The sequence below is a fragment of the Equus asinus genome, chromosome 23 (assembly GCF_041296235.1).
Source record: "Equus asinus isolate D_3611 breed Donkey chromosome 23, EquAss-T2T_v2, whole genome shotgun sequence".
NCBI lineage: Eukaryota > Metazoa > Chordata > Mammalia > Perissodactyla > Equidae > Equus > Equus asinus.
The window spans coordinates 30,180,424-30,419,887 of NC_091812.1; the positions used below are offsets into that span (position 1 = coordinate 30,180,424).

Consider the following 239,464-nt stretch of genomic DNA (forward strand, 5'->3'; position numbering starts at 1 on the left):
GGTTGTGCGAATCCACAATGCCACCAGCAACTTGTAAGTATACAAGTTTCACAAAGACCATGCTTACATAAAATGTTACCATTTTGGGGGGTTTGGCTAATGTTCAGTCTTTTGGTGATGTTTAATTAATTTTCAGCACTTTAAGAGATGTTTAATTTTCGTGACTTTTAGGAGATATTTAACTAACAAGCATTATAGAGCTGTTCAGCCAAATCAGTCAGTTTCATCACTGGCATAAATTGATGAGGCTCGTTAAACAAAGGGTGTGAGACAGCACAAGAAAAAATTTTTGTTCTCTAAAGTGGTGTATACTTAATCCAGAAGCTCATGCAGTTCTGAAGCTCTTGCACAAAGCATTTGCAATTATCCACAAAATGTGCTTCCCAAGAGCATTTTGAAAACTCAAAATTGGGGGTTATTTTCACACTCCCCAGTGTTTTCAGGCTTTCACTGGTGTTTAAATTAATGGAAAAAGAGTGGCAAAACAAACAGAATTTTTCTTTATGAGAACTTGTTTGAAAGCCCATTTGCTTTTTGACAGTAAAAACCAGGTAGGAAATTCAAGAGTGTTTTATGTCAGCACACACGATTTCTTGTTTACTCTTAAGGAGTAATTTAAGAAGTTTCTTTATTTGTAGTAATGAAATATGTCTAATCATCTCAAAAGCAGAATAATCATTATAAATGACAATTATCTGACAAAAAGGATTAAGCCTTGAGAGAGAAAAAAGCTGAGATTAAATAGCTGTGATAGACTGTTTTGTGAAGTAACACTGAATACATATTGAAATTGTGCGTGTCTGTGCATGTGTGTATATGTGTGTACACAAAGATACACACATATATATGTTATTGCTACTGTCTGCCATCATTGCTGGCCACAATGTCTGTAATTATGGTTTTGATGTCACAGACACATGTAATCATACTGTGATCGTGTTTGTCATTCCTTCCATTGTGTGGAGGACCCCCCCATGTAGCTAATAACTTCCAGATATCTTAAGAAACCCATCACAACACTAAAGTGCTCCTTCATTTTCTGTTTAAAAAGAGGAGAAAGAAGAAAGAGTACATGATATATGTCATCATGCCCTCTACAATTTACATGAAGCAGCTCAATACCGTTGTCACCTGAATAATGTATGACCCTCTCTACCACTCTTAAAATAAGTCCATTTCTTGTACACTTGTTTCTATCCTGTGGTAACTCACCTATCATTCTTGAGAGAGTATCCAAGGATAAGTTTGGTTTTTAAGGTAACTCACATCTCTTGTACTTTAAGCATGCTGTTGAAGATGTTATGTACTACATCAAACAGAATCCTCCTTGAGAAGACATCTTAGAAAAATGCCTTTCAATGTCTTACTGGTGCCAGTAAGAATTGGGCTTCTCATCAATAACTTCCTTATTTTCATTTCATGAACGTTAGTTTTAGGGTAAATAAATGATTGTATTTCTTTCCTTGCCTTGGCTCACCACCGAATTCATGGCCCACCTCTGACAAATTCTTCTGGACTATACTTCATGTTTACTGTGAATCAATCTTACATATGAATTCACTTTTTCTTTTCTTTACTCTTACTTTCTTTTAAAAATTTTATTGAAAAAATTGTAAGCTCTCTTAAATCCTTCTTGTCAATGCAGGATAGGCATAAATGGACTAGAACCACCGAATACGTTACTAATATGTTTCAGTTGTGCATCCATATTGATGTGCATCTACCTTTCTCAAAGAACTATGGGAGATACCAAGATGAATTATATGTGACTTGTACGTCAGTTTTGTAAAAGATACGTTTAGATGAATATGTAATAAGAGTAGTAATATCTTGTTATGAAATTAAGTGAGATAATGTACTTGGCATGGAATGTAGCATAAATGCTCAATACATTTTAGCTGAATTCAATGGAGATTATATTATAACTGGACTTTTATGGGTAAGTTTAATTCGGATATTTTGATACGGGAAGAAAAAATATCCAGTCCTACAAAAAAAAATACAGAGAAAAGGGGAATAAGGGCAGGAAATCATTATCATGCACAGGGAAGGAGGTGTAGACGAGTTTGACTAGATCTTGTGGCACCTAAAGAAAGTCAACTGGAAGTAGATTTGGAATGGTAGGTCTTGATGAAAGGATTTGAATAACTGATAATGTGATTGAGCTTTATTCAAGAACAATGGGACACATTTTGAGGTTTTAAACAAGGACATATTGTAATCAAATTAACTGGAGGACAAGTGAATTTACAAACGGCAATGAATAAAAATGGTACCAAGTGAGATAACTAGTACAGTTATCCAAGTAAGAGATAATGGTAACTAAACTAGGGTAGTTGCAGAAGGAATAGAAAGGAAAGAACAGCTGCAAGATATTCATAGACCATAGATGGCAACAAAAAATGAAGATGTCAAAGTCTGGCTTTGAATGTAGTTGATTATCAGCATTCAATGTCATCAAAATAGATAGGAAGTTAAGCAAAAAGACAAGAGATGAAGGTGAGTCGGATGGATTTAAATCAGATTGGATGGATGCTGTTTGAGATGCCAATAGGATATGAGAGCTAAGGTGCCACTGAAGTGGGAAATGGAAGCACTCAGAGGAAGGATAAAAGTGCAGGTAAAGAATTGGGAGCCATTTGCATTGTTTAGCCATTAGATTAGATGAGATTTATTATAGAAAAAATAACAAGAGAGAAAAGAAGAGAGATAAGGATAGACCCTTGAAGAGCACTTATATTTATGGCTGAGGGACAAAAGAGCACCTAAAAGGAGTAGTTAATGAAGTAGGAGGAAAACCAAAGGAATTTGGTGCGGCCAAAAAATGAGAGAGCTCCGTTCAAATGATGCAGTTTTCCTTCGTCTTTGGCTAGTTTTATTTTAACTGGAACTTGATATCATTGGGGTAAATTTCTCTTCCAGAAATAATGTCATTGTAATTTTTTCCTAAATATAATAATTATTATGTTCTGAGATGGTTCTTTTTTTTTCCCCCAGCATGGAAAGTTCAACAGAAACTATCGGACCCCATAAGGTACATTTCACTTTCAGTAGTCGTAAATAGTACCGCAATGAAGAATTAAAATTTTTCAAGAGAAACTAAATTAAATCATGCCATATGTACTGTAAATTTTAAAAAACACAACTCTTGCAAGTAATAGGATATTACTCTCCCACCACTAATTCATTCTCTACATCATTTGTGACAATTAAGTACATTTTACTTGCTGATGATTTTTGCCTCTGTCTGTGGATTTTGGTTTCAGATTTTCTTCACTTCTAAATATCTGTTGTTATCATTTGGCATTAAGTGAATCATTTTTATCCATATCTTCCCCCCAAAAGTTTCTTTTTTCATATTTAACTTCTAGCATACAGTTGAAAGAAAATTAAAAGGAGTGTTGCCAGCAAATGATTGGTTATTACAGTGATCTAAGTTTCAGAATACACCAGCCAATAGGAAGCAATAAATTCATATTAATATTAAAACTCTGACTTCACTGTCTATCTGCCTCTCCCAGCTAAGTCTCCCACAGTTAGTTTTGTCACTCTTTGTGGTACACTTGGCTCACAGTCTTCTCAAGTTCTTTCCCCCTGCTCTCCTCCATCACCAATAACCCCATGTTAGAATCATACCTTTCTATTGCCTCTCTGTTGATGCCCTCCGTTAAATCAGGGGCTCCTGGTGCATGAAGCTCAAGTAGTTAGAACAGAGACATATTCCCTTCAATCCTCAATGCACAAAACCAAATTATGTTCCACCAGAATGAGGAGAATGCCTATAGCGTTCACACACGGTGCATTACACCAGGCTTGAGAATGGACGATATATTTTCTCTGTCTCTCTCTTAGGGTGCTCATTCCAAAATGTCTCTCTTCCTTCTGATAAAAACAGGTCATCCAAGTGTATGCTTAATGATAACACCTAACTCAGCTGTTTATTAGATTCATTAGACTCTGAATTCCACTTTAGATTGAACTTGCCCTCCTGCTATAGATGAAGATACAGATAAATATATTTACATCTAGATGATGATATAGAAATAGACATATATATGAATATAGATACAGATTAAGTGAAAATAAAAATAAGTGAAATAAACATTTTATAATTCAGATGAACAAGTAAACAAGAGACACTTTCAGGCATGCAAGGACTCAGAAAGTATACAATCTAGGGGCTGGCCCCCTAACCTAGTGGTTAAGTTTGCACACTCTGCTTCGGGGCCCAGGGTTTCACAGGTTCGGATCCTGGGCGGGGATCATCAAGCCATGCTGAGGCGGCATCCCACATAGCACAACCAGAGGGACCACAACTAGAATATGCATCTATGTATTAGGGGGGCTTTGGGGAGAAGAAGAAAGGAAAAAAAAGAAGAAGATTGGCAACAGATGTTAGCTCAGGTGCCAATCTTAAAAAAAAAACAAGAAAGTATACAATCTAGAAGTCCCTCTCAAGGAAAATACTTGAGAAACTAGTAAAAAAAACAGAATAAAAAACAGTTAATTAAATCAGACCAACTGTTAATACAGGAGAAAATATACCCCCTAATTGGAATAATTGACATTGCATACATTCTACCCTCTTGGGTAATTTCCCTGTCACCCAGGTGTTCCAAGTGGGGCACATGAAATAAGGTTAAGGCAGTGTGTATCACATACGTCTAGTTATAGTGATCAGTTCAGAGACGGGAACTTGACCAAGTCAAAATTATTGAGATACAACAAGACTCTCACATTGTCCCCCTGCGCTTGACTCCTAACAGCAACAACATCTGGAATACTGCAGCCAATATTTAATCAGGCAAAATATGAAGAAAATGATAACATTTTACTGAAGTGCATTAAAAAAGACAAATTTTGGGAGCAACATACCATGTTTCCATGTTCACAGGAAAACTCAATATCATAAAGATATCAATTCTCCCTAAATTAATTTATAAATGTAATGCAATCCTAAACCAAATTTCTATGGAACTTAAGATTTCTTACTGAACTTAACAAGATGTTTCTCGTGGAACTTAACAAGATAAGTCTACAACTCATCTGTACAAAAAACACATGCAAGAATGTCAATTAAAAAAAAAGAACAAAGAGAGTCATATACCTTTCCAAATAGCAAACATACCTTAAAGTTATATTACTTAAAACAAAGGAGGGGCCAGCCCTGTGGCTGAGTGGTTAAGTTCGTGCGCTCTGCTTCAGCGGCCCAGGGTTTCACTGGTTTGGATCCTGGGCATGGACATGGCACCGCTCACCAGGCCATGTTGAGGTGGCATCCCACACACCACAACTAGAAGGACCCACAACTAAAATATATAACTATATACTGGGGGGATTTGGGGAAGAAAAGCATAAAAACAAAAGAAAAGAAGATTAGCAACAGTTGTTAGCTCAGGTGCTAATCTTTAGGAAAAAAAACAAAAACAAAGGGAATTTACATAAAGAGATTGATGAAACAGAATAGAATCCAAAATCAGATTCATTTATGTATATAAATTATAATAAATATAGTGTATCAGTTCTCTAGAGGAGAAACTGCATTTGTTTTGTTGCTGTTTTGTTTTGTTTTTTGGGTTTGTTTGGGGAATGTTTTTGTGAGGGAGATGGAGAATGGCACATATTAAGAAGGGCTTACAATATTCCAGGCACTATTCTAAGTGTTTTTCCTGTAATAATTCATTTCATCTTCCCCATAACCCTAAGCGGTAGGTAAAATGTTATCCACATTTTGTGATGATAAAACCGACGCGCAGAGTCTAGTAATTCAGAACTACGAGGAAATAGCAGACTGGAGAATGGACCTAAGCCTTGTGACTCTATTACATCCTGTAGGAAAAGATAAGTTAGATTCCTACGTACACCCTACCAAATAAGAGAGTTCAGATTCTGCGCTAAACCAAAGCCAAACCATAAAGTATTTGAGTAAAATAGGGGAGAATATTCTTATAATCCTGAGGGTAAGGGAAACCTTCATTAAAAAGCATAAAACCTAGATGCTAAAGCAAAAACATTTTTTGAAGTCATTACAAAGAAACAAAATCTCTTACAAGAAAAAAAGACACCATATTAAGTTAAAAGAAAGAAAATGTGACGAAGGATTAATATCCATACCATATAAACAGCCCCTACAAATCAGCAAGAGAATGATAAAAATAAACAATGCACAGAACAAGAATTCCTAAAGGCCCATAAATATATGGAAAACTCAACAACAATAGTAATCAAGGAAATGAAGGTTAAAACAAGAGTGGGTATCAAGTGCTGAAGTGAAGAATGATCTGGGTTGGTGACGGTTAAGGAAATGAGAGCTTCCCTACACCATTTGTGGCAATCAAAATTGGAGGGCATTTTGGAGTTTGACCATATCCACCAAAATGTTAAATCTTAAACCTTAGACCTAGCAGTTCTATTTGCTATGGGGAAAAAGTAATTTGTAGTATATTATATATATTATGTATGTGTGTGTATATATAAATACTACACATGGACACATTTGTATATACATATATGTGCAAAAGAAAAACAAATCCTGAGTCTGAATGTGAAGTGAAATGTTTTCTAATAAATGCAATAATATTTTAGCAGTGATTCCTGTTAATGAAAGGAGAGGATTGTGGAGGAAGATAAAGGGGCTGTAATTTTCACCCTACACATTTTTATATTACTTGAATTTTTCATAATGCATATGTGTTTATGTATCACTTGTGTTATTTAATTTTTTAAAGAATAAATCTTGGTTATTTAAGAAAATGTCAAAACTAGGTTCTCCTGTTTGCAAATATAACTGTATTTCACAGTTTTGCCATTTGCTGTCTCAGTTTGCTTTTCTCTGAGACTATTTACATAATCCAGACAGAGAGTTAATTTAACTTTTTTGGCCATATCTACAGAGGTCTACTTGGGTAGTACGCTGTGGAGGAAGGTCAAAGCTAGCCCAACTTGTGAATAGCCAAAGGTTTTTTTTCACCTCTTTTCTCTGCAACCCTCTCTATAATTCTAGTATCTCTAGTGCTGTCCCTTCAGTTGCCAAGGCCTAGCTGTGAGTGCCAGGCCAGCTCCTAGCAACACCAAGGCCCATTGATCGTGCCAGGCCAGCTCCTCGCTGCCAAGGGCCCCTTTTCTCTCTCTCAGGAAGGACCGTTAGCTGGCATGTACCTTTTGCCCTCTGCCTTCCACTTGTTCCTGATGTAACGCAGGAAGTGGAGAAAATATTTTGAGATCTCCAGAGAAAAAGCATGAGGACAAAAGCCATATTCTGTAAGTATCTGAGGAACAGATAGAAGACACCTGTGTCCTTGATGAAATCATGAAGACATCGTACTGGCCCACTTACCGCTGGCATTCTTGTAATGTAAAAAGAAAAAAAAGAACTCCCTTTTTCATTCATCCAAACTTAAGCTGGTCTTTCTGTGATTCACAAGCACCATCCTTACTTATATAGCGCTCCAAATGGAAATTCAGGGAAATGGCGTGGAATTGGACCTGATAGTGTGGTGGGGAGGCGAGGCTGTGACGACTCCTCCTTTTCCCCAAGGGCAGCTCTCTTATAATTCGTGTGGTGGCAGCAGCTGATTCAGGAGTTCTTCCTGCCCTCAGGAAAGAACAAGTGGAAACAGATGTGATTGTTTTACTCTCCTCCTCTCCTGCAGTGTTCCTTAGAAAGGGCTACAAAATGACTCCCCACAGAAATGTGTAATATACATGTACTATTTTGCCTGCCAAACACAGTTTACTCTGGGGAAGTCCTTCTCCCACATAATTCCAGTAGGGCTGACCCCCTCTAAGGTCTCCAAGGACCTCCTTCAGACCTACCAATCAGACCCACGTCTTTGGTTCAAGGATGGGAACTTGATGCAAGCCAAGCCAGTTGATGTCAGATCTGGGACTTTTGCTGAAACTGTTAGAAGAGATACTCAATTTGTGTTGAGTTCACTCAGATGGTAGAATGTAAGCCAGAATGTCTGGTGACATCTTTACCACTTCCTGGGTCCCTGAGAAGGAATTCAACACAGAGTAAGGCAGATTTGAAAGATGGAAAGTCACAAGCCTAAGGATGTTATGTGAGATCCTAGATCCAATTGTTCCATTTTTGGCCATAAGCCAAAAAATTCCCCATTTTTCTCCAACCAGTACTATTTGTTTGAGTAATATTTCTATCAGTTACAACCCACAGTATCCTGATCACACAGATATACCACAGCATGGCCTTTGCTTAACAAATAGAATTTCAGTAAACCATGAACAGGAAGGAATGGGTAAGAGGAGTTGTGCCAAGAAGCAGATTAAGACTCAGATAATAATAATTGAATGCTGAGTGCTTTCATATATGATCTCAATTAATTCTCAAAAAGTCCTGTTTGATTAGTATGACAGATGAGGAACAAAAACGAGACGAAATTAATGATTGGCCCTTGACTGTGAATCCTCACTCTTTTCCTGGCTTAATCCCTCCTTCCTCAATCCTGAGCTGGTTCTTCTAGCACAAGAAAGTGGTTACAGAGCTCTCCACCAACACAGGATTTTTGATAAGTTGATAGAAGCGTTAATATTCTAATTAGAAACACTAGGACCACAGAGAACACATTAAAAGTCTCCAGGGGCCGGCTGGGTGGTGTAGTGGTTGGGTTCACACGCTCTGCTTTGGCGGCTCAGGGTTCACAGATTCAGATCCCGAGCGTGGACATATACACTGCTCATCAAGCCACACTGTGGCGGCATCCCACGTACAAAATAGAGGAAGATTGGCACAGATGTTAGCTCAGGGACACTCTTCCTCACCAAAAACCCCCACAAATCTCCGAAGTTCAAAACTCTGCCTCCTCTGAGCAGTTCTTCAAGGGAGTGACAGTACTGGATCCTGATGATAGGCAGAGCTGTACCCTGGGAGACTCTTTCCTACCTTCTGAGTGTTGCACACCTACCACATTAAATACCACATGTCGCAGGTTCCACCTGACAAGAAAACCGAGTCAGCATTTTATTACATGTTAAAATGATCTGTATTTATTTATCTATAATCTCCTATTGATAATCAAGAGAGCTCATGGCCCTGGTTTTACAGGCAGCAGCTCCATTGGAAAATGTCTTCCACATAGACATTTCTACAAAGTAGTTCTGCATTTCAAACAGAGGTGATCTTAACCTACCCAAAAAACCCATAACATTTAGCAATATTTGCATTTTCAACTAAAAAAATGAATTTATAAATTTATTTTGTTAAAAACTTTTAAAAACATAGTGTGAAAGATGGAAGCAATCCAAATATTCAATACAGTGAAATGACTAAGTAAATTCTAAAATATCTACTTGTTTATAATAAATTATATTAATAACTATAAAATATGTTATAACATTAAACAAAACCAGAACATAAAATTGTATGTACACAATGATAGTTATGTAAAATCCTTATGCATTTGGGAAAAAAAGAGAACATTGGAAGGAAGATAATAAAAAATGGCAACAGTTGTATAGTTAAATATGATTATAAGAAACATTTTTCTTTTTTCCAAGCTTTTACTGTTGATCGTTATATGTGTTTTATAAATTTAAAATGATCATTTTGGGGCAAAAGAGCTGAATAGACACCTCACCAACAAGATAAACAGATGGCCAAGAAGCATATAAAAAGATGCTCAACATCATACCTCATTAGGGAATTGCAAATTAAAATAACAATGAAATACCATTACACATCTAACTAGAATGGTCAAAATCCAGAACATTAACAAGAAATGCTGGTGAGGATGTGGCGAAACAGGAACTCTCATTCATTGCTGGTGGGAATGCAAAATGGTACAGACACTTTGGAAGACGATTTGGCAGGTTCTTAAAAAATTAAACATGCTTTTACCATACAATCCTGCAGTCATACTCCTTGGTATTTACTCAAATTAATCGAAAACTTACGCCCACACAAAAACCTGCATATAGATGCTTATGGCAGTTTTAGTCATAATTGCCAAAAGTTGGAAGCAACCAAGTTGTCCTTCGATAAGTGAGTGGATAAATAAACTGTGGTACATCTAGACAATGAAACACTATTCACTGTTAAAAAAAAAATCAGTTATCAAGCCATGAAAAGACTTGGAGGAAACTTAAAAGTATATCACTAATGAAACGAGCCGCTCTGAAAAGGCTACATACTGTATGATTTCAAGTCTGTGACATTTCTGGAAAAGACAAAACTGTGGAGACAAGATCAGTGGTTGCCGGTGACTCAGGAAAAAGGGAGAGGTGGTGGTGCGACTGGGTGGTGCGAGGGGAGTTTTAAGATAGAGAAATTATTCTGTAATGGTGAATGTACGGATACACGTCATTAAACATTTGTCAGAATCCATAAAGTGCACAACACAAAGAGTGAACCCTAATGTTAACTATGGACTTTACATCGTAATAATGTATTAATATTGGTTCATTAATTGTAAAAAAAAAATTACCACACTAATGCAAGATGTTACTAAAAGGGGAAACTGTTGTGGGAGTGGAGGGTGGGGCATATAGGAAGTCTGTACTTTCTGCTAATGTTTCTGTAAACCTAAAACTTCTCTAAAAACTAAAGTCTGTTAAAAATAGTAATTTTAATGTGGTTCACAAAATCATCAGTAAATTCCAGTTTTGTTTTTATTTAGCTTGCTTAATTTTTTGGTTTTGGAGTATTTCTTTTCATTTGTAAAATTCTTAGAAATTTTCTACATAAATTTTTAAACAGAACTATATAGGGCAATGATTTTTCAGGCTTATGTATATCTTAGAATATTTTAAAGAAGCATTCCTAGTTAGGTAAGTATTGGATTTTTAACCATCTTTATTGTCTTTGTAACAGAATTTACTCAAGGTTTGATCTCTGCTGAAATATGTTGGTGATTGAAATGGCAGATTTTACTTAAATCTATATTCATTGAATTTTTTTAAATTTTTTTATTAAGGTTATGAAAGTTAACATCCTTGTTAAATTACAGTTGTACATTATTATTAGTCATGTTGTAGGTACACCACTTCACCCCTAGTGCCCTCCCCCCATCCCCCTTTCCCCTGGCAACCACCGATCAGTTCTCTTTGTCCATATGTTAACTACCACCTATGAGTGGAGTCATACAGAGTTCGTCTTTCTCTGTCTGGCTTATTTCACTCAACATAATACTCTCAGGGTCTATCCATGTTGTTGTGAATGGGACGACTTTGTCCTTTTTTATGGCTGAGTAGTATTCCATTGTATATATATATCCCACAACTTCTTTATCCAATCATTAGTTGCTGGGCACTTAGGTTGGTTCCATGACTTAGCTATTGTGAATAATGCTGCAATGAAGATAGGGGTGCATGGAACTTCTGGAATTGCTGATTTCAGGTTCTTAGGATGTATACCCAGTAGTGGGATGGCTGGGTCATAAGGTATTTCTATTCTTAACTTTTTGAGGAATCTCCATACTGTTTTCCATAGTGGCTGCACCAGTTTGCATTCCCACCAACAGTGTATGAGGGTTCCCTTTTCTCCACAGCCTCTCCAACATTTGTGACTTTTGGTTTTGGATATTTTTGTCATTCTAACAGGTGTAACGTGATATCTTAGTGTAGTTTTGATTTGCATTTCCCTGATGATTAGTGATGATGAGCATCTTTTCATGTGTCTATTGGCCATCTGTATATCTTCTTTGGAGAAATGTCTGTTCATGTCCCCTGCCCATTTTGTAATTGGGTTATTCGATTTTTTATTGTTGAGTCGTGTGAGTTCTTTGTAAATTATGGAGATTAACCCTTTGTCAGATAAATAACTTGTGAATATTTTTTCCCAATTAGTGGGCTGTTTTTTTGTTTCAATCCTGTTTTCCCTTGCCTTGAAGAAGCTCTTTAGCCTGATGAAGTCCCATTTGTTTATTCTTTCTATTGTTTCCCTCATGTGAGGGGTTATGGTGTCCGAAAAGATTCTTTTGAAGCTGATGTCGAAGAGTGTGCTGCTGATATTCTTTTCCAGAAGACTTATTGTTTCAGGCCTAATCTTTAGGTCTTTGATCCATTTGGAGTTTATTTTAGTAAATGGTGAAAAAGAATGGTTGATTTTCATTCTTTTACAGGTGGCCGTCTAGTTTTCCCAGCACCATTTGTTGAAGAGACTTTCTTTCCTCCATTGTAGGCCCTCAGCTCCTTTGTCAAAGATTAGCTGTCCATAGATGTGTGGTTTTATTTCTGGGCTTTCAATTCTGTTCCATTGATCTGTGCTTCTGTTTTTGTACCAGTACCATGCTGTTTTGATTACTGTGGCTTTGTAGTATGTTTTGAAGTCAGGGATTGTGATGCCTCCAGCTTTGTTCTTCTTTCTCAGGATTGCTTTAGCAATTTGAGGTCTTTTGTTGCCCCATATGAATTTTTGGATTCTTTGTTCAATTTCTGTAAAGAATGACATTGGAATTCTTATTGGGATAGCGTTGAATCTGTAGATTGCTTTAGGTAGTATGGACATTTTAACTATGTTTATTCTTCCAATCCATGTGCATGGAATGTCCTTCCATCTCTTTATGTTGTCATCGATTTCTTTCAAGAAGGTCTTGTAGTTTTCATTGTATAGATCTTTCACTTCCTTGGTTAAATTTATCCCAAGGTATTTTATTCTTTTTGTTGTGATCGTGAATGGGATTGAGTTCTTGAGATTTTTTTCTGTTAGTTCATTGTTAGCATATAGAAATGCTACTGATTTATGTATGTTGATTTTATACCCTGCAACTTTGCTGTAGTTGTTGATTGTTTCTAATAGTTTTTCTATAGATTCTTTGGGGTTTTCTATATATAAGATCATGTCGTCTGCAAACAGCGAGAGTTTTACTTCTTCGTTGCCTATTTGGATTCCTTTTATTTCTTTTTCCTGCCGAACAGCTCTGGCCAACACCTCCAGTACTATGTTGAATAAGAGTGGTGAAAGTGGGCACCCTTGTCTTGTTCCTGTTCTCAGAGGGATGGGTTTCAGTTTTTGTCCATTGAGTATGATGTTGGCTGTGGGTTTGTCATATATGGCCTTTACTATGTTGAGGTACTTTCCTTCTATACCTATTTTATTGAGGGTTTTTATTATAAATGGATGTTGGATCTTGTCAAATGCTTTCTCTGCATCTATTGAGATGATCATGTGGTTTTTGTTTCTCATATTGTTAATGTAGTGAATCACGTTGATTGATTTGTGGATGTTGAACCATCCCTGTGTCCCTGGTATAAATCCCACTTGATCATGGTGTATAAACTTTTTAATATATTGCTATATTCGGTTTGCCAAAATTTTGTTGAGGATTTTTGCATCTATGTTCATCAGTGATATTGGCCTGTAGTTTTCCTTCTTTGTGTTGTCCTTGTCAGGTTTGGGGATCAGGGTGATGTTGGCTTCATAGAATGTATTAGGGAGTGCTCCATCTTCCTCTATTTTCTGGAACAGTCTGAGAAGGATAGGTATTAAATCTTCTTTGAATGTTTGGTAGAATTCTCCAGAGAAGCCCTCTGGTCCTGGACTCTTACTTTTGGGGAAGTTTTTGATTACTGTTTCTATTTCTTTACTTGTGATTGGTCTATTCAGATTCTCTATTTCTTCCTGATTCAGTTTGGGTAGGTTGTATGAGGCTAGGAATTTATCCATTTCTTCTAGGTTGTTCAATTTGTTGGCATATAGTTTTTCATAGTATTCTCTTATGATCCTTTGTATTTCTTCAGTATCTGTTGTGATTTCTCCTCTCTCATTTCTAATTTTATTTATTTGAGACCTCTCTTTTTTTTTTAGTGAGTCTGGCTAAGGGTTTGTCAATTTTGTTAATTTTTTTGAAGAACCAACTCTTTGTTTCATTGATCCTTTCTACTGTCTTTTTTGTTTCAACATCATTTATTTCTGCTCTAATTCTTATTATTTTCCTCCTTCTACTGACTTTGGGCTTTGTTTGTTCTTCTTTTTCTAATTCTGTTAGGTGTTGTTTGAGGTTGTTTATGTAAGATTTTTCTTGCTTATTGAGGTGAGCCTGTATTGCAATGAATTTCCCTCTTAGGACTGCCTTTGCTGCGTCCTAAATAATTTGGTACGGTGTGTTTCCATTTTCATTTGTCTCCCGATAATATTTGATTTCTTCTTTAATTTCTTCAATAATCTATTGTTTGTTCAGTAGCATGTTGTTTAGTCTCCACATTTTCGGCCCTTTCCCAGCTTTAGTCCTGTAGTTGATTTCTAGTTTCATATCATTGTGATCAGAAAAGATGCTTGATATTATTTCAACCCTCTTGAACTTATTGATGCTTGCTTTGTTTCCCAAGATATGGTCTATCCTTGAGAATGTTCCATGTGTGCTTGAGAAGAATGTGTAACCTGCTGTTTTTGGATGAAGTGTCCTATATATATCTAATAGGTCCATCTGATCTAATTTTTCATTTAATTCTATAATTTCCTTGTTGATTTTCTGTCTGGATGATCTGTCCATTGGTGTTAATGGGGTGTTGAGCTCCCCTACTATTATTGTATTGCTGTTGATGTCTCCTTTTAGTTTTGTTAATAGTTTCTTTAGGAATGTTGGTGCTCCTGTGTTAGGTGCGTATATATTTATAACTGTTATGTCATCTTGGTGGAGCATCCCTTTTATCATTATATACTGCCCCCCTTGTCTTTCTTTATCTGTTTTGCTTTGAAGTCTACTTTGTCTGATATAAGTATGGCAACACCTGCTTTCTTTTGTTCATTATTGGCTTGGAGTACTGTCTTCCATCCCTTCACTCTGAGTCTGTGTTTGCCTTTGGGGCTGAGATGTGTTTCCTGGAGGCAGCATATTGTTGGATCTTGTTCTTTGATCCATCCTGCCACTCTGTGCCTTTTGATTGGAGAGTTCAATCCATTCACGTTTAGTGTGATTATTGAAATGTGGGGGCCTACTGTTGCAATTTTATCACTTGTTTTCTGGTTCTTTTGCATTTTGTCCTGATGGAGAGCTGTTACTTTGTGTTATTGTCCTTCTGCTTATCTCCTTTGTTCTGGATTTTGTAACCCCTTTCCTTTTTTTGATTTTTCAGGAATGAGTTTCTTCCTGAGTAATTCTTGAAGAGGAGGTTTTGTGGTGATGAACTCCCTTAACTTTTTTTTATCTGGGAAAGTTTTTATTTCTCCATCGTATTTGAAGGATATTTTTGCTGGGTAGAGTATTCTTGGCTGCAGGTTTTTGTCTTTCAGAGTTTTGAATATTTCATTCCAATCTCTTCTAGCCTGTAAGGTCTCTCCTGAGAAATCTGCTGATAGCCTTAGGGGGTTTCCTTTGTAAGTTATTTTCTTCTGCCTGGCTGCCCTTAGTATTTTCTCTTTGCCATTGACTTTTGCTAGTTTCACTACTATATGTCTTGGGGTTGGTCTTCATGCGTTAATAAAGTTTGGAGATCTATTGGCTTCTGTGACATGAAGTTCCATCTCTCTTCCCAAGTTTGGAAAGTTCTCAGCTATTATTTCTTTGAACAGATCTTCTGCCCCCTTCTCCTTCTCTTCCTCTGGTATACCTATAATCCTTATGTTGCATCTCCTAATTGAGTCGGATAATTCTCGGAGAGTTGCTTCATTTCTTTTTAGTCTTAATTCTCTCTTCTCCTCTGCCTGCAGCATTTCTATATTCCTATCCTCCAAATTGCTAATTCTGTCCTCCATATTATCGACCCTACTATTCAGAGAGTCCAGATTTTTCTTAATCTCCTCCATTGTGTTCTTCATCTCCAGCATTTCTAATTGGTTCTTCTTTATAGTGTCAAGCTCTTTTGTGACATAGCTCCTGAACTCATTGAGTTGTCTATCTGAATTCTCTTTTAGGTCGTTGAGTTTTTTCATAACAGCAGTTTTGAAATCATTGTCATTTAGTTTATAGATTTCATTGTCTTTGGGATTGTTTTCTGGGTGCTTATCATTTTCCTTCTGTTCTGGAGATTTAATATATTTTTTCAAACTGCTTGATGGAGTGGATTTGTGCCTCCTCATAGAGATAGAGTTTAGTTGCTGCTTCTACTTGTTGCGTCTGGTGTGTGCGGGGGGGGGGGGGGGGCAGCTGTTTAGACTGCCCCAACAAGGAACCCTGTCAGCTGTTACTGACTGGGCCTGGACCCCTCCTCATAGTCACAGTGGTCATGTGGGGTCCCTTGTTGGTTGTGGGGGCAATTACAAGGGGGCCTTAGGCTGCTGGTGCCTACTGCTGCAGTCCAGCTAGACACGCTCCCTCCTTGTGGTCTGCAGCAGTGTTGTGGGCTTTCCCATCAGCCAGGAGCAGGATCACCTATAATCTCTGATTTGTCCCTAACAGAGCCCACCAGATCACACTTGTCCACTATAGGTCCCAGCAGAGCTATGGGTATCTTCTGCAGTCTGTCGTTAGCTCACCTGTGCTGCTTTTGCCCCAGGGCCTTCCCGCCTTGTGATTGCCAGTCGGGACCTCTCCACTAGTGCTGTGCAGAGGCTTTTGCTGAGGTTGCTGTAAGAACCTGGAGATCCCCCCTGGGCTACGTAGCCAATTCACCAGAGCTCTACTCTGCCCCACTTCACTCTCACGGGATCTCTGGGAGCCTCTTGCCTCGTCTGGGACACGGCCAGAGTCCATGGGCCTGGCGGTGGCTTGTAAGCTGCTGCCTTGTGGGGAATTCTGCTCTAGGAAACTTCCTGGTGTTCTGAATGCTGGGCGGAGCCTCCCTGCCAATGGCGAGCAGAGGCCCTCACTGCTGGGGGGGTGCGGGACCCTGGAGCAACCCCCAGGGCCGCAGAGCCGGGTGTTGGAGCTCCACCCAGTCCCCAAGCGCATCCACGGGAAGTCCGGGCACCCCCTGCACCGACCCGTGAGCAGGAGACCATGAGCCCAGCGGCAGCTTGCAGCCTGGAGCTGCCCCAGGGGATCCTCCCACTGGGAGCTTCCCTTTGTCCTGGATTCTGGGCATGGCCTCCCTGCTAATGGTGAGCAGAGGCTTTCCCTGCTGGGGAGATGTGGGACCCCGGAGCCTTGCCCCGCACCACAGAGCCAGGCAGTGGAGCTCCAACCGTGTCCCCAAGCATGTCTATGGGAAGTCGAAGCGCCCCCTGCACCGAGCTGTATGCCAGAGACCATGAGCTCAGTGGCAGCTTGCAGTCTGGTGCTGTGCCGGGCCCGCCAGGAGCTTCTCTTTGTTCTGGCTTCTGGGCGGAGCCTCCCTGCTAATGGCCAGCGGAGGCCTCCCTGCCAGTGGGTGTGGGACACTGGGGATTTCCCCCTGGGCTTAGTTGTGATTGAAGGGGGCTTGGGTAGGGGTGTTGTCACCTGTTTCCACCATCGCTCCACTGGTGAGTGCACACTCCTGCCCTTGGTGTGTGGCGATGCTATGGGAGAGTCCGCTGGAAGAGAGCCTCTTGCAGGAACTAGGCTGTCCGGGAGTCAGGGGTTGGGGGTCGGAAAGTTTTCACCTATTTCCACCTCCTCCCGGGGGGAAGTCCGTCCGCCTTCCGATGTGTAGTAGCACGAGACTTTTAGGTGTTTTGAGATGCTATCTGGATATCCTTTGTTAATCGGTGAATGTCCAATTAGTTGTAGATTTGACGGGGGAGAGAAAAAGAAGACCTCTCACTCTGCCATCTTGGTCCCCACCCCTATTCATTGAATTTTTAAATGAATGAAAAACTACCTGGAAATATAGTCATGGCTTCATAACATCTGGTTTTGAAAAACGTTTCCTTTTTTCCCACCTTGAGTTTCATCTCCATCATTTGTAACTTTATCATCCACGTTTATCTATCAAGTCCAGGATTCTTGCAGGCCCCAAGATTGTCCAGTTATTACAGCCCACAGAATCAAAACCCGGATGCCTTTTCCTTTGGCATTTCAGTGTTTCCGCTTACTGTCCTTTTGTTATTGCCAAGTTCTTTAGTCCTTTGGGAAAAAACTCATCCTTTGGAGACTGTAGATCTTTCTGAGAGCTAATGTAAGAATCTATTATCGCCCAGGAAAGGTGGCCTCCCAAGGCAAAGATCAATTTGCAGCCAGGTTGCTAAAGACCTAGCTACTTCAACATTTAAATGGAACAAACATAGAGTGAGTCAGAAAAAAATGGACTCTATGGACAGATAACAGATGAGAAATATAAGACCTACTGTAATAAACTACTCTTGACTGAAGGCAACTATGAAAAATTAACAGCTTATTGGTATTTCCCTCATAGCTCCTCATTCATAATGCTCTACTTTAATAAAAAAATTAAAACAACTGTTAAGGCAATTGAGTATTGTTGGTTTTGTATACTTAATTTTGAGCTCAATTGGCTTGAAGTTAAAATATTGATTTGGTGGTCTGCAATTAGCTCCCTAAGTGTGGAAAGGTGCTGATCCCTTTTATTACCATAGCTTCTGTATGTTCAGGTTCTCTGGCTCCTTCTAACTAGTAGATTCAACATGGTTGCTATATACAATGTTATAAGCCAATACGACCTCAATAAAATAATTAAAATATGTTTAAAAAAATAAAAGGATCGTACACCATGAACAAATAGGAGTTATTTTTAAAGAAGAAAAAAAGATGGTTGCTAAACCAGGTCCAGCGCTCCTGACTCCAGCACTGCGCCCTCTGCTGGACACTGTTCTTTCATTTCCAAATCTGTTGAGACAGGAAATGAAGGCAACCCTCCCCTTAGACTGCGGCAGAGGACACTTGCTTATTTGTTGCTCTGAATCCCTCCACTTACTCATTCCTTTATATCCCACCAGTATCTCCAGAAGCAAAGATAGCGGATGCAAGAGACCTAAGCCAATCTCTACAACAGTTTATCAATTTACCTTGAGTTTGAATACATGAAATAATCCCAGCTTTCTCTGGGGGACATGCTTGACATGCGTTGAAATATGACCTGACCAATTATTTTCAGTCATACTTTTCTGCTTTAACTTTGATTACATAACCCATTGAGACTTGTGACCTGCAAAAATTAATTCTTGTAGAAAATACTTTTCTTCCTATTTCTACTACACTGAGTGCAACAAACCTGTCAAATGAATTTTAAAAAAAAATTCACTCAAATGTATCATAGCTTTTGTCAATTCACTGATGTTTGGAAGGAACTTTTTCTCCCTTTTTAAAATAGTAGCTGTCTCATAGCACTAATTTTACTAAGTTTAAGTAATTCCCAAATGAACATATTAACAACCAAAACTTAAAAAGAAACAAAACTCATAAAACAACTTAGTTAATGGCTATGTATTTACTTTGCAGTAAAGAAAAACAAAGTTCTTTTTGAAATCTTTATTTGGTGACTGTGAACACTGCCCTGTGTTATTGGTGTCATATTTACATGACATATGTAAACTTAAGCAGAAGAACCCATCCCTCCCCTTTCCCATGGTAGACCACAGCGCTCAAACATAGGGACTGGCAGCTGAGGGGTGCCATTGTGAGAACATTCATGGGACTAAATTGCCTAAATACAAACAAACAAACAAAAACCAGGTACTCCTCTTCAGGCAGTCAACTCCGGTCCTAAGCCATCAGCTGCCCTTCACAGAAGCCAATAAACACAGCCAAACAAAGTTTCTGCTGCCATTTGCCCTCTTCCCTTTTTTCTTGATCCCTTCTTTTCCTTTTCTGCTCTCCATTTTTATGCCCCAACTTTTCCTCATCCATCATAGACTAACTAATCTGAAATATGCCCACTATATCTACAATGCACATTAGTTAGCACTCTGTTAAAGACACACATATACCTTCCCCACTTCTCCCAAAACTTTTTTAATCGCTGAATTCTCATTCCTTTGCTCACTCTTTAGTCTCACCTTCTACCTCACTCATATTGTTTTTCTCTCTCCCTCTTCTGAGTCCTGGCTGTTGAATTGAACAAAATTTACATTCAAATAAAACATAAAACTTTTTCTCCAGATTTCCATACCTGCTAGGGAGTTCAGATATACTTGTTCAGAGTTTTGAAAAAGCATGCTGATGCCATTCTTTTACTCCCAGTGTCCCTCCAGAGAGGAGGATAGACAATTCAAAAATTGGTTTGGATTGATAAAGTACTTTGCCCCTATTTAAAGAGCTCATCTTGCATCAACCTCCCTTTTCATTCACTAAACAGATTCTGCAGCCCTCCCCATGTGAGAGAATTAGACCTCCCTTATCTGCTTTGATCCAGAAAATCGTGCTTTCATTAACACAAACATCTCCTGATCTCTGCCAGCTCTTTCGATTTTCAAATTATGTGTATGCATCATTCATCAAAATGCCTTCCAGTCCCCGGTCTGCCAAGCATTCAAGCTGGGCGATCCCATGGCATGTATGTGGATTCATTCTAAGGGAGGGGCATGGTCATTATAATCTTGGTCCCTAAAGCAGCTGCAGTTAGCTGTGTATTCTTTCTTTCAATTAAAGAAGTGTGGTAATAAGTTCCAAGGATGAGATCTCACATCTTATAAAGCAAAATGCACATTCCCATCTACACCTTTGATCAACAGAAAAGATGAAAACAAAATTTGCATTGAGAAATAGTCTGATTTTGGTGAGTGAATTGAAGAGAAAGTAGTGTTTTTAGTAATATTGTAAAATGCAGCAATATACAAGGAACAATTTTGATATTCGGGAAGTGGAAACACACAGGAAGTTCTTTAATCTTAATGAAAAAATGCCCTGGGTCAAATTTAGTGTGTGCTCATGCCTTTCAAAATTTTTTTTCAAACTAAAGTCTTCAAAATTGTTTTCACTTCTGTTTTCTCTGTCCGTTCCAATCTTCTTTGAAACAAAGAAAGATAAACACCACCATAAAATGTAGCATTTAGGGGCTAGCCTGGTAGCATAGCAGTTAAGTTCACTTGCTCTGCTTTGGCGGTCTAGGGTTTGCCAGTTCGGATCCCAGCTATGGACATACACATCACTTGTCAAGCCATGCTGTGGTAGGCATCCCACATATAAAGTAGAGGAAGATGGGCACTGATGTTAGCTCAGGGCCAGTCTTCCTCAGCAAAAAAGAGGAGGATTGGCAACAGATGTTAGCTCAGGGTGAATCTTCCTAAAAAAAAAAAGCAGCATTTAGACCATCCAGAGACTCTATAATTGCTGTCTCCAGAATTTCAATTTAAAAATTCTGGAGAATAAATAAACAACATATAAAACTAACAGACGATCCAAATATTGGAATTATCAGACGTGGACTTGTATGGACTTATAACTATGCATTCATATGTTCAAGGAAATAAATGACAAGAGGGAGGGTTTTACCAGATAAGAGGAACCTATAAAAAGAAACAAAAAAAATTCTAGCACTGAAAAATACAATAATTGAAGGAAAGACCTCAATAGATAGGTTTAACCACAAACTGGAAGACTGGATATGGCTCAGGAAAGGATTAGTGAACTGGAAGTTAGGTGAGTATAAAATACCCCAGTGGAAGCCTGGAGAGCAGAAAGGATAAAACCAACATACAAATGTGAAGGGGGTGGGAGCAGGACCATGGTGTAGTGGTTAAGTTTGCACGCTGTACTTCGGAAGCTTGGGTTCACAGGTTCAGATCCTGGGCATGGACCTACACTACTTGTTAGCTTTGTTGTGGCAGCAACCCACATACAAAATGGAGGAGGATTGGCATGAATGTTAGCTTGCGGCTAATCTTCCTCAACCAAAAAAACGAGAAAGATTGATGGCACATGTTAGCTCAGGGCAAATCTTCCTCAGCAGAAAAAATAAATAAGTAAATAAATAAATTTTAAAAGTAAGAATGAAAGGGGTATATAGGACACACTGAAAAGTTCTAGCATATACATAACACCATCTCCCTCCAGAAGGAGAAGAGAGAGAGAACAGGGCAAGGGCAATATTTAAGAGAAAATGTTGGGGCCAGCCTGGTGGTGTAGCGGTTAAGTTTGCATGTTCCGCCCAGCAGCCCGGGGTTTGTAGGTTCAGATCCTGGGTGCAGGCCTACACACCACTTATCAAATCATGCTGTGGCAGCATCCCATGTACAAAATAGAAGAAGATTGGCACAGCTGTTAGCTCAGGGACCATCTTCCTCAAGCGAAAAGAGGAATATTGGCAACAGATGTTAACTCAGGGCTGCTCCACCCCACCCCCTGCCAAAAAAAAGAATAACTGTCAAGTACTTCCCAAATGGTGAAAGATATCAAGCCGTAGATTCAAGAGGTGCTTCAAACTCCAGACAGGGCAATTGAAAAGAAAACCACACCCATGCACATCACAGTAAAACAGCTGAAAACCAAGATAAAGAGAAAATCACAGAAGGACCCAAAAGGGAGGATACGGTATTTTCAAAGGAACAACCATAAGACTGAGAACTGACTCTTCAACAGAAAAGACGTGAGTGAAGACAACGGAATGACATGAACAGGGTGTGAAAAAAAAATCTGACAGCCAGTGAAAATCGCTTTCAAATGTGAAGCAACATAGACATTTCTAGACCATCAAGGACTGAGACATTCCTCAGCAGTGGCCTACACGAAAGGGCATGCTGATGGTAGCTCTCCAGGCAGAAGGAAAATGATCCAAAGGGGGAAACCAAAAAAGGCAGGAAAAAATGATATAGGCTAAATTTGGAGCAAGTCTGAAAGAATGCTGTCTATATAAAATAATAATAACAATAATAATATTCAAGGGGGTTAAAATATATGTAGAATTAAAATGTATGACAATAATGACACTAAGGGGTTGGGGAAGATTGATGAAGTTAAATGTTCTAAAGTCTTAGCATTGCCTCGAATGTGGTAAGAGTACTAATTCATATTAATTCTAATAGTCCAAGGGCACATGTTTAATCTCTAGGAGAATTACTACAAAAAAAGGGAAAAAATAGGGAAAGAATGTGCAACCAGCATGCCAGTAGAAGAAAAATAAATATAATAATGCAAACTTATTAATTCAGAATAAGAAATGAGAACAAAGGATTCATAAAGTAATTGAGGAAAACCATATTGAAGATAACTAAAAAGGTGATATGTATTAAATTAGTTTATATTCTGTACATTTGTTGATTGTTTAGAAGCAGCTGGGAAGTGTGATGGGCAGCAAAGTCTAATTGACCTGACTTGAAAACTTTGCTGCTGCTAATTCATGAAACAGAATTCCACAAGCAAATAATAAAAATTGTCAATAATTGATGATTTTTTCATGATTATGATGTGTTAAGCATTGTGTTAGTATATCTCATTTTATCCTTTTGAGTTTGTTTATTAGCCTTATTTTACACAAGTATTTTTTTCAAGTGAATTTCAGGCAGGTTAAGTACCAGCTCACATTGAAAATAGCAGATCTGGGAACAGAAAACAACTTTTGTTTTTGTTGTTGTCTTGTTTCATTTTACTCCACAGCTGACACAATCATCACTATATATGTCAATTGTCTTGAAAAAAAAGCTTAATATTCCATGCATTTTTTAATACAGCCATAATGAGGCGTGGAGACATCTTAACAAATGTGTGAAACAAGTTTTCACGAATAAAATAAAAATATTATTTACATTGCTCAAGTCCTAGGAATTAGTCCACATTATCGACTCCTTGAACAAATTTTATTAAGCATGTGCTAAGTGTCAGGCACCTTCCTAAGTCCTGATGATATAGAACAACACAACAGAGACATGGTCCCTGCCTCACGGGGCTAATGATAATAATAATAATAACAACAGCAAATTATTCTATTTCCTTATATAATAACAAGAGAAGACAAACAATTAAATAATCATAAATTCTGATATATGTTATAAAGACCACAAAGAGATGCTCTGATAGAGAATTATAAATGAGCGATGCTCTTTAGCTGGTGTGATGTGGGTTGATCTCTCTGAGACATAATCTTTAAGGCAGCAGAGCTTCATAATTCAGATAACTATATTTTGTAGTGCTCAGACTGGAACACTTTTCACAGTGAAAGGAGGCACTTCTAATAATTTTTCAGAGCGTCAGGGCAAACCAGAATATGTATTCACTCTCCATCTAAGCCAAGGTAAGGAGTATGGGTTATTTTTTAAATACAGTAGGGAGACACTAAAATGTTTTAGCAGAGGAATATTTATTGTGTGATTTATGTTTTTATAAGTCCTCCCTAGCTGCCAATTGGAAAATTGATGGGTAAGGGGCAAAAAGGGAGGTAGAGAGACAAATTCTGAGAACACGGTCCCATCTTGGTGGGAGAGAACAGTAGCTTGGATTGATGAGGCTGGAACATAGAGAAAAGCAACCAATTCAAGAGAAATTTTGTGATGTATCAGCAACTAAGGTGAAGTTATGCAAAATATTACATTTGTGTTTTAATTCATATTTTAATAAACACACAAGAAAGTATCTTAAATATTGTCAAGTGATCTGGAAAGGGGATTTCCAACAGCCTTAACAGAGATATAAACATGAAGGAGAAAATTGTTCACCTGTCACAAAAACCATCAAGTAAAAAGAAAAGTTATCCACTAAACAGCTCACCTTTCTTCTCTACCAACCCTAGTTTTGAGTTTTTTGTTTAATTTTTATCCATTTGTAAATTTCTATACATTTGTTTGTAAAGACTATTAATCCTTTTTGCAGCAATATTTTTCCAGCCTATTGTATGTATTTTCACTTTATTTTGGGGTCTTTAGCTGTTCAAAATATTCACTTTTTAATTTATGCATAAGGAAAAACATCTAAATTTTTCTTTATAGAGACTGGGCTTCCTAATTTAGAAAAGTTTGCCACATCAAAAATATTATATATATATACACAAAATGTAATTCTATTATTTTATGTATTTACTCATACATTTCATTTAAATCTCTAATCCATTTGAAATGCATTTTGTCTATAATCTGAGATAGAAATCTAGCATTGTCCATCATATTAAAATGCATCATGTTTTCCAATCTGAACTGAAATCCACTTTGATTTTTATGTAAAGTTTTCATAGTCTTAAGTCAATTTCTGTACGCTCTGATATTTTTCTACTTCTGTGCCAACATATTACATTTTTATCGAAATGACTTTAGAGTAAGTTTTGGTAAGGGAGGTCCCCTGCATTAATCTCCTTTTCTTCCCTTCTGGTCCCCTTGAAAGCACTTTTTCATTACACATACACACACACACACACACACAAAGAGTAATATCTACTTCTTGTAAATAAATCAAACAGTATAAAATATATGGTGCAAAATGTTATAATCCTCATTCTCTCTCTAATTCATCCAGTTACCCACTGTTATTTTCTTCCAGTTTTTTAGCTAAGCATTTTTATACATCTAAATTCATTATGGACTAATCTTATGTTTTTTATAATTTCACTAACTATTCACAGGCATTTATTGTTCTAAAGAAACTTTAAAATATTTTAATCACGTTCCAAATAATGAAGCATAACTCATCTTTTACCATTTGGTGTCTGAACCACACTGGCAGGCAGTAGATTCTTTGATTTTTTTTTTTTAAAGATTTTATTTTTCCTTTTTCTCCCCAAGCCGCCCCCCTCCCACCCTACATAGTTGTATATTTTTAGTTGTATGTCCTTATAGCTGTAGCATGGGGGGCACTGCCTCAGCATGGCTTGATGAGCGGTGCCATGTTCCGGCCCAGGATCCAAACCCGGGAAACCCTGGGCCAAGGGAGCGCGAGAACTTAACCACTCAGCCATGGGGCCGACCCCATCTTAGATGTTTTTCTGAATCAACCTGTTTTGGTAGAGCTTGTATGGTTGCAAGGAAAAGAGATCTACTCAGTCTAGCTCATGTAAATGGAGATTTGTTCTATATACGTCTTCAAAGATCGTGATAAAAACTGGAAGAGAGTTTACCAAAATAAAATAATTAAAATAATAGGACAAGCACTAAACTGAGACAAAGTTTCACTAATGATCCAGCTCTAAAATTAAACTAAATTATGTAACAAGCAGTTTAGAAGGCCAGGTGCTGGATACCAAAATGAAAATGACAGTTATTATCCTTGAGATGCCCTCCGTGTAATGGGGAAAATGGGATACAGAAATAATGTAACTTGCATGGTGTCACACAGGTAAGTTAATTGCTAACTGGGACCTAGTTAGCAATATTTCTCCTCTATATGTGCCTTCAAGCACCGTTAACTCTACAAAATTGCTCTGTCTTATCTATTCATTCTCTATTTCTTGATTTTAGTCTCAGAAGAAAAGGTCCCCTTCTTATCAAAGCTAACCTATGACCCCTGATCTCATTTCTTTGGACTCTCTCTTTCTATATTTAAAATTACCATTCTGTTCAGTCCCAAATTTATATAGAAGGACAGAAGTGGTGTGTGTGTGTGTGTGTGTGTGTGTTTTGAGAGAGAGAGAGACAACTTGGTCCACCATCTTTTCAAACTAGTGGTCAATCTGTCTTCTTGCATCCGCTCAACAACTGGAAAGAGTAATCCAAATACTTCTTTGCATCCATGTCCTAATAGCTCTTCACTCCTCAGTCCTAAAGGCTCCTGAGGATCACTAATAACTTTCTAATCAACAAACCCAATGGCCCTTTACTTCTCTGCCTGACTTTGCTGATCATTCCTTCTTTCCTGAAACTCTTCCCTACCTTGACTCCTCTGCTACAATACCATCATAGTTGACCCTTCCCTCTTCCATCCATCCTCTCATTCACTACCTTGTCCTCTTATCTCCTACCCCATAAAAAGACACGTTTGTTTCCTTCTCACATTATTTCTTTCTTCTTAGTGTTTTTGAGTGTCTTATAAAGCTTTGCTTTCAACTTTTACCAATTTCCAAATCTCCAGTTTTATATACCCAACCATCTGTTAGATATTGTCATTGATACACACCAAAACTGAAACTTAATCTCAACATTTTCCCCTATTTAATCAAGAACCTACTTCTATTAATGGTATATTCGTTCTACCCACCTCCTACTCATGAAGCTTTGGTTTGACTTCTCCCTCACCTTAACCTAACACTGCCCATCAGCACCACCGTGTAATCATGCACCAGACTTTGTAGCTTCTTCCTGCAAAATATATCTTGCATCCAACCTTTCCATTCCTTTTTATTTTTACTGGTTCCAATTTAATTCAGGCCCACATTTTCTATTACTGAAATATTTAATACAAAAATATTTCCTAGACTCCATGATGGACCTCAATCAGGCATTAGATAATTATTACCTACATTTTCTTTTTATTTTCAAAGTCCAAGTTCACTGCTTTTTCTTAAATGGCATTTAGCTTCAGTTATAGAGTGTGTGGGCATGTGGTACTATGCAGTAGACAAGAGTTCAAATGTCCACTTATTCATTCATAACTAGATTTTAAGCATCTACCATTCGCCAGGCAAGATTCCGGATTCTGGGGATTCAGCACTGAAAAAAATAAAATCAAAAAAGTTCCTGCACTCATGGATTTGAATCGTGGGTTTGAATCGTGGATGCAGCATTCTTAGGTTTGAGATCTTACACAACTTACTTAACCTTTCTAAGCCTCTGTTCCTTTATCTTTAAAAAAAAAAACACACACACAAGGTGGGGGCAGGGAGGGGATGAGATATAATAGATATAATACAGACCCTGTAACTCTTTTAAGAAATAGAAATTAGGTTCATAGTTCGTGTGATTCATGCAATAAATGTTAGCTCTTTTATTCCTGACATGTATATTTGTCCTTTTCCTAAAGCTTACCTCACTCACCTCTTATCTTACATATGGGGCTTCGTTTTAAGTTTTGGCCCATAACACACTTTCCAGTTTATTACACAAAGCACAAACTACACATTTTTAGTATTTGCTCTTTTTTTCATTCTGAAAACTTGTTGAATGTGCATCCATACTTAAAAATGAAGCATAATTTAAACTACTAAAAGATTATAAAGACTCTTCATCTGGGAATAAAATTGAGAGTAGTAATAACTAAGAAAGGTACTACAGTTTGCTTTCTTTCATAATTTTGTCATCAAACTCAAACATCATTTTTTTCTTCCCAAACTTAGGAGAGTTTAAAATTCAAAAAATCTCTCCCCCGCCCCCATTCATTACAAAATAAGAAGGAAGAGATCTTATTTGAGTCTTTGTTGCATCTCTGCTTCACATCCAGCAAACAAAGGGTAGAAAGTATTCATTCAACCACTAACTTTCAAACACCTATAAAGTACCAAGAGGTCTTTCAAAGTCTAGGGAAATTCTGGCTCCTGCTCTCGTGAAGGTTTCATTCCCAGGTAGGAAGCATAGATCTGCTATAGCTACTGGGGTAGTGGTAGCTGCCTACATGTGAATACACTTCGAGTTACATAAGATACGCTTAGAGATATAGAAGTGACAATTTCCAGCCTAGTAGAGATATCTATATGCTTGAGCATCTTTACCAGTGTCTTTCATTCAACCTTTTCTTGGATGCCTCCAGCAACAGGGAGCTGAGTACTTCATCTTTTCCATTTTTAATAAATTCAAACGTTAAAAGGTCTCATATTTTCCTGGCTTTCTCAATATTTAAGGGCAGCTTTATATCTCTTTCTCAACTTTCAAAGCCACACAGCCCCCCTAAACTGGGCTAAACACACCCAATCTTTTAGTCATTCTAAATGTAATATTGTTATCAATATTGCCAATGTCCCTCCAAGATTCATAATTATTTAAAACAATCTCTCCATATACACTGACCAGCTCAGAATATAGTCAACCATTTCTGCCTATTTTGGTTCAAGCATTTTAGGATTGAAATAATCCTAAATGCCATTGTCATCCTAACTTCTTGGCTCATATTAAACCTTTACATCTGTCAGGATATTTCTTGTCCTTAGTACTCCATGGCCTTACAGTAAACCTGAGAGTGGTGATATGTGGTGAAAGCCAGCAAGCCTAGGTGAAATTATATCACCTCTTGAGATGGAGTAAAGTGCTCTGTGACTTACTAACTATCATTAAATTTATCAAAATTTAGCCGTCAAGTTAGCACTTCCTTCAGGCCCAGAGTCAAAAGCAGAGTTTCAAGCTTATAGGAAACCAGACAGTTCCATAATCATTCAAATAAAATTACTGACATTGTACTTCATGTGGACAAGGACCCTATATTAATATATTATTAGTATGCCGCTTGAAATATGGATATGTGCTGGCAGAGAGGTCACAAAAACATCAGATTAAATATAAGTATTTCATGACTTCTTGGAAAATGCTGATTTCTTTAATTTAAATCCTGAATATTTATTTTACATAAATAGGTTCCATTCAGTTGAAATAATGTGAAAGTTGTTAGAAGCACTCAAGAACTCAGTTTTTAAATTTTTAAGAAGACCCAAAATGTCCCAGATCACCACATTATAACAAATGATCAACATTTATTCCACTCTAAAAGAGAAAATAAATACTTTTGCACCAACATATATATATATATATAAAATATATTATATATACAGGTTTGAAAAAATGATATAATTAAGGAGTTCTAATTGACAATTTTTTCAAAAGTATTAAGAAAAGATTAAGAACTATGTGAAATAATTCTAAGCAAAGGTATGCATTGTTGAACCCACAAAGCAAAGGATGTATAAAAATGTGTAGGAGGAAGAAAAAGTACTTTTCATATATGTGTTGACTATCTTTTTTAAGAATTACAGATGTTACAGCAGTAAAAAGAAATTTCAGAATTCAATACAGTTTAGAAATTTAAGACTAGATGAAAGAGTTAAAATTCTTGAATTTTGAAATTCCTGTTTAATGAGAAATAGAAATCTAAAATAATGACAACAATAATAATTATGGTATTTACAAAGGCTTTGGAATTCTCAATATTCCTGTGTCTCTGCTTGAAGCACATAAAATTAAAATGATGTAGTCACAATTTGTTACTTGACTGTTTTATATTCAGTAATTTTTAATGAAGCAACTAAATTAGGCATAACTTAGTGCAGCTTTAATGTAGTTATGATGAATATATTTTACTTGATTAAAAATGATAAAACCAGGGAGCCTTAAATATTATCTTAAAAGATTAACTACTGTGTCAATTACAAATCTAGGGGAAAGGTATTTATAAGGGAATAACTATTCTGAACAGTAACTTCCTTTTGTTCATTTCATTTAATTAAAGACTCAATCAACTTTCACTCCTAGTGCTAAAAATTTCCTAAATTACACATTGGCTTGCAAATGGAAGGGCATACAGCAGGGCTAAGTCAATTTAACACTAGTGAAGATTCAGCAAGTAATCCATTTTTTATTTAATCAGGGGGGAAAAAAGCTACTTGGCAGTGTAGAGTGATCTAATTAACTAAATAATCGCCAATTCTACATTGCATTTTGTGTTACACGACATAATATGAATAAATACCAGTAAGAATCAAATTATCCGGGTGCCTAAATGGTGGTGAGGCCTGCTCTGCCAACAGGTACACTAATGAGTAGATGCCTCAATGCCTTAAGACTGAGTAGATGAGGCAAATTTTTTACCTCTTTTAGGGTGACCAGTTAATTAGCCAAAGTATTTACGAAGTTGCCTACTGCAGGGACGGAGGAGATGTGATCACCTATATGTATTTTGTGCACTGAGAGGGGAAAACTTGCAAAGGAACAGTTCTGATATATGCATTAGATTTTTATCAAAATACAAACAAAAGGTCATAGATGACAATTTTCACCTAAAGAGTGTGAATAACTTTACCTACATTTAAGTGCCGATGTCCTCTAAATAGGTGAATACCTTCTCGTTGCTGCTAGAATTAACAGCTCTCCCATCCTGAAGCCATGCACCTTTAATACACAGCACCACGCAATCATACCTTCCGGCCTCAGCCCTTTGACTTGGCATCACTAAGGTGGCCACACTGCTAATTGAGGCTGTTTTCCTTGAGTCTTGTAGCCCAATGCCAGGAGATTCTCCAAATGCTAATAAAGGTCAGTTTCCTTGACGAAAGAAAGCATTAAAAATTTAAAATTAATTTTAAAAATCAGAAGAGATCTGAGTGTTTGGTGGGGGGTTGTTTTTAGGTTTGGGAGTAGGAAGAATCTGAAAGATACTTTTAAAGGGAGCGGACAGCTACTTGCACGGGACTGCATTTTAGTTGTGCTCAGTGATGGAAGTTGATTTGAATTATTCTGCCACTAAACCCGAAGCGTCTTGCCCAGGGAAACTCCCGCCACACATGCGGAGTTTACCGAAAAAGGACTCTGCAGAGCGCTGCCATTAATTCAAAACTATCTATCCCGGGCCAGCAAGCTTTGCGAGAGACGAACGGAACCTGGGACCCGGGAGCTCCGCGTCTCTCGCTGCCGAATGACTGGTCAGTGCCCTCTCCCTCCTCCTGCAGTCGGAAGTGAATGTCACCTGCAGATCTGCCCGACTCTCTGTTGGTCCCTCTGCTCTGCCCAGTTCGGACAGTCTCTAATGCCTGTTTCCAGCCCAGGGCGCCTTCGGCTCCAGTGTCCCTAACCCCCACCCCTGGCCTCCAATCGGGTCCCCTCCCCCGTGGTCCCAGCCCCTCCACGCGCTGCCGGGCGCTGATTGGCGGCGGCGCTGACAGGAGGCGGGGCCTGGAAGTCCCGGCCAAACCCGCCCTCGCGTATAAGCCCCTTCTAGGCTCTCTCTCTCCATCTCTCTCCTCTCTCTTTCTCTCTAGCTCCCTTCCTCCCTGTAACTGAACAGTGAAAATTCACATTGTGGATCCGCTAACAGGCACAGATGTCATGTGAAAACGCACATGCTCTGCCATCCACACCGCCTTTCTTCCTTTTCTTTCTGTTTCCTTTTTTTTCCCTTGCTCCTTCTCCCTCTTCTTTGTAACTAACAAAACCACCACCAACTCCTCCTCCTGCTGCTGCCCTTCCTCCTCCTCCTCAGTCCAAGTGATCACAAAAGAGATCTTCTGAGCCCGAGGCGGTGGCATTTTTAAAAAGCAAGCACATTGGAGAGAAAGAAAAAAGAAAAACAAAAGCAAAACAAAACCCAGGCACCAGCCAGCCAGCACATTTTTTTTCCCATCCTTCCTGAAAACAAACAAACAACCAAACAACCATCAAAACAGTCACCACCACCATCATCAAAACTGTTAACATAGCGGCGGCGGCGGCAGCGGCGGCAAACGTCACCCTCCGGCCACAGCGTCCGCCTAAAGGGATGGTTTTCTCGGCGGAGCAGCTCTTCGCTGACCACCTTCTTCACTCGTGCTGAGCGGGATTTTTTGGGCTCTCCGGGGTTCCGGCTGGGAGCAGCTTCATGACTACGCGGAGCGGGAGAGCGGCCACACCATGCGAGGTAAGCGAGCCTGCGGGCACCGCGTCTGCCCGGGTCCGGCCAACTCCAGCCAGATGGGGAGATGGGGGAGGGGAGCGCACCCAGCCGAAGGGGAGAGAGGTCGGCGGGGCGCAGTTCCTGAGTTCGCGTTCGCAGGTGGGCTGCAAATGGCCTGGGCGTAGAAAGTTGTGGGAAGGTCTTGATGCCTCTTGGGAGTTCTGGAGGAACGCGGGAGGGCGCTTTTTAGAGAGGGCAGCGACGTTAGTTGCTTCCTCCCGGTTCTTGAGTTGCGCTGAACCATTTTAGTGTCACTATCGGGTGCGGGAGCGGCCGCCGGATGGAGGGGAGCCGGGAGAGGGATGCCTCTCGGCAGAAGCTGCTGGAGGCGCCCGGCGCGCCGTGGTCTCCGGCCGGCGTTGGGGCGTGGGGCGCACAGGCAGGCGGCGGGGCAGGCACACACACTCTCCAGGTTACGAGGCCCGGAGCGTCCGAGCCAGCCGACACGTCTCCTCGTGGGAGTAGTAGGCAGAGGGGCGGTGTCGCGGGGCTGGACGCGGATTCGGGTATCGTGCCCTGCGCGCGTCCCTCGTACCGGCTCAGCGAACTGGCCAGGTCCGCGTGCCCGAGCTCGCGCGGCCCAGGGACAAGCGCCACCCCGAAAAAGTTGTGCAGAGAAAGTTCCAAAGGATAGGACAGCCCGCACTACCCGCGGCGGGGAAGGCTCTTTTCTCAAAGGGCCGCTGCAGGAGGCGGTGCTGGGTGAGCCCTCGGGCCAGGACCTCCGGCAGCGACAGCGGCGGCAGGACCCCGGGCGAAGTGGCGGCTGTGGGAATGGCTCGCGAGGGACGGGGGAGAGATGTCTGCTCTGGCTGCACTTTGGGCCTCCCGAGCCGCTGGCCTGATCGGCTTTAGGGAGTCACTTTGTCTGTCTCCTCCCCTGCGGTGCCGGGACCTCCAGGTTTCCTGCGCGCTATGCCCGGACGCGCTCTCCCCCACTTTCTGCTTAGCCACAACTTCACTCTTTTCTTGGAGAGCTAGCCTGGTTCCCGCGTGCCTTGGCAATACGTGCAAGCTTCTGGGCACCCACCTCTAACCCTCCAGTTTTTCTTCCTGGCCACCCTGCGTTCTTGGGAGGCCTCTCCTCTCCCCTTCGCGCGTCCCTCCGGGTCCTGGCAACAGAAAGTTGGAAACGGCGAGCTCTGGACCTTCCCACATCCCTTACCCCGCGACAGGTGGACCAGGCAGAAAGAACTTAGAAGAGTTGGACTGCAAACACTCAACACCTTCCCCCGGCTTTGTTCACCTTCCATTCACTGCCCCAAAACCTCTCTAGGAGCGCCCTGAGGGGGAAACGAGCAGGCTCCCTCTGCCCGCGCGCAGTGAGCCCGGAGCCTGGACGCTAGAGCAGAGACTAGGTCAGCCGGCTGAGGGCTGGGGTGTGGAAGGAAAGGGAAGGAGGAGGAACCGAGAGGCTGTAGGGAGGTGGGTGGGAAGGAAGTGACTGAAAGTAAGGAACAGGGACGTCCTGGTGGGATGGTGTCGATTGACCCGCGCATTGGAAGTGGGGGCTCCAGTAAGTTTAGTGTGCCGATTAGGGGTTTGGTCACATGCTCCACTGTCCAGATCCTTTCAGGAAACTGCATTTGGGAAATTGAATGCACAGCCTTTAACTGCGAGACGTCCTGGTCTTAGTTTTTCTTTTTCTGTCCCATCTCACCACCATCCGCTCTCCTTTCGGTTTCCCCTGCTCCATCTGGGGCTGCCAGTTCGTCTTTCCCCTGCATCTCCCCTTCCAACATTCATCCGATGGCTGAGTTCTTATGTTCTGAAGGGCCCATCCCGGCACTAAGACCTGGGGAGTAAGAGCCGCTCACTCTCCCCTTCCATTGTAGAAAACAGAGGAGTACAGGGCAGGAGTGGATTGTAGCTTGATCGCGCTGCTCCTGAAGGAGCCCTTTGCCGGCGACCGTCCGGATTCGCCACAGCGCTTGCTTCAGGGACCCCAGCAGCTTGAAGGATTGAAAGCCAAGCGCTCGCCTCATGCTCACCTTGAGAACCCAGTCTAAACCCACACCCCTGTTCCAGAGGGCGCCGCCCTCGCCAGGCTACCCAGGAGAACTTGGAAGTGCTAACTTAAGGCGGCTCTCAGGCGGCCAGGAGGGAAGCGCTGGAGAAAAGCAAGCGTCAAAAGTGGCAGAGTCCTTCTCTCGTCCTCCTGGGCTCTCTTCTTTTAACCCTCTGTTATACTTCCTCTGCGTTCCCTGGGCATGTCCCACAGACCATGCCAGCCCGCGACATCAGGGTTGTTCTTTAAGGACGGGTTGAGAAAATATCTAAGTTACTCAGACGTCTTGTGAGAGTCGGGGGTTGAACTTGAGTGTGAACTTGTGTAGTGAGAGCGGAAACGAATCAGCTTTCTCTTGTGTCTGCGCTACAAAGCAGCCTATATTGGGGGGAGGGGGCGGTTTTTGAACTCGGCTTTACAGTGTGCCGACTCCATTTACCCCATACACCACACAACACACACACACCCCATCCCCAGGCGGTCCCAGCCAGTGCCTTGGCTTGGGCTCCACGGTTTGCAGTTGGCGACTAGCCTGAGTTAGGGAGCTTTGCGCGACGCAAACTTGGTCCAGGATTGGGTGGTCGCCCTGGGGGCCAACCCAGCAAACCCACCTCCCACCTCCACCACGCCCCCTCCAGGTCTAGGAGAGTTCAGAGACTTTATGCCGAGGGAAGCGCTGGGGTAAGAAAGGGGTTAAGAGTCTCTGATCTTTGAGGTCATTGTCCTGCCCCACAGCTGAACTGAGTCGGTCTCGGTGTCGAGCGCGGTGACTTACTCTGGGCTGGGCTGGGGCGGGGGAGGCTGTATTTGGTTGCGCACAAAGCATTTCACCCTTTGTCTGCTAGAGGGTACCACATGAGTTCTCGAGAGGCTTCTTCGTAGATTGCATTACTGGAAACAATAACTTCTGAAGGCGGAAGGGAGGACTTTTAACTGGGTCTGTTCATAGGTGAGAAAAAACGAGTGAGCCAAGGTGTGGGTTTCAAGACTCCTTCCTCAGAGGCCTGTCAGCTGTTTATTACTCGGGGACACCGAAATGGTCCGATTTTTCAGCTCTGCCTCTGCAGAGAACCCTGCGTCCAAAATCAGGGGCACAGATGTCCTCGCAATCAATAGGTGATTGTGGCTCGGGCGGATTAGGAATCTGGTTTTATGCTTGCTGTAAACAAGGATGGGGCTTGGCTTTTCCAAAGCCCAGTTTTCATCTATTCTTTTCAGGTAGTTAATTTTTATTAACTGCTAACTTTAGAAAAGAAGCAGCTTACTTTCACAGGTATGGCAGCCCCTCGGAAGTCTGGAGCTCTGAATGTCCAGCTGGTCAGGCCTTTAGATTTCCTAAACAAGTTCTCCATCTTAGTTTCTTCCACGAATTCCAATTAAATATTATAACCAACATTCACCTCCCACAACTAAAAGACATCGCAGAAAGGACATCTCTGTCAGTTGTCCATTAATAATTGTTCACTAAGTAATCATCAGTAAGCTGTCTTTATTCCAAGAAAAGTAAACATTCAAGCAGTTTAAAGAAAAATCCTAAAGCTATATTTCAAGTATTACTGGAAAAAATATATAGCCAGAAAAATAAAATATTTTCTTAGGTAGATACATCTTGGGACTCTCTCCTCTCTCCTCCCCCAACATGCTGGGTGGATTTGTAAGAAATATTTGACATCCTGGGCTTCTGGGAGACACATTAGTGCCGCCAAGCCTTTTTACTTTTCTGTATTTTCAGATATTGGGAATTGGGACACCAGGATGGAAATATAAAGGAAGAAATTTTGAGCAGCAGACCTAATAAATGTGAGGGATAAAGGTTAAAACTCTTTTTTAGCACTTATTGAAAATTTAGAAGTCCTGGATTTTCCATCAACAACAGTATAAGTTTTGCTCATTATAAAGGATGGTTTCTTGCATCATTATGAAGGTGGTTTTTGTGAGGTTTTACTTTAACATAAATGATAGATTTATTTTATACTCAATCAAATAGGAATATTAACATTTACTTATCTTGGTAACAATTTGTCAAATATTAAACTATTAACAGCCTTAAAAGCAATTATTCAGGTGTGTATTTGCATACATTTCATTTTAAATTTAAGCTTTTCAGAGTCATGAGACCTAATTTTACAGCAATGATGGTTTTACAGCACCAAGAAAATATGAAGTGACTTTTTTTCAGAAAGTAACATATACAGAATTGTCACCAGGATTTTTAAATGACTCAATACAGAAAGTTTTTCTAGATAAAAAGACAAATAAAACTTTTTTTAGCTATTGTTTTGCATCTTATAAACTTGTGTCCACTTTTTAGTAATGTCATGTGGCCTCTATAGTTTTCATATTCTTCGCTATAGTAATTCTAAGACGTAACAGTGTGAATCACAACACATTAACTAGATTTTTTTCACTGCAATGAATAATACACTTCTAACTTCAAGACATATTACAGCATTCAATTATTACAGGATTATTATTATTATTATTATTCTAGTAAATTATTAAGTTTAAAAATTCTATATGGGGTCTACTGGTGTTCTGCAAATTTGTAAATGAAGTGAGGTTTAAAGTTGTGAGCAATAACATCAATGCCACTGTACATCGGTGAAATCTAAGCCTTACAGATAATTATGGGAGGAAATAGGAGAATTAATGCCAAAGTTAAGACCATCAAATTCTGGCCAGATTGAAACAAATCAAAGGTTATAAGCATATATGTTATTAGTGCAAAAGTTATTACTGAGTGAAGTGATTTAAAATATGTATTTTTTATACTGATTCTGGTATTATGAATAGAATTTCTTAAGACTAAATCATTTCTGTATTTATCTCATAAAGACAAAAAAAATAAAGGCTTTAAATTTTATTGTCATGAATTTAATGTAATTGACATTAACCAAATATTTTATGATGATGTTAAAATATACAGAAAAGTAAATATTAGGAATGGACATTGTACTTAATAATTAATATAGGTTTTTAAATTCTAGATGTAATTTTACTATTCCATCCATTCTTATCTAAAGGATAGAAATTAAGTAGACAAATGAAATAAGTCTTTTGTAATGTAATGAATGATGACCTTTGATAAAATGAGCATTCTACACATAAAGTATTATTCCTGTAATTTTGTAATCATCTTCCAATTACATCTTCTTGCAAATATTTATCTTGCTTTGAGTAGAATCTCTGACTTTACAGAATCCCTAGCAGATAATAGCAGTCTTTGGAGGCGTCTGTTGATATACACTGATACACAATATGTATATGTATGTGCCTATAACCACCCACTCAGACAAGAAGAATGAATATTTGAGAGAGAAAATCATTCTTATCTTTGCTTTCACAATCCAGACTTCCAAATTCAAGCATATTTAGAGAAACAGAAGCAACTTTCCAGAGCATTCAAAAAGAAGAAACGAATACATGTGGTACTTGAGTCGCATAAAAAAGAAACTGTTAATAGCATCTATTTATAAATGATCCACACAAAACTCCGTTATACTACCTAATGATAATTAGAGGGAAAGGGAATCAAAGAATTCAAGACTGCCAAATAAATAAAATATTCCCTCTCAAATTAAGCAACAAATTCATAGATAACAAGGCTTATGCCATGAATTTGAAGGATGTCTCCTTTGTAGCACGAGACAAAGGGAGCATAGAGGAATAAATATTGATTGAACTAATCATCTGATGAATAGAAATGAGATTTACCAGTGCACCAATATAATAGGCTATGTTAACTAGTTCTTTCATAGCCCATATGCTGCCCTTTCAACCCCTGACCCCATCCATTCACTTCTTAATGAGGGAAACCACAGGTGTTATAACGGCATTTATAGTGACTCAACCTAAATATAATAACCATGTGGTTAACTAATGGCATTGCGGGGCAGATTCTCATGAAAGGAAATATTGTGATCAGAGTGTCACAAAATTATTATGCACTGCAAACCACTTAGAACTTTGGCTTGCTCTGTTTACCTTTAAAACATATCTGTGTAGCCATAGATATTTCAAGTCCCAGACTTGTTGTCTCCATAATAATCGCAATTTTATTAATGCTTATCCGAGGGGTTAAAACCGCTATTCAACGTGTATTACCTATGTTGTTTCATGCCTTCATAGTAAGCATTTAAGACACTTAAAAATAACACTGAGAAGTTACAGTATTTTATACTTAATGTAGCAAAGCATTTTTCTTGGTTAGTGGTTGTGTTATAAATATTGGAAACAGAATGTAACTTTATAATAGTTATAATTATATGATAAATTTTGTTTCAAAATTAAATTGGAATGTTCTTGGTTTAGGCATGTTATTGCAAAGGCCTAATGAACATTTTACCTTTTGCCAAAACATGAGGCTAAAAACTTGTCCAAAAATAGGCTCTTATGAAAGAGCAAAAGTAATTTGCTTTGACTTAAATGTGTTTGCCTCTACATAGTGAATATTTTATTAACTGGTTGGATACACTGACTTTGTAAATTACTTTACTAGAGAGGATATTTGTTGATGTCATCTTTTGTGCAATTAGTTATCATATCATGTGGTCCTGGGGTATATTTCTCTAATTCAGAGGAATCACAGACATCAGCAGAGAAAGAACAAACTAATCTGGTTGCTTACTGAATTATGTTTTTTGTTACCAGCCTACTTATTACTTTGTACTCACGTGAGTCCAATATCCTGGCACCGTGGGGCATGAGAAAGATTTGAGGTGCTTAAAGAAAACTGTTCCATAGATTTTGTCTCATTGTAAAACTTTTTTGTGATGACTATTGCAATAAGTCAATTTTAAATTATATTGTTTTAAATTTTTACATGACTGCCCAATAAATCATCCTCCTTCTAAACACTGTTACGCCATTACCTGAATTTCATTAGGATTAAGTTGTAATCATGTGACAACAGCAGATATCCAATATTTTAATTTTGAATTAGAGGTACAAAAGATACTCTGAATTTGGGCACAAAATTAACCTTAAAAAAGAAACAGCAAAAGCTCTTTTTAAAGGCCTTGGCATTTATAAGCATTACTTGACATGAAAGTGAATATTACAGGCTGTGAAAAAAAAAATGTAGACTATTATCTTATTTTAATTTTCTGACTAGTTTTTTAAAAATATAAATTTCTCTCCTTCTGATCTGGAACCAACTAAGTTGATTTTCTCCTGTTCTGAAAACTTTGTCAAGCTCATTAATCAACTCATTTCTGAGTCCAAGTTAAAATATACTCTTGAAGATGAGAATAAGAACGTCTTCACAAATATTTCAATTTTCAGTTTTAATTTAAAAAGGGACAGGCTCAAAGGTTTCATCTTTTATAGCTACATATATATACAAATAGAAACGTATGTGACTCACATTTATTTATTCCTGATTTATTGAGCATCTACTGAAAACACGGCACAGAACTGAGCCCTAAAGATGCTCAAGTTGATAAAGCATAGTCAACTGAGGAGGTCGAAACCATAATCAAAGTGAGAGCAGAACAGAATACAGCGAGGATGCTCTCAGACATCAAAACAGCTCTCGCAGGAGAAGTGCTATTTGAGATGGAACTCTAAGGATGAGTAGAAGTCCGTCTTTTGGTTAATTTGTTCCTCATAAATGAGGTTTATTCAATTATTGTTTGTTATATTCCCCAGTTGCCTGTTATATTTGGTACTATGTGAAATTCAGTTTATGGAAGTAGAACCATTCCAAGAGGAGCATATCCTGATGGAGAACAAGTGGTAGTAACATTGTTCTTGAATAAAGCTTTTGCTAGTAAAATGATTTTCAAGTGATAATTTAAAAAAACTCTAAGGTAATCATAAATTACAAAAATAAAATATACTGAAGGAGAAATAGTGGTGTGAAGAAGAGTACAAAATTTTTAAAAATATATTACTGGTATAAATTATGGAAAAATACTTTACAACATCCCTATACATTTGTTTTCATAAGATAAATTCTTATCTTTGTAAAATAAGGAAATGGCTGATACACACTGAGCTCCATTTTCTTTACATCAAGATATCACCTGAAAATAGTGATATCTGCTATAGAGAGTACCGTAGATTACAAGATATCAGGGAGAATAAAATCCGTTGAAGTAGTAGGGTATGTCGGCAGTGTCTGAGGGCCATAGTGATATTCTTGAAACTCTGCCATTCTAAGAGCTTAGATGTAAGATTGAACTCTGAAAATTAAGCTATAATAAAATCAATATATAATGATCTTGCTGTCTTTTGATTTATTCTTTCTCCTAAGCATATGTAAAGAAAGAAAATTCCTGGACTCCTCTATAGTAATAAAAATGGGAGTGTGAGAAACAACTGTTGGCCGAGTCCATGCCGGCACTATGTTTGGGGAAATCACTGATTAGGCTGGAAAAATATCCACTACGTTTCACAATGAGGCTCTTCATTTTGAAGTGGTAATTTGGCATTCTGGTCTTATACGTTAGCTCTTGTGAGCTTAGTTAACTTGAATCCTCATCCTAAAGTCTAATCCACTCTGAAACTCTGGTGAGATCGACTTTCTGAGCCTACAAAGTTGACAACCAGACCCTGGGCTGGGAAGAATTCGCAAAGTAAATGTCACCCGTTGAGACTTCCAGGCAGCCAAATTGCCGCTCTTGGTCATAACCCTCTGCATTGGGCTGAACCTCATCTTCAAATTTCGACACGGTGAGCAAGACCACAGAGTGATACGTTTTCAGTCTTGAAAAATAGATACATTTTTTTAAAATGCTGATTATTAATTGGAATTTGTTAGACCAGGGAGTGGTGGTCTTCTGTCGTAACACACCCTGATAATATAACGGCTATTGTACTTGATCTGTTTATTTCTTGCAACTAAAAGAATTCAAGAAGTGGCTGAATGACCACATTTCTTGGAGCCTTTCTATAAAGGTGAAAGGTGGAAGAGAGGGCACACAAAGGCCCCTCTAACTTCTAAAAGCTTTGATTGAATGGTTATTTAATAAAGCAACTGGTTTTCTGGACATCCCTTCTTCACCTCTTATTGCAATTTCTCTGGTGCTCATATATTATATGACAATGGATACGTACAGCCACTTCATGTTATGCCTGGGCTCGTGTGAGATTCTGGGTGGTAAATGTAGACTGACCCTTTGGAGAATAGTAGTTTTACTTGAAGTGCTATAGGTAATATGAGTCTAGATTTTCACTCTAGCTTTTATGGAAATACGCCTAGTATTTAGCAAATATTAAACCACTATTTTGATCTTTCCATTAAAAAGACTATTTAAGGACAATCTTGTTAAATAGGATCAGAATGTATTGTTGCCTGTAATTAATTCTGAGAATATGAAATTCAGAGAGTAGTACTATTTTTATTTGCCTGAATAGTGTAAAGAAAATAACTGAAACTAGTTATTTATCAAACTGTATTTAAAATGTTTAATTTCACCTGTCCAAGGCATGGATCACAAAAGCGCTTCATACAGGTTCCATAACACTGGATTAGCATGAGAACCCATATTCTAAGTTTCCCAAGTAAAAGTTTCATTACATAGCTTGAGGCAGAATGAACACTCGAGTCATATTTTACCATCCAGCAGCTGCTGGCTTCTAGATTCCAGAATCAGACAATAACACACAAGTTTAAAGAACTTAGGTTGAGTTGCTAATGATTAATTGGCTATCATTATCATTGTCAGGTCAACTAATAAAATCATTACACAGAACATTTTCCATTAACTCATACATGCGTTGTGCCTGGCACATAGCAAAGGAATTAAACACTTTTTCTTAAAAAAGGAGAAGAAACCTTGTTCCAAATTTCCACAGTTGTTGAATATGAGCAAATGCCACACAGTCTGGTTGCATAGAGGAACATTTGTTCGGGAAAAACACATCATATCATTAAGGTGCAGTGCTTCTTGGCAATAATTTGTTTTTTTACAAAAACAAAATATTTTAGATAAATTGATTTCAAAATTTTTAGGATCCTAACCTATTCATCAGTTTGCTCTAAAATTAAATTTAAAACAAACAGTCCAATATGCTGGGTTTTTTTCTTTTAAATGCTTAATACCATTTAAAAGGCTTAATTCTAAGCACTTTCACCCTTGCGTATATATTTTCATTCTTGTGATTAAGAAAAAGTTAAGTGCCAATGGGACACGGCTTTTGGAGTATCTTTCCAAGGACAGCTCAGAAATATCAATAATAAGAAGGCTAATAAGGTAGTATTGATATTCTTCCAGTTGTGGTTTGTTTTATTTTGTTTTATTTACTAATATTATTAAAAGTCAGTCTGGCTGCCACCCATGTCAGAATAAATTAAAATTTATTTTATTGGTTTTATCAAGTGTTCTTTTGTAATGAAATAAATTGACTCTGAATTTCTTTCCACCAAAATTTCATTAGTGATTTTTGAAAGGTTATCTAATATGGTTTACATGAGTATTGATTTAGAGTCAGAGATAAACTTTCTTTCATCATAATACAATGAGCAAAAAAGTAAAAGAAAATATATGACAAAATTGTAGATGACACCCCCAATAGTGGATCAGGTTTAAATGCGATTCAACAAATCTTGATATTGTGTGCTTACAATGTATAAGAAGCGATGCCCTATATGGTAACAGTCTCAAGCAAAACAAAAGTGGTTTTCTTATAAAATTCCTAAAGAACCCCTTAGGTAATTTTTATTTCATTTGAATTTTTCTAATGTCCACTGTTGATTATATCCCTTTTTCCTAAATGAGAAAAACAGATGACTTGTCCATAATTATTTGTTAAAAGAGATTGAGATAGAATTTGACTTCAATCAAGGGCCTCTGACTCAGAATCCAGTTCTATTGTCATTACTCTATGCTTCTTCTCTTAGGCTGTACTATTTTTTGCTACCCCTGCACCCACAGCAGACATCACTAATCAATCATGGGGTTAATACTTACTAAGTCCAGATGCAGCCTCTGCTACCATTTGACCAGTATTGGCCCTTAAGATAAAACTTTTTACCAAAACTTTCATGGGCATTTTGGCCATATAAATAACAGATAATAATATAGTAAAAACTATTTTTTATTCAAACACAAGATCCCCTTGGGCAAACCATAGTTCTCCACTGTTTTCCCTAAAGATTGGCACCTGTGCTAACATCTGTGCCAATCTTCTTTTTCTTCTTCTTCTTCTCCCCAAAGCCCCCCAGTACATAGTTGTATATTCTAGTTGCAGGTCCTTCCAGTTGTGCTATGTGGGATGCTGCCTCAGCACGGCCTGATGAGCAGTGCCATGGCCATGCCCAGGATCTGAACCGAGGAAACCCTGGGCCACGGAAGCAGAGCACATGAACTTAACCACTCAGCCATGGGGCCAGCCCCAGCCACCGTTTTCACTCCTAAAATAGTGATAGTGACATTTGCCAATCTCAGGAAAAATTAAAATAAGTAGCATGAAAAAATATACAAATTCTGAATAGAAACTGTCCGGTAAAAATAATAACAAAGTAAAAGTATATATAGTAACATTTTTTGTAACCATGATTATTCCCTTGAAGATTCTATTTTTTTTTTTTTTTTGAGGAAGATTAGCTCTGAGCTAACTGCTGCCAATCCTCCTCTTTTTTTTGCTGAGGAAGACTGGCCCTGAGCTAACATCCATGCCCATCTTCCTCTACTTTATATGTGGGATGCCTACCACAGCATGGCTTGCCAAGCTGTGCCATGTCCACACCCAGGATCTGAACCAGTGAACCCCGGGCCACCGAGAAGTGGAACGTGCACACTTAACCACTGCGCCAACAGGCCGGCCCATCCCTTGAAGATTCTAAAATTTAATTTTATAAACTCAAATATGTCTCCTTTTACAGAGATTTCAAATTTCTTGTAAAATTCTATATTTATGGATGTTTCTTTCACTAAGTAAGATCCCAAACTCTCTGCATCTACTTTAAGGATGGGAACAATTTTATGGGAAGTAGCCATAAAGACTTGACGTCTAAATATGAAATTCCTCTTCCTTCAGTTGCCAGTATGCTTTTGCCTAATAGTTGATAATGTTAATTCCCTCATTTGTCCCTCCGCTTGTCGGTTCTCTCCTCTGGTTTTTATGTTTGTCAAGAGCAAGGTTATCTACTTTTGGCCATAAGCGTTTCAAGCAAACGAATGGGTTGAATCGCCTAGCATACCACCATGTTACTACCTGAGTTTGATTAGTTTTATCTGATTGGGATTGTAAGTCCTGTCAGCACACCATCTGTATCAAAGGCCTATTAGCATTTTCTCTCTAGTTCTATGTTTTGTACAAGCATAAAATATTTTCTTCAGGAAAGAACCTTGACAACATTAAGAAGGTGCCATGTCTATTGTACCTAGCAATATAAAGAAAAAATCAATTAAATTTGACGTTAATTCTAAATAAATGCAGAGTTCTGCTCCTCCTTAACAATATTGCAATTTAATGTGTTTTGCACTTTGGCTGAAATATAATATTCGTTACACCAAGCTATCATTTATATGGTTAATATTTATGCTTTCAAATTAAGTCCATTCACCTTTCTCTAAAAGCACATTTATCAAGCCACTGTTACTGATTTTTCAGGCTCTGCAGTGTAAGCTGTGCTGTACAAACAGCTCGAAACACTGACCCTACCCTGTCATTTATTCTCCGGGACTTGAATTGATCTTATTATATAATGGCCCTGACTCCCACAACTCGACTAAATTTGACCACAGATACTATTAGAAAGAAAATGGACTCCATCCGAATCTGCACTGGCTTGTCTTCATTCTATATGTAGTTCCTAGTGTGTTTAATAATATCACATTGGCAAAAATTGTAAGCTTATCTCACGTGATTCTCTTTGTTTTACCTCATGTAAAAGACTCTCTTCATTGCTTTCTCTTTTAGAAACAGCAGTATATTTCTTCATACTCATTAATTCTGTCATTCTTTTTACTGTAGCTGCTCTTAAGGAAAATTCTGAAAACATTTTAAAAAGGAACTATGTAAACCTGAGAGGAGCTGACAGATGCAGTCTCATCTCTTTACAAATGTAATAGCAGGTAAAATTTATAACAATTTCTTGCCTGTGTTTAGCACTCTATAGTTTTCAGCGATCTTCTGTAGCCACCGTCTGGGTCATCCACACAGTGGTGTAGTGACATAGGCAGGATAGGTCTGAATAGGAATGTGCTCTGGGTAGCTGAGCCAAAGGAAACCCAAAAATATAAACAGAACACTTTTTAACAATTTAAAAATGCAGTTTCAATACCTTAAAATTTAGTCCCCAATCAAAAACGTAAATAATTGTTTTATAAAGAGAGGAAATATAAATAGCTAACAAACATTTGGAAAGAAGGAGCTCAAGCTCTCTTATTAAAGAACTAAACAATATGAGTGGCATCTTCACCTGTCACATTATGGCAAGATGTGATGAACTGGACACCCTCATATTCTATAGTAGGCATTTATATTGGTACAGTCACTGAACCAAGACCCTTAAAAAGGATCATACTCTTTGGCCAAGTAATTCACTTTATGGGAATCTTTCCAAAGGAAATAAACTAAAGTATCAACAAGACTTTATACCTAAAGACTTGTGCCTAAAAACTTATTGTGGCCTCATTATGACATTTTCAATAATATTGGGAAGCTAAGTTGGAACGCTCTTTATGGCACTCTTTCATTTAGTATGTATTCACTATTATACTAGCATATATCACCGTGTATTCAATATACTTCACTAGTACTAAGTGTTTATATGTACCTGGCAATATGTTTTAGGTTCTAGGGATTAAACGGTGAGCAAGAAAGACATCATCCATGACCTCACAAACCTAAAGACTCATAAAAAAAAGTTGGAATGAAAAACTGTACATACTATATGATCTAAATTATATAAAATGCATAAAAAAGAAACTGAAGAAAACATACAAAAATGTTAAAATTCACCTCTGGATCTTAATATATCAGGTAATTGTATTCTTCTTCATTGCCTTTTCTGTACTTTCAGAATTTCCCACACATTCTTTCTAGATTAGTCCTAAGTGTCAAAGTTATTGCTCAATTACTTTGGCATAGTAGTAAGGCTGTACTTTATCTATGACTCATTGTATTTTAGCTCATCCATTTGCCTGAGGTCAGCTTGTATGATAATAGGATTAAGGTGAAAGTTTAACGGCTCACTAAGAAAATTAGCTTCTTCGATATTTGCACAACTATTCACTTATTCATCACCAAACATTTATCATGGACCTACTGTGCACCAGGCACTATCCTAAGTGTTGAAGATACGAGGGTGAATAGGATTCACTCCCATCCTCTAAAGAGCTTAGAGTCTAGTCTTCTTGAAAGCCATATGCTATAATTTATAATAAGTACTGGAAATAGCAATAATATAGATAATAATAGGGAATTAAAAAGACTTTCTCTATCATTGGAAAAAGAAGGGTTCTGTCTTAGTAAGTTCTTATTAAGAGTGGGTTAATATTGCCTTTTTTGTCTCTGAAGACTCATATTAATTTGAAAGATACATTACTTCAAATGTTGAAGGAAAGATCAGAATACTCATATAGAAAAATTAATCAACTTGCTTTCATTTTATCTCTATTAAACTAGCCCATATCTATCCCCTGACAACATCGTGGAGCCTTGCAGTCCCTAGAGATGTTGAAGAACACCAACACAGACATACTCAGGTCTCAAAATTTAAGAGGCTGGAGGATGAATTGATTCCTATTGATGGGGTTGTGGGAAGATTTTAAATATTCCTATGCTCTGAGATAGATAAGGAATCCCAATTTGCCCTTAAGACTGTTGGAAACTCTTTGGCACTTAGTAGGGCAGAATTCAAGTAGGATGTTGACGGCTAAGGCAGTCTTCATTCCTGGGTACTCATACTCCTAGGACAGTGGCTCAAAACAGGTCGTAGTTTTGCCCCACAGGAGATATTCGGAAATGTCTAGAGGTATTTTTGGTTGTCCCAAGTGGGGAGGTGCTACTGGCATCCAGTAGATAGTTGGGAATGCCACTAAATATTCTACAGTGTATAGGACAGCCCCCCCAAAAAAGAATTATTCTGCTCAAAATGTCCATAGTGCTGAGATTAAGAAACACTGTCCTAGGAGTAGATGAAGGCTCTCTAAATGGAATCGTTTTACAGACCCTCAGTTTTCTCATGTATTCTCTGAGAAAGCCAGATCCTCCTTTCCACCTCCCCTTACACAATAACCCCGCTTCCACTCCACAAAAGAAAGACCAAATTCGCTCTCATTTCAAATCTTATTATGTAGGTGGTTCCCATGATGGAAAATTTCTATTGCACTAAAAAACATAGGGACAATTTGAAATATTGACTCTGATGCTGAGACAGTGAATGATTCTAATGAATGAGAAAACATCCTTTTGCAAGTCAGGTAGTTTCCGTTTCTTTACTTTCAACAAGATTGAAGGAAGATCTAATCAAATTGTCAGTTATAGATCATTAAAAATAGTTTTGATGATAGAATGCTGTGATTTGAGGCATATGTTTCAGAAGGAGTTTAAAGAAGTGAGTTCAATTACTATGGCAAAATCAGTTCCACTTCCATCTACATGTTTATGTGAATACATTTTCCAACATTTACATTTCTGAAAACAAAAATAGGAATAGAAGTGATACTAAACCTCATTATATTCTAGTAGTAAATAATAGACAAGCATAGGTACCAGAATTAATTGGAAGGAAAAAAAAAACCCATCTGCCTTATTAAGAGATGAATTTCCTTTAAATATTTATTTTTATGTTTAGTAAATATAAAATTTGTAATATATTTGTGTAGTTTTTATCGACTGTGTTTTAGTGATAATGATAACAGTAAATCAATCCAGAAGAAACATTAATACTCAGAACCCAAGTTCACAGGGGGAAAAATGTTAAATTTAAATATGTATACATATTTTTGTTGCAGAAAAGTATAACCAGGTGATTATAAAATACTTCCAAACATGAAAATTTTGACATTGGAATAAAATTCTGTAGGGGGAAGTGAAATGGAAGTATGAATTTAAGAAGAAAAGTGTATATAATAAAATTTTGTTAAAACAGAGCTTATTTGAGCCAGCCCTGATGGCCTAGCAGTTAAAGTTCTGTGCACTCTGCTTCAGCAGCCTGGCTTCAGCTCCTGGGTGCAGAACCACGCCACTTGTCTGTCAGTAGTCATGCTGTGGTCGTGGCTCACACAGAAGAACCAGAAGAACTTGCAACTATCTACTGTGGCTTTGGTGGGGGGAAAGAAGAAAAAAGGAGAAACAGATGTTAGTTTAGGATGAATCTTCCCCTGCAAAAAAAAAAAAAGTTTATTTATGCATTTTCTTTTCAAATGTATGATATGAATACTTTCAAAATCTCAAAACATTTTGAGATTTAGATTCCATTAATATATTTAAAGAGCAATTCATCAGTTTTATTTTAAAATATAAAGTCTAAAATCCCTCAGAAATTACATCCCTTGCAGTGACATAGTATATACTATATGGTTTGCTTTTACAACATTTGTAGGTTGAAGGGGAATACTCCAGGACCCATAATTCATTTTCCATGGTGGTCACTATGTTTTTTCAGGTCCATTTTAACCTGCTATCCTAATTGCTTGGGAATTGCGTTAGATTGAGTACCTAGGCAACAACTATTTCAAATTCTAAGAACCAAGAATGATATCCTCTTCTCCATTAACTTTTCATAGATGACCAGGCACAATCATTTCTGAGAGGCTTTGGACGATAACCAACTGTTCATTTCACCCAGGTTTCTAAAGTAGCAGTTCTCTGTAGAAGTTCTGTATGACCACCAACCTCAGAATCAGCAACCATGAGAAAGAAACAATATCTTCCTCAAAAAAGAGGCACTTTTGTACATTCCGCTAAACCAGGGGTCTGCAAACATTTTCTATAAAGCCCCAGATAGTAAATATTTTAGACCTTATGGCCCATGTGGTCGCTATCGCAACTACTCAACTCTAACATTGGAGCACCAAAGCAGCCATAGTCAATATGTACATGAAGGATCATGGCTGTGTTCCAATAAAACTTTATTTACAAAAACAAAAAAAAGTAGCAGGCTAGATTTGGGTGGGCAGTAGTTTGCTGATCCCAACAACAGACTGTCCAGTCCCTGAGGACACAATCCATGTCTTATTGAACAGAACCTGACATCCATTTAATACTGAATAAATTAGCGAAAGTATTCAAGCATTAAGAGAATAATAGTGTGTTAAAAATATGGGGGCCAGCTCAGCAGCGTGGTGGTTGAGTTCACATGCTCCACTTCGGCAGCTGGGGGTTCATGGGTTTGGATCCCAGGCAACGGACCTACACACTGCCTATCAAGCCATGCTGTGGCAGCATCCCACATACAAAAAAAAAAAAATGGAGGAAGACTGTCACAGATGTTAGCTCAGTGACAATCTTCCTTAAGCAAAAGGAGGAAGATTGGCAACAGATGTTATCTCAGGGCCAATCTTCTGCACCAAAAACAAACAAACAGAATAAAAGCTGAAATACTCCACTATAGAGGAGAATAACAAAAGAATTGTAAACCTCACAGGGCTTAGATATTAGCCTAGTAGACGTTTTTCTAAGAAGTACCAGGCAGCTTGGCTGTCAATAATAGAATAAGTCTGCAGCATATTATTTTTACACATTCCCATATCAAATGATCAATTAATATTCAAATATAACTTCTTATATACTTACCTTCTCTATATTTTGAACCCCTTGAGGTCAGACATCTTTGAGTTCCCAACTTCAAACTCTATACCTTATCTGTACATAATAAGTCATTGAAACTTCAAATTAATTATGGATGAGGAAAGTTAACCCAAAAATGAACAATTAACTGATCAACAAGTATTTGGCATATCTAGTATGTTCTAAGCATTATGTAGTTGTTGGAAGAGATCCAATGAAGACAATTTGTTTATTTAAAAAAATAAGTACAATATAGTACTTACTACATGTCATATTCAGGTCTAATTCCTACTACATATTAACTCAGTTAATCCTCACAGCCAACTTGTGATAACACAGTGCTTATTATTAGGCCCATTTGATATGTGAGGAGACTGAGGTACAGAAAGGTTAAGTAACTTGTCCAAAGTCACACGTCTAGTAAACGGTAAAACTGGGATTCAGACCCAAGCAGGCTACCTCAGGAGTCTGTTCTTAGCCAATGCAAAATGTTGTCACTTTTCTTGAGAAGTGAACCCCTGGGGTTTCAAAAGGACAGATGTGAATTGTTAACTAAGAGTACAACACAATATGGCATTTCCAAATGACCCCTCTAAAAAGTAACAGCTAGATGAGTTCCAAGTGAGAAGGTCAATGCCACAGTGATTGGGATGAACTTTATGGGAAGTCCCTTGAACTAAACCTTCAAATTGTGTAGAATTTTATTAGCAAGGAATCACAGACAAACTTTTCAGGTAGAAGGAAAGAGTCGACAAAAGTTTAGGGGCAGAATTATAAAGCCAAAATTGTGTCTATACCACCTCATGTGAGTCAAAGTGTAAGAGGAGAAACTAAAATTTACCCCACCCTTACTCTGTGTCAGATACTGCATAGGTCTTTGACCTCATAGGGGGCTCGTTACCATCCCAGGCATTAAAGTGAGACAGTTAGGTTCCAAACTAGCCTCTGCTACTTACTATGTGGCCTTGGGCAACTTATGTAACTTCTCTGAGCCTCAAATTTTCTGTAAAGTGAAGAAAAATAATACATGCACTGTGAGGTCATTGTAGGGGTTAAATCACCTGAGATGACATTATAAAGTGCTTAGCGTAGTGCTCTGGTATTTATTCCTTACTGAGTGGTTTATTATTACTCTGGAATTGTTATTGTCACAAGAAAACGTGAAGCGCTATCTCTATATTACAAATGAGAAAGCTGAGGATCAGAGAGTCTCAGACCAACGTCTGTAATATATGTATTTTTCCAAGTACAACAGGCTTCCCAGGGAGTTCTCCTTGGGAAGTAGAGATTTGGTTAAAGAACTGAGAGATGCTGAAATGCCAAATTGAGAGTTTTCTTGTACTAAGATGAATTGAGAATGTTGGGAGCCTAGTGTTAGAACTTTTTAAAAAAACCAAAATATATGACTGTTCCTGTGTTTAAAACTTGCCTCTTAACGATTTAGGGGTCACTGAATAAAAAGAGGAGTCAAGCAAAAAGCAGAGAGGAGGTCTGGAGATGTGGTCTGTCATATGGCAGTGTCAGCAGGCTTAGCTGACCTCTCAGTTGCCCGCCTAAAACCTGTCTCATAGAAGTGTCCTCGCTCTCATCTAACAGGTCCTGACATATCTGGTGAACTTGATTTCAAAACATGGACTGAATGTAGCATTGATCCAATTACAGAGAAGAAACTCAAGATTGTTATTATAGTTTGGTGTTTTTTCCTGATATTTATTTACATTTGTTTAGCACGATCTTGTTGAAAAAGCTTATATTCACAACATTTACCAGGTATAAATTGCAGTGTTTCTCTACATACTGTCTCACTGAATATTATTATACCTATCATGGTTTTTTTGTAGCTGTGGAGGGTTGATCGGTTCTTCGGGGCAGTATTTCATCAAGGAGCTCACAATTATTTAAAGAGGACCTACCCAATATTTTATTTTATTAGGCTTTACACGCAACATTTAAAAACTCTACCAAGTATCTAAAATAGTTGAATCTTTTCTCTTCTTCCCACTAACAATTATGCTTTCCGTTAGAAAGACTCCTCAAAATTTTCATCTGAATCTACTTTCCAATGCACATCTGCAAAATGCGTGTATAATCTTAAAAAGAAAATTCAAATTTTCCATTATTTCATCTTTAAACAAATGAGTGGTTGTATTCATCATTTTATTTGTAAGATTCCCATTGGGAGGAGTCATAATTTCAATTGTGTGTTCTGCTGTAGCGGAAGGTACTGACGTCAAGAGATCTAAATTGTGAAATTTATGTAACTTGCACTATACACAGCCCAGCATCTTATGGTCTAATTAAATACAAACTGAGTGGCTGGCAGAAAAGTGCAGTGTTGTGGTGCAGATATTAGCACCTTGTTAGCAGCCCAAAACCTCTTTCTCAGGCAGAACTTATTTCTAAATGCAAAGTTTTATAGATAAAAGCTGTACTGTTCAAACGGCATTTGATGAACATACATTTGAATCTGGAAAAAAAAATTTTCTTACCAGATTCTTTTAATTAAAAAAAAAAAAGCTAGCTTAGTACTCTTAAAAACAGTTGGCATTTTCCAAAACCATTATTTTACTTTTTTGAGTTCAATTTCTAGAAAAAGTAATTTATGTTTTAAATGCCACTACAAGATAACTGATCATGTGAAATGTGTTATATAAATACGTGTGTTATAAGGTCCATGTTCCCCTGGCATTAATTCGCATTTCTTCATCATCATGACCACAGCTAATTCTTACTGATCACTTACTATGTGCTAGGTGCTTACTATTCTGAGCACTTTATATGAATTATCTCAATCACCAGAACAAGTCCTTGAAATTAGGAGTATTTTTTATCCTTATTTCACAGATGAGGAAAACGAAGCACAGAGAGATTAAATAACTTGTCCCAGGTCACCCCAACTAGCACCTTGAGGAGCTGGGTTTGAATCTAGGTTTCTAACAGCTGTGCCCTCCTCTCCCCTCACTCACGGCCGGAGGATGCTGCAAGCTGATTCCCTGTTCTTGGTCTGTCTTGTCTGTCTCAGAGGTCCTTCCTGGGTGCATGACTTCCCTGAATCTAGGCAACCCAAAGTGATGTGAGTGATCTGGGGAAACACTCTGGTTCATCTTCCTCTGTTTTTTTTTTTTTTTTTTTTTAGATTGGCACCTGAGCTAACATCTGTTGCCAATCTTCTTTTTTTCTTCTTCTCCCCAAGGCCCCCCCAGTACATAGTTGTACATTCTAGTTGTGAGTGCCTCTGGTTGTGCTATGTAGGACGCCACTTCAGCATGGCCTGATGAGCCAGTGCCATGTCCACGCCCAGGATCTGAACTGGCAAAACCCTGGACCGCCCAAGCGGAGCGCATAACACTCAGCCACAGAGCCGGCTCTCTCATCTTTCTCTTTATGTCATGCACAATATTAAAACGTCCTTCCTCAGCACCATTAATTGAACATCTAGAATGAGAGGATGATCACTCAGAATCACTTGAAAGCATGTCTTTCTATTATAAACATGCAGTTAAAAAAATTCCCAAGAATGACCATACACTGCGCCCGGCCCTGAGGCAACCTGTGTTAATGTGACAATGTGTGGCTCACACCCAAATGCAAGCAGCATCCAACACAATGATAATTTTCTGGTTCACAAAAGACAGACCGTCTTCTGGGGATTCAGTAGAAAGAGTTCTAGAATTTAAATCAGGGGATTTCACTGCCCCTAACTGACGGTGTACCCTTGGCAAGTCACTTCTTGGGCCTCTCTCTTCATGTCTAAATAAGATGGTCTCCAGGGTCCCTCCAACTTTCAAAGTCCACGGGTTCATGCCTGTAACGATAATGCTTTGTCACCTTGTTACCACAGTTGGTTCCCAGTTGTTTTAGTTATTGAGGAAACAGAAAATTTTACAGATTAGGTAACCTGTCTAAAAGCAAACAGGGATAAGGTGCACACACTGGGATTCCACCTGAGGACCATGTGATTCCAAAATCCTGAACCGAGATGCCCTTTGTAATTCTAAAGTCCAATAGTTCTGTCTCCTACACGATGCCTGGTCTCCAATTTATTAGAATTTTAGTAAATTTCTACATAGTCCCATATCTTATAATACACCCATAATTCAATATTTATTAGAATGATTTTAAGAGTCACAGATACTAAAAGAAGAGTCTAATTGTTCTTGAATTCTATTATAAGGTATATACCACCGAGACATGTAGCCTCAATATCATTTATACCCTGGTAAATGAGTTTACCAAATCTTTTCCTAAGAACATGTTTTTGTCGGATATAAGGAGAGACCTCAAGGGCCTGAAAACTTGAAAGATCCTTCTATCCTCTCTAGACAGAGTTGAGATGGGGCGAGCTTTCTCTGCTGTTGTGCTGATTTAAGATAAATATCCTACCTACTGCACAATTTTGTTGAGGGCTAGTTGGAGTGTGTGCGCGTGTGCGCGCGCGGACAGTATTTAGAGAAGTCAGGGTGGGTAGCTTGTGTGGGAGATGGGGAATTCAATGAAGGGAGGTACTTTAGCCTTTCCTTCAAGTACATCTCCCTCCTGAGTACATTTACTTCCATCACAATGGACTAGAAGAGATCCTTGCTTAGTGGTGCAGAACCCTTGAGACCTAATTTAGCTTTTATAGGAAATTCAAAAAGAGAGAGACGGCACAAGAGCAAGAGAACAGAACAAAGATATGAGTTTGTACAGGGAATATTGATACTTCTGGACTGCCTCTGTAACTCTTTTAAAAGAAATTTTCTAAGTAAATGCTGACTTAGACTTTTCTGGTAGCGGAGGGCCTGAGCTCCTCCCGCGGAACCATGCGCTGCCGGATCATCTTTACAACGCCCGACAGTCTGTCGTCTCGGAAGCTGGGGTTCATTGGTTTTTACGCTGTGAAGGTCAGCAAACATTTTGGAAAAATAAATTCCCCCTTTTAATTGCTTAAACATGTCCTCACAAGGATGCCCAGAAATAGGAAAGTTACATATATGCAAATGAAAAACATGCCCGACAAGCTGTGTTTTTTGGTCCCGTTGATCATTTTTTATTCACATTTCACAGCAATTTCGAAGAACGTTGCTCCATCCTTTGTTAACTACGTATCAATTAAAATGCCTCTGAGAGGCAGGTACAATAACGCCCTATGTATTATCCTTCTTCAACAGTGAAAGGCCCACTTTTTGCTAACTGCTACACATAGCACATAAAGACTTAGAAAGAGGGAGAGAGAAAGAAAGAAGGGGAAAAAAAGCGTGCCCTTAAGGATTTTGCAGAAGATGAAGAAACACATTTTTTCCAATACTGTAGGAGAGAAGAAAAAAAAAAAAATCAGCGGCTTAACCAGGCAATCCGAGGGAGGATAAGACCAGAACCTGGACATTCTTATTCCTTCCTGTCTACTGCAGCCACATAGTCTACTAAATTGTCCTTCACATGCAATCTTGCCACACAAATAGATAGTTGTTAGTGCAAAGAGCACAAATTACTTTTGTGTAGCAGTGTAGTAGTGGAAAGCAGACTGATTTAAAAAAGAAAAAAATTGAAAACATTGAGCTTTGAAATTAAGAATCTTTCTGCCCTACTTACTTTCTGAGTCAGCAGGGATCATTTTCCCACTGCTGGAGTCTCGGTTTTCTCACCTGTCCAATAGTAGACGGAGACCTACTTCACTGGATAGGTACAACAATTAAAGGAAGCAATAAATATCAAACCTAGCAGGTACTTAATTAGTAGTAATATTATTACCTAATAGAGAGCAATCAATATAATATTTGCACTTTTAAAACTTCACCTTGAGTAGCTGCATTGCATTTAATATGCCACTCACATTTGTAGGACTAGCTTGTTTTTCTGCGTGCTGTGAACCTGCCTGTGGTTGTGTTGATCTTGCATTTTGTTTAATAACCAGCTAAAGCAGTGTCACTAACCTTAGAGTCTTTCACATTCTTTAGTCTTTTTACACTCTATAGCTCCACACCTTTTTAGGTCTGATGCATATGAATACAAAATAAATGGTAAAATTAACCAGGTCGAGGTGTTAAATTGAGGAAACGATCTTCACGTGATTAGCCCTCTACTTAGTTTATTGGGCAACTGGATGCTAACTGGCATTCCCTACCAGCTAAAAAAAAATTAACATAACAACTTCCTAGCTTCTAAATCCTGCCATTAACTAAAACCTGATTGTACCACTGCATTAATCACCGAGCTTGAGCCGAAACTCTTGTTTTTATTCTGGGAAGATGATTTATTCAAAATAATGTTTCACTTAGGGTCTAATCATAAGCCCAAGATGATTCAGATGGTGAAGTCCAGCTGTAACAACAACAGTATCATCCAGAAAAATAACCACATGTATATCCCTTGAAAGTTTTCCATAACAGATCTAGGGATGATAAATCATGCAAACTCCTTGTATAATTAACTAAAGTGTTCCTTTTCCTTCACCATAATCCAAAAGGCTTAGCCCATGACCTTTAGTTGAATAAATCAGGGGGCCATAATTTACTCTGCCGTGCAAAATTAAATTCAGATTTTAAAATCTGACCAAAAAAAAAAAAATTCCAAACACATGCAAAAGTGAGCCTATTCAGACTTTTAAAAAAACTTGATAGCAAATAAAAGTTTCAACAATGGACAATATCTCTATACTAAATATCACAGCTTTCAAAAATATATTTTAGAACTTTTCCATAGGAGTCTCCTGAAACCTCATGGTCATGTCATCTGGGAAGATTATTGAGTTCGTAACACGGGGAAGCCAAAAAAGCCAGATTTCTACAGTTTATCCCTGATCTCAGATTGTCACAAGGCTGATTTTTCACCATTTTATCCCAATTGCAAATATAGTACCTACACAACGAGTATTTGTTGAATAAATGCACCCAGGAATTGGAACCACATCTTGTTTCCCAATCTATAATAGTATGAAAGTACAATTGACCTCCTTTGGATGGTTTACTATGAAATTATAAGGACTGGTAAAGCAACATTGCTGCAATATTCCAATCTTTTAAAAATATGCTCCTTGTGTATTATCTCTTATTTCTTCCAATTCCTGCTCCTGGCTGCAACAGACCTTGGTCCTGTTCCTGTCTGGCTTTTGTTTTCTGTTGTCACATGACTGATACATTCAATAAAATTTATTGAGCAGTCACTTAAGACGTTATTGCAACAAAGCAGAAGATGGATGGATGGATGGTTGGATGGATGGATGGATGGATGGACAGATAACTTTTTTCAAAGAACACTTGTAATTGCTGAATTTTAGCAGCACACCTTCAATTTCAGTTCTACATTTCAGCTGTCTAAGAAATTGATCATCTTTGGAGAATTGCATTGTGCTGAACTTATTGATTTGTGCTGAGCATGTTGAAAATGCCCATTACTTGATCCATCATTAATATAAAAATTGAGATCAAGCATTTTTGGATCGAAAGTCACCGACATCAAAATTTCACAAGCATTGAAAAAGTAGCAGGTAGAATGCACCTTGTCTCCAGGAAATACTGACCAAAATTATTCTGTACAGTGATTTTATTGCACTTATTTTCTGAGTTATCTGTACGTAGGTCAAATAAAGGCTGAGAAATTGAGTTCACCTTCTTAACCCGGGCACTGATCACAAACTGGTAACACGGCAGTGGAAGGGTGTTTACCTCAATAAGGATTAAGCCTAATTCTTTGATTTTGCTAAGACAGATCATGTAATGCAGTGCATTGTCTGTGACTTGTCTCCTGAGATTGGGTGTTGATATTCACTTCTTTAACTGGTTACCAAAAAGAGGAACAGCATAAATCAGAATCTGTGTAGGTTATTCCTTACAAGGAGCAACCTGTAAGCTGAAGTCATTGTTTTGCTTTCCACTGCAAGAAGATAATAAACTGAAGAATGGAAGGAAATGTTTTGATGAATAGGGGCGTCATGGCAAATCACTATTAACCTCAAAAAAAAGGAGAATGTAGAGTGCACGTGAGCACCTCTTTCCTAGCTTCCAGCTCTCTCTAATCCTTATTAACCTGGCACATCACACTGATTTATAGGGTAGGGACGGTGCCATTTGAGTTCAGGTGCTTAACAAGCAGTAAGCATTTGGTAGTTATTTCTTGAGGTTTGACTTAGGTTGTTAGCTGTTGATTCTCTCAAATTTTCTTTGCTATAATAGTCTTTTAATTTGCTATAGTCTAATGTTTTCACTTTACATTCTCTTACAAACATATTTTTTTGTTCCTGGTCTTTCTCAGTTTTCCATCATCTCACTGCTCTCTCTCCCTTGGGACTGAGTCCTTTTCTCTCTTCTTTTGTTACAGTCCTTTCCATGTTTGCTTCTTCTTTTTTTTTCTATTTTCCATTCACTTTATCTCAATTGTCCTTTAATTTTCTTCTCATTTCTTTTGAAAGAGTTTGCTTGACCCATCTTCTCCTCCCAGTTTCCTTAATCTGCCCATTTTCATTCATTCCTTTAAACACTTCTACCTTTGGCAAAAGTTTATCAAAAGTGCCATTGGATTAACAGAGAAAAGATCTTAAGATCTCTTTCTTGTTCCCTCATATACTGGGTCAGATGCAAAGCATAAATCCATATATACAGGCCATAGATCTGATTGAAAAATGTTTGTCTACAATTGTGTTATCTTACATATATAAACATTTCACAACTAGAAAACTCCAGCCAGAGTTTTCACAGTAGTCTTTGGCCTTATTGTTAGTGCCCGATAATCAAAAGCTAAAAGAAAAAATGACCTGTGATGTTTTCCAAACTGGCTTTCCAGTTGAACTCTTCTTCTAGGAGACTGTTAAACCAAACGCTTTTTAAACTTAATTCTTTTAAATAACAATAAGTAATCTTTTGTTTCCTGTTGAATCTTTCTTCTACAATCAGTATTAACTGTGGCCAGAGAATTTTGATGATTTGATTATGCAGCTGAAGCTGTTTGGGTTTATACTCAATCTTTAATTCCTGAGCTATGAAAAACTCTTGAGAATAATTCAATAGTGCTACACACCAGAATTTTAGATTTGCAGCCTGGAAATTATTGCCATGACTTTGTTCATTGGGTCAACCACAAATTTTTTAGCAAATATTATGTGCCAAGACCTGTGCTAGATTCTCAGGGAGGAAATAGGAGTAAAGTAAGATTATATCTTATACAGAGAGCCAGAGATCAGACCAACCAGTAATTAAAGTGCAGTGTGGCGATATGCCAGAGCAGGGTTTTACATAAAGGGTTACGAGGTCATAGGAGAGGGGACTTAAACTGCCTTGGGTCTGCAAAGGCCTGAAGAAGGATGGGATTCCTTTAGAGTTAAGATGACCCCAAGCAAGAGCAATGTCCGAAAAGGAATTCGGTTTTACTTGCTGTGATAGATAACAAAATTGGGGGAAAACTTACTATGTATAATTGATACCACAACTATATCATTATCATCTCTTAGATACTAAGTCTTAAGAGATCTTGAAGGAAATCCAAAGGTCTTGACTTCTGCTGAAAAGGTAATTAACTTTATTTTTTGCTGAGCTTTTCATTTCCTTCCTATAAGAGGAGCTGGTGATTTCAATACATGCATGTAAAGGTTCAACTAATTTATAGTAGAAGGTAATGTTCAAATATTTATTCTATTGTTTGCTCAAACTACTCCTGTGGTCTCTTCTCTATTTGCATACTGTAAATACTTTTTTTCAACCACTATTGATTCTTCTCTTGTCTGGTAATCAAAGCTTAGATCAACCAACACAGCTCGAATATGAAAAGCCAAATTCAAAAACTTGTAATATTTTTCTTTATTTTATATTCAAACAATTAAAAAGGAAAAAAAACCATCTAGAAACATAATGATCTTTAAAAAAATTTTTTTGGGGAAAATACATCTTTGATTCTATTTACATAAAATAAGGAGGACTTTTAGAAAGGAAAATTGTTACTTTTCACCTTGGATTTGCTATAGCACAAAGCTAAGGGTATATAAGGTGTTCAAAAATTACTCACTGACTTATATTTAATTTTACGTAAAGCTGAGTCTCCTTAGTGATCTACATCCCTAATGCTGGTAAATAAACACAAAAGATTAACCCAAACCATCATCTTTAGACTAAGAATGATGATGTGAAACTCCTCATTTTCAGAAAACAGCAATATTTCATTTTGTCAACTGAATGGAGAAAGAAGAGTGTGCTTATGTGCCATAATCCCTACTGTGACTGATTAAATCCTTTGTAAGTAAAATGTAGAAGCTATAAGGAGTTGGAAGTTATATTGATTTTTTCATTACTAGCTAAAGGCTTGCGTGCCATATAAAATGGATTCTGACATCAAGGCAGGGAGAAGCCATGTTTCCAAGATCTTTTTTTAGAAATCAGTAGGAAACCAAACAGTTGTATAGTCTAGTTAATAAAGTCAGACAATGGGGAGATGGAACTTTATTTTTACTCTTTCTTAGAGAAAGCTAGATTTATCTTTATAATTGGTCAAATATCTTCAGTTTCCCATCCTGCATTTCACAAATCAGCTAGGATTCTCTTCCTGGGTCCCTCTTAAAAGGACAAGACCATACTATACCCACAAATTAGCATTTTCCCTCTCTCCACACAGTAAGTTGGCAGGTATGTGGAAAAACCTGATTTAAGTTCAGATGTTCCCAGGGGAAGATGAGTAAATTAAAGGACAACTATTTTCAGTTTTTATAATAGGTATAGAATTCTGTTTTGGCTTTCCATCCCCACTGTAGCAGCACCATAATGAATGTACACCTTCACTTCCTGAAATCTGCAACTAAGTTAGAATCTCTTACTGAAAGGATCCCAGGCAATTCCAACACGGAGCCAGGGCTGAGAGACGTTGAGAAAACAAATGCAAACAAACTGTAGTTGATCACTAAATTTTCACAATCAAGGGGAAAAAATTTGCCAAGGGACTAGTTAGAAAATAGATGTGATACAGTAACTTTTAAAAGAAGTAAAGTTTGCTCTTAGCTAATTTACAGCTTCTTCACAAGTGCTCATTTTCACAGTAAGAAAACCAAAATGGACCATCAAAGACTCATCTAATTTGGACTCACTCAAGTTGTGGTCAACTCTTGGCTGGCATCAGAACTACCAGAGAATTTACTTAAAATGCAACTTACTGAACCAGAATCTCTACCTGAGGGGCCCAATAACTTAACAGACATCCATTTTAACAAAGACCACCAAATGATTCTACACTACAGCTTGAGATTCATTACTCTAGTTAACTTCACACACTTTCCCCTTAGGAAAACTAAGACTTACATTTAATTTTGCAGTTCGAGCAACCAATGAGAAAAGGCCTAAAAGACTTGTCCAGACACCACTGGACAGTCAATCATGGCGATCCTTGCATGGAGCTTGAATTCCTTCTTGTGCTTAGTGCCTCCTCCATCAGATGGCTTCTTCTTTCTCACCTCTGCAGACCAAGACTGCCACAATTCCATGGGTCTATTAGCCAGGATTTGTGGTCTTGCTGCCATGATTAATGGTTTTTTAAATTATTTAATTATAACAAATTTCAGAATACACATCTGCAATATTATAAAAGACAGGGCAAAGTGAGAGACTCATGGCTGATCAGAAGAAAAAGCAGGCAAATATACCTTTCAGGAATTCATGCTTTAAAACCAAAAAAACAGACAAAACAATAAACAACAACAAATACCAACCACCATTTCTCTCCTCCCCCCCCCAAAAAAACAAAACCAAAGACAATAAAGATCAAATGTAAGAGAGGCGACATTCTGTGACACTCTGGGAGAAGCAGGGCTGATGAGTTAAAGTTACTAGAAAGTAGATTTCCATTCTCAATAAGGACTAATTGTCTAAGAAGGCTGTGTGTGCTCTTTCGTTGACGTGCTCTAGCAGAGCTTGGAATGGTGACTTTCAGGGCATTTTACAAACATAAGCCTCACTGAATGGAAGATTGGGATTAAAGATTTAAATTCCATTCCAGTGCTAATATTCTATGTTGATATATTTACAGCTATTCACAAAGACAATTTGGGAAACGCACCCTAATTAATTGAAGCTAACCATAAAATTCATGAGAATTTGGACCCAGAATCTATAAGCACGAGCAATCGACCATTATCTGTAACTGACAATATATCTTTCAGTGTGAAAAGATTGATTATTATTCAAATTTTAAATTAGAAATTTATTCTTAAGCATTTTTTAGATAGGAAGCAAGAAGTTTTAACTACAGTACTCCACTACAGAAAACAGGATGCTAAATTATGAACAGTTGTAGACTTATTCATTCCATGGGTATTTATGGAGCACCAATTATGTGCCAATCACTATTCCAAGATCTGGGAACACAGCAGGAACAAAAGAGACCAAAATCCCTACCCTAAAGAAACCTACATTCTAGAAGGGAAACACAGACAATTTAAAAACAAGTAAAAGCTATAGTACTTGTGATGGATGATAGTAATTTCTAGAGAGAAAAAGAAGGCAAAGAAAGAGGATTGAAGTGCTAGCAGGATAAAAAGTCCAGGGAATTACTATTTTTCTGTTTACGTAATAAAAATATAGCCATGTTTATTATCGTCAGGAATGTTTTCAGACTTCACAGACTCAGCGTCATTTAGTTCAACCTCCTATTTTTACAGAAAAGAGAACAGAGCCCACAGCAGTACCTGTTTGGTCTAAAAATTTCCAAGTCCTGAGTTCAAGTCTACTCATACAAATGCACAATGTATCGCGCTCATTTCCTGTGAGTTTAGAAATTGTCCTTCAAATCCACTTTCGTCACTGCAAACGAGGCCAAACTTTAACTAAGAATATTTTCACTCTTCCAAAATATTTCTCTGTGTGTATATCTCTCCAGCAACATGTTTATAGGGTAGCCGCTCGAATTCACGTGCTTGAAGATAGATGACTGTTAACACCATGTTGTGAGTGATGACGTAATTTCACATGGTTTCCAAATGGAGTTTCAGAGCTACTCTTCCAAGACTGAGCTCTATGTCGTCAATCAACAGATGACCATAAATATAGTTTGCTATAATTTATTTTTAAACTATCTATCTGCTTTTAAAAGACACTCCCAATCTGTCACTTCCTTTTCCCTCAACTTCAGTGACATAAAACAACTGATCATCTTTGTGTAGGGGCAAGGACCAGAGACACCTTGAAGGAAGAGGGAACGAGAAAATTACCCTGCTTGAGTAAAATTGTAGTCTACATAAAGGGAGCGGGGGATTCTTACAGTCCAAGTGTTGAAAACACTTTTAAAGTGCAGTTATTACTAGAAGTAACTGTGAAAATACTATTCTCCTAGTGCAGCTGCTCCCTTCATATTTGCTTCACTGAAAAAAGAAAAATGTTTGTTATGGTTAGTAATGCAAGCCTCAGGCATCGAGGTCTCGAGTGTCTCTTAATCTCTCCTCGCATAGACTTGTGTCTGTCGGTGGGAAAGGCAGCAGCCCTAGAGGTTTCCATCCAGGATTTAGTGTGCTAGGCCAGTCTTGTTACCCTCTCCACCTGTAAACTGTGAACAAGTGAGAGAAAGACAGAGGGAGACTGTGGATGCACCTAAGGTCAGTTTCACATTCTCACTGTGGGTATATTGAGCTTCCCATACCATTTAGAAAACAAACTGAAAATTATTTCTTCTGAGCCTAACATGTTCTTCTTTTGCAATATTACTGAAATTGTTTTCTTCTCCACGGGTAATGTTGCACTAGCCTCCATTGAAGAGCTAATAGGTGCTAGTTCTACGTGTCTTGTTTTAGGTTTTGTTGCAATGGTGAGAATAGTAACTAATATTTACCGTGTGCCTACTCTGTCCCAGGCGCTGTGCTAAGAAATTTACATTTGTTATCTCAGTTCATGAGATACTTAGTTCACACTCGATAAATGTTGGATACGGCAAGTTTTATTATTATGTATCAGTATGTAAAAGAGTATGATACCCAGGGGAATGAAAATTAATTCCTTCATTTCTGTCCTACATATGAGGATTTATTAATAAACTGGTATATTAATTAATTTAGCAAGACTCCAGAGCTGTATCTCATGGAAGTGTATCAGACCGATGGTGATGTTCTGTAGTGTAAATATTCCGACTCTAACTCCAAACGTATGGGCACTGCCTGTTTCTTCTGAACATCGAGCTTCCTTTTCCGTTTCGCAAATCTCCAAGATAATCCAAATTCCAGCCCAAGTATGATGAAAGGTTGTACACATACCCAAAATATTTTCCAAATAGAAGTAAAATTTTATTCCCTATTATTAGATTTCGGTGACTGGAGAAGAAAACATGATTCTATTCACTCCTTTTAAGAATTGACTGTAAATTCTCTACCTTTTCCTTAGGATTAGCAAAATCAAAACTATCATACTTGATATACTCAGAATTTGAAACCAAATAAAGCCTCAACAATTAAAATGAAGCCCGTATATTTAAAGGTGACACTAACCCAGTTGTGGATGCTGCTGTGAAATCTTCGAGTAGCTTTCTGCAAGTAAAACTGGCCATATGGCCACACGAAGAGGAAATTTGATCTGTCTTGTCATGTAGATCCAGGGATGTTGGACAACACAGAGGAAAAATTGTCAAACTGTGCCATCTATGCTGGTCATCAAAAGGCACACATCTACAAATCAGACACAAACACCCACGGCTTGTGGCCTGAAATCACTCATTTTCCTTTATGTCACTCCCTCTGTAGGTACAAATTAGGGACATCAGCCCTTCTACCCTGGCCTCAAGGTGACTTTGTTTCTAATTGTTTATTTCCCAATGAATATATGAGACATTTTTTAAATGGCAGCTTCTTTCTTGTCATTCCCATTTAATAAATGTGATTCTTATCCCAGAAATCAATTTATTATAATCCTTCATTTTTCTTTGCTTGTTTCATGAGGTACCAGACTATTATATTGTTAATCTCAATATTTCTCCTGCAACACGAGACAAGTGCTCCCTTAATGACACTATTTATCTCATGAAGAGACCCCCCCAAGACATGGGAACACTTTGCTGGGGAGGCAGTTTCCTATGAAACAAAGTTGTCGGTCAGCAGAAGTGAGTTCACATCTTGTTAAAATGTAAACTGACAACTTCGACACTGGAATTCACTGATTATTGTATCAACGTGACAATGAGTGATCAACGTAAAATACTATTTCCGAGCTTTCTGTTTTTAAAAATGCAGCCATAACCCCACAGCTGCCCGGCTCCAGTGGGTGCAGGACTCCACCTTCAGACGAGGGCTGCGTGCACACCCAAACTCTCAGTTGTCTGCGTATTACGTCCGAGAGTAAAGTGAAGATCAGCAGGTACAGGGGAAGCTGAATTTCCCTCCCTGAGTGAATGCCATTCCTATTTCAGAAATACCAAGCTTGTAGTTTTATGCCATTTTACATCCCCCTGTGAAATGCAATTATATTATGAGATCAGTTTATAGGGCTCAGACATCTTAGGTTCAAACACCTGAGCTTCAGTTATGTATAACCACTGCATAATTGCCTTCTTTAAATAGAAAGACAATCAAGTTTTATTGTTGTTTGGCTTCTTTAATATACAAGAGAAAAAAATAAGCCCTACTTTTTTTTATGCTATCTTCTTTTGAAAGAAAAATAAATATAAGTCAACTCAGAATAGCTTTTCTCTCTCTACTCTTTCCCACTAAAATTTGAGTGTATACATGCTAAACCTTGCATGAGAATTTTTTATGAAGACTGCTAAGTTTTCTTGCAGATGGGATGCAGTTTATATGGAGGGGGTGATGAATTCCTAGTCTTGAAAGTCACAGTGTCAAAATTATTGCCATTTAAAGTCGTCTTGAAATTTTTCATTGGAATTAATGCTATGTGATGTTTGAAGCTCATGGAAAAGCCTTCAGTGTTTCTTTTCATCTAAGCTGACACACTGTCACTGTGAGTAAAAATAAAAGAACATATAATGCTGTGGAATTGTTGGCAATTAGAAATTTTCTTTCAAGCTTACCTAGCCTTGATCAGCTATCCATGACCTCTACAGTCAATATTAGTTTCTAAGACTCAAAACCTGAATATTTCTATAATTCTTTTCTGTGCTGTTCTACACATAAGGGAAATGACCAAATGTAAATGCAGGCCTATTTCAACAGCAGTCGCATTACCTAGAAATGTATGTATATGAAGATCATTTAACATCTAACAGATTTTCCACCCTACCCTACTCTTTCCCTTTTTCTCAGTGATCAGGTCTAATATGCACCCCCAAATCACCACTCTAAGCTTAGTTTTTATTTTCTCTCTCCAGTCTCATTCACCCCTCTTAGTCTTTATTCCTCAAAAAGTCTAATTTACTCTTATTTCTAGTTAGAAGGAAGAAGGCAAGGCTAAACTGTCCCTTTGCAGCACTGTTGGAGAGTTACTTTCTTTTCTTGGGTCAGCTCCCCAGGCACACATCATACATCTTTAAGAGTAAAATCCTCATTTTCAACAACACTGTCCTTCAGAGCATCAATCCTGGAATTTAGAGTTAGGAGACTCTCAATAAACATGGATAGTGTGATGACATACTCCATAAATTACAAATGGCAACTAGTGTGATGAATCCCACCAGCAGTTTTTTTTTTTTTTTTTTTGGTTGGTTTATGGTTTGAGCTCATTTTGAGTAAGTTACCGTAGGTTTGAAAGCAGGAAACTTCTCAAATATCCAGGTTTCCAGTTTCTCTTTTAAAACATGAGAAACTCTGGGCTTTCATTCCCACGGGGCAACAACCGGAACCGGAAGTGGCTTCCTTCCTGGGATGGGCATGCACTCTCCATTCCCTTGCCCACTGGCCTTGCTTCACTCCTTATGCCACCTGCCTAGCCCTTTGACTCTGCTACCACTGCTCTGCACAAACATTGTTCAAAGACTTTCTAATCCATTTTGTAGAATTACCTCACAAATGCAATTTCCCCATGAGGCAAAATGATAGATGCTTTTCTCTGATAGGATCCAGTCGGTGTTAAAATGTTGTTCCTGTGGCTTTTCTCATATTTATGCAAAATTTTGCAGAACTTTTCTTTATGGTTCTCCAGGAGTCCTCATTCAGCTGCTCCCACCCTAGAAATATTAGGAGATCTGCATTTTTGAAACATTCTGTAAAATGTCCTGAAAAATTACTGACAGTAGCAGTGACAGCAACATCCCTTCCTGGAATAGTGCTGATGGTGAGAAGACGGAAGCGGGGTCACTTCCACATCTCTGTTTTAGTCACAATGCGGTTCTCCAAGGGTTAACAAGCTCTGATGCTTATTATTTTGTTGTTGTTGTTTTTTAATCTACCCCGAACTTTTTAAAAATTCATTTAATCTGGATGAGCCTGACAAGCTTATTTAAATTGATGGCGAGGCTGAATGTCAGTCTGGGGAGATAATGGCGCCAGTTCTCACAAGTTTGGCTTTGTTATTATATCCATGAGCTACAGTGGTTACGATTTTGTAATCAGGAGGAAACTGGAGAGATGTTTTTAATTCTCTTTTAATGTATGCATTGCTGCCGAAATCTCAGACTTTTAAGAATACTGATTTTGTTCTCTTCCTGAAAAATTAAAAGTTGATGACAATCTAGAAAAAAAAAATTGCCCAGTGAGTTTGGTAGAGGGCCCACTTTGCCGTTGACTCTTTGATTTAATCATGTGGTGGCAAGAACAATGATCCATCTGAATAGTGGATGGCCACTGCGGCACCCGGATAACTGATCTGTTGACAAAATTATTCATTTCTCTGCTGGGCCTTCTCCAACAGACTGAGTCCAAATGTGACTTTTCTGATGAAATTCCTCCTTCTGTTTCGTAAGTATCCCTTGCCTGTGTTTGCTATTTCCCTCCTATTGTTAAAATGGCCAGGTTCATAAAGGGATAAAGAATAAACAAAATGCCTTATAGCACTCCCTTGGGGAGTGAAGAGCATTCTGAGTAAGAAGTTTCTCTCGGATTTGGAATGCTGAATGGAGGTTGATTGTCAAAGGGCACCAGTTAAATATGATTGATAATGGCTTCATATTATTTCTTTGATCTTATTTCTTTTCTCTCTCTTTAATCCACATGAATAGTAATGAACACAGCTGAGTGAATGAACACAAAAGCAGATAAGCTACTGTGCACATTTTATACGCTCCAATCTAATGAGCACATTGTCTTTGCCATCATTAATGAGTTTTGCAAAATCTGTAATATTTTCATAGAACACTATTGCAGCTTGTTTAAGGGTCATTTGACCACATTTTGCCCCCGGCACCAGAGTGATGGCTTAATTTTTAATTACAAATGCTAATTCTAATTAGCAGGCCTGGAAAAAGTCAGATTGAGTTCTGTGTGAGCCTGTCTACCCACTTACACCCCAGATGCTAACTTGAACCCCAAAGCCGTCCTCTGTGAACTCTGTGGTGCCTGAGAAAAGATGATGAAGTAGCTGCTACATCTACTAGGGTGTATGTGGAGTCAGAGACTATTTTGATGTAATGATTACAGTAATATTTCCACTCTGCAGTTACTGTACCCAAAAGTGGCTATGTCAGGACATCACTTCTTCTTTTTCTGTTTTCTCAACCACAACGCCAGGCTCACAATTAGATTTGGCAGCTGCCAAGCTACCCTAATATAGCAGCAGACAAATCCAGGCAAAGAACAGATCTATCACTGTATCTGACTGATCTTTCTGCTTATGCACAGTGACAAATTCTCACCTCTCCATATAGATCAGCGGGCGCTGTAACCGGTCAGTCACACATAAGTTGTGACAGCACATCACAACATTGGCAATTTGGAGCACTGGAGAACAAGGTGAAACATGTAGTCATTTTACAGGAAAACTACAGTCTTTCCCAGAGCAATATAGAGGGAGGTGTGTGTGTGTACGTCTTACAAAAGGAGACATATTGTTCTATTCATTTATTAAAATACATAGAGAAAAGAGATGAAGAAACAAATCTTTCTGCTGCAGAAGAAGGATTTACATTGTCCACTGGATAAAGGCCACCCAGATTTCTTTTTCCACCTGCTTCTAAGTTACTCAGAATGGCTAAATCAAGGAGCCGCTGGCTAATGAGAATATATATTCATATATCTGGGATTCCAGTGCTATGCTTAGGATGACAGATGAAAAAATCTTGGGATAAATTTTCCAATCTTTCCCCTCCTATTTCCAGTAAAATATAATCTCAGGAGGCTTCTGTTTACCCTCATGAAAACGAAAGCTCCCACCTTTCTCTCTCCATTTAAGAACTTTGAAAAATGTTTTCGGTATTTACATGGATTGTAGAGAAACCCCCTCTGTCATTTGATGGTAAGCATATTCACAGAATATAAAACATCTGGCTGCTTCTGAAATGTTTCAAGGTATGAGGGGGAGATCATCCCCATGAGCCATCCAAATTCAGAAGAAGGCCATAAATTGCTAATAAGTCTATTAATAATGTGTGTGTTAGAATTTATTGGTTAGGGGAGTACAAATTAAATGTATTTTAACATTAGTCATTTATAAGCAACTAAATCTGTAAACAAATGACTCAATAATGTAAGATTTTAGCGTTGTTGTTGTTGATTATCTGTAAAGTCCGGGTATAAGAGAGAGTGAATCATGGTGTGAGGACCATCTCAGGTCATTGACTCAACAGAGATCCCCCAAACGGAAGCCACAAAATCATATCTAAAAAAGAAATTTATTGTAAAATTTCATAAAATATGACAAACTTATCTGCTCACATAAAGTATTAAGTTCTATTAGATTTACTTCCAATAAGAAAAGATAAGACCTTCTTCAGTCTATGGTTTATTCTGGTTTAGATGGTTAAAATAATATCTTGTTTTTAGGTTTAAATAAGGAGTGAGTCAGCTATTATGCTTACTGTGCTTAAAAGAAACTAAGACTACATTAAAATTGAGTAGGAATTCAGTATTTGATGGAAATGATGATAATGAAGAAGAAGAGAAGGAGGAGGAGAAATAGAAAAGAGGAGATAGAAGAGGAAGGGGGGATTAGCGAAATTACATTAACTCTGACATAACCCTGTAGGATAATATAGAAAGAGGACACTCTCCGTGTTAGCAAACTAGTTCCTTGAGTTCATCTAAGTCCTTGGAAATACATTAACTGAAATCCTTCACCTCTTTTGGGGACATTAAAGTACCATTTGTTCAAATATTTGGTCAATTAAGTTTATAAACAGCTCAAAATCTCCTTTTCTTTCGTTTTCTGTAGCAAATACAATTGACTATATTATTTCAAATCAATTGCTCACTCTGACTGTCCCACAGTAATAAGACCAAGTCAGTAACTTCAAGTTTCCAAAAATGGATGGTGTAGCTGGAGTCATTTATTAAATTGTTCCCATAGCATGAAAAAGAGAAAAAAAACTGAAATTCTGAAGATGTAAGAACTACGAAGAGGAAACATCAACTGACTAGCCCAAGGTCACCTGGGGAAGACAGCAATAAAGACAGCTGTTTATTTTCTGCCATTCAAAAAGCTCCTAACCTGCATAGGAAAGGAAGAATTTTTAAGCTTTCCTAAAATGTGTGAACATCTCTGTGGCCCACATAAGGAAGAATTCTCTGTCATACTGATATTGAACTTTATCCTTTGCACATGCAGTTCATTTATTTGAATTGGTTTCCATAACTATTTGGTGATATAAATAAGGCAGGTGTAAGACCCATTTTACAAATAAGGAAACTGAGGCACAAAAGGTTACATGACTCATTTCCAGCTACAGAACCAGTTAGGAGCAGAGCTGGAAATAGAATGCAGACCATTATTCTCCTAATCTAATGTTTCCTACAGCATCACGATGCTTCCTTCATCATTGCTTCTTCCACATGCTTCCTGGCACAAAAGTCTGTTTTTTCTTGAGGGATTTGGAGAATAAAGACTGTACATTCTCTTACTTATGTAGTAAACAGAGGTGAGTGAAGCATTAATGTATTAAGCATCTGAAAGCAAAGACATTTTTCTGCACATGGCTTTCTAGTTCTTAAAAGGTTTATTTTTTTCTCTCACTTTTGTCTACTCAAAAGAAAGTCCCCAAAGCGTCTTCTGAAACTTGAAAAGGCTAATTTGTTTCCTCCACATGAAACCCTCAACTCTGGTTAAATATGAGAAATCTTCACGCAGGTGTTTGTTTTCTTAAAAACAAGAATGACACTTTAACTTTATTCATTCTGCTTCAGAAGTAAGCATTTTAGTCATTAGTTCAAAATGAAACATTTTCAAAGGGCTTCATTGCTGTCTAGTTTCATGCCATTTGAAGTTTTAAATATCATTTGATGAGTTTTAGCAATACAGACAGAAATAATAAAAAGATTTTGTTAACCGATGAAATACACAATACTCTTAGTCTCAAGAAAAATACTTGCATAATTTTTAAATAATGAAAAGGAGTATTATCACTGGAGAAATTTATCTGCATTGGCCCAAAGCTCACCTCCTCCATTAAAAAATTAAAGATGAATAAAAGAAAACAAAACTCTAGGATTTGAAAAGCAGGGAAAAATCTATTTGACACAAATTCATTGTGAAAGTGCTTCCTTTGTTAGTGTTTTGCTTCAGCAATACTATGATCAATACTGTGTACTTCAATTATTATTTCAATTATTTATTAATAGTTATTCAATTAATATACAAACAAAATCATAGAACTTTGAGAGGCATTTATATATGTATGTATTATTTATTATGTGTGATCTACTTCATAAAATAGAGCAGTTTACAATAAAAGACACAGATGCAAACAAAAAACCAAATAAACAGAGTTAAAAGAAAGAGTTAAATAAGAAAAAGGAAGTAATCCAGTCATGATTAAGTGTATGGACTTTGGAGTCAGATAAAACTGGGTTTGAATCCAAACTTGGCTGATGACTAGCTGTGTAACCTTGGACAATTTACCCAATCTCCCTGGTCCCCAGCTCCTTAATCTGCAAAACAGAGACAATAATGACCTTCTCAATGAAGACAATGGTGGCTGCTGTTGGTTTTATACCTGAAATGTCTTTGCTAATGGACTCTATTGCAATTAAACACAAAAACAAAACCCTAAGCTACACCCTCTGCCCCTATTCCTGACTATATAGAAATATAAAAACAAATGCTGAACTGAAGTTCACTTTTCTATGAGGTTAGAGAGATCAAGTTAAATCGTAAAACAAATTCTGTAGAATGGTGTTCGTGAATATATTTCCTATGTTGATCAATACCTATGAAAGTTAGCAATCAACTGAGAACCACAGCAGAAAATTTTAAGCAAACATCAGCGATAACCACATACCTTTATTCTTAAAGTTCTAGGTGTGTTTTACATTAGATTTCATCTAGATGTTGCTGGTTTCTTTTTTATAACTCCCCTTGAAATGTAACGTCTTTAGGGAAACTAATTCCATACCACCGTGAAAATGAACGCACAGCATTCCAAGATGCATTTCTCTTTGGATGAAAACAAATAAAAGCAACAGAAAATGATAGAAAAAACTGTTCACTTTGAATGTATATATTGATAGAGAGAGATTAAACTGGGACTTCCTATTAATAACTTCAATAAATATTTACTGAAAGGGGGCCACTGTTTCTAAGCATACTGGGCTACAGCATCAATAAGCCAGATAAGGTTCTTGCCCTCAAAAATCATTTTATTCATTAGTTCAGTAAAAGAGACAGACGAGGAACAAATGCACAGGCCAATGAAAATGAGACAAACGGCCGTTATTGATAAATACCAGGCACTAAAATCAGGCAGGGTGAAAGAGTAAAGGGTGGCAGGAGACTAGGGCCAGTGGGCCACTTTTCACTGTGGGGCCACCTTTTTTCTATGAATTCCATGTGTGGATAAAAAGTAAATATCGTTTTCAAGCCCAGTTTCAGAACACCTTAAGTTTTGTGATGAAATTACAAGATCACCTATTCACCCCAACTCCTCAAAAAAGTTTCTAAAATAAAACAAAGTAACTTTGCTTCTTGCTTCATCTCCCAGATACAAAAGCAATCGTCATTTTCTAATTTAAAACAATAAAGGAAAAGGTATTTTATTCAAATGAGAAGATTTCCTTCGTCAGTGTGGCAGAAAGGGAAGGCTGGAATAAACAGGATTTACAAACTACCCTTGGCAACTTCCTCTTCCAGCAATATGGCAAACGAAATACCTTCCGCTGAAAACAACTAAAAATGCTGGAAACTTTTAAAAAAATACATCTTTTGTTTCTTTGAGTGTGTAATTCATCCACATAGTTTGAAAACAAAAAATATATATAACAGGGCATACGGTGAGGACACTTGCTCCTTCCTCTGCCGGCCTCATCTACTCCCACTGGGCCCCAGCCTGCTTCCTCTAATTTATCATTTTTATTAGTCTCTTGTTTATCCTTCTAATTCCTAGCTGTGTGACCTTTGGCATGTTGCTTAACCTCTCTATGCTTCAGTTTCTTCATCCGCAAAAGTGGGGATAATGGTGTTCACCTAAGGGTCTTAAATGAGAATGAATTGGGTTGATGTTCATAAGGATACATAGAAGAGTTCTTGACAAATGAAAAGTGTTGGGTACACGTTTGTTAAGCAAATAAATCAATATACCCGACAAATAAGAAAATATATTAATTTTCTTCTTTATTGTACAAAAGGTAGAATACAATATACAGTAGTCCTCCCTTATATGCAGCGGATATGTTCCAAGACCCCTACTAGATGCCTGAAGCCGAGGATGGTAGCAAACCCTGTATATACTATGTTTTTCCGTTCACATACATACCTATGATAAAGTTTAATTTATAAATTAGACACAGTAAGAGATTAACAACAATAACTAATAAAATAGAAAACTCATAACAATATACTGTAATAGAAGTTACCACAGATCTTAGCAACCCCAGCATACAATTTTTTTTCTTTGCTTAAGTTGAGAACTTTCACCTTTTCGCTTAAAGGTATCACTTTACGGCTTATCTTTGGCATATCCAAATTGCTGTCATCCCTACTCCTGTACTTTGGGGCCATGATCAAGTAAAATAAGGGTTACTTGAGCACGAGCACTGTGATACCTCAACAGTTGATCTGATACCCCAGATGGCTACTAAGTGACAGGCACATAGCATATACAGTGTGGATATGCTGGACAAAAGGATGATTCACATTCAGAGTTGGACGGCGAGAGATTTCATCACACTACTCAGAACAGCTCACAACTTAAAACTTATGAATTGTTTATTTGGGGAATTTTCCATTTACTATTTTAGGACCACTGCTGATCATGGGTAGCTGAAACTTTAGAAAGCAAAACTGCAAGTAAGGGGGGACTACTATGCTCTATTTTATAATTTGACTTTTTTCACTTAATGTAGCTTAAAATGCTCAACTATTAGTACAGAGAACTTTCTCATTCTTTTTTTATTGCTGCATAGTATTCCATCGAATAGATGTACCATTCTTGATTTGACTATTCCTCCAATGATGATTATTTGGAATGCTTCCAGTCTTCTGCTTTTGCAAATGATGCTTCAGTGAACAACCTCATAAATATATAATTTCGTAGGTGTGTAGGTAAATCTGTAGGACAAATTTCCAGAAGAGATATTGAAAGATCAAAGGGTAAATGCATTTTTTATTTTATAAATATTCCCAAACTTCTCTCCATAGTGGTTATACTCTGTTGTACCCCCACCAGCAATCTATGAGAGTGCCTGAGAAAACGTCTTTTTAAAATACGTTAAGCTAACAAAGTAAAGATTTCTGAGAGGCAAAAGAAAAGAAAAGAAAGAAAGTGAGACTGAAAAAAATTGGAGTCTATTACTGTAATATTGTATTTTAAAAGACAGTTTAAAATGATAAAATAATTCTTATGATGAAAACTTAGAGTGATGTACACAGTAAAAACGACAATCTCCTCTTTGAACAATGAGCCCATCCTTTCACCCACCTTATATGTTCTTAAACGGTTCCATCTGTGTTTTTATTCTTTTCCTAAACTACATTTTGGAGTTTTAGTGATGATGTTCTAGGAGAGGGGTATTATAATTTTGACGTGATTTTGAATTGTGAAAGATTTTCAAAGTTTAAATATAAAGTTTTGTGTAGAAAGATATGCTTTTTTTCAGTAAATTTATAAAAATACTTAATCCAGGACAAAAGAGAGAGGGAGGGAAGCATTTAAGATGTCTTTCATTCCCAAACCATCTGCCAACCCTCATGACCAGCCATCTTGACTATCGATGAGTGAGGGGATTCAGGAGACAGGACAGTAATTTTAGGACCTTTCCAAACGGAGATTCTAATGAGAGATCCCTACATAAAACTGGGAAGGGCCAGTAATGCCTCAACCTTGACATTAGAGGAAAAACATCTCTCTTGAGAATTAATAACCACAAAGTAGTCCTCTTGTAAATTTGCAGCTCAAATTTATGCTACCTATGGGGGATGAGGGTAAGCCCAATCTAATCCAAAAATGTGTTTTAAATAATTAGCACTACCCTCAAATACCTAACAGAAGCAAATGCAATCCTCTCTGGAAAAATGAAATTTTAACACAGACCTCAAAGAATTCACACAGATGAAGTTCTAAGGACCATACATTAAAGTCAAAAATGACCAAATCCTAAAGGAAATAAGACCAATGGAGACACTAGACAGAAAAATTCGATTCACAAATCTTCAGATATTGGAATTATAAGATCCAAAATATAAAATTAGTATGTTAGCTATGTTTCAGGAAATAAAAAGTGATATGTAATATATGAGTAATAAATACGAGACATTGAGCATATCTGAAAAAAAATCAAAAAAACATTTAGAAATGAAAAATATATTGATTCAGAAGTCCGAGGAATTTTGGCTTAAAAATAAAAACCTTAGCTCGATAGAGGAGGAGACAAAGGAGTCGGAACTGTTGAAATGATGTATGTATGTTCAAGTAAAAACAAATTGAGTCAGTAAATAATATCTCCCTAATCACTTGTATCAAAAACTAATATAATCCTCTATCAGTGATCTTTAAAAGAGAGTTGGGAGGTGTTTTCCTCTGTGGTAATGCAAAGGAAATGAATATCACTTCACCAGAGTGTGGAAGGAAATTACTAAGAAACACAGTCTCAGCTAAACGCATATGATATGAATCCTGGTTTCACCTATATGTATAAACTAGGGTGTGATGTGGGCTTGCAATTATACAGAACACCTTGAAGCTGGACTCAAGCTGCTAGAGGGTTTTATTTCCAATCCCTTGACCTAGGGCTTAAATTGGATGGAATCTTTCAGGATATTGTGCCAGTGACTCTCTTTGGTGGAGAAGAGCCAGTGAAATGCACTGTCGGCAGACACAATACCTTTTCACTTTCTTATTTTGTCTTCATTACTCAGCCTCCACCCCCCGCCTCCTCCAAACACTCTCAGTCTTGCCGTTGGCCTCGGTGCCTCTGTTTGCTCCATTCTCTGTCGTTATCCTTCTGATTTGAGGACACAGCTATTGATGTTGATTGCTATCTGGCCACGTGATGGAGGCTGAAAAGCCCACACCGGAACGGCAAGCCCTCTCTTCTTCACACATGCACACACGCACACACATACACACACACACATAAAGACTGTTCTTTAGTTTCCAGCAGCCACAGGATGTCTGTGCACAATTGCATCATTTCGTACTGTAAATTGTTAAAACCAAAGATAGGGGAAGAGATGTGCTTCATTGATTGCTTTATAATTTTCTAAGTTGCGTACAGTTGTCTAAATAAATAAATACATACACTAAGGGATGTGGTCCTGCTTTAGAGGGCTAGTTCTGTGCTAAATTACCATTCGTCTTCAAAGCCCAAATTTCTTCTCTCACCTCTCTCCATGCTTATTTTGCTACCTCTAATCCCTGCTTCACCAGGCTGGCATGCAATGCTGTAGCTCACGGAAGTCCTTGACTCCGGAGCCCCATCACCACTAGCTCCCCTCTGGGTTTTTTACCAAGTACTCCCTGGCAGAAATGGATACAGAGACTCCTCTCACCACAACATACACGGGGATCCTGAGGGAGGAAGCCTTCTCCAACCCAGCGACCTGGATCGGCTGCGTCAACCTCAGCCTGCAGAAAGATGACAGATGTCACAGCCAGGTCCCTGTTATCCAGAGGAATAAACATAAACTTTGAAAACAGATCTTTAGAATTTGCATTCAGCCTGGCCACTGACCACTTACATGCAATGAGGAAAGAAGGAGGCTTTTAACTCCTCAGAAGCTCATTCATCTCGTCTTAAAATCGGGATTAACTATACAGCATATTGTGGACCTTGAATGTGGAAATGTATTGAAAGTTGATTGGAAACTGTGATGCACGACACAAATGTGAATTGTTCTCCTCTTCTACTTCCATTGCCTCGAGGATTTCTTGCATCATAATTTTGGGGGTCCTTCCTTCTGCTTATCGAAGTGATAGCTAGCTGGTATTAGGCTGAATGGACCTCGTGGTTTAATTCACTTAAAACTCCTCTCTCCCTTCCGATTTTGTGCTTCAAAAGGGGCCTTCTGGATACCCTGTTGTAACTTGAAAGGTTATTTCTACCATAGGGATTTCTGGCACATTAGTAGCTCTACTGTGCATACTACTATAGTTCCTTTTCGTATCCATCAAATCTCTCCATTATTTTATTTGAAAAAGAAAACCAGCCCAGTTAACTCTTTGAAATGACCCAGTAAATATCTCTAACATTATCATGGTTAAGTCATTCTCTGTTCCAGTAGATGGGAGAATCCAATTCTCCAATTTGGTGATGAGGCGAGGTTTTGTGAAGTAGGTAATGTCTGAGAAAAGCCTTTAAAAATCATAGGAAGAATAGAGAAACTTCAAGAAGAGGAAGAAGCCAGGGTAAAGGCAGAGAGATGAGAAAGTTAGAGAGGAGTTGTAGAAAACTAGTCTGATTAAGTGGGACAATTCCTCTGGAGGGAAAAAAGTTCCTGGGCCATTTAAGTTTCGAAACATTTCATAAATCCTTTTGGGAGACTTACAGTGAACATGAGAATAATAACCTGCAATGTGGAAATTAGAATTTAGTCACTCTTATTTTACTCAAAAAGCATTTTTTTCAGGGGACATAGGTCTATTATCATTGACATGAATCAATGATAGATAGGTCATTGGTAGAGCTTTTAAATCATGGTAATGGCAAAGTCAACATTTTGTTTCAGATATATTCATCTAACATAATGCAAAGACATAAAAATAAAAAGAGAGGAACTAGCAATATAAAGACATTTATAGGTTGTTGTATTAGTCCAGGTAAGTGGTAGTAATGAGAATTTTCATAGTTATATTAAAAAGAGACAGACATAAAGACATGGCAGACAGAGAAAATGTGAGCTTTGCCCTCTGATTTTTGGGGATGATCTCGATAGTCTGAAAATGATGTGGAAGTTTCAAACTGGGGTTATGGGAAACAATGACTGGTTTGGCAGAAGATGTGGTAGCTTTGAGGATACAGTGGGAAAATGGTAGAAATTTGGGTTTACATCTAGAAAGGGGAGATATGCTGGAGACTGAGGAATCATCTTCAGAAAGGTTGTTATTGAAATTGCTAAGCAGCTGCTATTTCTGGTAAAGGATGTAGAGAGATAAGAGATGAGGGCTGAGATAAGAACCTTGGGGATTGTCTGTATTTAGGAGGCAGGAGGAAGTGGTACTAACAAAGGGTGCATCAAAAAAGAGAAGAACCAGTGTAGTACACTGTCATAGAAGCGAGCGGAAAAAAAAGAGGAGGTTTAGAAGAAGGACATAATCAATGACACCATAAACTGATGAAAGTTTCTGGAAGAAGAGAGCTAAGAAAAAGCCACTGCCTTTAATTATTAGAAGGCTAATGACCAACAAACTAAGAGGTAAAAATTTTGAGATGTAGCAGATAGACTGCTAAGAGCTGAGGCAGTGGTTCTCAGCCGCGCTGTACGTTTGAATTAATCTGTGGATTTGATGGTGGTTGTCGTTTTCATTTAATGCATATAATCAGAGCCCACACCTAGAGAATCCCATTCAGTTGGTTTAGGATGGGACCTAAATCTCTTGTGAGTGAATTTGTGGGGATAAAAATAGAGGAAAGGGCCATATTCTGAGAATTTTGACAATGAGACCGAGGAGAGAAGAATAGCAGAATCAAAATTTGTTGGATAGTCTTGGTTTATTTTGTTTTAAGAGGAGAGGCCTAAGTATGTGTGTAGGTTGGTAGAGAGGATGAAACCATAAGAAAATATGTGTGAGAGCAGATCATTGGTGAAACATGAGCCAGAGGAAGGGAGGAAAGTTTGGGATCTTAGCACGATTATAGAACACAGCTTTAAGTAAGAAGTTTTGATCTTCCTTGGAAGGAAGAAGAATAAAAGGAAGAAAGGAAGGTGAGGCATATTAAGATTTAGAGGTAGACAGGTGGGAAGATAGGTGAACTCAGCTTTAAGGATAATAAATGTTGAAATAAATTTCTAGGCTCAAGATGGAGCCACTCCTGCGCGGGGTACCAAGTCAGCAAACCAAAGCGTAGATAACTTTCTTGTCTGCATAAATACTCTGCTTGACCAGAAATGCAGTACAGTAGTCCCCCTTATCCATGGGGAATATGTTCCAACACCCCCAGTGGATGCCTGAAACTGAGGATAGTACCAAACCCTATACATACTCTGTTTTTTCCTATATATACATACCTATGATAAAGTTTAATTTGTAAATTACGCAGAGGAAGAGATTAACAAGAATAACTAATAATAAAATAGAAAAATTATAACAATGTAATAAAAGTTAGCTGAATGTAATCTCTCTCTCAAAATATCTTGTTTTGATAAGATGCCTTCTTCTTGTGATGATGTGAGATGACACAATGCCTACATGATGAGATGAAGTGAAGTGAATGATGTAGGAATTGTGATGCAGTGTTAGGCTACTATTGACCTTCTGACAATATGTCAGGAGGAGGATTATTGAGCCTTGACGATGTCAATTGTTGGATGTCAGGAACAGATGATGTTGATGGTTGGGAATCCAAAAAACAGATGATTCACTTTCCATGCTGGACGGAGTGGGATAGCATGAGTTTCATCATGCTACTCAGAACAGCCCACAATTACAAACTTATGAATTGTTTGTTTCTGGAATTTTCCATTTTATATTTTTGGAGTACAGCTGACTGTGAGTAACTGAAACCATGGATAAAGGGGGACTACTGTATATCCAAGCAGCCAATCCCCAAATGCCAAGCCAACTCTGGGCTCTATATGTCCTTGTTCCTTCTCACCCTAAACAAGGTTGACTGTGTGGCCCCAGCCAATCAGATACTTTCTATTTTTCTCTTCCTTGTTCTTTATTCTTTATCCTACAAAAGCTTCCTGCTTTCTGCCCCATTTTGCAGTTCTCCAAGTGGAAGCTGTGCACTTCATGAAGTGATAAATAAAGTTTGTATCTCCTAAACTGTCTTCTTTAATCATTTTTTTTAAACACAAACCTGTAAGTTAACAAAGGACAAAATATTCTTTGACAGTGAAAGAGACAAGATTAGGATTGGGGAACCAAGATTGGAGAAAGTTTGTCATAGCTAACTTGGGAAACTCTAAGAGTAGACCTAAGAGGTTTGAGATTTTAAATAGGGTGGTCAGGGAGCCCTCACTGAAATGATGACATTTGTTCCAGGATCTCAAGTGGGTGAGGGAGTGAGGAATGTGAATATCTGCTGAAGAGCACCCCAAGTGGAGCAAACAGCATAAGCAAAGGCCCTGAGGTGGGAAAGCACCTGATGTGTTAAATAAACAGCAGTCAGCAAGGAGATAAGGTCAGAGAATTAATATGAGGAAGAGAGACAGGGGTTCCTACAATCCATGATCACATAGGACCTTGTACAACATTGTAAGGAATTTAGTTTTGTGTAAAATGGGAATCCATTTGAGGATGGAGAAGAGAGGTGACGTGATCTGACATGTTTTAAAATGATCCTTCTGGCTGCTGAGAACAGGCTGAAAGGAGCAAGTGAGGAAGCAGGGGGAACAGCTAGAATGCTACTGCAATAGTCCTGGCTACAAAGTAGAGTGACTTGGACCAAAAATGTAGCTCTGATAATGGTGTTTTTTTTTTTTTTTAATATTTGGTTTTCAACATACTTTTTAAAGAAAGAACCAAGAGAATTGCTGACGGATGTGAAAGATCAGGCAAGGATGACTTCCCACTTTTTTTAGCGTGAGCACTCAGGACAATAAGCATTGCCAATAATGGGATGACCATGGCAGGCGGGGGGAGGAGGCAGCTCAGGTACTGTCGTTTTTGTGACTTTTCTTAGGATCACCTTCTCTACTCCCAGACGTTACTTTCTTTATTAAATAGTATTACCTTTATTGAGATAACAGATTCGTTTTGTTTTTCATATTTAGAAAGTACTTTTGCAACTTCAGCTTCTCTGAAACGGCAGTTTCTGTTGACTGAGATGTGTAAAAAATACGTAATTCCAAGATAATACAGGGCAAACTATATACTGGAAATGAGTTTTCTGGTTAGAAAAGATTTTTATTATTATACTGGAATTCAGTATTTTTCATCTAGATTAATTCTTTTTAGTGCTTCTTATTCTGCAATTTACTTTTTTAGAATAAGTGGATTTACAGTATAATCTGAGCTGCTGCCTACAGCTACACAAACAGTGACTTCACAGCTCCAGGGCCACCATGTGTGTTGTGGCCTCCTGCTCTCTGGAGTGGCACAAGGCAAATATCCTGAAAGCAACGTGGACTTCTAAAGTAATAACTAGTCATTGCAGAGAATGTGGACAATGCAGAGACATGTAAAGAAAAAATTAACAAAAAGTAATGAATACTTTAAAATACATTGGTGAGGTTTCTTCCAGCCTTCTTTTCTCTGCATGTGTATAAATATATACTTTTGTTTTTCAAAGATGAGATCATACTGTGAACAAATTTAGTATCCTACTTACTATCCTACTTTTCCATTTAAAATTTGCTAAGGATTTTTCCATGCTCCTAGTTATTTTTCATAAACTTGCATCATGGTCCATAATATGGATTATGGATACATCATAGTTGTTTAATAATTGCACCGTTATTGGATATCGATGTTCTTTCAAATAAATCTGTTATAAATAACATTATTCTAGTCCTTTATTTAAATTTCAAAGCTTTTATTTAAATCTTTGACCACATCAAAATGGGAATACTGGACCAAATGGTAACAATATTTAAAGACTTTTCAAATCTACTGTTAAATTATTTTCTGTGAAAGTTGTGCCTGTTCACATTCTCATCCCATCCTTTGAGACAACTTGTCTCATCCTACCCCTTTATGGATCATGTGCTATTTCTAATTCCCTTTTTTCTGTCCACAATAAGTAATTTCATGAATTTATTTGATAAGCATCAATTCAAAAGCACAGTTATCAATATTTTCTTAAGTATTTTGAAATGTTTTCTATCTTTCCACTGTTAATTCGTTTGATGTTTGAAAAGTGGAATTTGTTTTTAATCTTGGGTATTTTTTTCAATTAAAGTAGGAGAGAGCCAATTTATGTTTCTAAAATGCAATGAAAGAAAAGTCACTTCCAAATACCCCTCTAGATGACAGTGAAGAACAGAACTCACTCTTTGAGAAATACACTTTTCCAGCCCTAACTGACTATGATAAGTGGTTCTTAACTTTGACTGCAGATCAAGATCACCTGAACTCTATCTCCAGAAATTCTCATTTATCAGATCAGGCGTGGGGCTTGGGTAGTTGTACGTTTTTAAAGTTTCACAAGTGATCCTTTAACCTAGCCAACGCTGAGAACTACTTTTCTATTAGTTTCCAATGGAAGAGAAATAGTTTTTATTTCTAGCTCTCTGCAACGTCTTGATTGGACAATGCTAACCTTTGTCCCTTCCACCTCTCAATTACCACTTGACAGTTCATTTGACAGAAAAGGAAGTCACTTAAGAGTTTTCTCTTCTCCTCTTATATGGCTACTCTGGAAGAAAGCAATTGTCAGGTCAATCCTGTATGCTGGTCATAAACAGCAAAATCTAGAAGGCAGTCCAAAAAACAAACATCTATTGGGCATTATCTCTTATATGAACGTTTAGAGCTGCGTTGTCCAATAAGGCAGCCACTAGTCACATGTGGCTGTTGAGCGGTTGAATGTGGCTGGTGCCATTTGACAAGTTCTATAAGCATAAAACACACAATGGATTTTGAAGACTGACTACAAAAAAAACAGTAAAACATCTCATTGATAATTTTCACATTGCTTGTATGTTAAAATGATAATATTTTGGATGTATTGGATTAACTAAAATATGCTATTAAAATTTCTCCTGTTTCTTTTAACTTATTTTTTTAGTGTAGCTACTAGAAAATTTTAAATTACACGCAAGGCCTGCATTATATTCTATTAGACAGCACTGATCTAGAGATAAAGCATGCCCACTGAGGCAAATTAAATTTATTTTCACATTATTGAAAATTTAGGCATCTAAAATTATAGAATATAATTAGAGACTTAGAGTGGATAATTTAGTTTGATTTAATCTTAGGCATATTCATAGTGTATATAAAAATCTCTCAGAGTAATTGCAACACAAGAAGTTTGTTCCAGAAAAAAAATGATAGTGGTTACCACTTGTTTGATTCTCAAAAATTTATTGTGGGGGTTGGCCCTGTGGCATAGTGTTTAAGTTTGCATGCTCTGCTTTGGCAGCCCGGGGTTTGCAGGTTTGGATCCTGAGCCCAGACCTAGACACTGCTTACCAAGCCATGCTGTGGCGGCATCCCACATACAAAATAGAGGAAGATTGGCACAGGTGTTAGCTCAAGGACAATCTTCCTCAAGCAAAAATAGGAGGATGGCAACAGATGTTAGTTCAGGGCTGATCTTCCTCACGAAAAAAAAGTTTATTGTAGAGTACTTGAATATTTTTGTACTTGAACATGAATATTTTTAACTGATTTGATACAACTACTGAAGACTTTTCAGGCACAGAACTAGTTGTTACTCAAAATATGTTTAAAATAAAACTTGTTCTCTTTTTCTGTTCCTTATCATACAGTGGCCAAAATGGTGGCCCAGTTGTAGCCCAGGAGGATAGAATTCTCTTAAGGTCATATTAAAGAACTGTTTCCAAAATAGAATCTCTGGGAAGCCAGAGCAGGCAAACACGCCACCCTGGATGCAGTAAACCAGACAGAGTTGTTACAAAACAAACTCTGAACAAAGCAGGACAATCAGGGTTAGCAGCACACTCTGCAGGCAGTGACAGCATGCAATGTGGGCAGGCTGTCTGGCTGGACGCTCCAGGGCACACAGCAACGATCACCATCAGTAGGATGTCCCCAAGCCCTGATTACTGTCTCAATCCACAGGATAATCCATGGTACAACTCTGGAAGAAAGCAATTGTCTCTGAGGTATAAATCTTGCTACCAAGTTCAGAGCTATGCATTTTGATTTTCTGCATAAGAAGTACTTTTCCAATGAAAGCAATGCCTTTCTAATACAAGAACATTAACTCTTCAGTATCACGTAATGTTAGACCACAGAATTATATAGAACATTAGAACTGGAAGGGGCTTTACTGAGATCAGTCAGGGATGTTGATTAATGTCATGAAAGAAAAAAAGTCCTAGGGAAAAAACTGATTTAAATATTAAAAGGAAGCCCGTTCTTTGTGAGTCTTCTTAAATGCTAATATGCATTATGAATCTTCAAGTTGAGGATATGGTGGAAGGCATTTTCCAAACCTTTATACCACACCCAATGGTTCCACTGTTCTGAGCATCACAATTTAGAAAACTTGAGCTAAGTACCACTCACTTCTTTTCCAGATGAGATAACTGAGGTCTAGCGATGTGTAGCGATTTGTTCACAATTACAAAAGTAGGTGAATGGCGGAGCTCCTTCTGTCAATTCCAGCAGGAGAAAGGTAAGCGTGTCTCAGAACTATACTCAGCAAGAGATTTTAGTATATTAATAAATAATGTTGCCATACATCTAGAGCTGGTTTTTTAAACTCTTTTGACTAGGACTCACTGTTGAAAAATTTTTCCTCATGACCCAGTACACATACACACATGCACAGACACACAAATGTAGACATAAATTTCACTAAAGTGTCATGAAATAGTGCTTACCCTTACTATGTGTGCTGTACTCTATTTTCAATCTTTTTAATGTTGGTTGTATAAACAATTTAGATATTTATAAGAACATTGGAAATTTGAATAATGACTGAATATGTGATGATACTGAGGAAATATTTAGATGTGATAATAATTTTGTAGTTATATAAATAAAAAGTGCTTATATTTTCTTATTTTTAGGTGAAATGATATGATGCATGGAATTTGTTTCACAATAGCTCAGGAGGAGAGGGAGCAGGTGAGGTTTAGATCAGATGAGATTGGCTGTGAGATGGTAATTGTTGAAGTTTGGTGATTACACATGTTGGTTCACTATGTTATTTTGTCCACTTTTCTATATGTTTGACATTCCCCATAAGAAATATTTTTTTTTAATTTAAGAAGAAGAAACGTGTTATCCCCTAAGAAGATTTTACAACCCACTGATAGATAGTGACCCACAGTTTGAGGTAACACTATTTTAGAAGAGGAGATCTTGACACAGGTGCCATTTTTCAACTGATTAACCTGCTTGAGAAATTAATTTTATTTAAAAACAGAAGTATAATTTTAACACAAAGTTATACAATTAAAGAAAAGAGAATTTTGACACATTACAAAATAGAAATTTCAAGTGACTTTAATTTTTCAAATAAAAATTGGGATCAATAAGTGCTCTGGCTCTCAATGGAGTTATTATTTTTTCTGTTACTCTCCAATTATAATCTCTATTAGTAACATTCATTAATAGAATTGTATTATCAATAATGATGGAAAAAATTTGTCCACTCTTTTGTGTTGATGAGACCATACGGGGAATGCTGTATTCAATGTTTGGGCCAAAATTTTAGAAGATATAGACTAGGAAAGCAACCAGCATAGTAAGACACTGAAGTTTTACAATGCAAGAGGCCACTAAAGCAACAAGGGATGGCCAGATTCAACAAGAAAACATTTGGAAGGCAATGCTAAGTAGCTTCCAGCTTTGAAGGGTTGTCATGTGGAAGAGAGATTAACTGTTCTATAGGCCTCAAGGAGTAGAACCAGGACCAAGGGATGGAGGAAACATTGGGGGAAATTTGGGGCCACAGAGTAAGGGAAAACTTCTTATCAATACTTTCAATACATGAAACAGGCTGATTCTGAAGTGGGGATAATCTCATCAATAGAAGTGATTAAGCATAAATGGGGTAGTCATTTGGCATTAATAATTGGGGACTTAAGAACCTCATCTTACCATGCATAACATAGTGGTTCAGAGTACATATTCTGAAAACAAACCACCTTGGTTTGAATCTTGACCATGTACTTACTGACTGTCTGACTTTGAGCAAGTCAATTAACTTCTCTCTCCTTCAACTTCCTCACTTGTAAAATGTGAAATATGATGATGGTACTACATCTTAAGTTTGTTATGAGAAGTGAATGTTAATACATTAATAAAAAAGTGCTTAGAAAAGTGCCTAGCATGTAAACACAATATTCTGTGTAAACACAATATTAGTGTTTAGCTAGTTTCACATAGGCTCATGTTTCTATACAGGAGCAAAAGGATTGCTCCTATATCATGTTTATAACACAGTCATGCATCGCTTAAGGACTGGGACACATTCTGAGAAATGTGTCATCAGGTGATTTCATTGTTGTGCGAACATCACAAAGTATATTACACAAACCTAGATGGTATAGCCTACTACAGACCTAGGCTATATGGTACTAATCTTATGGGACCACCATTGTATATGCAGTCCGTCATTCATCAAAACATCATTATGTGGTGCATGACTGCATTATTTATTCAATCATTCATTCAACAAATGAATATATTGCGTATATCATGCACCATGAGCTCTGCTAGGCTTTAAGGATAAAGTGATCAATACAGAGAAAATTCCTGCCATCACAGACTGATATTTTCAAGAGGATATGGGTGCAGACACAGATAATGAAGCTATAAATATCCACCAAGAAAAATAGCCAGTAACAAATTCTATACAGTTGACATGGGATGAAGGAATACAAAGTGATTGGGCAGTCATGGAAGATCTCTCTGAAGATCTGACTCAAAGGAAAGACTCAACTCAGAGAGCATTTCAGACAGAAGGTGCTGTTGGTGCAAAGGCCCTAAGGAGGAAACCAATGTGGCATGTGCAAGGATCAAAAAGAAGGTCACTGTAGAGTTTAGGAAGCCATGGGAAGACTATCTAGAGCATATGGGGCTGGGGAAGGGTAGGAACCTTAGTAAAGAATTTGGGTTTTATTGTAATAATAACAAGAAGTCACTGGAGAATTTTACACAGAAGGGTAGGGAGCAGAAGCAGAAACAGGAAGACCAATTTTGGGTAATCCTGGTGAGAGAAAATGGTTTAAACAATTATTTTTTTCCCCTGAATCTAGAGCTACCAGATGGGACTTACATAGATTGTCTCTTTTTTCACTTATATTTTGGTTCTGAAACATTTATATTTTTGGTTTATATTTCATGTACTTAGATACTTGGAAATCCAGAATCATAAACAAATAATAATTGTAGGCAAGAATGGTCTCATTTTACAGATAAGAATTTTGAGACCCAGAGTAGTGAAATGACATATCTATGGTCACCTTTTGTCAATAACAGAACTAGAGCCAGAAATATCACCTGATTTGCCAGTGACTACGCAGACCAGCACTTATTTACCAAGAACTAGAGTTGTATTCAACAGTGAGATGAATTCATGTAAAAACATGCTTTTATTTTATTTTATTATTTTCATTTTTTTCTAGCTTTATTGATATGATTGACATATAACATTGTGCAAGTTGAAGGTGTACGATGTGTTGATTTGATACACATATATTGCAGAATGATTACCACCATAGCATTAGCCAACACCTATATCACATCACGTAAGAACTATTTCTTTCTTTTTTTTTAAAGATTGGCACCTGAGCTAACAACTGTTGCTAATCTTCTTTTTTTTTTTCTGCATTTTTCTCCCCAAATCCTCCCAGCACATAGTTGTGTATTTTTAGTTGTGGGTCCTTCTGGTTTTGGCGTGTGGGACGCTGCCTCAGTGTGGCCTGATGAGCAGCACCATGTCTGCGCCCAGGATCCAAACCAGCAAAACCCTGGGCCGCTGCAGCGGAGCACGCAAACTTAACCACTCGGCCACAGGGCCGGCCCCCTATTTCTTTTTTATGGTGAGAACATGAAAGATCTACTCTCTTAGCAACTTTCAAGTGTATAATACAGTCTTATTAACCATAATCACTACACTGAAATGTATGTAACAAACATGATTTTAAATGCAAGAAATAAACAGATCTAAAGAGAGAGCACAGATTCTATTATGATGAATCTGTCAACAAATGAATTTCCAACTATGTCTTTGCAGGTCAATTTGTACAGCTATTGATTAATAGATTGCCAATTTAAAAAAACAATCATTTTGTACTTTCAAGTAGACACTTGTCACCTCTGTTTTAATAATCAAGCAAATGACTTCAAAGAAAACTGGAATCTTGTAATTTTCTACTAAAACCGCAGGAGGCTGAGTTATGCCCACTCCTCAGTTCTCTTGGCCCAGGCAAAAACAGTATACAAGTCTAGAGTTAGCACGAAATGATGTATAGCACTTTAGAACTCACAGATCCTTTGGAAATCATCTAGTTCAACAGTTCTCAATGAGTGGTTCTCTGACCCATGGCATCAGCATCATCTGGGAATTTGTTAGAAGCACAAATTCCCCAACCCCACCCCAGACCAGCTGAATTAAAAACCTTGGAGATGAGAGCCAGCAATTTGTGCTTTAAAAAACCTGTGGGCGATTGATCTTGACCTATAATTATGTTTGCAAACCCCGGATCTAGTTCAAACTCTATTGCACAGATGAGGCAACTGAGGACGAGAGGAGTAAAGTGATTTGCTCGAGATGACCCAGCTTGTTAGCATCTAAACCAGGACTAGAACTTGGACCTTCTGACTCATGGTGCAGTGTGTTTGCATCTCAAACTGGACTTCCTTCCTTTCTCTGTAATGGCAACCCAAGAAGCCCAGGGTGGGCCCACTCATCCTGGATTTTTGTCTGTGTCCTCCTCTCCTCCATCAGGGAAAGGCGGGCTTCACCAAAGCACCTGGGCTCTTTCGTTTCTTTCTGGACAGTTGCAGGAGTTCGTTGTTTGGAAGCTGCATAAATAATGAGCAGGCAGAGCCAGCCTGTTTAGCCACGGCTAAACCTTAGAAGGGAGTGTAGGGCTACCCAAAGTCCAGCCTCTTCCAGATGCAATTTGAATAACTTAAAAAAAAAAAAGAATAGAGGTCCACTATCTATTTTCACAAGCATTTATCTGATCATACCTTCAATACTAGCTTTCTGTTTGTTTGTTTGTTGAGGAATGAATTAATACAAAGGTCCCGGTAGAAGGGGAAAGATAGTTGAAATACTAGCCTGAAAATTCAGATGTCCAGTGACTATTTGGTAGCAGCAGGCCACAGTGGTGTACCCCCTGCTTTCTTTGCTAGTAAGATGGTATTACGAATTCAGTCCCCACTAAAAAGAGATCTTGTCATCCTAGAACTTTACCTGGCATCTCCTTTCCATAGTTGTTAATATAGCCAAATCCGATACAGTTACCCCAATGGCTGGGTGGTGTTTCTGGAGGGTGTGATTGCGAGTCTGTCTGTGTGCAGAAGAGGTGAGCAGAGAAACGGTTAGAGAGAAAAATGGGCAAAGAAGCAAAATCAACATTGGGAATTAGCTATCTGAGGAAACCAGTCATTAAAACTAGGCACATGCTAATTGCAGAGCGTCCCCCCACTCATCCTCCCTCACGGCCCCTTCCCAATCCAGTTTATTCTCCCGAGCTCTGAGGCTGCAGCCCTGCTGGCCTCTTATGTAAGTCTGAAATCAGATCTGGCGTGCGGTTTGTTTTAGCCTGTCACAGATGCAGGGCACTGTGTTGCCCTGACAAGGCTGTTCAGCATAGCATATGACTGTAAATCTTCTTTTTCATGCACCACAGTGGGGACCTTTGTCCTAGCAGTGATTTAGCGGCTTTTATTAGCCTGAGAAGCAGCCAGTAATCAGGAGACATTTAAAGTGGGAGCTTGCTCATTGCAATGGAGAAGAATCCAGAAACCAACAGCTTTTTAAAAATTACTTTTGATCAAAGAGAAATAAAACCTTGATAAATATATGTTATATTTCCATTCAAAATCTATTATTGCTCAAACCAATCCACACATAATTTAGCAAAGACTTGAACTCACAACTGTTAAAGTAGCTTTAAAACTCTGCATTTGTCAAGTCATAAAGCATGGGGGTTTATTTAACTTTGAGTTTTCAGAAGTATGCATTCTGAAAGAACGTAGGTCTTGGATGACAGCTCCGTGTATGTTATTCAGATCCTGAAGTGTCCACTGCTTTTAAATTCACTGTTATTCCAATTAGAGCTTGGGCTCAGGGATTGGCAGCAGCTGCAAATAAGAACTAATAATGTTTCATTCCACTACTTATGTATTCTGCAAATGCGTTCTTGACATGGTAGTTTGCATATGATGTCAGCGTGGGAAAATAAGAAGGTATTAGCATCTGTAAGCCCAGCAGAAATTTCTCAGAGAAGTCACCTCCCAAGCTCTTACAGCTGATTCCACAATTTAAGTAGTGTTTCCTTTTCTTAAAATGTATTCGGTGATTTTTTTTTTATTAGTTGAGTCATAAAATATCAATGGTTCTTTATTTGCATGTATTTGCAAGTTTTTAATTCACTTTCACTGAGATTGTTTTCCATTACAAATTGGTGCTCTTTTACTTTCTGCCATTGTAATTTTTATACAGATACAAAATAATTATTCTCAGGAATTTAAATGTATATATATAGCCGTCAATGTGAAGGCTTTTGATTGAAATGATTTCTGTAAGTTCCTGAAACTATTTGTAGGAAGACAGAAGCATTATATGAACTCAGTTTATTTATATCTTATACTTATTGATATATGCTATTGTAGAAACACAAGGGCCTCTGCTGTAGGTCTTAGGACCCTCTGGGACAGTGAAAGAGTGTCATATGACACTAAAAGAGTCAAATGAGCCTTTCAAAAGGAACCCTTGCTTTTAAAATGTGGCATAAATGATCTTATCTGTACAGCAAGGAGTTTGATCTTAATTCACAAAGAGCCAGAGTTAGGCAGCCAAAGAAAAGTGGAGGCCTATCCATTTATCTGAGGATTTGGGGACCATCCACAGCCACCAGGCAGGTTGTCCAGGAAACAAAGCCCACCCTTCCGTGCATTATCTGATGGCATGGATGGTCTTATATTTCCCAGATAATTGCACCACATGCTGTTTTGCTTTGCTGGGTCATAGCAATTGGCTGATCTGCCATGAGATAAATGGGGGGAAAAATCACCAGGAAAGTCATTTCTTTGAAAGTATTTACCTATATGCTGTAGTGGGCTCTTTGTGTGCTGGGGAGCCGGTGGCCAGGATCAGGGAGGGAGGAAATGAGTAACAATCTGATAAGGTTGCTGAACCGAGCCGTGGAATTATTTTTACATCAGCTTGCTATTGCTACAGGAGCTGAAACCCAGAAATTTTGCAACTTTCTTCACAGTCAAATCATTTGTTAATGCCAATCCCTGGAATAGATTCTGAGTGCCCTGACTCATATCTTGATGACTTTTTTCCCACTATGGCTGTACTACCATGTGGTAGCTACTGTTCCTTGCCTATCCAGTATTTATTGCCCCTTTTCTTCTATTTATTAGAACTCTATCCCACCCAACCCCCACCTCTTTTTGTTTTTTTTTCTGCGAACAAACTCATTCCCCATGGAGTATATAAGGCTCAGGCGCAGTTGATCCTATTTCCGTCTGAAGTCTAAATCAATCAAGGTAACCCGTCCCCCTTGCCTGGGATTGGTCCTGGAAACCAGGCTAAAGCCAATCATCATAGGGTATTCTCTAACCTCATTTTTAGCCCAAATAAACTGGTGGGAAGGACTTTTGTCCCATACTTTGGGAGAGGTTCTCTTCCCCTTCTGGAGTCACGAACAAGGTGGCAGGTGGCCTCAGTTGTTGCTGGCAGCCATCTTGAAACTATGCGGAAGCCAACTTGAGGAGCAAGCCTTACGAGCAGAGGAGGGCAATACCAAGAGAACAGCCGGAACACTGGCGGTATTGTGCCTTGAGCTTCTTCTGCCTTTGGATGTTTTAAGTGACTTAATATATTTTTTAGATCTTGTCAGGCAATTTGAGTCACAGTTTCTGTGACTTGCAATTCAAAACATTCCACCTAATACACACTAATGTGTTCAGATATGTGAATACACCCATATATGTGATTTGGACTAACGATAGGATTGTGCTTTGACAAAAAAAAAATGCGACTATCATTAAGACGGCCTTCCAGAACTTTGTTCTTAATTATGGGAATGGCAGAGAACTTTTTTTGAGATCCCTCACTACTCAAGTAGCCTCTCGGTATGAAAAAGACCGGAATTCTGTCTTGTTCCGTTTTTTCAGTTTTGGTTATGATTTCTTAAAGAGAAAATGCCATGTTTGATTTCCTTCACGTTGCTCATGTTAGGAATATTCATTGGTTCCTGTTGTATTTTCCTATAAACTTTAAGTTTCTAGAACTTAAGATATGATTATTATATAAAATTTTAAAAATATTAAAACAAGAAGAAAGTAAAAATGAACTATAATAATCCCACCCTCCAGAGCAAGCCACTGTTGGCAGGTAGCCACATATGCTTCTACTCTCTTATCAAGGAGTACATATTTTCATTAATATTTACGTAAATGCTATTTTTAAAAGTATTTTATTTTTCATAGAATGTGGACATCTTGATTAATGTTATATTCCACTTAAGTTTTAACATCCCACAAAGCTACTTTTCCTTTTCTGGCTGCTCCTGGGGGAGCTGCATCCAGCCTGTGTGCCTACCGATTGAAAGGATATCCAATTGATCTTAGACAGGAGGGGGTGACTGTCAGAGCTGGGGAGTGCTATTATTCAGCACTAAGAATCTGCTGTCCTTAGATTGGCACCTTTTTGAGATATGTCCATCACCTCTGTCAGTTTCCCTTCTTTCTCTACCTTTTTTACCTTCCTCTTGTTCCCGCTTTGACTACATTTAAACAGATACTTATGTTGACTTTGGAACTCTAATGAACAGAAGATCCACTTTTTATCAGAAACTGCATTCATGTAATCACTCAGCACACCCTATTACAGAGTGAATGTGTTACGGAAACAGAAGTGGGTTCCCTCCTGGTGAGTTAAATCACACTCTCCACCAGAAGTAGTTGTCTCATGATGTAAAGTATATTTGCAGCAAATAGGAGGCCATGAGGAATCATTTCCAAAGTCATGGCATCCCTGAACAAAGGGAAGCAGGGACTTGAATGAATATTCAAAAGGGAGAGGTGGGTATTCACTTGCTCAGGCTCAGCTGGAAAACATGCTTCCACATACACTGCAGGCTATGGTCATAAGGCTTAAACTCGCCCTGAAGATATCAAAGTTCACAGGCCTAGCTCTCCTGGTGAGGCTTGGTCTGGTTCAGGGTGGTTGGTGATTGCATCTCATTAACATAACAAAAGGAAAAAGAACAATTTGGAAAAACAGTTAAAATATCCAGATCCACCCTTGGGTTCCCTGGGGTAACTAGTCAGTGACAAATGGATCAGAGGACCTGAACTTCAGGGTTTCCAGTCTACTGGGGGAGATAGATAGACTATGAAAATACCATGACAATACAATGTGAGAAAGGTAAGAACATAGCGCTGAGAAGTAGAAGAAGGGGAATTAAGCAGACTCTTGAAGGCCCACTTCTCTTCAGCAGCTGTTCAAGTTTGTGTTGTAATGCAGTTTTACATAAGCCTTAAGACGGGTTACTGGCCGGTTCTCGTGGGACTTTAGCTGCAGAAAGGATCTGAGCACTTGTCTGTTGTAATAAAAATGCCCCTTGGAGAAGCTTCATTGAAAGCAGACACATGTAAGTGGTCATTGTTAGCAACAGTTATGACAAGAAAATTCTAGGGAGAGTGTGACTGACCCATTTAATTAAGACTTTAGCCTCTTGAATTTGAAGCATAATTATTGACTTTGAAATGTCATATTCAGTAGCCATATTTTCTAAATTCAGTGTATAGGATTTGATAACCACCATGGGCTAGTGGGGCAGAATATATGAAATTACTACTATGTTGAAAAACCCAAGGCACAGGATCTCTCAATCACATTTCCTTGTATCTTTGCATCTTTTGAACAAGTCATTTTATTTGCATTCTGTACCAGAATGCCAAGTAGCAGCTTCAAAAACCCTGAAAGAGGTAGACTAAGTCTTCAGACATTGGCTCCCCAGCTCCAAGGTGCAGAAATTAATGGAAGGCAGACACATCAGAGCTGCTCCTGCCAGAATGTGAAAATGAGGCTAGTATTGTATGGAGTCACTGGGTGCCAATGCCCTGCCTATGGCCCATGAAACTGGTTCCCAGTATCCTTGGCCACCATCTTTCCTTGCTAGTTTTTCTTTCTGTGAGTTAACTTTTCTTTTTAATATAGCCAGAGTTTCACCTTTGACTTTGCACATTATTGACACAGCTAGAAAGTTGATGAAATTTAAAAACAAATTCACAGCTTTCAGACTGGAGGTTTATACACAGAGACAGGACCTTTGGGCTTTAAAGTGCACTCAGGCCAGATGGGATAATAGTAGTAATATTCTGGTTTTCCATGACATCTCACTGAAGAGATGAATGCGCCTTGATAGTGATATTGAAATATTCGTAACATTTCCATAAATTAGATGCAATACTGTTACCCTATCTTGTTTCTAGGAAACCAAGGCCTACTTCTTTTAAATGTATTGTTCAAGGTCATACAGAAAGTGGCTAAGTTGGACCCTCAGGGTCTTTGAAGCAGGGACACAGAAAATATTTAAGAATTCTGTGTAAATGTCATACAACCATATTGCAAACCATTTGCAAAATCTAATTTGAATGTGTTAATATTGACTAGTCACATGGAATGACTCCTGCTTGAAATTCGTGTGTCTCAAAAAACTATAGCAAAGGTATCTGGAAGATATTAAGAGAATTGGAGCATTTGTTTCCTGTATAGTTCACCCATTTCTATTCACTGTTCTTCAGTGACATGTGGGAACCTCATGGTTCTCATACAACTCTTAAAAATCATTTAAGAGTAAGAATCTATCTCTAGAGGCATCCTTTGGCTATTTCCCTTACAGGCTGGTCTCCAAAGTTCAAATTGCAGGTCACAACTTCAAGTGCAAGATATTTTTAATCTATTGTGTGCCTGTGAGTGTGGTGTAATGAAAGCCCTCAGAATCCCAGGTAGCGTGTAGGGCACATTGTGGCACAGTCTCTTCAATTCTCTAGAAACGTAAGAATGTTCTTCTATACAAAGCATGTCAAAGACCACTGTAGCTCTATGTATTAACAATTGCTATGCCCTGATCACCACCAACTCTAAACTAGCTTATTGAACTGAAAATGTCAGGGGAAAAAGTATGATTAAGGTTCTTATTCATATATTTAAGAAAATAGATATATTCTCATAAATTTTCAGCTTTGGTAAAAACATTTGAGATCTGTCCAAAGAGAGACTGAAGCTTGTTGGGTTGAATCTTAAAGCAGATTCAAAAGATCTTGGTCTTTCAGTATTGATAAGATAGTATCAATGATTATACAACTTACCTGTAATTCCAAAATTACTTGCCCTACTAAAACTCAAAAGTAAGACACATAAATGGTTCTTTCCTATAATCATGTGGACTTCAGTTTCTCTTACAGGATCTTCTCAGTGCCATGGAAATATGTACTGTTTGCCAAGATGCTGTCTGAAAATACACCTGTTATCAGGATTAGGTCTGAAATCTAGTATGAGGCAGTGGTCTTAGCTTTCAATCTGTGGAGTAGATAAGAAGCTGCTATTTCTTAGCCCCTGATTCAAATTAAAGATGTTGCCTCCAATACATGCAACTTCCCTTCCATTCTTGTGTGAGATAATAAGCCATGCGCTTCTACATACTCTCAACGGATGGAACAGGAAGGAGAAATATTAGAATCAAATGGCAACAGCGGAAATCTCCAACATCCTGGGATGCCTTCATTGACTCTTTTCCAGAAATGTGAGAAATGGACTCTTTTTGTTCATCAAGCTATCCTTCCCACAACTGTATGTTTCTCTAGCTCTTGTCCTAAGTGGAGATCAGAAAGAGAATTGAAATATCAGAGGAAATAGTGAATAAAGTACCACATTCCCTTGAAAGATATCAAAGTAAGTATCTTATTTTTGCATGAATACTATGGGACTATAGAATCATGCTTTCACATCTGTCTGTAAGAACTGACTAAATTAATACAAGTTTAAAATTTGAAACCTTTTATGCCTGATATAAAATAACATTTTAGGATTTAATGTGCCATGTTTATGCACAAAATTGGAGACATTCAACATAGAATTGCAATAGTTTTATTAGGAAGAATGAATTCCTGGTAATATTTTATTTTCTATTTTGAAATAATTTTAGACTTCCAGAAAGGTTCAAAAATAGTACAGAGAGTTCGCAGACACCCTTCACCCAACTTCCTCTAATGTTAACAGTTTGTATAACCACCGTGCTATGATCAAAACTAGGAAATTAACAATACTATTAACTACATTATAGACCTTATTCAAATTTTACCAGTTCGTCCTCTAACATCCTTTTTCTCTTGCAGAATCCAATCCAGAATTTCACATTTCATTTCATAGATGTTCCTCTCTAATATGTGAGAATCTCAGACTTTCTTGTCTTTTGTGACCTTAACACTTTTTGATGACTGCTGGTCAGATATTATGTGGGATGTCACTCAAGTTGATTTGGGTTTGTCTGATGTTTTCTCATGAACAGATTGATGTTAATGCATTTTGGCCAGAATATTATAAAAGTGATGTTGTTTTCTTTTAATGCGTTATCTCAGAGGCTGGTGCATGATGTCAAGATATCATATTGCTTATGGTGTTTACCTGGATCATTTGGTCAAGGTGATATCTTCCAAATCACTAGTCATCTTGACTGCTATCCTTGAGCCAGTGAAACTTCAATACCCAAATGTGCTACGCATTCGAATCTGCTACCCTGTTGTACACCCAATTATATGTTAAATGTGACTCCATATCTTATCTATAAGGATATGCTAAAATATTACTCTTGGTATCTCAAAGTGGGATCCAGTGGAGCAAGAATTTAAGTCAAAGACTTCATCATGTACTGGGACCCCTGCAAACTCCTCAGTATGTGTGTGTGTGTGTATATGAATATATTTTTGTATATGTAATACATGGCATTACATGATACATTTTATACAAAAATATCAAGAAACTTATAAATTTGCATCTGTTTGTGAATCCCATCTGAGAGCAGAGCTAGTTCTGAAGTCTTTTGGAAAGTCCCTTGATCTGTCCCCTAGTTACCCCCTCTTAAGCTTGATGGGCTAGGCAGCCATCTTTTCTCCTCCCCAGCCCATCACCATGATGGTTCATGTGGCTATGAAGCAACAAAAGGATCGAATGGTGGAATCATCATTTTTTAGTAGACAGCAGTTAACATGGAGATTAGAATCCTTATCAGTGAGGGTCCTGGCAAGAATGAGACAGCACACTCAGCTAGAATTTTTGAAAATTCTTTCTAATTTTTTTTTATTTTTCATTTTGGAAAAATTTCCAATTTGTAGAAAGTTGCAAGAATAGTACAAAATACTCCTTTGTACACTTCATCTGGATTGTCCAGTTGTTAACACTTTATCACTATTGCTTTCTCATTCTCTCTCCTTCTTTCTTTCTCTCTCTCTTTCTCTCTATATAATACACATTATTAATTTTTTCTGTTCCATTTGAAAGTCAGGTGAAGACATGTTCCTTTACTTCCCTAAATAATTCATTGTGCATTTCCTAACCTTAAGGACATTATCTCGTATAACCACAATACAATCATCAAAATCAAGAAATTAGCAATGATGCATTACCATTACCTAATGCACAGACCTTATTTATATTTCACTTATTTTCTCAATAACGTTCTTCATAAAAAAAAATAAAAATCTTGTCTGGAGTCCGATCCAGGATCACACATTGCATTTAGCTATTGTGTCTCTTTAGTCTCCTTTAATATGGACTATTTCCTCCATCTGCTTTGTTCTTTTGTGGCATTGACATTTTGAAGGGTAGAGCCCAGTTATTTTCTAGAAGGTACCTTTGTTTGGTTTTGTTTGGTATCTCCTCATGATTAGATTGAAGTTGCACATTTTTGACAATGATGTGTCTTGAAGAGACTCATAACGAAGAGACAATGTACATACGCAGGTATTGGCAGGGTTAGGGAAACCAGCAAGGGAGGCAGAGGCACTTAGAACTAGCGAAAGAGGAAGTGATGATGTCCCTGGGTGAGTCTGCTGTGAGCTGAAGCTAGAACCTTGTGGGTATGAGGGCGGGGACACATTTGAGAAAAGCAATAGTCTTAGAGGGAGGTAGACACTGCCAAAGCTGTGCCAAAGTACAGTGGGAGCAGAAGCAGGTGCCTCCCAATGGCTGAATACAATGGGAAACCAGAAGGCAAGGAAGACTGGTGATGTAGTTCATAAATGCCAGCCCTTTGAGGCCCAAAGCCAGGCAAAGAAAAGCAGAGTGTGGATCCGGTAGGCAAATAGAGAATAGCCACTGCAGAATTTAAGATTCCTAGTTCTCATTCTTCCTTTTCTAATCAACACAGACCATCAAGCTGCGATACACAATGTTCTATACAATAAAATATAAAGGATTCTAAACTATGAATCAGAAAACCTGGGCTCAATTGCTAACATCACCTTCTTCTGGCCATGTTACCTTAGGCCAGACAGCCCCTCTGAGTCTCTGTAAAGTCAGTATCCTAACGTCTATCCTTCTCCTTCATAGTGTCTTTCCAAAGATTATTATTGTGCTATATAATAGGTGTAGGGCTATGAAGTTAGCCATAATTCGTTAACTTAGAGCAAAAGTAAATGAAGCATAATAATGTGTGTTTATGCCTCGTGTTCAGAGTGAGAATGCCTGTGCTTCTTTATTAGAATTGTTTTCCAAGAAAACCATATTCTTGTGTAATGTGCTTTTCTTGCATCTACCACATTACTACTTCCCTGTGAGTTGCACAAATCGTAAATAGCTGTAACTTGCAAGAGCACTATTTTCTCCCATTTGTGGATATTGCTGGAAAGAATTGAACTTGTTTTGACTGCCCTATCTTGTTTTCTCTGTTTTTCTTGCCCTTTTGCATTTCTGTAGTCATTAGTTTGTATAGTTGACTATGATTCTTTCAATAGTCGGTAAATAGCTGGTTGGTGGAAGGTAGATAGAATGAATGTAAACATGATTTTTCTGTAAGTACTGTTAAAAAAAATAGCATCCACCAGGATTCAAAAGGAGGACTTAGAAATGAAAAGAAGATTAAAAAAATGGGATGAGACAAAGCACTGATAGGTGGAGATTAAAAGGATCTCAATTTCAGTCCTAGTGCCTTTTATTATTTTTTTAATGGTGTAAAGATACCAGGATCTTAGCCTTGGATTGATGGCATAAAGAAAGTGTGGCTCTTTGATTGGCAGCAAACATTCAGAAGGTCTTTCTACTTAGATCTTCTCCACGTGGGTTGAGTAAATATTGGTTCATTGGCATCTTCCAGCAGTGGTCACTCTCACAAAGACTATATCTTTAATGTAGTGGACACTTGTCAGATACCTGAAAAGAAAATGAGGCATCTCTTTAAAATTTCCTATTTTATTGTTAAATCTCTTTCAGTGGTGGTTCCTATTGTGTATTACTTGAACCTGGTATTCAGGAACTAATGACGTAAATACCAGATATCAGCACAACTCTTAGCTGAAAGCACCCACACTTTGCACACCACAATATATGCACTCAGAAGAGGGCTTCCTGTGCAAAATCCATTTATTCACAAATTTGTACAAGCAAGATTACTGCTTGAGAATTTCCAGAGAGAACCAACAGGTTGCTCTTAACTGTTTCTTCTTTGGTCAAGCATTTAGGGACCTTGGGTAGGAGAAGAATGATCTTTTTAGACACATCCATATCAAAATCAGAATGTTGATTAAAATCATGTAAATGATTAATTTGGTCACTATTTATTGCCCAGCTTTCACTTTAGCTGACTGACATCAGCATTAGACTTTATTTTAAGCAATCTGTATCTTAGAGATCAATGTGATTTTATTTTTAAAGATGCTCCATTTTGTGGGCACTCACATAACCCTTAAGCAGTTAAATGTAGAGAGTGTGAAGTTGAGATGATGATGATTAATCTTTACATTTCTTCCAAAAGTGGAATGTAAAAACTGGTCTTAATATCTGAAAACGTACCTTTCCTTAAAAAACATCTTCTTTTTCATACATTTTAATTGAAGATTTTCTGCTTGTGTGTTGGCACAATAGATCTCTTTCGGGTTATATGCGATTGACCGATGGACATTCTGTCTGTGAGATCTCCTCGTTTTATCCTTTATACTCAGGCATAAGTCACAGTCTCCTTCATGACATTCTCTCACGTGAATAACAGAATTGCCTAATTCGAATGAAACTGCCCTGATTGGTGACAAGTGCTCTTTGAATAAGATGTTCTGATGATCTCCAATCCTAAGATTTTCTGTTAAAAAGGTTCTGTAAAAATACTTCATGCCTCATAATCTTGCTTTCAGGCACTGACAGACTATTAGTGAAAACGACCGTAGTCATCTCTGTATTTGTTATCTACTGAGGGAGGTGAAAGAGTGCCTACCCAGGAGCAAATGCACTCCCTTTCTCTTCTGTCCTTCACCAACCTCTGTCACCTCAAACGTTGAAAGGAGGGGTGAGGAAATGATAAAATTCACGACCAGGGAAATGCATTAGCCAGAATATTCTGTCTGTTAATGCCTCTTTCATCAAAAGCTTTCACAGCTCTTCAACTTTCCCAGCTTTATGAAATCTAAACTTTTTTTAAGTTATAATCTCAAAATAATCCTGTTTCATACTGTTGGGAGTTCCTCCTCCCTGCTGTTGGGAGGTTATGAGATACTGCATGTGCATTTGTTGTCATATTTTAAGAACACATTATTTACGTTATTTTCTATTGTTTGATTACTGATATTAGTTTTATTGTCTTGTTTATACTATTATCAACAGTTTTATATTTCTACAGTGGTTGTTTATGCTCACTTACCCCCCCAAATCTTCACCTTTTATCCATCTTTAAGTCTTCCGAAGACCACCTTAGTTAACTGGAGGAAGTGGGGTAAGATGTAAGGCTAATAGCCGCAATTAAATCAGAGAAGTCATTAGTATTTCAGGAATGCAGTCATATTGGTATTGCCACTTGATATGAATTATTTTCCCAGGTGGGAACCTAAAATAACCTAGAAGCTTCCCCTTAAAGGAGTATGGTGTGTGGGTTATTTTGGTTTTCCAAAAGCTGTTGCTTACCTACCTCATTTGGGACAAGGAATGGCTTCTCTTTGAGAAGACCCTCAAGTCCTAGGAAAGCTGGGTGCATTCCAAAGGAGTTGAAGCAGAGATTATTCTGAAACAATTGAACCTTCACCTTTCTTTTTGACAATTGAGCTCAAATAACCTTCACATAAGGAAAAACGGGAAGAAGTCAGAGCAGGTGATGGCAAGGAATGAAAAGTAGATTTCCCCAATGTCTTGGCTCTCAGGAACAGGACTGTGAGAAATGTAGGGGAAAATGATGATGAGGGTCTCCACAGCAGACGTATTTTTGATGTGTACCATCTTTTCTAAAGCAATGACACATATCAGATTTAATTCAGCGCCATAACCTCCCCTCATTCTAAAACGTTGCTACCAGTCTTTAGGAAAATGATAGCTCTTTGAAGTATAAAGTTTCAGCAGTCCTATTTTCAATACTCTGAAACAGCATATCCCTTTCCTTGAGTGAGTGGGTCCTTTTATTCAAATGTGTTGCAAATATCTGTGCTTCCTTTGGGATGGAGTGCCATGAAAGAAAGCCATTTTGACCAATTACAGAGTAAACATCAAGAATTGTCAGATGACTTGTCATGGAAGTTTTAAGCCTAGTGTCGTTTTATTAATACAACCCAGAGTTTTAATAACTCAGGCTTTCTATGTTTCCATTAACCATATGTCTGTAATTTAAATATACAAATTCCCCTGTTTAATAATCTAACATATCATTTCCGTTAAATATTTTCCATTTCTTCCTGCTCTCAATACTCCAAAAAGAGTCCAAATATTCCAAACTCTTATAACACCTTTCACATGTTAAAAGTGTGCAGTTTTGCTGAATAAAATAAAATAAAATTCAGCACTGGACAGCACTCCCCAAAGCTACTTCATTCAGGTGAAAAATATTGTTTCCATATTGGCCTGCATCGTGTATTTATGGAAATTTTCCAGAAATAGAAACCCAACAAAATTATTGTGCCTTTTTTTTAGGACATTACATTGGGTATAGAGAGACATCACCTAATAATGATGAAAATTAGCAAAATAAATAGGACTATGAGAGAAGCAATCACTTCTCTTCCCAAAAAATAAACTGGAAAGTTGTCTTTAAAACGTTGAAGTGATTTGAATTAGCATTTTCACTTAGAGTGAATGAACATTTAAAGTCTAAATCTAAAATCATATTTCTAAATATAAATGAAAATAATTAGCAGTTTCCTCAGGATATTTATAGTGTCACATTTCTACAACTATGAAAATTCTTCATCTTTTACCAAATAATAAAAATCATAAACCTCAAAAAAGTCCCCATTACAAGAAATACTCTTCTAATAATGTATAAGGCATATACCCACAGCTAGAGAATTAGAGTGAATGTATGAATGTTAGAGTTTTTGTTCGCTAAAGACGTTATTCCTAGAATGGCTATAAACTATTGAGATGTTATTATATGAATAATATATAGATAAATAAATATATCGATCTACTTCAGTGTCTACACACAAGTGGAAAAAATTTTTAATGGACCACGATAAAATGAAATTATTATGATTATTATAGTCCAGTTTTTCTTAATTTTATTAATGAATGCAATGACATATTCACCATTATTTCAAGCTTTAGCTTATAAAGCTCCTTTATAAAAATGTGAGATTTATATTTTTTTGTTTTCATTGTTGTTGTTAAAAGGACTGTATCCAAAGGCATTAGGAATGTGTACCTATTAAAGTATATAATGCAGTCATAGTCAAGGTTTATGAGAAATGTCAATGCTGTTTTTTGCTAAAGTTCATTATGATAGTTTTAAAAGTGAGGCCAATTCAAGAGAGTTTATTACATGCAAAAAAAGGTAATAGCTATTTATGTTGTACTTTATAGTGTCTCTGGGGAAAAGCTTATTTCATAAATTTGCTGTGTTGCATTGAAATAGCATGTAAAGACCAGTCACAGATACCTTACCTCAAAGGTCAAATGTGTGCTATTTTTCTGAACCCCTACTCCTCCTCGAAACAACCTGGAGGCTTCAAAAATGATCTACAAAGTTAAGACATTTTGACACTTTTGTTTGTAAATAATTTTAAAATTTATTCCTCAGGGAACTTATGAAGAAAGAACTATATGCTACATTTTTCATAAATATGACTCTGACAACTATAATGCAAATGCAAATTTCTTTTCCTTTGGTTGTATGTAAATAAAACCAAACATCCAGCACATTCAATCAAAAATTCAGCTATATGTTTTCTCTGCCAAATATTTGAAAAGTTTGAAATTTTTCTTCCATCTTTTTCAGATCTCATTAAAGTGTTTGATTAAGATCATCTTTTTTATTCTCCCTTTCTTTCCTATATACCTTAAAAAGGAATGGCAAGGACATTCCAATAACATAAAACTTTAGTTTGATATTTTAGGGCTAATAAAGCTTTGTCAATCTTATAACACTAAAATATTTTCTTCCCCTGAAGTCTTTTTGGGAATGACATAGAGAATAATCAACAAAATAAACATAATTCCTTAGAAGTTAGAGTTATTTTTAATAAAATGAATTTCTGCACAATCTTTTGTTGAATAGGTTTGTTCCACACTCTTTCACTTTTTAATGTGTCATTACATGCCATTATTTGTTAAATTAATAGAATTCTGCATACAGGCATATATGTGCTGAATGTGTAAATGAATATGTATTTGTCATCTTTAATGTATTTGAGTTTGGCTGATGCACCCATAAAAAAGCCTCCAGCGTATTTGCATAATTAAGCATAATATTATGATAAACCATTTCAAGGAAAAAAGTTGGTCTTACCATCACAATATGTTTATTTTTTTAACCTTGTGTATTCAGAATACATCTGTGAAAAGAATTGGAGGTAAAAAAGATTGGCTTTGCTTCATGGCGAGAAGTCAAATGTTATTTTAATTAATCCGGTGTTAGGCTAAAAAGAGTAATTATGTAATAAATATTAAACATGACTGGAACAATTTCGAGGGGCAAGAGTATCCTATTCTTTCTAACTTTCCCATAAAAGATTTCTAGAAGGCAGTATTGATTGGGACTACAGTGTACTACAGCCAATTTATTTGTGTAGATGTGTGCGCGTGCACGTGTGTGTTATAGATGTATCCATCTCGGCAACTCACTATAGGGCCTGATACACAGTGTTCAATACATATTCTTTGGCTAATTCTTACTTTCCCTTTGAATTACATCACCGTAACATATGTGAAGTTTAATAAGCAAATGGATCTTTTATGGATGTTTTAAAATTTTATTATAATGTTTTTTAAAAATAAACTTAGAAATGTAGTTGTAAAGTAATAATAATAATATAGTAATAAATTAAGATTAAATGTCTTTTAGGTTGATGGATAGAAAGGAAATTCGTCAATAAAATGGAAAATAATTTATGGAGAAATGCATGCATAACGTTCTTCCCTAAGGCTCTAGTCGGGACTATAGTTATTGGTGACATCGTGTGGTCGATGTTGGTATCAACAGCAAAGTCAGAGAGTTTCCTAAAAGCAGTTAAATTACTTTCAGCAAATTTCAATTATACAATACAGTGTTATCAACTGTAGTCACCATGTAATACACTAGATCCTCATACCTTACTCATTTTATAGCTGGACGCTTGTACCCTTTTACCGACTTCTCCCTATTTCCCCCACGCCCAGCCCCTGGCAACCACTTTTCTAATTCCTGTTGCCACGATTTAACTTACATGTTCTCATCAAAAAAAAGGTAAGGTGAGGTGATGGATGTGTTAATTAACTCAGTGAGAGGAATCCTTTCACAATGTATATCAGATCATTATGCTGTACAATTTTATTCGTAATTCTACCTCAATAAAGCTGGAAAAAAATTACTGTCCTGCCAAATAAAATGCTCTAAATATACATTGTCTAAATTAACTTTGAAACAAAGTACTTCGCCTATATCAGATGATATCAGGACAGTAATTTGTGCCTCACATTATACACTTTTAGAGTCATGTGGTGCAGACGCTTGTGAGAATTGATGCGTTATCATCCTGGTGCAGAGTACACAGGGGAAGTATTTTTTACTACAGCCTTTGCTCCTTTCCATTAAAAAAAACTAACATTTTGAATTACTAGATTGGGGAGTAGTTGTTCTCCTTAAAAGAAAGTAGAATTCTCTATTCAGTGTCTCACATTTTTACTTGAAAAATGTTACCATGATTGACAGCATTTAAAAAACTAAATATATATCCTATTTTTTTACTTAAATTATCTGTGACATTTTAATCAAATATTATCATTTCTGAGGAGCACTTAACATCACCCAAAGTTTAGAAGTGTTTTGTCATAATTCCCTTTTCAGTTCCTGATAGAAAAAAAGTGAATTTTTTTTTAACTTTGAACTTAAAAATTCCTTAAATGAGAGTGCTGATCTCTAGTGTGCCCTTCACCGCTGCAATGTCATGCTCCTGCAGTTTGATGAAATGGGAGGTCACAGCCATTCATGTAGCCCTCTGTCCTCCTGGAAAGCAGGCAAGGCTGAAGCTCAGGGTGGCCACATAGGTGGAGTAAATGCTGGCTGAGCCATCCTCCTCGCAGCAGAGCTAAGAGGCGATGGTTCCTTCAGTCCTCATTCCCGGGGTCGTCCCCATCTCTGCGCCTCTCCCTCCCACCTGTGGCTCTTACCTGGTTCCCACCTTACATTATGTGGCACAATACAGAGTCCTCTAGGGAACCTCCTTTCCCTACCTGGAGAAGAACTTCTAAATTCTACCGTGTCTCCACCTGAGATATCAATTTGCAACTTTTGCCAGGGTTTAGTGAAAGCAGGTTCCCTAGAGGAACTCTTATTGTGGCATGCGATACGAAATGAAAAGCTCTCTTTTTCTCTTCCTCCTTTTAAAATTCAAGCCACTAAATTCAGCGGGATGGGGAACCACAGATAACATTTATTTATATAGGTGATTGTCACCGGTTTTAAAGGAAAATGGGAATGATGGGTACTGGTATTAAAGAAAATATTGTCAGTTATGTCTCAAGACCAAAGTCAAAGGAAATACAATCTTTAGTTGACTACAAAAGAGCCTGAAGAAAGCGCAGGTATGAAAAGTCTTTTTCTGGCGCTTGGAAGACTGAGGAAATCTGGGATGTGCCTGGGACGGCAGTGCTGGCTATTTTTGGAGAGAGCCAAGACCTGTAGTTGTTTCTCATCGAGAAAGATGCCCCACAGTGATAGCTGGTTATTGAACTGGTGGCATTGGCAATTGATGAGGCGATGGTATCATCTTTTAAGTACAGGTCACAGAAGGAAAAAAGGGTGATCTTGAGGGCAACGAGATACAAAACCGGTGGAATCACACTGCCATTGCCCACAGCTGAATTAAAGTCGGTAAGGAAAAACCTCTTGGAATATTTTTCCTCCTATACTTAGAGCCAGGCTTGGGACTAATTAGCTAAATTCAACTGAAATCCCCTTTTCCCTCAGTAGATTTCATTTAATTACTTCATATGTTTCCTCATCCAGGTGTAACACTACAATGTTAAGTTCAAACAAGTCCCAATGCCACTTTCTGAAATATATGCCCGGTTTTCCCCTCATGTCTGTGGCACAAAGGATGAGAACTTCTAGAATGTCAGGAAATTGCTTATCGAATGACTGTTCAAAAATTAACAAATTGTAGCTGAATTAGGAAAGGGTAATTTTCACCTTTCAGAGTCTTTTGATACGAAGATCTCACCTCTTTTGGTCATTCAATCAGAAGCCCCACTTTTCCAAGCTATAAAATACCGAGAGGTAGAAGTAACAAGTTTCACTTGTATTTTGATTACTGAAATGATGGGCAAGTTCTTAAATGTGCTTTTCCCACATCTTAACTGTATTGGTCTTACTTTTTTGAACAGAGTATGTGGTGCCATTTTGGGCATCTAATTAACTGATACATCTTGTAAAGAATTCAAGCATGATCTGTAACTATTTTGAAGGTACAACCCATCAGACAGCAAAGAGGGGCCAGTCGGCCACTTGTGAATGTCATTTGTACCACTCACTTTTGGTTCCACTCTAAAGGATGACTTCGTTGCTTGCATGTATTCCGTGCAAGGCCAGAAAGCATTGAGTTCTCTGAGCTCCATGCGACAGCCTTCAACCAAAGGCTGAGCTTTTGTTGTGAGAAAAACTGGGCCTCATGATGGCAGCAAACAGGGTTGGGATTTTATTGATGTACTCTATGTGAATGTGACAGTGTTGACGTTAAATCAAATTCAATTAGCAGGGGCTTGCTAATGACTTCACTGCTGCAAAATGTAGTGAGGACAAAGCACTTGGCAAAAAAATCTCCCAGTTATAGACTGGTTTCCAACTCCTTTTGGTTGCTTTTCAGCGATAGCTAACTGCCAGCTTGTCTCCCTAACTGAATGTTAAAGAACTTTGCTAATGAAACTCTTGACAATATCTATGTGGTATGAGAGAGAAAGGGTAGGGAAGACAGGGACTTCTGTCCTCAGGTGCTCTCGAAGCAATTTCGAAAACCACTGTGGAGGCATCGAAAGAAACAGCAATGCGTCCCTGGAGGATCACTGGCCTGGACAGGGTATCAAAGCTGCGAGGGGAAATAAGGTCTGTGGCCAGGATAGGGTTTCAGTAAAGCTAGAGGCACCCTCTCGGAATGCGTGGGAGGCCAAGCCAGTATCTGAGCAGCGTTTTAAAGGAACAGAGGAGCCATTATGATACCTGCACCACCCCAGCAAGACGAAGACGATGTCCATTCTAGATAGCCACAGCTTTGATTGACTGCCTCCCCATTGTTTCTTCCCTGATCATCTGGCACTCTCATTAAATACCCACCCTCTCCCCTAAAGGGGTGAGGATAGCTGGGATTCACATATCCGCCTCCCGCTATGCTGTCAACAAACAGTCCCAGCACTGAGTCAGTTTCATGGACGTCTCTGTAAACACAGTAGTAAACAAATCAATATGATCTTAATTTACAGAAAGAGTTTATGAGAGAAACAGCCAACATTCTGCCATATTGTTGTCATTTTAACATCAAGCTGGTTTCCTTGAATGTTTATCCTCAAATTATCTTCTCTTTCACCTCAGAGACATTTTCCCTTAATATCTTTTTCTCTATTCGTTTAAATATATTGTTGAGGACAATTGCATCAAGAAGTAGCATTAAAGAGCTCCAAAAGGAAATAAAAGGAAGCATGATGCCTGGCAAGAGCAAGCATATTGGTTTAGTCTTTAGGCATATAGCATCATCCACGTTATAGTGCAACCAGGTGATTGTTGAAGAACAAAGCCTTACAAGGTCGGAACTGGGCCAAAACATCACCCTTCTTGGATCTTCTGCAACTGACAGGTAAATTTATCACTTAAAACTGGGCCTTGGGAACACCATGAAAAAGCCCCAAATTAGGTATAATTGAGAGGACCTGTTAGGGCTGCATTTGCTCAATAGTCACACTCCTATCACATAAGTCGATTGTTTATTCGCATGGCTGAGCACTGCCACTCTCTTAACCAGAGAAGGTGAGAATCTTTTTCAAAGTCCACTGGGTAGTGGTACACCCAAGATGATTTGAATCCATCTGCCTGACGTCAAAGCCTGAGTTCTCATAGATTGCTTGCAGAATGTTCCATCAGTGGTAACTTTATTCGCTATTACAGGCTTCCCAAACCATTGTCCATGCCTGGACATTCACCCAGGAACAGGTCAACTATTCCAAAAGGCCCAATTTTTAAAGATCTGATTGCCCCAGCTCACAAGGCAGTTGACACCAAAAAAAGTAACACAGTTTGCTGTCTACAAGTTAGGGATTTGCCTCCTGAAGTTTTGCACACGTTAAAAGTCAGAAGGGGAAGGGAAAAGGAGCAGGTTCCCTACAGAATGGTACAGGGAATATTACATTCCACAGAGTAGGAAGGACAAATTGGACACAGAATTTTGTGAGGATCAAATGACATAGTGTATGTGAAAGCACTTTGAACATGAAAAGGGACTGTGAAATGTAAGCATGCTTTATTAATATTATCACACAAGATCTCTCTGCCTCCCTTCTTAATGAAATAATGGTGTTCTTCAAGGTCCCTAGAAGTCAAACCAAAGGAGTATGTTTCCAGAGGAATGAAATATAAGGGTAATTGTGGCTGTTCAATAAATATTAAGTACCTTTGCTATTTGTGGGAAGCTTCAAGTACATGATTAAGTTGCAGGTGATGGTAAAGGAAACCAGCATGATCTTTAATTATAAAATACTTGTTAGGTTTGATTCCAGTAAAATGCAATTACCTTGAGACTTCCGGTTATATCTCACAAGAGGTTATGTTCTCAAGATGAAAGCTTTTGTGGATGAATGTTAGACTCCATTGTTTGGGACCATCCACACTGGTCCTGGCTCCTGTCTGAAGCAGCTAATCACCGTGAACTTGGCAAGCCTTGCGGGAATCCCCAGTTGTACGCCAGCCATTCTGTGACCCGCCTTGAAGTATGGAAACATCACAGAAGTGGTGATAAGGGCAACAGTGGCAGACCAGAGCATTAGCTAGGCTTAGGGAGAAAGGGACTTAAAGGGAATTCAAGATTTCATAGTGGACAAAAGAAAGCTCGGTAGGAGGGAGAAAATGGAATTGTCCTTGTACATATCACCATGATTATAATGCAAACATATTTTTTTAAAGGCTAGCAAGGAAACCTCTGGATTTCATTTTCGAAAACTAGCCATCAGTCTGTATAGCTTCATTTAATCAGTGTCTATTTTTTGAATCTGCCCATGGAAGCAATTGATGGGCTAAGAAAATGTTATTTTGAAAGCCTTTTTTTATGTTTTGTTCTGGTAGGGTTTCAAAAGCCTTTTATTAAGAACATTCTTGTATAATAATAATAGCTAACATTGAACTAGTGCTTACTACAGCCATGTACTGGCAAGTGCTTTATATATGTTAACTCAATACTCCTAAAGAGCCCGTGGGAAAACTGAGGCACACTAATGCTAATTAACTTGTCTCCAGTCACACAACCTATAACGGGAGGAGTCAGTTCCTGTTTCTGTGTCCGGGTGGTGTGTCTTCATGGTCTGTGTATCTCATGTACTGAAGCAATTGAATTTTGCTGATTTCTTTCTCTCTGTGTTCTTCAGTTTTTTCCTATACAATTGATTCTATCGATTGGATTCAGTTTCTTTAATGTCAAAATAATTCTGTAGAAGAGTCCCGTCTTCCTTTTAAGAATGGATTTGGTGGCTTTTCCTTTGCCTTCTAAATTATTTCTGCCTTAAATTAGAGTCAGGAGCTTAAATGCAGGGTGACCATCAGTCTACTTTTAGGAATATACCTGTTTTCATTCATCTCATCCTACATTTGCTCTCGAGAGCAATAGCAGGCATCACAGGACATGTCTTCACATGAAACCTGCTAGTCAATAGGCAAATTCGTTTGTATATTTCTATTTGAGAAAAACAGAGTGCTATGGACTATGAGGTGAGTGGTAGCTCACCTTCAAAATCAAGAGCACACACTTCCTCAGAAGAAGTTAGTAGAAGATGACACTCGTTCTGGATGCAAAGTGAAATTGAGCAGACCCAGAAGCCAGACAAACCTGAGTTTAAGTCCCAGCTCTCCTACTTTCCAGTTTTTCAGCTTTGCTGATCCTTAGTTTCCACCTGTAAAATGGGGGCAATGACACTGACGGTAGGCTTGCTGGGAGAACTGTGTGAGAACCTGCGTAAAGTGCCTGGCACATAGTAGCTGATTAATTAATCGCAGTGCCAAACAATAATTGTTTCTCTTCAATTTGGTCCCTGGACTAAAAGGAATTTTGTGACCCTCCTTGAAGATGGCTCCACAGGTCCCCAGGCTCCAACTCAAAGAATCTTAGAAATCCCAAAATATTATCTAGCCTGGCCAGATAAGGTATTAATCCCTATCCACCTCCCATTATACAGATAAGGAAACTAAGGACTTGAGAGGGTAAGTGGCTTATCAAGATCATAGATCACACAAGTGATGAAAACAAAATTGCACTAAGCACTGTGCCTTCTTCTGGGGCATGTTTCATTATGCTTGCTGCTTTTTTCTGTACTGAAAGGCTTAGGCCAGTAGGGGGCAGCCAAGAGCAATCCTATTTCTAAATTTTGAGCCTTGTTTCCAATGACCACCAAGATCATAAGATAAAAGGAGGGGTTCTGGGAAGGGGATGGAAAGTATAGGTTATGTTAGGCCATCGAATGTTCATGTGAGAAAGAGAACCGTAACGGTTTGCAGAGAGTACTATTAGGATTCAAATTGAGCATATTCTTTGGGGACAGTCCTTTCGCCACATTATTTGGTTCAGGGGAGTGTGTTCAGGTCCAGGGCATGAAGGACTCTGGGAAATCAGTTATGACAACCAGTGATACAGGTATCTTGGGAATGAATTCTTAAAATTGTTTGAGCCCATAAAATGCAGTAAAAATTTTATTTTGAATATTAAAAATTTACTTAAAGTAGTAGATTCTTTTAAGGGTACCTATCAATGCCTTACGCCATTGACTTAGCTGAAATTGTGCGAGGCTCCAGTCTGTTCTACACTGTTTCCATGTGGAGTCTGTTATGCTTAAAATCACCGTTGGGATTCTATCTTTGCTCCAAAGGCCACCCAGCTCTTTTGCACAAGTTCTGATTGTCAGTCAGGTCCTCTGCCAGTTGATGTGTCTCCACATGTCTTTATCCCTTTCCTTCTGCCTACTTCAGCTCACATGCAGACAATCGCTGTCTGCGTGTGAAAAGAGAGCACTCGCTGACCTTGATTTCATATATGTGAGCAGATGAATACCTCTTCTGAACAAGCCAGCTTGTGCATTGTATCCATATACATAAAGATGTGGATATTATATATATAATATGAATATTTTTAGCTGATCATTAAATTCGAATCCTTTTGTGATTTTCTAATGCTTATTCCTTTATTTCCTCATCTAGATTAATTAAGAATTTACATTTAGTACATAATATTTTAGTTTTATAAGAAATTTTCAATTTTGACTTTCAGCATGTTAAGCATCTGGACATGGAACTTAAAGCTAGATAGATATTCAATGCTGGGCAATAGCAAAACTACTGTTTATTTATATATTAATAATGATTTACACATTGCAGAGTGTACTTTCACTTATTTCTTTTTAAATTTCTTTCTTTTGTTTGTTTTAAGTTGCTGGCAGCATCTTTTAGCATTGTTCAAAGGTGGAATTCTCAGTTTCCTCCCTAAATCTCAGCAGGGCTAACTGGACTGGGGGTGGGGTGGGGGTGGGAGATTCCTTTTCTTATTAAAAGTTACAATGTTGCAAAAAGCTTCAACGTTGTGGAAAAGCTACAATGTTGCAATGCACAAGCGATGGATTGACACAGAAGTAAAATGATGGGAAATACATGGGAGATGGTAAAGTTTTATTTGCCTAAGAATATCAATGGCAATCCTGAACTTGAGAAGCCCTTTTCCTATCACATCACGTTCACCACAATGGAAGGGAATCTCTTATAAAACACCAACTGTAAGAATTTGACACTACTAGATTTTGATTTCAATTTGTGCCGGTCAGCCTGGGCTCCCTTCTGTCAGTGGACAGTTTGTCTTCCCTTTGGGTAGACTTATTTGTCCAGAGAACATTGTAAGGCATTTCAGAAGAACCTTCAAAGGCTTTTCTTTGAGAGGAAGTAAAGTTTGGAAATGGCACAGATGTAGTAAGCCTCAACGAAATCATGAGACAGTTTAAGATAAACTTCCTGTGACACAGTCCCCAAATTATGCATGAAATACATTTGAATGATTTTCCATGCTAATTTGCTAAGCCAAGGTTACCTCTTGCCATGATTTTCATGAATATTCAAAAAAGTGAAATTATTCTGCTGGTCTTGCCCCCTTCCCCCCCCCCCCAATTTTATTGAGATATAAATGACACAAAACATTGTGCAAGTTTAAAATGTACAATATGATGATTTCATACACATAAATATTGTGAAATGCTTATCACAATAAGGTTACTTATCCTTCACCTCAGATAATTACCATTTCATTGTTGTTGTTGTTATGCTGAGAACACTTAAGATCTACTCTCTTAGCAACTTTCAAGAATACAATACAGTATTGTTAACCACAGTCACCATGTGTACATTAGGTCCCCAGAGTTTATTGATCTTATAACTGGTGATTTGCACCCTTTGACCAACATCTTCCCATCCCTCCCACCTCTCCATACCTGGCAACCACCATTCTACTCTCTGTTTCTATGAGTTCAATGTTTTTAGCTTCTATATATAAGTGAGATCATACAATATTTGTCTTTCTCTGACTTATTTCACTGATCTTGCCCCTTGATTTGGATCCAGAATGATCTTTCCAGAATTATTGCCTAGCAACCAGTGTAAGACCAACACTGAAGCCTTTTTGGTATAGTAATTCATGGTGGCTATGCGAAGCTTAGAGAGTGAATGCCACTTCTCTTACCTGTTACTACAGCTCCTCCAAAAGAATTCTATAATGATTTTTAAGGAATATACTACTTCTTCAGGAAAAGAATTAAGGCCACCAAAGTTTACTCATCAGGGATGGTAGATCAAGCTGCTAATTGTATCTTCCTCTAGGAGCCCAAGGAAGCTGCAGATCCCAAACAGAAATCATCCCAGTCAAGTGGCAAGAACACTCTAGGTACCAATGATTCATAATGATATCACCTTATCTTGGAGAAGTTACTGAAATAAACCATGGCTCAGTTACTTTGACTGTATCATGGAAATTTCTATAACAACTAAAGTAGTAGAGAGGCAAATTTCTCTAGTGAGTCCACAAATTAATGGAAGGTCATGGCTCTTGAAGAATCAAATACTCCATTGAATTTCCAGATGTGAATGAAGTTTTGCCCCACTAGACTGTGGAGAGGAGCCAGAAGTTCAGATGGGGAAACAGCTTGACTCTTTCCCTCCACCCTAAAGGCTCAAGTCCCTGACCTTGGTAGCACCGAACCCCGGAGACTCTTCATAACTCCTCTGGGTCCATAAGTGGAAATAAGCTTGTATTTACCAGCTTCTCTCTTGCATCATAAAAATTCACTGGCATCTTTAGAACCTCAGTCCATATCTTCTTAAAGACCCAAAACCCCAGAGAAAAGGCTCATGCAGTCTCAGTTTCCAAAAATATTACCGTGCCACAGAAAACTGATAGTGGTCAAAGGTAGGGCGTGAAATAGGATCCAGAAGATCTGCTTTTTCTTCAGCTGTAAACAGACATTTTCTATGTGCTCCGCTCCTACGTCATCTGATTAATAAAACTAAGACCGGTGCCAGGATAGAGATGGGAAGAGCTCATTTACTAGGGAAACCAGATTTGTTTTATGTTTTATCTCTTATCCCAGGAACTTAAGACCAAAGGAAGGCTTCTATTAACAAGCAAGGTTTGCCAGCAATGAATTAATTGCCTTTACAACCTCACCAAAATGACAGGAAATATCTCCATCTGCTTGAGAGAGAAAATTTTGTAGACCTCAAGCCAAAATGCAAAGGAGCAAGAGGCGTTAATGATAAAATGTGAGCCTACATCCTCCTCTTCCAATATCCCACTCTCCCTACAAGTATATCTGCATCAGTCTATTCAAAGGCCCCAGTCTCTGTAACCTGCAATGAAATGCTCTCCTAATGAAGTGATGCCCCCTGAGAGCCAAGCATCATTTGATATTGAATTCATGACTGCCAGTGGGCTTTAGAACCGGGCATTCCTCTGATGGATTATTTGATGATATATTTTATGCCACTATTTCTCTAGAGCTTTAGAAACTCAAAGACACCTGCTATACACTTACGTGTGTAGATTGTTATTTTACATTTAAAAAAGTAGCATTGTTATTTTAGTTCTTAAATTCTGTACTCATGAAGTGAAATAAAGAATTCTCACCTGTATCAATCAGTTCAAAGAAAAATCAGATTCCTTGGATTGTGGTGACAATATAAATATTCTATCATTTATTCAGTGTCTATTTATATCTCTTCTTGAACTTCCCAGCATGGGTGAAATATTGCATTCTGTCAGAAGAAATAACACCCAAAATAGCATTACATTTTAAGTGGAATGGGAAAAGTTTATGACTGATTGGTTTGCTTGTTAGGCCATGAGATTAATAAGAGCAAGGTTTAGGGTTGAAATTATGAGCCTGTTAGCTATCCTGGGGTAATTTACTCCCTGCTTGTCTCTAATATCAATTTCCAGCTGGCTTTTGCTATGTGCACAAAAAAGAACTTAGCCAAGAGGGTCAATGGAACAGTGGAAGTTGTGACCAATATTAGAAAAATGGCTCACAGCCATGCCCTAGGAATGAATGGCAAGTAAGGAATGCCAGTGTCACTTAAAAATGTGGGAAAATTATCAAATGGAAGAGAACCCTGCAAAGGTTACAAATTGGCAGCTTGCTCGTCAAATACCCTCAACAATATTGTTTTGTGTGGCCCCTACAGTGTTTTAAAAACACCTGAGTCAGTTACCAGTATTAAAGAATTAGACGACATCACACAAAATTCTGGTTGCCTCTTGTATCTACATTCTTGCTTAGCAACAGTCAGCTGGATCTGAGCAGCAGCTGCTCCTTTGGATAGAGTATGTCCTTACTGGTTCACCACAGTCTCCACCGCACCCTATTGTCTTGTACTCATCTCCCTTTAACCATGTATGTTACCTACCCATGCCCTAGAAAGTACCTGAGCTTGCAACCTCCTAAAGTTCTTATATGCACAAAATAAACAGTTGTGGGATCTAATAGTGTATCTTTTGGAAAAAAAGATCTGGTAGATGTCATTTGGTAGATGTCAAAATTTGCTTTGAATGGATAGATAAGTGAGAGCTGCTATATCTTCAAGAGAAAACTCGAGACCTTGTACCGCTGTGGCTCTTTTGCTCAGATCTTTGCATGGGATTGTATGTCAAGTGGGCTCTATTCATGCATAAGGCAGCTGTGTGGAACATGGACTGGGCCCTGGTGTGTACACATGGAAGGGTGGGGAATGCATTTCTAGCTCCCTCTACCATCCTCTTGTCCCAAAATTCTTCAAGGCGTACCACTTCAAGAACTCACACAAACCTGCTTTCCAATCCACTGATGTGAATCTAGGGCTCATGTAAGTGTCTCTCTTTAGAAATTTACTGTTGCCTCAGTAGATGTTTATAAAGCAGCTTATGGATTAAAGAATAACTGACATGCACTCATACGGACAATTCCCAAAGTTACACGTGCCCCAAGCATCTTTCCCAAACACACAATCCTGTACACGATCCTGGTAATTCTGCAAAACAGACACCCCTTTTCATCCATTTCAGGATTGTTTATATTTCCAAATATGTGTTATCTGTTTTATTGGGTTTGCTAATTCTACAGGTAATTATCTATTTGCCAAATAATTGTTTTGTTGAGTCAAATGGTCTTCCAAAAGTCGCCCCTAGGTTGATGATGTATCTGTTACAGAAGACAAGCAAATCAGACCACAAACCAGCTTCATTCTTTCTGGATGTGAGGGCATTGGCCTCTGGCTGAGTTATAAAATCTAAGGAGTAAATAATATTTAGCTCTAGACCTCTCAACTTGCTGAGACTCTGATGGCTGAATCCAAATATGCTCCATGTTAGTTCTGGTGAGCAGTCTACGAGTTAAAGATGTGCCGTCCCTGAATAAGGCAAATTCAGCTTTTGCCCAGCCAGAAAATAAACTCACAAGGAAACAGGCTCAGAACTTTGATGGCATTGCTCAAGTTTTTTCAAATTTTGCCTCTGCGTAGAGCTGATACAGATTGAAACTTTTCTGCAAGGACTCGTGATAGTGAGAAGACATTTTGGAGGACTTAGCTTGTGCTGTCCCTCTGTGCACCAATCTTGATGGCCACAAACACTGTCTCCAACCTTGAGACTCTGGCTGGACAGGCTGAGAATTAAACACCACTAATATCATTAAATGGGCTATTCCTGGTAGGCCCAGTGTAGCAAATCATACGGAATTTTACTCCTATTCCCTATGGAGTCTTACCAATTATATGAGTTTTGTCTTATTTTTTTTTTAAATACTGCTGTGTCACTTCAGCAGCACCATAGACAGTATGATGGAGTGATGGAGAGTTGCTTTGGAGCTAGTATGTCTGGGGTTATACCGGCTGTGTGACCTTTGGCAAAATATTTATCCTCTATGCCTCAGTTTCCTCGTGCAAAATGAATATTATGATAATACAATGAGTATTATGATAACCGCTTATAGGGTTGTTGTGAGGATTAAATGAGATAATATATGAAACAAGACTTAGTACAACGATTGGCATGTAGTAAACACTCATTTAAGTGTTTATTTCTTATTATTTCTCCAGGAAGTTAGTGTGCTAGGCTCTAAAGAGCTGTCTGGGACTTTCATAGTGCCATTCATTGCATTGGAAAAGTTACTGGAAAAAATTCAAGAGTCTACTGTTCTTCACATCAGCTCAGTATCACAGAGGACAGAAGCCATTAAGAACACACTCAGCTGGACATTAGTTTATTCTCTTTAAAGTCATTGTTCATGGGTGATGGAGACACATGCTCTGCAACAATTTCAAGTCTCTCTTCAGTAACTATTGTCAGACCCTCAGACTAATGGAGCTGTAAGCAAAAGGGAGGCAGAACTAATGAGTCTGGGGGCTGCCTTCAAAGTGAGGTCCTAAGTTAAATGCCAGAAGGCTTCTGGCACTAGGACTAGCTATCAAATAATGCGAAGTTGGGTTGTTGCATACAAAACAGCCATGCATACAGAAATGCTATGGAACATGCTGAAAGTGATAATATACCTAGGGCTCTGGCGAAGTGGGTCTCCATTCTCCCTTTCAATCTTAGCACTAAGGCAGCGGTCCAACCAGAGACCCTCAGGGTCATGGGAGAATCACCCAACCTTACATGCACACACTGTGTTGCCTGAAGGCTGAACAAACGTTATCTTGTACAGATAAATGTGACCATTTTTCAAATGTAGATGCTTTGTCAAGGGTATTGGTAGCATTTTATGACTGTGAATCCTCCTCAAGAACAGATTCCAGAAGTTCAATTTAGGATGGATCTGAAAATCTGCCTACCCTAAGTAAGTTTTTTTATTCCAGATTTTAGAAACCACTCACCCTAGCCTAATTTCAAAAAATGTCAGGGATCAAAAGAGTAACATGAAAATACAAAAGTGAATGGAGTTCTTTAAAGGTTGAACAACAATATTCTATATGGAGCTTTTATAAAGAATGTAAGCAAGTGTCTGCTATCAGATTTTTCAACCAGATCCTAAATTATCTGGGGTTTGCCAAACTGAAGATCTGCTGCCTTTCCATAATCCTGGTGCGTCCTCTTCCACTTTCTGAATTCTATATGTTAGAGGCAATGCGGCTGACGGCCATAGTCTACCCTTTGCTCATCCTGAGCATTAGATTATGAAGAAGAATAACGTCCTTGGTGGTGTATTGTCAGTTAGTCCCTACTTCTTTCTCCCCCATAAGCAGCTATTCATATTTTGCTTTCAACTAATATTTTAGGCATGTGCATGTTATCGCTCAGTTCTCACCCTACATAAGTTTATGAGCCTTTAGATGTATTTTTTAAAATCTACACAGCAATCTTTTTTTAAAAGACTTTATTTTTAGATTTTATTTAGAGCAGTTTTAGGTTCACAGCAAAATTGAGAAGAAAGTACAGAGATTTCCCATATATCTCCTGCCCCACACATGCATAGCCTCCCCCATTATCAACATCCCTCACCAAAGTGGTACACTTTTAATATGGATGAACCTACATTGACACATCATAGTTACCCAAAATCCATAGTTTATCTAAGGGTTCACTCTTGGTGTTATACAGTATACAGGTTTGGATAAATTTATAACGACTTGTATCCATCATTATAATAGTATACAAAGTATTGTCACTGCCCTAAAAATCCTCTGTACTCTGTCTATTCATCTCCCCCACCCCCACTTACACAGCACTCTTTTTCACGGAGGATATTAACCCAGAAGAAAGTCCATAATTTACCAAAGTGTTAGTGATCCACAGATGCCAATGGCATATGAAATTCTAGAATTAACAGCTTATATTGTAGAGAAATGTAGTACACTTATATTTATTTGTCTTATTGATTCTGGAAAAATAAAATTGTACATGCATGAGTGAGTGAGTGTGTGTATGTGTATATTGTGTGTTCTCAGAGTATTTTATTTTTGGAATATTTATTCCTGCTTCTGTGTTCTACACTCCACATGGACAAAGTTGGAATCTTTTCTCTGAGTCTGGCAAATGTTTTTATCTGTGTTTTGCCATGTACTTGAATTTAGCATAGAGAAGAGATTGTGAGAGAAACTCTAGTAATGTGTGCTGGTAACAGCAGAGTTTGGTCAGATTGAAGAGAATTTTTAATTTTGGTTTAATCATACAATTAACAGCAGAGCCATCTTCTGCCTAGGTCAATGTGGATGGATTGTTCAGTTTCTTTATTCTTCAGTGCTCCATTATTAAAAGTCGTGTCTGATACCAATGGGCTCCTAACCACTGTGTCTGTTTTCTTGGCACTGGCATTAGCTGGTAATTCCTTGCAGAGCAGATTGTTTGACTTTGGGTTTCACTTGCTCTGTCAATAAAATTAACAACAACTTCAGCTAACCTGACAGTGGTGTGATAAATGAAAGGAATACTTGAGAATTAATAAAGATCAGACAATTAAATGAGTTCAGCCTGGGTTGATCCACGGCGCTCTGTATGGATGGTTTCAGAATTTAGATTCGCATTGGTTAGCGTTTCAGTGCCCAAATCAGATTCTGCTCACATCGACTCTTTCCTGACCACCTCCCAGTGGAGTAGACCAAATTCTATATTAAAAGTTACCGTTATACGAGAACTTCTATCACCTTTACCAATGAGAGAATTTGAATGATTTTTTTAAGTTTGAAATAATTCAAGAATTGCCAGACTACCTGGATCAACCTGGAATTACCACTTGTCTATTTTAGGTGTTGTTCTCTATGGTTTTCAGTCATTTACTTTAACTCCATCATACAGTATGGCCAAGTATATCAGTTAGCCTTACTGCCTAACCAATGACACCAAAACTTAAGGGCTTACAAAAACAACCATGTGTTATTAACCATGATTCTGTGGGTCAGCTAGGTGGGTCTTCTTGTCTGAGCCAGTTTAGCTGATCTCTGAAGTCAGCTGAAGACTCAGCTGGGGATTGATGATCTCAGATGGCCTTACTCACCTGTCTGGTGGTTGGCAGGATGGGTGGTCAAAGGAGCCTCAGCTGGCATGACTTATCCTCCAGTAGGCTAGCCTGGGCTCCTTCACATGTTGTCTTAGGGTTCCAAAGGTCAACAAGACAGGGCAAGCCCCAAGGTGTACACACGTCAAACCTCTGTTTCTGTCAGATTTGCTCTTGTCCTATTCGTCTAAGAAGTCACGTGACTGAGACTAGAGTAAATGTGGGAGACACCACCCAAAATTGTGGATACAGAGAGATGTGAAACATTGGTGGCCATTACTGCAACAATCTAGCATAAGAATTCTGTTCAGTCACTGGGCCTTCTCTTGGTATTTCATTGAAAATCACTCCAAATAATTCTGCATGATCCGTCACTAGATTCTGATCACTTCTCCCTTTTTACAAAGAGCTTTTAGGTTACAGGATTCTACCTTGCTCATAGGAATTTTATTTAAAATAAGGTTTCTTTGGGTTTAGAAAACAGCTTTCCAAACATCTAATGAAGGCAGGGGGATAGAGTGGCAAGAACATTAGGCTACATCTAAGCAGGCATGCTTTTCTACCAGCATGATGTGGGGCGAGTGGGTTAATTAGGACAAGTCCCTCCCTTTCAGTGAGAATCAATTTCTTCACCTGGAAAATGAGGGATTTGGGCTAAGCCTCCTCCTGACTCTGATATTCCACAACTCTAAGATGTCCAGAATACGTATAAAAGTAGAAAAATTGATTCTGTGTTTCGACAAACATATGGATGTATTGCTCTATGAGGGAAATATTGACCTTGGCCAACTCAGGTCAATAAATTTTGATGTTTTCCTCAAAAGAAATCAATACCCACTTTTTAATCTAAACATAAAATAATGCTTTTAAGAGCCAAAGCTAGTGATGGAAATGAGTTTAGCTCTCATCCTAATAAATGCATTATATACAGTGTAATATTATTACAGATCATCATTCATTATGGTTGGATGTTCTTTGATTTAGACCAAGGGTATTATACTCTTAATTCATCATTCAGTTAACTTTTATTCTGAAGGAAAGATAAAAAACATTTCTCATTCTTTTTGGACCATTAGTACATGAAATAGTATATCATTACATAAGAACACTCAGAGCTTTTAAGCTATCAATGAATCTTGTTTAGTCAGCTAAAGTACATGTATTACCTTGTTGTATGCGTACAAAGTGATTCAAAGCAAGATATCTTTTAATCCTCTGAGGAAAACTGTTGTATATTTCTCTGGCCTGTTTTCACTGTTAACGTTTCTTATTTCTTCTTGTTTTCCTTTGGATTTGGCTCTGACCATTAGATAAGACTTTTTTTCAAAAAACAAGGAACCTAGAAAGAAGTGAAGATTTTACATGCATGCTTGGCAAAAGAATAATTCTAACCATAATTTTTATTTAAAATAAAACACGGTGTTAACAGTCACTGAGCAGTACATACAGGACTCAGTACATGTTGGACATCCTATTGCAGAGCATCTTAAAAACATTCCTTTCAAAAAATTATCCATGTTTGAGGTCAGAATATCCCTTGGCATCGTTGGTCTACAGTTAGGTCCAATCTAAGGATCTAGTAATTTTGCAAATAGACAGGAAGGGCAGAAAATGGAAATTAAGGAAGTGGGAGATTTCAGTGGTCATAGGGAAGGATTTGTGACCCTAAAGGAACTTTAACTGGGTCTCTGTGTCTCTCTACTATTTCTTCCATTACCAGAACATGACTATATAGGTCTTCACCCCACCCCGTGACTTAGAGTTTTCTCTTGAAAACAGGGTCCCCATGGTTCAGTGATAAGAGCCCAGATCTGGACTGGCTTCAAAATCTGGCTTTGTTACTTTCCTTCCTCATCTCCACAACCATGAAACCAAATTTAAAAGGAAAAGGAAAAACCATAGGACAAGAGCAGCAGAGGGCTTCGTGGGTGCCCCCTACATATTCCACTTGCTCCTCTCCCAAGGACCTGCTGAGCTGGCCTTCTCTGCACTCCACCCCATACTGCAAGCCTCAGGTCTCCCTCAGAGAAGTCTTTTCAGGCCCAGAGACTAGGTTGGGTCTCCAGCTATGCACTCCTTGTTCTTCTTTGCTGCAATTTGCACACTTGGTATTAATTCCTTCCTTATAATGATTGGCTTTCTGTGGTGGCTAAGACATGGACTTTGGTGTCAGACTGCCTGGATTCAGATTCCACCTCCTCTACTTACTACCTGTATGACCTGGAGCAAGTCACTTCACAGTTCTTTGCCTCAGTTTCCTCATCTGTAACCTGAGGATAACAATATTACCTCCCTCAAGGAAGTAATAGAGAGAGAGAGTATTTAAAATCCTCCTGGCACATAGTAGGCTCCAAGTAGTATTAACAGTATGAATACTAGTCCTGAGAGTCCTGGGAGTAGCAGCCCTCCCTGCTGGACTGCAATGCACACCTCTTTCACTCACCATTCTATCCTCAGTATCTAGGTTTGCGCCTGGCACATAGTAGGCACTCAAATATGTTCTTTGACTGACTGATTACTTTTGGATCATGAGTCCTTCTAAAATGTAACATAGATTATTTATCAGTTATATAAAATAGTATTTGCTAATAGTCTGGGTTACGGTCTAAGAGCTGTAGTGCTTGAGTCTATACTCTGACCTCAGCCCGACCTCAGTTCAAGTCCTGATTCTACCACCTACACCTTGTGTGACTTTTGGAAGTTCACCTAGCCTCCGTAATCTTCTGTTTCCTCACCTGTGAATGGGAATTGTCATGAGGATTAATAAAGATAGTACGTGTGGAATGCTAAGTATACTGCCTTTCACACAGTAAGCTCTTTCCGTGATTTGCTGTCACATCAAGTGAGACCCCTAGCCCATCCGGCTTTGCATTCTGTCCCTTACAAGGGACCAAAGGGTATTTTGTGAGAGTACATTATTGCTCTCTAGGAGTTATTTCTATTTTCACTTTGGAAAGCTTCCTAATCTGAACAATTTGGTTATTTTAAAGGAAATTCAGAGCCAACTGAATGGCAGTGAAAAGGAGAAACAATGAAGATACCTTCTAACAAATAGTAGAAACACTGAAATTTCTGACTTAAGTTCTAGCTTGTAAAATGGACTTTAATGTAGACTGAACTTCTAAAATTCAACTAGCCTTATATTACCTTTAAAAAGTGGCTCTCATCGTGAACTGAGACCATGGTGTTCTGTGCATGTGAATGAGTGGCTTTCCTTGCTGTGAGTCAATGTCTACTCAACAGGCAAAACTTCAAGGTCTTCTCATTTAACATCTCTTTAAGATGAAGTCCCTTAGCTTTAAAAATATTTTAGGAGAACACAAAAGTTACACACTATCTAGTTACAAAGCAAAGAAAACATCAGATTTATAGCAAATAACATAAGTGGAACAAAGCCATAAACATTCTGATTTAAGGTGGATAGCTGCTGCTAAGGGGACATAGATCATAAAGCCCTAGTGACTAGTCTGATTACTCATTTCACCACCCTAGAGTGACATGATTGAGATAATAAATAGGTGCTTTCATGGAATTTGAAATTGTTTTTCACATAAAGCATGTTTTTCTCAAAGATGGATTTACCTAAATTCACTGACAGCTGGAAGCCAAATGTATTCACATTAAATTGTTTACATCACAGGGATTCCAGTAGATAAAGTACATTTCATTTATTAATGTACAACAAGTAGAAGAGAACCTAGCTCCTATATTTTAACCAAATATGTTTCTCATCATTTCTAATGCTTAGAATGTTACTGAGAGGTTGAGTGTGTGTGTGTGTGTGTGTGTGTGTGTGTGTGTTTGTATGTGTGTGTGTGTGATATGAGATGATGGTTGATTTTTTGTTTTGACAGTGTATCGTTTTTTATGTTTGATTTTGCAAAATAAGTGGTGGATTAATATTTACAATGAACCAGATTTTATAGTTCAGGAAGTGCCCATAGCTATCCATAGTCACTTTCCCTGGAACCCTCAGTCTCCTGCTGCAGCGTTGACACATTCCTGGAAAATAAACAGTGAGAATGCAAAACTTCAGGAATGACAAGACAAGGATCACCTTCTTGCTAGAGAAAGTGTAGCACCTGGAGTAGAAGAATTTATTAGAAAAGCAGCCTCTTGGCGCCAGCCCCATAGTGTAGTGCCCTCTGCTTTGGCAGCCCAGGGTTCGCAGGTTTGGATCCTGGGCACAGACCTACACACCGCTCATCAAGCCATGCTGTGACAGCACCCCACATAGAAGAACTAGAAGGACTTACAACTAGGATATGCAACTATGTAATGGGGCTTTGGGGAGGAAAAAGAAAAAAGGAGGAAGATTGGCAGCAGGTATTAGCTCAGGGCCAATCTTCCAAAAAGAAATACAGACTCTCAAGCTCCACCCCAGACCTACTGAACCAGAATCTGCATTTCAAAAAGTGATTTGTGTGTATATTAGGCTTAGGAAGCACTGCTGTAGGAGGTCCCCCACACTGCTGGCCACCTCCAGCCCCCAGGTTCTTTGGAGTCTCCCCATGACATTGCTGTAGAATTTATAGAACTGGAGAGTAAGAAACAGCCAAAGGTGTCTAGAAGATGTTCCTCTCTCACCATTCGTTGTCTGGGCACATTTTCTCGGAATAGGTGACTTAACAGGTGCAAGTATGAAAGTGGAGGACCTCAAGGGGGAAAGCAGATACTACCTGTGTGTGATCTGAGAAGCCAGACCTAGATTGGATAGTCATGGTCAGTAACATGTCTCAAAACCTACAATGGGTGATAGGAGGCACTGCGAGCCTGTCAAGGACGTTCCAAAATCCATGATTCATGGGTGAAGAGAGATAGGAAATTAGAGGTGCCACTGGTGACGAGTTCATGAGGAGCTTGCTAAACCCTGGAAATGTCTCCCTTGTGTCTGTAGACCGTTTCTTGAGCTGATAACAGTCACAGCTGCTTTCTACCCTTGATACCTTCAAGGGCCCACCCAGCTTCTTACAGTGGCCAAGTATAGCCCTTTGTCCATCCAAAACTCAACTGTGTGGCAACGTCATTTCCCCAGATTTGCATCAGAAATCTAGTTTAATTCAATTCAACAAATATTCCTGGTTGCATGTATCAGCACCATAACCATGACTCACTTTTTAAAAATTAAAAAAAAAAATAGGCAACAAACTTCATTATTAAAGCTCATGGTTCTTCCACGTAGAATCAGGATGGGCCTAATTCTGAGTCTATTTTTATTCATCAGTTTCATTCTACTTTACACACAATTCCAGTGAGCTTAGTTTCCTGGTTTCTAAGGCCTCCCTGGAAAGAGTGAATGAGAGTGGATGGAGAGGAAGGAACAGGTTGCTACAGGGAAATGCACTGATCCATAGAGCAATAGAATTCCCATAAATAAAGGGACAGAGACCTATAGATAGAAGACACAAGAAGAGCTCATAAAGCACAGCCGTCTGGAGCCATTTTTGTGTAGATACCCGTATTTCTGTCCACCTCACAAGACCTGGGCCTTGGTACATTACATCAGGGCAATGGATTCTTAAAAGGAACCTGAGTCTTCACAAAAAGCTGAATCATATTCAGAACACTATTTTAAAGAAAAATGAAAGTTATTTAATACTTTAGGAAGCTCTCCACGTGAAGAGGCTCCAGTAGAAAAATCATGGTTCTTGGAAGAGCAACCACAGCACTTTAGGGGAGTTTGCAAATGTTCAAGCTATAAAATTCTGGATAGCTGAGGCTTTATGTGTTTTTAAAAGGATAAAATTTGCCAGGCATAACATCAATAAACTGGAATAAGGGACACACTCTCTGATGGAGCCTGATTTATACTATATGCTCTTAGCATGAATGGGGCTTTTGCACCAGCTATGGGTTTATGAATGTGACACATCTGAGGACTCAGAGCTGTCAGCAGTTCTTCTCCAATTTCAACCCCATTTCCGGGTTCTCAAGGGTTATTTCAGTTAAACCTCCAGGAAGCTCCAAATAAAAGACCCATTACCATATTTGCCTACTCCTTAAGGGACATTCAAAAATAGGGATATCTGAGGATAAATTATCATGAAAATTGTATATACAATCTCTACATAATGTATATATTGATATAGTATATTTAGTACAAATATATATTTTATATTATATTATCACACAAATGTACTAAGGAATGAGAGAGAGACAGAGGGTTGGGAATATGCTAGGAAAAAGTTCATTAAATTACTTGCATCTTTATTTTCTCCTTTACATTTCTGCGTTCTATCAAGTTTTTGCAAAGAAGACACACATGCACATACACACATATAAAGAAAGAAATAAAGGAGAGAGTGAAAGAGGGAGGAAGTAAGGCAAAGAAAGAAGGAACAAATGAAGAAAAGAAGGCATGAAGGAAGGGAGGGAGGGAGGAGAGAGGGAGGAAGGAGTGGGAGGGTGAGGAAAGTTGATACATTGATCACCTGAATGCCACTTAACCTGTCAGCTTCTCTTCATCCTTCTCCATGCCAGGATATCTTGCCCTTTTTATTGTATGGGGCTTCCCTGTCATTGCCATTGATTATTCTACACACCTGGCCCCCAGAATGTCCCTTTCTGGTAAATGATAAAACATAGGCACTAAGGATAAAAAGCAGCCTGAAACCACAAAGCCAGCCTTGGATACAGCCAAAGACTGGGGACCCTCCACCAGTTGGGTCACTCTCCCAGCAACATAAGGCTCTCTGTGACTCTGCTTCTGTTCCATATGCAGTCTGCCTATCCTCCTATTCAGAAACACATCTATGAATCAAAGAACAATCCTTGGCTCAGAATGACAGTCACCCTGTTGAGGGTGCAAATTAGGACAGGCTGGAGAAAGAGAAGACTTTGAGTACAGGCAGCCTCTCGTGCGAGAAAACTTCCCTGCAGCCCATTCATTGCTCACCAAAAAGTAAGCAAGGCACAAGTCATCTGAAAGGTAGTTTTATTTTTTCTCTCCTAACCATGCCCTTTCTCTGTATGCTCTTTAAGACTAAATAGTATAAAACGGGATTGACATTATGTAATTACTTGCCTTTTACACTGTACTAACTTAATTTGCTTTTCATTCTCAGGTATTTAGGAGAACATTATTTTCCCATCAGACTTTACTGTCTGCCAATTAAAGCGTTAGACGGATGAGGTAGAGCGAGATCATTTTCAGGAAGGTTTCAGGTAGACATATTGAAAACAACAGCTTTGTGTCATTTTCCTTTTGTCAAAGACAGAATTATATTTTCAGTTCACCAGTTTGTGTGATACCCTCTGTGCATAATATGTTGTTTTCTGGTTCTACTTACAAATAAAAATGGCATAGCTGTCGCAAAAGTTCTAGCGTTTACCACTAGGTATGAACTAAGTCTCCTCTCCATGGGAGGGGTTGGGGGTGAGGATCAGGTTTGGGAGCTGGAGTTGTTCTGCGATCACGCTTGCCCTCTTGGGTGCACCTAAATTACACAGCGTGTTGTGATGGGGCCCAGTGGTCCCACAGAGCTCTGCTGTCCCTCTGTCTTGCCAGGTCAATTTCATCAGGAACCACATCCCAGCTCCGCAGAGCCCACTTCAATAGCATGATCAAACCTGACTCATGCCCAGGGCAACATGCAGTTAGAGTTGTTTTAAGTAAGATGTGATGGCCAGAACGAAAAATGCAAGTCACTTTTCTTCTTATCCACTCTCATTTTAAGTAATAAGAGCCATGGCACTGAGGTTTTTCCACTTCCTACCTTGAAACCCAGTCATTTTCTTTTTCTCTGTGTCATTGTGGAAAATACCTGTACTCTGGGAGTGCAAGGAAATCATAGTAATTGCCCAAGAACTGTGGAAGGAGAAAGGGTCCAGGACAAAGGGAGAGACATTTGTCAGCTCCAGAAAGCATTTTTTAGAAAACATAATTAACAAATTAAAAATGGTCCCTATAAGTACAGCGAGATAGTGTGTACCATTAAAAAATTAATAGACTGTCAGTTTTAACTCAGGGGCCAAAGCAAGGGAACAACTTGTGCAATCGTTAATTACAAAATGTGGTTATTGTGTGTCGTGGCTTCCTTGTCAGAATTCATGGTTCTACTTCTGACCTGGAAAAGTAAGTCCCGAGTCTTAATCAGGCAGTGGGCTACAGGTTGTTTTGACTACCCTAATCCTGGGCTTGGAGCACACACCAGTTCAGTGAATCTGTCTAGTCTCTGTTCTGAGAGAGTGGCCCTGGAGAAGATAGGGCTGTCGCCTCTCAGATTTCACCTCCAAGTTAACCCTGAACTTGCCCAGCTTCGGATCAACGATCCACACAGTTGCTGAACCCCATGCCTATCTGTAAGAAAGTTTCATTAGATAACCACCAGACAAATGCAGCTATCTAAATTTAAATTTGAGCTAATGAAAATTAAATAGAATTTAAAACTCGGTTCCTTATTTGCACCGGCCACATTTCAAGTATTCAGTAGCCGTGTGGCTAATGGCTACCATATTGGACAGTGCCGATATAGAATATTTCTGTTGTCACAGAAAGTTCTATTGGACAGTAGAATTAGAAGCTCTTGCTCTCTTGACATCCCCCACCTATAATAGTAGTTCTCAAACTTGATCATGCGTCAGAATCACCGGAGGCTTGATAAAACACAGATCGCTTGGCCCCACCCCTAGAGTTTCTGACTCAGTATTTCTACTAGGGGTCCCTTAGTTAGAACATGTTTCTAACAAGTTCCCAGGTGATGCAGATGCTGCCGGTCACGGGGCTACACTTTGACAACTACAGCTCTGCAGCAAGTAGGAGTAGTATCAGGATAAAGCAGGGCTAGAATTATCAAGCCTTGATTCTGTAGCTGAAAAGGAGTATTATCTTGAGCCACACTGTCCGGTACAGTTGCCACTGGCCACGTGTGCTGGTGAAGCACTAATAAGTATGCACCTAAGGAACTGGATTTTTAATATTATTTGCTTTTAATTAATTATAATTTAAATATTAAAGCAGTGTAAAATTTTTTCCGTTAATCACAGCTATATTGTTTTGGCAGAACAAGCTATCTAAACTTAAATTTGAGCTAATTAAAATTAAATAGAATTTAAAACTTGGTTTTAAATTTCCACTTGAAAATCTTGAGTGAATTCACTTAAATTTTAAGTTTTCACTTGAACCAAATATTTAACATCCAATTTGAGATATATGTAAAATACAATCAAATTTCAAAGATCTAGTATGAAAAAACATAAAGAATCTCATTAATAATTTGATGTTGATTACATGCTGAAATGATAATATTTGGTTTATATTAGGTTAAATAAAATATATTATTAACACTATTTTCACCTGTTTCTTGTTCCTTTTTTAATGTGGCTACTAGAAAAATTTTAAATTACATATGTGGTTTGCATTATATTTCTATTGGACTGTGCTGATCCAGAACTTACCTTCACTGTCTTGGACCATCAATTGCCCATCAATCAATTGGGGTCATGGGTTGGGGGGAAGAAGTAGCAGATTAGCGATTTCCAAAAGCCCTGTAAGGCTCTAAAACTCTGTGATTCTACAAGACAAACTGCTAGGAGATAATCTTTCTTTTTTTCTCTGCTTGTCATCCAAACATTGGGCAAACCTGCCAAATATTTTCCTTTGAAGGCCATGACAGCCCACTCTCCATCTGCAGTTCAGAGAAAAAGATGCTTGAATCTCCTTAAGCCACAGAGGACTACCCGTCAGGCCCAGATTACCAATAACACAAACTTTTCTAACATGGCTGCACTTCTTAAACATATATCCACATAACTAGGTGAGAAGGAGCGTGTTTTTGTTGTGTATAGCAAAACATTGGGCTCCTGACTCCAAATGTCATTTCTGTCAGACACTAGACAGCCATGAATTAAAATGCCAAATATTCAGGGCCGGCCCGGTAGTGCAGCGGTTAAATTCACATGTTCCACTTCCTTGGCCGGGGGTTTGCTGCTTCCGATCCTGGGTGCAGACATGGCACTGCTTGGCAAGCCAAGCTGTGGTAGGCATCCCACATATAAAGTAGAGGAAGTTGGGCATGGATGTTAGCTCAGGGCCAGTCTTCCTCAGCAAAAAGAGGATTGGCAGCAGTCAGCTCAGGGCTAATCTTCCTCAAAAAAAAAAAAAAATGCCAACTATTCTTCAGTGGCCTCCAAGGTCAAAAATATGAACTTTACTTCTACCACATACAAATGAAATTTTTAAAAGTTAAAACGATATACCCATGTTCAAAGCAGCATTATCCACAATAGCCAAAATGTGGGAGTAACCCAAGTGTCCATCTATGGATGAATGGAGAAACAAGGTATGATATATACATACAATGGAATATTATTCAGCCTTAAAAAGGAAGGAAATTCTAACAGATGCTGCAACATGGATGGATGGATCTTGAAGATATTATGCTAAGCCAAATAAGCCAGTCACAAAAGGAGAAATTGGGTATGCTTCCACTTATATGAGGTACCTAGAGTAGTCAAATTTACAGAGACAGAAAGAATGGTGGTTTCCAGAGACTAGAGGGAGGGAGGAATGGGCGTTAGTGTTTAATAGGTACAGAGTTTCAGTTTGGGAAAAGGAAAAAGTTCTGGAGATGAAGGGTGGTGATGGTTCCAGAATAACGTGAATATACTTAATGCCACAGAACTGTACACTTACAAATTGTATGTTATATATACTTTACCACAATTAGAAGAAAAAATTAACACAACCCACTCTCTGACATTATGAATGCCATCTTCTATCTCTTTCCTTCTTCTATCCCTGCAGTTTGCAAAAGCCTAGAGAATTGTTAATAATAATAATAAAATAGCAGTAATACTCATTCTGTAGTTGCAGAGTATTTTAGCATTTATAAAACACTTTAAAATATATTATTTCATTTGAAATAACAAATCACTGCCAATTGTAAGTACCGTAACTAACCACTTTGAGGATGAAGATTCAAGGACGTGCCCAAGGTCATAAAGCTGAGCAGTGGAAGGGCTAGGACTCGGTCTCCATGCTCTGGCTCTTTGACCTGAACCATATCTGACCTTCATCTGGGCTGCTAATGGCTGTCCCATGATCATGGCTGAGCCAGACCATGGGGCGAACTTCAAACATCCCAGAAACTCAAGCTATTTTAGACCCTAGTAGCTATGAAACTGTCCTGAACCAATTAAGGACAAGACCAGCCCTGGACAAATTGTGGAGGGGGTGAAATTTTTCTTTAGCAAATTTCTAACTTCTCTTCTTATCCTGCCGCCTCCTGCCCAGCCTTATGTCATCTCCTAAGATAGCCAACACTTTGCCACTGTTTCATACAGATTGCTTTCCAGTAACGGCGCTCAGGGCAGCTCTAGGCATGTCCCTCTCCCCTTCTCCATTAAAATGTACCCATCCTGTGTCTCCTTCACTTAGAGCTTTGCTAGACTCCTGACCCCTAAATAATTCATTCTTGTTCAGAATAGCAGTGGCCCTAGAGGTGGTTTTATTTTTTCAAGTAATTCCTTAGAGATAGCAATGTCTTAAAAAAAGGAATAAATGATCAAAGGGAAAATTTCAGACACAGCGCAGACCAGAAATGACTCTTTCAGACTTTGGATGGTGTCCTTAGTCAAATTATGAAACAACTGTCTATTTATCTATAGGGGAAGGTCATATTCAAAGTGAATTAAAGTAAACCTCCCTATTCACCACTGAGATGCGTAGGCCATCTTGCTGAAAGTTAGTTAGGATGTAGACACCTTCACAAAGACCCTTCTGAGAGCAGTGTGTGTCCTTGGGATCATTAATGGGCCACACGGCCTGTCATCCATGGTCATCATTTCAGATCGTCCTCTGAGCCATGATAGGTTCTAGAGCTGTCATTTGGTGCAACATGGACTGAACCGAGTTGAGGGTCTCATGCTGGCTTTGGTTTAGTTTTCCTACTGAGATAGACTCAGCTATCAAGATAGTAAAAGATTTCAAAGGTGAGTTTCAGAGCTAGAAACATTAATAAATTGAAATCTTTTATTGAAGAACAGTTCCCATTTTATCAGTACAATATCCTCTGCACTGACCATAACTCTAATGCCCATCCAATGGAGAACTAAAATAGTGCAGATTTTACCAAAATCGTGGGAAACCGAAAGACTATTTCTAACTAGGGTTGAGCAGATTATTTCCCTTTAAAATTGTAATTTTCTTAGACTAATCCTTTTGGTAATTTGCATTCTGCAGATACAAAACATATAAGAACCAAAAATTTATGTTAAGTAGCAGGTAGACACCAATCTGAGGTAAATATGTTATCATATTATAACGTAAAGATATCAAGAGGTCATTCTTCACCTATTGTGTTAGTAATTACTAATTTGAAAAAATAATAGTGTCAGAAAGAGTATAATGAGACAGGCATGCGCATAACATGCTCAATGTTTCAAACAACCTTTAAAATAATTATACTCTTTTTCTTAGCTGTTCCTTTTGTAGGAATCTAAGAGAAGTAAATGGAGGTGTGCGTTTTATAAGAGGGAAAAGAGTCTTAGTAATAACTGAAATATCTACTTATGATGAAATTGAATAAATTAAGGCAAACCACATTAGGAAGTATTATTATCCACTAAAAGTAATATTTCTTTGAGAAGATTTTAACAGCTGTTTTATTTTTATTTTAAATTTTAATTTAATTTTATTTAGTTTTGTGTAGGGAATAGTTGAATAATATATATACAATATTTTAATGGTTCAGTCCCCCCTCACCTCTAATCATCTCCCCAGAGACAAACAGTATTACCAGTTTCTTATTCATCATGTCAGAGACGTTTTATGTATATTCAAGTTCTAACACATGTGAATAAAATGTTTGTTTTCACTTGAAGACGCTCATATTGAATTTGTAGCTTTAAAAATGATTACTATTCAACTCTATCTCATTTCTTACTATAAAGCTTCCTATGAGATTTCCAAAATTTTCATTCTAGAAGTACTTACTACATGTGACATTGCTAGAAATCCTATTTGCCTACCTGTCTTTAGAGACCTCCTGATTAAGAGCAAAAGAAATAAGGAGGCTTAGTCATGTAGGCACTTTCCCTTCAAACTCCTAATAACCTATTATAGTTTGACGGGTGAGTGGGAGTGAACGAGTTTTCTTCTCTCTGAGCCTAGACTATAGCGACTTGGAGACTATACTTCTAGTATTAAAGTTCAGAACAAGCAAAGTAACTCCCCAGTCTTGGCACAAGCTACAGTGACAAGGAAGAACCACATTCTTGCCTTAAAAGCAATACTAGACCTTGAACTTAGCTGAGCTCATGGTCAGCAGAACTGTATACTGGCCACCCCAGCACCAATTAGTCCTGCTCTCCATCATGCTGAGGCCAGGGCTCCAGCTATATCCTTAGGGTGCATCTAACGCCCATCCTGGACCTCATCAACACCCCCTCCTCAGTGAGCTTGGAGGAAACTTGGCAAACCCCGGAGAGCAACCCACACCGCTGTCTCCCCAGGCAGAATAAAATGTCTTCTACCATGGCTTTTTTGCTGAGACTTGGTGCTTTTTCCTCAGATTAAAATTAAGTTATAAAATTTGTTATATAAACTTTTTATTGAATTTCTGGACCGGGAACATAATAAGCACTCAATGATTTTTCAAAGAGACGCATAAATGAATGAATTTTGTTTTGTTGTTTCAAAGAATATTTTTTAAAGATGTATGCTGGATTCCTTTTGGCACTGCATAAGATATTAGCTAAAAACAGCACAGGTGGAAGTTCTGGTGGTGTGAAAAGGACTCATGGAGTTGTGCTTGAGAAAGGTTTGATGCTGCTAAAACTGATTCTAAAGAATCCATGATGACAGGAGACATGACATGACCCTTTGCGGCTGACCTTACTAACAGACTGTCATGTCCCTAAGCCATTTTGTCTATTCTGAGCCATACACACAGAGGGGAAAAAAATTTAATGATCTTTGAATTATATACCACTTTTTTTTTTCTGAAGAACTCCAGTGTTTAGTCAGCAATTCCTTTCCCCATATCTAGTTATTTAATACCTTCCTTTTTGTTTTGTCAAGAAATTCTTCACTGTGTAAATTGGTTTTATTTTTAAATGGTGAACGTTTCAAATCTTAAAATTTGCATAGAAAGGTACATAAAAATGTGCCATACAAAGTATTATTTATGATAACTGTTATTACTGTTATAACTAGCATAAGAATGATAACATTAATAATGTTCTCCCCAAATAATAGGCAACTTGTTAGCTGGATAACTAGTGATTATACATGAGTACTGACCCAGGCAGGTAGTGTGCATTTGATAAGAATTTATTGCTGAATTAATTGGTAGGTGTGATTTTCCTTGTCATGAGATTATAGAGAGTAAGAACTAGCTTGGGAGATGAGGTCCCCTTTAGGGGTAGGAATGCATGGTCTGTGGGACAGCTCTTCTTGACATATGATGTGTCAAGTCATAAGAGTTTCAGGTAGTGAACCCCAAAACACATGTGGTGGGTCTCTGGGAGGACTCTCAACTTCCAGTAATGAGGAAAATGCAGGTATACAGCCTGCCTGGGGTTATGGCTCTTTTCTGGCACAGTGGCAGCAAGCTCAGCTATGGGGTGGGCAGTATTCATGCTTGGTAATCACTACCATATACTGACCACTTTCTATGTGGCAAGCATAGGCCAATTCCCTTACAACAGAATTTTATTCTTTTGTCAACCCTATGAGACAGGAATCACTTTACCAGTTTGATAGACGGGAAAACCTAGATGAAGACAGTTTGATCATCTTGACTAAAGATGCATCTCGAGTGGACTAGAACATGAACACAGGCCTAAAGCCCGTGTCGTAAACCAGTGGTTCTCAAAGTGTGATCCTCTGTCCCCTGGGACAGCCTCTAAGTAATTATTGCAAGCCCTTTTTTTTTCCAGTTCTTATAATAGACAAATGACAATTCCACAGAGTTTCATTTTTGCTTAAGACTAAGGACCAATTCACTAGTAACTTGCTTAGTTGATTACAAGGAGTTATTAAAATGTTGATATTCAGAAATTAAAATTAGCATGTCATTAAGCAGTTTACAGATGGTTCTAATTTATTATTCTATAATGAATTCAGACTAACATATTATATTGTAAACTTGCTATTTTATTTATGTGTATTAGTCAGGATTCTCCAGAGAAACAGAACCAATAGGATATATAGAGAGGAGATTTATTATAGGAATTGGCTTACACGGTTATGGAGGCCGAGAAGTCCCACAATCCGCCATCTGCAAGCTGGAGACCCAGGAAAGCCTGGGGTAGAATTCAACCTACGGCCAAAGGACTGAGAACCAGGGGAGCCGAAGGTATAACTCCCATTTCGAGGCTGAAGGCCTAAGGATTGGGGGGCCGCTGATATAAGTCCTGGAGTCTGAAGACCTAAAGAACAGGAGCTCTTTTGTCAGAGGACAGGAGAAGATGAATGTCCCAGCCCAAGAAGTGAGAGAGGGAATTCACCCTTCCCTCACCTTTTTGTTCTACTCCAGCCCCGAGCAGACTGGATGATGCCCGCCCACATTGGGGAGGGCAGATCTTCTTTATTCAGTCTATTGAATTAAGTTCTCTCTCCTTCAGAAACACCCTCACAAACACACCCAGACATAATGTTTTACCAGCTATCTGAGCATCCCTTTGCCCAGTCAAGTTGACGCATAAAATTAACCATCACAATATATAAACACACAGATAGTTGGAAAGCCACTAGAAAGTGGGAACAGGTGGGGAAGGAGCACGGTGAGGTCTTTGCCTTGCTAAAGTGTGCTACAATAAAAAGGGTAGAGTACCCCTCTCCTAATCATTATGCTAAAATGGAAGGGGAGAAAGGAGTGTCTTAGGCCGTTGGGGCCACTGTAAGAAAGTACCATAGACTGGGTGGCTTATAAACAACAGAAATTTATTTCTCACAGTTCTAGAGGCTGGAAGTCTGAGATCTGGGTGCCAGCACGGTTAGATGAGGGCCCTCGTCTGAACTGCATACTGCCAGCTTCTCATTGTATCCTCACATGGTGGAAATAAAGAGCTGGCTGGCTCTCTGGTCTCTTCTTCTAAGGGCACTAATCTCATTGATGAGAGCTCCACCCTCGTGACCTTATGACCTCCCTAAGGCCCCACCTCCTATTACTATCACACTGGGGGTTAGGATTTCAACATATGAATTTTGGGGAGACACAAACATTCAGTTTATTGCAAGAGCTAGTCCTTTACCTGTGAACTGAACAGAGGATGCTGACATTATTTTCCTATACATGGAATGGGAGCTTAAGCACAAAATGTTATTTTGTTTTTCTTATATCCCTATAATTTACATAGGATATGATCCTTTAAAAAAAGGACCTATTGCTATTTTCTGAACTAATGATCTAGAATTTCAAATAAAGCAGCACACATCCAATGCTGATGGTTAGCTCTGTCTTAATTCTCATGTTGATTCATTTTTTGAGTAAATATTATTTGAGTTCTTCCTGGTTTTAAGATATCCTAGTGATTCTGTCTTTTTCATACCCTAAGCAATATAAATTCCTCAGCAAGGCCATTTAGTCGCTCTTCAGAAAATCAGAATAAGCACTTTCCTGAAACGTACCTAAGGCGGCTGCTCCTCCAACACATCACCCGTCAATTGCCTTTAGCAAACAAAAGATAATTTTTAGATTCCAAGTGCTAACTATTCTTGGACCCATTAGCTGCAAGAGCATGGGCAAATTGGGTTATTCAATCTACGAGCATTTGTGTCACAGAGGTGAAGATACGTATTATCTTTTATTTTTGGACATGTTCCTGCAGCATCCATGCCCTACTCATCTGAAAAATTCTTTAGCCAGTGGGATACAGTTCTTAATTTTCAACCATAAGACAATAATTCAACGTTTATTCCTCCAGATCATCCAATTATTAGTAGTAAGTGTGATGGTGTTAAATAGCAATTATTTCTACTTGGCAATTTTATCTTCACCCCAGAAAAACAAGTTGTCTAAATAGGAGAGGAAAAAAAGTCTTTTAAGTCTTTGACATGACATTTATCACTGAAAATTCCCCAGGCTTTATTGCCCTCCAAAGCAGCAATATTTTGATAATGCTTTTCAAGCAGTTTGAAAATAAGTTTAATTTACCACTTAATAGTGCTTAAGACAGCGACTTGAACACCTAATAAGTATTAAGGGTAAAAAACAAAAGATAAATAAAATGGAAGGGCAGATGCTACTACTTTCACTAAATTGTATCTACATTCAGTATTTTATCCTTTGTTCCGACAAAATAGAGTAAGCCTCCACGTTTTATACAGTAACCCTTTCATCCTAGGAAGCAAAGAGAGAGATCCTCATAAACATGTATTTCTCTTTGTTCCTCCTTTCTTTCTTCAGGGAGACGGAATTTAAATCTTTCATTCAGTCCTGAGGTAACAGTCAGCATGAGGTATAGCAAAGGTACTAATGATAATAAGTAAAAATAGTAATGATGAAAATGCCAACCCAGCCTAATGTTATGATTAAAAAGGAGAAAAAGAAAATAAGTGGCATTTTTTTCTCATTCAGGCACATATTTTTTGACAGGTAATCAAATTTCATGAGGCTTAGGAGGATCATAGAATCGACTTTCAGTACTGTTGGTCAGTAACCTTCCACGGACCAGCACTGTCCCCAAGAGAAACGTTCTGTCGAATTTTAACCCCAACAAGAGTGACATGCTCCATTTTCCACAGGATGGGTAGTCTGTCTACCACGGCAGTCACCAAATTGCCCCCAGCAAGAAGATAACCCAGGGTCCGTCTGCTCTTTAGAAATAAAGAGGGAAAGGCTTGGGTAATATCTTTTGTCTGCAGAGATCACCCAGCCCTGCTGAAACTGTGCTCACTGAAAACACAGGCCTTCAGGATTTCTTGAAGGAGAAGAAACAAGCAATACTTCATACTTAATCAGTAAAGACGATGTCTTTCTTGAAGTGCTTGTAAATATCACTCGCCTTTGTGAACAAATCTATATACTGTGTATATGATTTAGAGTATGGGCTTAAACGCCAAAACAGACATGGATCTCCCATTATTAATCACATGATCTAAGCCAGTGTTCTGAGACTTCAGCAGTCAGAATCTGCTGGAAAGCTTCTTCAAACCAAGTTGCTATAAAGTGCACTCCTCAAGCTTCTGGACCACAATTCAGGAGATCTGAAGTGGGCTAGAGAATTTGCATATCTAACAAGTACAGAGGAGTGATAGGTGATGCTGATGTTGCTCAACTGTGGACCACATTTTAAGATCACCACTGTAAAATTCCATTCTTTAGCTCTGCTATGCCTCAGTTTCTTTACCAGTTACTTGAGAGTACTAACACCTACCTCCCAAAGTTGTGATAAATAAATGAGATAATGCATTTCAAGCTCTTAACACAGTGCTTGGGACATGCAGAGTTCTCAATCCATAGCTGTTAAGTCTGTGGACCCTGGAGTATTCTGCAAATGAAAACAGTGAATGGCTTGATATGTTTGCTTTTAATAGCTTCTCTGGATTGTCTGCTTTTAACTTCAGATCAGACTAAACTCCTGTTTTCACTTTTGAGTTAGAAATGAAAGAGTTTGTTCTTCAAGGATGCTAAATCTACATTTAGTTTGGCAACATGTGATTTGTTTATGTGGTTTTACATTCTCCATTTGTTTCTCACTCTGTTCAGTAAAATATTCCCGATTTTGGTTGGCTGTAAGGTGCCGTAAGATGTCCCAGGATGAATGAGGGAAAAGAACCCTGCACCGTTCTACCTTGTAAGATACTTCAGGGACAAATTTCTTTCTACTAATGCAAACTTGGACTGCACACAGAGATAATACTACCATTCTTGGACTTTCTACATCTTTAAGTAAATTTACTGTATCTGGTTGTTCAGTTGTCTCTTGGTGAATATGTTCTTTAGAAGATACAAGATGAGAAACTCAAGTGTTTTGGTGATTTTGGAGCAGAACTGAGTTGGTTTAGCACTAATGACTGTACCTGAGTTCTTTCTAACAGGATTGCCTGATTCTCATGTAAATTAGGATATGCTGTTGGTGCCTTGGTACAGAAAGAAAAATAATACAATCTAAGCAATAGCAATAAATGACAGACCGTAGAGATCTCAGGCTAAAAATCACTGATGTTTATAAAAGTAAGAAGTTATTCATTTTACTTGATAACCACAATGGAAGAAAACCAGACTCTTGAGAGGTGGGAATGGTTTTGCTAGAAAATTCTGAGCTAGCATGGATGAAGTCCATGCAAGAGTATATAATAATATAGGTCTCAGGTGCAGCAGCTTATAGCCATGTGTCCTGGATTAAAACAATCAAAGCTCATCCTGCAATGTTGTGTATTCAGCAACATGCAAAATTACTACTGTCTCCCATGGCACCAGATAATAGTAGTCTTCATCATACACAGGGTCATGAAGAAGCTTATCTGAAGTCAACTTCCAGGTTAAGATACCTTGGGAAACATTCTTATGGTATCAATCTCTTAGCATACTTTTTATTTTTTTTTATTGAGGTCACATTGGTTTATAACATTATATAAATTTCAGGTGTACATCATTATATTTCGACTTCTGTATAGACTACATCGTGTTCACCACCAAAAGTCTAGTTGCCATCCATCACTATGCACATGTACTCCTTTATCCCTTTTGACCTCCTCCTGCCTCCTTCCCCTTTGGTAACCACCAATATGGTCTCCAGGTCTATGTGTTTGTTTGTTTGAGACTGGTTTCTCCTCCTCTCAGGAGAATGACTTTCAGACTGGAAGGAGGTAGAGTAAGAGTCTTTAAGTCAGAACTGCAGTTCACCACTGAATAGGGGGTACAAGGGTGAAACTTGAAACTTTAAGTAGCACAAGTCACCAGATAAATGGTACATTGGGGATTACAGATGTATTTTTTTCTCTGATGTAATCTCTGAGAGTCCTGCAAACTGAAAAGCTTCCAGAAGATTAGAAATAAGTAAAATGTCCCACATTAAAATGCTGGCAAAGAAAGATGAATTATTTATAAACAAGTATTTTTACTACATATATATAGATAGAGAGATAGATAAACAGATAGGAGTGTGTGTGTGTGTGTGTATATACATATATATGCATATATAAGCAAATGCACTATAGACATTCAACAGCAGACGAGAGCCATACGACTAGGGAGATAAAGCAGTATTACTGGCAGTCATCTTGTGTGCACTAGATATTAAATAATGACAAACTAACCCCACAGCACTTTTTGATGGTGTTTACTATACTGATGAGACCAATGGAACAACACAGACATTATGTCTTTATTTCAGCAAGGCTGTGGGAATACTACAGATATGTGGGCTGAAGGAAATCATAATTGATTGACCAGCAGAAAATTGGAATGGTGTAATAGGTTGCCTTGCAAAATGCTGAACGTCTCATCATTGAACAACCAAACAGATGCTAAATGAGAACCAGGGAAATCTATTACTCTTCCTGCACAGTAAACTTACATACTGGAAGTTCCATAAGGGAAGGTATTTAACTCGATTACTGGAATATTGTATGCACTCAACAAACATGAATTCGCTGAATGCACAAATGTCAAAATTCAAGAAGTAATGGGTTTCAGCCATTTCCTAATGTTCAGATCTCAACTCTTAAATAGCTTGAATTTTTATTGAGTTAGGTAGTGGTTGCTTAATATCAAAAATGTTATATTAAAGGCAAAACAGTGGAGACAATAAAAAAATCAATGGTTGCTAGGGGAAGCAGAAAGGGAGAAGATGAATAGACACAGCACAGAGGATGTTTAGGGCAGCTTCTCTCTGTATCCTACACCAGCTGTAGATCCTAAGATGAGTTTTCCCAGTGGTTTGAAATCAAAGTAAGACTCGAGATATGTAGAGACATGTATATAAATAAATGATAGCTGACATTTACTGAATATGTACTGTCTCAGTCCGTTCAGGCTGCTTTAACAAAATACCATAGATTGAGTGGCTTATAAACAGCAGAACTTTATCTCTCACAGCTCTAGAGGCTGGAAGTCCGACATCAGGTGCCAGCCAGCATGGTCTGGTTCTGGTGAGAGCCATCTTCCAGGTTGCAGACTGCCAACTTCTCATTGTATCCTCACATCGTGGAGAGAGTGAGACAGCTCCCTGGGGTCCTCTTATAAGGGCACTAATCCCATTCATGGGGCTCCACCCTGATGACCTAATCACCTCCCAAATTTCCCACCTCCTAATGCTATCACACTGGGGGTTAGGATCTCAACATACAAACTTGGGGAGACAAATATTCAGTGCATAGATTTACTGTGTTCCAGATACTGTTCTCAGTGCTTTATTTATGCGTTTTCTATTTTTCAAATGGCATAACAGAACCCTATGGGGTGGGTACTGTTACTACCCCTATTTCACAGGACCGGGGACTGAGGCACAGAGGGGCTAAGTATCTTGTTCTAATCATATAGTTGTTAAATAGTAAAGTCTGGATTTGTATCCAGGCACTGAAACTCTAGAACAACCAGTGTCATCAACTGGGGGCTATTTTGTCCCCCAGGGGATATTTGTCAATATTTGGAAACCTGCATGGTTGTCACAACTTGGGGGTGATGCTGGCATCAAGTGGATAGAGGCCAAGGATGTTTATAACCCACAGAACAGCTCCCCAGAAAACAGAATTATCCAACTCAAAATGTCAGTAATGGCAAGGGTGGGAAACCCTGCTCTGGACCGCACATTTGAGCATTTCTCTGTGCTTTTCAACCATTGAATTGGAGCAAAAATCATGGAAATCATGGATATGACATCTGACATTACTGGCGATTCTTACCTGCATTTAATCTTATACCTCTTTTTCATGGCAATATTGATTTTAATGTATAATAACAGTATAGTATGCTGTGCATCAGAACTATCTTGATATCTTCTATAAACAAAAATGCCTGTACTCACTTCGAAAAATTCTTACTGAATAGGTCTGCAGTAAGTATTAGGAATTAGGTATTTTTAAAAAGTTCCCCAAGTGATTTTAATGTGCAGCCAAATTTCGAGAAACTTGTAAAGAAAATAGTGAGATTTTTAAAGTACAGAACACTTTCTATTCTCTGATAAAGTAATATCATAGTAATAGCCTCCAATTACTGAGTGCTTACGTCTGCCTAGGACTGTGCTGAATATTTTACAAGAATAATCTCACTTTAAATTCTTCAACACCTCTATCAAGGAGGTGTTCTTTTTTATTTTGGAGGAAGATTAGCCCTGAGCTAACTAGCTAACTACAGTCAATCCTTCTCTTTTTGCTGAGGAAGACTGACCCTGAGCTAACATCCATGCCCGTCTTCCTCTACTTGATATGTGAGACACCTACCATAGCATAACATGCCAAGCAGTGCCACGTCCGCACCCGGGATCCAAACCAGTGAACCCCGGGTCACTGAAGCGGAACATGCGCACTTAACCGCAGCGCCACTGGGCCGGCCCCCAAGCAGGTGTTCTTATGGCCATTTTACAAATGATCAAACTGATGAGTCATAAATCACTTGTCCAGGCCACATAACCAGTATACGACAGAGCTGTGAATGAACTCTATCCACTAGCTCCTGACTGGGAAACCCGTCTTGTAAACCAGTGGCTCCAAAATATGAGCATGCATCAGAACCACCTGAAGATCATGTGAAAACATGGATTTCTGGACAGAGCCCCTCCTCCCCTCCACTGCCACACACATACCCAGAGTTTCCAATTCAGTAGGTCTGGAGAGAGGCCCAAGAATTTGCTTTTCTAACAAGTTCCCAGGAGATGCTGCTGATCCTGCTGGTCTGGGGAACCCACTTTGAGGACCACAGTGCTACAGAGAGACAGTTTCCTGTAAAATCAAGCTCTCTCTCTTTTATGACATTTCTTTTGTCTAAGAAACTTAATTTCTCATTTCCCCAAACCTTGGGAGTTTGTTGTTGTTTGTTTGTTTTAGAACTTCTCTGTCCCACTACCTTAATGTCTTATGATACCAGGAACAATCTAAGTACCACACTGGTGTGACAAATGTATAGTAGCTGCTGCCTACAGCGAAGTGGGGTCAAGAGAGAGCCATCCAGGGAGAGAGATCAACTCATTCTCCCCTCTAATGAAAATACTCCTAACTAGAGAAAAAGAAATCTACCAATAGAAAAGAGGAAAGAGCGGGCCGGCCCTGTGGCGCAGCGGTTAGGTTCGCACATTCTGCTTCTCGGCGGCCCAGGGTTTGCCAGTTCGGATCCCGGGTGCGGACATGGCACTGCTTGGCAAAAGCCATGCTGTGGTAGGTGTCCCACATATAAAGTAGAGGAAGATGGGCATGGATGTTAGCTCAGGGCCAGTCTTCCTCAGCAAAAAGGGGAGGATTGGCTGTAGTTAGCTAGTTAGCTCAGGACTAATCTTCCTCAAAAAAAAAAAAAGAAAAGAAAAGAGGAAAGACCTAGACTTGAATGTAAGACCTGAAACCGTGAGACTTCTAGAAGAACACATAGGCAGTACGCTCTTTGACATTGGTCTTAGCAGCATATTTTCAAGTCCCATGTCTGACCTGGCAAGGGAAACAAAAGAAAAAATAAACAAATGGGACTACATCGAATTAAAAAGCTTCAGCACAGCAAAGCAAACCATCAACAAAATGAAAAGACAACCTAATAATTGGGAGAAGATATTTGCAAACCATGTATCAGACAAAGGGTTAATATCCAAAATATACAAAGAACTCATACAGCTCAACAAGAAAAAAACCAACAACCCAATTTAAAAATGGGCAAAGATCTGAACAGAGATTTCTCCAAAGAAGATGTATGGATGGCCAACAGGCATATGAAAAGATGTTCAACATCATTAACTATCAGGGAAATGCAAATCAAAACTACCATGAGATATCACATCACTCTGGTCAGAATGGCTATAATTAACAAGACAGGAAACAACAAGTGTTGGAGAGGATGTGGAGAGAAGGGAACCCTCGTACACTGGTGGGAGTGCAAACTGATGCAGCCACTATGGAAAGCAGTATGGAGTATCCTCAGAAAATTAAGAATAGATCTGTCATATGATCCAGCTATTCCACTGCTGGGTATTTATCCAAGGAACTTGAAAACACAAAGGCATAAAGATACAGGCACCCCTATGTTCATTGCAGCCCTATTCACAATAGCCAAGACTTGGAAGCAACCTAGATGCCCATCAAAGGACGAATGGATAAAGAAGATGTGGTACTTATACACAATGGAATACTATTCAGCCATAAGAAATTATGAAATCTGGCCATTTGTGACAACATGGATGGACCCTAAAGGAATTATGCTAAGTGAAATAAGTCAGAGGGAGAAAGTCAATTACCATATGATCTCAGTCATAAGTAAAAGATAAAAATATCGACAAACAAACACGTAGCAACAGAGATTGGGTTGTTGGTTACCAGAGGGAAAGTGGGGAGAGAGGAGGGCAAAAGGGGTGATTAGGCATAAATGTGTGGTGATGGAGTGTAATTAGTCTTTGGGTGGTGAACATGATGTAAGCTACACAGAACTGAAAATATATTACAATGTACATCTGAAAGCTAATAATGTTATAATCCAGTGTTACTTCAATGAATAAATAAATAAATAAATATTTTTAAAAAATAAATAAAATTTTTAAAAAAAGAACTATCAAAAAAAAAAAAAGAGGAAAGACCTAAACAAATGGGACAACAGTCTAAAGCGACAATTAAATGTCAGACAAAGGGAATGAAGGGAAATGTAGCAGATTAAGGGAAACAAAATCAAGAGAAGTTTTTTGTTCCAATCTCCTCGTTCCTACATTAAGAACCAACTATGGTTAAATAAAGAACAAAAAGAGGTAAGAGCTTTTTTTTTTAACCTTCTCTCATCTCCACTAAGTAGCAGCAAGCAAATAAGTCAACATGCCCCAAAGATGAGCTATCAAAGTGAAACGTGAGTTAAAGGAAATGGTGGGAGTGGGTGGTGAGACTTATCTTGGTCCCCCAGTGCTGCAGTCAGTCAGCAGGTGTGCACTCAGCCACTGACGGACTCCATACATCTTACTGAATCTCTATGCTAGACTGGGAGGCATACAATGAGAGACTTTTATCCCTAAGGAGCTTACAGTCAAGATGAAAGGTAAGCATATAAACAGGATTAATGAAGAACACCAGGACCAAATGAATGGTAAAGACATGGAAGTCCAGGATAATCACTGTGGATGGAGTGGTCAGGGGATGCTATGCAGAGGTGGTGGGAGTTGAGCGGGGTCTTCAAAAATAGGTTGAATGTGAGTAGTTGGAGTGCAATGGAGAGAGGCCTTTGGGAAAATGAAAGAGGAGAGAGTAGTGGCATGAAAAAGGGAGGATAGTGAGGAATTTGGGGCAGAATTTGAAGGCAAATGGATGATTTTGGCCCTGGATCACAGAATGAGTGCCTGAAGACACTACTGACCCAGGCTGTGGAAAGACAGACCAAGGAGGAGATTAGGTTTATCTTGTGGACCCTGGAGAGCTGAAAAGTTTTTGATAAAGAAAGCAATGTGATTAAACTATAACTCTAAAGAAATCCTGACCATTTCCTCCTTCTTTCCTTACCATACACCCCTTATAAGGCTGGATTCCCCCCTCATGCATGTGCTCCTGTCTTCAACCCTACCCTTTGTTTCTAGCGGGTTGGGCATGAGTATGCCCTGTGCATCAAGATGCCACTGAGTCTGTCGTGATGCTCTTTGGTACCAATTTCCTGGTCGGCCAGAACAGGGGCTGGATTTCTTTCAAGGCTCAGGAGGCATGAGGAGGTATAAGTTTCTAACCCTGAGATTTGGCTTCCACCCCGCTATGAATGATGCCTATAAATTTCGTTGCACACGTTAGTATTTAATAACCTTTAAATAATTCACAGGGAAAAATTCTGTCTCCACATTTAAACTGTAACACATGAAATATTTGATATCCCCCAAATCTGTTTACTTTCCGACCAAAGAAAAGTTTTTAAGTGGCTTTGTTACTGATCCTCATTACCAACAGTTCTTCTAAAAATATTATTTCTAGTATATATGGAAAACTGACGATTACAATGGAACAACTTAAATAGGATTAAATCCATAGGTTTTAAATACACAGTGGACTGTGAGTTCCATCATTTTTATTTCTCAGTGCCTAGTACAAATAGTATTAATTATTAACTAATGAATATGTGTTGACTGAATGAACAAGTGATAACCAAAGTCAACAGCCAAAATGCATTCTCGGAGATAAGCACGGGCAGGCTGACTCATTTTCATGTATATTTATTGAATTTCTAATATGTACCGGACACTGTGCTGAGGACTTGCGCATCTACTCCTCACACAGCTCTGGTGTGTGGGTGTTAGGATATTGTTTTTGAGGTATGCAACCTGAGACACAGAAAAAGTGAAGTAACTTACCCAAGAATCCAAAACCAAATGTTCTAATTCAAAGTCCAAGGTTCTTTCCTTGAGTTTTCCCCAAATTTATCTAATCATAGCAAATACCTGAGTGCTTATTACTGTAGCTTCCCAGACTCCTCCTCAGAAGATTCTGACTCAGCACTTGGTGGTGGTCCTGAATCTATACATCTAATGTACATCTCTGGTGATTCTGAGAAAATTTCCAGGGGTCTTCAGTCCTGTCTGCCCATTACAATCACTTTGGAAATGTTTAAAAAACTGCAGATGCCATGGAGTTTTTAAACAAACCATGAGAGGTAAGAGAGAAATATTTTTAAATTCTCCAGATTATTCCAGTGCACATCCAAAGCTGAGAACCACCGGGCTCAGCTCTCCTAGGCTGACAATAATATTTAATGGGTTTACCCAGCCTCCTCTAACCACCTCTCCACCTCTTGCCTTTCTTCCCACCGAAAAGCAGTTCTACCACAATGTGGGCCAGGAAAAAGCGGAGACGTTGTAAGAGAAGAAAGAAACAGAAGGAAAGGAGATCAACAAATCATTTGTGACAAGTGATTAGTGAAAAGAAAATGAGAGCTATCGAAGGTGGTAGGGGGAGGTGAGGGACAAAAACAAAGATGTGAGATTCATCACTGAAACTATTCAGTAACCCTGAGTGAAAGTTAAATAAAGCTGACACTCCTGTGAGCATTTTGCTCTCACATAAAAATCATGCTCTTTTCTATGGAAGTCAAAGCAATTTTTACATATTCATATATTTATCCTGCCTAATGACAAGGGTTGAGGATCAGAAATTTCTGTCTGTATGTCTTCATCACTCTTATTTTACAAGTGGGAGCACTGAGGCATGCTGGGAGAATGAAGTCACTTTAGACCTCAGGGTTGGGGCCGAGTGACCCACCTGGTATTGTCTCCAAACTGGTTCCCTGGCTTTGTTGCCACTGCTGCTGTAAATTATGCATATTTTCTTCAACTGCAAAATGTTTGTGTACATAGACCACTGTGATTCAATATTTGGGAGAGTAGGAACGTGGTAATACCTTTATATAATCCTTCATTCCTGGACCTCAACAGAGGGTCCAAAAGGATTGAAGCAAATTAATTCTGAAGGGAATTTGTTATACTTTTATAATCACAGAGATGACTGTAGTTACATGGCATATGCCTGTTGGATCTGCTTCCAACGGGATGAAAACAAAAGAGAATTGAAGTGCAGAAATTATATGTGTCTATACAATTCTAGCAGGGGGAATGATGTTTTTAAACTGCTGATTGTGATTTAGCAAATGCTGCATTCTTCTGCGAATAAGTAGTATCAAAAAGAAAACCCAATGTTCTCGCTCCTGCCTTCCTGGCCCGAGGAGCCCTTCACCCTCACTTAATGAAATGGAACGGTCGATGCCTTTAACTCCTCTCTCATTTAATCTCATTAATGCAGTCTCTTGGGATCCTAGTGGTGGGGTAACACAGGGCCAGTCGTCAGACCTCTAGTGAAAAGTGTAATATTTTTCAGTTAGATTTTTAATTGCTACGTCAAAATGTGTGAGAACGAGCTCAAAACTAAAGCTGATGCCACTGGTGAGTTTTGCATTTTCTTCTCTCTTCTGACGCTTAGCTGTATGAACTCTCCTCCAGGCAAGAAAGTAAGCATTTATAAGCTCTCAGCGAAATAAATTGATGGCTACATGTGGGGACAATAAAATATTTTCTGAGTTGACAATGTATATAATAAATAAGTCACTAGGCTTTATTTGACACAGGAAAATATATTTATATATAAATATTATCATATCCTAAAGTAAATTACCAAATGCATAAGTTTTGAGATTGAATTCAAGTAGTCATCTGCCACGTTACACTGACATGAGGTTAACAGTGTGAACATTCTTGTCACAGCTTTGTAGCTTTGATTTTAGTCATTGCGTTGCTATCATTATGATCACTTCACTTTTCTATCTTTTTTAAAAATTCAGTTTCTAAATATATTATACCAGACCCTTTTTCATATGTAAGAAATCTATTTTCAAAAAAGTCTATTTGGTTGAATGATTATTATCAATGAGATGAATTATGTTTTTTTCTCCTAAATTCTTTACAAGTTAGTGTACAGTTCCCTAAACACACATTATCTCGTAACACAGGCAGGTTTGAGCATTTGTCTTAAAAATGTTTCAGGGCAAAATGACACATGATTTGTTGCCATTTTTTTGCCAGTATTAAATAGCAATGAACAACAGTTGGAAATATTAAAATCTAAATTGATATAATTGTTTCAAATAATATAAACCTTAATTGTTCAAAAAAAGTTACCAGTTTTCAAAAGAATTATTCAATTGTTCAAAAAAAGTTACTAATCAAAACTAAAACTCCTTCAAATATTATATGAACTCAGAGTCACATCTTTCTACAATGCTTAGAGCTTCCTGGTGCTTGTATTTTTACAAAAGAATAGATATTGTTTTGATGCAATTATTTACCAGTTTCAAAATATATGTAAGGACTTCATTGGTGAAGTAAGCCATTACCAGCAGATTGCGGTTCTGACATCAGTGGAGTCTTTAAACAATCATTTATCCTTACTACTGACAGATTTGCTCAGGATATTGTTGCTATTGTTGTTTAGAAATTAATAACACTGGACGTATTAACGTCTATGTGCTTAATCCTCTTTGCGTCTGAATCACAATTAAGCAGAGGCTCACAGGTGAACAGAAGTGTTCCTTTCTCCTCTGACTTGCTGTAAAAAAAAGAAAAGAAACATGACTTTTCCTTCTGTTGTAAAATGACGTAAAACACAGTGTTTGATTTTAGCTTATATGTGTGTGTTCACACACACACACACAAACACACCCCTCATTGTTTTTAATGAACTGTATGAACAAAAAGTCTCTTTATACTTTGCAAAGAGAACCAAATGTTTTTCTTCTTCCTCTTAAATTTTGGTGGAATTAAAAGGAATATCCTAAATTCAAGCTGCAGCTTTTTTTTAAAGTTACTATGGTAGAATATTAGATGCTGTGCTTAGCAATTTCTGGTTTGCACCAGTCTTTTTCTTCTGTTATTTTTCCCCAAAATAAACATCTCTGCTAATTTGAAGTAATTCAAACCTCTGATGAAATAACCAAAAGAACGCACTTTTTCCTCCCAATTCAATCCACCTGGTAGCATCACAACACCTTTGGCATAAATTAATGTATAAGAAACACGGCTTACAAATAGGACAACCATAAGTACGTCCATGCAAATGTTATTATAAACTGTCAAACAATGATGGTGAGTTTTCTGCTTGTAGGAAAAAACAGTTCAAAAGAAACTTGTTAAAATGGAATTTGAAAATCACAGTATCTGTTCTTAGTACTTGGTCATCGTTGTTCATACAACTCCTCACCAGCTTACATAAACACTGAATAAAGCTGTTAGGGATTACGTGCAGCATGCTGGATCTGATGAGCTCAAAAATAAGATAGCTCGGGTCCTATAATATTTAGGATTATGCTGGTAATCTCTTTAGGGGAAGTGTGCAGTCTCAGCAGAACAGGCACTTCAGTCTTGGAGGGAGCTCTGCACTAGTAACTCTACACCAGTTGCGTGGTTAAGCCTTTGCTTACATTGATATAGGGCCTTTGTGATGTTTAGCATAGGGTGAAATTATAAGGGAGAGCTTCTAGAGTGACATCCTAAATTACTATTTGAGCACTAAAATAATTTCTGGTGCTGTGTGCAGATGAGAGTGCCTTCCTTTAAATTCTACATCTTCTTTCTGAAAAATGCTATCTATAAAGATGAACTAAACCAAACATGCCTTTCTCCAATATCTGAACTTGTTCTTGTCTCTAGAGATGAAGTAAAAATCAAGATTGTCTCTCCAATGCTAACAATTTCTTTTCATTTCAAGATTCGATGCTGAAGTAATGGGCGCTAAATTGCAAGTTTGCTAGAACATAACAGTGTAGCTCTCACTGCAGAAACTTGCAATGTATTTTATTATTGTAGCATAATCTGTGTTAAAAACAAAATCAAAGCTCTTGCAGATAATCCAAAAAATGAGTTCCTAAAATCTAAGTTCTTCTAGAATGATCACTGGTGTCATTATTTGTCCAAGATGTTCTCACATAAGTGAAACCTCCCTAATGACGTTGGAATGCCTATTCATACAAATGTTTCCTTAAATCAACTCTCTGATGGCAAAGTCCTTGGGGCTACTGGTAGTGATTGTTCTTTTTCCATTTCATTGTCTCTCTCTGACACACAGAACAGATGTAAATATCTCACCTATGTTCTAAAATTTGTTTATGTAATTATCTGATGCATCAATGACTAAGGGTATATTAAAAAACAGTAGTGTTTGTAAATATGAAACAGTGACAAATAATGCTACTGTTTAGTTTTTGGCCATCCAAGTAAATTGTAGGGTATTATGAGCCAGTTAAATAAAGTTATTATTACGTTAGGAAGAAAAAATGTTAACATGATACTATATGTTTATATGGTTAATATGGTACTATGTGGTTATATGGTTATATGGTACTCTCTTTTTAACACATTTCCAGAAATTTCATCTTCTTTGCCAACAAGCAGAAAGAGACTTTTTTTTAAATTTTCGAACTCTCTGAACAAGTGCTGAGGACTTCGGGAATGTTCTCTACTGCTTCTGTCAATGAAGGGAATGAGAAATAGTATTGTGTGCTTTCCACCTCCAATTTTGTTACTTGGGGTTTTCTTGGTGTGTGTGTGTTTAATTAGTTTTCCTGTTCCAACCTTTGAATTGTCTATCTTCAGATACATAATTTAATGGTTTTATTTTTATGTTTACCAAGCATGTCCTTGTTAATTGGTCTTTTCAAATATTCTTGAAAAGAATGTAGTATAGGAACCACATCTTAGGGCACAGTGCACAGTAACACTAGGATGAACCATATGAAATCGCCGATGTTGACTATTTTCTTGCACAAAAAGGTGGCAATTTCCTATGATTCAACCTGACAAATGTGACTACAGATAAAAGATGGTTGGTTGATAATTTTAAAAGCATTCTGCTCCTATTTACTTTTCATCTAACCCCATTAACTAGGTCCCCAAAATAAATTTACCTAATCTGGAATTTTCACTCCCATAATTGGATTTTCCTCTTTCAATCTTTAGTTACCGATTTTAAGTTTGCCCTCTGCCTACATATTTACTGCTTGAAACCCTGCCCACTTTCTGAGACCCAGCTCAAAAGCCACCTCGTCCACCAAAACTTCCCAGCTTCCCCCAGCTGAAATCAGTGTTTTCCTCTTCCAGTTCATTTAGCACTCATCTCCGTCTGCCCTATATTTAGGTTATTTAGACCTGTGTGTGGTTGTACACTCACTGCATTCATTCTGAAAATAGAAACCTGGTTTTGCATATATCGGTAGCCTAAAATAAACAAATGTTTGCTGAGTTGATTATATTTAAAGTACTCCTTACTTGTCTTTGCTGGGCTGTCTCAGATGATCCTCACTACCTCCATCAAAAGAAGCACTTTTGTGTAATTCAATTATTTGTAATAATTAATAGAATTTTTACAAGTACAGTTTTAGATTTACAAAATAATTGAGCAGAATTCCATATATCCACTCACCCCTACACATACAATTTTGTCTATTATTAATATCTTGCCTTAGTGTGATACATTTGTTACAATTAATGAACCAATACTGATACGTTGTTAACTATAGTCCAGTTTACATTAATGTTCACGCTTTGTGTTGTACCATTTTATGGGTTTCGACAAATGCATAGACATATAGCCATCATTACAGTATCGTCCAGAACAGTTTCACTACCCTAACAATTCTCTGTTTCCCCTATTTATCCCCCCGTCCTCCCCCGAATCTGTGGCAACCATTGATTTTTTTACTGTCTCTATAGTTTTGCCTTTTCCAAAATGTCTTATAGTTGGAATCATATTGTATGTAGCCTGTTCAGGCTGGCTTCTTTCATTTAGCAATACGCATATAAGATTCCTCCATGTCTTTTGATAGCTTAACAGCTCATTTCCTCATATCACTGAACAATATTCCATTGTCTGGATGTACCATAGATGGTTTATCCCCTCACCTATTGAAGGATATCCTGTTTGTTTCCAAGCCTGGTCACCCTGAATCATCTGTGAGACCTGGTGTGTGGAGTGTCACCATGTCTGCCCTCCCTCAGTGAAGGGGGTGCTATATAAACATGAGCTTCCTGCGGATGGCTTCAGCTAAATGGTGACTAGAGAAATGGGCTCAGAAACAAATTAAGGAACTAGGAGAGACAGGTTTTTTCACTGAAGCAAAATAATTGCTGTTTTCTTCTTTTTATAACTGGGAAAATTAGCTATCAAGTAGAGTACATGTCTTCTTTTTTACATAAAGTTCTCTTCACAGAGGGTTGGGGTTTGGGGGCAGATACCCCAAGAGGTAAATTGTAGAATGTCTTCCCTTTCTTCCAGAACTTCTCAAACTTTACTGTGCATATGAATCGCAGATACTGTCACAATGCAGATTCTGACTATGTTGATCTAGAGTAGGACCTAAGTGCCTGTATTTCTATCAAACACCCAGGTGATGCTATCACTGCTAGGCAGGGACCACACTTTGAGGAGCGCATCTCAGGACCACATTATGATAGACGAGAGGAATACGATGAGTATCCATCATGACTACTGAACTCGGTGTTAACTAATCTGCCTCCACTAGAAGCGGCAGCTTTCCAAATGTTTCATTCCCAGAATTATCATGGAGAGCTGAAATGAATTCATTTCTGTTTTAAACATTGTTGGACCTCCTTACTTCCACAAAAAGAGTAAACTTTGTACAATTCAACCTTCAAAATAGAAATTATTTTTTAATCTTCTGAAAAGAGGCTTTTTCGTTGCATCAGATATCGAGAGAGTTAGCTGGCGGCCACGACCCCAAGAGTGAGTCCACAGAAGAGGGAGGACACACCACCACACAGTGTTATAACATGAAGATGTAGCACAGCTGACGATCATTAAATCTTCAAAGGAAACCCAGTACACTGGGTGTTAATTACAGTCATGCAAGATGTAGCTGGAAACACACTGGTTTCTTTTTCTTCTGCCTCGTCAATTAATGACCAGAGTTTTTGTAACTAACCCTTCAATTGTCCTACCGCCTTTTGAATAAAGGGGAAATGCCTAAAAGACAATAGCAGAAACAACATTTCCAGAATCCTGTAAAGTTTTTCATTTCCCTTAATGCCAGAGAAATTAAAAATTCCATCAGTTCTCAGAGTAGCTACAACTGTAATTACCTGGACATCATAGAATAGTTCTTCTCAAACTTGAATGCCGTCCTGGACAGCTTGATAAGAAGCAAATTCTGATTCATTTGGTCTTGAGTAAGTCTTTACAGTCTGCATCTCTAACATGCTCCCAGGTCACGCTAATGTCACTGGTCTACAGACCACACTGTGAGTGGTCATGGAAGACATGAACTGCTTTCAACCTAAATGATGCCAGGTCGTACACACACATTATCTCATAATTAAAACTTTGACACAACAGGATGTATTTAATGGGAATTAATTCATAAATTATAAGTTTAAAACCCCTACAGCTTATAAAAGTGATTTGCTTTGCTTCCAAGGGGTATGTTTAGCTTATTATCAGTAATTGCTATTAATGATAATAATAATTGCTGTCACTGTTCTTTGTGGGTCTCATTCTCTGTTGTTTCAGTCTTCTGAGGAGTTAGGGTAGGCAAGCAACTTGTTAAGGGTAAATGTTCCTATGTAAAAAATAAATCAACTCCTTTCATGATAATCCTACAAATCATGTCTTTGAAAAAACCCTTTTTTTGCCATTATCATATGATAGTAAGTTTTTCCTATTCCAGCTTCCAATGATATATAGGGAATTTTAATAATATAAAAGTAAATGTTATACTTAGGTCATTCAGAAGTTATCTATCAATTAAACGGAATAGAAGGCTCACATAGACCACCACCCAGAATATTACAAGGAAGAGTTTGAAAAGAAAGGGAGACCCCAAATGCGGACATATGTGAGGGCATTTGGATAGGAATTAGAGTGCGCTGAATTTCATGCACTACATTTGATACTTAAGCAAAAAGCTGGGATTAAGGTGCTGTGTGCCCTGATGAGATATACGTGAACACAAACCTGATCCGCCGTCAGGAATCTTTTAGAATCACCACATAGCATGATATAAGAGCAAAAACTCAAAGACTTTTACTTTTTTCCTGAGGGTCTCCTTTTTCCACACTTCCATCCCACCCTAATCTTGGGGGCCATTTTCTGATAAATCAAAGTTACCGTGGAACCAGATCTTAGGAGTACCTGCTTCATCCTTTGGGTTTGTTGTTATGTGACATTGAAGATTTTTATATCTAATAGAGGTAGATATTTATCAGTCTGCCAGCGAGAAAGGGAAAGAGTAAAAACAGGGATTTTAACTTGGATTTGCCACAAATGATAGCTGAGATACAATTTGGGTAGATAAGATACAACTTTGGCTCTTGAGACCATCTGCAAAAGGATTTTTAACCAAAATAGCCATCTTTATTGGAAGTTTTTATATGTGCAAATTGTGATTCACTCAGACATTAAAAGTTTTTCCTGTACCGCCTGCTTTTAGCAAAACTGTAAAATTCTGGAAAACAGAAACTGAGAGGAAAACCCAGTGTGCAGGAAAGGGGATTATCATCGACGGGGCAGATGCTTCTTATTTCTCTTAAGGGAAAAAAAAAGGTAGAAAACAAAAGATGCTGCAAGTATAGCCTGAAACCGAAGGCCAGGAAACAGGGAGAGAATTACTGGTCATGCCCTAGTATTCCCAGATTCTAGCCTTGTCCCCAGGTTTTATTTCCTTTGCAAATGGTTTACATGCTCCAGAGAATTCCTAGTTAATAGCTTGATTCATGTATTCTTCAATGGGAGCCTTATCATATCATATGAGAAGCACCTGAGGGTGTAGTCCAAAATATATATCCACCCAAATCTCAAGATTCTGATTTCTTCTCCCAGCCCCCAAATCTGGAAAATTAGTATTGCTTAAAGCCACTTTGATAAAAGGGAGGATGTCAAATCTCTTAATTGTACTGAAAGAAAAACAAATTAGGACCACTGCTTTAAGGAGTTATAAATATCCTCTTTTGAGCTCCATAGAAAATATAAAAAAGAAGTATGACCTGGACTCTGTCCTCAACGGGCTTAAAGTGCCCAGAACATAAAAATGGCCAGGGTGAGTTGTAAGAGATGAAATGGTAGGAATTGAGAGCATAAGAGCACACAGTAAAAATGTTTCCTAAACAGTCCATTGTTACTCCCATTCCTGATGGATGCTTTTAAGAGTTAAGGTATTTTGATGGATCAAAGTGATACATTTTCCAGTTAGCTCAATAGCCTGGATTAGTTACTCTAACTTAACACCTACCTTCACCAGCAGGGGGTTCTGAGGGAGCAGAACAAAAGATATGTCCATTTTGATAAGGAAGAAGAATTGAACACGTGGTGGCTTTCTGAGATGTCGTGGGAGGGACTCTAAGCAAGGAAGGCCCTACAGGAGATACTAGGAGGAGAGAACCACCATTTTCAAAGAACAAACAAATTTTGATGACTCTCTAATTGTTGAAGGGATCTCCCTTCTAAATCATGGGATATTCAATTAATTTTACTTCATAAATTGTTCTGAGATAAAACATCAAATTATTTTAAATATTTCATGAAATTCCTTGACATTGTAAGAATATTACTTAAAAAAAACCCCATGTATGATCGCTTTTATGAACAAAAAAATTAATTGGTAAATAAAATTTTAACTATAGTCCCCACGAAGGATTACCAATAGAAAAATACAAGCGAGAGGAAGATATAAAAAATGGAAACACTGAGAAATGAGCATATCTCAAGGGCTTTTCAGCTCCTCTGTGTTTGTCTCTCAGACAATGCTGTTGTTGAGTTACTCAATGAATCAAGCAAAAGTATAAAAGTCGAACTCCCTCCTCAGCTTCCTTATAACACCCTTCATTGTCACAGCTGGTGAGGTCCAAGCCACCAAATCCTCCCCAGGTGTTCAGTCTGAAACCACGATAAGTAGCACGTCACCAGATCTGTATTCACCACAAGACAATTGCACAGGAGGCTATGGCTGGTGTTATGGCAAAACGTTCAGAAATAGCAAGCACTGGAGCAATAATATGATCTGTTGTTCTCATCAGTGTCTGAAATACTCTGCCTCAAAGATGTGCTTTATAAAATACATAGAATGAACTATGAAGCAGTAGCTCAGAGGCAGTTTATTTTAAATGAGAGAAGAGGAAAAGGATCGGCACCTTAAATTATTTAAATTTATCTTTCCCTATTATAAACCTCAACAGATCTATTCTGCCATAAAAGGTAAAAATGGTCATACGTTTTCCAAACCGATAATCCCTTCCCACACACAGCACCACACAAATACCTTTTTAAGTGAATTCTTTCTCTTTAAAAATACTGTTAAAATGTTTATGGCTCTTCAGGATTACATGTGGAGCTGGGATTATAAATATGTATAAATATGCAGATGTTCTATCGAATCATTCTTTATCCCGTTTGTATTTCCGAAGTTGTGTAAGATAACCTTTGTGGCTTTCAAAAAGATCTTCTCACACCCCACGGGGCAAATTACCTCTATTTTCATTTCCTTTAGAGTTAGATCATTTTATAATTAAGAACTTATTGAAGCAGATTCTCCCCACGTGTAAGTTACTCCCTGGGGAGTAATTTATGCAGAGTGCTCTGACTTAATATCATAGAAGCCTAACAACTGTACAATGGATACCTGGGATTTTAGTCAACTTTGCAAACATTGTAAAGAATCCACTGTTTGAAAGGTTATCATAAAAATTAAAAAAAAAAACCCACAGTACAAATAACTTATAGTGTCATTCATCTGTTTTTTTAATGATAAGATTTTTAATAAAGGAATAACAATATGGCTTGTCTATGTTTTTGTCCAAAATTGTTAGAGATATCAGTTAACAGTGGTGCTGTTGATGATGATGATGATGAAGAGTGACATTTTGTAGCTCTTTACTATTTACAAGCGCTTCTACATAAAATATCTCATTTAATCCTCACGAGTCTATGAAGTTTGTCAGCTAAGCTTTATAAACCAGAAAACAAGGTCAGAGATTTGATCTTAGCCATGGCCCCAATCACTAACAGATTATGGACTGGAACCCAGGCGAACAGAACAGAACAGAATGACATCAAATCTCAAGTTTTCCCCATATCACAAAATCTTGAAAGGCTGGTCCAGTGGCATATCAGTTAAGTTCACACACTCTGCTTTGGTGGCCCGGGGTTCACCAGTTCAAATCCCAGGCGCGGACCTATGCACCACTTATCAATCAATGCTGTGGTAGGCATCCCGCATATAAAATAGAGGAAGATGGGCACAGACGTTAGCTCAAGTCCTATCTTCCTCAGCAAAAAGAGGAAGATTGGTGGCAGATGTTAGCTCAGGGCTAATTTTCCTCAAAAAAAAAAAGATCTTGAAAACAAGTACTAGTTCATGTAATCTGAAAGCTAAGAGAAACAGGACAGTTCATGTAATCTGGAAGCCAAAAGAACAGAAGCAAATAGAAATAAATAGTTTAATAAGTATTTTCGTTGACTTTAGTTGTCTCTTCTCCCAATGTTTTTATCATTATCTCTTTAGCTGGTGCTATTGGAATAACATAGGAATTCAAAATTGTATTTGTATTTTATCTTTGCAGGAGGCAGACAAAGGGTTACTGAATGAAATATCAGAAAATTGGCTAATTTCTGATTGTCATCTCCCAAGTCAACTCAAAGACATCATTAACCACCTTGATCCTCAGTTTTCTCATATGAAAAATAGGGACATAACGCTGCTTTTTTGCTCAAAAAGGTCATTTGAAGTTCCTGTGAAATATTTAATTTCAAAAGATTTAATGGGCTACCCTAAAGCTGAGTATTATCTTTTTTAAAATGTAAAACAATAAGACAAAGAGGATTATATCTTGCACTTATTTGTTTTGTATATTCAAGGGTAAGAAACTGTAGAAAAACATCCAAGTAGCAGATTGATGTACAAAGCATTTTGAAGCATATTTTGCATAACTATTTTAAATTGGGAGTGGGAATAGCAGTTCTTCCTAGTGTGTATAATTTTAACAACTCTTAGAATACTATCAGAGACGTAGGAATTACTACATTCTAAATAAAGTTTATCCCATGGATTCACCCATAACCTCAATCCTGATAACTTAAAGTCATCTTTCCAAAAGGTTCTATATACAGGTGCCTACAAGACATCACACCAAATAGCACACATGCAAAATGGAAATCCCCTGCCCCACCGTATTGCACAAAATAGTTGCCTTACCAACGTCCCCCTTTTGTGAAACCTACTATTTAATCTCAGCCTGAAAGCTAGGAAGCTAGAAGCCTCTTTGTCATCAGTTTCCACCTCTGTATCCTTTCTGTCATTTATCTTCTCTCCACTACCTTTGAACTGTCTGTCTATTTGCTTCTTCCTCTCCATTTATTCTGCCACCAATGTAATCCACGCTTTAATCTCCTAACACCCAAGTCAGGAAAAGCCTTTTAGTTAGTCTTCTCCTTGCTTCCAGTTAGCCTGGCAAACTCACCATTCTAAGGTACTCAAACCACCACTTTCATCATTTCTTTACCTGGTTCACTTCCTTGATTCCTACGGCCAGTGGAACCAGGTGAAAATTCCTCCACTTAATTCCCAGGAGCTCTATAATCCGATATCACCCCCTCTATGCAACCATATGACCCAAGTTTCAATATAGCCAAGTTGTTTGTTTCAGTGATCACAAGCCATAATCATTCTGGACCTCCCTCATTCCATTCTGCTTGCAGAAATGCCCTCTGCCTTTCACTCCAGCCTAAACAAATCCTACACAGTCTTCAAAATCAACCAAGCTGTCTTCATCTCCAACGAAACTATATCAGTTCCTAGTTAAGTCCCCACATACTTTATCATTTTTCTCTGATTTCTCCATGTTTTATTAATTAAGTTATTGGTATCATTAGCATATCTTATGTTGTGTCATCAAACTTTATTAATTTAGTGGACATACAGAGCATATTCAATAAATATTCGACTGATTCGTTATTGACATTTTCGCAAATAAACATCCAGCCACATAATGTATAAAGTCACCACCACCCCCTCCAGTTTTGCTTTATTTACTTATTTAAAATATTATTGAAATAAGGCAATGTGATAGCTCTCAGTAACTCAGTGTTTGAAGTGCAAAATAAGAAAACCAAAGCCAGGGGTTCAAGAGATTTTTGAGTCACGCTCTTTCAAGGTCAGGTTTAAAAAGGAGAACACAGGGAAGGCAAGAGTTTAGCAAACTTCTGATCCTGGTTATACGTTTTAGTTTGAGAAAAACAAAGCAAACAATGGTAAATGGATACCCTTTCACACAGAAGTAGCTCAGGGAGGCCATTCAAATAGTAGTGGATGATCCCACCCATCCACCCCCACCCGCCGTGTCCACACACTAAGGTCAAGGCAGGGAGAGGTGGGGAGGGAGATAGCAGGGTAAAAGGAAGAAGGCAACTCTGTTAGCTCAAAATGTCTGTTTTCCCCCTACAGCACAAATTGAAGTGATACCATGCAAAATTTGTGGCGATAAATCCTCCGGGATCCACTACGGAGTCATCACGTGTGAAGGCTGCAAGGTACGGACTCTAACACAGCGCTGCCACAGCACCCGCGGCCGCCTCAGGCATCCGCGTGCCTCGCGGGCGCTGGTGAGCACGCCTTTTTAAAAGGTCTGCTAAAGGGTTCTGTGCCTGCTGCTGACACTCCGGGATCCTTGCTGAGTGGTGGGTGGGCTGATTTTCCGTTCTTTGACCTTTCACCCTTTTGTTTTTGTCTAACCGGTCAGCAGCTGCTTAAAAATGGATTCTTATTTAAAAGTTTGAACTACTCACATTTACAGAGATATAAATACTGATTCTTGAGGTTTTTAACAGTATTGTCTCCAGCAAGCTCCAGGGCGTTTATTACTATATTAAAGAACTAAAGGTTAAAATAAAGATTATAACTAACGAGCCTACATTTATTTATCTGCTTGAGAAAGAAGTCAAAGTAACAGTTGCAATAGGCATATGGCCATCCTTTATTCTCACATTCCAGAAAAATAAAACTGGAAGCATGGAATGTTAGAAGTAAGCCAGATAATCTCTAAATTAATTAAAAATCTTCCTCCCCAACCTCCTTATTTTTCAATGAAGTTCTGAGGTATAAACAAGATTTTGTCATTTGGCCAAGGTCACTGATGTAGTTAGTAAGAGAGCATGGCCAACAACACAGGATTTTTCATTCTCTGTCCAGAGTTCCTTTCCAGGACAGATTCGACCAATCCTTACAAAGGCAAACTAATTCCTACGGGCAGGCTGCTTTTAAAATACAAAGCTGGGGGAATAGCAGTCAACGTAGACCTAATGTGAAATAAGAGAAATTTGAAACTAACAGTAAGTTTTTAACATTCATCCTTAAAAAAAAAAGAAAGAGTGGAGAGATTAAGTATCCAGGAGGAAATAAAAACAGTTCTACAACTAATTTTAAAGGGTAATATGTAACCAGAGCAAATAAAATGCAGCCACAGTCTGGGAGGAAAAAGTGATGTCCTGGCAAAGTTATTGGAGAAAGCAATTGTATTCTTGATCCAAGATGCAAGCAGTGTATCATTAATTTAAGGTCAGTAAACTGAAGGAGATGTAGCCTAATCATGGATTCTAAGGACCAATCTTAATCTTAAGAGACTTTCAAATATAAATGAGGCAAAATGCTATAACTGTCAAATAGTGGTGCTATGCAAAAAACTGGCAATGTCTTTGTAATAGTCTCAAAAAGTATGATTCCTGGAATTGAAACTGGAGGAAAGAAAAGAAAGAGCAACAAATGAGAATAAAGCTGGCAAAGGATGTAGAGAGGGGAGAAAAACATTAATGTCCTAACCCATCAACATACTGACCTGCTTCGAGGTGATTAGTGATAATCCATGTTGGAACATCATAAGATGTGCTTTACATTCTGTCCCTCTGCAGACTTACAATTAAGAATTGAATGTTATTTACATTAATGCAATTTTTTCAACTCTTCAAAAGAAACAATAAAGCAAAATTACAAATCAGCAATTTTTTACCCTCCTAGATGAAGTTATTACTTCCTCTGGGCAGGTAGATAAATAGTTTTATTTGTAAATACTAATAATTTTGGAATCGGAACCCTCTCCAGTGAAAGTATTTCCACCACTTTGTTGGTTTCTTATGCAGTTTTAAGAGCTCTGGTCTAGTTTACATAGTGTCCAGCAAAAATGTATTTTAGATCAATGTCAAAGTGGAGATGTTTTGTGTTTCATTAGATAAGGTCTGTTTGGAAGATGTCTGATTTCAAAATACAAGGCCATGTTCATGTTAAGGAGCAAAACATTTTAAACAGTAATTTCCCAAAGATTTAACTACGGAACAAATATATTTCGACAGATCAATAGCTAAGAACTAGTCCTATTCATGTCATCTTTTCTATTTAAAGAAGGCATCCACAATCAGAGAAATTATGCTGTTACTCTGAAGCATACTTTGACGTTTTAGTCAAAATGATATTGTACACCACACTATATTTTTTATTTCATGGAAACACTCACATTTGTAAATATGCTACATTTTTCTCCAGATAGAAAATTCAGGAAATTCTATTCAGAATAAGATGTCAATGTCAGCACATTCAGCATCAACCTCTGAATTTTCATAACACTGTTTTCTAGTCAACATAAACAACCCATTTTAAATAACATCAATGCAGCTTGTGCATTTATTCAAATTTCCTATTCATTCAATAAAATTTGAAAGAGAATCTCTTTTTTCATGCCAAAAACTTCATTTGCAATAATGAGCAACAGATAAGCAAAAAATGCCTCATAATTAATGTCAAATTGGCCTTAAATTAGGGCTGTAGCTGTGACTTCACTCATTTTTTCTGGCAACTCTTTTGCTAAGTGGCGCTAGAGTACCCAAAGATAAAAACCACAGGCTTCTTTCTTAAAATGTAAATTTCGAGTCATCTTTAATCAAGACCAAGGGGCTGAAGTTATGCTTTCTGACAGCTTTCATGGTGTGTGAACTACATCATTTCAATCCCCGGGGGCTTGGATTCCATCTCTGTTTTCAGGGGCTCCATGAATTCATTCAAACTGGACAATCAGATATCTCTTTCTGCCTCCACTTGTCCGTTAAATAAATAATACACATGGATCCGTGAGGGCAAAATTAGTTCTTGTTGTTGAATGGCTTTGGGTTTACAACCACAAAGCCAATTGGTGCCCTTTCTTTCCAAGGAGATACTTAGCCACAACATCCTTTTCTGAGGTTCTTCACAAGGTTAGTCAAGCTCCCTTTACAGTGCCATGCTGAGCCATATTGGAGCCCAAGACCAAAGGAAAATCAATAATGTTGATCCTCTCTTTATTTAAACTTTCAGTATTTTTTTGCATTAATGTTGACTTTTAACATATTGTGTTGAAATATTTATCCTGATTACCCACTCTTTCAACGACCCTTAAATTTGTGGCCAAGTTGATTGCCTCACTCACCTCACCCTTGTCCCAGCCCTGCTCTATCCTCCTCTTGATAGTTGAGGAAACACAGAAACTGTTTGACAGAGGTCAGGTGACCTCCTCCAGGCCTCACAGCAAGATAGGCATTGGGCTGACCGTCCCAGCCCGTCTCAAGGCTGCCTTCTTCCAAAAGATGCTACTGTGGGCTATCTTTTCCTAAAATTTCTCTCGGTCAATCCGTTAGAGACCATGACTTTGCTCACGGCACTTTGCACTTTTGCTGTATTTCAATTCAAGAGGAAAGAGCAATTAAGGAAACTGATTAAATATGTGAAGGAATGGGTGACTGATACTCTCATTTCTCTAAAGAAAATGTTTATTTTTCCCCAATAGGGTTTTCTGTAAGATGATTAAACCGAGTGGTATCCAAAGAATTAAAAAAATAAACTCAACTGTGGATTTATTTAGAAAGGTAGCGTAGAGTCCATGGCAGTTCATTTTGTACCAGAAGGACCCAGACTTACTTGCATGAAGGTCTCCTACATCACTATAGCCTGAGGCTGAGCAGAGAGCATTAGTTCAGCTTTTAATTATTGCTTATTTTTTATTGAACAGTTTATATACCGTATTTCCTTTATTCAAAGATGTGGTTGATTTTAAGATACATCATTGGTTTAAAAACCAACCTTCCAGGGGCCAGCCCAGGGGCATATTGGTTAAGCTCCTGTGCTCCGCTTTGGCAGCCCAGGGTTTGCAGATTCAGATTCCGGGTGCAGACCTATCCACTGCTCATCAAGCCATGCTGTGGAGGTATCCCACATACAAAATAGAGAAAGATTGGCACAGATGTTAGATCAGGGACAATCTTCCTCAGCAAAAAAACAAAAACAAAAACAAAAAACTTTCAAATGCAATCAGTCCAAATTCAAAACTTTTCAAATGGGGAAAAATACATCCTAGAAACTAGGAAGATAGTAGCACATACTGAGCCCACAGGCCTTAGTAGGTCTATTGTGACTCAAGTTTCTCACCCCACAGCATCCGAAATAAGCCTGTAGTATTGTCCCCATCCAGCTTTGTCATATCTGGCTTAGCAGTGATCTTCTCTGCCACTCCTTCCCCACTGCTCTGTGAGGGCAGAAACTTCCTTCTGCTTTTCTTTGCATAGAACAGCACAGCTCACTAATGTCCTTAGTAAACATTGATTAAATGAGTGAGTGAATGAATGAATGAGTGATACCCTCATATCTCTGCAGATAGTACGTATTTCCTCCAGTAGAAACATCTATAAGCTATCCAAGGAGAAGGATCCAAAGAATTTTAAAAATTAAACTGTTATATTCACTGTAGAAAATGTAGCAAACCTATGTTAATAGTCTCTGTTTCCTTTCTTATAAATCTGTCTCCCTCATTCTCTTTTGCCCTCTAGGGATTCTTTAGGAGGAGCCAGCAGAACAATGCCTCTTACTCCTGCCCAAGGCAGAGAAACTGTTTAATTGACAGAACCAACAGGAACCGTTGCCAACACTGCCGACTGCAGAAGTGTCTTGCCCTAGGAATGTCGAGAGATGGTAAGGCATTGCCTTCCTATTTCTTACTGAAAGGCTTTCAAATGAATGCTTTGCGTGCGTCTGTTTAAGCTGCTGGAAGAATTCTAGACAAAGGGAATTGCAGATGAGAAGCAAAGAAAACCGTGTGCTGCTAGGCATAAGAGGAAAAGTAAGAACATATAAAAATTAGTATTGTCTATGAAATAAGAAGAAAAGAAAGGCTTTACTGTAGATCATGGAGCAAAACCCGTGCTAACTAGGTTAAGTGAAAGCCACATAGGCTTAGATTGAAAGTGACCACCTGTCCAGGTTTGCCTGAGAATGACAGGTTTCACAGGACATGAAATTTTCAGAGCTAAAACTGGAAAGTCTCAGTCAAACTGGGACCATTTGGTCACTGGGTTAAGTCTGGCTGGTGCACAAATTGGTTAGTATGTGGAGATGCGAAGGAAAAGAACATACTTCTATAGGAAACCCAGAAGCGCCACTGGCTGGTCACAGCTACCCAGATAAGGACTTGAACTATTCTGAGCCGTGATGAAGATTGTAAAGGCTATAGAAGAAGTCTAAATTTTAGAAGGGTTGCGTAGGTTGGTGTCCTCAGAATATGACACAAGTGTGCACTCCATCCTCATGCCCAACCCAATTGGGTGGCTTGGGTCCCCAGCTGAACTTCTTAGATTAATGAAAGGGAACAAATAAAGTGAAACAAAGAATTTCGTCTAGCTTTGCTTCCATTTTTAAGCATTTGTCTAAGATAATTCTTTCCCCACCAACATTGGGCACAGCACTCCTGTATTAAATTGTGAGCTGCCCTAAGCCAGGGGGCCATTTCCATCTTGTTCCCACTATATGCTTAAGGTCTGGTTAAAAGCAGGTGCCTAAATGTTTGTTGAATGAACCACAGAATTCTCTTCTTCCTAGAGCCTGAGACATAGACAATGATAATTATTTTCTTTATGTGAATCATGTGCCTTTGGTCACACTCCCTCCGGTGAAATTCAAGGTGATGTGGACCAAAAAAAAAGAAAGAAAGAAAAACTTCCAGATTTTAAAGAAATACAGATAATTGGCATATATTGTCTCTTGGCATCAGGAAGATATTGAGCCTCAAAGAGAAAACATGATACTCACCTTGTAATAATCAAGTATGTCTCCTAAAATATACATCTATGAAAAAATGGAAGCTTCCCAACAAGGACAGATTTCACAATGTCTTCTTATCCGGAACTGCATTGCCCAGTATGGTATCCACGTGTCACCATTTAAATTGAATAAAATTAAATAAAATTTAAAATTCCATTCTTCAGTCCTCAGTCACACTAGCTGTATTTTAAGTGCTCAATAGCCACATGCGGCTTGTGGCTACCAAATTGGAAAGCATAGAGAACATTCCATCATCACAGGAAGTTCTGTTGGAGAAATAGTGAAAAGAGATGAGAGAGAACACTTTAAAATTAATGAACAAGTTTGGACAGAATTTTTCTACAAAGTTTAGAGCACTAAAAAAAAAAAAGGCATATCCTTGAAATTTAAGAGTTAAATTAAGACCAGCTTCCTTGGTAAGCAAGATATAAACTTAGAGAGCTTTACAACCAAAGATGGTAAGATGAAATAATTTCCAAAATAACTATGAAAAGTCAAAGATGATAGTTCTACAATTGGGTTCTCTTAAAACCAAAAACGTATGTCTAGTTGTCATGTAGTAGTAAGAAGAAATCCTTGAAAAAGCAATGAGTTTATTTTATAGTTGCTCCCAAAACTTCTGTTCCATTTAGAATCTCACAATCCAAATAAATATGGAAAGATTTCCAATACTTTTTGCATAAAATTGTTCTTTGCTAGTGTGGGATCAAAATGAGGGTGAAGAGCATATCATGAGAAAATACTTTAATCACTGAATATTTATAAAGCACTTGCAATGTATACAGAATTGTGCTGGTTTCTTTGAGAGCTAGCAGTTTAACAAGAGGCTGCCTCTATACTCAAGTGAATCTCATTAACAGAGTAATTCAAGTCTGAGAGGGGCAAACACTTAAAATATGTGCCATTCTGATTAATAGGTAGTGGTAAGAAGAACGCTAATACCTGAAAATATAATAATAATATAGCCTTTGTTAAAATAGGCCTATGAATACAACAAAGGTATTTACAAATAGTGACGAGGAATTATTTATACGTCGGGAAAGTTGAGTAGGTTTATTTTTGCCCTGTACTGTAATGTTTTCACAAATATGTCATCACTTTTATTACAGGAAGGGGCATAAAACAAACACTGGCTCATCTGTGTTTCTAAAATGAATGGAAAATTCATTCTAAAATAGTTTTATGGTAATTGTCAGCAAAGTCCTTGGTTTAGAATGAAATCTGATCATTCTAAAATGTAGTGGAGCTTTAAGTTGTTTCTTTGAAAATACTTCAGTTGCTCAGTAATCTGCTAAGTTGATTTCCTGGAAAAGGCATAACTATTCACTACTGAGTTTCAGATGTTTACCTAGGCAGAGGACTTGACAGTGTACTTATTTGACACTGTTAGCTTTGATTATGAGATCTATGGCTAACAGCAGAATTCTGAACCTAAAATTGTTAAATGTGGGGTCTTGACTGGGCTCATTCATGCATCTGCCACCAGCTACAGGTCCTTCTGTGGATCTGCTGATCATAGATGTTCTCATCTGGGATATCTGAGGTGGCTCTGGTCTGCTTCACATATTTTATCCTCCAGTAAGCTAGCTTAGTCATGTCCTTTTCATGGTGAGACACTCAATCACACAAGCACTTTTTAAGCCTCTGTTAGCATCACATATGTCAATATTACACTGGCCCAGAGCAGGTCACATGACCCTGAGTCAAGGGGTGAGACAGGATGCTTGCACAGAATGAAAAGGCATTGCAGATTTACACAGGGAAGGGCATGGAAATAGGTAAAAGAAATCAGGGTCATCAATGCATTCAGTACACCACAATGTATATTTCGTCTCAATATAGAGTATATAGAAATCTAAAGCAAGGACTAAAAGGAAAGGAGTTTAAAAAGAGACACTGTGTTTCTGTCTCCATGTTGGAGAGTTTCTCATTCTCAGTTTTCTCCCTATAAAATTTAAACAAACAAATGGAAAACTATTCTACTAAAGTAAGTCAGAAAGTAGATCTCTTCTGGCCAAAACAAAAATCTTCATCTATAGCAATTGATACAAATTTTGTGTTCACCTCTATAGCTCTGTAACAGTGAGCTGTTTGGAACCTACATGAACCCAAAGAAAAAGGAGTCAGCAAATAAAGAAGCATGTCACATGATTTTCTTGGTTGGAGGGAGTTCTTTCTGAATCAAAATTTATTATGATTTACTTTTTCTTATACAAAAAGTTTTTTTTCCCTAGAGAATGATACATAGTAAATTTTTTAGAAAGATATAATATAAGGTGCAGAGAAAGTTTTCCCTAAAAATTACTATAGAATTCTGTCCATGGACAAACTGGAAATACCACTGCAATTAGTAAGCAAAAAAATTGTCTCTGAGAAACAGATGCGAGGCTGGCCCCGTGGCCGAGTGGTTAAGTTCGCGCGTTCCGCTGCAGGCGGCCCAGTGTTTCGTTGTGTGGACATGGCACTGCTCATCAAACCACGCTGAGGCAGCGTCCCACATGCCACAACTAGAAGGACCCACAACGAAGAATATAACACAACTATGTACCAGGGGGGGCTTTGGGGAGAAAAAGGAAAAAAATAAAATTAAAAAAAAAAAAAGGAAACAGATGCTAACAAAGATGGTGTCTTGACAAAGGTAAACACACTGATCTGGATAATTCAAGACCTTATAAAAACAACAGTTGAGGTGAAAAGGAGAGTTTAGTCTGAGTTAACCAGATTAATTGTCTTCATTCAGAAAAATGACTGGATAATTACCACCTTGTTTTCCTACTTAGGCAGTATCAGAAAGCCAAAACATAGATTTTTAAGAGGGCTTAAGGACAAATTCAAAGAGTTTGGGCTGCTTTAAGTCCAGCCCTCACATCCACAATCCAGTAGGCAAGAAGGAGGAAAATATCATGCCCCAACACCTGCAAGTACATGTAGCACTTCCATTTACTTCCTGTTAGTCAGAACTTAATCACGTGGCCACAGCTGGCAGCGAGGGAGGCTGGGAAATGTGGTCCCCATTCTACACAGCTGATGCTCAGATAAAATTTGGTAGCTCTGTAACCCACGAAAGAAGAAAATGAATACTGGAAGAATATTGGAGGGTGAAATGGTAGCTCTTTCACAGCAAGAATTTCTTCTGTGGGCCCTTCGTGCTGGAGAGTTTTTAAGCACTTGGCCGTGTAGGTCTCCTCAGAAGTTATTCTCATCAACCCTAGTGACTGAATCCAAGAACTGAACCTGTTTATACCCTCTTCTTTCTTCTTTCTACATTCTCTGAGCTCCCAACACCAACAGGTGATGGGAACACTGTCACAAAAGAAAAAAAAATAGAAACAGAGAGGAATCTCCAGGCTTGTCGTAGTCTCCACCGTTAGCATGAGCTGAACAACACAGAGCTTGATAATTCAGACAAGGTGGCACCTTGACTCAGGATGTTCACAGCTTAAACTGAGAGTTGACAGCTTGTGAGGAAAAATGTCAATGTCCATAAGTTCAGGAGGTTAAGCTCTATAAGTTAAAAATCAACGCATTCAGATTGAAATGTAATGTCAATCAGTAAAGCATTTTCATATTACTCTGTGACCACTTACAACGACTCTTTTTCTTTTTTCCTCAGAATAGCTGAGGATTTTATCAGAAGAGATGGGCAGCAAAACTTGGGGGTGGTAGAATGAGAAAGGAGGGCTTACTGCTGGCTCGCTTGCTGGGCCTTGGATGCACCAAATTGCTATTTTCCAGAGATCCTTTCCGTTTGATGTGAAAAGCCAACTGATGGCGAATGATGTGGTTTGCTTAAAATTGTGTTTATCACCCTGCCCCACATCCTTGATCATACCCAACATGCTATTTAGAAAATAGTGAAATAATAGGGTCCTATCCGACAATCTAGTAATCCTAATGCTTAGAGGGAAAAGCTAATAATGAGTATCGGTTGACATTTTAATATCAAGTACTATTTGGTAGTTTTTTGTTTTTGTGGGGGTTTTTTCCCCGTAAGTAAGAAAGAACAAGGAAATACGCTAAACTTCATGTCAATGAGAAATACATAAGTTTTTACACTTCTCCTCAATTAGATTTAGTTCTCACTGTGCACATAAACCAGTACAGATACCCCTTAATATAACCTTTCACCAACTGTAGAGTGCAAATGAATGGACCCTGGGGCTATGGTGCTAGAAGCTTGTGCATTTGATGTTGATGGACCAGCAGTCATGGCCCCTTGGACTTAGGGTGGTTCCTGAGAATGATAACCACAAGTGCTACTTTCTGCTTTTCTCTCCAACCCAGCTGTGAAGTTCGGGAGGATGTCCAAGAAGCAAAGGGACAGCCTGTATGCCGAGGTGCAGAAGCACCAGCAGCGGCTGCAGGAGCAGCGGCAGCAGCAGGGTGGGGAGGCGGAAGCCCTTGCCAGGGTGTATAGCAGCAGCATCAGCAATGGCCTCAGCAACCTGAACAATGAAGCCAGCGGCACATATGCCAACGGACATGTCATTGACCTGCCCAAGTCCGAGGGTTATTACAACGTGGATTCCGGCCAGCCTTCCCCTGATCAGTCAGGACTTGACATGACTGGAATCAAACAGATAAAGCAAGAACCTATCTATGACCTCACATCCGTACCCAACTTGTTTACCTATAGCTCTTTCAACAACGGGCAGTTAGCACCAGGGATAACAATGACTGAAATCGGTAAGTGGACGTCTCTTTCCAGCTCATTTTTGGAAATTCTGCTTTGAAGTTGCCTTGGTCCTATTTAGTATGGTCATTTTCTTAGATCTAAGTTGAATTACTTGCATTCATAGCTTCTAGTGAGAAAACTAATTGATTTTAAAATATGTTCTAACGACAGTCATTGTTCCCCTGCCCCATAAAAGTTTGTTTCAAGCAAAGGAAGAGAGAAGAAATTATAAATAGAGAGATGTTATCTGTAAAGAACAGATGCTATCTGTTGAGTCTGGGTTCATCGCTGAAGGACAATGTTACTGGTATAAACAGGAAAACTTCAGCAAGTACTCAAAATGATGCTATTTAAAGCAAAATAGCTAAGGGAGATAGAAACAGTGTGTAGTAACTGAATGAACAGGGCTTGAACTCTCCATCTAAGATAACTGAGGACAAACCATAAGCAAATGGTACCTTAGTTTCCTTCTTTGTGAAGGCACAGGAGTAGACCAGACGACCTCTAAGCCTCTTGTAAGTCTGAATTCAAGAATTCTACATGGGAATAGAGTCTGAATTACTGGCAATGAAGAGAGTGGAGTCTGGAATGTTCCAGAACATAAGAGCACCAAATAAGCTCCGGTGAGTTGGGCTAGTCACAGACACAATTGCATCAGCAACCCAATCCTCTCTCTGCTGTGATGTCCTTTGATTCCTAAGGAGTGGTCTTCAAGAGTGCCCTATCCTAGGCAGGTTTTCTTCTGACCTTCTCAGCTTTGTTTTACCCTGTTAAGCTCAGGAGTCTATTAAAGGTTTAACCAGTTGATCTCATTAACTAATTGCCCTAAAAATATTGATGTAGGTTTACTTAACACATTACCCTCCTGGGTAACAGAGTTGCATGTTAACAGTAGCCTAGAGGAGCTAACAAACAGGAGCTATATCAGGCTTCATTGCAGTATTTAGTGGATGCCGGAAAGTGATGTGGAGCCCAGGAACCTGTGAGGCCTCCTCACATCCTGCCCTGAGAGGTGGCAGAGCAGAGTGTTAAGAACCAGGCCAGCTGAGTTCAAATCATGGCTTATTATTTCAGCTGGAGCGAGTTTCTCAATCCCAGTTCATTCATCTCTCTTTGTTTGATTGCTCGTCTTTAAAAAGGGAAAAGTATTAGGTTGTAGATCATATGGTTGTTGTAAGAATTAAATGAGTTAATATTTGTAAAACAGAGCAATGTTTGGTGCCAGCAAGTCCTCAATACCTCTTAGCTGTTATTACTTGTCTACTATGTACTCCGTCACCTTCTCTGTCTACACTGTGAGTAGGAGCCTAAAGCCTACGAGCGTTTTAAATAAAGTTGATGTGAACACATAATGAAGAACATGCCATATGCATCTTGGCTACTTCTACCATCTGGTTGGGGAAGAAGCGATGTCACATAGTTATACAACCTGAAATGTTATTTCTCTCTTTTAGCAATTCAGCATGTGACAGTGAGTAAAGAAGTTGTTGACAAAATACCTGTAATGACATTCGCAATTGGGAGATATAGAAAATTAAACATCAGCTATAATAGCAAAAATATTCACTATTATTGCTACCCTTAACCTTGATTTTTAACTATGTCACAGGCACTTCACACACGTTTAATTTTCACAAGCATCTTATAAGTAAAAATGTTATTCCCACTTTACAGATAAGGAAACAGAGACTTAGGGTTGTTTCTTTACCTCCCCAGGGCCCTTTGGTTACTAAAGGATGGAGCCAGCTTACACCCTAGGCAGTCTAATACCAGAGTCTTTGTGCTGATTCATTACCCTGCTACTGGCTATAGGTTTAATGTCCACAGACTGCATTGTCAAGCAGTAGGGACAGTCTTTTTAAGTGAAGTCACTCAATCTTTCCAACAGGATATGTTAAAAAGGAAAAGAAATAAGCACCATTTTTGCTTTTATCCTCCTTAATATCTAAGTGCCTGAATCTGCTATTGAGTTGAAACACGTGTTTAAAACCTAATGCAACAAAAACTCACGATTGTTGGGCAATCTTCTGCCCCATACCCAAAAGGAAATTCTTCTAAGAATTCACAAATCACAGTTCGTTTGTGATTTAGAGTCAGTAGGAAGTATTACGGACAGAAAACTATGGCCAAAACCATCAGGTCTGAGCAACCCTAGCAAGTCACTTTTCCTCTCTGCCCCTCAGTCTATTCGTCTATGAACTGAGGCATTTAGACTAGATGATCTCAAAATTCATCTAGATTTTCTACACAGACATTGATACCCAAAATGAACTAGCATATATTTTTCTTAATTATTTCAAGGCACCAGTAGTCTTTAGAGATCTCTTGATATGCTGTAAATTTTGGAGGTTTCTTCCATCAGATTTTTAGGACTACAATTAGATTGTCTGGCTAGTGCTCTCAATTTTAGCAGGCTCCTAAACCTCAGTATTGACTTGGTTCACATTTTGTTAAAACAGCAATGCCATCTAGTGGACACAAACTCCTTCTATGGGTGTCGAATGTAGGTGCCCACGATGAGCCTTGATAATGTGATAGACTCTTCTTTTCTGCACCATCTGAAGACCTGCCACTTATTTCACTAAAGCGCTAAGTCCATAACAGTATCCTTGGGCAGGAAGGCGTCAGTGGTAGAGCATGCTGGTTAAGAACTCTGGTTCTGGGCTTGGACTGCCTGACATCGGAACCTGGTTGTGCCGTTTCCCTCAGGCAATTTACCTAACCTCTCCGAGTCTCAGCTGTAAACCTGAGACAGTAATAGTCCCTACCTGTGTGTATCGATTAAATGAGTTAATATTCGTAAATTCTTAGGAGAGCATCCGTCATGCTTAAGCCTTGTCATCATGATTATTATTGTTATATAATGGATATTATAATGTTATTAATCTCATTCTTACTTAACATTAGCGACTACTACAGGTAATATAATTACCTTTTATTGAGCTCCTACCTTGTGCTGAGCAGTGTCCTATATTTAATTTTCTTAACAGTTCTATTATGCCTGTTATATAGGTATTTGTATATCCATTTCACGGATGAAAAAAATGAGGCTCAGAAGTTACAAAACTGGTAAAAAGCAAAGGAAGCATTTGAGCCCAGGTCTAAGTAACATCAAAACCCACTCTTAACTATTATACTGTATTTCCTCCTGTCAAAGAAAGGAAGCCCCTCACAAGCTAATTGGCATTCCCACAGCAAAACATGTTTGCTATTTGCTGCCTGACATCCTTCCCAGGCTACACATGAGCTACAGAGCTTGCATGCTGACATTTTGACTTGACTTGCTTAGCAAGTTGTCATAGTATGAACAGGGTCTGTACATACCCTGTACAGACTATATAGAAAATCTGATTTTAGCCACATTCTGACTGGTTGAGTTCAAGGCTATATCACACTAAAATATTTTTAAACGTCAATCTTGGCTTCTAGAAGTCCTGATCTGCTTCCTCTGGTCTCTGAGAGAACAATGAAATGTGTACAACCAGGTCGTTATTCTGATTGGGTTATCTTTTGTTTTTTTTGAAGATTGGCCCTGAGCTAACATCTGTTGCAAACCTTTTTTTTCCTTCTTCTTCCCCTCAAAGCCCCCCAGTGCATAGTTGTATATTCCAGTTGTAGGCCCTTCTGGTTCTGCTATGTGGGACACTGCCTCAGCATGGCCTGATGAGCAATGCCGTGTCTGCACCCAGGATCCGAACCAGCAAAACCCTGGGCCACTGTAGTGGAGTGCCCGAACTTAACCACTCAGCCACAGGGCTGGCCCCTGATTGGATTATCTTAAAAGCAAAATTTTGTTGAAAAAAGTTTTTGGATTATTCCATATAGAATACAATCTTACAGTTTTGAATTTTTCATAAAAACATATTCAAGATCCATGAAACAACTATATCAGCAACAGCATGCAGATATTAAAAGGTCAGTTACATGAATATTGTTAGAGTCAGGAATATTCCCCCAGAAAAACCAAACTTGTCTTTCTAAAAGTTCACAAAGGAAATACAAACTTCTTAGTTTAAGGACCCTAATAATAATACTTTATGTATGGAGAGAAGTATAGAAAGTCCTTTCATGCATATTAGCCAATTTAAGCCTCACACCACTGCCTTCAGGAGGGCGGCGGAGAAATCATCCCATTGTGCAGATGAAGAGAGTAAGGGTCAGACACAGTGAGCGATTTTCCTAGGGCACAGAGCTAAAGTGGTGAAGCTTAAATGCTACTGTAGATCATTCTGCTACCCTAGACTGCCAGGCCTTCTTTCAAAAACATATTTTTGAAATATGCCGGGCATGCAAGGCAAGCAGAACATGGTTCTTGTCCTCAGCATCTAGGAGCCAGACATGAAAATAAATAACTGCACTTCAGTGTCACATATTATAAGCCTTGAGCATGACGGTACCACAAACTCCCCTGGTGGAAAGTGATATGGAGGGGGAGGGTGGCGGTATTGCTTACCCTGAGCCACACCTCTTATCAGGAATGCTTTCTTCCCATAGTTTTGGGAACAGAAAACAAAATGTGGGAAAGTAAACAGAAAAACATGACGCATTTCAGGAATTATATCCTTAGGTTTCTCAAAATCTCATAGGAGAAAAAGCCATGAAATAAGAGGTCAAAACAAGCTGCAAATTAATATTTAGGCAGCAGCAGCGACTGAGTTGAGCTGGAGTTTTGCTTCAAGCTGGCATAGTGGATCTGTGATATCTTTGGAAATAAAATTTTGCAGTGGTTGGTGGCAGGGAGAGGAAGCTGGCTGAAGGAACCTGGCAAAGAAGCAGAGAAGAAAGTGGAAGCTGGTGTTACTGCTCCTCTACTGTCACCTTCAGATGGGTTGGGGGATTCTGTAGGACTAATACTCTTAATGAAAGCTAATTTAAGCTCAAAGGTGGTTGGCAATGTATCTATGAGGTACCACACAATGAGGCAATTCAAACAGCCAAACAACATCCTTCTAAAAAGAGAAAGAAAAAAAATCCATCAAATTAGCTATGATGCGAAGGTGATCAATTGCCTTTTACACACGTCATCTGCGTTTGCTGTTCTATTCAGTATTTTCTCTCCAGATAAAGACAATGAAATGTGAATTCACTGGTCTCTCCTACATAATCTTAAACATAGATTTACTTTCATATTCCTTTTGTGTCCTATTTATGGAGCCTGGAATTTTAAGCACCAAAAATAGAAATAAACCTCTTTTTTAGAATATTCACCTATTACAGAAGCTGAGTATTAATAGTTAGAGGAGATTACAAAAAGGGATTGGCCTAAAAGTGATCTCGTCACTCTACTGAGCTACTTCATTCTATCAAGTTTGCATAGAAAGATAGACGATATTACCAGAGCTGTTTCATTCTGGAGAATTCTATAAAAGTTGGTGGTGTTTCAGTTGTTATTTATTAAGAACCCCAAGCAGGTGCTATAGCCTTAAGACAGCACTTTTAATGGCATTCGCTTCTACAGAGAAATATGTTGTAGCTGCTGAAATCTATCTATGCATATTTAATGTATATTTAGATACCTTTTTGCAGGCAGTTTAGGGAAAATACCTTGAAATTGGGAGCCTGACTCCACATACTAGCCATGTGAACTTGTTCAAAATTAGTTCAGCTTTCTGAAGTTCAGTCTCTTGGTCTAAAAAATAAGGCAATTGGACTAAATGACATGGAAAGATTAGCTCCTGGTGGGAGCTTCGGCCATATGCACAAATATTCCCTTTGTTACAGCCACTTCCCAAGGAGAAGCATGGGGTTGTGGGCAGGAGGGGACTTTGAGGCAACTAGGCAATCCAGAATGATGCTGAAGCAATTCCTAAAGCTGTAGCCAGTCACACCATCCTCCTAAGGAGCAGGACCACACTTGGGACTTTCCAAGGGGCGGGATGACCCCATCAATTACACAGTTAATAATCACAGTCAAAACAGAACTAGGCACCAGCCTCTTCTCTCCATCCGCCCTCCTGAAAAAGAAAAAAAAAAAAGAATGTCAAGGGCAACCAGGGGCAGCTCAAGGGGAGGGTGGTGGCCAATCCCCAACCACCCCAAGTTCGTGTACAAACAAAGTAAAGATATAGCTTCAAGGCAAATCTCCCTGTCCTCCCTGGCCCGCTCCAACCTGATCACGTCCCTGAGCCACTCTTGAGAGGAAAAGGGGGACTAGAAAGTAAAGACGTGTTCTTGGCTTAGCCCCAGGCCTACCCGGGGCACCTTGGTCCCAGGAGAAGAACTTACCTGACTCCTCTGAAATTTTAACAGTGCCTTGTTCTTTGCCACCTACAGAATATCTCTCAATATCCAGAATCCTACCTTCTCTCTCAAAAAAGGAATTCCCTGAGTGTAGGGGCTGGACTAAGTAACTAAATTTGTCACATTTCTGGGATTTCTACAGGGGTCACAACTATAGTGTTAACCAGTCCATGGCCGTGAATTATTCTAGAGCATTCTGAGACAAAGGACACTAGTTATTCCCTAGGGGCATTCAAATCCATATCTTCCTAGATATCCTTTAATAACCTCACAAAGAAGGTCTAGAGTCACCTAGTAATATGTTATCATCCTTCTCCTTTCGTGCCCAGGGATTCCTCACAACTGGAGGAAATGGCCTCATGTATTCAAAAGCCTTTGTGACCAGCAAGGCTCTAAACAAATATAAAGATGATTTACATTATAAAGCAACACACACATACATGCTGAAGTACTTATATTCAAGTAGCTATAACCCTACACATCTGTGTATAGTACACGTATGCGTATTAGTCACCACATGCATGTACCTCTGTTAATATAGCTTTCCTAATGTGCTAGCATTCACTAGATTAGATAAATCTTCTAAATCACATTTTCTATTTTGAGCTGAAGTGCAAAACTGATCTTCCTCAGTAGACTTCCCCTGGAGATACTAGTTTCAGTCGGATTAATTTATGACACGGAGTTCAAAACTTCATAATAAGATTCTAAAATCCTCCAACCAAAAAAAAAAAAATGCTATTGAGAAGCTGTTGGAAAACCAGTTCCATTTTATGCACTCAATTTCAAAAGCCATGGTAGATATGAAATATTCTGCAGTAAGGAAGAGGAAAGGAGATTTCATGAGGTTCTGTGTGTGACTTGTCGAAGGTGGGAATGTTTATTCTTATAAGACAACCTCTGAAATAGCCCCCACTGTTGAATAGCATTTCAAGGTATTGCAAGCTTTGACACTAGCTCTCGGAAACAGCTCTTAATCGCTTTTCCACTGAATGAGGTGAATATGAACTGCTTTAGCCACATTTTTAAGCACTTATTTTGGGATGAGCTGGTTAGGGTTAAAATATCACAGGAGCAGGGGCCAGTCTGGTGATGCAGTGGATAGGTTTGCACACTCCACTTGGCAGCCTGGAGTTCGTGGGTTCGGATCCCAGGCTTGGACCTACACACCACTCATCAAGCCATGCTGTGGTGGAATCCCACATACAAAACAGAGGAAGATTGGCACAGATGTTAGCTCGGGGCCAATCTTCCTCACCAAAAAAAAAAAAAAAATCACAGGAGTTTTGGAACACAGAAATACCAATTGATGGCCAAGTTGATGGAGATCAATACAATTTGGTTTCCTTAGCATAGTATACAACCAACTTAATAGGCTCTCTCTCCCAACAAGTACAGGATTTATTTCTATAATGTTCATAAATGTAGGGAAACCTGTTGGAAATGTTCCTAGCTGGAAAGACTTTTTTTGTTTATTCTATTTCATTTTAGGTTGTAAGCTATATGTAAAGGTGTGTTTGACAATATACCCTCAATACTGAGGAGAAAAAATTACCATTTAAATCTGAGTCCTATTTATAAATGAGGACTATTGTGGAATGCTATTTGGTTTTCAGACAGTTTTGTTCTAGGACAGCTCGGTGCTAGACTGTTTAGAAAACATTTATTTTAAAGCATTTGTCTATTAAATGTATTATTTAAGTAATAATCAAGTTAGATTAAATGTTTGAAATTTAGATTAAGTTTAGATTAAATGTTTGGATTAAAATGTTTAGTCTAAATTAAAAATTAATTAAATGTTTGGAAATGTAAAAATTGCCCCCAAAGATTTCCCCTGAATTAGCTCTTCTTAAATGTCAGAAAGGCATTGACTAAACTTCCACAAGGATAGTAGGCTGGGGGAGGGATTGCTTCTGTTTAAATTAACGGTCAATCCATATGTCAACAAAATCCAAATAGTAAAAGTCAATCCTAATGATGGCCCTGAGCAATTTTCATAATTAGGTTTTCATTATCTGTGACCCGTTAATCGTCCTTTGGGTAGTGTATGGAGGTGCAGTTTTTAAAAGAGAGTAGGCAAAGATTTTAATGGGCTCTCCATTTTACTGTTTTGGGCTGTTTTTGTTTGTTCTATCTAAGACTCTTCAAGTGCTTTTAAGACTGTGAGCTGTATTCTCACCCTCTGTACCTCTGCAAGGCTTCTTTCTCCTTTGTGAGTCAAAACAAAGAGAAATTGTTACATAGCTCCTCAGACTCAAGTCGCCATGCTTCACATGGTCCTTAGAAAACATCGCTGCTGCCACATCCTTCTGTTGATGGAAAATCAACCCCGAAGAAACTAAGACTTTAAGATGTTAAGTGACTTCTCAAAGAGTGTGAAATAAAAGTCTGAAGGGGTCCATATTAGCTTCCTCCGTCTTACGAGATAGGTCCCTTAGAACTCACCCATTCTAGGACAGTGAAGTGAGTTGATCTTTTCTGATTGTTCTGTGAACGAGGTCTTTTACCACGAAAATTAACTTTGAAATGTAATGTTTTCATAATAGATTCTTTCTCAATTTCCTTAGCTAGTTCGAAGAAAAGGAACTGTAATTTCCCAAAAATTAGACATGCACTATTACAATAAAACAAAACACTTATGATCCAAAACAAGTTTTCCATTATTAAATTATTAAGAAGCCAACCTCTTAATTTGTTTTGCTCCTTTTATGTTTTTTCCTTTGGACATACTCTGCTTAAACACAAATGCTATACAGATTCTTTCAGTTTTTCTTTCTTCTTTACTTGCTGCTTTCTTATCTCCTATTAAAATGCTCTTACCCGAGCTTCCTGAAATTTGAGAAAAGGTTAACCATTTTACTAATCTGTTCATTCAATCTTTGCCCAGATATTATTATTATTGGTATTATTCTGCTATCTTTCATTGTTTTTCTCAATGTTAATATTTCATCAAATTGTGTTTTACCACATTTTTATCATTTTTATAGTTAATAACATAACCATATTTTGTTAATCTGTTTTTCTGAAAAACTCTTAAGAACATTTTGGTTCAGTCCACATGAAGTAAAAATCAGTTCTGCCGTTCTCTGATATAATAATTGGCAATAGAACTTGTATGGAAAGTGGACTGGGATCTATCCTAATTTGTTGGTAAGAGAGTAATGAGTTGGGGCTGGCCCCGTGGCCGAGTGGTTAAGTTCACGCGCTCCGCTGCAGGCGGCCCAGTGTTTCGTTGGTTCGAATCCTGGGCGCGGACATGGCACTGCTCATCAAACCACGCCGAGGCAGCGTCCCACATACCACAACTAGAAGAACCCACAACGAAGAATATACAACTATGTACCGGGGGCTTTGGGGAGAAAAAGGAAAAAAATAAAATCTTTAAAAAAAAAAAAAAAAAAGAGAGTAATGAGTTGTTGGACCATGAAACTGAGCCAAAAAATGAGTTATAGGTTATTTATGCCCCCAACTCCTTAAGAGAATTTGAGGAACTTAAAAGCTAGAAGTACTGCGCTCCTATTTCAGACTGTGGATCGCTAACACACAGCTGTTTTAAGCTTAAATATTATTGATGTTCTATGCTGACAGCAGAATTCTATTTATGCTGAAAAATAATGAGCTCTAAATAGAGCTTAGAAAAATCAGAAAGGTCTTGAAATTGACATTGTCCTCTCTGACATTGCCATCTATTACACCCTAACCAGTAGACTTGTTCTATTTAACGATAGAAAACTTATAAAATGAGTGGCGTATTGTCAAAAGGACAAAATGCCCACTTAGTTAAATGTTTCAGCTTTCAACCAGTTGTTCTAATATATTATAGTTACTGCCTCAGCACTTGGATTCTGAGGATCTTGATATTCTGAAAGCTTAATGCAGCCTCTTAAAACTTGCCTTGAGCAAGTCCATAGAGATATCCTGGCATTAATTCAAAGCGAATCCCCTAAGAATTCTACCTTCACACTAGTCATATAAACTAAACAGAGAATTGAGCAGCTCTCTAGATCCTTAAGGCAAGTGATAAATTAAAAATTCGCTAATCATTTTGATTGAGGCTGAGATATAGTATTTTAGGAGGAATACTTCCAAGTTTAAAAAAATCCCTTGTGGAGGAAAATGAATAGGGGGTATAGTTCATCAAGAAGAAACCATCCCTTCTCAGGAGGAAGAAAAAAGGAGAGGGAGGAGGACAAATTAGGAAATTCGGATGCAGCCCCCTCTCGAGCTATATATAGCTTTAAGTCTCAGCTTCCTTGCCTTGGTACAGTTGGGCCACGGGTGCTTTTGGTAATAACACTGAAAGCAGCAGTTTTTAAAGATATACTCAACTTTCCCTGCTCCCAGGATGTGGGACTCTAATGAAACCACCCGTGCAATCCGTGTCTGAGACACTGTAGCCTTTGGAGAGCACCATTTGCTGAAATGTCTAATGAAAGCTAAAATAAGCCCCTTTGGTGGAAAAAAACCCGCTGAGTGGTTGAAATCAGAGCTGCAGAAGGTCACTTGCTATTTTAGTAGCTGCAAGCTGGTCCTCATTTTGTAACATGACAGTTATAAACAAGAAACTGTCACCTTGCTTGTCAGTTTACTTATTTCTCACCGAAATAAGTAGAAGTAGCCTTTTTTTCCACCTAGAATTAAGTAATTTGGATGACTTGTTTCCAAACTTTGCTCTACTATGTGGATTGATACATAAGAAAAGTTATTTTTCATATATTTCTTTAAGCAGTACTTCAAAATATTACTTTTACATTGTCTGATATGATTGATCTTTAAAACTTCATTTACCCATGTGAACTTTATTGTATACATCTCAGCCATTGATAAATGCCTTAAGGAGGGACTTCCTTCCTACTTCTTTGATTTATTCAATAGATCACAATGAAGATTGATGAGGATGGGGGAGGAGATGTGGGAATTCTTTAGTCTCGGAGAAAGACAGGTGACACAGCTAACTTCTGGGATTATTCAGATACAGTCCATTTGGAAATGGAGGAAGGAGGTTAGTTCCAGCCCGAAGGGTCTATAATTTTTGCACACACTGTTTAGAATTACCATCAAGTTTATTCCAGTTTTCCCTTCAAAAATTTAATTTCTCTCTTCTTATTGCCCACGTCATAAGTGGATTTAAGCTTACCCTAAGGATTCTAGGGAAGTATGACAATTTAACAATATTTTTTATCAAAAAGGATAAAGTATATTTGCCTATATCAGTTATTATTTAAGCCTCTTTATTGAGATATAATTGACATACAAAAAGCTGTATATAATTAATATATACCACTTAACGAGTTTAAAGATGAGTATATACTCAAGAAGCCATCACCACAATCTATGCCATAAACATATCCCTATATCAATTATTTTAAAGATTTCTGGGATTACTCTTTCATTTGAATCACACATCGTTGTTTCTATCTCATAAAGAAAATTGCTTAACACACGAAGTTACAAATTCTGTTAATTGGTTATAATTCTTGGGTTCCAATAAGCTTTCCTTCAAGAAAAGTATCAGGGTCTGAAAACAAAATGGCAATTTTATGAAAAACAGTTTTATGTGTATGTAAATAGGAGGAAATAGAAGGGAGAGGAAAAGAGAGATGTAAATGGGAGATATAATCGTGGTAGAATTGCATTAGTCAGTAAAGTAAAGTGAGAGCGAGCTATTTTTCATGAAAATTAACCAAAAGAATATTAGGATCATGGACTTAATATTAACCCATAATTACATAATTTTCCCTTGCCAGCATCAATGTTTACATTTTACCTCATCCTGATGGAAGAAGAATGACTGGACAGAGCGTATAAATTTTTTTTCTTGTTTCTTGACATTGTTTTATTAACTATCAAAAGAGCCCACGTACTTAGTGAATTGGACAAACCTCTGTCTCTCTGAACTTATATAGAAACTTAACTACGAGAAGATAGAGCTGCATTTTCATGTCCGCTTAAGAAATCTCTAGCCTCATCCCTGGTCTCAGGAAGAGCAGAGTGTAGAGTCCGCGGACATCACCTCAGAAGGTGGTAGAATTTCCCATGAGTCAGTCATCTGGGCCATATTCCTGTTGGGCCCATTAAGCCGGCTCAGTGCTTGCCAACTGCTTCAACATGCGCCATCTGCAGCCCAAGTTAGTTAAAGAATCCGACAAAAACTGGGCTCCGAGAAGCTACTGCAACCCAAGTCAGGGAAACGGATGAAGGGAGTGCGATTGCCCAGAAAGATTCCATATCCTCTGCTCTTTTACCTCAGTCTCTTTGTCTGGACTTTCTCATGTGGTTGGTCCCTGGAGAGGACTGCGTTTACTATTACCTTTTCTATTTTTCCAGGCAAGGACTCTTGAAAGTTCCTTTGGCTCCCAGCAGGAACTTTGCATACTGTATTCATTGTCTTTCCCTTTGTCCCTTCTTTTTAAATCCTTCTCTCCTTTTCACAACTGGAGACTCTCAGTCGAAGCAAACCATCTCCTCTGATGTTCATGCATCTTTCTAATTGACAGAAAGAGCCCTCAGGCCTTGCTCCCATGGGACCAAGTCTAGCTTTACCATGTGGTTATCAACCTGAGCCTTGAGAGGGTCAAGTAGGGTTTTCCACGTGGCTCACCTTTGCACTGCAGACCCGTGGAAGGAAACGGAAGAGTCTGCTTCAGCAACTGCTGCTGCTGTGTCTTAGCCCTCACTGATATTGATAAGTCTTAGGTCAAACAGAGATTTGCCTTTTATTTCTCACCACAAGGGTATGGGAAATAATTGTGCATGTTGAATGTTTGACTTCAAAGCCATTGTGAGTCGTTAGGCTTTAAGATCATCAAAGTCAATCTAAGCTTTCTAAAATCCTTTGTGAAATAAAGCAGAAAATGGAAGGATGGATGGACATTTTCAACATTATCGTTACTAATTCAACATTGGTTGAGCACCTACTATATATAATGTTCTCTCTCTGTCTCTCTCTCTCTCTCTCTCACACACACACACACACACACACACACACGCACGCACACACACGCACACACACACACACATCTGCTGGTCCTGTGCATTCTCCCTGAGAATCGCCTTGAATCTGGCCCTCCACTCCATCTCTGTCATTCTTACCTAGTCCAGACCCTCCTCATATCTTGCCTGAATTTTCACAACAGCCTGATTAATCTCATGTACTCTCTAATGCCATGTCATCTTCTGTGCCATGGCCAGGATCACCTCTCTACGACAAAAAACCGACCATGTCACTCTTCTGCATCACAGCTTCCACTAGCTCCCAGTTGCCTGCAAGGTAAATCCAAATTCCTTAGCCCGGCTTACTCAGCTGTGTTGTCTCTAGTCAAAATTTCCAGCCCTACTCTCATGTCTCCCTGTCTCTTCTATGCACTCTATGCAGCAAACATTTCAGACTTCTTGCCAGAAAAGACAGACTCGATTTGAAAACACCATTTGCTAGCTCTGTAAAAATGGGTCTAGAATCACTTACTCTCTCTGAACCTCACTTCTTTCCTCAGTAAAAGGGAAATTGGTTATAAAAGGTAAGAATTGTAAAGATTTAAAATATAATGTCAGAAATTGTCTAGCTCATAGCTCATTTTCTATCTGTGCCTTTGTAATATCATTCCCTTGACCTGAGGTCCATCTTTCTTTTCTCCATGTAACAAACTCCTGCTCAGACCCAGGTCAACAGGCATCTTCGCTATGGTTATTTTTCTGCCTCCCCCAGACTAAGTTAGACATCTTCTCCTTTGGGCTCCCACAATAACTGAGGGCACTTATTACATCATGATATGATATGATATTACTGTAAGATCTTTTAAACAAAAGAAAATGTCTTCTTTTCCCATGTGTACCTTAACCTGATATATAATAGCTTCTCAAAAAACTGTTTTTGTTGAATGAATATATGAATGCACTCTGCTGGGCTCTGCAGTCCAGTTCTTGAAGAGCTCACAATCTTGAAGGGTATGGAACAAACAGATCCACACAAATAACCACAGTGTGAGTCTGAATAGAATAATGGCTCAGTTACAGGCAGAATCAAAATGTAATGGCAGCCCGTCCTTCTACCTGAGGACAGAGAGAAGCAGGGAAGCCTTCGCGCAGGAGCGGACAGCTGAGCTGAGGCCTAAAGCATGCGTGTAGATTTAACTTCCAATTTTTCTTAACCTGTCCACGTGTTATTATGCCCACTCCTTCTCAAACCCAATAGAACTCTAAGCTTTGGAGGCAGAAAGCCAGAGAATTCTTAAACCTTGGCCAACAGTTCCCAGGAGATGTCATAAAGGAAGAGAGAAAGAGTTTTTCATAATGCAATTTTGAGTGGCAATTGTAGTTTTGCTCATAAACCCTGGAGCCTGTAAATTACTGACAAATCAGCATATCTTTGAAGATGAAAACAAACTACACCAAGAAGATAAAGGTTTGAAAACTATAGAGCTATAAAAATCTTATGTTTTCATTATGTACCTACTGAGGAATAGAGATGGTTTTTTTAGATTCTAAGTAATTGGACTGCCCAAGTGAAATTGAAAAATGATGAAACATGACATACCAATCTATTTTAACATGATATATAGAGTAATTCCTGCTCTTTTTTATAACATAGGAGGATATTCAGTAAAATTTTGAATCTAGGATTTTTTAAAGAAAGGATTTTGTAATGTGATAGACAATGGAAGTCTAGAAATGCTCAATGCTGAATCCAATACAGCATAACTATCATAAGTTAGCAGCACCTTGCAGCATCTTCTACGTCTGTCACCTTATAGTTCTGATTGAAAAACTCTAATAAATATTGAAATATCTTTCTGCAGCAGCACTAATTCCAAAATTAAATATCTCTGTTTTGTCTCCATTGGAGTCACTACATTGCTTTCCCATGAAACACTGTATAGAATGTCCTAATAATGGTAATTGTGGCTACCATTTATTCAGCGTTTACAATGTGCCAGGCAATGGGCTGTATGAGATCTTTTATTTGGAAAGTTTACTAGAAGCTTAAGCTTACATTTTTTATTCTCTACATCACTAAAACTCAATTCATTTCACGCCATATTTACCAGAAGCTTAGCGAGGTAAAAAGAAGGTACCTGAGTACTCCTTTATCCTAGAGAAATGAAATATGGCTGTTTAGAAAGAACAGAAATTGTATTTGAAATGGTACAACCTGAAACACAAGAAAAATTCCATTTCTGTGTGAACCAAGATTAGCTCTCAGGCAGCAAATTTGGTCATCTTCAGTCTACTCACACTCCACATACAGTATTCCTGTGTGCTTTGGTTTCCCAAGATGTCACTGTCTTGTGTTCAAATAGTAGATGGGATTACGTAGGGGATCTCCTACAAGCTCTATCCAACTTCAGGGGACTCAGAGCATATTTTTAAGGAGAGCTCCTATGTCGTGTTCTATCACTCAACTTTCACACCTCCAAACCCAAAATGATCAGTATTTAAGATACAATACCAAATGCAACTCATTTGGGATAAAAATGGCCCCAATAGACTATGTTTGTCACTATTTATTTATGAATATAATCATTTTCTCTTTTTCAAAGAAAAATTTCATCATGTAAAAATTAGAAAGGAGAATATAATGATCCCCAGGACCAAATTTCAATAATTATCTCCTCATGAGTCAATGTTATTTCATCTATACTCTCTCTCCCATTATTTATTATGTAAGATATCTACATGGTACCAAAGTCAAATATACAAAAATCATATCATCAGAGAAGTCTAGCTTCTAGCCTTGTCTCTTCACTCCTTCCTCTTCTATAGAAAACTATTTTTTTAGATAATTGTTTAATCCTCCCTTTTCCAAAATATAAACAGATACATTCATATTTAAATTCCCCCTTTCTAACATAAACAATGGAGATCTAGGGATTTTCAAAATATTTTAAAGTATTTGGAGTAAATGTCAAGACTGTTAGTGGACTTTTAGGCGAAAAACCAAGAAACATGGTAATTTGTATTTATTGTCAAAGTAAATAATTATTTGAACAATTTGCAACTTGTAAGACACCAGGTTTGTGACCAAAAGGAGAAGGAAAAGGCAGTAAATTTTGATTAAAAGATTGACGATTTTAAATAGACAATAAAGAGTTTGGAGATTTTAAAATAGATAGTAGTGTTAAAGACACTCTAATACAGCTAAAGTATTGCCAAAAGGCATTCTTGTAGTAAACACATTAAAAGTACTTTTTGAGCAGAGTGGGATTTTGTTCACAAACTCTTGAATTATTCTTTCTCATAGATCGAATTGCACAGAACATCATTAAGTCCCATTTGGAGACATGTCAATACACCATGGAGGAGCTGCACCAGCTGGCATGGCAGACCCACACCTACGAAGAAATCAAAGCGTATCAAAGCAAGGTACTCTGGGAAGCTACAGGAAAGTTCTTTTGTAATTTCTCTGTTTCTGGCTTTCTTAACCTTGGCACAATTGACATTAGGGGCTGGACAGTTCTTTGCTGTTGGGACTGTCCTGTGCATTGCAGGGTGTTTAGCGGCATCCCTGGTCTCTACCCATTAGATGCCAGTAGCACAATTGAGAAATCACAGCAGTAATAATAGTTGCAAACTAACACCACAAAGATATACAACAAAGCAATGTAAATGGATTTTTTGCCCAACATGTTAAAAAAGGACCAAAGAAAACGAAGACAACTCACCCTGTATAATTATTATTATTTCTTTGTGTCCATTAGAGAAGTCTTTAAGAGAAGGAATTTTTTGTTTTTGTTCTATATTCACATTATTTTACTTTGGGGTTTAGATTCTCAGTTACAAGATCTATCAGTAAATGGAATTTTAATAAAATATATAAATGTTTCTGTATCTAAAGATATGATTATAACATACTGATTTTCTCCACTGGAAAAATTAAATCTTACCACTTTTATATAAATACGAAGACAAAAGCGTAGGTATTGTTATGGTCAATAAATGCCAGAATTAACACACTTGCATTTATGTTTCCCATTCCAAAAAAAATAACCCAAAGATCAAAATCCATTTCTGGGATTCTATATTACTTAAGAGAGTGATCTGATTTGATACCTTTTCCCTTGAAATTCTTCTTATACCAAAAAACAACCTCTGTAAGTTCTGGAAAAAGAACACAACAAAAATATTACTAGTGTCGGTCAGGACCATGTGAAAATAACCTTATGGAAGTCTATAAATGAGTCACCATTCCTCAGTGCAAGAGTTTTGTTTTTACAAAATGGACTAAGAGCTTGGGTTTGTTTAGGTGAGGTGAAGGAAGGAAGCAAAGGAGGAAAAAAGAGTAAAGAAACTATAGATAACCATCTTTACATACTATTGTAGTGTTTCCATTGTTTGAGCCTCAGTAATTTGATGATTGTGACGTATCAAGGTTCAAACAGTCAAAACAATATCTTAGAAAATATTGTCTACCTCTTTTAAAGGAAGTGGGTGAATTCCCACCTTGGGCCCAGGTGACAGGTAAGCACCAGTAGGGCAACCCCGAGTATTTCAGTGACTGTCCCAGTTGTTCTTTGCTCCATGTACATTCTGTGTTTTCTCTCTTGAAGTCCAGGGAAGCACTATGGCAGCAATGTGCCATCCAGATCACTCACGCCATCCAATACGTGGTAGAGTTTGCAAAGCGGATAACAGGCTTCATGGAGCTCTGCCAAAATGATCAAATTCTACTTCTGAAGTCAGGTAAACAAGGAGAAGATTCATGGCGGACGTATTTTAGACCAGGACGTGGTTGACCCTTAGCTCAGTGTTGGTTCTAGAAAATCCTCCTTCCAATATGTAACTCATTTTTACCACCCACATTGTCAGCCAACTCCCAAAGGAAACTCTGAGTAATAAAAATGCCCTGCTACTCATTCAGTTCCCCTCTGAAGTCAAATACAATTTTGCTTATTGAAAGTAGAGCTATTAATTGCGGAGGTTGAGATACCCAGCTTGATAGGCAGACCAAGTAATTAGCGTGTCAAGGTGGCTGAATTGCTGAGCTGGCTCTAAAACGTGGTACTTGCCTTCTGTTGGAGGAGAAAAAATCCGGGCTAGCCGAGCTCTGCCTCTGTGGTCATTTCCAATCATTTTAATGAGGATAGCCTGCAGCCAGAATACACCAGGAGGAGCTCCACTCTGCTCGCATCTTTCCCTCCTGCTTCTCTCACACATGCTCTCAGACGCACACACCATCACTTAGGCAGCAGCTCAAGAAACTGCACATGACTGACTTTGCAGAAGCCATAATCCAAACAGAAAAAAAGTCTTTCTTGGCCCCATTTGAAAATAGGAAATAAGAACCACCATGGTGTTTGTGTTAACACTCATGATTCCAGGCCTTAGTAATAATAACAATATACTTTTATATTTATAATAACATATACATACGTATGTTTATGTTTACCATGACATCTCATTTAATCTTGTGAGATGGTATTATTTCAATTTTCTAGAAGAGAAGGTGGAGATTCAGAGAAGTGAAGGGCTGTGTTCAATATCACAAAGCTGACATTTGAACTTGGGCTGCACAGAACTCCGAGTTATTCTAAGTTACTGCTGCTTCTTTACCAAATGATACGGGTTGATGCATCTCGACTCAAACATCACCTTGATGTATCAGTTTTCTGTCGCTGGATTAAAACATCTCCAAAACTTACTTCAAACAACAATAGTGGTTTATTTTAATCCCAAAGCTGCAGTTTGAGCAAGGCTCAGCAGGGATGGCTTGTCTCTGCCCCAGGTGGTATTCACAGAGACAACTTGACAAGGAGCCGGAGGATCCACTTTCAAACTGGCTCACTCACTTGGCTGGCAGTTTGTTCTGGTCAACAGCCTAGAGTACAGCCAAGGCTGTGGCCTGGGGACCGCAGTTCCTGTTCCTGTGAGCCTTGCCACAGACCCCTTGGACTTTCTCACAGCATAGTTGCTAGGTTTCCAAGCTAGCATTCCAAGCGAACAAGGCAGAAGTGCAGAACGTTTTTCTGACTTAGCTTCAGAAGTTACATAGTGTTGTCTCCACCACACTCTATCCGTTGAGGCAGCCATCCCACCTGGGTTCAAGGGTAGGAGACATGGATTCTACTTCTTAATGGGGGAGTAGTAGGATTCTAGAGAAGCATGTGGGAAGGAAGATATTTTTGTAACTTTCTTTGAAAAATAAAATCTGCCACACTTGATATATAACCTTGAGCTAATCTCGCTAGATGGCAGTTTCCTCGTTTGTAAAATAAAGAGATGGACCAGAAATAACGAATTCTAAACTTGGAATGGCATCAGGACCATCAGAGCAGCTTACTGACGGTTCTGAGTCGTAGGCATCATCCAAGCCCTGTGGAATCAGAATCTCCAAAAGGGGAACCCAGTTCGTATATCTCTAACTAAGTCTCAGATGTAACCACTCCATGGACTGACATTTGGGAAGCACTGGACCGTATAATCTTCAACATCTCTGCCAACCGTAAAAATGTTGACTGTGGTATAAAAGGCAGAGTGCTTAATCTCTTTACACCTCCTGTAACTCATCCATACAAAAAGGCTAATGAAACTCACCTGAAGAGGTATTGCAAGAAGCAAATAAAATGATGAATATAAGGGGCCAAGGAAAGTGCTTTCCACAGTGTAGATACTCAACAAATGGTACCTATTATTGTTTTTGTCAGAAAAGCACTGCTTCAATTAATACTTGCAAGTAACCTCTTAGGTGTAAGCCCCTATGCTGGGTGACATATGAGGGAAAGCAAAGAGAAATCAGCAGAACAAAAGAAATAAAACACAGTCATAAATATAAAGTGGCAGCATAAAAAAGGCACCCTGGGTGTAGCCAAATCACCCGAATGATGTTCTGATGCAAATTTGTGGCTTCTGGCTCTGGCTGTCACCTTCCAATACTCTAGGGGGCAAATGCCATTTTTCCAAAATGTGGGGAAACTGTGCAGCTATGGTTCCTCAGGATGTCAATACATTCAGAGGGCAAAACAAAGGTAGTTCAATAATTCATTTAATAATTTTTTATTAAGCACCCACTATGTGCCAGGGACCTTTCTAGGTCCTGGAGGTATAAAGTGAATAAAATAACCACGATTGCCTATGGCTACAGACAAGGTTCCTGCCCTCATTGGGCTAACAGTGAACTCAGAGAAATGCTGGGTCCATCAAGGCTGAACAAGCTCCTTCAAGTCAGGACTTCTCCAAGCCTTCAATCTGTAAATCTTGATTATAACTCTCTGGAGTGAGATAATATTCAGCATTTTGCCAAAACTTATTTGACCAAGAAACCCTTATTTCAAAGAATATCAGATACAAATGGTGCCTCCAAGAAACACACTGAGGGGGTCTCTATTTCAAGTCATCATATGCTGACGTATACATGGAATATGTGAAACACTGAAGCAGAGAGCAAGTTTTCCCAGTAGCAAAACTTCTACAAAAGTTAGCAGACTGGACTTGCCTGCCACAAAGCTCCTGTCTGGGCCACTTCTCATCGCTTATGAATTCGAGAGTTGAAACTAGCTTTAATGTTAGTCAAAAAAATAGAAGGAAATGTATGCGTTAAAAAAAATATTATTGCGGCCCTCCATTTTAGCCACCTTTAAAGTATATTTTATCTTTATTAGAGCTTTGTTTCTGAAATAGTTAATTTTTACCTGGGAAGGAATCTTGAAGGATTTCTGTATGTGTGTGTCTATATGTGTCTGTGTGTGTGTTTTAAAGTTTTTGAAAGGTTCTTGGTCTGTATGCAGTAATAACCTCTTTATTATTGCATATATTATATATACATTTTTAATTTTTTACTAACAGGTTGCTTGGAAGTGGTTTTAGTGAGAATGTGCCGTGCCTTCAACCCATTAAACAACACTGTTCTGTTTGAAGGAAAATATGGAGGAATGCAAATGTTCAAGGCCTTAGGTAAGTTTCCCTTTGATAATGACACAATTTTATTAGGTACCATCAGTTTCTCCACTCAGCTTGAAATTGGTAAATGAAATGCCTTGATTCTTTAATGTGAACTAGTATCTCATTATTAGATAAGAGTTGGACTAGGTGAGCCTCCAATGTTTCATCTAATTCTTTGGATCCTACAATTATGCATCCAAATATGAAAGGAAGGAGAGAATCATGGACCCTATTGAGACCGACCATGCCTCATTCAGAAATCAATGAAGATTGAATCTAAAAGAGCTGGGGTGTGTTATAGGTCATTCTTTGTAGGATCAGCTTTTCTGTTACCTTCTAGCTTACTGCTTCACGAAGTCTGCCATGTAGACCACTGGTGGTCCTTAGGGGTGACCTCTTAAGTTTCCTATGTAAATTCATAATCATTAGTTAAGACACCTAGTTAAAAGAGGACCTCCTTCACTTGTTTCTCACTCAGAGCAATGACTTTCTCCCTGTTAATTCATTAAGTTCTGGGAGCACAGATAGAGTGGGTGCTGACCTGCCCCAAATTATCCCCAGACCATTCTTGTGGGAGGGCACGGACAGAGTCAGTCTCTGTTTGGAAGCGTTGTGTATTGTTCATATCCACTCATCAGTGCACAGTGTGGATAAGAACATTAGCAAAGATGGGCTGATGCCAGGAAAGGTTTTAACCATTGATAGTGCCTTTTGTTCCATTTCCTGCCCATGGACATCAAAGGAGGCCACTGCCCTTTCACCTCTTGTACCGTTAGTTGATACAGAAGCCAACAGCAAGGCTGATGGGGCTGGCAATGTTTCCTCTCTGCGGTTGATACACATCCATGTCATCTCCAAGGCTAGATTTTCAAGAAAGGAGGAAAAGCCTTGGCAAGCAGCTTGGGTATATTTCCAGCCTCATAAAATAAACATTTACCGCGTATCAGTGTAGGGATGAAGCATTACTTTGCCAAAATTCACAATGGCTAAGCAACTGACCTGTGAGTCATCCATGAGAAGGTAAAAATATATGAACCCTAGCTCCTCTATCCAATTTCCAGGGACATTACAAAATCCATAGCTACCTCATCTTCATTCTATATAGAATGCACCTGGACAACCTACAGTGCGAAGTTCAAGTGCCACTAAAACTGACAGTCCTCGGCACCTTATACATAATGTTTTAGGTTTTCTATGAATGCTGTCTTTATACTAAAGGATCCCCAGTCACTTGTTTAAATTATTTTAGTTGGGACTAATTTCAAACTTATAATATTAGAGTCAGGTAATATATTCCCTGTTGGATATTACAATGGACACACACCATTTCCAACTGCCCCTCATTGGTAATATTATCTTTCATTACCTAATCAAGATGTTTGCCCAACTTTGTTCTTCTGTAATTACTACTAAATCGCTTTTGTTTTTTTTTGGTGAGGAAGATTTGCCCTAAGCTAACAGCCATTGCCAATCCTCCTCTTTTTTCGCTTGAGGAAGATTGTCCCTCAGCTACCATCCATGCCAATCTTCCTCTATTTTTTGTATGTGGGAGGCCTCCACAGAATGGCTGATGAGTGGAGTAGGTCTGCACCTGGGATCTGAATCTGCAAACCCAGGCCACTGAGGCAGAACTTTAACCACTCCGCCACGGGGCCAGCCCCATAAATCACTTTTTATGGATAGGAACTTGGAAATATTTTTTCTATGTGTGTAGTATGCAGATTGTTGAATAACTTCTTGATTATGGGACTTGTCTTACTATTGTCCCATTCTGTTCAAGTATTTTCATCTAATTTGCCTTCTTTTATAGGCTCTGATGACCTAGTGAATGAAGCATTTGACTTTGCAAAGAATTTGTGTTCCTTGCAGCTGACCGAGGAGGAGATTGCTTTGTTCTCATCTGCTGTTCTCATCTCTCCAGGTAGGGAGGCCTGAGGTCTTTGCCTTTTTTTAATAACCTCTTTTACTATCTTTAACATGGATTCCACCTACCTAATCCAAGGTGCTCAGGAGAAACTTTAAAACTATATTTTCTTTCATAAGCTTTTGATGTTTTTGGACAATTCAAAATAAAGTAGCCTCCAGTTAATTAAAATGACTAGTTTTGTCCCCAAATCAAGAGTAGAGCACGTGGTAAGGGTCACTCCAGATTCAAATAAGCAAAATTATTCCTTAACAAATAAATGAAAACAGATAGTGTTTGAGTTATAGCTAAGTTCTATTTTGATTTTAAAAATAAAGGACATAGAAAAAAAATGTCCAGTAAGGCAGTAGTAGAACCAGAGTAGTAGAAGGATACTGGAATGAGACACCTAGCGTAGGGACTAAAATAAGTAAAACATACACTTTCTCCTCTTTAAAGACCTCTTTCATTGGCTTATTAACCAAATTAATGTTGATGTGCCCGCTTCAGGCAAATGCTGGTGCCTCCTGTTTTTAGCAATATGGGGAGCTTTAAAAGGAATGAGAACAGCAGAGGGAAAAATGGCTCCTGCTAAAGGCTGCACAGGGAAGGATCTCTGATGCGGCGGTAGACATTCTAGGACGGGCTGTGTCACTACTTATCTGTGTGACCTTTAACACTTGACCCCTCACAACTTCAGTTTCCTCATCCATAAAGTAAGAGCACTGGACTTCCTGATAATTATAACCTCATCTAGCCCTAAAATGCAATAAAATAGCAGAAAGTTTTCAAAGAAGGTAAGATGCGATATTTATAAATCAAATAGAATTGTAGCAATTGAAATTCTTTTTTTTTTTTTAAAGATTGGCACCTGAACTAACAACTGTTGCCAATCTTCTTTTTTTTTTTTTCTGTTTTATCTCCCCAAACCCCACCCCTGTACAGAGTTGTATATCTTAGTTGCAGGTCCTTCTAGTTGTGGGATGTGGGACGCCGCCTCAACGTGGCCTGACTAGCAGTGCCATATCCACGCCCAGGATCCGAACCCTGGGCCACCACAGCAGAGCGCACAAACTTAACCACTCGGCCACAGAGCCGGCCCCTGAAATTCTTTTTAAAAGTATCTGCCAGCTTGAAAGTGTCTAGAGTCCTAATAAATCCATGGCTGCTTCTTCAACCAGAATGAGAATTCAGAGTCACTCATTCAGCTGTCTTTTTGGTTAGGTTTTGGGTCAAGGGGTAGCAGTGTCATTGGCAGTTCTCTATTGAAAAAAAGACACATTCCTAATAATTTTTATGGTCCAGAGACTCATTCCTTCTATAACGCATTTATCTCTGGAGACTAGATCTCTTTTTACACCCTAACATAGTTTTCAATGAGGCTGGAAGAAATTAGTCTTACCTGTGACGGTAGACTTTGACATGTCTTTCTAGTTATATCTACTGATAATACCGACCTATACACTTTTTATCAGTTAGGCTTTATTTATTTATGTTTAAATTTCATAAAGATTTTCTTATTTGCTTCTGCTTTTTATTTAAGCACTTAATCAAAAATGGAAATTAGTTATCACTTGATGTATTATTGCAAACGTTTCTTTAGTGGCTCTGTCTAAAATCAAGCTGTTCTTCTAGGCTTTTTTTTTCTTTCAACCCTAGAAAGTTTCCCAGACCTGCAAGCACAAAGATAAATGGAAGAAGTGACAAGAAATATTTATTTCTGGTAGCGACCACATGCCAAATAATTTCCATCCTACCATTTCTCATTGCATTTGGTTGTTCCCATTGGGTATAGTTCAGTAGAAGACTAGTTCTACGCTTGTGGGTGTCTAAGGAGGGAGGCAGCTTCACTCTGGTTCCTGCTTACTCATAGGAAGCATTGCAAAATTCACCGTCCTCTTTAGGTATGTTTGTGACATGTCAGTAAATTCCTAGCAGCAAATATTTAAGACATGGTAAACCTAAGTAGTCTTTGAAGATAACTGCCCCAGAAGGAAGGCAAGCCTGTTCCATATAAGTTAGAAATCAGCTGAATTATGAGCCTTTTTCTGAAAGAACGTGCTGTACTCATCAAATTGGGATGAGTTTGGAAGAGGACATTTGGCTTGCTCTACCTAATGGGGACTCTTCCAGCCCTGATGGCAGACCCACACTCAGAGGCTTCAGCAACTCCAAATATTTGCCAACCTGGCCTACTGCCATATTCAAAAAGAGAGGAAGAGAGATTTCCAGACTGTGTAGGCTCCATCTCATGCCAGACCCCGCCCTTCTCCCAGCTTCTTGCCATAATAGCCACTGTCTATTTAGCTCCAGATAGTTTAGAGAAGGGAGAGGGGGGGAAACTTAATTTATTCTGATTGACAATTGTCACTGAAGGCTTTTGTGCTCAGTTACGTAAGGTTTTGCTTAACTGTTGACTAGACTTGTCCTTGCCCTGTCTAGGATTACAGAATCGAGTTTCTCACCTGACCTGAACTGTGTTCAGAAGGATCACGTCCAAGTTCTTTTCCATGAGTATTTGTTCAGCATTTGGAGACTCCAGGTGTCTCTTCATTGAAGCTCCAGCCTAAGGCATTGATACTGGGCTGAATTTTGCCACCATGGTGTATAAAGCTTCTAGGGAGAAAAGAAGGAAGGAAGGAAAGAGAGGAAAGGAGGGAATGAAGGAAAAAGAAAAGAAAGGAGGGATTATCCTATCCACCATTTAAAAATTCAATATGGAGAAAGAGGACTCAAGATTAAATTTTTGAAATTGACTCATGTTTATGCTAAATTAAAACATAGCTTATAAAAGGAAGGAGGATCCTGAATACCAAAAATATTCCTGTACAAGAAATTTTTTTCACTGCTAAAATTCATTTCCCTTACAAACCATTAACTTCTACTTTGAAAGAAAATCTCAGCATGTGTCCACAGAGAGTAAGAGATGCAAATTGTCACAGACTAGAAGAAACAGGAAGGAGTTAATTTGAACCATTGTACCCTTACCTCCTCCATCCTGATTTCCTGCGTCAGTGTATTGTGCATTACTGTCATCGTGGCATTGCTTATGAAATATTTGTGTTTTATATAAATAATTACACGTCTTCAGAAGCAATTTAGAACTGCTTTGAAATAAGTCTGAAACTCAGCACTTATGTCTGTAAGTGAAATAAAGCAAAACTTATGTTCCCTCCCCTTCTTACCCATTCTTTTCCTTTGTCAGACCGAGCCTGGCTGATAGAACCAAGGAAGGTCCAGAAGCTTCAGGAAAAAATTTATTTTGCACTTCAACATGTGATTCAGAAGAATCACCTGGATGATGAGACCTTGGCAAAGGTAGGTCCTCAGATCATGGACCCCCATCCCCGAAAGAAAGCTCAGTGAGCAAACAGGGCTTGTTATATAAAGCCAGGGACATTTCTCAGCAGCAGCAATTTCTGAAAGTTGCCAAAGGCTGCGTACATTTTAAGGTGCCAATTTTAAAAAGGGAGACTAGGAAATTATAATGGATTGAAAGGAGAATGACTTTCTTAGGGAAAGATGATATTGACACATCTGAACCCCAGGTATAAGAAGACAAAGGAACTGAGGGTGTTTCATCTGAGAACAAAAGCTTGAAGCAAAGAAACAAAGAAACAAATCTAAAATTCGTATGTGAAGAAAGAAGAGACTTTGTGCCCCTTTGGGAGTAAGGTCTGGGTTCAAGTTAAGAGTAGGTAGATGTTTATTCTAAATAAGAAAGAACTATAAAATGATAAGAATTGCTGAACAGAGGGGTAGACCACTGTGTGAAGTAGTGAGCTTCCTGTCATTGGTCATATTCTAGTAGTAGAATACTAGTAAACACTAGTAGATACTGCTTGGTTTCCTGTCAGGTATATTGTAACCGACAGTCCTACCCAGGGTAGAAGATTAGGTTAATTACTTGCAAATTTCCCTTCAACTCTACTCATCTCTTCATGCAAGATTTGTCCTGGGTGCTTTCAAAATGGTGAAATATCCCAGGGGCAAAATGCATGCAAAATGTCATCAATTTCTTGATTCAACTTAATTAAGAATAGTGATCTTTAAGAAGAGTCCTGGGAAAAGATGTTTACCGAAGTAAAATGGTCATAAAAGGAAGAAGTAATTTTCCAATGCTTGATATTCAGCATTATTTTAGATCTGAAAGTATCTTTGATTTCTTAAGAACTGGAGTTTTTTTAGAGGGTAGGAAACTAGGAAATGGAGCTTATTCTTGGTTAAAGGTGATAGAAATCCTACTCTTTATATATTTATTATTAAAACCCTCGCACTCTACTCTTGAAGTTCTTTATTTTTAAAAAAGTGAGAAGACTCTATTGGAGATACTATCAGATTTTACTTTGCACATACTGAGCACTGCTATAAAAAGCCGCCATGAGTTAAGTATGCTGTTTCATTATGGTAACATTTTGTTCAAATTAACACATCACTAGGAAGAACATTTCCACACTGTAGAGTGATAGTTCTCTTTGGTGTAACTTTTCACTTATTACATGAGCAAGGACAAATCACCTGCTCTCTGCACCTGTTTTCTCCCAGTTAAGAGCAAAACTTCTCCATGGTTTCAGATACACTGGGCAGAAAAGACCATAATGTCAATATCTGCATCTGTCTCTGTAATTGCTCTGTAACATATACTGGTTAATTAATGGGGTGACGGAGGGGAGCTCTGTGAGATCTCCCGAAGACTTTGGTCCCCATATTTACCACTCTAAAATTAAGGTCTCGATAAAATCCAGAATTAGACAAAAGTTGTTGCTATTCTGCTTAGGGGTATCATCTGCTTATCAGAAAACCCTGGTTTCATCATCTATAAAATGAGGATTATGAATTCTTGCTTCTGTAAGATGTGTTTTAAGGATCAAATGAGGTATACACTGCATAAATTCTAACACACTGTGAACTATGATTATTACTCCCCTAGGAGAGTAAAAGTCTCATGCTTACACCATTTTCTACCTCCTGGTGTCCTGGTGGTGGTGATCTGAGGTATTTGAGGTAGAAAGGGGACAGAGAAATTGAAGAATGAAAGATATTTAAGGGCAAGAAAAAAATTAAAACATTGACTATAGGTCAGCTTAACTCTCCTTTCTCCATCTGTAGTGGGGAAAGTACATAATTCAGTCCTTTTTTGTTTTTTTAGATTTTCTTTTGGTGAGATATAATTGACATATAACATTAGTTTCAGGTGTACAAAATAATGTTTTGATATTTGTATATATTGCAAAGTCATCACCACAATAAGTCTAGTTAACATCCATTCAGTTCTATTCTTAGAGACTATTGAAAAGCTGGGGACCAGAGAAAGCATTAGAAGAGGATTATTTCTTATATAAAGAAGGAATAAACATTTTATTTAAATCCAAGAAAAACTACTCTACCCCACCACGGATTCTTTTCATCTTTCCGGAAATGCTCCTTCTGCCTTCATAGTCATGGAGCTCTTCTGCCTCCACGATGCCTCTAAATTTGTTACTTATAGACCCCCTGGGGAATCTGGCAAACATTATGAAACCTGTCTCTAGAAAAATGTGCACATACCAGACTGTTGTATTCAAGGCCAGGGGCTCCGATGAAACCTCCAGTAGGTGGGGTGGATCTGCCATCTATGTAATGGGCAAAGACTATTTACACTGCCGACAAAGGTAACCCTGAACAGGGGTGGCAGACATCAGGCGAGAGGTGCAAGGCTCAGACACAGTCATGGAACTTCCTCCTGAGTGCACAGCCTCCAAAACACTTTCTACCCGCCCACTTCCTGAAATTAAAGTTCAAGTATCAGTGCCGTATCCTTTGGACCAAACTTGAATTTCAGGAAGCTTTGAAAATTCAGGAATTCTGTGTCCATTAACTTGAAGGTTTTGATTCCTATATATTAATCTGTTTGTTTTTTTATTTACTTGTTGGTTGGAGGGGAAACCTTATTAAAGAATCTAGTTTCCTCTCCTCATGAGCATAATGATAATATGTCACATACTTATAATAATCAGAACCATTTCCCAGCTGGGGGACCCTGGACAAGTGACTTAACCTCTCTGTGCCTCAGTTTCCTCATCTGTAATATATAACTAAAGATAGTATCACTGTCATATGGTTATTTTGAGGTTATTTTAAGGAGATCAAATATAAGCAAGCTGCATGGTCCATAATAGGTGGTGTGTAAGTACTGTCGTTGTAGGTGCTGTAGACAGAAGAAATTTTATGTCAGCAGAGAAATTTTTATCCAAGAGATGGTATATTTGAGCTAATCACTGATGGATGAAAACTATTTGAAAAGATGGAAGTTAGGGGATTGGGGAGGCAGAGTATAGCATTCCAAGTGATGGCAGCAATAATATATAGGTAAGAAAGTATAAGTGTAAGGCTATAAATAATAGTTAGATTTGGCTGGATGCTGGATTTGAGAAGCCAGGAAATGAGATAACACTGGTCATTTTCACTAAGGCTCATGGAAAAAAAATATATATACATATATACACACACATATATGTATATATAATATATAATATACATATATATTTTTAAGCCCCATATGACTAGGGGAGGCAGCCCATCTGTGCTCTGGGCTTCACTTTTCTTGTCCGGGAAAGGAGCAGGTTGGACTGTATGGTCATTAAGTTCCCTTCAGTGTAGTATTCTTTGAATCCAAAAGAGAAAAACAAAGGTCCCTCGTGACATCTTCTTTTGTCCTCCAATACTCAGTCCAGTGTGATAATTCTAAGGATTCTTTAGATGTTCTACCATTACAATAAGTGAAGAAACAGATTTTGCCAAGTCTTGCAGATTCAAATTAGTCCTCTGTGCACTACGGGTAGCTTAGTTTAGGATGATATTCCAGCCCTAAAGCCACAGAGCATACTATGTTTCTATAGCCTGCGTTTCCATCAGGCTTTCAAGAGGGCCTCCGTCACCTTTGCTTTAGGTACTGCAATGACTCACTTTGAGCCGTTTCCTTGCAGGGTGAGGACCACTAAGGGGGTTAGGAAGCTGTGTTGCTCTTTCTCTGCTCTGTTGAGAAGAGCATAAGCACTGCTGGAGGAGGAGAAGGGATGGGAGGTAAAGCAGTGAATATCTGAACCACAGAGACTGCTGACGATTCTGTCCTCTGGCCTGTGGACTTCCTTTATTACAAGTCACTAAAACTGCTGTTCTTGTTGCCCTGACCAGAGGGGCAGAGAGTGAAGGAGAAAAGGGAGCCAATCAGTTGGGGCCGGGTTGAGGCCATGTACCCATGGCCAAGAGAAAAGCTTGCGTCTGCAGGTCTTGCTTACATCCTGCCCTCAGGTTCACGTTCCCAGCCCTTTCCTAAGAAAGCGTTTGGATCAGAGCCACTGTTGGACCCTCGTTTCATGTAGTCTTCTCCAGTCCAGCCCCTCCTGTGTGTCTGCTGGTTAATTAGAGTCACGGAATATTGTTAGGTGGCATATTTATTTTTCCCAGCACTCCTGCAAATAAATGCAACACTCCTGGAAGTATGTACTTGCCCAAGGCTGTACTGAGAAATTTAAAAGTAGCGAACCCCGTAACAACACATATATCCAATGGGAAAGCATGGAGAACTGTGTAACTCGGACCACAAAGCATATGCAGAGACTAGAGGCAGTGTCATTTATTTACTTTACCACAACTAGAACTCTTCGGGGAGTACCATGCCCTCCATTCACTCCTCAAAACAGTGTTCACATGCTTGTGCCTTACCATGCACTATAGATGCTACCTTTCCAGGAAGCATGGGCCACGCCACCCTTCTGGGTGTTTTTATTTTTATTTACTTTTTATTTTTAAAATCTTTTTTAAAGATTGGCACTTGAGCTAACAGCTGTTGCCAATCTTTTTTTCTTCTTCTCCTTCTCCCGAGAGTCCCCTAGTACATAGTTGTATATTCTAGTTGTGTCTGGGTGTCTTTAGACCCATAGTTCTATGCTAGTAAACCCCCTCTAATTCTCCTAGGATGTGGAGGAGTCTAGTCATTTTGCCAAAGCTCAGAATCTCTCTCACTCCTTCTTTCTTCTGATTCCTGGTTGGCCAGAAAGTTATTACCTCTCCCTCTCTGGGCTCTCTCTTTTCTACTCAGTCTTTCTAAGTCCTTGCTGCTCATGAAGATGTCCCACCATGTCCCTTCATCCATAAAGCTTTAGTCTAAGGTTATTTCATGTTAATGAGAATAATATGGAGATCTCAGTTTGGCTCTGGGAAGAGAATGTCCTGGACAAGAAGAATGGCTGCACCATGTGGTGACAAATCTGTTCCTTTGAGGTTCATCTTCCTTTCATATCTGGAAGGTTCCAGCCCTCCCAGGGAGAACCGTGATAGTTTGAGGCAGGATAGGTACAAGCAAGCCAACAGGTTCACTAACTTCTTAATTCCTTTTTTTTTTTAGCATAACAATAACAAAACTGTATCATCGACATAGAGAGGGAAGTTTCTCTGTCTGTTATAACAACACCAAGTTACTAAATAAAAGCCTAAAAGATGGAAGGCTTAGACAGCCCTATTTTACATGTTAATAATTGAAATTTTACCGGAAAGAAATCATTCCTGGTCATTCACACATTAATAGTGCTATTATGATACAGATTTAGAAAAAAACAACCATGCTGACTCTTAGACAGAGTCTATGGAGCAAATGCTGGTTGAGAGATCAATGGAAACTGCAAAGGGTCATTGACATTGATTTTCATTGCTTTTTCAGTGAGATCAAAATAGACTGTGCCATGATTCATCGTGGAATGTTTATGTCTAAAGCCTGTTTATTCTTCTTGCAAGACACTATGTGTTATATTAGAATTCTTAGTAGGTAGAACTAGGGATTTTGGGTCAATTCCATCTTGAACAGCAGTCTGTCCAGTCAGCAGAGGGGTCCCTACCCAGATGATGTGGCCTTGTGGTCTGAGCCTCCCCACTCCCCTTTCTATTTGGTTAATAATTTATTTTATACTTTAAAATTTCTATACGTTTTAAAGTATAACACACATGCTGAGAAGTTCTTAAATCATAAGCTTATAACTCAGTGAATGACCACAAAGTTAACATACCTGTGTTACCAATGCCCAGATAAAACCGGGCACCCCAGAGGCCTCACTCAGGCTTCCTCACAATGGTATATATGCTTTAAAATAGTTCAGGAATAGGCAAAATTATTGAAAAAAGTTCAGAAGATCACCCAAGTTTTTAAATTCCAAATCCATACTCAGGAAACATAGCTTTCTCCTCGGATAGTTTTCTACTTCAACCTACATTTACTGTATGTGTTATATGCCAGAGGCAGGGGAGAGAATGGTGAGTAACACACGGCCTTGGCTCTTGAGTAGTTTTCTTGTGGAATTCCCGTAAGAAATCAGATTATTTCAGTACATTTTAGCTGTTTATAGTTTGCTGGCAAACATTATAGGTCCAACACCTGGAAATTCCGAGTTGTCCATCGGACTAATGGTCTATAAATAAGAAGAAAGCTTCGATGTACTCCTCACTCATCAAGCTGGAAGTCAGTGTATTAATTAGGACTCTTTGGTTACAAGTAACAGGAAACAACTCACTCTAGCTTAAGCAAAAAGAAAAACTAACATAAAATGATGGAGAGATATCTCATGGAACCTAAGGTCAAAAATTCAGCCCCCATTCAGGAAGGCACTGGAACAAAGAATTGGGAAGCCTTCAGAATTCTCCATCTCACATGTCTATCTCTCTTTAAGTATCTACTTCATTCTTCTCCCTCTTTGAATATCAGTTGACTCTGCTTCCCTGGTCCACGGGGTGACATGTGGCTAGCTCTTAGCTTCTTAGGTTCCTTGTAGTTTCTGCTACATTTAGAAAGACACTTGCTGTCTCTCAGTCCGATTCCAAATCCCAACCCCAGCTGAATCAAGTGTCCACTTCCACTTTAGTCAGCCATGCCCAGGCTAGAAAGAACCTGCAGTACAGCCAAAGATGGAGTAAGGATGGGGCGGGGAGAACTTATGACCAGACAGGTATCTCAAATTTGACATTATTATTCCAATCCAAGTGTCTAAATTTAGCTAAACAAAAACCCAAAAAAGAAAAGTGAATGGACAAGTGAAATGGATCTATTTATCCTCCCTTGGTGTGCCCCGTTTTTATCAGTGCTTTCGAAGTTTCTTCCACTTTGAGCAAACCGTTGTTGGCTTCCTGCTTCAGGTTGGAAGGCATCGTGATGGCCTGGAAGCCCATATGGACAAGATCACTAATTTTACCTCTGCTTGTTCCATTTTTCCAACATCAAACGTACTAGTTATAAAATTGTGGATTTTCTCATAAAACCACCCTCTGCAAAGAAACATAGGATTATTATCTCTTCTCAAGCAGCTGCTTTTTCTTCTCCTAAACCCCTGTAGGTATAAGCTAAAGCTTCCTTCTTATAAGAAATGCTCGTCTTAAGAGAGAGAGATGAGTGTGAAAATGCCTTTTTACAGACCCTCTGTCTTCTCCTGCTATGGGGATTATTTAAACATGAAGAAATTTCATGATGATCTGAAATTGACTACCCCCTCCATCTCCACGTGCTTCTGGATCACCTCCCCAGCTGTTTAAAAAGTTGTTGAGCCATTAACTGCTGCTGAGGCTGCTCCAAGCTCCCTTTGAAATGAGGGTCCCCCAGCTGCAGTACATAATATTAATGAGCAGTAAGTGACTGCCTGCTGCTCCCTCCACCAGGCCCTTCTGGGTTCTGACAAGTGCTCTGGCTGCCTCTGCGTGACCTCCTGGCCCATCACGCCTCCAGAGTGATGGATGCCCCTGTCAGCACTTCTGTTTCCACAGCTGATTGGACGCCTTTAAATCAGCTTCTTCTGAGAGCACAGAAGTTGGGGAAGCTCTTTGCCTTTCTCAGTGCTCTTTGCTCAAGTACTCCCAGTGCTCTTTAACAGAAAGCAATTGTCACCCTCCAGCCCATTCTACAGATGAGCAACAGGAACAGGACCCAAGTCCCATAAAAGAGGGAAGAACTAGGTCCTGAACCAGATGTTTCTTAAACCCGAGTTTGGGGCAGGAAAGAAGCAAGAGTCCGTATTCACTTTCCAAACCGAACACATGGTTAAAGATTTCCAATGCAGATGAGCAACTATAGAAGGGTCATGCTTTTATACATTTAATTTCACACCACGCCTTCACTGAAGGAGCAGAAAGTGCTTTAGGAATTGTAGCACATCGGATTCTACTTCATGAATCACAGTTTATTAAATGAGCTTACCTTAAGAAAGTTGCTACAAGAAGGTGAAAATCAATATGATGTTGCTGTCTCATTTCATTAAAAGTAAATGGCTGATTTCCCCATGCTTTAACACATCATGTACAGAGACTTGGTTTTTGGTGCTTGGTTAAGGGCTAAGCTGAGTTCTTGTCCCCCATGTCATTTGGCTGAAGAAGCATGGCCTCAACTATTTCTCTCCTTAAAGGAAGCATTCTGTGGGGGTGGAAGCATGACACCTAACACATGTATTGCCACTGTGCACCAGGCATTGCTGTAGACAGTTTGTCTAGACAGGTTTAACCCTAACAAGAACCCTCTGCGGTAGGGACTGTTATAATTGCCATCTGACAGGTAAGGAAGGTGAGAGGTTAAGTGACTTACCCACGATGACCCAGCTGTAAATAGCAGGTCCAGGATTCAAACCCAGGCAGTCAGGCTTTAAAGCTCATTTTTCAATCACTAGACCAATGCTCTCCATGTTGTATTTGTGCGTCATAGGAAACACAGGGAGTTCATTACTTGTCCCTCACCAAACCAATAGGTCTAACCAAATGGAACCTTCCCTCTCTTGATATGATAGCTTCCTTCTCTGCCACCTGGAAGGGAGCTAACTTTCCACTCAGCTCCCAGGACTGTTTCAAATACAATACAGAATTTGCTTTTCAGTTTTGAAAACCAGTTGTAAATTTAGAAGATGTGAGCCTCTGAAACAGTGTTTCTCAAAGTCTATTCCGTGGACCCGCTACATCAGTATCCCCGAGGGATGTTTATTTCAAACGTGGAGGCTGAGCTCCACCAGACTTACAGAAACAGAATCCCTAGGGGTAGATCCCAGTAATCTGCATTTTTAGGAAGCACCCCAGTGATTCCTATGCACAGTAAAGATTGACAGTCATTACAGAGTTGCATCTGGAAGTTTCGGGAGCTCTGCACATCATGAATTCAACTGCAGATGATTATAGAAAGCTTTCAAAGCCTCTCTTCATTCAATAGCTATTTCAGGGAGAATTGTAATGTGCAAGGAGGGCTCCAAAATTGTTGTAGTCTCCTTCTGTGTGAACCAGCTGCTAAGAGAGCTTGAGTTATTTCCCAAGGGACTGCAGTTACATGGACACTGGTACACTCTTTACCTATGAAAATATAGAAAAGATACAGTATTCCACCCTGGACCCAAAGTGAATCTTCCAGAATGGGATACTGATCATCTTTCTTTTTGCTTAAAACCCTTCCAAAGACCTTAATGCAGACTATGAGACCTTGCCTTATCTGGCCATGCCCACTTCTCCAGTTTAACCCTCAAACATGCTCACTCACTGCCCCAGAGACACTGAACTTCCCTCGGTTCTTCCAGTGCACCAGGCTCCACAGCGTCTTTTCATATGATCCTGAGGCATCTTATGTACCCCCGGCCCAGCATCTAGTTAGCTCTCACTCTTCCGTCTGAGCTCAGCTTAAATGGCACTTTCTTAGGGAAGCCTTCTTAGGCCTGCTACAAGAAGTCAGAATGTTCTGTTATCTACCACTAGTCCTAGCACCATTCCTCCATAGCCCTCACTACATTTTCTCAGTCTCCTTTTGGCTATGTGGGAATCTCATTCACATCTGTCTTCACAAGTAGATTATAAGCAAGAACCATACTGTTCTGCACATTCTGGTGTCTAGCAGAGGGCCTGCTACAAGTTTAAATAACTCATAATGTTGGAGAGAAAGTCTGGATTCTCCATTTAAAATTTAACATCCATTCTACAGACAAAGATTCCACATTTTTCATTTTTATTCCTATCATTAAATAGCAATGGAAATGGTTAGGTTGGAAAGTCTGAATCTCAAACTTCTCTATGTGTTCTAGATCCCTTTAATGAATACGTCTACAGCTCTAACCCTGATGCTATTTTTAAATTGCTCATAGTATGGTTATAGAGTCATTAGTTGTTAAAAGGAAAGTTAATGAAAGAGTGGAAATTTCTGCTTCTGAAAAGTCACAAAGTAACTAATTATCTATTTCCTGTTTTGCTTCAAAGGCTGAGATGGATTCTTCTTATTGAATAGGGTAGGGAGCACGGTGAGCCTAATTGGTGATTAGATGGGTTTTATTTAATTTTGTTTTATCATCTCTTTCAAGCGTTTCTTTGGACAGCTTTATGAGCTATCAAGTTTATCTTTCATAAAAGTATTCTCTGTATAAGACTCTTATTCGCATAGTAATTTGATTACAGTGGCATTTGGTTTTAAATTGATTTTGACACTAAATGATAGATTCTAAGTGTTCCTAAATTATAAGTATGTTAAAAGTTAGAATTGCTCCCCTCCTAAGACCTATGTAACATTTAGCAAACTGTGGACATTTTAAATTATTATAAAGCACTGGCTTTTAGGTATCTGAACTCAAAAAATTACATTCCACATTATACATATGTATGAAAACCTAGCAATTATAAGTGGATATTCTCCCACTAGTTTTTAAAACACCTCCTTAAGGAAGCTAAGTGCCAGTGACCTCCCAAATTCTCTCTTGATTAAATACAGGTTAAAGACAGGTTTCATTTTATGCATTGCAGTGGAAAAGGATCAGAGAGAGAGACAGGCGGGCCAGGGAGCTTGATCGCAAAGCAGTCCAGATAATTGTGGATCACACCTCACACAGTTTAGGTTACACCTTCCTAACACTGTCACTTCCAAAACTAAAACTCTAATATCCATGTCATAAAAATTCATGTGGGAAATGAAAGATAATAACAGCTAACAATTGTGTTTCACGTCTACGGTGTTCTTAGCATTTTTATACAAAAACACACCAATCCATTGAAGTAGGTGCTGTTACTAAGCCCATTTTACAAATGAGAAAACTGAGACATAGGATGTGTCAGAGCCACACAGCCATTTAGCTGTTTTGGAACTGGGATTCCAGCTCAGTCAGCCTGCCTGCAGAGCACCGACTCCTCCTAATTAAGCTGGACTACCTCCCATGCACACTTTATTTAAGAACAATGAATCAGGAAGCTTGGTCCTGCTTTCCTTCTTTCTTTTCTCTTTGGAAGATGGGAGGGGGTGCGTTTTGTTTTGTTTTGTTTTGTTCGAAGGGAGAAGCTGAAAGTGAGCCTTCTTTCTTTCTGAACATCTTTTTCCAAAGCTGTTTCCCTTCATCTGGGGCCAGGAAGGACACTGATTCTGAAGACAGAGCACTAATGAGCTTCCCCTTTGTCTCCTTCCCTGTCTCTCGATTCCGCAGTTAATAGCCAAGATACCAACCATCACGGCAGTTTGCAACTTGCACGGGGAGAAACTGCAGGTATTTAAGCAATCGCATCCAGACATAGTGAATACACTCTTTCCTCCGTTATACAAGGAGCTCTTTAATCCTGACTGTGCCACCGTCTGCAAATGAAGGCGACGAGAGAACTGTCTCATAGTCATGGAATGCATCACCATTAAGACAAAAGCAATGTGTTCATGAAGACTTAAGAAAAATGTCACTACTGCAACATTAGGAATGTCCTGCACTTAATAGAATTATTTTTCACCGCTACAGTTTGAAGAATGTAAATATGCACCTGAGTGGGGCTCTTTTATTTGTTTGTTTGTTTTTGAAATGACCATAAATATACAAATATAGGACACTGGGTGTTATCTTTTTTTTTTTAATTTTATTTGGGTATGTTTGGGAGACAACTGTTTATAGAATTTTATTGTAGATATATACGAGAACAGAGCGGTACCTTACATGATTACTTTTCCTGTTGATTGTTCAAATATAATTTAAGAAAATTCCACTTAATAGGCTTACCTATTTCTATGTTTTTAGATAGTTGATGCATGTGTAAATTTGTAGCTGTCTTGGAAAGCACTGTGCATGTATGTAATAAGTATATAATATCTGAGAATATTATATATGATTTTACTTATTCATGCACATGCACTGTGGCTTAAACTACCATACCTACTAGCAAAGGAGGTTCAGTCAGGCTCTCTTATATTCTTGACCTTCTGTATTACATGTTACCTTTATGTTAGACAATCAGGATTTTGTTTTCCCAGCCAGAGTTTTCATCTAGAGTCAATGGCAGGATGGTACCAACTCAGAAATAAGTCAACGAAGGAATAAATATAATGCATGGCCTCTGTATAAAAGCTCTATTTCTATCAATGACGTCAAAGCCTTGTCAAGATGGTACATATTTGGGGGAAAAAATAAGTACTTGGAGCCATTTTCCTGTTTTAAGAATTAGACCACAGATAATATTGTGGAGTTCAGGACTTTTTTGACCAAACAATAGATATTTCCTCTTTTTCACCAGGACACATAAAACACTATTTTTCTTTGGATTTCAGGTTGTGAAAGAAACTTGATTTTGGTGCTTATTGTGTCATCAACAGAGAAATACAGTCTGTAGATTATCACCACCAGCAATTTTTTCTAATAAAATGAGAGTAAAAGAGTAAAATCAGAACCCAGGGTCCCAATGCCATTTCCTGTAAAGATTTTCTGTAACTATTTTTTTTTTTTTTGGCAAAGAAAAGCTAGAAAGAGAATACACAAAGTAATGAAGTAGTTCTTTCTATTCATTCTCTTTAATAAGTTTGATAGAAAAAGCAGCAATAAAGGGGGAAGCAGAACTTTATATGTCCTTCTAGTCTGGAGCCTCTAATTTTTTTCAACTCCAAAATACTGTATTATAAAAATATAGCAAAAACTTGAAGATTAGAAGAAAATATTTGAGTTATTCTATAGAATGAATACACCCCAAAGCTAAAACTATTTCCTATGCAACTTGGAATTGCATCATCCATCTAGCCTGAGATTATGTTTTTAGCAACTTTTAGAAGTACAGAATGCAAAAGGTGAGATCAGGATTAGAGAATTTAGACTTAGTACAAGTTCTCACTTCTCTACCTCCTCTCCAATCAAACTGATCACCAGGAAAGCGTCAACTCCAAGGAGTTTGTTCTGCCTGTGTTCTGGAGGCCTTATGTCTTTGGTCTCGTCTGATCCAAAATGAGATTTTTAAAAAGGAAGCTGGAGGAGAGCTTTGTGTATAAGACAAGGAAAATTATGATCTCCTGTAAGAGTAGCCCAGCCACCAACTCCTGAAGACCTGCCCCTCTTCTCCTTGTCAAACACGAACACACACACACACACACACACACACACACACACACACACACACTTGCTTCATAAAGTTTCCATCAGTGGAAACTTTGATTTCTTTTTAATCTCCTGTGCTCTCCCGAAGTCGCGTGGTTGAGAGCCATCTCCACAGTGCCGCAGAACTCCTCATTGATGAGCAAACGGTAGTGTTAGTCTTTTCTTTTAGAAAACAGAGCCTTTTCCCACCTCATGATTGATGAATTCCAAACCAATGGGGAAAAACAAAAAGGCTTTAAAATAATGAATCTCTTTCTCAACTACTGTTATATTCAATTAATTTAACTACATTGAACCAAATTACCTTCAGTGTCTAAGAAGACAGCTGTAGACTGCTTATTATGCTGCTATAGGGACTCAATTCTTTTTGGTGTAAATGTCACTCCTGCTAGCTCTTTGTATAAAGAATTAATTCCAAGAGTCATATTTCCTTCTAATGGAAAGATTACTCTACTGATTGCTAGGAAAACAGGGTAATGGAAGGCACTCAATTAAACCAAGCCGTTTCCAAATGCAATGTATGTTTTATGATTGGCTTGTGATAGGCGATGCTTAATGTGTCTACTTGGTGTTTCCCTTTGAGCTTTGAACTTATGTCAAACTTTGTTTTCATTGTTCTGTTGGCCTAGTGTTTTCCATTGTCAGCCTGTAATTCCTGCTCAGTTGCAAAGGGAATCATTTGTTTCCTCTAATTTACCCTAGAGGATTTAAATTGGCTCAATTGATGAAGTGGCTGAGAATTTTTTCCTTACTTGTCCCATGGGTGATGTAGGAAAAAGATTGTTCCCCACGTCTGCCTCAGGAGGTACTGGATTTGAATTTGTGTTGTTTCCACTAGTGCAAACATTTCATTGGGACGGCATGAACCTTTTGAAGCTAGGGGACAGGAAACAGCTAGCGACTGAACCAGAACAAAACAGTGGAAACCAGTACACATTCAGTTCACTTCAGTGGAGAAAAAAGATTTACATTTTTTGCCACAGCTGCCAAATCTGCCTATTAGAAGAGAACCAAGTCATATTTTCAATGGTAACAAAGCACCTTTAAAAGTTGCCCTTTGAACATCTCCTGTGACTACATCTCGAGGTATTTTGAAATTTTGGTAAGAACTTTCTTTCTCACATGTAATCTCTGTCCCTTCCACATGAAGACTCACAAATATTCTCAACACATTCATGGTAAAGTGTGCACTGGAAGAAAGCACCCATGATCTGTACTTTTCAATTCATGCTTCGTAAATGACAATCACTGCTTGATGCAGATGTTGCACTGTATCCACTCAGGGATGTTTCATTTAAAAAAAAAGGTACATCAAGAACGAGGGGGAACAAAACAGGAAAATGACAACAAATTGTAAATGGCATAAATTAAATATGCCAATGAGAGAACCTCTCTGACAAGGCTTTCAGACCAACGAGCTGTAACTTCATGTTGTAAACTGTTTGGATTTGCTGAAAAGTTGCACATGAATAAGGACAACTTAGTCTCATTTTCTAAACTCTGCTAGGAGCCAAATAAGCCAGCTGCCCCATTTATAGGAATGTATATCTCCCAGCAAACCCAAGCTTCCTGTACAAGGAAAATACAGAAATCTAAGTGGTGTTAGATGAACCTGACAAGGGAGGTGAAGCTGTGTGAATTCAAACTGCAATCTATCTATGGTCTGTAAAAGGAAAAGCAAATTTTGGAGGGAATATAAGAGGATAAGGGATTCCAAATCTGGCTAAATATCTCAGCTATACCCCTACTGTCCGTGACTCAGTCACCTTTGTATCCCTTTTTCTGAGGCTTTTTTATCCTCAAAGACTGAAAGCTGAGGGTGGAGATGTGCTCTACAAACATATCCTTTCCGGATTTCCCTTGTTTTAATATTGTCTTCAGGGCTCTGTACTAAAGGGCCACTGAGTAGGTGAAAACAAAAAATATAGTGGTCTCTTGGGTAATTATACTTCCCTGGCAGAATCTGAGATACCCAGAATTGTAATGAACCCTGGATATCAACAAGAGGTGCCAGGGAGGCATCAGGACATTTCCTATCATAGCTGCCTTGTTCAACACTTAACTTCACAGCAGTCAAGATAAACTGTAGAAAACCACGCACATGGATAGTCAACTCACGCTCACTCTCTACAATCCCATGTGTACTAGGCTTGAATGCAAAAGCAATTCTTGTGTCCCAAGGACAACCTAAAACTTAACAAGCTTTTTTCAAAAACATCAGTCAGATGCAAATGATGTCAGTTTTGTTCCATGTTCTTTGTTTTCATTTATTACAGAAGCAAGGAAAAATTCTACTGCTATTGAAAATTAGAAGAAATAACTTTATCCTGGCTCTTTTTTTCTCTATAAACTTTTGTTTCCAATGAAGTTACTATGATTGGCAGTAAATTCAAGCAAGGACATCTGTGCCCTGACAGAGCCACCATTCAATAGAACAGCAGTAACTTTAAAATGTTCATCTGTAGTGAAACTTTGTACAAAGTCCCCTGTATAAAGAAGAGGAAAGAGCCCACTGTCTGCTTTAGACAAAGTGGCATTTGATTTTGTTTCCAATTGCTAGTACAAGCAGCAACCTAATATGGGAAACCATGCAGGTTTTTAGACACGAGTTGACAACCATTTCAGGGACGTGGGGGTGTTGCAGGACCAGAGGTATGTGTTTATTTAAAGCAAGGGTTAAAAATTCAAAAGTCTAAAAGGGCCAGAGAGTGGATGCAAATGAGTGAAGCTGTCCAGTGGCAAGCTGGCAAATAAATGCCCCATCTGAAACGGGACATCCACTAGCCAGCTAAAGCTCAAGTGTTGCTAAAGCTTCTGAATCTTAGAAAATCTCTCAGGTTGGAAGCAATGTCAGTTGATTCAGAGCTTAGTGCAGACCAAACAAATACACCTCTGAGCAGAAGAGGGCCCACAGTTTGCAACCTCTGGTTTAATGCAAAATTGAATGGAGGGGCCTGTTGGGCTGGAGTAAGTCTGTCCAGACACAACTGTGAATGATGTTAGAGCGGAGGGGGAGTATGGGGGAGATTTTCCCCTTCTGATACTCAATTTGGTTTCCATGTTTGACTATCACTAGAGAATATAGTAAGAGTTCAGTTGAAAAAGATAGCAGTCTGAAAATGCAAATAACTCAATGTAATGATGGCTTATAAAAGATCCTTCTATTTGTCGTGCCCAAACTCCTAGCTTCCTAGAGCCAGGCGGCTTGATTTCTTGCCACTTTTTTCTGAAAGTCAAATGCACGATTTTTATGTTTTTGAGTCTCACTGTGTTTCTTTAAATGTGTGGCTTCAATATCTGCGACAAGTTTTTCTTTTCCCTTGGTTGTATATGAAGAATTAGTTCTCGAGTCATGACAACATAGTCCTCCATCGTTCTGAAGTGCGGGATGGCGAATTCCTATGCAGCAGATGGGGGTTGTCTGTTTGTGCACTTTTTCCGTAAGCTGCTGAAATTCCTCTGACGTGAATTGGCCATGGTCATCTTTGCCTCCTGCACGACCTCCAGTGGATCAGAAAAAGCAGCTCAGTGATTGTACTCGTGGCCAAAAATAAAGCACAAGGTTACTGGAATTGAATAAACCCAGTTGAGGCAAGTGCAGGTTACCCCAGCTGGGCAGCATAATCTGTATTAATCCTCACTCTTCTGGCAGTGGCTGAGGGAGAGCCTTTGCATGCCTCTGTCACCACCACATTCAGACACACATTAGGTACGTCTGAAAAGCTGCAGAGCCCACATCCAAGCACAGCACCGTCTGCTTCATCTGATTAACACACACACAGAATGAAAACTACACCCATGGAAAACTGAGTATGTATTGTAGAAATGTAGAGGAAAAATAAAAATATTTTTTCAAATGTAATTACTTTTAATATATGCTTGTGGAAGGTCTAATGAGGTGTATGCTGTCTCTGTAATTTTTGCTGTAAATAACTGGAGACAGTGAATACACTGATTTTTCTATGTCTCTGTTTAAGCATAAGACTTTGTAACAATTTTTTTAGAGGGGGAAAACCAACAAAGAACAAATATGTACTGGCTTCCTTTCTGCGTGTTATGTATTTCTCAGAAACTGGTTGTAACGGTTTAAGCATCTTGACGGGTCATTGGTGTTAAGTGTACGCTTCTTTTTGTAATACAGCTGAGAAAGGGACAGGGCTGTCAATTAAATCTGCTCCAAAGAATTTGTATTGAAGATTGGCCTAAGACCTGCAAACTCTATCTGAACTAGACAATATGTAAAAGGAAAGTTAAAAAAAAATAATAATGTTGCCTGAGTAAGTCATCTTTCCTTGTAGCAAATGGCTTTGTCCAAATCCTTTCTGCATGGAATAGCTTAAGGAAAACAAACTCTGCTTTCTGATGAACAAAATATTTTTGTACACGTTTGTTTCTTATTAGTAACCTGAGGTCAGACCACTCATTCGCTGAAGCCATAACTGACCTTCACCAAATAAATGTTGTAAAGAACCTGGGGGAGGGTTGGGGAGAGACTCAGAGGGAAGGAAAATCCAAGGTGTCATGAGCTGTAACAACACAGGCAGGAGCAAATCCAACGAACCTGATGCTTTTCCTGCATCCCAAATGTGACTTTAAAAGGCTAGTATTTTATGATGATCAATTTATAATTAAAAAAAAAGATATTTAGATTTAAATGAGACTTTCCAATATTTTTTAAATCCCTGACAATGCTTCCTTGCTTTTAGGATTGAGAGAAATGATTTTCGTATACTTCCAACATTCCGAGATTTAATGTTTTTTACCTTAGCTCCGGCCTACACATGTAAAGTGAAGAGCAATGCTAAGTCCTCCAGCAAGTGGAACCATGGGCTGTCTGGGGGTTGGCTGTACCTACCAACCACGACTGCACCTTGGAGCAGCCGGCGAGGGTGCGGTCGATGTCTCTTATGAACATGCACACCATTGTTGGCAATACACAAAAGTTGCATTGCCAAACGTATGTAAAATAAAAATATTCACTCTAAAAAGCATAATAATTATACTTTTTAAAAAGAATAATGCCTCCAATAGTCATCACTGATTTTTCTGGAGCTTAATTACATTATTATCATGTATTGTTATTGACCTATAGAGGCAAAAGGCAAACCACAAATAAACCCTGTGACATATATAGTTTTAAAATCTACAATTTTCTTATCTCTCTTTCCTTGTTTAATATATAAGCCCTAATTTCTGTGTACGTGAGTAAAGCTGCAGCCTGAGTCATTTAGGAAGTAAGCATTGAGTTTTTTTAATTATAAATATACTAGAATAAAACAGCAATCCCTAACAATTAAAAAAAAAGAGTTTTATATTACTTTAGAATGTAATAGGTTTTCGTCCTTATTTTATGTCTTGTAAATTATTAGTTGAATACTGTTAGCATTCCCTGATAATGCACACATGATTTCTGAATGTTTTCTGTAAATGACAATCAATGTTTATGAAGTTCCCTCCTTTAATGCTGAACAAAATTAAAAGAAGAAAAAGAAAAAAGTCTTGCCTAATTATTTCTTTCCCCCCTACAGGGAACAAGGAGGGGATGAAGAAGAAGATAGATTTGGTTTTGAAAACATTATCTCATGGGGGTCTTCCTACAGAGGTGCCCTTCTTCCAGGAAATAATGGTTAATTTTTTTCTGGAAATTCTTGTGTCCTCATGGACCTGGAGCGAGTTAGAAATGTTCCTTGAGAAAAGACTCAGACTTCATTCTAGCCAAAGAGCTTACCATGTTGCAATAAAAATGAGAGCAGCATCTCTCAAAGATAATAGCTCTCTTTTTCTAGAACTTTCATAAAAGGAAGCACCAGCTAGCAGAGCCATAAGCAACTCCTCTGCAAACACTGTTGAAATAAGTTGCAGCAGGTTTGAAATAGATGTGACAATCCCTACATCTGATGAAAGCTTTTAGATAATAATTAATGTCTCTGGGTCTGATTTTTTTTTTTAACAAAACATCACCAAGCTGCTCCACCACCGAAATCAATGCTCGCCGATATATGAATGCTCTCAGTCTTATTTGAAACTATAATAGGAAGCATTTGAGGGTAATCACAGACTCACAATGATGTTGAAAAAGGCAGTTCTAGGAGAGGCCAGCAATTTTTCAGGTGCTTGGATATTTTTGCAGGTTGGGGTCCCTAGAGATGAAATGCTTCAAGAATGGTAGTTTACAGCAAGATCTAACGGATTTAAAACTAGAAGCACTGGCCCATACCACAGGACGAGCCTTAGAAAGCCTTCAGTAAGGTTTCTCCCAACTTCAGTCTTTGGAACCAGTGGAAATCCTTGCAGTATGTTTCAAGCAACAGCTCCACCCAAGACGTCCAGAGCCCATGTGGCCCTGTTCAGAGGACAGGAACAGAGAACTGCACACACGCTTCTGTGAGAGTGCCATTTATGTTCCTCAGTTTCTAATCAGGTCTTCAAGTGACTAGTCAGAGACAGCAAATATATAATCATGACCTATCCCAGGCTCATGCCGATTGCCACCAACAATTGATCACGGAACTCTTTATTGTAAAATCATCTCAAGTCTTTTCAGAAACCTAGATAAGCAGGACTGAAACACAAGATGAAACTTACCATTTTTAAATTCAAATTGGACCATATAAGATAATAATTAACTTTTAATAGCATTACCAAAAAGTATGAATTAAGCCCTTTTTTGCACAAAGCTTTGTTCTGTTCATAGATTCTCTCCTTTATTTAAGAAAAAGAAATGGCAACATGTTCCCATACTTACACGAGGCTATTGTGCATGAGGAATTTCAGTTATCAAAGGAGTAGCCAGAGTTTGGCTCCATACCTTAAGTGGCAGCAGCTCCTTGACCCAATTAGAGAAGAGGTGGAAGTGAAGCAAGTTCTCTAATGCCATCTTGGTAGGAGAGTATCTCAGATACCGAGCCACCATGCTTAAAAGTTTCCTTTCACTGTTTCCTGAACTCAAACTTGCTAAGTTTAACTGATTGAATAAATATTATTCTAAGAGACTGTAAAATTCTCGACAGCTGTGTCTCACAGACCTTAAAATCTCCCAAGTTCATGGAGCAGGGCATGGCATCGTGTAAGCACTCAATACATGTGTCAAATACATGTTCTGGGGTCCATTCTCCTTGTGTAATTTGAGCTGCCCAACTATCTATGTGCTGTTATTTTACTGGTTTTGCCCTTGAGCAAATCACCCGCCAGCAGAGGCACCAGACACAGACATAATTTTACCATAAGCAATGAGATGGGAAATGGCAGCCAACTGGCAAAGGGCAATGGAAGAACACTCTTTCTCTTCCTTTCTCCAAAAGAGATTTCAGAGAAGACTCAGTTAGGCAGAAACAAAAAACAGAGAGGTCAGGAAGCCTAATTTGTAAAACAAATTGGACATAAAAGCCTGGTCCTGGCATGTCCCTCTCAAATCCCCCAGTCTGGTTTCATCAAATCATAAAGTCTCAGTCAAAAAGAGGAGAATCTGGAGAACTGATTACTTCTTGAGCTATAGCATGGCACAAGTAAGAAATTTTAGAGACGGTCCTACTTTTTAAGAGATGGAAACCTTTACAGCTGTGATCATGTATTCCCAGTGCAGCAGTCAAAACAGTGGACCAAATGTTATCTTAGATGTTGTCTTAGTCACTGGATACTTTGCATGTGGCCAGAAGATGAGGGAATCAAGAGAGAGCATGCAGAATTACAGAGTAGGTTTGCATAAGCGAGGCCTGGCCACATTCCAACAATCAGAATTAATCCCATGGTACCACATAACAGCAAAGGTTATGGGAAATGTAGTCTACCTGTGTGCCCAGGGAAAAGGAAATGGGTTGGGGAAACACTTAGCAGTCCTGACACAAATGTGAAAGGAATCCAAGAAAGTCTCTAATTTGATTACCCATCAGTTACTGCAACAAACATTTATCCAACAAATATTTATTTCTGCTGCTATGTGCCAGGCACTCTTCATGGGGAATACGAAAGTGAAATATGGCAGATACAGACTCTGCCTGTATGGAATCTGTGGTATAGGTCCAAGAAAGTTGGAAATACAAGAGGACAAAGCCATAATACAAGTAACTAAAAGATAAACTCTATTACAACTGTTACACTAGCTACAAAAAAATTTACAGGATGTTCTGCAGATGGTCACCTGTTCTCTGTTTAACTCTCCTCTTGAACTCATCGTCACCCATCATAGCCCATTCTGGTTTTTTAAACAATGTTAATTTTTAATTAATTTCTGAATAGTGAAGCAAAATCTTTCTCATATCTTTTATCCCCAGTTATAGTTAGTTCTGCTGATTGAGACTAAGCAGAGCGAGTGCATGTCCAAACCTATCTTTGTCATAGCAATACCTTAAATAAAAAACAGATACATCATTCACTTCTCACTTCCAGTCTTCTTTTTCACACACTAAAAATTCTCAGTTATCCCAAACATTTCCCACAATGTAATCTGCTCAGAAAGATAAGTGTTGTTCATTTGAAGGACCTCATCATAACCTCATCAGTAACACAAATCAGTGACATGGGCCCCGATCAGGGAGCTTGTCTATATCAATGATGTTAGTCACATGTGCATTTAGAACACAGCTTTTTACAGACACTTGTGTTTTTAAATGTAGCTTTTATTATTTATTTATTTATTACCTAGTATTCAAGTATGATGAGGCCAACAGATCAGGAGACAATTTCCGTTGAAAAGATAGTTTGTTACTGACAGTTCCCAAGAAGAGTGGCATGCCATGTCGCGCCACGCAGGCCCACATGGGCAAGGACCAAGGTCAGTCAGGAGGCAGAAGGAAAACCTTAGGAAAAAACGGGTGAGGCAGGGTAAGCAGGCTTAGGACTGTCTACTTTGGATAATTTCAGAGGGCTCTGGGGTCTAGGTGCTGTCTCTAGGAAGTGGTACCAGGCCCTGGGGTAATTAGGATTGGGGGACAGTGATGCAGAACATGAGAGCCCAGTAAAGGAGACGCTTGGGGCATGGGCTCTGGATTGGTTGGTCTATGAAAGGAGTGTTCATAGGCAAGTCATTTACCATCCCTAGGAACTGGCTAGCCCTGGGAAGGGCAATCTTTAGTATTTCCAGGTCAGCAATCTGGTCAGCAAAATCTGATGTCCAGATTTTGACATCAGAATAAAAAGACATGGTCAATACAAATTGATTTGTGTGTTTTTACCCACAGGGGGAAAATATCTTATCCCAAACCTCATGTGTGAATAATAGAGCAATTTCTGTCTATTGTGGAAGGATTTGTTTGAGATATTCATCTGTGTTTTTTCCTTTCTGTTTTCTCTCCTCAGGGTTCAAATTCATACCTTGGGTTCTTAGTAAGTCCTTACTTCCAGAAGTTTTACAAGGTAAAAAGCTGAATCCCACACTCCTGAGGTCCCTGCCCTAGCACAGACTATTCTGTCTCACACAAGGCACCAAAGAAGAGAATTTTCTATCTTCAAGGTTTGGATCACGAAGAAATGTGCAGTGATTATGATGACTAGAACACAGTCACTTAATCCCAATTCTAGGCACTGCAAAGCCCTTCCATGGGAGGGAATCATCTGTTTATTAATTCATTCAGTTCTTATTTATTCAGCATCTACTGTGGCCAGACAGTGTGCTGACCATTAGCATATCAGTTCGCGAGGGCTGCTGTAACAAAGTGCCACTAATGGGGTGGCTTAACAACAGAGATGTATTGCCTGACATTTTTGAAGCCTAGAATCCAAGATGAGAGTGTTGGCAGGGTTGGTTCCTTCTGAGGGCCGTGAGGAAGAATCTGTTCCATGCCTCTCCCTTAGCATCGGGTGGTTTTCTGGCAATCTTTAGCATTCCTTGGCTTGTAGAAGCATCACCCTGCCTTCTCTGTCTCTGCCTTCATCTTCAGGTGGTGTTCTCCCTATGTGAATGTCTGTGTCCAAATTCCCCCTTTGTATAAGGACACCAGTGATGTTGGATTAGGGCCCATCCTAATGACCTCATTCTAACTTGATTGTCATTGTATACGTAAAAATCCTATCTCTAAATAAGAGCACATTCTAAGGTACTAGGGGTTAAGATTCCAACATATCTTTTTGGGGATACATAATTCAATTCGTAAAAATTAGAGAGAATGTAATGAACAAACAGACAAGTTCCTCCTCTTATGTAATGTACATTCCAGTGATATTTTGTAATTTCCCACCCGTTCAATGAAATAATGACACTCTAAATTGATTTAAAAAAAAATAAAGGTATTCCTTGAATATCTGCTATTTATGAACTGACAGTGCACAAATCACACAACTTGTTCCTAATGAAAAGGAAAGAGGTCAAAGCAGCATCAGAAAATAGCGGGCAGAGGAAGAAGATAAAGTCATTTGAAGAAAGCTGTAAGAGGAAGTTGAGAAATGAGTGGATTAAGTGGGAATTCTGAGATTCAAATACGGCTAGCCAATCCTAAACATCCCCTCATCCTTCCATGCACTTTTCCCAGGGACCAAATGCCCCCCTTATGTATTCAAACATGAACTAAGAGAATGTATAACACTTTCTCACAGCCGGCTAAAAATATCTAACCTGGAGGATAGAGAAGAGAATTAACAATCTCTTTATAGCGCCAAGTGGCAGCAGAGGAGATCCACCAAATGGCAGGGGAGTTTTATCGGAGTGTGATCCATACTGAGCTACCACTTAGTATCACCTAGAATTTGTTAACAACTTCCTTCCCTGTACTTTCCATCCTCGCCACACTTTACAAACCTGAAGCCCTGCAGTTCTCTAGCATGCTCAGGTAAAATTCCATTTGAATTTTCCCCTTTGGAACGATAAAACATCATTTTTAAGGTGGGATGAGCTGACTGAGGGTTGAGGGTGGGTGAGTGGGGAAAGCAAAGTCAGGAAAGACTTTCCCAAAATAAACAGTAAGTCTCATGACCCTCAGTCTGCAGAAACTTCCCCTCCTCAAACCTCACATCCACATCATTGGTCAGGGAATTCTTGTTCATTACATGGTGAAATTCCCTGTGCACGTACTAGAGAAGATAAAAACATGACAGGCATGGAAACTGTTGATTTTTTTTGTCTTGTGTTTCTACTCTTAGAAGAAGAAGCCATGAAAATATTAGCTATTAAAATAATGTCCCCCCAAAAAATAATAATCCCTTGTCACACATCTTAATTCTACATTGTCCAATTAAGAGAAAATCTCCATCTTTATTTTTTTTATTAAAAATAATTAGTTTACATTAGTAAGGGGGTAAGGGTCTAAGTTTTCTCTCTCTAAACATTCCATTCCAAAACACCATTCCTCCATGAAATTAGGAATTAAATTCCTAAAAGTAATTTTATCTAAACCTGTGGAGACTCAACTCTCAGAGAGTTAAATGGTACCAATCTATGGGAAATACTCATCTATTTCTTAGCAGAACTTAAATCTCTCATCCAGACAGGTTCAAGGTAGCAGTCACATTGCTCTTTCTAATATATTTTCCGGAGAAGAGTCCCAGATGCTATCTAGACAGTTCCATCCAACTTCCAGCTTGTACTGCCCTCACACACTCCCCTTCACTTTGGCAAGAACAATGTCTGCTCAATTGCCCTCAATGGACTGTGCAGTAAAACACTCTTTAAAAATAAACTCTTCAAAGAAAGAACCCAGACATTTGCTCAAAACAACTAGAAAATTTTTTTCACACTAGTATTTCACATAGATTGTATCGGCTATTTTTCTGCTTGTCCCCAAAGGTCAGAGATAATAATTTCCAAACACAAGGCATTGTGATCAAGTATAAAAGAAAAATCTAAGAAGTAAAGCAGAAAGGAAAGGTGAGCTCAGACCTCACAGCCCAGAGTCATGTCTATTTCCCTCATCCATTTGACAAACATTAATTGAGGGCTTACTATGTACTAAGCATTACACTTGGTCCTGAGGATAAAAAGATGGTTAACATGGTCCCTGCCCTTGAGAATTTCATAGTGTAGCAAGGCAGGCAGACCAGCAAACAGATGCAGTGACACATTTCGAAATTGGTATTTTGAGAGAGGACTCTGGGAACTGTGAAGTGATTAAATCTATTTGGGAATAGCTGTAGAAGAAAAAGGGGAAACCTGTAGAAACAGTACTATTTGAACTGAGCCCTGAAGGGTGAAAGAAGTTTATCAAAAGAAAGAGTATATCCAGTAGTGGAAGAAGCATGAGCAAAAAGAGAGAATGTCTAGAATATGGAGCAACTGGCAGCTGCATTCCAAATATTACTCCCAGGCATGTTTCATTTGGCTTACATTTAGTTAGGAAATTCCATATAAAATTGGAATCTCCAGATTCTTTTATAAAAAATAGAAGATCTGGCTACATTATTCCCACATTCCCATATGGAAAAACTGACTAGTGCCCAGTCAAGTAAACAGGACATGTTTTCTCTAGTTTTGCTCTTTATTCATTTCCTACCTGCCTGGTTCCTTAGACAATTGAGTGCTTGGTGAGCAATGATGGAAGATGAGTGGAGAGGAGAAAGGTCAAAAGTAGGCTGTTTATGAAGGATCTGGATTGCCTACCTGAGAAGCTTATTTTTAGCTCAGTGTTTCTACAACTATGCCCTCACAGAACTGGTCATCCACAAGCTAAATTAAACAGTTGATTTGTTTTTCCTTCTAAATCTTTTTTAAAACATTGGGACTGATTGCCACTTATCTATATCGGAGTAGTAGGAAAAAATATCTGTTATTTATAATCTCAACTACCTGCTCAGGAAGCCAGTTTCTATTAAACAGAAAACCTTTAGTTCTATTGAGACTTAATAGTTTTGGACTCATAAGTGTCGGAGGAGAAGAAATCAGAGTTTCCAAGGTTCTCCAAGAGATAGAAGTACATGAGGAAAGAGAGAGAGAAGACACCAAGAAAGGAGCCAATGAGATCAAGAAACTTGAGCACTGATGGGTCGAAGAATCAATGAGAAACTCTCGATGGCAGGATGTCCAAAAGGGTTTTAAGAACAGGGCTGCAAATGTATGGATTTAGGTTGTTTGCTGCTCAGTGAACAATATGGTACATACCCATCCGCATGGTGACTCCTGATTTTCAGTAAAGTCAACTTCAAAATGGTTTATGTGACTGAGAATTAAAATACTCAGAAACTAACAGAAATCTTTAGAAGAGGTTTAGACTTTCACAGGCCATGGACTTGTATACTTAAGCCAGATCTCATAGAACAGGAAAGCCTTGGCCAATATTAAGTTTATACCAGAATTTAATCACTGATGAAATAATATTTATGAATAATAAATAATGTTTATTTATAACGATAAATAATTTATAAATAATGAAACAAAACAATTAAATTATTTTATGACTAATACTAACATTTAATAATATTTTTTTTCTGTAAGGAGCAACATAACTCCCAGGAGCTCTGACACCCAAACACATCTGATAGCGTGAAGCAGGAGAAAACTTTCTGAGGGTCTCCAGTTCTCTACTTGAGAAGTGATTCATAGAACTCAACCTAGGAGAGGCCAGAGGGTATTTTCTCCAGGTGACCACTTGCCTCATGGGAAGATAGTGCCCTTGTAGGCGAAGACCCTAGCAAGGTCTGTGCCAGCCTGCCTGACTGCCCTTTGTTAATGAGCTCAGCTCTACCTGCACTGGAATTGAATTGCAATGTCTCACCAGCTGGTGAAACAGCTTTGGTCTATAATTCACCTCCTGGCTCTTGGTCTTTGTGCCTGATGGATGCAAATCCCCAAGCTTCCCATTCTGAATGGTGCCTATAGTAAAGCTTGGATCTCACAGTAAATCATCAACTCATAATCCTGCCTTCAGCTGGAATGAAATGTGTCCCTTGGATTTCCCAGTCTGTAGACTTTTGCCAAGACAACAAAGGCCTGCCAGGTGGTTGGGGCTCAAGTAAGCATCTGCTCAGCTTCACATTTGACCAAAATGACCACTGGGAAGCATGTATTCCACAGATGTGTTGTCAGAATCAGCAATAAAAAAAGACCCTAATGTCTGCCTTTAAAAGGAAGCTGTATGTTGGAATTCATTTCTAAGTAAATAATTCCCACATATCCACTGTGTCCCTGGGCACAGGATCTCATATCCCTTTTGAAAAGGGCATAGATAATTGAAAAAGGAAGTAAGTGGTGAAGACGGCCAGGGTAGGTATCAAAGCAAATTAACACATACTGATTGAGCACTCACTCTAACAATAGTGACTAAGTATTGTACAGTTCTTTACATCTTACAATGTCTTTCACATACATTCTTCATTTAGCCCATTGGGAAAAACAGGTATTACAGAAGATCATCAATATTTGTAGGCAGTACTTCCAAAATTCAGCTACAGAATACAATTTCCCACCATAAAAATGAAGTAGAATATAACTGAGAAATAGAAGGAAGCCATTCAAATCTTAATATTACCAGAGATTCAAGATTAAGGCCATTTGTAAAGAAATCAAAATAAATTCTACCACTAAAATAAATTATACTTCACATTGCATTATTATGTAGCAACATGACCCCTTTTTTACCTGCATCTGCAGTGCCAAGAAAAATGCTTCTTAAAAGTGTAAACCAAGCTTCCCACCTAACAAGTTTGGGTTTAAATAAATGTTATATAAGAATAGACTAAAGCATAAGAGTTGACAGTTGTCCTAATAGTTGCCAAAAAGACATTCGTAATAAAAACTCTAATGTATGAATAGAAGGAAACTATGTATACCTGATAAAGAGAACTAGATAATCAATGAAAATGTTAGAAAAAAAGAAACAAAATCATCTTTCTATTTTAAACAATAAAATTATTTATCTAGAAAATCCAAGAGATTACTTGTCAAAAATCTATTCAAATTAAAAAGATAATTTCACTAGATGGTTGCATGGATATTAAATATGCAAAAATATACATTTTTAAATACTGTATTTGTAAGAAATGAAATGGGAAAAATATCTCATTCACTGTGGTGATAAATACTGTAAACTTCTGGTGAACAAATCTACCAATAAAAGTACAGCACCTTTATGAACAAAATTAAAAACTCTTATTATAAGGCATAAAATAAGACTCAAGTACATGGAGGGACACACTGCTTTCCTAGAGGAAAAAGGAGAAAAGAAACAATAGAAAGCATAATATATAGAAAACATATAATAAAATGGCTTCAAAATCAGCTTATGCACATTAATCGTTTATAACAGATGTGCTGTTAATTTCCCCTTTTAAAGGCAGAAGCACAAATCAGATTTTTGTAAAAATCTGAATATATAATATTTTCAAAGACAGTCTTAAAACAAATTGTCACAGGAAAGTTGAAAATAAAGAAATAAAAAAAGATGCCCCAGATAAATGCTAAGAAAAAGGTTTTTTGTTAAGGATGTAGAAATAGTAATCAGACAAAATAAAATTCAAGAAAAGTATAGTATAGACTATTTAGTATTTTTTAAAATTATGAATTCACCTAGAAGATTTAATAGTCATCTACTTTTTTCTGTACCTAACATTGGAGTTTGAAATATACAAAGCAAAATCTGTTAGAATCTGTTAGAGTTCCAAGGAGAAATTGAAAAAAAGAAAAACATAGTGGACAAAAATGACACATATCTCAGATCTTAGAAGAACAAATAAATTTTTTTCAAGAAAATTTAGGAAAGATTTTAATAACACAGTTAACAAGGTTGATCTAAGAGATAAATATTTGACTCTGTACCCAATAAACAAAGAATTCACATTATTTTCAAACACATGGAATGTTCATAAAAATTGACTGTGTATTGAGTCACAAACTTCAAAAAATTCCAAAAAGAAGAAATTATTTACCGCAATGGAAAAATTAGAAGTTAAACAACAAAATAAAGACTCTCCCAAAACTACCAAAAAATTGAAAGCACCTGGAAATTTAAAAATAAACTTGTAAGTAATTCCTGGATTAAAGAGGAAATCAAAACTTAAATTACAAATGATTTAGAAATAAAAAAAAATCTAAGCTCTAAATACCAATACTCATGGGATGCAACTTGTGTGTATATATATGGACATATATACGTGAATATGTTTTAAAAAACAAAACTAAGCTTTCAGCTCAAGAAATTAAAATAAAATAAATAAAATTGAAAGAAAGAAATAATGTAGACAAAAACAGAAATTAATCAAAATTAAGTAGAGCTGATCAATAAGACAAAAAGTTGACTCTGAAAAAAGCTATAAAACAGATGAACTTCTGACAGGTTGGATTCTGGGAGGTGGTGGGGTGGGGAGAGCCACAAACAGGGATGATTTTACTACATTACTAAATTAGGAGAATTTAACTACATATATATCTGTGTTGTCAATTTTATCAATTTCTTTCTCTCAGGCATCTGAGCAGCATAACTTTTTTAATAATTCATCTCTGCCTTTCAGTACAGGAAATTCTAGAATCCATTAGTTCCCACCTATTTCTTTATCTCTGCAGACCTTGCTCCCGACAACTGGGGCTGCTTAAACGCTGTTTGCTGGCTCAAGACAGAGCATCTATGGGACCATCATCACCTTTGACAGGTGAGCGTCAACTCCCCTAGCTGCTAGGCCAGCCCTGATCCTCTGTTCCCTGCCACAAGGATCCCTAGGCCTGAGTGTCCGTCTACCAAAAGGTCAGGCCCTATGTTGCCCTTGCCCGTCTCCCTCCCTGCCCCCAACTGCAAGACTGTCATCAACCCTGACTTAGAAGTGACCACTTGGGGCTGGCCCTGTGGTGGAGTGGTTAAGTTCATGCGCTCTGCTTCAGTGGCCCAGTGTTTCACCGGTTTGGATCCTGGGCTGAGACATAGCACTGCTCACCAAACCACGCCGAGGCAGCGTCCCACATGCCACAACTAGAAGGACACACAACTAAAATATACAACTATGTACTGGGGGGCTTTGGGGAAAAAGAAGGAAAAAATTAAATCTTTAAAAAAAAAGTGACCAATTATCTGTCTAACCCTGAGTGTCCCTCTTGATACCAAAAATGGAAATCCCTGATTAACAAAACAAACAAAAAGGAGACAAACCTGAGAGGCATCTAGAAAATGCAAAGAAAAGAGTGAAGACATTTTTAAAAAATCATTTGAGAAAAAAATAACTGGATACAAACACGTTAGAACTAGTCAATGAAGAAGGAAAATAGAACAGAATAAGATGAATAATCAAGGATAAATCAAAAAAGACGTTTCAGACTGAGAGGAGTCAGTCTGCTCTAGGCAATTTACTAAAAAGGAGATCTATGCCTAAATAAATGCAGCAAATGTTTACATTTTAAAAGAATCTTTAGGCATCTAACCCATCAGCAAATCCTGATTGCTCTTCCTTTAAAATACGACCTATCCAATATCCACCCACTTCTCCCCATGTGTTGCCATCATCCCAGCCCAAGGACGTCACCTCTGCCCTTCACTATTGCTTTAGTCTCCTAAGTGAGCTCCCTGCTTCTGCTCCTGCTCCCTAAAGACTATTCAACAGCCAGGACCCAGAGCAAAGCTTTTGCAACTCAAGACATAGCATGTCTTTGCTCTGCTCAAACCTTTCTAAGTGGATTCCCATCTCTCTGAGAGTAAAATTCAAAACATACAAGGCCTATAGGATCTGCCTTCCCCTCAGCTCAACCTCTTTTGACCTTCTCTCCTCCCACTCACCACCTCCCCCAATGCCTACACTGGGCTCACCCCTCTTTAGCTAAAATGACCTCCTTGCTTTCCTTCCCAACTGTGCACCACCTCAGTGCCCTAAATCTTGTAGTTCCCTTTGCTGGTAATGCTCTTCCCCAAATGGGCACATGGTTGATTCCCTCTCTTCCTTCAGGCTTCAAGAGAAGCCTCCCCTGCCACCCTATCTACAAGAGGAACTACCTCCACTTCCCTCTCTAGCCCCTTACCCTGCTTTATTATGCTTCATTGCATTTGTTGTATACTTATTGGGAGGTAGTGAAAAATTAATCTTACCCAAAGAGAGGTCTGGATTTTGCCCTTGGCTACTGGGAGATGATCACCAGGCCCCTGGAATGTCCTGCCTAATAGGAATGCCTTTGTCTGGAAGCTTGGTTAATGAGTAGTCTAACAATGTGATTTATGATGGGAGCTTTGGGCCATGCCATATCAGTTCTGACTTCCAGAGGGACTGGAGACTAAAAGCATTAGCCCAATCTCCAAGAGAGGCTAGAGACCAAAAGACAACAAGGCAGACAGTATGCAACTGAGCCTAGTAAAAACTCCAGATGCCAAAGTTCAGGTGAGCATCCCTGGCTGGCAATACTTCATGCTTATTGTCATACATCATGGTCAGGAGGAGGTAATGCCACCATGACTTCACCGGAAGAGGACAACTGGAAGCTCTGCATTTAGACCCTTCTAAGACGCTGCCCCATGCATCTCTTCCTTTGCTAACTAACCTTTAGCAAGTTCTATAAGTCCTTCTAGCAAATTACCAAATCTGAGGGTGGTTTGGGGAAGACCCCAAAATTGCAATTGGTGTCACAAGTGAGGGCAATCTTGTAGGAACTGTTTCCTCAGACCTTGCAGTTTAGCTAATTCTGGGTAATTGGGTTATTGTCTTTTCCCCATCCCCACCCCAATTAGGTTGTCAACTTCACGAGATTTGATTCACTGCCGTATGTCTAGAGCGCAGAACTGTATCTTATACATAGAATCAGCACAATAAATATTTATTGAGTTCATTAATTAATCCAAGAAGATAAAACAATTCACCTTCAAGGGATAAAAATTGCATTGACTTTTGCAACAATAAATGCTAGAAGACAATAAAATGCTATTTATAAGCTTTCAGGGAAAAAATTATTTTGCAAGAATCCTATATTCCACCAATCTCTTGTTCCTATGTGACGATGCAAAAAAATCATATGCAAATATGCAAGACTGCAAAAGAATAGTAACTGTATACCTTTCCTGGATAAAGGAAATACTTTTCAAAGACATTTACCAAAACACTGACAGACGAGCCAAACACAAAGAAAAGAGAAAATAATAGTTAAAAGTGCTTGCTATATGCTAGATACTCTGCTGGGTACTTACAGTAATTCATTTAAATATTTTCATGCAAACCAATGAGGTAGCTACTATAATTCCCCATTTACAGTGAGGAAGATGAGACAGAGAGAGGTTCACTTTCCTGGTCAAAATCATACACGCAATAAAAGGTGGTACTAGGATTTGAATCCCAGCATTCTGGCTCCAAATTTCACAACCCTTATCCTATAATGTCTTTAATAAACCTTTAAACATAATCACAAAGGTTAATTGATGAGCCTAAATAATTATTTATTATGACAAAATTGAACACTAAAAAAAGAGTTTTGTTTCAAATGATACAGTGCAGAACCCCAGAAAAAATTAATGAAGATGAAAAAGTACAGAACACATCTTTAAAGCAAAGATACTAAACTCATCGCCTGTAAAGAAGAATCAAAATTGTTTTGATTTTAATATTGATGATTACATAAGAATGTTCTTTAAAAAAAGCTTTAATGTAGCCATTCAAAATATTTAAAAGAAGGTCTAGCTATGATTCAAATAAAACTTCCATGGAAGGCATCTAAAAATGTCAGACAGCTGGCAGGGCAGTGGCTTTAGGGCAGCAGACGCAGCCTCCTGGCCCAGGACACCTGGAACGTGGCAACCAGTCTGTCCTGCCTGGGATTCCTCTGCCTTGGCCTCCCAAGGAGTAGAAAGGACTCATAAAAATAAATCACTTGGAGTTCCAGTCCAAGATGGTGATGCAGGAAACTTCTGCACTCCCCTCCTCCCATGACACACCAAATGTACAGCTACACATGGAGAAATTCCCTCTGAAAGAAATCTAGAAACTAGCTGAGTGACACCTACACATTGGGCAAATGAGAAAAGACCCACATCAAAACAGAGCTGATGGTTGTCCTCCCCAGAGACCAGGGAAGCCAGGGGACTCCTCCTCCACCTTCTCCCTCTATCCAACTCAAAGTCACAAGTATCTCCCTAGAAGGAGCCTGAACACAAGTCTGTGCCCCAATTTTTGTGGCTGCTGCCCAAGGGATGAGCTCCTGGATCTCCTAGCTCTCATAACTGATGGGGCTGGCATTAACAAGTCCCACAGGACTATAACAAACAAAGAAGCAGTTATCAACAGGCACAGGATCACCCCCCCATCCCAAACCAGCTATATATCCAGGCCAAATGCAGAGGGAGCAGACAAAAACACCCATCTCCCAGTTTCTTCCTGGAGGGCCTTAACTACATACTTTCCCAGCTGCTGTCTGAGGGTCTAGCTTCCAAACAACCTGCATCTAGGTGCTGACTGCAATCCTCCCCTTTAGGACACTGACAGGTCTTGGCATGCCCTCAACTACTGGGAGGCACCTTGAACAAAGAAAGGGACTTGAACAATCATTGAGAGACAGCCAGGAGCTCAGGCCAGGCTGATTGATGAGGTTCGTCTCCTACATGAGATCACTCTTTCAAGATTGGGAGAATTGGCTGTTTTATCTAATGCATAGAAACCAACACAGAGAGTCAAGGAATATGAAGAAACAAAGGAATATATTCCAAACAAAAGAACAAGATAAAACTCCAGAAACAGACCTTAATGAAAGGGAGATAAGTGACTTATTTGATAGAGAGTTCAAATTAACAGTCATAAAGATGGTCACCAAGGTCAGAAAAACAGTGCATAAACAAAGTGAGAATTTCAACAAAGAGACAGGAAATGTTTGTTTATTTATTTTTCTGAGGGAGATTTGCCCTGAGCTAACACCTGTTGCCAATCTTCCTCTATTTTGTGTGTAGGTCACTACCACAGCATGGCTGCTAATGAGTGGTATAGGTCCACACGCAGGAACAAAATCCAGGCTGCTGAAGCACAGCATACTGAACTTGACCACTAGGCCACAGGGCCAGCCCCAGGAAATATTTAAAAAGTACCAAACAGAAATCACAGAGCTAAAGAATACAATAAATGAACTTAAGAATTCAATATAGAGGTTCAACATCAGACTAGATCAAGCTGAAGAAAAGATTAGCAAACATGAGGACAGGGCAGCAGAATTCATGCAATCAGAGGAGCAAAAAAGAAAAAAACAATGAAAAAGAGGGAAGATAGCTTAAGGAACTTATGGGACCATAAATTGTATCAATATACATGTTACAGGGATCCCAGAAAGAGAAGAGAGAAAGGGGCAAAAAACTTATTCAAAGACATAATGGCTGAAAACTTCACTAACCTGGGGAAAAAAACAGACATCCAGGCCCAGGAATCCCAGAAAGTCCAAATAAGATAAATCCAAAGAGACTCACCCCAAGACACACTATAATTAAATTGTTAAAAGTTAAAGACAAGGAAAGAATCTTAAAAGTGGCAAGAGAAAAGCAACTTGTTGCATACAAGGGAATTCCCATAAGACTATCAGCAAAATTTTCAGCAGAAACTTTGCAGGCCAGAAAGGAGTGGCATGATATATTCAAAGTGCTGAAAGGAAAAACTGCCAACCAGCAATATTCTACCCAGTAAAGTTGCCCTTCAGAATTGGAGGAGAGATAAAAAGTTTTCCAGACAAGTAAAAACGCTAGATAAAAGACTTAAGATGAAATGGTAGAATATCTAGCTGACAAATTATGACTAAAGATAAGTAGAACCACAAGATAGCTATATAGACTGAAATAGAAGGGAAACATAAAATTAGAGAAATCAGTCAATATAACAAGTGTTTATGGCAATAGTATAATGAGTTTAAATTCTATCATTAAAAGTCCCATAGAGTAAGGGGTTTCTTTGTTTTTTGTTTTTTTGTGAGGAAGATTCACCCTGAGCTAACATCCATTACCAATCCTCCTCTCTTTTTCTTTAACTTGAGGAAGGTTAGCCCTGAGCTAACATCTGTACCAGTCTCCCCCTACTTTGTATGTAGGATGCCTCCACAGCATGGCTGATGAGTGGAGGACGTCCTCACCTGGGATCCAAACCTGCAAACCCTGGGCTGCTGAGGCAGAGCACACAGAACTTTAGCCACTCAGCATGGGACCAGCTTTTTAACCCCCTCACCAAAAAACAGGATTTAAAATGGAAGTCGATATTTAGGGGAAACACAAATAGAAAGAAGCGTAATCCTTATGATTCAAAAAATCCAGTGATGACAAAACATTAGCAAAATAAAATCAGAGATGAGGTATCTAATTCAATCTTATTTGGGGAAGTAGGTAAGATTTCCCAAAGAAAGTTATGATGTTTATTTTCTGTTTGTCACCCCCTACCCCAAATCGTTCTCCATCCTTCACTGTTTAGTTTGTGCCTCAATTAATTGAAATTTAAATCAATTGCTTTCAAACCCTTTTCAAACTCTTTTCAAAAATGACATTTCTACCAGTACACACACACACATACACACCCATACACATTTGCACACTCATACCAATATCTGAAAAAACTTTCACAAAACAATACTTATCCTTACCATTTGTGAGTCTCTCTGATACTTTCCGTTATAATTTATCCTATTTCTTTTCCTTTTCCCTTTTTTTAAAGGCAAGTTACAACCAACTAAACTGATTTCATAATTCACCATTGGACTAAACCTGCAGTTTGAAAGACATTAGTTTAAAGGAGAAATAAGCCAATATACATAGGAAAAGATATTTAACATTATTAGACAACCAGGGAAATACAAATTAAAACTATGAGATACCGTTATACACAATATTCATGTCTAGCATAAAAAGAATGAACTCCTTATACAGTCATGCGCTGCATAACAATGTTTCGATCACAATGGATCTCAAACATGATGGTAGTCCTATAAGATTAGTACCATATAGCGTAGGTGTGTAGTAGGCTATGCCTTCTATGTTTGTGTAAGTACTGTAGGAGAGGAAGAAATTTTCCTCTACCTTTCTAGGTTCTTCTGACTGGTCAAAGAATTAAATTGACATGAGACAGATTAACAGGAGAAAAACAAACAAAAGCTTAATAATATGTTATACATGGGAGAAACCAGGAAAACTGAGTAACTTGCCAAAGTGGCCAAAGCCCTCACCTTAAATACCACCCTCAGCTAAAGACAAAAGAAGATGTTGGGGGTGGAGAGAGTCAGGGACTTCAAAGGGAAGGAGGACAATTCACAGGTAAGTGAAAAGGAGCAAACATCTGGAAAACAACTGTTTGGCCACACAGAAACAGAAGAACAGAGAGAGAGCCCAATAAATGGGCATTTCTAGGGGTCTCCCAGTTTACCACCTAGTTCATGTTAGGCTAAGGTGATAGCTCGCTTCATAAGGCAGGTGTTTTTACCTGAATTCTTTCAGGCAGTTAAGGGGAGGTAACAAGAAAACCTTTCTGAGTCTTTTGTTTCTTAAAGATAATCAGTCTAAAATAACCCTCATATTAAAGAGACACACTTTGGGTTGGCAAATTTTGTTTCCCTTCAGTACACTCTTATGATATTCGTACAATAACAAAATCACCTAACAATGCATTTCTCAGAATGTATCCCTGTTGTTAAGCGATACATGACTGTACACACAATCACATGGGTAAATCTCAAAAACATGTTGAGTGAAAGAATTCAGACACAAAAGGGAATATGCTCTGTGATTCCATTTATAAAAAGTTCAAGGGCAGGCAAAAATTAATCCACAGTAATAGAAATCAGTAACATGGTAGGGGCTGGGGGTTGACTGGAAAGAGGCATGAGATAAACTTCCTAGGGTGATGGAAATGTTCTCTATCTTGATCTAGATGATGGTTATATGAATATATGCATTTGTCAAAATTCATCAGTCTGTAAGGAATATTAGCTTTTGTTTTGGGGGGGTTTCCTTTTTTCCTTTTTTGCTGAGGAAGATTGACCCTGAGTTAACATCTGTGCCACTCTTTCTCTATTTTATTTGTGGGATGCCAACACAGCCTGTCTGATGAGTGGTGTAGGTCCACTCCTGGGATCGGAACCCACGAACCTGGGACACTGAAGCAGAGTTTGCTGAACTTAACCACTAGGCCATGGGCCTGGCCCCAGAAAATTAGCATTTTTTAAAAGGCTAAATAAGATTTATCCATCAAAGAGAAGGTGGGGAAAGAAGACTCCAGGCAGAAGGGGCAACATAGCAAAGGCAAGAGAAAGGAAGTGTAAGGCAAGGACTATGATGGCCTGCATCTGGAGAGGTAGAGGACATTTGATGCCACATTAGGAAGTTTGGACATTATTATAGATGCAATGGAAACCCTGTAGTGGGCTGGAAGGATGACATTAATAATATTGTCAGATTTGCATTTGTGATAAGTCAATCTGCTATCAACGCGGAAGATGGAGACAAGGCATCAGGGAGGTCAACGGGGTGACTTCAATATGTGTTTGTGGAGGAGGTAGGGAAGGTGGGTTTGGGGAAAGATGGGCTGTTTACTATAGATGAAACATGGGATACATCATGAGGAGGTAGAGGTGTCTAGCCTAAAGAAGCTGGGTCACAATTGTGAAGGCCTTGGATACCATGGGAAAGAGTTTGACACCATCCTAGTTGGATGAATGAGAGGGAACATGAGAATGAACAATTACGGAGTACCTACTGTGTACCAGACTGTTGCTAGTTACTTAGTGTGAATTACCTTAATCTTCATGGGACCTCCAGGGGGTAGATATTATTAGCCCCACTTTACAGATGAAGAAACCAACAGGCTTAGAAAATAAGAGTGACTTTTCTGAGGCCACACAGCTGGTAACCATCACAACTAGGATTCAAACCCAGGTCTATCTGGTTTTAAATATCTGCTCTTTCCAAAATACCTCACTGTCACCATATTTTTGAAGGACATAAAATAATTGGACAATCCTAAAAGGTGATTTTCATCCAAATTGCATTCAGAAATCAGGGGGACCAACATGAAGGTTATTGTAACAATCCAGGTGAGTGAGTAATAATGGTACTGAAGATGGTGAGAAGTGATTGTGTTCTGCACGTATTTTGTAGGTAGAGCTCAGAGGATTTGTGAATAAACTGGATATGCGGTGAAACAAACAAGAGGAATCAAGGATGACTCCAAAATTTGGGGCCTTCGCAACCAAAAGGATGGGTTGGGATGGGAGAGATTGTGGGAGAAGTAGATTTTGGGGGTATCAGGAGCTCAGATATTAAATCATTTGCAATGTCTGCCAGACTTCAAGTCTACCAGTCCATGTCAAGCAAGCATTCCGACGTAGGGAACTGACATTCCAGGTGTGTATGTATGTGTGTGAGAGCATATGTGTGTTTGTTTTTATATAAATGGAATCACATTGTCCAAACTATTTTAACAAAATTTAGATTTGCCTATAGATGCAAAATGAATGAATGACGCAATCAATCAACCAGCACACATTTACAAAGAGAGACGTCTGGGTAAAGTTATAATAATAGGGATCTTTAAGCGGTAAGACAGTGGGTGATTTGCACATTCTTTTGGTTTCTTCACTACATTTCTTGAATTTTTTACAGTGAGCCTTGGATTGTTCTTCCAAATACAATAACACTATTTCCAAAGGGTGTTAGAGGAAATTCGTTTTACATATAATAAATCCCAAAAGTGAATATGTTCTCTGACACATAAAGTGTCCAAGAACTAACCCTTAGCACTTGTCTTCAGTTTCACCCAAAGAGCTAAAATGGGTATGCGCTGACACGAGCTTTAAACATTACAGATTACCTGTGTTCAGATCATTTTGACTGGACCAGATGACCTTTTGTATACTGATGATAGTAGTTGAGCCTGAGCCTGTCTGCGGAGTAGGTGTGTATGTGTGTCATGTGTGTCAGTTTATAGGAGTGTGTGTGTCTACAATCGGTATCAGGACTTGGCAGGTGCCTTCCGCACCAGTGCTGTAAGACTCCTTGAGAAAGAACCCTGCCTTTTAAAGAGTTTACCATTAAGGAAAAAAAATTGGGACACTGCCTGGTTCCACAGTGTTAAATGAAAATAGCATTCAGAGTTGAGTTAATCTGATTGCATGGGATCTATGTTCCCCCTTGCTGCAAATCAGAGCAGTTTTCAGCTAACAAGAATGGGTGCCCTACTTGAACGGGGAGCCGGCGCTGCTGCTAGTCAGAGCGGCACTTAGCATGGCATTGCCATCATTACATGCCAGGTTCGAGGCAATGAAACTCCAGGAGTGGCAAAGTCAAATCAGTTCAATTGTCTGATTGTTCATACTCATAAAGTGGGGAAGCTGGCAGGGGTCCGGCATAAAACTTAGAGTTCTGCAGTGGAGCTCCTTTAAGGTAATTCATTGCCCTCTGCAGTAGCTTAAATCAGAAGGGCCAGCATGGTCACAGTAAATGCAGCTCCCCACACTGCTTGAGAGCAATATCGCAGATAGCCGGCTGCTATGCCAGATGTCAAAGGTGCACTAAAAGCACTTGTTTTTGATCTACCCCATTCCCGAGAAGTACAATGGATGGGCCTTTAAGCACTGCCATAAAAAAAGATTGTGATTAATGAAGCAGCACAACTTAATAAACCAAGTTGACTCCCGCTTCCTTCTCCTAGGCATTTTCACTGTCCACAAAGCAGTTCTTTTACTTAGCAGCAGGGACATGTAAAATGTTAATCATCAATCTGTGGGCCATTAAAGAAGTTGCTTTCCCTTTCTCAACTTGAAAACCAAGGGGAAAAGATAATAGGTTTGGTTAACAGAGCTGTTCACATAATGGAGATGTGCAGAGGAAAGCTTTGATAGAGTCAGCGTGGGAGCCCTGAGCACTAATCCATCCAGCTCTCGGGACCACGAGTTCAAGTCCTAGCTGGGGCTGAAAGGCTCAGGATGGAGGCTGGGGTGAGTGTCTGGATCTGGCTGGACCAGTGGGAAGTTACTGTACCTGAGCAAGGCCAAAAACAAGATGAGAAGGCACCGAAGCTTTCTGTATCAGAAGAGAGGGATAAGGGATGATGGTACTCCCTGATCTTATCCACCTTCTTCCTCCCAGAAAAGAGGATGAAAGCAGCCTTCCCAGGTAGGCAAGTGGCCGTGAGGGGAGCCCTGGGCAGCAGAATCCCCCCTCGCCCAGAGACCAAGAGGGTTCAGCTAATGCTCCAAAACTGAATGAAATACTTTCTCTGAAAGAGGCAAAGGTACACAGGTCAGAGATACATAATGTAAAAATTTACTCATGATTTAGGAATGCTTTTGGCAGGGGCAGGAGTCAGAGACACAAGGATCAGGCACATAGCCCATAAATGATTGATATGGTCAATCAGTTAACATTGGCAAGAAAAGAGAAACTACTGGAAGACTGTCAGGTCAGGAGATTTTTAAATGTCCATGGTTAGGAAAGTTGATGCCAAACTTAAGAACCATCCACTGCACCTCTTTTCACTCCTTTATGCAGACTCTTGGTCTAGTCTTGCCTTGCTAAAGAAAGTTTAGACTGCACCGTGGCCGGAACAAGTATGAGAAGCCTCCCACTCCTACAGAGCTTGTGTGCCTGACAACCCCAGTGAGAGGAGGGCCAATGGTCCATGGTATTTCAGGAAACACTATCTGGTCAGCTGAAATGCTACATCCCTGCTGGAGCCCTTAATCTTCAGTTTTCATTACTTCCTGTAAAAATTAAATAGGGGCAAGGCCATTTTCCATGTTTTAAAATCATGCATACCTACAGTTTTTTTGTGTGTTTTTTCTCAGCATGCTTCTCCTGAGTCCCCAAGTTCAGACCCTAAGGTCCAAGGAAAATTGGCCTCTTACTAACCCAGGTGGTCCACTTGGTCTGAGGGAAATCAACCAGGCTCAAATATACAACACTCAACTTCTCAGACCAGGACATGTACGTTATGAAAGAGATGCCAACAAGATTGAAAAGTAGACTACAGCCAAGGAAATCCTTGCCAGTTTATACTGGGGCCATGGTTTTCATTGTTTAATGAGATTTCTTGGAACAAGAACAAGAACTTATGGGAGATCTATGCTGAGTCAGTAAAAGTGGACATTCTTTCTCTCTTTCCATCTCACTTGAATCCACTGGATGGTTATCAAGGAATAGATGTTGGTCACATGAGCCTGAACACTTTCTTCAGAACCTTTTATTCATCAAGATGATCACATCGTTCTTCCATCCTCAGCCTCCAGCCTCTCGTCCACAGAGCAACCAGAGCAGTTGGTCTGAAACACCTGATGCTCCTATCAAACCACTCCTGTTCCCTGGCACGCCCCCTGCTGGAAATGCCCTTCGTCTCCTCTTCCCAAACTCTTCACATTCCCTGTGACTCGGTGCAGGATTGAGCTCCTCCAGGAAGCTTCCCTTTGCCGTGCACCGTAAGTGCCCACAGGAGAGATTCTGCACGTACCTTCTCTCTCTCCACCTACAGCTTTGTGCTATAACAACTGATTGGGTCTGTGTAGCTCTCAGTACATACCTAGTAGAGCACCTTGTCTCAGTTACAGTAAAATGTCATTGTTGGGTGCTCCAGACTTCCTGTACAGGACAGGTGTGGGATGGGAGCAACATGATTGAAAGGGTGGGGATCTTTTTTGCTTGTATATTAAGGGCATTGTTTTTATATAGGTTTTATCTTATAAATCAATAAAACAGCAGAGTTGTCCAAAAACACACTTGATGTAAGATTGAGAAAACTTCCATCAGCCACATGAAAGACAATCTGATGTTAATGGTGATATGAATAAAATCTGGAAGGGATTCATGGTATGAGCAATGAAAACCCTTCCCAAAAGTCTCTTCGAGCCATCTCTACTGGTTGTAATCACTCACCAAACTGCAAGTTCCTTATGGGCAGCGCCTACATCTCTTCAGTGTTACACTTCTGAGGCCAAGCAATTTATACTTGGTGGATGACTAATAAACGTTTGCTGAATTAATGAATTAATTAACCCACATTCATTTAAAACAGTTCATAACTTCACTAGCCTGCATGATAAAACTCAATTTCTTAGAATTACGTGAAAATCTTTTAGCAAATTTACCCATTCTTCCCAGCTTCACCTCTTGCTACCGCTTACCTTATCCCAACACGTGCTCTAGAACTACCCGAGTTACTCACCAGTCCCCAAACATCTCGCCCAGCTGCTGTTCCCTCCACCAGGTAAACTCCTCCTTATCCTTCTCTGTG

The 239,464-nt window shown here is 38.6% G+C and overlaps 1 protein-coding gene across 2 annotated transcripts; it reads left to right on the top strand.

Moving 5' to 3' along the window:
- The first annotated feature begins 31,780 nt into the window (after positions 1 to 31,780).
- Positions 31,781 to 209,701, top strand: RORB (RAR related orphan receptor B). 2 transcript variants are annotated; one of them, XM_014848724.3, is made up of 10 exons: positions 31,781 to 32,153; positions 160,711 to 160,796; positions 165,108 to 165,249; positions 170,659 to 171,060; positions 187,527 to 187,648; positions 188,833 to 188,965; positions 192,065 to 192,172; positions 193,971 to 194,081; positions 197,269 to 197,381; positions 208,505 to 209,701. In XM_014848724.3, the coding sequence occupies exons 1-10, from the start codon at positions 32,147 to 32,149 to the stop codon at positions 208,658 to 208,660; spliced, it is 1,380 nt and encodes a 459-aa protein (XP_014704210.2). In that variant the 5' UTR covers positions 31,781 to 32,146; the 3' UTR covers positions 208,661 to 209,701. The 2 variants fall into 2 exon arrangements, with proteins under 2 accessions (XP_014704210.2, XP_070351734.1); XM_070495633.1 differs by lacking the exon at positions 31,781 to 32,153 and adding an exon at positions 148,523 to 148,657.
- The last annotated feature ends 29,763 nt before the right edge of the window (positions 209,702 to 239,464 follow it).

Bases quoted from the DNA above. Each gene is read 5' to 3' on its own strand.
- RORB (XM_070495633.1), top strand. From the start codon at position 148,618: ATGTGTGAGAACGAGCTCAAAACTAAAGCTGATGCCACTG. The intron at 171,061-187,526 runs GTAAGTGGACGT...TCTTTCTCATAG, and splicing joins GATAACAATGACTGAAATCG to ATCGAATTGCACAGAACATC. The intron at 194,082-197,268 runs GTAGGGAGGCCT...TTCCTTTGTCAG, and splicing joins TGCTGTTCTCATCTCTCCAG to ACCGAGCCTGGCTGATAGAA.